The 287498-nt window shown below is 41.7% G+C and overlaps 18 protein-coding genes and 1 long non-coding RNA gene across 33 annotated transcripts; 6 read left to right on the forward strand and 13 right to left on the reverse strand.

Moving 5' to 3' along the window:
• Positions 1 to 59670: 59670 nt before the first annotated feature.
• oma1 (OMA1 zinc metallopeptidase) lies at positions 59671 to 69569 on the reverse strand. Its single transcript, XM_079658355.1, has 8 exons — positions 68784 to 69569; positions 67355 to 67583; positions 66512 to 66685; positions 66270 to 66377; positions 64515 to 64643; positions 64301 to 64375; positions 63609 to 63758; positions 59671 to 61217 (listed from the first exon to the last, which is right to left on the reverse strand). The coding sequence occupies exons 1-8, from the start codon at positions 69137 to 69139 to the stop codon at positions 60873 to 60875; spliced, it is 1566 nt and encodes a 521-aa protein (XP_079514481.1). The 5' UTR covers positions 69140 to 69569; the 3' UTR covers positions 59671 to 60872.
• A 2465-nt stretch (positions 69570 to 72034) lies between these two features.
• On the reverse strand, positions 72035 to 78724 carry mysm1 (Myb-like, SWIRM and MPN domains 1). Its single transcript, XM_079669585.1, has 20 exons — positions 78598 to 78724; positions 78326 to 78398; positions 78161 to 78231; positions 77502 to 77576; positions 77340 to 77418; positions 76830 to 76928; positions 76059 to 76590; positions 75748 to 75958; positions 75541 to 75671; positions 75351 to 75454; positions 75173 to 75250; positions 74894 to 74976; positions 74744 to 74798; positions 74607 to 74657; positions 74275 to 74349; positions 73979 to 74167; positions 73314 to 73446; positions 72970 to 73075; positions 72764 to 72821; positions 72035 to 72653 (listed from the first exon to the last, which is right to left on the reverse strand). Exons 1-20 carry the CDS (start codon positions 78651 to 78653, stop codon positions 72297 to 72299), a joined length of 2616 nt encoding a protein of 871 aa, XP_079525711.1. The 5' UTR covers positions 78654 to 78724; the 3' UTR covers positions 72035 to 72296.
• A 3245-nt stretch (positions 78725 to 81969) lies between these two features.
• suco (SUN domain containing ossification factor) lies at positions 81970 to 125077 on the reverse strand. Of its 5 annotated transcripts, none has more exons than XM_079675789.1 (23): positions 124788 to 125077; positions 105072 to 105189; positions 102698 to 102799; positions 102012 to 102346; positions 100553 to 100751; positions 99394 to 99505; positions 98880 to 99007; positions 98560 to 98627; positions 98354 to 98461; positions 97144 to 97249; positions 95362 to 95382; positions 95023 to 95078; positions 94209 to 94300; positions 93784 to 93849; positions 92708 to 92791; positions 90626 to 90704; positions 89108 to 90457; positions 88843 to 88930; positions 88625 to 88729; positions 87289 to 87443; positions 86892 to 86983; positions 85904 to 85956; positions 81970 to 85381 (listed from the first exon to the last, which is right to left on the reverse strand). In XM_079675789.1, exons 1-23 carry the CDS (start codon positions 124838 to 124840, stop codon positions 84812 to 84814), a joined length of 4140 nt encoding a protein of 1379 aa, XP_079531915.1. In that variant the 5' UTR covers positions 124841 to 125077; the 3' UTR covers positions 81970 to 84811. The 5 variants fall into 5 exon arrangements, with proteins under 5 accessions (XP_079531915.1, XP_079531914.1, XP_079531916.1 ...); XM_079675788.1 differs by having other exon boundaries at positions 85904 to 85959; XM_079675790.1 differs by lacking the exon at positions 95362 to 95382 and having other exon boundaries at positions 85904 to 85959.
• Positions 125078 to 126310: 1233 nt separating this feature from the next.
• On the forward strand, positions 126311 to 130834 carry tmed5 (transmembrane p24 trafficking protein 5). The gene is made up of 4 exons (XM_079658111.1): positions 126311 to 126633; positions 127276 to 127373; positions 127457 to 127637; positions 128773 to 130834. Exons 1-4 carry the CDS (start codon positions 126445 to 126447, stop codon positions 128989 to 128991), a joined length of 687 nt encoding a protein of 228 aa, XP_079514237.1. The 5' UTR covers positions 126311 to 126444; the 3' UTR covers positions 128992 to 130834.
• On the reverse strand, positions 130502 to 132066 carry LOC307024200. Its single transcript, XR_013803862.1, has 2 exons — positions 131187 to 132066; positions 130502 to 131112 (listed from the first exon to the last, which is right to left on the reverse strand). It is a non-coding gene; the product is annotated as an uncharacterized lncRNA (long non-coding RNA).
• Positions 132067 to 132337: 271 nt separating this feature from the next.
• pigc (phosphatidylinositol glycan anchor biosynthesis, class C) lies at positions 132338 to 136470 on the forward strand. Its single transcript, XM_079658100.1, has 3 exons — positions 132338 to 132446; positions 133895 to 134126; positions 135336 to 136470. Exons 2-3 carry the CDS (start codon positions 133899 to 133901, stop codon positions 135990 to 135992), a joined length of 885 nt encoding a protein of 294 aa, XP_079514226.1. The 5' UTR covers positions 132338 to 132446; positions 133895 to 133898; the 3' UTR covers positions 135993 to 136470.
• A 3000-nt stretch (positions 136471 to 139470) lies between these two features.
• Positions 139471 to 160359, reverse strand: dnm3a (dynamin 3a). 3 transcript variants are annotated; one of them, XM_079641861.1, is made up of 21 exons: positions 159626 to 160359; positions 157568 to 157641; positions 157025 to 157174; positions 156715 to 156918; positions 156413 to 156511; positions 155389 to 155549; positions 155170 to 155312; positions 154934 to 155069; positions 154572 to 154639; positions 154327 to 154465; positions 154143 to 154229; positions 153979 to 154049; positions 153825 to 153885; positions 152142 to 152168; positions 151272 to 151385; positions 146562 to 146671; positions 143524 to 143635; positions 142585 to 142746; positions 142011 to 142234; positions 141279 to 141425; positions 139471 to 139854 (listed from the first exon to the last, which is right to left on the reverse strand). In XM_079641861.1, exons 1-21 carry the CDS (start codon positions 159784 to 159786, stop codon positions 139821 to 139823), a joined length of 2484 nt encoding a protein of 827 aa, XP_079497987.1. In that variant the 5' UTR covers positions 159787 to 160359; the 3' UTR covers positions 139471 to 139820. The 3 variants fall into 3 exon arrangements, with proteins under 3 accessions (XP_079497987.1, XP_079497988.1, XP_079497989.1); XM_079641862.1 differs by lacking the exon at positions 152142 to 152168; XM_079641863.1 differs by lacking the exon at positions 159626 to 160359 and having other exon boundaries at positions 157564 to 157641.
• A 136-nt stretch (positions 160360 to 160495) lies between these two features.
• mettl13 (methyltransferase 13, eEF1A lysine and N-terminal methyltransferase) lies at positions 160496 to 164383 on the reverse strand. 2 transcript variants are annotated; one of them, XM_079641891.1, is made up of 9 exons: positions 164092 to 164383; positions 163213 to 163485; positions 162632 to 163100; positions 162328 to 162527; positions 162035 to 162224; positions 161682 to 161846; positions 161317 to 161529; positions 161080 to 161211; positions 160496 to 160941 (listed from the first exon to the last, which is right to left on the reverse strand). In XM_079641891.1, exons 1-9 carry the CDS (start codon positions 164242 to 164244, stop codon positions 160649 to 160651), a joined length of 2088 nt encoding a protein of 695 aa, XP_079498017.1. In that variant the 5' UTR covers positions 164245 to 164383; the 3' UTR covers positions 160496 to 160648. The 2 variants fall into 2 exon arrangements, with proteins under 2 accessions (XP_079498017.1, XP_079498016.1); XM_079641890.1 differs by having other exon boundaries at positions 161682 to 161855.
• Positions 164384 to 164444: 61 nt separating this feature from the next.
• itpa (inosine triphosphatase (nucleoside triphosphate pyrophosphatase)) lies at positions 164445 to 166472 on the forward strand. The gene is made up of 8 exons (XM_079641911.1): positions 164445 to 164573; positions 164814 to 164871; positions 164957 to 165021; positions 165112 to 165185; positions 165285 to 165316; positions 165654 to 165766; positions 165860 to 165936; positions 166104 to 166472. The coding sequence occupies exons 1-8, from the start codon at positions 164511 to 164513 to the stop codon at positions 166234 to 166236; spliced, it is 615 nt and encodes a 204-aa protein (XP_079498037.1). The 5' UTR covers positions 164445 to 164510; the 3' UTR covers positions 166237 to 166472.
• Positions 166473 to 169430: 2958 nt separating this feature from the next.
• Positions 169431 to 177814, reverse strand: rangrf (RAN guanine nucleotide release factor). Of its 2 annotated transcripts, XM_079642609.1 has the most exons (3): positions 177796 to 177814; positions 170428 to 170519; positions 169431 to 170292 (listed from the first exon to the last, which is right to left on the reverse strand). In XM_079642609.1, exon 3 carries the CDS (start codon positions 170288 to 170290, stop codon positions 169718 to 169720), a length of 573 nt encoding a protein of 190 aa, XP_079498735.1. In that variant the 5' UTR covers positions 170291 to 170292; positions 170428 to 170519; positions 177796 to 177814; the 3' UTR covers positions 169431 to 169717. The 2 variants fall into 2 exon arrangements, with proteins under 2 accessions (XP_079498735.1, XP_079498736.1); XM_079642610.1 differs by lacking the exon at positions 177796 to 177814 and having other exon boundaries at positions 170423 to 170498.
• On the forward strand, positions 171026 to 181414 carry vamp4 (vesicle-associated membrane protein 4). 3 transcript variants are annotated; one of them, XM_079642631.1, is made up of 9 exons: positions 171026 to 171270; positions 174176 to 174322; positions 175006 to 175107; positions 176582 to 176628; positions 176825 to 176875; positions 177814 to 177914; positions 179810 to 179889; positions 179994 to 180045; positions 180125 to 181414. In XM_079642631.1, exons 2-9 carry the CDS (start codon positions 174320 to 174322, stop codon positions 180148 to 180150), a joined length of 462 nt encoding a protein of 153 aa, XP_079498757.1. In that variant the 5' UTR covers positions 171026 to 171270; positions 174176 to 174319; the 3' UTR covers positions 180151 to 181414. The 3 variants fall into 3 exon arrangements, with proteins under 3 accessions (XP_079498757.1, XP_079498758.1, XP_079498756.1); XM_079642632.1 differs by lacking the exon at positions 174176 to 174322 and having other exon boundaries at positions 171028 to 171270; XM_079642630.1 differs by lacking the exons at positions 171026 to 171270; positions 174176 to 174322 and adding an exon at positions 172196 to 172336.
• Positions 181415 to 184060: 2646 nt separating this feature from the next.
• Positions 184061 to 191658, forward strand: myoc (myocilin). 2 transcript variants are annotated; one of them, XM_079654118.1, is made up of 5 exons: positions 184062 to 184795; positions 187403 to 187465; positions 187548 to 187640; positions 190115 to 190326; positions 190603 to 191658. In XM_079654118.1, exons 1-5 carry the CDS (start codon positions 184309 to 184311, stop codon positions 191176 to 191178), a joined length of 1431 nt encoding a protein of 476 aa, XP_079510244.1. In that variant the 5' UTR covers positions 184062 to 184308; the 3' UTR covers positions 191179 to 191658. The 2 variants fall into 2 exon arrangements, with proteins under 2 accessions (XP_079510245.1, XP_079510244.1); XM_079654119.1 differs by lacking the exon at positions 187403 to 187465 and having other exon boundaries at positions 184061 to 184795.
• A 1870-nt stretch (positions 191659 to 193528) lies between these two features.
• prrc2c (proline-rich coiled-coil 2C) lies at positions 193529 to 222922 on the reverse strand (the record flags this gene model as incomplete). 4 transcript variants are annotated; one of them, XM_079688756.1, is made up of 34 exons in its annotated part: positions 222541 to 222922; positions 217331 to 217500; positions 217026 to 217200; positions 216774 to 216883; positions 216254 to 216379; positions 215835 to 216136; positions 215645 to 215725; positions 214519 to 214660; positions 214344 to 214431; positions 213996 to 214173; positions 213234 to 213897; positions 212949 to 213157; positions 212335 to 212635; positions 212011 to 212221; positions 209430 to 211928; positions 208550 to 208713; positions 207120 to 207274; positions 204806 to 205268; positions 204610 to 204695; positions 204334 to 204528; positions 203980 to 204228; positions 203623 to 203715; positions 202207 to 202308; positions 201936 to 202107; positions 201625 to 201843; positions 201340 to 201452; positions 200938 to 201248; positions 200325 to 200556; positions 200092 to 200223; positions 199730 to 199924; positions 199545 to 199645; positions 199219 to 199345; positions 198830 to 199120; positions 193529 to 195422 (listed from the first exon to the last, which is right to left on the reverse strand). In XM_079688756.1, the coding sequence occupies exons 2-34, from the start codon at positions 217443 to 217445 to the stop codon at positions 195171 to 195173; spliced, it is 8853 nt and encodes a 2950-aa protein (XP_079544882.1). In that variant the 5' UTR covers positions 217446 to 217500; positions 222541 to 222922. The 4 variants fall into 4 exon arrangements, with proteins under 4 accessions (XP_079544882.1, XP_079544883.1, XP_079544881.1 ...); XM_079688757.1 differs by having other exon boundaries at positions 200092 to 200202; positions 201340 to 201461; XM_079688755.1 differs by having other exon boundaries at positions 201340 to 201461.
• A 706-nt stretch (positions 222923 to 223628) lies between these two features.
• Positions 223629 to 233463, reverse strand: LOC307019693 (uncharacterized protein). The gene is given in 20 exon segments (XM_079650743.1): positions 223629 to 224334; positions 224447 to 224519; positions 224607 to 224612; positions 224615 to 224813; positions 224903 to 225050; positions 225151 to 225347; positions 225439 to 225581; positions 226028 to 226193; positions 226301 to 226489; positions 226581 to 226715; positions 228444 to 228837; positions 228939 to 229011; positions 229099 to 229306; positions 229420 to 229567; positions 229678 to 229874; positions 229962 to 230104; positions 231232 to 231397; positions 231504 to 231692; positions 231784 to 231986; positions 232840 to 233463. Coding segments are annotated over 19 exon segments (3306 nt in total). The 5' UTR covers positions 231916 to 231986; positions 232840 to 233463; the 3' UTR covers positions 223629 to 223934.
• A 5886-nt stretch (positions 233464 to 239349) lies between these two features.
• Positions 239350 to 243995, reverse strand: LOC307039370 (flavin-containing monooxygenase 5-like). The gene is made up of 10 exons (XM_079681352.1): positions 243858 to 243995; positions 242884 to 243024; positions 242603 to 242791; positions 242354 to 242519; positions 241856 to 241998; positions 240947 to 241143; positions 240639 to 240786; positions 240329 to 240536; positions 240149 to 240221; positions 239350 to 240053 (listed from the first exon to the last, which is right to left on the reverse strand). Exons 2-10 carry the CDS (start codon positions 243013 to 243015, stop codon positions 239639 to 239641), a joined length of 1671 nt encoding a protein of 556 aa, XP_079537478.1. The 5' UTR covers positions 243016 to 243024; positions 243858 to 243995; the 3' UTR covers positions 239350 to 239638.
• Positions 243996 to 244881: 886 nt separating this feature from the next.
• On the reverse strand, positions 244882 to 255779 carry LOC307019698 (uncharacterized protein). Its single transcript, XM_079650757.1, has 20 exons — positions 255197 to 255779; positions 254633 to 254773; positions 254246 to 254434; positions 253966 to 254131; positions 253711 to 253853; positions 253356 to 253555; positions 252982 to 253215; positions 252489 to 252610; positions 252331 to 252403; positions 252150 to 252219; positions 251710 to 252060; positions 249993 to 250214; positions 248332 to 248520; positions 247604 to 247769; positions 247335 to 247477; positions 247052 to 247248; positions 246656 to 246788; positions 245955 to 246174; positions 245711 to 245783; positions 244882 to 245394 (listed from the first exon to the last, which is right to left on the reverse strand). Exons 1-20 carry the CDS (start codon positions 255245 to 255247, stop codon positions 244995 to 244997), a joined length of 3483 nt encoding a protein of 1160 aa, XP_079506883.1. The 5' UTR covers positions 255248 to 255779; the 3' UTR covers positions 244882 to 244994.
• A 68-nt stretch (positions 255780 to 255847) lies between these two features.
• Positions 255848 to 265610, reverse strand: LOC307039375 (flavin-containing monooxygenase 5-like). The gene is made up of 11 exons (XM_079681364.1): positions 265525 to 265610; positions 263862 to 264000; positions 263577 to 263765; positions 263316 to 263481; positions 259545 to 259687; positions 259265 to 259464; positions 258443 to 258578; positions 258134 to 258353; positions 257968 to 258040; positions 257186 to 257438; positions 255848 to 256586 (listed from the first exon to the last, which is right to left on the reverse strand). The coding sequence occupies exons 2-11, from the start codon at positions 263991 to 263993 to the stop codon at positions 256437 to 256439; spliced, it is 1662 nt and encodes a 553-aa protein (XP_079537490.1). The 5' UTR covers positions 263994 to 264000; positions 265525 to 265610; the 3' UTR covers positions 255848 to 256436.
• A 142-nt stretch (positions 265611 to 265752) lies between these two features.
• Positions 265753 to 273327, reverse strand: plpp6 (phospholipid phosphatase 6). The gene is made up of 2 exons (XM_079681379.1): positions 272464 to 273327; positions 265753 to 269950 (listed from the first exon to the last, which is right to left on the reverse strand). Exons 1-2 carry the CDS (start codon positions 272942 to 272944, stop codon positions 269583 to 269585), a joined length of 849 nt encoding a protein of 282 aa, XP_079537505.1. The 5' UTR covers positions 272945 to 273327; the 3' UTR covers positions 265753 to 269582.
• Positions 273328 to 275065: 1738 nt separating this feature from the next.
• Positions 275066 to 281183, forward strand: prdx6 (peroxiredoxin 6). Its single transcript, XM_079681390.1, has 5 exons — positions 275066 to 275241; positions 277768 to 277924; positions 279516 to 279659; positions 280149 to 280295; positions 280850 to 281183. The coding sequence occupies exons 1-5, from the start codon at positions 275150 to 275152 to the stop codon at positions 280973 to 280975; spliced, it is 666 nt and encodes a 221-aa protein (XP_079537516.1). The 5' UTR covers positions 275066 to 275149; the 3' UTR covers positions 280976 to 281183.
• The last annotated feature ends 6315 nt before the right edge of the window (positions 281184 to 287498 follow it).

The raw sequence follows: 287498 nt of genomic DNA on the forward strand, positions 1-287498 counted from the left end.
TTAAACTGCATTTCAAAAAAACATATTAAAAAAACATAAAGGATGATGGAGAAACAGAACTTGAGTGTTATTTAACACCAAACTAACCATAACTAAGAATTACAAATGTGTTAGAGAAAGCATTCGACAATGTGAGTCATATATCTACATCGCATGTCAAAAACAAATCCCATTGAAGAGTCTGCACTTATTTTTCTTTTCTGAAACAAAGCACAGTGCATACAGCCATGAGTCTTGCTCACGGCAAATTGAGCGGACACATTACTGTACGTGCACGTTCTGAGTTATGATTATGCTATTTCCATTTAAGAAATGTTTTAAATGTGTCTGTCTCTGCTTGTCTTTCTAATTAATGTCTATTCCATTCTCAGATGAAGCACAGACTCAATCATGACTGAAGTAGACTTAAGAAGACTATCATTCAAGATGGGATTTGGTACAGTCTCTGAGGTTTCAAAGAAAATATAAACGATCACCCTCTCACCGCCGTGCGTAAAGATACAGATGGTGAACTTGGAATATGTTCTTTCTTTCTAAGATTGCTGTGTCAGTTGGGAAATTAGAAAAAAGGAAACTCACTAAAACGGCACCATCTGTATCTTTACACTTGGTGTCAAGAGGGTTATTTAATTGAAGCAATTAAGCCCATTTGAAACTGGGTGAATACATTTACAAATTAGGTTTTGTTGCCATTTAATTTTTCACCTTGCACTGCCATGGTGAGCCTAGTTACCTTATACCTTGCAATAAATCACTATAACCAATAGTCCATGTCCTAACCCTAACCCATAGAACTCAAATGGAACTGTCTTAACAAAGATTTAGTAGCAACATTAACTACAGCTAACAGACGTTTTAGTAGCCTTTTGGTGAAACAGAGCTAACTGCAGACAAATAATTCCCAAGAAACAAACAGACAGACAGTTGGGTATTTCTCCTTCTTACTGTTGCACCACAAACAGCATAGGGAATACTGCTTTTAGCGCCATAACTAGATGTTAGCCTATCCTCTTTCCCCTACTCTGCTCTGCTCACTCCCCGCCCTTCCTATTCACTTCCATCTGTTCTCCTCTCCCTTCATTATCTCCATCCTCCTCTCTTGGTCTCTTCTTGCAGAGCAGTAATGTCCTTGCAACCCCCTCAATCATCCCCACAGAGGGAGAGTTGGAGGCAGTCCAAGCCCAGTCTCTTGAGTCCTGGCTGGGTGACTTCCAACCCGCTCCCCAGGCTTCACTCCGGGCCTGTGGGCCTGAGAGCTGGCAGCTCAGGGAGGCTATTGTCGAAGAGAGATTAACCACACATAGCAGCTATTGTAGAAAGCACGCACACATCTTGACACATAGAGACTCGTATTCCCTTAACATAACAGCTATTGCTTAACGTCAATAAAGAGTGAAATGGTACCAGGCAGACTACAGCCCAGTAGATTCTTCAACTGATAGTGTACAAGGTGAACAAATGTCATGTGTGTGCACAGCAGTGGTCTGTACACACTGAAGCTTGCACGTGCTATGTGCCCAGTAATTAATCCTGCTGAGGATATTGATTTTCTTTTCATGGTTATCCACAAGTGGATACCTAGTGTGTCTTAATCTGACCCCCCCAACACACACACACACACACACACACACACACACACACACACACACACACACACACACACACACACACACACACACACACACACACACACACACACACACACACACACACACACACACACACACACACACACACACACACACACACACACACACACACACACACACACACACACACACACACACACACACACACACACACACACACACACACACACACACACACTAAACCAGGTGTATTCCCAAGTGCATAAAAGGTTCCAGGTTTGCATCTATTTGGAACTGTGTGTTCTAAACATAACCCAAAAACCCAGTGTTTTGTACAACATGTATGTTTCCATCCAAATATGCAAATTAGAACCCTCGCAAGCAAATGCTACGTACACACAAGACATTTGCACACACACACACACACTCACACACAATGCTAATCCCCCAAATAAACCCAGCAGCCTGGGGACAGAGATGGGATGATGGCAGAAGAGATAAGAAAAAGAGGAAGAAAGCAGAAAAGAGGATGTGAGCTGCTGTGTCCCACATTCATCCACCACAAACCCCCCCTCCCTCATTTACCGCTCTTCTCCTCCCTGATTATCGCCCCCACCCCCTTCGCCTCTCTCCCCCCTTCCCACCAATCTCTACACCCGTCTGCCTTGCCTCCCCCCACTACAGAATCCCAGCAGCCGCTCACAGGAGAGGTGGCACACTTTGAGGATAAATTTAGAAATGAGGTGCAATCCCAAGGCCGGCACAGAAAAGAGGAAAGTGGAGGAAACACACATGTGTCAGAGCGCGCGTGCGCGCACACACACACACACACACACACACACACACACACACACACACACACACACACACACACACACACACACACACACACACACACACACACACACACACACACACACACACACACACACACACACACACACACACACACACACACACACACACACACACACACACACACACACACACCAGTGTCTCAACATTCTCTTGGAACATTAAGTGCTGCATAGAGAGTATTACAGCAAACATACATGGGGGGATTTCAGCTGGGGTTTACAGTGATCTTAGGAGGGATACACTGTGAGAACAAAGGCATGGGGAGAAGAAGGGACCACATATGAGGAAGGGAAGAGACATGCCTTGCCACTTCATACTCTTCTGTTCAATGGCGGGGAGTTGTGGTGTGAATGTTAATGGCAAAGCTGACTGAACCCCCCTGACGAGAGGAAGAGAGAGAGAGCGGGCGACTTTGGGCAGGAAGAGGAGGGAAGGAGGAGGGAAAGTGACTTTGAGTTGGAGAGAGGACACTTGGCTCCTTGAGTTCTAGGGCTGAGAACTCATCATCTCATATAGATGCTCACACACACACACACACACACACACACACACACACACACACACACACACACACACACACACACACACACACACACACACACACACACACACACACACACACACACACACACACACACACACACACACACACACACACACACACACACACACACACACACACACACCCACACACACACACACACACACACACACACACACGCTACAGCCTCAGTGTGCAACAGCTTCTCTGCTTCACTGCCCAACCTCTTCCCTCCCTTATAACACCCATACAGCCCTTCATCTCTCCCCTCCCTTTTCTCTTCCAATCTTATTATTACTATCTCACCTCTCTTCTCAACCGTTGCCCCTTCCCACTGCTGCTCTCCAATCCTGCTGAATCCATTCGACTGTCCCACCATTTATCACCAGTGCATACATTTTACTAATGGTTTCCAGCGGGTAATAAAAACTCTCCACCATGGCAGGTTAAGTTGCATTCTCTGCCTACTGTGCTTCACAGGACTCTCAATGAGGTTTCCTGCACCTCACTGAAGCATTCATACAGCAGGCCAATGTTTGGGTTCGATAAACTTATATACTAATTATGGTTGGTCTCAGATACAATATAAATGTTAAACTGAATGAGTACTGGGTGTAATAACAGGCGTATTGCTCAATTCACAAACATGACACCGTGATAGATTTAGAAGAGGTATTGAGAGTAATTTACCATTGAAACATCTGCATGACCTCGGGACCATACAGTATTTGATACATCAGAAGTTTATTTTAAGTGTCTTTTTTAAATCTTGCTTTTTTTAAAGAAACGTTAATAGCATTTGGGCCGTCTTACAACACAGCTTTATGTATTTAAAGCTAAAGAAACACCATCAATAGAATTGATTAATATTACTCTCTTCTCCATCTCTATAAATTACTGCCAACGTTAAGCAGTAACTTATCCCACAATGAAGGTGGGGTAGGTACGTTTGAGAAACCGGCTCGAGATACACTTTTTGTTATATTCCATGGAATGCTCTTAACATCCCGATAGCAATGAATATCTGAAGTGCTTTGACAAAAAATCCATTAAAAAATGTCATCTGTGGAAGACGTGGCACTGTAAAAAGCACAACCAATCATTTTAGACGGCGTGGCTAAAGTAACTGGATGGCCTACCTGCCTGTCAGCCTTTCATCTGTGCACAAACTTATCTCGTGCCCTCATTGGTCATGTGCCCATTCGTGTGTGTTGGAGGAGGGGCTCTGTAAGGAAGTGGCAGATTTGTTCCGGTTGTGTATTTTCAAATGCTAGCGCACTCGAGCTGATTTCTCCAAAATGACCTACCCCACCTTTAATGAAGGGTTGATAAATATTGCCTCCTTCAGCTGGAGTTAGGAGCGGGTAGTTAGTCTCTACCAGAAGAGGAGAAGTAAGGATTGCTAGTTCACATGAAGAATGTTAATGGCTTTGTTAACTTGTGGGGTATTTCAACCCTGCAAGCTTTACTGTTAGGACAGGAATTGTGGACATCTGGACACACTGCAAGGAAAACTGTCTGTCGATGATCAGTAAATACTTTCAACTTTTTTAGGATGGCTGCTAGTGAAGTTAATGTCTAATTATCCAGTTCTACAAGTTTTAAATAAAGAAATAGATGGGCATGTAGGCATAGTTGTTTAAATGCACGTGGACAATAAGTAGCGAAAGTATCTTACCAATAAGTGTAACTCTTTTATCAATATTTCTAGCAACAACTTTTGAAATGCTCTTGTGGCCCAAACTGTGTCTGACCATATTCCCATCTCAAATAAGCTTGATGGCCATACAGTGTTTCATTGGCTGCATGAATGTAGCAATGTTTTCAGCAGTTGCCAGTAAAAAGAAGAGAGATGAACATGATAAATCTCACACACTGCATTGCTTTTAAACCCAGCAGTGTCAGACTCGGCATCATGGAAGAAGATACAAACCATTAAACATTCAAACTAATTAAACTGTTGTCAAAGCACTTGCTGGGATGTGGGCGGCTATTAGGCAGCATTAAAGATTGTGTGTATGTGTGGGTATGTGTGCTTTCTTCTGTCAAACTGCAGCTCTGACAAACAATACATGTAATGCGTTTTAGATTCGGAGTGTGCCTTGTCATGGTAATGTGTTTGAAAAGCTGAAAGTCAAAAGTAATTAGAGAAAGAGACAGAGCCCCGTAGCTTTAAACACAAACCACTACACAGCAGAGCGGACTCTACTCAATGCTGAAAACAAAATAAAAATACATTTATCTGTGAAATGATGTCACAGTGCAGCAATGGTAATTTGATGCTGCAGTACGTTCATGATCTGTACAAAGTGTACAAACACAGAGCTACCCAACCAAACATATACACTCATTTATTTGGTCTTGTCCGAGCTGCCAAAAAGCAAAGAAAATAAATTAACAAAATAAAAGAGAACAAACAATGCTGACAGTATTTAAATAAAAAGCAAGAGCGCAAGAAAACATGAATAAGATCATTTAAAAGAACGTTTGACTCTGATTAAGTGAGACGAATAGTACTAGAGGGGAAAATGCAGAAAATGGGGAAGATGGGAAGAGGGATTACTTACACTTGGCTTTTGACAGACTTGCTGTACTGTAGGAATAAACACATTTGGGAGGGGTAAAGATCAATAGTTTTACTGCCACAAACACACACATACACACACACACGCATACACACAAAGAGCCTGGCTCCAATCGATACTTCTGGTACAAACAGCGTTCCAGTAAACATCATTAATGAACACACATTTGTATCCAAATCCACCCAACAAATTACTACATACAGTAAAGTGTCACACACAGTGAGAGTGAAACAAACATGTTACAGCCCACTTCAACAACCCAAGACCCACATACACACTGTCAGCCGTAATGCACACACACATACGTAGTCACATGAGTAACTGCACATGGCCAATCACACAGCCAGACTGAGGACTAAATAAATCACAGACAATCAGGATATAAACGTGAGGCAGTCATACAGGGCGGCATGGGAAGCAACTCTGAACACACAACTACACACGTACAGTGAACTGCACACACACTCCTGATGCATACACATCGACTGGAGGAGGCCCAGCAGAGGGAGAAATATTGGAGCATCATGCAGGGAGGGGGGGTGTGGTGTGGAGATCTGCTAAGTGTGAGGCCAAGTAAAGGTTAAATCCATTCACACAGCATCCAGGAAAACACATTTGACAGAGCAGATGGTGAAAGACAACCTGACCAACATTACATCTCCGTGTCCCTTGCTAAATGACTCCACCTCGAGTAGAAAAGCTTCTCAGTGCTAGCTTATAATGCACAAGACTACTCATCCATGCTGGTTGAAACAGGGGAAACTGAATCTTTGTACATTTAATAAGATATCCATTGAGTAAGATATTGTACCTCCACCAAAATGGGACACATAAGTACATTCAGAATAGAAATCAGATTAATCTCCAGAGCTTCACTGTCAATTAAAATTCAATTTCACCACACATAAGCCTATTTTCTATTTGGATTTGTCACCCACACACCTTTTATCATTCAAAAAGAAACACACACAGATCTTTGGGTGTACCTGTAGGGGTGTGTGTGTGTGTGTGTGTGTGTGTGTGTGTGTGTGTGTGTGTGTGTGTGTGTGTGTGTGTGTGTGTGTGTGTGTGTGTGTGTGTGTGTGTGTGTGTGTGTGTGTGTGTGTGTGTGTGTGTGTGTGTGTCTGTGTGTCTGTGTGTGTGTGTGTGTGTGTGTGTGTGTGTGTGTGTGTGTGTGTGTGTGTGTGTGTGTGTGTGTGTGTGTGTGTGTGTGTGTGTGTGTGTGTGTGTGTGTGTGTGTGTGTGTGTGTGTGTGTGTGTGTGTGGGTCATGTATCTATGTGCCGGTATGGGCAGTTGCTATTTACACCCGGTGTCTGTAGCTAACAATGCTAGGCTAATTACACCCGGGTGTCTGTAGCTTACAATGCTGTTTACACCCGGGTGCAAATAGACACTGCGGCCGGTATATGCTGTATGTGTCCTACGACCTGATATAATGTGGACAGGAGTAAATTATTCCTAAAAAAGATGCTGTTTTTGGCTCCTGTGATCCATTAAGAGTGGGATGTGAATATTAATTGGTGTTTTAGCTGGCAGGCTGTCAAGGGGAGACTAATGTATTCTGCTAATGATACGGAGTTTGCTACTTTCACAGAGTGACTGTGAAGGTGGAGCATCAGGGAGGATTAAATGTTTGTTGGCTGGTGTTCAAATTGACTCATCTCAATGTATAAACTCTCTCTCCCCCCCACACACACACACAAACATCAGTGAACACAGATGTGCATCACTTCCAGTAAACACACCGTGCCAAGACAGGTGCCCACACATGCCACAAACTCTATCTGCTGACGGTCACAGTGAAGCAGCTGTCATGTTGCGGTTCTCCCCTTACAAGCCTGACTATAATGTGGAGGATACTAAACATAGCCATCTGTAAAAAAAAAAAATCTGAAAAAGGGTCTTAGAGTAATTATATAATGAAAAGAAACTTTCTCTTCACAGGCGATAAAAAATGAATAACTTAAAAAATACTTAGCCTACACACTGTGCTTCCTACAAGTTCTTGGTGAGCCTGGAACAAAGGCTTGAAGTTCAGCTGTAGAGAGAATTATCGCTGAAATGTCTGTGTCTAAATACTGTGCAGCCTTCAAAGAAGACTTTACTTTCTAGGTGAAAGGGAGAAAGAAAGCAGTGGGGCCAGCAAGAGAGAGAAAGAGAGAGCGCACAGATAGAAATCTGCATTCAAATACTAGGATAAAGAGAATATGTGTTTAATATTGCAGCACACAGGGCTCATACCGTGCAGATATTCAGTATTAAAAAAGGTGTTTGGAAAAGTGATAATCCCAATAAGGATCCTTTGTATGTGGTTCCCCTGTGCTATATCACCATTACTGAAATTGTACTGTTAAACTAAACTGAAATGTTCTAAACTAATATCAGTTGAATTGAACTAAACTGAAGTGAAAGTGTTTCAGGGATGCAGTGTGAACAACAGTGTTTCCTTATTTTACAAGTGACAGTGAGACTTGTTGTTACAGAGAAATAAAAAGGGATAAATGCCTCTTTCTGTCCCACATGTTCCTCTCTCTTTCTTCACTTTCTTCACTTTCTTTTGTACTTGTGCTGTGTGTCTTTTTCTCCTTACCCGGCTCTCTGACATTAATCTATTGTTATTAATCAAAACCCCACAGGAATCCCCGTCTGCCCAACACTTTGATTGGACCGGACAAAAAGATGCAGGCAGTGAGGAGGGGGGAGAAGAGGAAGAGTAGAAAGACAAAGGGAAGATGGCTTTGATGTGTTCTTGTTTACCATCATCCTGCAAGTGTTACAAGATGTGATGGATTCAAAGCGGAGGTTCATAACTCCGCCAGAAAACATTACCAGCTCCACTAAAGCAATGCATATCATTAAAGTGTGTTCACTGTACATGGACTCATGTAACCGCTATCCATCTATCTGTTACTGTAGGATTCTGTGCTACAGTGTGTCAAATGTTTATATCTTTGTTCAGTGATATCTCTACTTTGTGTGTGTCCCCAAACCTGTCATTTACACAGATTGTAATGCTTTCCTTTGCTGATCTATATTTTGATAATCCATTATGTATAATTAACAATAAAAAGTTTGTTGTTTGGCTTTTGAGGTTTATAATACTGTTGTGATACAGTCTGGTTATGCAATACAACAAACAAATCCCCCCCTCATCAACTCCAAAGGGCCCTAAAGTGGACAGGTTCACACAACTCGTTTTTCTCCTTGCAGAAACTGGCACAGCTGTTTGAAAGGTATGAGTTGAGGGACGTGATTGGCCGAGAGGTATGATCACCATACTTGCCAATTTCATTTCCACTTCATCCAGCCCTTATGCATATGGCAACTGCACCCTCATGAATGAAAATAGCAGGTGCTCGAAGATAGCCCCTCATTGTCATTGCACACATGACCAAGTGCTTTGCACTGAGATTTATGATCTTTGTGATTGGGTTGTTAAAAGCGAGCCAATCATAGCCCTCCCACTCTGCAAAAAAGCACACATATGCACATGCTCACACCAGCAGTTCTTCAAAAATGATCTGTTCCTTTTGATTTAATGAAGGGAAACATGAAACTCTGCTTAAACATCACAAGAAGCAGCCCCAAGGCCACACACACACACACACACACACACACACACACACACACACACACACACACACACACACACACACACACACACACACACACACACACACACACACACACACACACACACACACACACACACACACACACACACACACACACACACACACACACACACACAATTACAAATTATTTCACTCTGTTCTCATGTTCATGGTGTCACTCATAATGAAGTATATTTTTGCAGCATGAGATAAATAACTACTATCACAGGAGACTCGCAAATTCACAAAGTGTACACACACACACAAATGCACAGCCACACACAGGCAGGCAGGCTCGCGGGCATGCACGCACACACTGCTGTCTGCTGGAGGAGGAAGAAGTGTGTATTTAGTAAGAAAAGCAGACAGGAAGTCGGAGATTCCCTCATCAGACTGATGGCAGCTCACATATTAAGACAGGCAGCTGGTTAAAGCTACCAGCATCTTCCACACATATCAAGCAGGATTTAATCACTCATTATACTGTGTGCACATATTAAATATAACTGACTGGAAAATGTAAAATGCTGCTGTGTGTGTGTGTCTATCGGTACTGTGTACTGGGGTTTGCCTATACATTAGGTCGTTTTTTTCAGATGTGCAAATATATATGTGTAGATATGTCACATCGGCATCTTTTATTGCAGAATGTGTCAACACAGTTGTCTAATTAAAGTTGTAAGATTGTCAAAGAAGTGATGCCAAATATCCACATTGAAACTTTCTCAGCACTGATTTCTTACCCAACTAGAGCATAATAAACCAGAACATAGGGGTAATGATTGGTGAGGGGAGGGGAGAGGGAGGAGCACAGGGAGAAAAATTATAAAACCAGGGGTGCAGGGAGCTGTAGGGTGAGGAGAGCGTTCAGAGAGGAAGAGACAGGGGCTGGAGGGATGGTGAGATAACTAGAAGGAAGGATGCAAAAGAGCAGTTTTACCATTCCACAGGGTCTCATTAATTCAGCCTAATCAGATCATATATTGCTGAGGAAACACTTGAACAATATCCTGTACAACACGTGGTGGCTGTGTGTGTGTGTGTGTGTGTGTGTGTGTGTGTGTGTGTGTGTGTGTGTGTGTGTGTGTGTGTGTGTGTGTGTGTGTGTGTGTGTGTGTGTGTGTGTGTGTGTGTGTGTGTGTGTTCCCATGAGCTACTGACAACCTGGCAGTGGTATGTTTGCCGTTTCCTGTGCATTGAGGGGCAGGATGTAGGCCGGGGTTCAGTTATTACCATGAGGATTTCAAACTATGAGAAAGAAATGTGAGTCATGGTCGAGTGGTGTGCGTTTTGCCTGCGGATAAAAGGAGACAGTCTGGATGACCCTTTGTTTAAACACGGTCCTCTCACTGTCTAGATAATCTGTCTGAAAACATCTTGCCCAATCCCGACCCCAGAGAGAAGGCCATCCGAGGAAGAAACAGAGTCAAAGAGTGACACAGGCTTCGATGCTGGGAGACAGATAGACACAGAGACAAACGTGCTGCCAAACCCTGTTTAATATTCCCGTCTGAGGACCTTGTCTTTTAAATAAACACACAGATAACATTCCGCAAGTTCAAATTCAAGGTGTCAAGCTAGTCTAACGAGAACAAGGAAGGAGACACTACATTAAGTCCTCGCAGATTCCCACAAATGTCTGATCGTTAACTACACAACCAGATTCCTCTGAAACAAGACCGCTGAGACACTAGCAAGCAGACGCATATACATGTGCACAAACATATCATATTCACACACCACTAGTTATTCTTCTGAGGCTGTACACTTTCATGTCAGATTGGTTGGCCTTATTAGTGGGGAGTCAGCCCCCTGCTAGGGCAGACTTGGGATGAACCAATCCAGTCCAAAGCAGGGGGAGGGTAGACGAATTCCTAATGACAGAAGAGATACATACTGATACCAGTTTGTGGAGAAGGAAGACTGAGTAGATGGGAAGGCTGGGGGTTAATAAGCTGGAGCAGAGAGAAGAACGAGGGGAGGAAGCAGGCGATGGGGGATGAGGGCCAGATTCTCCTCGTAGTGATCCTGCACCGGACTCATTCAATGAACACACTGGGGAATGACCCTTTCATTCCAAGCCAACATTTAGCCTGGTGCACACACACTATCACCAAGGGATACATGTGTTAGAAGCATGTTTGATATTCTGCATGTGTCTGCAAAAATTGTGATAAGCAATGAGCGCAGAGACAAAAGAAACGACAACCTCAGAAATACAGAAACGAGCAAAAAGAACATCATTAATTTGCTTCCAACAATACACTTTAGGATGTACAGCATATTGCTAAAGAAATGTGTGAAATGCTTATATGCTCTATGACATTCAAACTCGTCGCCTACAAACACACATCCACCCAGTCTAGGCTACGAGGGCGTGAAAGGGTTGAAAGATGACCTAATTAATAACGACACACACACGTTCATACACCCACCAACTTGTATGTTTAGCAGGCATGTAAGTGTTCAGAGCAGACCCTATTAATTCAGCTCATTTAGCCCCAGTCCAGCCATTAAATATAAGCCGGCCCCAAAGCTCAAAATGCAACAGCAAGGCTCGACCCCCACAGCTCAGTCTTTGTTTTGCCTCGCTCTCTCTCCCTCACTTCACACATCCACCATTTATTTGTGTTCTTATTGGCAGCATTTGCCATTTATGGTGCTTTTATAAATGAGTACAAATCCAGCGGATGGTCATGAGGACGAGGGGCAGAGATGGTATCGGTTTTGGGCAGAAATCAATCAGTCTAATGTCACCAAATATTGTTTAATACCCAGCCACAGTACTAGGGCACACAGCCTGAATCACAGCTTATATCAGTCATTTAACTAGAGATGTGTGAAGAATAAACCATTCATATTCCCAAGACTCCGGTCAGTAACAATTTGTATTTTTACATAAATGTTGCTCATGTGAATTTGATGGCTAACTGGACAACTCCGAGAGGAAATGAGAGATAGAAAGAGAGAGTGGGGGGATGGGGAGGTGGGTGGGGATGGAGATGGCGGTGGAGGACAGCAGTAGACACAAATTAGGATTAGAGAAATGTTCATCCCTCCTCTTCTGCTCTTTCATTAACGCACCTCTGAGGTGTTTTTAGAGGCTGTTGGAAGTAAGCCGATTTCACTGCTCAGGAGGGCTCCCCCCCCCCCCCCCCCCCCCTCACACATTAACTGTTCCAGTGTGTCACACAGGCACACACACAGAAATAATTCTCGCTGTCAATCATTGCAAACTAAGCAGTGATATCTAAGTACAGAGCCAATGGCTGAATGTTGTGCTCGTGGTATTGGGGTGAAAACCTAAACATACCAAATGTCATAAGTGGTTGAATCTGATTATCATGCAGAACAATTTATGTCAATTCAATTAGTGCGAAGGGAGACAAGAGCATGTCAGCCTTATCTCTGGCCTTTAGACTATCTGGGAGCTTTAGTCAGATAGAGCTAGCGAACAGGGAGCGGATGGATTAATATGTGGAGGGGTGATAGAGAGAGACAGTAGGACCATGAAAACCAGATAGTCATGGAGATAAACTAATAACTAAGATAAGACCCACACGTACAATAAGTCATAAGCTTCACACAGACAGCTACTGGCAGTCAGGGCATCATTTTCATCTGCCCCACCCAACCCACAGAAGGAGGGAGCAGAGCAGAAGAAGCGAGTGTGGGGGGGGGGGGGGACAGTAATGTCTTCATCTTTTAATTAGGCCTCTGTAACAGAAGATTTCATTAGACCTACCGCGCTAACTGACAGTTTCAGTAGCTGCCAAAGAGGGGCAGAGAGGAGTGGGAGAAGGCAAAGAGATAAAGACAGCAAGGTGAGACGGGTGTTCAGAGTGTTTGTGTAGAGAGACTGTATGGACCAGAAGACATGCAGAGACACTGGAGGACTAAAGTAGACATGCACAGCGATCCTGCGAGGCACTTGTGATACATTTCCCAGTTGGACTGAGCTGCATTACGGTGTAAAAGCTAAAGCTTTCTCCAATCTGACCTGAGATCTGCCAGTGGGAAGACACTCTGGGAGGTGGCAGTTCAAATTCACTCGGTGAAGATACACATCAGAAGAGCTACATACAAATATGAAAACACAAACCTGGACGCAGCATACAAATATCTGCACCTTCAGTATTTGGTATAACGCAGCTGCATGAGTACCACAGCCTGTATGATTCAGCACCACGGAGAGCTCCAGCCTTGTGCCTTGATCTCAGTCAGTGCAGTTTCCCATCTTACTCCTATCCTCAACGTCTGCTCCATCTTTGTTTTCTACAACCAAGTACAAAAAACCTAAAGTTAAATCAGCTGTTTCTTCCAGATGCCTGGAGAAAGAACGACTAGCAAGTCTGTGTCTACCTTCTAAATGAACCAGATGTCAGTATTTTCTTCTCTAATTATTAAAGGTCCCTTATTATACTGTTTTTCATCAATATATTATAGGTCTCAGATATATACAAAACATGTATCTGAAATGTTTGGCTCAAAATACCAAACAGATCATTGTAGCAACCCAGAATCCCCTCTGTTTCAGCCCTGTTTCTAAAGTGCTGATTCTCTGTCTGTTACTTTAGATGAAAATAAGGAGCCATTCCCCACGCCCCTCTGATACGTCATTCACACCAACGCAACTCCGGTTCAAGCTCCGTGCTAGAGCTTTTCAGGTTCAGAACGGGTTCTTCGGTTTAGCTCCGGCTCTTTTCACACTGCCCAGAGTCCGACTGGCGCTGCGTCATTGCATCATCGTTTGCGTCATGACGTAACCGTTTGCGTGCAACAACAACGGCCGATGTGATCCAGCTTCCTCTGTACCTCTTCAGAAGACCAGATTCCCAGTAGGTAGCTGGTCTCTTCAGTGGACCACTGCTGCTTGTTAAGTTTCTCCATCGTTGTGTACAAACTGGATAAAACGCCGGCTTTTTGTTGTTGTTCAGGAGTTGATCCCGCCCCTGCCCCTGCCCCCGCCTCGACGTATGCGGTGCTTTTGCTCTAGCCGGACAATTTGTTGATGCTTGAAACTAACCAGATTCCGGAACTAAGAGGCTGCTCCGCTGCGGTGTGAACAGAAAAACCCGGGGCTTTTCAAGCTCCAGCTCCGAACCGGCCCTGAAACACCGTTGGTGTGAATGAGGTATGAGAGATATTTGGTTAAAAATAACACAATGGTGCTCTAGGAAAAGATTCAGGTGATAAGGGGGGGGGGGGGTTACCTTGGTTGCTGATTGGCTAATGGTTAAACAAGGTTTTTATATGAATGGATCAGGACAAAAAGAGAGAGAATCTTTTTTTCCTGAAACTCTCAGAATCTCTTAACACAGAGGGGACACATGTTGATGTAGAAAAGACATGACAAAGTGGATTTTGCATAATAAGTGACCTTTAAGTTCATATTTTATACTAAGAGTGCTGTTAAACTTCTAGCAGGGCCTCTTTATCCTTTCCACACTCTGAAGGTGCCTAAAGGTCTGAAATCTAAAGGTGAGCGCTTGTTTCCCAGATAATGGAAACTCTGATAAAGACAGCAGAATCCCGGCTCTCTTTAGAAAGCACTTCTCAAAACATACGTTGGTATTTGTTCAGTTGTGCAGCTTTACATAAGCCACTCTCTTAGCTCGCAGTTTAATATCACCGTGTCAACGCCTTTTGTAAACACTGTTATTATTATTATTATTATTATTATTATTATTATTAACTGATCTAGTCTGCTCTCTTGTGTGGAGAAGAACTGTCCCAATCTCAGACACCAATTCACACTTTTCTATTTACTATGCAGAACTTCCTGCTTAACAAGTCCAATAGATAAAAGAATAGGTCAGGACTATCAGAAAAACACATCAAGGCTTTGGAAAATACCAAAGGAGCAGACTGGCTGATAATGCAAACCCTCACTGGGGTCTTTAGTAATCAAACATAATTATCCTTGTCACAGTGTTCTCAAACACGCTGATAATCACATCCCCATGCACGTGTATCTCTCTCTCACACACACTCACACACACACACACACACACACACACACACACACACACACACACACACACACACACACACACACACACACACACACACACACACACACACACACACACACACACACACACACACACACACACACACACACACACACACACACACACACACACACACACACACACACACACACACACACACACACACTAATCCTGGCGGCCTACATGGGAATCTTTCTATTGATTCTGTAGCAGCGCTGATTGATTTTAGAGTAAATGTCAGACTCCTGAGACTCGCTGCCCTCGTGTGTCCTGGCTGCCCTTTTTCCCCTCTTCAAATCTCCTATTTCCTCCTCCTCCTCCTCCCCCCTCCATCTCTAGTGCTTTTTGTCCCCTCATCTCCTCATCACTTTCCATCTTTATCCACTCTTGACTCCCCCTTCCCCCCCCCCACATCTGTTCCATTGATTGCGATTTTCTTCCAGTTCTCTAAACTCCCCCATCTTTCTTTGTCTCCTTACCTTCCTTCCTCACCACCCATTGCCATTTTCCATTTCCAACTCAAACTTCTGGACATTAGCAACCCCCACCTCTCTTTGTCTGTACATTTAGCATGTCACCCATAGTAAGTCTGTCAGTCTCCCGTGAGGGGGATAGAGAAGTACCTGCTCAAATGTCATCAGCATCACTTCTGAATCTCAATCATCTCAAACAGGACCAAAAAGCAGGGGCTTGTAGAGGAGGGGGTTACGGGTTTTCCGCTCTGAGATAAAGCTGACAGCACACTTCATTGGAGGAGGGGGTGGGGAATTAGATTAAATGTTCCTCATGGGTGTCTCGCCTGAAGCGCAGCCTGGTCCAGGTGACATTTTGACAGAGTAGGCCTCGGGCTTGTTGTGCTAAGGTTTCCGTAGCTCTTTGACTACACAGATGGGATCTATAATTGTGGTGAGCTAGCCAGTTAGCTCTCGCTTGAGCCTGTCAGGAAGCACGAAAGACACTTCTGAAGACGAGTGTCTGCTCAAAGAGCCTTTGTCTGGTATTATAGCTGGAGGTGACAGGGCTATTAAAATGCACGGAGTCTGAGCACCCATGTGTGTGTCTCGCAGTGATGGGTAGAAAGAGGCGGTATAATCCACTCTGTGACACAAACCTGAGTGCTGCCTCTCCCCCCTCTCCATATTACCTTCTACCTCCCATCCTCCTCCCTATCATCTGGTCCTCCCTTATCCTGTCTCTGCTGGATCCATCTTTAATGGAGGTTGTATTGTGCTGATCAGCATTCAGAACTGTGCATGTTTATGCAGGCTCATCTCACGCACGCACACGCCTCACCCGTTCATCCTTCTGACTTGATTGTCCCAATTTCGTATTTTTGTCTTCTTCATCTTTACCTTCCACTCTTAACATATTCACAAATCAACTTAACTCTTCGACAAAGAAGCCATAACTATTTCTCTATTTCCCCACTTATTTATTTACTGAAATTGCACGAGGGAAACAGCGCTGTACACTTTCTGTTTTGTGCTGTGGTGTAATTGTCTTGCCTAGTGGAAGTGTGAGTGTGTGGGAGCAAAAAGGTGCTATGTTGTGAATGTAAATCCTGATTGGGGTCCTCACTCTGTGGACTGGTGAAAAGATGTCTGTATAAGACACAACAAAGGCAACGACAGTTGAGGCTCGAGCTATGATTGATGTGTCCAACTGTGTGTGTGTGTGTGTGTGTGTGTGTGTGTGTGTGTGTGTGTGTGTGTGTGTGTGTGTGTGTGTGTGTGTGTGTGTGTGTGTGTGTGTGTGTGTGTGTGTGTGTGTGTGTGTGTGTGTGTGTGTGTGTGTGTGTGTGTGTGTGTGTGTGTGTGTGTGTGTGTGTGTGTGTGTGTGTGTGTGTGTGTGTGTGTGTGTGTGAGAGAGAATACAAAGTGTGTTTAAAGGACTCAAAGGTGTAATTGTGGCAATGCGGCTCCTCTGTTCACAGTGGGATAGCAGGGGATTTACGGTATCGCTGTCCTGCAGTTAACAAACACACACACACACACACACACACACACACACACACACACACACACACACACACACAGTCAACTAGAAGTGTCGCACTTGGGTGTACATCAAAGCATTACAAGGACAAATTGTCCCTCTGTATGTGCGATTGAAAAAGAATAATGTTCTGTGTGAGAAATACTCCAGCTTTAAAATGTATAAGCTTCTGTGTTTGTGACGAACAATGAGGGACAAGTTTTGTTCTCTAACAAAAGTCAGCGTATGTATACATTATAATCAGTGCCGTTAACCAACAGACACACACAGTCACACACAAAGGACCCTCACCATGACGCACATACAGTCCACTTTCTTTATATTCTGAAGTCACAGCCACTGGCCTCACCAGAGACCTGCCTTCAAAAAAATAATTCATGTGGCATGTGCTTTTTGTCTGGGCACAAAAATATATGTGTGTGTGTGGATATGGACTGATATGTACCGATGGAGGGAGGGAAGGAGCAAGTGATACAGAGAGAGAGAGAGAGAGAGAGAGAGAGAGAGGGTAGGAGCGACCTTGCTGCGGGGAAGCCTTCCCTACAAAGGCTCTTTGTAGGGTCTCTGTCCAGCACACGTCAACACCCTAAGGCGCACACAGTAATATAGTATACACACACACATGTAGTGTCACACAGACACAAATACAGATTTTGGAACGAAGTGGTGCAGAGAAAGACACAGTAGCACCCTGAGGGCAATCTCTCTCTCCGTCTCACCTTCTCTCACTCTCTCTAGAGATACAGTTTTAAAGAGACATTTCTCTAAGCTAGAGTACTCTCTTTCTCTTGTGTATTTTACTTCACTGTGCACGAGTATGGATTGAATATCTTTGTAATTTCCAAATTGGCTTACAGACTCTTGAGACTATGATAAGATGTTTTCTGAAACCAGCAAAAATTTGGCCTCAAAAAACGACTAACAGTTAACCCCTTACAAAAGTGGTCCATCTTTTTATTGTAAATCGAGCAAATATTCATCGCGTTTAGGAGCAGTAAACTCACCAATATCAAATGTTTGTGTTTTGCCTTCATCTTATTATATTAATAGACAACGATACCTAATTGAATAGTATATTGTTTGCATGTTTACAAAGAACAAAATAATGTGTCTGAAATTGACATTGTGTCTCCAACACTGCCTCCATGTCTAATTAAAAAACAATGAACAATTAAAGCAGCACTCGTACACAGGATCAACATACTTCAAACTCCACATGCACGTATAGTATGTGCACATGTGAAAACACGGACATGTGTGTATAGGCAAATGTGCACACTTTGGCACATATACACTCGCAGTACAATACCCATTCTAACCCTAACTGGGTCAATCCACCATCTATTCTGCTGGGAGGGGGGGGGGGGGGAGACTTAGGTTTTGCTGAAATGGGGGAAGTGAACACCAGAAAAAGGAGCCTCACTGGGAACAAGTCTACAACTGGTGAATCTAGGACAGCTCCACGAAGAAAGGGGGAAAGGAAAGGGAGGAAGGAAACCAAATGATAATGGATAGCAGTGTGGCAGAAGAAGGTAAAGGGATACAAGCCCAATGAGAGCAAATGATGGGAGGGTAAAGGGCAGGAGGAGAGGAGAGAGAGAAGGAAGGAAAGAGGCTGAGGAGAGGACAGTGGTTTCATTAGTGAGATTGATTAGATGAATCGAGAAGCTAACAGCCTCCCTGCTCTTTAGCTAAATGCCATCTCTGGGCCTATCAGCACCAGCACCAACAACAGCACATAAATTAGAGAGAAAGAGAAAGAGAGAGGCAGAGAGATAGATGGAAACAGAGACAGAAACTAACAGAAAGAGAGCATAATCATCATCATCATCACAGAAACACACAGTACAGTCTGCCCGGGGAGGCCTGAGAACACAAATATCAGCCAATGGCAGATCACCTCATGTGGTTGCAGAACTGTAAGCAACGGGATGGGGATGTATGCATGTGTGTGACCAAGGGTGTGAGGAAAGAGGCCCTTGAGATGCTCAAACATGCCCCTAGATTTTCTATTACTAACCTGTGTACTATCAACCCCTCGGCATACACACAAAAACACAAACACACACACACACACACACACACACACACACACACACACACACACACACACACACACACACACACACACACACACACACACACACACACACACACACACACACACACACACACACACACACACACACACACACACACACACACACACACACACACACACACACACACACACAAAGACCCAGACACAGCAACAGGGACACACACACAATCCACTAATGACATTCACCCATCCTGAGGGCTTCTTTCTAAAATGTTGCCTTTTACATGGAAACTTAACAAGTGTGAAATTAGAAAGGTTACAAAATTATTCACACACACACACACACACACAGAGATACACATACACAAAATAGCAAAGCGCGTGGCAAGTAGTGGAGCTCGGATGGGGGAGGAGTCCTAATTGAAAAAGCCTCTTCCTTCCAGGAGTTTGCTTCAAAATAGCGTAATTTAAAAAAGGGCCGTGTGACATAAACATTATCTCTGGATTGTCTCACAATAACTGACTGATATGAATTTACATGAGCAAACCATATGTTCTGCCCTATTGACGGTAGGGATGTTCTTAACGACTTATTTCCCACAGATTCAAACTGAAGATCTTAATTGATCGATAAGTTAAAAAGTAAAAGAAAAAAACAGTCAACATTATGCACAGCATATTCTAAAATGGTCCCCCAAAAAGTACTACTTAAACGCATTCTATGTTAACACATTTTTAATAATCAAATTGTATTTTCTTTGCTGAAATCAATGTCTCTAGTTTTCCCTCTGGTCATGTTAGCGTCACCCTTTCTGTTTTACAGGTCACAATTAAAGCCTCTGTCATAAACACTAGATCACTGCTACTAGAAGGAAGTTAAAACGTATTCAGAGCATGTACTTAGAGAAAAATAAAACGTTAAGCTTACGGTATCCTAGCGTAAGTTCAATTCATTATGTAGCTGATGTCAGGAAGATATTTAGATTAATAGCCATGTTGCTAGCTTCATGGTCGAGAGTGTGATTACTCTTTTCAAAACTGTACAAAGACAAAGAGTACTGCAATTTCTTGAAATGTGAACAACACGACTCAGTACACCGGTGACTCTTGGGGTACATAATTGAATTGTACCGGTTCAAAAGTCAACAGTAAGACTGTAACTCAAGAGATGAATAGAGAATAGTCCAAAGTTCATCTCGTCCGTAAGTCAGTGCAACCTGTCATTATGGCCTTCTTTCATTGGGTTTGTGATCATGTTCCTAGAGATAAGAGTTCAGAGGGATCAATGACCACGCACTACATAAATAAGAGCTTCCAATGCAGCAAATAGCACATTTAAAATACCATTTTCTATGCTTTTCCTGACAAATCCTTGTTTTTAGTTTTTAAATAAGTGTGCGGTACATGGGATAGACACTCACAGCTGCTCGGAGGCAAACAGTCACTGGTAGACTGATTCTCCCAGGCTATCTTCACCTTTCCTCTTCCCCCCCCTCATCATTTTTACTCAGGATGGAGCATAGTTTGCTCTATTGAGTCTATTCAATCTGTAATGAGATGCAAATGAGATGCAAATCCCTCCCAGAGGAGTGGACTGCTGGAGGGAGGCTATCTGATGTCAGCGTTCAAGAGAGAACCATTGCCTCAGGAAGAGACAGAGAGAGAAAGTGTGTGTGTCTCAGAGTGTGTGTGCATGTGTAAGAGAGAGAGAGAGAGAGAGAGGGGGGGGGGAAAGCAGAGCTGTTGAAAAAGGGCTAGGGCATTGATTGCAGCTGTAGAAAAATGTTTTTGATTTATCTTGGACACAGGAGCAGAATGGGACATTCAGTATCACTGCGTGGCAGAAAAACTCAGTTCGAGAAAAATAATACCCTCAATCTGTCCTCTGTACAGCCCCAGATAGGAGACAGGGAGAGAGGGGGAGAAAGGGGGAGGCAAAGATAGAAAAAAGCTGCCGAAATCTAAGGAAGAAGATGGAGATTTGGAGGGGGTGAGGGTCAAGGAGAGGCTGATGCAGACATGCCTTTTGACAAGAGAAAAATACACCTTTCACTGAGAAATAAAGCTTCCCCTCCCTCACTGCTGCATTCCTTCTGATATAGCAACTCATGAGACTCACCCACACCACAGGGAGAAAGGGGGGAGGAAGAGGGAATAACAAACTGGGGAACTGCATCAATACACTTTTCTGACATTTCCAGTGAAACTATGTCTGTAGTTAAGTTTGTCCACGTCTCTGTCTTACACACAAACACACAAACTTTACTGTCCACCATTTTTTACCTGCGTCCCAGTTTAAGCTGAGCTGTAGCTTAGAGATAAATGCATACACTTGGAGCTGGACACAGAATGCCGTGCCCATTTCTCTAACCCTTACTCACTTTCTACAAACAGACACCCAGGGGACAATGTGACAGTGATAAACCTGAGCTATTTTTAGTTGTGGACATAAAGATGGAGCATCCCAGCCTTTAAATTCCATCGGGACTGTAATGTTGTGGGTTGGAAGCTCCAGTGACCCACTATGTATGTGTTACTTTTATTTTTGTATCTCGGAAATGGCAGTCATCCATTAGCAGCTTCGCAGCTTTCTCTAGAAATAACATTGCACCATTCAACCAATCAATTCAGAGGTGTGAGATCCTGGAAAGTTTGAAGTGCTCATAGGAATAGACTTCTTTTTTTATTTAAAATGTTTCCATGCTGAAATACATGATCTAAACATGACTGACTAGTGGTCAGTAATGTTTTTATTCATTATGTAGCACTGTACTATGCATTGGCCGTATATCTAATGTTATACTCAGCTCAGACACATGTTGAAGTGCTCTGTATGTCAGTCAGTTCTCGGCTGTTCACTGGAGCATGGCTGAGGTTAAGTGACTTTCTCAAGGGTACATCACTGGGTTTTGAGGGTGAAGACCACTGATAAAACACAAAATAGTACATTCTATATGTGCCTTGTTTCATAGTATACACACAGGCACTATGAATTAAAACTAAGATAAAGAAAATTAATTATTGTGTGCAAAACGTTAACACTACTACCATTATGGAAAAAATATATAACAAGACACATCAAACATTTAGCTGTCTTAATTTGTACTTACCAAATAAGCAGCATAGATGTTGGACTTTTAGTTATTAAACTCACAATGTAAAGATCCTAAAGCAAAGAACATTTATTTTGTCTTCATTGTAGGATCTTTACAGTTCTTACAGTCAATTTAAATGTTCATATTTCCACAGATGTTGCTCTTTCCTGTTTCAGGTCCTGGAAATGTGTTTTGAACAAATCATTGAATGCATTTTGTTGTGAGTATTCTGTGTGTTAATGACGGTTGATTGGTTAAGAGGCTCACTAATGTGATTGTGGTAATGATGACTACAATGCTGATTGAATAATCAGGATGAATGAATATTTATGTATCAATGTATCATGCTGCCAGGCACTTTCATATTTTTGTGTTCCAATATTTTGACAAAAACATGGTGGATTGTTTGTCATTTGTTTCAGCAATTGTACATGTTTGCACCAGCTCCGCCTTATTTCGAGCCGGTAACACCCTGCTACCATGAGACAACATTAGTTTGTTTATATCAAATGTATGCTCACCAAATCATTTCAATATTAAAAAACAATAAGCCTTTCTTTGACTTGTCATAGTGGGAAAAACCCAGGTGTATTAACGATAGCTCTGTATTATTCAAGTGTTTCAGCGACAATCAGCAAGCAAACACTTCATCAGGAAGCAAAGCAGTCTATATGGAATCTAACAATTATTCATACAGTATTACTATTCACATCGGTGCAAGGTCGTTGATTTGACATGGCACTAGCGTATTACTTTTCAGCATTAAAGCAAAGAGCTGACAAAAGGTGATTGAATGAAAAGATTATGGATACACATCTTTATATATAAACTACATTTCATTTTTCCACATTTGCCTTCACATCTAGCGAATGTACTGCAGTTGTGTATTTAACCCCAAAAACAGCTGCATTACTTTCAAGTCATGGGAAGCTCACAGAGCACAGACAGATTTCTGTAATTCTGCAACAATGTGATCCTTTTACTATCACCAGGCCTTACTGAAACCGACCACTGATAACAGTTAAAATATTACACCTTAGTATCGCACTTTTCTGTGCTTGTCCTACTCTATTTTATTTCCACTCCGCATGGAAAACCATTAAAGGCTTTAGGAAGGTGGACTGCAGGCTGATGAAAAGCTGCTCCTCTGTGATTTGGTCCCTGGGTCCCAGCCATGGTCGAGTGAGCTGCACTCAGACACCTGCTGCTCATTAACCACAACACAGAAAGGTGACCACTTCAATCAGGATATTAAGGCAGGAAATGAAATGGACAGAGGAGGTACATCTGGGGAGGAGGGGGGAGAAGAGATGGAGCTCTACAGAGTCCCAAGGTTAAGAATGAGGAGAGGAGAGGATTGAGGGTTGTTTTTTGGCTTTGAGCCCAGATGCAGTGTTGTGTCCCTGAGCTTTAAAATCCCCCCAGCACTCAGAGGTGTGGGAGTGTCTCTGCCCTGTCCACCTGACATCTCTTAACAGTAATAATGTATTCCCTCTTATTAATATGTTATGGATCAGAGAGTGTATTATCGATCCACCAGCTCAGCCAGTTCTTTTACCCCTGCTCCCTCCACCTGCTGCCTTCATTACTTTACTGAAGACCCATTTTGTATCTCCTGATAGAACCTCCTTTACTTTAAAAGCTCCTCTCGCTCTCTGCATTCATTCCTTATCCTCTTGCATTAGGACTGACCATTATAGAGTTAAACATAACCTGCGCTTCACTTATTTATTGGCTTGCAAGTAATGCGTAAAGTCCAAGAATATGCAATAATTTAACAGCAATAAATGTAATTGATGATTTATTGACGTAATCTGTCAAGCAAGAAAGCCAACAATTTTCCAGTGTCAACCTCTAAAATGATACAATATCGGTTATCTTTATTTATTTCATTTTTAATGTAGTTTTAAACGCTGTTCTGACAAAACAAATACATGAAGACCTTAGGCTCTGGGTCCTTAGTTCATAAACCAAATTGTTAATTGGCAAAATAAGGTTGATAATACAAATCCTACAGTAAGGTACAATTAGTTATTTCAGTCAAATGTTCCGAACTTCCTCTGATGAAAGTAGTACCTAGTGAAATGTATTCTTGGATAAAGGATTCAGTTAAATCTTCACATTTGTTTTGTCTTTGTTTATTGTCAAGACAAACAGAAATAATGAATTCAATTTCGAAAAAGATGAAAACATCTGCTGCTTGAATAAAGATTTGTGCCTCAAAAAAAAGATATGTATTCATAAAATAGCAACCGAAAGCTGACACAATGCATCACCATAATTGATGTTTGAGTTTCTGCTCCATTGCATTTCACTTACAACAGCTCTTTGGATCAGTCTGGAAAAAACAGTGACTGTGCACTTTGTGGCTGCACCCAAATTACTTCTTAACTTGTCACTGCGAGGTAGGCCAAACTTTATTCCTGTCTGTTAACACTTAATTTGACCTTAACAAGTTTTGTTTAATAATGAATATTGCAATAAGCTCAAAGCTCTAAATTGACAACCATATAGTTATTCAGAAAAAGCATTATTTCAATATAAATCCACTTTAGGGCGTCACGGTAGGTTAGCTGGTGACCCGGGGACTGCTTGGACTTACTGCAGTGGCTCAGGTTTTGAATCTGACCCATGGTCCCTTAGTGTTGCCCTTAGCTGCAGGCCCTCTCCTATTTCTCCTCCTCTCCTGTCAGTCTTCTGCCTCTGGCTGTACAATTGAGTAAAGGCAAGACACCCAAAAACACCTTGAAAAAAACCCCAGTATATTTAAATTCCTTTGTGTGCATTACAAATGTTAACTAAATGATGGATTATTAAAAGTAACGATAGCAATATGATATGGATATTTGGATAATTTAGGGTACAGGAAGCTGCTTCTAACAGCTCGGAAACTAACAAAATGTCCAGACATATAATTACTTTAAGACTTTTCTAGTTCATCTCTGACATCTACAAACCCCTCTCTACCCACACAGACTGCAAAACCCAAACACAAGCAGTTCGCGCTCATAACCAAGCTGCGAGACAGCATCAACACGCAAACAACACTTCACACATACATTCATGACATTCATAAAAGGAAATGAAAAAGAGCGTGGCCCTGTCCCGGGCACTGGCGTGCGAGACGGTGATTGTGTTGAGTAAATGAGATTACCTGAGAGTCAATCTCTGGAGGCAAACGCCACCGAGTTATTACATTCTTATTATTCCCAAACTAATATCATGGCCTGCCAATCACTTACCACGCATGCCTTAACCACATGCTGACAAGTGTGGTGCTGCCACACAAACTAAATAAGGGAGAGAAAAGCCTACACACACAAACAGAAGTACAGAAAAATAGAAAAGCACCCACACAGATCTACACATGCAGAATGAATCCAGACACATACACTCATCAGACTAGGCTGTAAGCCAGCCGACATTTACACACACACACACACATCCTCGGAGGGCCCCAAGGCGAGAGGAATCGTTCTCTTCATCTGAAGTGGAGAGGAAGCCCATTGGCCAAATTAGATTCCCGACGTTTCCTGACGGAGTTAAGCATCAATCTGCAGGGCTGCGCCGTGATGCTCCGTGACCTTGGCCTATCACAGCGCAGCGTCTGGGAGTGCTCAGAGAGGCTCTTAATCAGACCAAGAGGACATGGGGCCTATGATGACATTACTCAGCCTTTATCTCTCTACACACGTCCCTCTGTTTCTCTGTGTCCGTCTTCCAATCTGCCCTCCCCCCCTCCTCCCCTCCCAGCTGCAGGCTGAGGACGTTGCTCCAAAGCTCAAATGGATGCTTGCTTAACCTGACCTCAGAATGTAATGTATGTTCACTGATCCAATTCTGTGCTGACAGTTTACCCTCACAATGCTGACCAAACACAACAAAACATCGCCTTTTTGCATCAAACCTGACCCATTTTCACTCGTTCTCCTCAACAGGTACTTCTACAGGTCTGTTCCTGCATCACTGATTGCATTCTCTTACACACATTTACATACATGATCCTCTAAACAACACACACACACTTATCCTCATTCCAGAGCTACTGTAATCTCATTGTGAGTGATGAGATTGTGCTGAGATGGAGATAAATGAGCCTTCATTACAGCCATGATAGCACCGAGCAGCACCAGAGAGGACGAGACGCGCTCCACCTTGCATTCCCTCCGTCCCTCATTTACCATGTCCAAGGGTTCTTAATGCATAAAGGACACAAGAGGACAATATACTGCGGAAATAAAAATAAATATGTGCATTTATATAGCTTGGACTTATACATACAAACACACATGCACCACATAAAAGAAATATGTGCATTTATATTGCTCATTCACACGCACATATACAGTGCTTCAAACCGAAGACCATCCATAGAGGCTGTATAGAAAACACCTACCTAGATAATGTAATTCTCTGTCAGGAAATATCAAGGGAAAGCTTTTACCTCCACATGGATAACACACGTATCTTCAGCTGAAAACACACACATTTATGCACACATTACTTGCTCAAACCCACAGACGTGCAGCATGCCAAATGAATACAATAAAGGCATAGTGTTTTAGTTACATTCGACCCATTTGATGATTGAAAGAGATTTGTAAAATCAAAGATATAAAAAGCCTGTCTCATTCTTGGCAGACAGTGTGCAGGGGATGTAATTGGATTTTCCCCCTCTTGGTTTAACAGATGATGTTCTGGAGAGGTAGAAAGTTATGAAGTCTGCACAGCACCTGTATACACATTCAGACACACTTGTACACAGACATTGCCATACAGCAAACAGTGTGATATTACAAGTGCCAGTATGATACAGTAGCCCTGTGTTATTTTCTGACAAAGTAATATTACTGCTCATATCCACTCCATATCAGCGCCAATATTCACAGTCAATAGTCTGAGCTGTAGCAATGCAGAAGCAAGACAATAATTTTAACAACCTCAACACTACTTATAGCCAGCAAGAGTGTGTGTCAGTGTGTGTGCGCGCCTGCTGCTGAGTCATGCAGGGTCCAGAATGGATTAGCCCGAGTCAAACTTAATTCTCAGCAGGTCAGTGTCTAGCTGTTAACTCAGAAATACGTGACGTGAAATCATGTGATGTGATTGGACAAAGGAAGACAGAGACAGGACCATCGTCAACGCATGCAGATAGAACCCAGAGTTCACTCACACTCCAATCATATTTCCCTCTACATGTTTTTCTCCAGCTCTGGCTGTCATACAAACAAATGTGCATAAACATTTTGACAAACGGAAACATTCGCTGAGGCACTCAACTGGTTTGGAGCCAATAGAATGACTTGCAGGTTTAATTGCTTTTCCTATTTTCCTGTCCAGTCATTCTCTAACATCCCCATGCACTCTATCTGTCAACGGTATTCACATTCCAGCATTTGTTGTTACAGTATAATCACGTAATGTATAAAAAAACTAATTTGTCCATTAGAGATTAGCTAAACTATTCTAGCCTTTTTCCCAATTACCTACTGGCGTTATCCTGACATTAAACCCTTTAGCAAAACACACAAAAATAGCATGAAGATGACAAAAGTGACAGCAGGAACATAAGCATCACTGTATGGTGAGGTGACTTTCTCAAGGCCATTTCACCAGGGAAAACCTTTATTGTCATACTCTCTCAACCTCCTGCTGATATGATTCAAACACAAACTTTCAGCAAAAAGGATCCGTATCGGTTGGCAGCAAGTACTGTAGTGAACCTCAGGTGCTAGATCCTGTCATAGACACAGACATAGAAGTACAGTGCATCACTACTGCACCATACAAGACCACTTGGAAAAGAATCCCACATGACAACATATTTTATTTTCTAAATATATTCACAGAGACTTCCAAATAGCTGGAAGTGCACACAGCCTTGAGACAGCACCCAGCCCACAGTGATTGATACAGGCGGGGTTTTTCTCTGAAGCCAAGTCAGTAAGAAAGACCCCCCCCCCCACACACACACACACACACACACACACACGTCTGTCATCCTCGCTGAGCTCTAGCTGGCACAACATACATCTCCCTCTCTCTCCTGCTTCATCACTCTCTGATATTCACCATTTATATTTTCCTCTCGTCATATCAGCATCTCTATATCTGCCTTCTGTGAGGATCTATCCATCTACAGTGTGTCACAGAATAATGTCTCCTTTAGTGTTCACATATCTTATCTTACAACTCTTCTTCAGCTGAGTACTACTTTCTTAACTTGCATATTACTGCTGCATTACAGAATGAAATGACATTTAAGTGTAGAGGTGTCTCCCTCATGACATATGTTGGTACTCTGTGTATGAACCCTCCTTCACTTTAACTGCACAGCCTCTGAATACAAATGCAAGCCTACAGCAGAGTCTCAAACTCTTTTCTTACTCGTCCCTTTAAGTGATGACACACACCTGATGGATCCTGTGCCCGTTCCCTCCTCTGCTTTGCCACCACGAAGGTCACTGCCGGCCCGCTGTCGCTCTTACCCCTCCTGTCTTCCTCTTCCTCTCCCTCTCCTCTTCCTCTCTTTCTCTCTCTGCTTTGACCAGCAAGAGGGAGAATCCTTGCAGGAGCAGGAAATCCTCAGCTACAGACAGAGACTCTCAGGGACTGCAGAACCTAGATTCAGCTGAAGCACACCCGAGGTGCCGGCTGACTGAGCAGTGGAGGTGGAGGAGAGCGGCTAACGTGGCTAGGCTAGGGTCTGCACCACAGCCGCCTACAGATACACACCGGCAGAAAGCTCAGAGAGTCGCTAGCTCAAAGCTCACCGCGGCAAAGCTCCGAGTCAGCAACCTAGCCCCCCTCCCCGCCTGCCTCACTCCTGCTCTCGCTCTGCCTCTCCCCCTCCTCTCCCCTCTCAGTTACCACATTCCACCTAATAGCAGAATCCTCTCTTCCTCCATCTCTTAAAGTAAAGTATACATCACCCTCATCCTCAGCTCTAATGTTCCTCTTCATCTCCATGATTTACTTCCAAGAGGGATTCACAATGTTTCAGCAGAGATAAAAGTCTACTCGCTCTCTTCAAAGGTTTTTTGTGAACATGACATTTGGAGAAAAAAGCTCAGGTCAAGTCAAACACCTTGTGACAGAGTTGAGCTGCACATTAACTGGCTTCGAAATATGCAGCCAACAATTTGATGTTTAAATCTGTGTGTTTTCCATGTTTCACTCGGCTGAAATACAAACTTTCTTCAGGGACAATAATAAAGTTAAAATCAAAACAGTGTGCAAGTTTCTCTCAGAATGTCAGAAAATTACTAATTTAAAATGAGTTATTTTTAAATACAAATAGAAACAAGTGTTTGGGGGTACACCTGTGCTAATAGGGTCTCTTTCATTTCAGCTTTCATTAGATATAACTACTTTCTACCAGTATAAAGGAGAGCATTAAGACATCAAACTGAATCCATCTGCATGACTAGATACCACACACAATTAATGATACAAATGTGTTTTGTTCATGTGGGTGAACTGACCCTTTAAAACACAGAGTGGCATTCAGACCACATAAATGCACACTTATGACAGCAGGGGAAACAGAAATGGAAAGAGGGGCGGTGGCATTTAGGCAAATCCACATGCTGCCACCTTCACCGGCACCATTTATCATTTAATGTATTCATCCTCTCCAAACCTAATGCCCTCACAAAGACAGGCTTATTCAGCCCTCCCTAACACAAAGATTAGCCTCAGACAGACTACACATACAGACACCCTCACAGAGGAAAGGGAAGAGATGAACACATAAACAGTGGGAGGGGAAGTCAAGTGGAGAATCCCCCATTGGGAAAAAAGAGCAGTCTAAAAAATGAGCATTACAGTTAAGAAGAGAGAGTTGGAAAATCATTAAGACGTAGCCTGGTGAGTAACATATTCACATCGTTAAGGTTATTTGTTGAATAGTAAAATGTCATAACTCTTGTTCTTGCATTGATCCAACATAGGGACTCCATATGTCACAGAGCTCTGCCGGATTGTAGAACAAACGGGTAAAAGGATATGAAAGGAAGCTTCCACTCGGTATTTTCTACAAAAAAAGGAATCCAGCCTTATCTACCCCTCCCTTTTCTCTCCATCCCTCACTCTGACTGCATTTTCATCCCTCTCTCTCTCTCATCTGAACAAGGACATTCAGTGCATCCCCACAAAAAAAATAGTCATCTCCATCCTCACTCATGGCTGTTGCTATGGCCACAGCAATAAACCTGACTGTGCTGCTTCACTCAACACTGAATGAGTGCCTGTATAGGATGTGCTTATGCCCTTACGTGCTTTCAGTGTCAGATCTATGAGGAAACACACAAACGCACACCTGCCTCATTCTTCAACGCAGACCACATTTCCCCATGGCTTCCCACAAATCTATACACCAGGATTTAAATGATTATCGGAAAATCATTCAACCGAGAAAATTAGTTTTTTCATGAATGCCGTCCCATGGACTTCCTGGTGATGAAAATGTTGTAAGGAGCCACGGCGTATTGACAGCTGTCGAGTGCGGCCATAGGGCAGATTGATAAGAGAGAGTGTTAACTGTCATTTGGCACAGAGGAGACGGATTACGTTTAAGTAATGACTGTCTGAACCATGTGGATGCTCTTCCTTCTCCCTGCCACTCTCACATGCTCATTAAGAGCATCAGAGCATGTCATTACCATACACACATACGCTTACTAAAGCGTATCATTAAATAGATTTGATTATCTAACTTTTCTGAGTCTCTGAATAACGATAACAAGTGCACAGTGCATTCAACTTCCAAACAAATGACTCGTCGTCAGTACATTTCTAATTAGTCCAGAGAAGAGGAAAAAGATTGGTATTAACCTGGGCTTACTCAGTCTGCGTGCGTGTGCGTGTGAGCATGTGTGCGTGTGCGTGTGCGTGTGTGTGTGTGTGTGTGTGTGTGTGTGTGTGTGTGTGTGTGTGTGTGTGTGTGTGTGTGTGTGTGTGTGTGTGTGTGTGTGCATCCTCCAGTAATTATATTTCCAGGCAGTGGTGAGCAGAGAGGGGCAGGCCTGTGTATATACACCATTCAGCTCATCAGTCGGTCCAATCCTGAGGCAGATCAGATCAAACTCTAAAAGCTGATTTATTAGGAATGGTTGCTGAGAGACAGAGAAAGGGGAGGGGGGGGGGTGCTGGTAGGGGTGAGGTGAGGGGACGGATGGGTGAGGAAGTAGATGAGGTGCAGTATAGGAATGCTGAGGCTCAGAAATAATTGAACAAAAAATGTCCCTCTGGTTTGTATTTGAGAAGTAAGAGCTCAGCACAGCTTTGGAGATCAAAGTGTAAATGTTGCTAGCCATCTCTGCTGATGGAGGCTCGCTGTATCGTTCACACATGAAAAAGGTTCACACAGCATACACTTAAAGAACCCATGGAAAGATTTAAAAGCCGTTTGGTTAAGAAAATACATTCTGTAGGGTATAGCCTTGAAATAAACTTGAAGTCGAGTTACATTGATAAGATTCAGTCTCCCCATAAGATTATCCTCTGGCCAATCAATGCCATAAGTGCTGTGATCCTAAGGAGGATCGGAGACCCTCAGGGAAGTGATTCAGTTGCTGGTTCCACTATTCTCACTACCCCACTTTTGAAAAGGTTATTGGTTGTGAATCATACTTTTACTTATTAATCTTTATCAATTAGATTAATGCTTTACAGTGATAGCTATGGAGAGACAACATTTGGGTGAAGAAAATAAAGTTGGGTTATGTTTTTTGAGACCTTGCTTTGTGATAGTGTCCTTCAATCATCAAAAGTATCGTCCAAAGCATCATTTGGTCATATATCTTCATTAAATAATGATAGGGCATCTGGAACCTAAATGTACTTAGTAAGAACTCAGCTTTGCAACTACAGACATGATGGATTATAAATACAAGAACTCAAGCCCTCTTAAAGATGGCGGATATTCTAATAAACTATCAAGTTAGCAGTTGTACCTTTGAGTTAGGATTAGTAAAGAAAAAGTCAAGACTTATAAATGTTACGGCTTATTAAAAAGTGAAACAACTAAGATGTAGCATTTAAACAAAAAAAATAATCTTTATGTATTCCTAAAGTCGCCCTATTGTGCTTTTGGGGTTTTTCCCTTTCGTGTGATAGATAGGTTTGTGTGCATGTAAATGATCTGCAAAGGCTAAAATCAAACATTTCACCCGAGAGGGAGTTTCTCTCCACCCACTCAAAATGGCTTAGACTCACACACACAGATAGATATGTACAAACGCATGCATGTGGACTCAATCACCTACTTTTTCCATTAGCTGGTAACTCCCAGATGAATAAAACATAGCCAATGATTATGCTGCACCAATCAGATTCTAGCACACACACACATAAATGCGAACACACACACATACTGTACAACCATATCTATGGTAAGACATGAGAAACCAATTCCCCACGTGTAACACCCACCTATAGGTCAGGGATAATCATAAAAAGTAATTGGTACACACTCTTGAATATATTAGTGTTTGATTTGGCTTCCATTGAACTCCCACATATATTTGCTCTCTGGTGACCAGCTGAAAATATAGCGCAGTGTGTTCATCAAGATTTTTCTTTTCCCCCAGGTGTCCTAAAATGATTTCCCCATGGCAGAAAAAGTATAGACAATCATATATGAAGAGTGTCTTCTTTGTCTTCTCTAGATTTCATTTCTGAATTTTTTTTCTCTTGCGATAGTGTGAATTATGTTAATACGCACGATATGATAATAATTAATTGTCAGATTAAGTCTGAAATTTGACTTGAATCACAGCAGCATTTGCAAACACCAAACAAGAAAAAATATTAAGACACGATACAAGGAAAACTAACATTTAACATAACAATCACTGTGATGAATCATGATGATTCAAATATAAATATTGATCAAATGCAATGTTGAGTGCTGTTGATAATTAGTTGTGATTGTAACAATGCACTTAAATGCCAATATGGCTACCTTTCATAACCTTCTCCCCCTCTGAGCATTGGTTGTGTCCTCCTTAGAAATGAAAGCTATAGCAAGCTTCTTCAAGAAAGCACTTCAAACTTACAAAGGATGTGAAGAAAATGTAAGCAACAACAGCAAAAAGCTTTAAAGATATGAAAAACATATAATACAGGTTGTCTTTGGTGTCACTTTTCCGCCATGATCTTACTTTTAACATCAAAGTATACTTCTTAAGTGTCACAATGTTTAGTTGTGCATGTTCACACTTACCTAAATCCTGTATTCGAGGATGATTCCAGGTTTGGCCAGGGATGAGTCAATCTTACTGTGTTGATCAGTGTTTAATCCCCAGGTACACACACACACATTATGCAGGAATTAAGGATAAGTCTAAGTCAATAACAATGCCACTTGCATTGCAGCCGCTTCTACGCATTCGATTGGATATGCGTAGAAGCACCTAACCCTTGTTTCTACATGTAGCACATTGAAATGAATACATCAACACATTCATTCTGAGGCAGTTTTGTAAACAATACAATCATCAAGCCAACCTGCAGCCTCAAATGGCTTTTACACTTTCCTGTTGCCAGACATCAAGAAATGGACAGTTTTGCAACACAAAGGAGGCAGCACACAAAGAAGCAAAGATCCAAGTACATATGTGTCTTGTTTTGAGAAACACTAGTGCTTATAGTAGCAACCATTAATTCACGTCAATTCTACCAAGGTATAATAACATATTTGCCAATGATGTATTGATATTTTAAAATGCTATGTGCAGCACATTTAAGTACCTCTCAGCAATAACTCCCTAAAAGAGCATCTCTCTGTTTCCCTCTATTCAATCTCCTCCTTCCTCCCCCTCCTCCTAGTGCCTTCTGCGATGTCTGGGTGTCATTAATCTGATGGTGGTGGAGTGGTACCCATTACAGTCGTGCACCCTAAATCAATGACTGATATATGGAGGTGTATGTGTGGCAGAATATTGCGGTAAATAATACCGGCTGTTCTTCTGTCCTCCTCTTAACACTGCCTTTTGATTCCTCTCCACACATTGCTGATGATCTTACTCTGCAGGAGGGCCTAATGAGCTGCCGGGCCTCCATGAATAAAGAGAGAAAACACACATGTGCATGCACCCACATCCACAAAAGTGACTCAGACTGTTTGTTTTAAAGAGGGAACAGTGTGATAAATCACAAATGCAAGTTAGGAGTAAATATTTGCATGTGCTAATTGGACTCATTAATGGCAGAGATATGAGAGGGGGTGGGGAGGGAAAAGAGATGAGTGACTACTTAAATATACACCACTGATCAGCTATCTAATTGGAGTTTTGTAATGCACATGCACACTCTGAAGCGTTTGTGCATTGGTGTGCTAGGCTCTGGGCGCAATGATTAATACCTTTCTCAGACACACACGCAGATGAAGCCACACACTCACATCCGTGCGAAGACTCTTCACAGAGCCCCCGTCTCCAAAGAGGCTTTCAAGTAAATTGAGTTTGGGTCTAGGGTCCTGTTTATATTAATTTGAGTCCACTGCCGGTTGAGTTAGACCCAGCGCTCTGTGTTATTACCTGCTTGATAATGGATGCCGGCTTGACTTGCAGCAGTCAATTGAAACCACCTCTCACTGCAGGTAATGCTGCATCATGCCACCGGCAGGAATAGATTACATGCAATCTCTCTAAATATTGAAATAAATTGTGACACACCTAGTGGCCAAATGAGCATTGACAATTACTATATACTAGGGTTGCGGTCTAATAGTCCATTTAGCTTAGGAACCTTCCTAACGGAGTGAAATGACCCGGAAGTACCTCAGTGGCAGCCATGATAAGAGCCGTTCGAATTCTCTAGGAAAGGAGGTTTCAAACTTCCTTTATACCTCCTTTAGCTTAGGAACCACTGGACCTCCCTTACCGAAAGGAGAGGAGAAAGTGCTGCCCCACAATGCCTTGCGGCCGCAGCATTTTCCGTCACACAACAGTCGGCCGTTCACGGAAACAACCGATTATGACGGAGAAATTATATCATGAAAGTTACGGTGCTTATTAAGCATTTTAAAACGTATGGTGTAAGTTGCCAAAGTGCTTTGTTTTGAACGTTCATCAGTATTATAATCAAAAAGAGAAATATGAACGTTAGTTTTTACTGAAATTATCAAATAAAGTCAACATTTCATTTCATACTGAGCTGTGTGGTTTGTTCAACTTTTAAAAAGATGTTTGAATGGTGATATACACAGTGATAGATGTTAAGGACTAACGTTTATAATAAATACATTTGTGTTGATTTTAAGATCTTTTCATACAATCATAAGTATTGGGATCATTTGTATTAATGTGGACCGGAGGGAGAGGTTGACGAGCATAAGTTTCACTTTCCTTTTTTATTTCAATTCCAACTTTGGTCATGAAGAATATGTTTCTCTGTTGTCCACGTTCATAAAGCATAAAGCATAAAGCAACAGCATCAGAGCACGGTGCAGAGTCTCTATGAGTTTACAGTAGTCCCTCGTTCTTATTCTACATCCATGTTGTAGTCCGCTGTATAGAAAACTGTAGTTTCCATAGTTTCCCCACAGCAGCAGACGCACATTCATGACGTCCGCTGGTGCATCATAAATACGTCGGATAGTGAAAGTGCAGTCGGATTCTCAAAGCACCGCAGTCTCTTCTCCTAAGTCCTTTTGAATTCTCCTATCCACTATCCCTTAACCCCGTGACGTTTCACACAGAGGTCAAGGAATAGACGATAGGAGCTGATTTTTGGACTATTCCACTGTAACCTAGATCTTGACCAGATAACATTAGCAGATAATTGAACGCATTTGTTTGAACCTTCCTTGAACAGCAGATTAGAGGCATTTGTCACTGTAACGACGAGACGCCGTTACTGCTATTTATTAAATGGCATTCATTATATAAGTGTTCACCCCTCATCTTGTCTGTTGTTTCCGGTCGTCTCTGTGTTCCCTCCTGCTGATTATCCGATTGTGTTCACCTGGTGCCCTGTGTTTGCTCCGCCCCTCACCTGTGTCTAATTGCTCCCCCATCACCTGTGTCTTGTTAGCCTGTGTGTGTATTTAGGTGCTGTGTCTTGAGAGGAGAGGTGTGTGAGATCCTGGTGGCTGCAGGCTGGCCTCACGTGAAACCGCAGCAGCAGGATTGTGAACTTTGTGCACATTATTTTAATAAATGCCCACACCGGGTTATATTTTTGGACGTTCTGCCTCTGCCTCCTTGCTTGGTCGGGCCGCTCAACGGTCAGTCTCACAGTCACACAGGACATCACAAGAGTGCCTGCAGGTTTCAACTATTTTATGTAACCAAAACATTTAAGTGATTTAGTAAACATTCCTGCAATTATATTATCCCACTATGTAACGCCCCGCTCGTCACTTTTACAGTAGGAGGCTACGGGAGAATCGGCCCCCACATTATAAAGATGTCCTGATTTGGCGTTCATTTGCCAATCAATGCACACACACACACGGCCATATACTATAATGCTAAATAGACATACAAGAATATAGTTCAGTTATTCCTGTCCACCCCATGTGTTAGAGCTGCACATTTATGAACAAAACAATATTTGTTATCAATATTGAGATCATGTGTATCAAAATGAGGTTTTTCTTCACCTGAATTCAATGCATTTTAAAGTAATCTTCAGGATATTTCTCTACTACTCTGGAGTGCTGCAGCAACATTAATGAAAGTATCTTTGGTATCATTGTATCTACACGCGTATACAGGAGGTGGATGCCCAATGAAAAAGACACTGAATCAAATATTTATCCACATATTACAACGGGTGTAGCAGAGTGTGCTGTCAGAAGCTGTAGCGAGAACTCCCTTTCGCCCCCACCCACAGCAGCAGGAAGATGGTTAAATCAACAGTTAACTTTATCAAAAAAGTATCAAAGAATATAAAACAAAATGATTAATCATGGTTGAAGGCTGGTTATTTTCAGCAGCAGCCGACATGGCAGACACATATCCCATGTATGGAGTTGGGCGTTTGAAGAGATCATTCTACTATCCAAATAGCTGTGTAGCTGCAACAGGAATCACCTGATCATCAGATCATCAGCTCGATGACTGAGTGTTTGTGCTTTGGACCTAACTTCTGAGAACCCTTTAAGCAGCTTAATTAAACCAGTGCAATAAACCATGGACTTACTTTCTCAACTGCAAAATAAATAATTGCTTTATCTAACTGCATGTTTATAGCATACATAAGCCTCTAATGATGGTTAAGGGTAATTCAACGAAATGAAAGTAATCTGTCATCACAGCTCTATCAATAAAGTTGGTGAAAATTGTTAATACATAAATGCAACATTATCCATGGCAACATACAATGTACAATGACCGTTAGCCCGTGTGCAATTAGCTGGTAGTGTCTCCCACCAGAATCTGTACCGATACTTCGTTTTTTGGGGGGATTACAGCTTTTTCTAAAAACCTTAATTGTGTCATGAATTATGTGTGACGCAACACAAAGCAACTATGACTTCAGGGAGGAATGACTGAAATCATGCAAAACTCAACAAAACCCCTGATAGGCACATCTCTCAGTTATAAACCAAAGTATGAAAAAACACCTTATGCACACCGAGCGGTATTCCACTTTTATTTTGCATATATGCAACAGGTCATCTACTGCATTTCTCCAAGGACTCAATATTCTTAGCAGACACTTTGGGGGGCGTACTTTCAAAACCTATTTTACTAAGGCTTAATAAGCCTGTCTTTGTTTAATATTTTTCCCTTAAAAGAACAACAAATTATTTCTACAATAATCTTTTTCATAAAAATCTAAGATTGAATTTGTGCTAAGTCACAGATATTGTATGAAAAGCTGAATGAGAGTTCAGTTATTTTTTCCTAATGAAAGATTCACTTGTTTCCCAGACATAATAGGGAGATTAAATAAGAAAAGTTCATCTCATTTCAGTACTGGCATCAGATCATATTGTTTATTTGATCATCAGTATTGTTCCAGCAGATCACAGGGGGTGCAAGTACAGAGCCCGGTTGCAACATAATATTCTTGTTTTTTTCCACGCAATGTTTTTCTAATAACTCAGAAATGTCATCCGAATGAACCTTCAAAAAGGTTACAAAATGATAGGCAGCAGCAGCGAATCTTCATAAATCGTGTCTCACTCTGGAGTTGGGTTCAGGCAAGCTGCTAATGTTGTGTTCCAGGTGGAAGATATGTATTCCCGATGTAGTGAATTGTAGTAAAAGTCGCCTATAGCTGGATGTTTGAAAGGCTGCAAGCTGTGAAATCCTCAAGCTCTGCTCAGCATGAGCAGTCAACATTCTTCATGTGTAGCGATTGAGAGTGTGGTACCCTGTGGGTATTACATCGGACTGGCCTGTCTGTGTCTGTGTCTGTGTCTGTGTCTGTGTCTGTGTCTGTGTCTGTGTCTGTGTCTGTGTCTGTGTGTGTGTGTGTGTGTGTGTGTGTGTGTGTGTGTGTGTGTGTGTGTGTGTGTGTTCTGCTGGTTCTCATGAGTGAAGCTTCAGCAGGCTTTAATAATTCACCAGTCTCTTTCAGCTCCCAGACAAACTTTGTTTCCAGCGACAGAGGATTCAGGGAGCAAGCACAGAGGCAGCTTTGATTTAGCTGGAGTCCAGTGTCTCTCTCACACACACACACACACACACACACACACACACACACACACACACACACACACACACACACACACACACACACACACACACACACACACACACACACACACACACACACACACACACACACACACACACACACAATAAATTAGGCTTATGATGCAGTAATCTAATATTGTCCTACACATACTTCCTGTAACAGAAGCCTATCTAACCCCAGTGAAGAAAATGCCAAAGTGTGGCAAAGTCAGTGTTTCAAGGCCTAATACGTCATAAAGGCGGACCAGGGCTGTTCTGGTTCAAAGGTTCCTCTAAACCAGGGGTGTCCAAGCTCAGCAAATTCAAAAAGTATAATGAAATATGGCCCACAAAAGAAACTTTTCCTTGTACTTCTTAAATATATCTGTAAAAATATATTACTAATAAGCCCAATGTTTCAAATACATTCAGTCAATTAAAGTTGAAAACGATTTCTAACAAATCTAAGTTGATAAGAAAGAAACCCAATAATTTATTTGTATAACAATCTTGAAATATACCTTTCCTATTTGCTCTTATTATAAGCAATCTGAGACTTCTGTTTTAAGGAATGAGCTGCTAATAAAATAAATGAAACCCTATGGAGAGCTGTGAGCATAGGCTGTCTGTTTTCTTAAAGCATATTCAAGTATCAAGCATCATTGAGCTACATTTGATTGATTTAGCTAACTTATAACTTAACTTATGAGACAATATACCTCCAGTGAGTGGGCCAGCCCTTCGTATATTTTTCTGTATGTGGCCCTCGGTGAATAAAGTTTGGACACCCCTGCTCTAAACGCAGTCTTTCTTCACTTGCACATTGCTGCCTGTGCATCCCTCAGGACAGGTCAGGTCAGTCCCTAGGCAGAGTGCATGCATGGTGACAAATTACTATATTACTTTTCTGTATATAGTTCATGGTTTAGGTGTTATGTTCATGTCTGTTATGTTCATGTCTGTATTTACATATTTTACTTATTCATGATGTTGGAAAAATGTGCGAGTGTGCTGGAGAGAAAATAAGTGTTGGAGCTAAGGGGCTAATTGGTGAATCAAATTAATTGTCATGCACATTTAGAGTAAAGTTAATCAAGTCTAATTTTGAAGGTGAGTGACATTTCTTTTTAGTTTTTGTTCTGATTGTAATTTAATAATGGAGCTGCAGTTCTGTCACATTTCTTCCAGCAATTACTGTTTCAACCATAATGAAGACTGGAAGAATGGCTCCTACATGCAAATATGCAACTGCCAGGACACAAGCCCACATCTAGCAGGAAGGCACTTTGGTGCTACTTAATGTCACTGTGCACATTAATACCAACTGCCACAGAGAGTATAACCGGACACCTCTGACACTTTCTGCAACAGTGGAGACAAACAAACCTTAACACATTAAACCAAAATACCGTCCTCAGACAAAAGTCAATTTCAGAATTGCAGCCTGAGATGTACATCTGCCCAGAAGTATGAGCTTTGTAGAGCTCCGTCAAAATCTCTTTTTTGATGGCTCTCAACTTTTCTATTCAACTTAATGCTCTGCTTTCGTTACCATATTCTTTTCAATGATATGTTTTAAACTATATATTTTGTAATATTTCTTATTGTACATTGTGTGGTGTTTTTCATTCAGTCTTATAGCAATGCAGCCTGTAGGCATCTTCAAATAAACATTTAAAAGCACTGCTTCTTCCCCTTCAAATAGACATTACAAAACAGGACACTTTATACAGGCCTTTCTTAAGCAATACATGTTATAGTAAACTGTAACAATCTGGTTTGTAAATGGAAAGCACACCAACAGAAAATAAAAAGGAGGTAGAGAGCAATTCAGTTGGCTAACAGATCCATGTAGCCCTGAGGCGGTCCTGCATGGAGAAGCATTTTGGTTATATGCATGAAGCAAAAACAATCCCTGTCTGGGTCCATAAATATACAGAACATTAAGACGTGCAAACCCTGAAATAAGTGAAAGCATTGAAGCTCACTGTCTGCTCACAAAATAACTTTACAGAAAGAAACAGGACTACTCTTAACTCTTTAAAACAAAATACACACACACTAGTATGACAGTGATCAGTATTGAAAAGCATACATTGTAAACCCATGTCTAATTTCACAGATGCTGAGCAAATTGTCTTCTAACCTAAAGAAAACGCGTTTGTGCGGGTGGTATAATTTGTGCAGCTGTGTGTGTTTGTGTGTGTCTCTTTGAGTGTGTATTCATCTTGGGTTCAGACAATGAGAGAAAGTCAGGGAGGCGTGACGAGAGCTCAAGTTGCAGAGGGAATATCTATGCAATTGTGTCTGTTCGTACATCTTGACATTCTGTGTGTGTGTGTGTGTGTGTGTGTGTGTGTGTGTGTGTGTGTGTGTGTGTGTGTGTGTGTGTGTGTGTGTGTGTGTGTGTGTGTGTGTGTGTGTGTGTGTGTGTGATGAGACCAAAACAGTGCAGGGGTACATCTCTGCATTAGGCTACAGTGCAGAACGGACCACACACACACACACACACACACACACAAACACACACACACACACACACACACACACACGCCTCTTCAACATTCAGAGGCCGTTCCGTATCTGCTTGATGCAAGGTGACAGTTTCACTTCTAAAGCGATTTACTTTGAAATAAAGAGTCGCACAGCCTCAATCACTGCTGCAGAGCCAATGAATAGCCAAACGTCATTTTGTTTCAACTTTAAACATCAACTTGCTATACAGTTGCATGCATTTGTAAAGAAGATCAGTATCTCTCTCACATTCTGAAAACCTAGACACATTTATTGCATGTCAATCATTAAAAGGTATATTTCAAGCTTCCAAAAGACAAGCATACAGTTCACTGAATCAAAGAGATTAGCATTTTAGAGATTATGAGAAACCTACAGATCCATCAGGTGACAACAGGGTTCAGGTGTGTGGATATATTGCTTTTGTAAAACTGGGGGGGGGGGGGATTTTTATTTACTCGCCAAAAAGTGGAAAATTTATTTAGCCACAATAGCAAAACGACAGCTTAAGAGCTTTCCTGAGTGACCACATCCAGGGCAGAGTTTAACCTTCTTACAAACAACAGCTCCCTGATGGATATCTGGCTGGATGTAGTGTGTGTGTGTGTGTGTGTGTGTGTGTGTGTGTGTGTGTGTGTGTGTGTGTGTGTGTGTGTGTGTGTGTGTGTGTGTGTGTGAGCATCTAAAAGTACACCTACACTTCGCACACATCAATCTTCCTCCCCATAAATGGACTGTCAGAAAAAGTTGTTTGTGTTCAAAGAGAGGACCCAAAGGAAGCAGGAAGGAAGTGGATAGAGAGAGAGAGAGTAGAGACAGAGCGGCAGAGGAGGAGAGATCAAAGGAAAGTTGTGTGAAAAGAGCAGAGGATATATAGTATATATTGAAACCCATCTATTTTTGATGTTTGCCACTTTACATATAAAATGATTCCGACATTGTTTTCTCAAAGCAAAACCGGTTTAATAATTGGATTTGACCATGCAGTGTGTGTTCTGCTATGACACACTTGCCTCGATCAAAAGTGTCATCAGATTAAACTAATTTGTTCATGTGTTCAGCTCACTCTTCTTCTCAATATAAGATGACAACACATTGTGACAGGCTGATCTTTCCCAGCCTGTTTCCATCACACCCACACCATCCATCTGTAAAGAGCACAGAGGCAGTCCCTGAACATTACAGTCAGATGACATTTATGGCACGACAGGACACTTCAACACATTCTCCACTGTACGCGTATTTGCCTGAGTGTGTGTGTGTGTGTGTGTGTGTGTGTGTGTGTGTGTGTGTGTGTGTGTGTGTGTGTGTGTGTAGGATGTGTCGCTGCCTAGATAAATGTGACATTTCAGTGATTAGGGCTTGTGAGGCCAATGCCTCATTAAAGGTTATCTGTTAATTAGGAGGACAAGTTGAGGTCAATATCGAGGTGACAATGCCCCTTTCTCTTCCTGTTGTCACACACACACACACACACACACACACACACACACACACACACACACACACACACACACACACAAGAGTGTTGAGTGTTTGTTTGGCCTGACTGTAAGTAAAGCAACTTAAAGTTAAAAGGGTCTAAAGTAATCTCCACTTTCCCGTTTATACTCAAATATGGATATGTTGGAGACACTTCTTGAGAATGTTGACCAAATGTCTCAGAGTAGTAAAATAATAATAGAAACAAAAACTCCAAACTAAGAAGGTCATTTCTGATATGAAATCGTAATGATCCCTTTGGCTTGAATGGGTGATTGCATCAGTGATTATTAGGAAACAACAAGGAAACTAATGGGCAAACATAACAGTAAGATGCTTGGGGTTTAAACAGTTACAAGATGATCAGATATTAAGTAAAAATCACATTTAAGTTAAAAACAGTAACAGACATGTGACAGGCATTGTAGGGCTGCAGTAAGTCTGTCAATATCAGGCATCTGGCGATAGTACATTTGAATGAATTATTTATGAATCCATGTTTGATTGCCTTTTTCTTACACTTTTTATGAAGTGTGTGTACTTCAGATGTGATAAATATAAAAAATGACAGCTGAACGGCTCTGCATTAAGAAGCCTGGATCACTGCTTTCCTTTGATGTGTTTTTATAATACTCTGTTTAGTGTCCTTAAGTGTTTTGTATAATATCCGCAGAGAGTAGTGTCAATCTGGATCTGTTGCGGCAGTAAGCTTTAGATGGGATTTTGACACCCAAGCATGCACAGAATACAGAGGTTTAAATGAAGTTTGAACTACAACAAAAGGCAATTTAGAAATGCACTGTGTTTGCTAAATGTTGCTTTAATAGACGCTAAATATAACTATCTCTGCACATATAACTTTTGCATAATATTACTCTTAAAAAAAGCAAAAATAGTGATATGCATTTTGACCTTAAGAACTGAACTAAGAGCATTAACCAACACGACGCAAAGACCAATTATAAGAGTAAGGTCTTGTATAGCTGTTTTTCTTCATTGTTAAATGCAGCGAAGCAGCCACACTGTTTGATTTGAGCTCTCTGGATGCAGCTGGCTCCATTCCCCCATGTTAATGTAATCACATTACCACACAGGAAAGCTATTGTCATACGCTTCTGTCAAAAGAGTAATGGGAATGCTAGGAGGCTTTATATAACAGGGCCTTGCACGAGTGTTAGAAGCCCATATGCAGGACCTAATTTCACACAATCAACAAAACCACTTTGTGTCAAACCTTTGCTCTCTTTTTTTTTTTTTATTCCTCTTCTAAAAAAGGAGCTGCAGGCCTCCGAATCAAGACTTGGACAAGCCTCACACAAGCTCACAATTTCATTTCACACTAAATGGAATTAGCTTGTGGACCAACCTTACAAAGTGGCTTTTAAAGGAGGCGTGTGGCGCAGTGGGTTGTGCGTAGGTGTTGGGATCAAGGAAGCACAGGTTCAAACCCCACTGCAGTCAGCATGTCGTTGTGTCCCTGAGACACTTCACCCTAAATTGCTCCTGTGGGGATTGCGCACAGTATTGAGTATATAAGTCGCTTTGGATAAAAGCATATTGAGGCGGCAGTAGCTCAGCCTGTAGGGACTTGGTCTTGGAACCGAAGGGTCGCCGGTTCACGTCCCGATCAGACCAAAACAAATATGGAGTCAGCTGGTAGCTGGAGAGGTGCCAGTTCACCTCCAAGGCCACTGCCGAGGTGCCCTTGAGCAAGGCACCTAACCTTGAAACTGCTCCCTTGGCGCCGGGTACCTGGCAGCCTCTCTGCTCTGCCACCTCTTGGCGGTTGTGTGTGTGCATGTGTATCCTCTGTTTGTGCATGTATATCCTCCCCTGTGTGTGTAATGTGTACAACAGAGTGGGGAAACACATTTCCCTGTAAGGGATTAATAAAGTGTATCTTCTTCTTCCTTCTAACATGTGATGTAAAGATTTGAGTTCCGCCCGGAAAAACTCTGCCTGTCACTGCTGTGAAATGTGAATATGAGGATGTGTGTGTTCGAGGAAAATGTCTAAAGAAATAGATTCATGAAAAGGTCAAGACTAAAATGTCCTTTTACTTTAGAAAATTAACCAGTAACGCTCCGCGGCAGGACTGGCCTTTAATATCAATATGTCCATTTCATATGAAGCCAAGCATTTGCTTCTCACCAGTGTCTGAACACCAGGGACGAAAAAGACAGAGGCGACAAGGCAAAGGATAACTGCCTTAGCCATATTTCAGTTTTTTTATTCTAGCCAAACGTGTTCAGTAGCCATCCTCTGACCAATGAGCTATCCTCACCCTAAACACTCAAGGTCAATACCCAACCCTAAACTAGCTACAAGGCGGGTTTTGCCAAGAAAGCGGGATTCGTAATTTTACCTGGACTTTTCTTCACGAACGAGGGGAGATAATGCCATCGATCATTTTGTTGTTGTAGCAACAATTTGCTACACACACACACAGTTTGTAAAACTGACTTTAACTTCCCTCTGTGATTTGTTTGGATATTTACTTTAAGAGGTCTGTAGGTATATATGGACTCTTGAAAGGCTTTTAAGTTTGCATGTTTCCATTTTAAATTCTATTTGATTAACAAACTCTTCTTTACCTGAGTGGATCTATCAGCTTTCCTCTCTGTCATCAATCTCTAAATCCATACTTTTTTATAGCAGAGCTGATAGATTAAAAGAGGAAAGAGGAAAGGAGGACAGAGAAGCCCAGAGTCAGAACAACAGAGGGACAAAGACAGAGTTCTCTGTTTGCTGCTGTGTGGTTCTGGATGGGGTCCAGCAGGGCCTGAGGACCCAATGTTGCGGCTCTGATGAAGAGAGCTCTGCAGCCAAACTACTCTCTGCCTCCCCTCTTTCTAACACTCCTCCGCTTCCCCAGTCCCTCCCAGCCTCCCCTCTCATTCGCTTTCCCCACGTACCCTCACTCCGTCCCTGCCTGTACCCTGCCAGTGTGATCCATGTGTTGTGCTCCAGTAGAGACTGCTGAGGCAGCAGAAAGGGGGAATATTTACAGATCAGTCAGATGGGGTTGAGTTCTGCTTCTACTGCACACACACACTTCCTCGTCAATCACTGCTACAAGAGCTGCAACAAACAGGCAGAGACACTGCTTCACATATACACACACACATTTAAGCCACACTGAATGTAAGAACTCTCATACTCATATATCCATTGATTATATACACATAGCTTGAATATACATGTCAACATACAGGTGCAGGTAAAAGTGCAGAACAATCCACTGCAGTCACCCAAATCAGGTTCAAAGTATTTAAACTGATATACTACAGGAAAATATTCTTTATCTTTCCTCAGGAGCAAACACACTTACAGGTTCACTGTTCACAGCAGGAATCTAATTTAATGGATATACATTTCCAAAAACTATGCCTGCATACATGTAACTTGTCAATGTTGCTTTCATCATCTCAGTTCAAAGAAGAAATTGATTGAATCTTCGCACTTTAAAAAGATGCTGGTTCTCCAAGCTTCCTCTAACATCCACTGCAAGCCTACGGCAGAGAGACTAACACCCACTGTGGCTTTTCTCTCCTCTTTCTCCCACTTCCCTCGTTTTCCTGCATCCATTTCTCAACTTTGTTTAGAGTCCTCTGAGAGTTTAACCACAACTACACACATTACATAAGCACACTGCAGAGCTTTAAGCAAACAGATGATGCTGCCAAAGAGGTGTTGATCCTGCTAACTCTGTCAGCCCAACAAGGTCAACATTCAAAACACAAGCTGTGCGAGTGTGCATGTGCGTGCGCATGTTTTTGTGAACAGCATGGGAGACCTTGACATCTACTTTCGAAGTTCTCATACCCAGCTGGGGCGGATCTCCTGCACCCTGGTCACCCTGTTGCCGTGCCGACATCCTGCCAACACCCCATCAAATCACACTGACCCTGCACACCCTCTAGCCTTCACACACAAACACAAAATAAATCACCTCGTTACCAACCTTCTCCCTCCAACGTACCTCCTTTCCTTACCCGCTGGTAGGGTCAACAGGAGCCATAATGTCAGCTGGCGTCATGGCAACAGTTTGCATAGTCAGGTGTCACTTAAAGACAAACATCCACATTGTATCAAAAAAGCCGTCCTGAGATATTCAAAACTTTCTTCTTTAACTCATCAGCTCAAACATATCTAGTGTGACGCCCAGAAGTTTTAATGTGACACTTTATTGCCTTGAAATAACACTTGACACAAATTAGAAATGACAAGCTGTTATTTCAATGGTTATCAGTACGTACGAAACACACAGGTCAACCAGTGTAGGCACTACCACATAGGTCATGATCAACTGCAGCCAATGGACACCTTCTGTGGCTCTTTGTATTTCACAACACTTAACACTGTTAACAACCTGTTGCAAAGCTGACTCAACCTGAACTACATCTATTCCTCTTACAGTTTCCATAATAACAAATCAACATATATAAAACTAAGGCTGTAATGGTAAAACATGTTTTAAATGTTTTTTATTTTAAATTACCTTGATATTTAAGGTGTAATAACTGTCAATTTTAATAGTATGCAATGATTCTGGTGCAACCCTAGGTTAGACATCAACCAAAAGGAAATACATAGACAACCTGCGTGCAGACCAATAATAACCCATACCTGTACAAATAGTGACTTGGTGATTCAGAAATACATATTTTAAAACCGTATTTGAACCTGATGTACCCGAGCATCCTTACACAATTCCAAAGTGTTGATTTTCAAAAAAGGTCATGAGCGGCGGTTTCTTCAACACCCTTCGAAATGATTTAACATCAACACATCAGTGGATATGCAGTATAACAGATATCTTGGTAACATGGTGCCTCAAACTACAATGACCTTGCTTTTTCTCCATCTTTGAGAGCACACTGTATATCATAGCAATTCTTTTTTAAGAAAACCCATAGAACTTAGCAGCCTGTATATACAACTAGTCATTAAAAGGTGATTATAACAGTCGATAACTGTATTTCTGCAGCAGGTTGTGATGAGCACTGAGGTGATGGCAATGGCTAATGCCACAGATCATACCTGTCTTTGTTTGGATTGAAAATGCAATGAAGAAGACTTAAAATTTGCTCTATTTCTCTTTCAGAAATAAATGATCAGAGTACGAGTAGATTAACCTAATCTCATTCTGCCCCCTGCATACTGGGTTATGCTTCCCTCCCTTTCTAATGGGCTGTTTTTTTCTGTTGTTTGTGTCCTTTTGTCCATCTTCTTCTGTGTTCTCTCACTTGTGTTCAGGAGTAGTGGAGACGATGGTCTGAAGTAAAAGTTGAGCCAACTTTGAGCCAGACATTAATAATTGAGGGGGGCATGAGGGGAGAGAATGGCTCCTGCAATATTCATATGTCATATTGACTTGACTGCCAGCCACTCGCCCGTGCAATACGGCGTCCTCCATAAGCCTCATCCTCCTCTCCCTTTCTTTACCTCAGAACACTTTCCCATCTTTCATCCGTATGCCACCTCCTTTTTACACACTCCCTCCATCACACTGCCATGTCTGCTGTCTCTTTCTCCTTTCCTCTGCCATTTCTTTTTATCCCTTTCTCATCTGCTGCCATCTCTCAGAAGAGTATGGCATGCCCATGGGCCAAATACAATTATAGACCAAATTAAAGAGATGCTTTCTAACTCCCTCAACAGACAAAAGGAACACATGCTAGCACCAGACACTACGAGGGGTTACAACCACACACATAGTATTACATGCTCACACAGAGTCAAACTGATTTTCACATGCATCCACTGCAGTGTGCAAGAGAAATCTCCATAAATCATTGATGAGAAAATGGACGAAATGTAATTTGATAGTGTCATGGAGTCTGGCAATATACTGAAGTGTTACATCCCTGACAGAGATTCCCCTCTGTTGCTCACTGGAAACCTCTCCGGGCCCCAGATGCTGTTTTAATTAGCCCTGGTAATGGTAACATAGCTGTGAATAAGTAGCCAGCCGCCTGACTGGTCCAAATCTGTGAGGACAAGCTGATGAATTAGACAGTAAAGTAGAAAAAAACCATCGTTAGTACCAGCCGTCTGCATTTTAACATCAGCCGTAAAATATCGAATCCTCAGAAAGAGTTGGAATGTTTCTGGGGTCAACCAATTATCGAGCGCTGCAGGCTACACTGGCTGCCTTTAAACGTGATTAGATCTGAACCCACCAGAGGACATCCGGTCCACTTGTTCTCTGGTACAGAGAGCTGAGATTAAAAAGCTCAAAATGAAATAAAAGATGCTTTTTTTTGCTGTGAATTTAACGTCTGCAACTCTAAGCAGGAGAAAAAGAAGAGTCGGACAAAAGGAGAGAGGGATTTGATGCGCGAAGAGTCCCCTGCATCTTCCAAAACACCCTCAGGCTGAAAGCTTTAACCAAGAGCGTGGAGATGTAAAATAATACTGCCACTGTTGTTAAAAATAACGCATCAATTTTGGTGATACGCATGTTTTTACTTGAAGGGCTCTAACAAGCAGAACAATTGTTGTGACCTCTGGGCTAAGAAATCCACTCAAACACCATAATAACATTTGTACAAATTGAAAATAAGACCGAAGCGTAACATTCCTGAAAACCTGGCTTTTTAATAATGCAGGATTTCTTTTGCAATAGAAAACTGGAAAGAGAAAAAAATAACTGTAAAAGTTCTGCATGGTTCCCTAACCCTCATGTGCAAGAGCCAGGCCATGAGCTTAGTGTTAATGCAACTAAAGGGAAAGGGACATCAAGTCTGTGTGGGTGCGAGTGTGCGTGCGTGCGTGCGTGCGTGGGTGGGGCGTAGCAGGGAATAGTAGAGGGAGGCAGGTGTTACAGTACGGCACTTGGTTTCACCCTGAGGATAAAGTTATAATTCTCCACCAAGCTCAATAGATGCCTCCGGACGGCTCTAACAATACATTAGAACAAACAATTCACACACAACAGCTTGAAAGAGCCATAAACCACTAGGCCCACACTGTCCTCACTGAACTTGTAACAGCATTCTGCACCAACACCCAGTTAATAAGCAACTTGTGGACCAGAAGCAACGTGCAGTAATAAATATGTAAACAACCCCACGTCCTCATGCATGTGTGCTGGAGGAAACAAAAGTAAGTAGTACGAGAGCAAGTGAGGGCATTTGTTTCATCCTCTGTTTTAATGACGACACCCTCAACAATCACAACATGACCTATCAATGACAAGAACTTTGTAGGGGTGGACCGACAAATACAAATGGATCAATGGAAAGCATTGCATCCATCAGCACACACCCACACGCAATCCAAGGCTGCGACAGTGGGACAGAGAGGGGGTGTCTGTCATTGTCCTGTAAGGGGATATCGGAGCTGATGTTGGCGACTTATCCACACTCTTCATAATCCATTGTGTGTGTGTGTGTGTGTGTGTGTGTGTGTGTGTGTGTGTGTGTGTGTGTGTGTGTGTGTGTGTGTGTGTGTGTGTGTGTGTGTGTGTGTGTGTGTGTGTGTGTGTGTGTGTGTGTGTGTGTGTGTGTGTGTGTGTGTGTGTGTGTGTGTGTGTGTATAGTAGACCAGGCCTGGTGTTGTTGATAAGAGCTGAGGGCTTAGTCCTCAGTCACAGGGACACACTCAGAGCATTAATGAGCCCACAGCACAGAGGAGAACCTCTGCCAAAAAGGTCTTTATCAGCCACTAGGAGCCTGTGCGCAAGAGTGAGTGCGAGACTCAGCGTGTCTGCATGTAGGTTTTTTTTAATGTCACTGTATTTTCAGGAAAAGTATTAATGATCACCCTCTCCTTACAGACACGAGCCACGGTTGTGGGTATAGCCTGAAGGTGAGGCTGGAGGTTGAGATGCAACACACAGCAGTTCTGTCTGAGAGGTCACATCCATCACACAGACAGCTTTAACTCAGTGTGTGCGTGATTTAAAACGGTATTAGCTGGCTAACAGGGGGGATTTTATTAGGAGCTACCAAAGCCAAGCAACAAGGGGATGGAATGACAGACTATTATATTGGATGTCAACATGAGGCGATAGGTGAACGTCAGAAACAATATAGACGGACTGACGAGAGTAGTATTGAGACGTAGAGGACACGTCTGCATGTCTGTCTGCAGCACACATTCTTTGTAGACAAATCATTCTCATATTTAGACAGAGTACAAGAACAAGTGATGTGAACTTCAAGTACACAAAGCTCGGAGAAAGAACACACTCACCTACGTGGGACACTGCAGAGAAACACAGTTGTCATCTCCAACTTTTTGATGAATGGCTTTTCTTGTGATATACATTGTATCATGTATCATGCATTTAGCTTATCATTTTAGCTTTGAATTATTAAATGGAACCAACAGATCAAACAAGCAGTCCATGAGTCAGTCATCCAATACGCAGAGAGGGAAGGGGACGAGGCAGAGTGGGTTTGAAGTATTCCAGGTTTAGGGCAGTGCATCAACAATTTATAGGACCTAAGTGATGCTGGTTTGAGATTACAGCAGGGGAGGGGTTCACTGAGCTGTAGAGTGATACCGGTGCTTGGCGGGGGGGAAACTGCTGAGTTGTGTATACCGTTTAACAGTGGGGAGTTTTCTCAGTTGTACACATACACAAGAGAAGGAGGAGGAAAGAGAATAGTGGGGGTAGACAAAATATAGTTGATAGAAAACAACTTCTACCTTTTAACTGAATTGACTTTGTGAACAGTTCTCTGAACTAAGGTCTTAATAGAAGGCACAAAAGGATCATCATGTTATCAAATCACTTATTTACCAGTGTTTAAGCTGAACCTGAACGCTTTGGACCCAATTATCATTTCAGAATATACAGTATCAGAGTGTAGTTTATTAACCATGAGTGCCAATACATTTTTCCTCCTGGTTACAAATCAAAATAATAAAAACAATGCAGAAATTCTTACTTCATCAGTGGGACGCAAATGACTGACTTGTCATTGGCTGATTTTGAGTGCATGCACATAAATGAAGAACCTTTATTTGAAATGAAATAAATGACCAGATGACTTTGACAACTGACCGCAAAAATGTAACAAGTATCTAAATCAACATAAGAAAATGTATTTTTGGAACAAAAGGGATTATAACAGCATGAGAAGATTCATGAGGACAGGACACCTGTTCTTAGACTTCGACATAAGGAGGCTCCTGCCTGCGTGGCACATAAAACACAAAGATTAGAACAAGAACAACAAAAATGTGTGTCTGTACCCATGTAGCCTGCAAACAGAAAACACACCTAACATGTCTGGTACCTTAGACAGCATGTGTCTGCTTCCCAAGCCCTGGAGTAATAGCAGTTATTACCACGCACGAGCACCGCGAGTGCACACACTCACTGACAAACTCACACACATTGTCCAGCAGGTTATTACAGCGGCAGTGTAGCTTATTACCCGGCCTCAGCGCCACTCAATTATTCAGCCCTAGTCCACGGGGATAGGAGAAGGAGCTCAGTGTGCTACTTACAACATGCCTAAGTAGGCCAAAGAGACTGAAACTAAAGTATGACACACAGACACACCATACTATCACCGTGAAAACCAAACAAACTGGGAACTCCAAGCTAAGATGACACATTTCAGGAGGCGATTTAGATATTCTAATTTTGTATTTGTGCAACGGAGTCACTTTTGGTGAATGGCAACAGTAACAGGGATTCAAACATGTCACTGGCTGGAAGGACAATTATTAGACTAAATCCTAACTCTGATTTTACATTTTACTATGGCTGTCATTGCTTTATCGCTGAGAAAACCTAGGTATTTTCTCTTAAAAACATGACTGTTGGTCCTTTTTCAAAGAGAAAGATTATAGATAAATGAGACAAACCACAGAGAGAGAAACAACCTGGCTTGATCCCCCCCAGTAGTTTAATAAATACTTTTGCAATCTTCTGGAGAAACACAGACAGAGGAGGCGAGGGGCTGAGAGTATCAGAGTGGAGGGAGCAGATCTATTTTAGAGCAAGATTAAGCAGAGCTGTGTTGAAATAGAAAACCCTGACCAACCAAGCCATGATCTGGGGACTTATTAAAGACCCTTATTAAAAGTTAAGAAAGGCCCTAAGAACCTTACAATAAGAGAGAAGGGTGAGGGGGGGAAGAGAGGATCACACAGTGGAAGGGCTGATGTGTGTGGTGTAGAATGGATTGGGTTTAAGCTCTTTTCTTCCTTCCTGTTTTTATTAAGACACACACACACACACCCTCCATGAACATCTCCCTCCCGACTCATCTGCCGACCTACTCTCCAACCAGGTCGGCTAAATAAAGTCCACGGTTTTAGCCTGACTTCTGACAGTCTGAAGCCTTCGCAGAACACACCACCAACTGCATGCACTTAGTCATCAAGCATTAGATATTCATTTTAAGCAAATCTTTCTTCCTGTACTGCCACAGTATGCAGCACACTCATTGAGCATAACATAGGCCTGGTGCCGGCTGATTGGTTTGGTGCAGTTTATCCCACAGAGAGCCGAGGACTCACTGTTCCGCCTGCGTATTGATTAGTTAAAAGATAAGGCTTGCTAGTCTTAAACATCTGACGCCAAAGGGGGTGTTTGCGTGGAGCTGCCTTCTCAGGAACCCTGGGGATGTGGATCGAAGACTGCAGTGTGTATCTGTGTGTTTGTGTGAGAGATGACACTAGACAACTTCGGGACGAGAAAAATAAAAACGACATCATGTATAGAGTCAGTGCAATCCCCTACTTTGCTTCTTTCCCTTTCCCTCTTTCTCTGAAGACTAACCATCATCAGTGCTTTGTCCTTCAAACCAGAGCAGGCATTAAGCATAATGGAAACCATGACAACGAAGCAGCGAACAACAGACAGCACTGCTTAAGTGGAGAGAGGACAGATGGATAGAGGGGTTTTCTAAAAAGGACACTGAAGGAGAGGTGACGTAGGAAGACGTGGGAGAACAAAAATAAACGCTTTTAAAAACCCTCCCCCTGAAACAGTATGCATGTTTCAATAAGATACACACACTCTTGTACTTAATTTCTTGGCAGATCTGTAGGACTTCTTTGAGGCATAATGAGAGTCAGTGCTTTGGTTTCGTAAGGGCTCTGTGGGTTTTCCTTTTAAAATGTACTCAATTTCTTAGCTATCAAGTCAGTTATCATTAGACATGTACAGCCCACAGACTTCAGCTGGACTCAAACCAAGTGAAAAGCAGGCATTTGTTCCCAGTCCCTAGGGTTTTGGCACATGGTATATTCTGTGAACCCTAGCTAACAGCACAGTGGCTGGCATTATGGTTTTCCTCAGATGTTATGCTGGTTTACCCTGGCAGTAAACTGGAATGTCGTCAAATTTAAAACAAACGTCACAGAAACAAACGTACAAAAATTCATGTGAAATTATTGTAATTTATACCAGGCTTAATCCGTCATAATATCCCTAGTAAGTAGCTGTAAGAAGGCAGACACGCATATGCTCTCAATCTGTCTCCCATACACAAACACATAGAGATGCCCAGCATGAGTCCCCTTTCCCTGGAAAACTTTAGACTAAAACAATTCATTAATAAACTATCATTTGTAGATATTTAAGCATGTTTAAACTCAATAAACCACATCTTTAAGGATATGTTAGCTTCATAAACAATACCACGTAGAAGTAGCTTAAACAACTTATAGCCTTATAGTATCTTGTTCCATGTTTCAGCTAAATAAACTATTTTTAAACAAGTCTGAAAAAATATATAGTGAAGTATGTTTGGGCTGAAACAATTATTTGTAGCATGTTTTAGCAAAATAAACAACCTTTACCATGATTTAACTTTCCAATAACTTTTACCATTTTGAAGTCTGATAAACTATATCTTAAAGCATGTTTAAGCTACATAAACAACATGCAGCATGATTCAATTGTATACTACCATTTGTGTATCCGATAAACTATACCTAGCATGTTTTAGCCTGATGATCATTTTTAACTTGTAGCAAATTATGCTAGGTGAATGCAGTTTTTAGGACCTTTAAACTAATACAATTTAACTTCATGGATGTTTTCACGTGTTTAGAGGGCCTTATAATGTGGTGTATGTTCTCACCAAGCATGGTCTTTAAAAGCACTAACCTGTGGCTATCTCTCCAAGTAGGCCTACCATTTTCGACATTCTCAAATCCGTGGTAGATGTTGCTCTCTTGTGTTTAAGATGGGAAAATGTTTTACAAGTGCAGTTTTCGGAAGCTCCTTCAGCATTTAACTGAACCATAGTGTTTGTCACTTGATAAAATAGTGTACCGATAAAACAATTTCGCGAATTAGAAAGTTGTCGGTAGACACAACACGCGCATGTTGATCTCACACAGGTGCATTGATTAGACATCCCCTCGCGACTGTGCGGATGTACAGACCCTCCCACTTGATTGACACTGGATTGACACTTCCTTCCTTCCTTCCTTCCTTCCTTCCTTCCTTCCTTCCTTCCTTCCTTCCTTCCTTCCTTCCTTCCTTCCTTCCTTCCTTCCTGTTGCACCTGTTAGCTTGGCACAATGTATGTACCCTTATCCTTATACTTTTCGCATCGAAATTACGCCTGCCAATTATAGGTAGCATTTATTTGAATAGATGTTCAAAATATGCATATGATTAACCATGAAAAGACCCCCATCTTCCTTGGGTAATTTATGTTGCCCGGGATAGCTCTGCCTAACACCTGTTTTAAAAGTGCAGGGCTTTTGATAAGCCTGCCTGAACTGTGACATTCGGTTTACAGCATCCACAAACACATTTATTTAGTGGCAGCAAACATAAACTAATACTGGTGTATGCCTACTAAGAATTCAAAAACATTTCATCATTGGCAAGAACCTCTTTTATAGATTCAAATTTGGTGTTATTATGAGTTGATAAGAGTCTTCAAATCCTGTCAGAAACATGTCAGAATTAGCGGCTCTATTTTTGAGTAAAACAGTAAATAACTGAAGGAAATCAAACTTTGTCTTAGTTAATTAAGAGGTGTGGATAATAACAGTGTTGACAGCTGTTCAAAAAAATGTGATAGCACTTTTGGACTGAATGTACAACCAGATCTGTCACAGTTTGTTGAATTTAGCTGACACTGACAGTGTGTTGGTGTGAATTTGAGAAAAAAATATCATGGTCAGCTGAACTGAAAAAGGTACACATAAGGTACATATATTGTTTTTTGTATTGTTTACACCAGTAGAACACACATTTCTCAAGTAATTGAATTTGTGGACAATCAAATGCTCTAAAAAGGTACAAAATCTAGACTTCTCAACCCAACTATCATCAATCTGACTTTGCCACTACTGTATCTGTCCTCAGGTAAACCGTAATGTTGCATGCTGTTCATTTTTTTCAAAGGCCCGTAATTCAAACTTGTTCACTATCTCTTGATTTGCTTACCCTAAATTGTAACTTGATGTATGTGCTCAAACACTGAAAGCTACTGGTGTCAAAGCAGTTGAGGGAGACTGATTCAAACCATTTCATCTCATCTCATTTCCACATCCTCTATTCCCCTTCTGCTTCGGCAATCTTCCTTCCCTCTTTCCCTTCATTAGATTGCACCATCTACTTGTTGAAAGACGGGGAAGAACGCTGGTTATTCAAATTCAAATCAACACTGACAGAGAAGCAGATGTAAAAAGAGAGAGAGAGGGGTAAAGGGAGTTACAAAGCTTGTACCTGACGTTGTTAGTATTAATGTTATTCCACTGCCAGGGTTGGGATCGATGCAGTCAGATGAGGGACTGTGTTAACACCCTAATCTCTAATAGCATCAGAGCAGCCAGACTATAAAAACCTCTACCAGTTCAACGATGAACACACACACACACGAACATACACACACACATACACACAACCTCAGATAGAGAAGATAAGACAGACAGGGAATACATGAGGAGCCATTAGAGGAGGACCTGTATTGTGTGTTGAAAGAGAATACCCAGATAACCTCAATGACCCCATGCTACTGCCAGGCAGTTCCTTTACTGCGACAACACAGCAACAAAAATAAACACTGACAAAATATTGGTTTCATGGGTCATTTTAACTAGAAGGAACTAGAAGTGGAGATCTATTTTCATTTACGTTATCTAATTTCTTTGAGTGAAGGGTGTGTCTTTAGCTAGCAAAAGCTTTACTTTATAACCAATGTAAACATTGCTCACACATTAACACATTAGCTTACAAAAAAGCTGCATTAGATTCGATTTTTTCATGGGAAAGAAACATTCAGCTCAGTGTTATCGGCTCAAAGTGTAGACTGCACCAGATAAAAACAACTTTTGCGCACCACCGTTTTGCCCTATTTGCTAAAAATAACATTCTGGTGGCAGGTTTGCTCAGTTAGGGTAAATCTCCTCAGTGCATAACAAGTGAAATATTCAAACTTAATACACAATTGCTCATGTAGAAAGAGATGGATGCAAAAAATTAAATGTAAGATGGTTCATTCTTGCTGCCATTCCCCAGTTGTACAAATATAAAATAGAGTTTACAATTTACATTTAGACTGATGGTTCTAAATGAGGACACAACCAAATATTATCCTGTAAGATTTAACTGCCGTTAAGGCTACCTCTGCCCGACACTCATGCCACATCAACAAAGATTGTTTCTTCTTACACCCCTGACCTGATTGAAACGCGGTTTGCTAATCAAAGTTAGACAAAGGCATTTTTTATTTATTTCTATGGGCCCCATTGCTTCAAAACATTGCAAATCTAATTTTACTCATTAGTAAGACTCTGGAGTACTTCCGTCTCATACTGCAGACACAGCCTCTGAGACTTGCATGTGTGCATGTGTGAGACAGCATCTTTAATTACCCAGGTAACACAGCCAGATGCTCCATCACTCTGGCAATGGCAGTGATTAAAAGCAGTAAAATATTCATTTCAATCAGACACCCACATGCCACATGTATAATTAATGCACAACGGAAGGACACAGAAACTTTTACCACAACAGCACACTAACACACACACATTTTTCCATCACCATATTCCCTCTACACGCAGCAGCCAGCTGCTTCATGTGTGTGTGCGTGTGTGTGTTGTGTGCCGGGGTGGATTTTAGAAATGGAACCGTGGATGAGCCACTTGGAGCAACACTCCACAGGGAGGTCAAAGGGCAGCCAGACTGCATTGTGGGACATCATTCAGCCACCTACACAGCAGATGTGTTGGGTTGCTCTCTCACAGCCCTGACTCTCTCTGGGAGTGTTTTTCTTTGGAAACAGCATCTTGAGTTTGCCGTCTATTGTGCATTCAGCATTCTCTTTTGTGGGTGTGCTACCTTTTGTACTTCTTCTACTTTTCAATGCTGCTCTGCTTGTCAATACCTTGAAATACCTGCAAGCAGTTTGTCAGAGGTCTCAGAAGCAGTATGATGTCTCTAGTGGGCGTACAAATATACAAACACAATACAATCTGAGACTCGAGGTGAGTATAGAGACATAAAGTAGACTGATGACTTCTCTCTCACTCCGTGGAACAGATCGTATCTGCCTAAGGCTACACATGTAGACAAAGAGAAATACATAGAAGTAGGACTTTCCTATCCAGCATTTGACTTAAAATATGTAAGAAAATCAGCTGCTTAATTTTGATGTAGATAACAAAATGCTCTTTCACCCACCTGAAATAAATCTTTTCTTTTTTCAATCCCCATGGTTCCACTTTGTCTACTTTCTATTTCTGTCCTTTCAATCCCTCTGACTGCTGTGTCTTTGTTTTCCTTGATTAAGCCCTCTGTCGCAGTATTGTTTAGACTCCAGCAGTAGGCTACAATTACTCAGAGCAGTGTGTGTGTGTGTGTGTGTGTGTGTGTGTGTGTGTGTGTGTGTGTGTGTGTGTGTGTGTGTGTGTGTGTGTGTGTGTGTGTGTGTGTGTGTGTGTGTGTGTGTGTGTGTGTGTGTGTGTGTGTGTGTTGTATCACGCTCATTACAATTACCTCTGGGTGTGAATGTGTCATCTGTTGCCTGCTCATGTTCCAATTTCTGTCTGAGTGCTGAGGGAGCTGCATCCAGATGCTTCAGCGTACACACGACAATGTGACCAGGAAATGGAAAGTCTCCATTAAAATGTATAAAAGCTTTGGATCCAAAAAAATACTTAAAGTGAAATTAGTGTGAGCAGGAAGCGCAACACAGTAAGTCATGTTAACTTTAATGCTCATGGACTAAAGCCTGATATCTTTGCTCAGGAGGGAACTTGGATGTTGCAATACTCTTTAAAACTGAGATGTCACAGGATTGATCTTGTATTCAAGAAGCAAGAACTTGTAACAGTTGGCAGGCATTACAAGAGCACTGCACTGAATCTGACTGAATGAAATGCTCGTTGCTTTGATTTGAATACGACAGTGTAATCTTGTGTGTGAGATTTCCAAACTGTATGTTTCTCTGATCAGCTGAGAGAGGCCAGCAAGGACTTTCCCCGGGAGTCTGGCATTGATGAGAAACTTCTGCTACAGTTGCTAAAACATCATCACATTCATACAAACACTGAAACAATTATAAGGAAACTTTAAACCCTGTTGCACGGTTGTATGCAATGACACAGGCTGATTATTTCCTCCAACTATCCCACATTCAAACATACACAGTACTTTTTACATTGTGTTGCCAGGGTCCTTATTTATTGCTGCTCAAACATTAACATATTTGAGCTTGAGTTTCACAGGATCTTCCAGGGCAAAAAACCCCAACAAAAAGCATTTTTTCAAGTTTTTATTTGTTGTCTGCCACTTGCAAACAGAGCACGTCCCTGTGGAGGTATTGATATTCATAAACCAATATCCCTGTGACATTTCATTTCACATTTTTGAGTAAATCCTATCACTGACCACTTATTCTAATATAGACACAGCCTTTATTATCGACCAACCCTGATGCAGTTAGACAAAGCTTCCACAGCACGCAAATGAAGTGCTCTCTTTTGGTTTGTAAGCTGATACAGACCCTAAACCTAAAATGCATGGCACACATATTATAACATATCCCATATGAAAACACAGCAGTACTTTTGATTTCACAGTTTAACAGTGTGCTACTTTGTTCCTGTACAGAGATATGAACCATTACTGTTCTCCCCTCTTCATTGTGCAACTGCTCCTGCAGGCTGTTGTTTTAAATAAGGATGTTTTCTCAGTCAACCTGCCTTGTTAAATAGGAATTTACAAAATCCCACGTAAGATATCACAAAGCTTGACACTAGATATTGGCATTCCTGTGCAGAAGGCTCTGTTTTAAAACCTGCAAACAACACGGCATAAATGTACACCATTAAGTCCCTCAGGGTAGAGAATACATAAAGTGCCGTGTGTGTGGCATGATAATGCAGCAGTCATAATTAGAATGTAGATGTCCTCTGCCTGCCATGGACGGAGCCTCCGACATGCACACAAAGTGCTTACTCTCATCTGTTGCCATGTGTCAATGAATAATGCACATATTAATCTGGCAATGTATGGGAGCTTTACTAAGATTCATTCTGCATTGAGAGGTTATCTAATTAATGTGGCCTCTTTGTAGTCACTAGTTATGAATACAATGCTTTAAAGCAGTCAGCAGGGTGTTGCAATAGAAAGTTCGGAGGGGGCTTGAATTCTGTTAATATAATCTTTTATATTTTTTCTCCAAAGCTACTTCTTTACCCAGATCCAAACCCACATCCAGCCTCCATTGTTCTAGCAAAAATATAGGAGTCTTTAGTGCCGAGACAAACCTTGGCTTCCCCTGAACAAAGGTGGAAGCTTTACCCCGTTTAACACTAACACAAACAAGGTCACTGAAATTGAATAGACCATTATTAAGATGATTATGCTTGCTCACCAATATACAAAGCAATCAATCACTCATTCACACATTCAAAAAGTCTTTGACAACTACAATTTTGGGACTGTTGAACACCCCTGTCAGCTGGTACTCTGCCCCACAGACTGGGATCCTTCTCCCTCAGAAGGAGCGGGGACAGAGGCTGTTACCGCTGACTCTGATGCTATGAATGAGACTTGGCCTCTCATTTCTCGATCTAAATCTGGGGAAGGATAGAGGTCATTTTGGGCAAGTAGAGCAGCAGGCAGTCCAGTGAGGAGTGAGGCTGGGCTGCGGGGCAGGGGGGGCTTGCGTGCCCCTTCTGGCCCTCCTCTTCCCTGGTTCTTAGCGGCCTCCAGTATCACACGGACACTTTTGGTGAAGACGACACGAGGGTCTGTAGCAGGTAGAGCAGGGCAGACGCAGCTCTCCCTCAGCTCCAGAGCCTGGACAGAGACAGAGGGAAGAAGACAAATGATTAAACCATGCTCTGTACTCTGTATGTACCGACTTATCATAACTTCAGACAAGAAGTTCATTAACAACAAGTACAAAGATGGATATGACTGGTCTATGATTAATGTGATTGTTTGTGTTGTGTTGAGTCATTTGCTGTTTTTGTTTGAAGTGTAGTAGAACAAGGAATCAGTAACTTGTTCTTTTAAATTTGTGATATTTCATCAAAGAGCGGCTGTGAACTGAAATGAAGGAAAGACAAACAAACACAAGAAATAAACTGTGATAAAACTAAAGAAGAATATCCGTGCCCCTGTAGCAGCTCCGTGAGGCCGTTCTAAAGCACTTCTGTACCCTGGGCTAAATGCTAACACATCTTAGTTTAAATGTTGGCTGGCTATCATTTGCTAGTTTGCAATTATTATAAACTACAGCTAAGGAGGATGGGAATGTCATTAGTTGTGCAGGTATATTCTCAGATCAATCTATTGGGCAAACTGAACTTTCAAACCTTATGATGGCACTAGAGGAAAACAACTATTCATTTAAATCCTTCCAGTCTGGTCAAAATGGTGAACCAACCGACAGATTGATATTGCTATCCCAAGAGGCAAACTGCTAGCATGGCTATGTGGCTAAAGATTCAATCTTTGTTCTTCAAACAGGTACAGGTTGGATAAGCAGTGCTGGTAAGAACAAACCTAGCACTTCCCAGCAGTTAGAGACATTCTCTTTGTCCGTCTCACACACACACGAAACTCATTAATCTCTCACTTAAATCACCTACAAGACTCATATATACGTGCACTTGGCTTCCCACTCAACAGGCTCTCCCTCTCATGCTACCAGGCAACTTAATGCGCTTTGCTCAAGGATGATGAGCGCACTAGTGGAGGCAGAGTGCCCTCAGAGGAGTCGGGTTAAGTAGCTTGATGCTGTCACCTCTCGCAAGGTTGAAAACATCACATTATGCACCAGTTTCAGCCGAATGAGCTCCACTGGCTCATATGTGCTGCCATGCTGGATCGAAATGTTGGGTGTGAGGAGGGTATAAACCGGAGAGTTTCTACACACACACACACACACACACACACACACACACACACACACACACACACACACACACACACACACACACACACACACACACACACACACACACACACACACACACACACACACACACACACACACACACACACACACACACACACACACACACACACACACACACACACACACACACACACACACGAGGCCAATGAATCCCCAAACAATAGTCTTCCTCACTTCACTGCCTGCAGTCTGGCCTCGACAGAGACTGTTGCTAGAGGTCAATCTAACACACAGGAATATGATATGATGCAAACAAATAACACACACTAACACATAGAACACACACACAAACAACACACACACACACACACACACACACACACACACACACACACACACACACACACACACACACACACACACACACACACACACACACACACACACACACACACACACACACACACACACACACACACACACACACACACACACACACACACACACACACACACACACACACACACACACACACACACACACACACAAACACACACACACAACACTGGCACCTGATGGACAATTAGTGGTTTACCCATCTGTTCATCTTTCATGCTTGGAGCATTTGACAGTGTACCAACAGTCCTACTCACACTCAAGGTTAAATGTACCTGTGCCTAATACACTGTTAATCTGTCCTTATCTTTCTCTTTCTCTGCCTCGAAACACACACACTAACTCGGTGAAACGTGAAACGTAATGATTGTGGATGCTGGCGCTCTCCATAGAAGTTGCTGTCTTAACTGCTTGTTGATTTCCTTCTAGCCTTAGGACACCATTGATTGTCTTGCCACAGCACCTACACAGTGTGTGAGATCGAGCTGCTTCCGAGGGGCTGCTTTCTTTCAGTTCCTGAACTCGAAGCCTCACAGACATTTAACTAATCAGGCATCCCTGCCCCTGTGTGGCAAAATGTTTTTTCCTGTCTTCCTAAAACCTTGCATCTTTTCCTCTCCTCCCTGAGTCCCTTCCTTCTCTCTGCCTGCCCTCCTCGCCACATGTCTGCCGGTGGTTATACATCTCTCCAGACGCTTCATTAGTTCCATTAAGACTCCTTGCAACAGCTCCTAAAGCTGCACCGATTCTCCTAAACAAAAGAGAGGTGTAGGGTGTCCTAAAATACGGATCAAAGAGACTTTTACATTAGACAAACACATGGTTTAGAGCAGCAGGAATGTGTTTAATTATGTAGTTTAGTTTTAAAAAGAAACGTCCCATGCTGTTCTTTGAACTGACCCAGGAATCAGTACTGTGCGTGTCTGTACCTGTGGTACGAGGCGGTCCAGCTGAGTGACTCTGTTCCTGTGAGAGGGGTGTGTGGACATCCACTCGGGCACGGTGGTCTCTTCTGTCAGCTGGTCCCTGATTTCCATTTGCTGCCAGAATACGGGTCCTGCTCGCACATCTGCACACGCCTGGGGAGGAGACAGGAAACAAACACACACACACACACACACACACACACACACACACACACACACACACACACACACACACACACACACACACACACACACACACACACACACACACACACACACACACACACACACACACACACACACACACACACACACACACACACACACACACACACACACATTACTGTGTAGTGCTGAGATGAAAACCCTTACCAACTAATCATCTGAGTTTGGTTTAGTTTGACAACAGTGCCCCCTAGTGGCCAGTAGACAGATTACAAGGATTGACAGCAACAGCGACTGACAAAAAAGCAGACCAGACTGAAATCAATCTAAAAACATACTTAAAACACAAGAATGTAAACTGTCCCAGAACCAGGGTTAAAATGACTCAAATCAGACTCAAATGGGATACACAGAATACATCACACATTCACAGTTTTCTATGGCTGTGGAATACTGTTTATGAACTAAACATGTTGGGCAAAATCTGTGAAGTGTACTTCTATCAGTAACAAATCGTAGATGATTCATACCTTCGCAGCCAACTGTAATCCGACTTTATCGGCCTCAGCCTCCAGTTTCCTACTGTAGGGACGGCTGAACATCAACTGAGGGAGAGACAAATCATGTATGTATGAGGGTGTACCAACTTCTTTTCCTTATCAAAACCTATTTCAGGGCTCTAATGTTCAGGTGAAAGTGTTGCTGTTTTTTCAACATTATTAATAAAAACGGACTAGGTCTCACCTGGGAGAGCTTCTCCTGTACCCAGTGTCCCAGCACAGCCAGGCTGTCTCGAGGACACACGGCCCAGATGGCTGTCAGCAGTATAAGAGACAGCAGGTCCACGACATGAGACAGACTGGCCTGTTCTGCCTGGGGGAGGGGGGCAGAGGGGAGGGGGATGACAGGGGGACATGACGGGAATGTAGAAAGTGAGGATTGGGGTAACAAAGAGAAGAGAATAGGATAGGGAAGAAAAACTAAAGGTAAAAGTCTTTGAGAGGTGAACAAGGCAGCTGGAACATATTGATTGTTCCCATCTATTTCACTGGAACTTTTACATTGTTACAGATTTAGAGGTTTTAACAGCCAATCCAATAGAGCACATCTACTGGGTAATACCCAGCCCATCGATGCTCATTCCCTTCATCTAATTAAAATCTCCTTCAAGCATTTCCTCAGAGGACGTTTAAAGTCTTGAAATACCCCAAACTTCATTAGACATTTTTTCAGAACAAGACGAATGGGCTTTGGTAGCCAGAGAAAAAAAACAGTAGTCTGTGGAGAATTAATAAAGCCCCACAATGCCCTGGGTCCACAGAACTTTGGTTGTCATGGCACAGAGAGGATTAGTGAGCGTTTGGAGGTGATTGTCAGGGAGTCTTTATCACTGGCTGATGCAACAAAACTGCAAGGGGTGCCACTTCAGCTACTACTTTACTTCTGGGATGGATCGGAGCGGGGCTGATGATGAATAGTCAGGAGATCTATAATGCACACACCTATAGGAGGTATATATACATATTTAACAACCTTGTGTGGGAGAGACCTGGAAGGCTTCCAGCTGTAGCATCTACTCTGTTTACAAAGGGCTTTTAAATCACTTGGTTCTTGAACAGTATTTACACCACGTTTTTTCAATGACTCATTGTTATGCACAGCAAGGTCTGATGCTATCAACTACACCTCTCAATGTCAGACTACTTCACACTGCAGATATGTTCTTGTACACAGCGTTAAAGGTTTCCATGTGTCTGCATCAATCTCAGTAGTGCTGTGTCTTTGTGTGCCATTTCAACGGTTTGGCTCCCTCATACATCTGCAGCATGCATTGAATGAGTGAAAGTGAATGAGAAAATTCTTTATAGATAAATTATTAAAAAATGGTAAGATTTCCTGTCTATGGCTTAGATGCACTTACAATAAGGGCCTGCTGCTACGGTGCTGTGAGCATTAGAAACAAAATGCCACCAAGTGGATTATCAATGTGTTTCATCGAGGCAAGCTCCTGAAAGGAAATGATATAATAAAAAGGGATTGACCCCGTAGTATGGTCTATTAGTATTAGAAATTATTTGATGATATACTGTATGGTTATTGTATAAGAGGTACTAAGGCTGTGCTTGAATAAAGAAATTCAAATTCTACGAGTACTTTTTTCGACTAATGGATAAGTACATTTATTCGACAAATCTGTAGAACTGAGTTTCTCATCAGATAATCACGCAAATGCGGGACTTAAAGACTTGTGTTTACCAGAGACGTGCTCCTTTCTTGACAACATGTTATTCAGCACGAGAAAAAGTGTTTTAAAGAATAATAATCAACTTTATTTATATAGCACCTTTCATGCTTGACGCAGCCCAAAGTGCTTTACAGAGTATGACAAGAAAGTACTAATCAACTAAATAAATCGAAGTTGACTAAGACCAAAATGACCCGCCCTTAAAAAAATCCATGCCACAATCACATGCAGTCTGTAGAGGGTTGTTTACTTACAGAGTGCCCCAAAACAGCATGAGCCATCTCATGTCCCAGGACAACGGTGAGCTGGTGAACGTCAGCCACAGTCTCCAGCATCCCCGTAAACATGAACACTTTCCCGTCCTACATAAAGGAAAGAACAAATTCTCTACAGATGTACAAAGAACGTACCAATGACCTTAATGGAGGTTGGTAATGATAATATGACACAAAGACATAGAAATGTGTAATTCCACAGCTGTCTCTCTCTTACTGACCGGGAGGACGAAGGCATTGACGTTAGGACTCTTCACCACATGGACACTCCAGGAGACTTCAGACACTTCAGGGATGTCCTTGTTTCTTTCTGCCAGATGCTGCACCAGCCGCTCCACCACCTGGTGACGGGGGTCAGTGACAGGAACCAACAGCTCTGCAAACTCCTCCATGTACTAAAGCACGCACGGAAACACACACACACACACACACACACACACACACACACACACACACACACACACACACACACACACACACACACACACACACACACACACACACACACACACACACACACACACACACACACACACACACACACACACACACACACACACACACACACACACACACACACACACACACACACACACAGAACTTTTAGCAAGCGAGCAGAGAAATTGAAACATGTAGCTAAAAGTAACAGCTAGATGGTTGTAATAGCTAAAAGCAATTATTAAAGCTTATAATTACTAAAAGTATGATTAACATATTTGCTAAAATAGTTAAATAGTTGAAACTTCCATATTTTTAACATTGGAAGCAATTTATTATTTTTAAGATTTTTGTGCAAGTTTAGCCTTTATTGGAGAGTGACCTGGCCCTCAGTTCATGGGGAACCAGCTCTAACCTGTGAGCTATACAGAGGCCCACAAAGACAGTATAATTGAATAAAACAGTAATGTATAATGATTAATATGACAGGTGAAGCTGACCGGTAGAGGTGATGAAGGGGTACTTGAGCTCATTTGAAAGGGCTGTGGGGTTTGTTTGACAGTAAAGGTTGGGACATAATCACCATGCTAATCACACATATGTTATCCCCTCCCTCATTCTCTCACCGCCTCTGAAGTCAGAGCTGCCAGCTCCATGTACTTCTCTCGGCTGAACACCAGGAGGCGGGTCCGACCCGTCACCGGGGACTCGTCCAGGTGGGTAAGGAGAAGGAGGGCTAAAATCACCATAGCAACGCCTGCTCCAGATATCAGATGCCAGCGGCGATGACGAACCCATTCGCGCATGAGCTGCCGGCGGTTTGGTGGTAGAGCCACCCACCACTTCCTGATACTCCTACACAGAAGAGACACTGTTTATGTAGCTGACAGTCTTTAAAATCATATACTGCCCCAAAGTGGTAAACAATTCAACTAAAAGGATCATTTTAGGTCCTGTCATTTCTGAAGAATTTACATTTTTGGAATTAAGCAGATAAGAAACACTGATATCTCAAAGTAGCTTCAAAACATGCATAATATATGTTGACAACATGAAATGTTGTTGACATCATTTTGTGTGCCTTTCCAGAGGAAGCCGTAAAATATTTAAGTAGATAAGTAGGCCAGGACTTTTTGGAATAGTTACTAAACAAAGCAACTCTCTGTATTGCAGGGAGTTCCGTGATGGGGGGCTAAAAATGTGTCCAAATTCAGATCTCTGACCCAAAATAAAACCAAATAAATGAATGATGCTTTGCTGATAGTGTTTTTTTATGTGTGCCAAATGAAACTATTATAGTCAGGCCACTTCAGTGTTGATTAGAGAAGAAGAAGGCACTCTTTTTTCAGGCAATTTTTCCAAAACCCTCTTTCCATTCCAGACCCAATTCCATAATTAGTCACTGCAATATTTGCTGTTTAGTTGTTACTTGTTACAACATGGACCGTACAGATCCTCCCAATCTGCAAGTTGTAGCGTGTTTCTGTGGTCTGCTGAAAACTGTATGTGTTGTATGCCTAATACATGTGCCTTCTATTCCTGTTTCAAATGCCCCTGACTATGTAACCCTTTGCATCTTATGGAAGCGACCAAGTGTCCAAAATAATACTACAAGAAAAAAAGATAGCCAAACAATAATGACATGCCATCAGTAAACATGAATGACTCCAAGTATTAGTTTGAAAGCAGTAAAGGTAAAGTAAACAAATGTAACTTATTCAAGTAAAAAACAACACATTAAAACCAGGGGGGTATAGAAAGTAATAATAATAATACATTTAATTTATATAGCGCTTCTCATCTGCCAAGACAAATCTCGAAGCACTTTGTAACATTAAGTAACATTGCAAAAGACTAAAAAGTCCCAACATGTGCACAACGCATTCTAGAGTAATTGATTTGTTATTTAAATAATCTATTGATACAACTGTTGGTAAAACTGTTCATTATACATAAACACATTATACATTACATATAATAAAACTAGAGTGTGCCTCAGAGCAATGAACACGTCTTAATTTAAATGTATATAACCAGCTCCAGAGTGTCTCCTACCTGCCCAGGATTACAGCTGTGATCTTCTGTAGAGGTTTGAGCAGCAGCCACAGCAGAGGAGCAGGCAGGGCCCTCACAGGGGCAGAGGTGTGGAAGTGGGGTCCTGAGGGCAGGGGTGAGGTGGATTTGGGAGTAATCTGGAAACACGCTCTCCCCCCATTGCTACAGAGTAAGAGATGCGGTGCTGTCTGACGGGATCTGAGGTGAACAGAGTTTGTTGTTCTATGACAGCTAATCTGAGAAGAGAAGGGTGCCTTCTTCACATGAAGTCCAGCTTGTTTGTAGTTTCTTGTCAGATGGGCAGACAGAGAACAGAAACGACTGCTCCTTAAGATATTAACATAAAGTAAAACCATCGTCCTTACTGGTAAATAAACAATCCACGTATAAGCAAACAGCAGCCAGGTCTTTTGAAACTACGGATGATGCCGACACCTATTGTCTGAGAGGGCTGGACTTCCTCATCTTGATGTAGAAATGTCTTTCGTAGGACGTTCACGTTACTTTTTTATGTTATTTTACTTAGCTTCTTTAATATCATATCGAACAACTGTTCCAAGCTTTCAATGTCATTGTTACCGATGGACGCTACCGACAAGTCACCTTGTACCCGCTAACCGACAGCCTTATGCTTATTTATTTGCATCTATACTGACAGTATGTTTAATTATAAAATTGTCCATGTCAAGTTTAAACATTTAAGACTTCATGCGACGCGAAAACCTCAGTATACTGGACGTTAACTTTGGTTGTTTTGGCAGTTGACGCTCCTGCTTCCAAAATGATTCCCCCTAGAAACAAGTCCGCGAATAAAGGTTCCGGGCTCACAATACAAATCTATATTATCATGTGTATGAATCAGTGTTATTTCGTATTTTATTATTTTATTTTCTATGTGTTGATTAGAGAAGAAGAAGGCTCTTCTTTATTTATTATTGCAATGCCTCAGATGTATTTCACATAGTAAACAAGTCTCTCCACTCGGGAGTATTTCCACAGGCCCTGAAAACTGCAGTAATTAAACCAGTCTTAAAAAAGCATAATCTAGACGCATCTGTAATGAATCATTATAGGCCAATATCAAACCTCCCATTTTTATGCAAAAATGATTGAAAAAGTAGTTTTTCAACAGCTGAGTCATTTCATGCTTTTAAATAATCAATCAATCAATCAATATTTATTTATAGCCCAATATCACAAATGTTACATCTCAGTGGACTTCACAGTTTGTACAGAATATCAGTATGACAATACGACACCCTCTGTCCTTAGACCCTCACATCGTACAAGGAGAAACTTCCAAAAAAGGAAAAACACACAGTTTAAAGGGAAACATGGGAGAAACCTCAGGGAGAGCAACAGAAGAGGGATCCTTCTCCCAGGACGGACAGACGTGCAATAGATGCCATGTGTAAATCGAAAAGAGAATACATTTACAACATAGTTAGACCGAATGTTTGGAAATGTATGTGTCTATAATAAGAAGATGAATCCACGAAGATGTCAACAATCCATTCCTATGGGAGCCATCAGGGAAGTAGTATGATGAAAGTCAGGCAGGACGACAGTGACAGGTTCAGCCACGACTCGAAATCCAGGACTCAGATCAGGACTCAGGACTCAAAAATAACGGTTTTGATGTGTTCCAGTCAGGCTTTCCTCCACACCACATCACTGAGACTGCTCTTGTTAAAGTCTTCAATGACATTCACCTAAACAGAGACAGTGGCTGAATCTCAGTGTTAGTATTATTAGATTTCAGCGCTGCATTTGATACTGTTGACCACAACATATTGCTAGATCCACTAGAAAACTGGGTGGGACTTTCGGCAACCGTTCTAAATTGGTTTGAATCCTACTTAAAGGACAGAAAAAACGTTGTCTCTATAGCCAACTACACATCAGCGTTGACAAATATGACATGCGGGGTTCCTCAAGGCTCCATTTTAGGACCTCTGTTTTTTAATATCTATATGCTACCACTGGCTCAAATAATGAAAAAAAACGACCCAAGTTATCATAGCTATGCAGATGACACCCAAATGTATATAACAATTTCACCAGGAGACTATTCTCCGATTACAATACTGAGTAAGTGCATTGAGCGCATCAATGAATGGATGAGTAGGAACTTTCTCCAATTGAACAAAAAGAAAACTGAGATTATTGTTTTTGGAGCAAAGGAGGAACGAATAAAAGTCATTGCAGAGCTTCAGTCGGCACACTTTAAAACAAAAAAATAAAGCAAGAAATCTAGGTGTAGTGATGGACTCTGACCTGAATTTTAACAGTCACATTACGGTTATTAGGTCTGCATACTATCACCTTAAGAACATATCTAGGATTAAAAGACTAATGTCACAGCAGGATTTGGAAAAGCTTGTCCATGCTCTTATCTTCAGTAGACTCGACTACTGTAATGGTGTCTTCACAGGTCTCACTAAAAATTCTATTAGAAAGCTGCAGCTGATTCAGAACGCTGCTGCTGGAGTCCTCACAAACACTAAAAGAGTGGATCACATCAGTCCAATTCTGAAGTCTTTAAACTGGCTTCCTGTCTTTCAAATAATTGATTTTAAAGTACTGCTGTTGGTTTTTAAAGCACTGAATGGTTTAGGACCAAATTATATTAACGATCTCCTGCAAAACTATGAATCATCCAGGGGTCTCAGGTCCTCTGGGACGGGTCTGCTCTCTGTTCCAAGAGTAAGAACTAAACATGGAGAAGCAGCGTTTAGCTATTATGCCCCGACTATCTGGAACAAACTCCCTGAATCCTGCAGGTCCGCTGCAACTCTTAATACTTTTAAATCCAGACTTAAAACCTATCTTTTTGCCGCTGCATTTGAGTGAGCTGTTTATATCCACACTACAGTATGGCTTTTATTCATCTATTCTATACCTGTTGTGTTTATTTTTATTATATTTACTTTTTAATGCCTGTTTTTAAATGCCATTGTATAATGTGTTTCTGCTGTATTTATTCTTAAATGTATTTTTATTTGAATTTGTAAAGTACTTTGAATTTCCGTGTGCTGAAAGGTTCTATAAACTTGGCTTGCCTATATCCAGCCCACCCATTTATTTTAAAAATATTTCCTTTCGGCAGGTGTTGTAATGTTTTCAAACTGTAAAAGTAGTCTACTCTAAGAGAAACATTTATAAGTTCCCGCTTTTAAGACTATATAATAGTTTTTATTTTTTAGCTATGTTTTGCAGATAATACAGGAACAAGTGACAAGACAACCAAATGTGAAAATAGATTTTATTTTCCCGTTTAAAAAGGAACCTGCAGAACTGAGAATGTGAAATGATTTTCATTCAATAACCCAATCTCCTCTCTTTCTACTTCTCTCTATTTAGTTTTGACTAAATGACTTCACTAAAAACATAAAAGTTAGAAAAACTAAATGATAATAATGATAAAAAACCTTATCATATTTACATACATGTTTATACTTTGTTTAATACTGTATTACATACAAGTAAAGTCAGATTATGATATGTTGTCCCTCACAGTAAATAGTCATGTTCAGATGACAGCACAGAGCCCAGATGCAACACTGTGCTGCTATTCATCTCTGAGGATGTGTCTGTGGTCTGAACACTGCTGTCTGAAGCTCTGCCAGACTCTGGATCAGAGCCTCTTCCTCCCTCAGGAGGTCTATCCTCACTGATCAGCTGATCAAAAGCAAAGTCATCTGAGTCCACTGGTCTGGATGAGATATTTAAAGTTTCCCCCTCTTCCTGGTCAGGCGGTTGCTGCTTGGAAATAAAGTCAGACTGGAAGAGGGCCTGGATCCGGGTGAGGAAGGGGTCTCCCTCCTCATCTGGCAGGGGCTCCAGGTACCTGGCCAGAGACGACAGCATCTGAGGGGAGGTGATGGATGGAAGAGGTCAAGTAAAATGACATAAGAGACAATCAGAGAATAAAGCCATTAGCCACTAAGATGTGAGAAAAGCAGGCAGCCTGGACAAACCTTCTCCAGAAAGGTGAGAGTGGAGTCTTTCCGGAAACATCTGTCCATCTTCACACTCCTACCCAGAGTGGAAAAAAACCAGTTTATTTATTCCAATATTAAGCTTTAAGAAGTTTTGAAGAGTGTGTTCTAAATCAAACAAACACAGGATCAGCATTACACAAACGCGTGTCAGGATAAACACAACTGTTTTGTTTCTCACTCACCATGGTGTTTGACTGTATTTATGGATGATCCACTGAGCTCTCCTCCATGTTTGTTCCCAGTCTGGAATGTCTTGTGATGACAGGAAGTCGAATCTGTAGGGCAGCTCTGGGGGAGGAACAGAGAGATATACTCAGCCAGAGGATAAACTGTGCCACTGTGTGCTGAAAATACTGACCTACATTGTCAGCTTGATTTCAAAGCCTCTTGATCTTAACTGTTTTGAAGTTCTGAATCATGTCTTCTTGTGTGTGTGAGTGTGAGTGTGAGTGTGAGTGTGAGTGTGAGTGTGAGTGTGAGTGTGTGTGTGTGTGTGTGTGTGTGTGTGTGTGTGTGTTGAACGTACTCTGTGGGCCTGAAGGCTCCTGGCTCTCTTTCACCAACAAGCATGTAGTTTGGGAGTGGGGGGAGGGGTTGGCTGGGTCATATGGGCTCACGATCATCCCGATGAAGGGGGCACCGCCACGCGAGAAATAACTCTGTAACAATCAGGACAAAGGGAATCAGAGCACATGTTCACATGGGACCCGTTAACACCTGGCAATAACATGCCTCCTGGGTGATTTGATCACATGTAGTCAGTTCATTCCTGGCATAGAACGCATCTCGTGTGACCAATTCTGATTGGATCTCACTTAACTGCTCAAAATGCAAAAAGACATGTATTTAATTTATTTTGGCTAAGACCAATTGCAGTTTATTTTATTCAGGGGAAGGCACATCCAAACAAAACAAAAGAATACAGAAACTCTTTAATCCTTTGTGTGTTCCTAAACGTCTCTATGTGCTTTTTGAAATCTTTTGATAATTTAGATAGTGGATGATGCCAGCTTTGAGAACCAAACAGAACTCAGACTGAGATACATTCAAGTTGTGATGCACAGGTCTGAGTGATCACAATATGTCTATGTAGTAGTTTACACATATATGTATTGCTCTCCACTTGTGATCCCATCATCATAGAAGTGTAATCAGGGTCAAAGTCCATATTCTCTCATCCATTCTTTTTACCTGGAACTGGTCCTGTGTGGTGATGTCCCGTACTGAAGGGTTGGGGTGGAAGGTGGGATGTGAGTGGTACCAGCCCACCACACTGAAGCCCAGGTTGGACAGCACGTCACAGGCCTGAGTCTGAGACACCGGGTCCATCTCACACTGCAAACCTGTACTCACACTGTTACATGGCTCCGCTGCACGGATCTGCAAAGACACAGAATCCTCTATTACTAAAAACACATTTCCAAATACTGAATAGTAAGTCAAGATCTCACTTCTCATTGTTTTGCACTTTTATCACATTTTCCTACCTTTAATACTCTTTCTTCCTCATTGAAAATCCCACCCAGTAGGCCAATGACTTCCCCTCGAGACACGTGGGCATGCTGACAATCATGACACATTGGATTTTTGAAACATTAGAAGACAATACAGTATAATAAATAAAATACAGAATAACAAATAGAGTTGTTTCAGAATGTTAAATAACAAAACAATAAAGATTGTATAGGGCTACGTTCTTAAACAGTTAACAGTTCATGTTGCATGCAGCACACTGAAGAAACGTCAAGCTAAATAACATGTCATTGTGATACCCAATGGAAAAATACATTCAGCATGTGTGGTTGTGTGTATAGCATACCATGTCCATTATGAGAAGGGTTTCGGCACACACAATAACCTGGAATGGTTCCTGGGGGAGCAGCAAAGAAGGGCTTTAAATAATTACAAATCTATAGAGCATACGCGTCACATAACAGATACATGCTGGCCACTTACCTGTACATCCTCTCCAAAATACCTGCAGGGAATCAACTGGAAGGGATCAAAAGACCTAGAGAAAGGAAGGAAACCAATTATAGTTACAGAAATATAAATATATAATTACAAGCCTTTCAAACATTCAGCACATGGACTCATCGAGCTCACCCTTTGAATCTGGGGATCTTGCAGGGTTTGGGGTGCTTCTTCATCTCTTCTCTCCGCAGAGCGAGCTCCCCGGCACTGAGATGCTGTTAAAAAAAAACACCAACACAGTTACAATGAAATACTAAAGCAAATTGGCTTTTCAATAATCTGCTGTACAACTGCAGTGTGTGTGTGTGTGTGTGTGTGTGTGTGTGTGTGTGTGTGTGTGTGTGTGTGTGTGTGTGTGTGTGTGTGTGTGTGTGTGTGTGTGTGTGTGTGTGTGTGTGTGTGTGTCCAAACCTCATACGTCTGCCCCTCCAAATCCTTAGAGTCACACCAGTTTCCTAATACGTCCCGCACACGGCGCTTCCTGGTCCGCTAAAACGTGAAGCCCCCCCACTAATTAGCACAAAGTCCAACAAACTCATATTTTAGGTTCTTGAGATTGGGTGCATTATGGGAGAATGTGGGTACCTACCATGCTCTGCAGCCTCTGGGCAATCTGGTAGGCCTCCAGCACATCTTTGCCCTCCTTATGCTTGGAGCGGTCCAACACCCTCGGGCGATTATACACCGCTTGCTCTGTGAGAGAAGAGGCAAAGCTCCAAATGAAACAGAAGCAAGATTTGTTTTTGAATAAGAGAAGAATGGCGTCTCAGTGAGGTTACCGCAGTTGAAGTTGATAGCTCCGATGAGCTCCAGGTAGGTGTGTATTCTCCCGATGCAGTTTACATCTCCGCAGTTCTTCAGTCCAGGGCGGACCGACGTCTTGTTCAGGTACTTGGGCCTGATCTTTAACCTGGTTAACAAAACAATGATTAACATCTTATTCTCTACAGTTGGGAACAAATTCACACATTTCTATGCAGTTTTACCATTGATCCAGGATGTAGTTTCGAATCTTAAGATATCTTTCGGGGGTCTTGGATGCTCTTCCCTCAAAGAACTCGGGGATAGCTTGTTTCTCATCCTCGGTAATGGTGTCCATCTCCAACTCTACTTCCTGCTCAGGCACCTTAAGCTCTTCCTCTTCCTCTTCCTCGTACTCTTCATCGGTTGGACTCTGCTCGGTCTTATCAGCAGAATCTGGGAGGACAGACGAACACAGTGTTACTTCACAAGCAAAGAAGTTGGTGATATCATGATGTGGTAGATCTACATAAAAACAGCAGGTTTTAAATCGTACCTGTTCCATCACCACAGGCCTCTTCCAGTTGATCCCACTTTGCTGAGTTTTTAGACTGGGTGCTCTGGCCCTTGATTTCATCAGTCATTTGCCCCAAGTCTGTCTGAGCTGCTGCCTGAACGTTTTCTGGCTGGAGATATTCTCTTTCATTGTCCTTCTCATCTATCCCAGTAACACTAGTCTTCTCTGAGGAAGAGGGGGAGTGTTGAGGACTTTGTGGAGACAGTGAGCGGGGGCTGGGCTGGTCCCTTGTCTCAGTTAGATGATTCTGCTCCTCTGAATCTGTCTGGATCTCAGAGCTCTGAGGCTGCTCTGGCTCACAGATCTCAGTTTTGATCACAACCTGCGGTTTAGCATCTCCGTCCTCACTCAGGTCATCAGTGATGTCCACCTCCTCATCCTCTTCATCAGAAAGCCTCTCTATGCGGACAGTGTTTGTAAGCATGGATGCATGACTGGAGGTGGGCTGAGGTGGTTGTAGAGGCGCTGAAGGACCAGCAGAGGGAGCTGCAGCTCTGGGTTCTGATTTAACCTGAAAAGAAATGCAGATGACGAAAGAGTTTGTTTATTCCTCATTCTTATTTACCAAGCCTTCCTGAGGAATGTGTTCTGCTTGTGAAATCATTTAAATAATGAGGAAAACAAAGGTATTATAAGTAGCATAAACCGAAAATTAGGCGAGTATTAACTAACTGAAATGTGTGAGTGTGCTGCTGAGTGTGCTGCTGAGTGTGCTGAGTGTTGCGGAGGTAGCAGAAAGCGAAATCTCACCTTGTGTTTGAAATACTGTCTGGCATAACTCTTGACCTGAAGAATGGAACGACTTCCAACCAACTTGGAAATCTTAGTCCACCTCCTACCAAACTGAGTCTGCAGAAAATCAGAATCAGAATACCTTTATTAGTCCCAGAGAGGGGAAATGTGCATCGTTACAGCAGGAAAGTGCCGCAGACAGCTTAATGTTACATATGTTAAAAAAAGTACTAAGTTATGATATAACAAAAAATATAATAAAAAAATAAAAGTAAAAAAAAATACTTTTCAAAATACAAATCCTGTAACAGTTCTTAGGATTTAGCAGCCAGGTATATATTACACAGTTATTAATGGCATATGTATATAATAACGTATATATTGCACATATAGTACATATTGCACATAGTTGATTGGTATTTGGTGAAAAACACACCTTAGCAACCTAGTATCTTTAAAAATACACTAAAAAGTAATACGTTACATGCCCATTAACCTTTATGACAATTTATTGACAGGTAAGCTTACCAGTCCTTCCTCAAACAGGTCTTTCTCCTCTTTGGACCAACGAGAAGAGGAGCCTGAGGACGAGGTCTTAGCTGGAGACCTGAACATTAGACAGGAGAAAGTGTGATTTAATCCACGAGGTGCACTCTGCTCATGTGAATGCTGGAGAAAGGGTTTACTTACTTCTTCACTTCGGCATTGTGGTTAACATCACCTTCCCAAATCTGGTTAGGAGTCCCCTCACCTGTCAGGTAGTATCTAAATGTTTGGTTCAGGACCAATATATTCAAAATGTATTATAAAAATAGTACAACGGTGACAACGACGGGGAACAGAAAAACACATTAATGTCACCCAATGTATCAATTAAAAAAACTTTACTATGAAATTGTTTAATAAATGTACTTCTTTAAAACGCTTTAAAAATGATTAATCATTAATCTTTGTAATTGAAAATGTTTACATTTCGGTAGTTAGATGCATCTGTGAAGGAGTTTTATTAAATAAAAAAATATCTAAACAGAAAGGAATAAGACACTTCATAATCTGGTCAAGACAATTATAAAGGGGGAGTCTGTGATTGTGGAAAAATATGATTGATATTTGAATTTAGTAACTCAGTAATACCCCCCTCCTGCTTGTGACCACTGCCTTTCTTTTTGAAATTCCATGGCCTGTCCTTTGCACTAGCATGATCCCCTACCATTGCTGATTGGCAACTCTCATATCTGCAGTATAGCCACTTAAGACTGTTCATTATGCAGCCATTATGACAACATCCCTCCCAGTGTTAAGAGATCTCCCAGTGTTATGAAATGAATTTGAGGCCAGAGAAAGGATACTGTTCCTCCAGCAGCATCCTCTCTATCACCTCCCTGTTCTCTGCGCTGATGGAGTTGTCCAGCTCCCATGGCTGCACAACACAGAGACAGAGACACACACACAGTCAACACAACAAGCATCACACAAGAGCTGAAGGACTAGCTGTTAGCTCCGCGAACTCATACCAGTATCCCTGCGCTGCTCTTCCACGCAGACTGTATGAACTTCTCCTGGACTAAACCTCCTCCACCCAGTTCACTGCAACACAAACACAAGGAGACAACAGTAACACGGACTGAAGGGACAGATATCATCCACCTGACACACAAGATCCGCAGCTATAGCCTTCACTGAGGACTGAAAACAACCACCGTCCCCGTAACTAGTGCGCACTAAACCACACAAGACTAACACACTGCATGAATGTTAAATAAACAGAAATAGGAAATATTTTCACCTTATACTGCTATCAAACTCGTCTCCTTCGATGTCAACATCCACCTCGTCCTCCATCTTGGTGGATAAACGTAAACATGAGAGAGAGCGGAAAGAAGACAGCGCTCAGCTCCGCTCACAGTGACCCCTGGTGGTGGGAGGTATCGTATCCACTGTTTAATCCTATTGTCAGGACTGCGTCTGATTACTTTGAAATAAAGTCAATTACTGAATAAAGATTATATGACCATTTTAAGCAAGGTAGGCTACTGATTTTCATGACAAAAATGTAATCTAATTTGAATTCTCTTTTATTAACATGACACATTGTACTTCTTAAACTGAACAAATTGACACTGCCACAATCATTTGGGCTCCACAAATATTATTTCTTCTCTTTTCTCAAAACATATTCAATGAAAATAAAATGCTCTTATTTTCAGAATTTGACAGTTGGTCAAATGTAATAGCCTTACGAAAACAGAACTGACATGTGGAATACTGTTGTATTTGTGTATACAGCAGCCATCAGGAAAAAGTTTAATTCATTTAAAAATTGCCATATGTTATAAACATATACATGTTATTGAAAGTAATCACGTAATGATTAACAATGACTAGTATCTAATTGCACAATGTGCTCCTGTTCTCCTTTATCTCTTGTCAATAGATCAACCCTTTTGAAAAACAAGTCACCAAAGAAGTTACTTTTGTCTAATGTTACATTAACTTTTTGAAAGTCAACAAGAATGTCGGTCAAAAATAGAAATGTCCTCATCACAGTGTTTATGTACAATTATGTATCTTTGCCATCAAGTAATATAGCTGCACAGTGCATGATGATGGCTTAAAGCAGTGGTTCTCAAACTTTTTCTGTCAGGCCCCCCCTTTGGAGAAAAAAAAAAGTCGGGCCCCCCCAACACAAATAGTCAGGCTCAGTGGCGGCGCCAGAAATTTCTTTTGGGGGTGCTGTGGGGTAGCTTGACGTTTCATAGAGGGTGCTCAAACATTTAGGGCTTCCCATTAATGTACCGGGCGCTACAGTGGAACTTTCTACTGCAACATTCCCCACGCATATACACAGTGAGACAGTTACAATGAAGGCTCGATAATCAGCTCACGGCATAGGGTAAAGTGCTATTTTTATAGGTGGTGTGTGGACCTCACATAGGGGGGTCCGGGGGCAAGCTCCCCCGGGAAGATTTATTTTTAAATATTGAAGTTAAATGCATCAATCTGGAGCATTTTGAGAGTAAAATGAATAGATCTATGGATACATCTCTCAACACCCATATGAAACAGAACTGTAAACAGATTTACTTTTTCTTTATGGATATTTTACAAATCACCCTTTTAAACGTTATTCTTGTTTTACTGCCATATAGTATTTCATACCTGTTTTTCATTTATTCTCTTATTTTTGTATAACTATAATGATCATATAAACGTGTGCCTCAGAAATAATTGTTTACATTAATCGTGACCAAACCGTTTGAGACCCACTGAGATAACTTAGACTAAAGTGAACTAAGTGATCTAAACACTGAGAGTCCGTTAGCTCAGGGGTTCCCAACCCCCGGTCCGCGGACCGGTACCGGGCCGTGGAGGTGTTACTGCCGGGCCGCGAAATGGCTGTGAGTTTATCGTAATATTTGCAGAATTAGAAATATTTAAAAATATTTTATCATTGTTCATTTATGCACAGAGAAAGTTACTGGTGCGCCAATAGGAAGTGGAGCACACAGGGGACAACCGTTTAATCGCAGACTGTTATGTTTATGTGGGGAAGTGGCAGTGCATACATTATTTGAGATATATTTCGAACTCAGACTTCATTTTAAGGACATTGCGGCCAGGGGTGTAGAGCTATTTTTTTAATTTGTAAAACCTCCTTCACTTTATGAAATGGCTGCAGCATCAGGAGGCAGCCTCTGAGAAGTGCAGCACCAGCGTGTACACACAGCCTTCACTGTGTTCTCCACTGCAGGCTGCTACGTTTCACACACACACACCGAACGGCCTGATTATTACCCCTATTACTCGTTGTATGAAGGAAATGTCCGGTCACAAAGGCACATGATGTGTGTGTGTGTATGTGCTCTGCTCAGCTCCGCTGTGTGTGTGTGTATGTTCGGTGTGTTTGTGTGTGTCCAACAACGGCATTTGTTTTCAAATTACCATGAACAGTAATTTACACACATCTGGCCAACTCCATAGGTATGTGGGTGTTCCCAAAAGAAGTTAGTTTAATCTTAATCTCGATGTAGTTCTAAATGCTGTCGGAGTGCACCGGAACGAACGCCCCGGTATGACGTTATTATGGCTGGCAAACAAGCCCAGGGGTCTCCCTGACATTTCAGTTATATCAATATGTGTACAGTGGTCCTAATTTGTTTTGATTGTATCCTGGTTTTAAACGTTGTTAATATGTTTTGGATGCATATTGTTCTATTATTTGTTACATACAATGTAACAGCCTGATATTGCCATATTAGGCTATATTATATTATATATTATATTAATATTTGTAAAGCGGTCCTAATTTTTTGTTTTAATTGTATCCTGGTTTTAAACGTTATTAATATGTTTTGGATGCATATTAGTATTTCTTCGGGCTGTTAAAAACAATTAGCCTCTGTTGCCACCTGCTGGTGAGTAAATATTAAAATCAGCTAAAATTGACAACCGGTACGCGATTTTTTTTTAATGTATCTGCCGGTCCTTGGCACAATAAAGGTTGGGAACCCCTGCTTTAGCTCACTGAGTCTCTCAATCTGACAGGAGAGGACACTCCACTTTGTTCTTGAAAAAGCTCCTTATATCCGTTAGCGTAGCTCGCTAGCACCAGAAGCTAACAACAACGATCCCCGGTAGCAGTGCGCTCTCTCTCACTCGCGCACACAAAATGGCTCGTTCCACACACACACAGAGCCGAGCTTTAATGAAACACAGAGACCCAGACGTAATAGTACTGCATCATATTATTTTCGAATAAATAATTTTTCAATTTATGATTTTTTATTTTTGTATCTTTTACATTTTTTATTTTTTACCATTTTTCCTCCTGGTCTCTCGCGCCCCCCCCTGGTATGCCTCTGCGCCCCCCACTTTGAGAACCACTGGCTTAAAGACAGACCCAAACTCCCCTGCTGGATTTTAATTCATAGCAAGAGCTTTTTAAAGCTTGTTTATCATGCCCAAACATATGCTGTTTAACACTTAAAAAAAAAAAAGCCCAAGTAAGTGTTGTTTTTATAAGCCAGCAGGTGAAGTTTTGCCGGATATATCACATGCACATTCATGTGAATTATTCTCCAACTGTCAGTTTCAAAGCATCCACATTACTTAGGTAGTGAGCGTCTCTCTTCATCCATAATAAAAACCAACAACAAAGTGAAAGACAACAAAAAAGGTTTTATTTAGAAATTCACAGTTTCTAATGGCACTACAGTTTTGTAGTAACTCACTGTTGCTCCAAAATACTCTGCAGCTCTTCAGAGTAATCAGAGAGAGAAAAAAGATAGCACTTTACGCTTAAGGTAGAAAAACAAAAAGGCATGAGGAGTTATACAAAGTGCACACTGAGCTCCTAGAACTTCTTTCCGAGGACATTCTCCCTACGTTTCGGGGTAAGTCAATTCAAAGTAGTCTCACAGCACAGACACACATACATGAGATCAACAAATAATTCTCACATGCATACGGGTTTACACACACAAACGTAAGATCATACAGATTCAAAAAGGGTAAAAAAAACCTCATGATTTGCTTGGTTTGTGGAACAGAATCACAATTATAGTGTTCCTAATTTAACCATCTTTGCTGCGTTCCCTTTATTCATAGATTCATAATCTTCTCCTCACAAACCACAAGTATCATTCAAGGTGGGGCAAAACCGAAGTCAAAGAGCAATGACAAGTGATTAAAAGACTAGAGCGTACAATGAGAGTGAAGATGCACAATAAAAATAATTAGCTAGTCGGGAAAGCAGGCGTGGAGAGTGATAAGCACTTTTAGCTTCTAATGAGAACATGTTAGAGTGGTTAATAACGCAGGCATATTCAACTTTTGTTCACAGTTACGGAAAGTCGTGCAATGGAGGTCAGAGGTGACGTTGGTGGGTAAAGATATGTAAAGACAAAGGAGCTGTAGAAGCAGAGGTAAAGGTGTCTTTTGATGGAGTAAGATGAAAAATCTCTGTCTCGGTCATAATGTTCACAGGACCAACCACACAGTGCCAGTCAGAGACATACTGCATGCATACAATACAAAATATATTTTATTATAAAAAAAAAAAAAAAGAATACCCCCTTCTCACATTATTCAAATCTGAGTCTTGGCGCAGGTCAGTCATGAAATCATAAACGGGGCGAGTTAAAATCGTTTGGAAAGCGATCCAACAAAGATGCTAAAAAAAGCACACGGAAGAAAGAAGAATAATTTACACTCACTTCCTCTACTTCCATCTACCCAGCAGCTCTTAGCAAATACAAAACCAGCAGTGTGACGATCCTAAAAAGCCTGCAGTTGTGTAAATCAATACTAAAGGATCCTGTTATCTGCTGCAGGACATGTAACTGCTATCCCATCTGATAATTCAGGCCGAGGTAAACAGAATAAGTGGCGGCCATAATGTCAGAGCCGAAGATAAAATGTAAAAAAAAAAGAAAAAGAAAACTGTCCGTGGTTTAGCCATCTACCATGGCCATGTGTCAGTGCGGTTGTTGAGGGCATTTCACCGTCATATTTCTGTAACATACTCACGAGGATCAACTTACTTGACACTGCAGGATCGGGAGACATGCAAGTTAGGTTAAAAACATCTGTAGTCATTTAAATAAATAAATACATAAATAAAACTGGACTCCCAGTAGGAGGTGTGTGTGTGTGTGTATGTGTATGTGTATGTGTATGTGTGTGTATGTGTATGTGTATGTGTGTGTGTGTATGTGTGTGTGTGTGTGTGTATGTGTATGTGTATATGTGTGTGTGTGTGTATATGTGTGTATGTGTGTATGTGTATGTGTATGTGTATGTATGTGTATGTGTGTGTGTATATGTGTGTGTGTGTGTATATGTGTGTGTATGTGTGTATGTGTATGTGTGTGTGTGTGTATGTGTGTGTAAACATTCAGCTCTGCAGCCCAATGTGCTCCTAAAGTACATTGTATTCGAAAACAGTTAATTCATGTCTACATACTGGTAATGTGAATAATTCAAACCAACCACACCAGCAACGATAAAAGAGGAGCATGGCTCAGTTATATACGAAGGAAAAGAAAATCGAACACCATGGCTTGCCTCTAGCCTGTTCTTCACTTTACATTCCTCACAGTCACAACACGTTTCTGTATTATTGCAATTTCTCTGTAATGGGTGTACAGTATGTGCAAGCTTTTCGGGCCCAGCCCAAACTGACTGAGTAGGAAACATCTCTTTGTGGCCTAGTAGGACCTACAGACTGCTGGGATTGTATTTGTAATTTGAGGTTAAACAGGAAACTAAACTGAGAGGACTAACACATTCAGACAAGTAACGTGATGTTCTTCATTCAGCTCTGATGGTTGGTTTGGAACAGACTGACGGAGACAGAGGAAGAGGAGCAGAGCTGAAACACTCTGGTCTCATAACACACACCTGCAGTCATGTGAGGATGCAATACAGAGACAGAATGGATTAAATGATGGCAATGAAAGAAGAGAAGTAGTTTGTTATGCCCCCCCACGTCTGTCACGAAGACACAATTCATCCAAAAGAGAAGCCTAATACTTCCTGATGCCCCCGGGGGTGAAGGAACGTAGAGCTGAGGCCTCCTCACTTTGTGGGGATAAAAGCTTACTGGTGCTCAACTGTCATGGGACAATGTGCTTATCAAGAAGAGAAAACACCTTGAACACACTTCCATGGATTTGACTGGATTAAATGTTTCCCTCCCCACTGCAGTTTCTCTCTCGTCCGCTTTCACAATTCTTTACATTTAATATTTTTAGCTTTAAAATGTCTAGAACAGATATAAAGGCACATAACCGTAAACAGCTCTTTGACAGGAGTGGTTAAGGACTGGTTGTTGTGGAGCTTCTGCTGCCACAGCCATTTCAGTTCCACGGTGCGCCTGGGTGCTCATGGGAAATGTGGTTCTTTGGGATGCAGTAAGTACCTCATCTCCTCATAGATCTGCCACCACATAGTGTGTGTGTGTGTGTTGTGAGTAGAAAGTTGTGTTAAAGTGTGGGCTTTCAGACATGTCCGGTGATTGCTGTCCCCCCGATGGTCCCGACACTGATCTCCTTGTTTCCCTTCATGAGCTGCTGCAGGCTGGGCAGAGAACCCACGCCCCCCCCACGCAGGGCAGGGAACTGCAGCTCCGTCTGCCGGGACTTCCTCCTCTTCATCGAGCGCTTGTCCTGCCGGGACTTGGTGGGAGACTGCTGGAGGGAGAAAGGCAGGCTGTGTCCATTGCACAGGTCTGTGGAGGAGCGGATGGGGGAGGGGGGGGGGAGGCGGCTCGTGTAGGACTCCTCAGAGTGGGTGGACGAGCTGCAGCTGCTGGTCTCTGAGGAGGTGCAGGTGGGCAGTGACGACGCCTCCTCCGCAGAGGAAGAAGGAGGTGGTGGAAGGGAAGGAGGAGGGGGAGGAGGAGGAGGAGGAGGGGGGGGTGGTGGTGGTGGTGGTGGTGGAGGAGGGGGGGAAGGGGGGCAAGGTTGGAAGCCGTTGCAGTTCAGAGCCCCGTTTGTGAGAGGAGCACAGGGGTCGGCCAGCTTCAGAATGTCAACCTTGTCCAAAGACTTTGACTTGCAACGCTTTTTCTGCAAGGGAAAACATGAAACAGGAGGAAGACATTATGAACAAACATTTCAATAAAGCAGATACATCAAATATTGTCACGCCAGATTAACCACTACTGTGCTGAACACTACGGTTACACAAAGATGGGTGGGGAAGTTCCATAGGGAAAGATTGAATCTAGGCCAATGTGCACATGACAATAAAGCCTTGAATCTTGTAATATACAGTAAGTACACAGCAAATTATTCACATTGAAATGTTTTGAGTGGGAAGTGTTTTTTTACATTGCATAAAGCAGAAAAAAGGCCCACGGTGTTTGCAAAGAAGTGGTTAACAGGTATTTGGTCTGAATAATAACACTGTTCAGGTGCCCCCTTATCAGAGCTCTTCCATTGAGATCAGAAAGCAGTGACTGGCGAAGAAGCCATTCACTGCTTCAGCATACTTATAGTACAGACTGACTGACACCAGAAAACACACAGCACTCAAGTTATTCAAACGACGGCCGTCACAGCCAACAGCAGGTGGAACATACACTGTACCTTTTTCTCTGGAGAAAACCTTAGAGGTTCTACAATGTACAAGTCATCGGGACCTACTGGGGAGGGGAGAGAGGGGCTAGGTTAATGATGGAATGGCAAACAGGAATACATACATGTAATAAGCATGAAGTGACCTTGCAAGTAGTTTTAATTAAAGATGCAAACATCCATTTTTAATCATCGCTAATTGTATTTTCTTAAACTAAAAACAAGGGTAAAGCTAAAATCACAGTGAGAGTCTGTTATGTCATTATCTGTTACTACTTGCAAATGTCTACCATGAGCCAGCAAAGCACCATGCTCTATTATTATACATTTCTTAAGCCTGCATGTGGGCACAAGCTGGCAATGACAGCCTCTCACACACACACACACACACACACACACACACACACACACACACACACACACACACACACACACACACACACACACACACACACACACACACACACACACACACACACACACACACACACACACACACACACACACACACACACACACACACACACACACACACACACACACACACACACACACACACACACACACACACACACACACACACACACACGAGGGATAATGAACAGCAGGGGGAGTTTAAGGTTTCATGAGTCAAAGAATGTATTATTTTTATTGCCGGCACCAGCCTCTCCCGTTGGGCTTGAGGCACTGGCAACAGAGATATCGGCCACTAAGCACGGCAACATGTGAGAGAGGAAACCAGATGAGAGTTTGAAAGAGAAAAGGAGTAGAAAGGAAAGGATACTCTTTAAATGGGGACAGTTATGTGGAAAGAGCTGCAGCAGTCTGATGCAACATCTTAAAAAGGTCTATAGCCGCAATAATTTGATCTTTGCAATGAGCTATGACTGTAGTGTCAAACCTGAATGTAGCTCTAGATAGGAGAACTGAGGAAAGGTTTGAGGGAAGACTTGAGTAAAGTGTGTGTGTGTGTGTGTGTGTGTGTGTGTGTGAATCTTACCTTCTGTAGAGGACAAGTGAAAGGACTTGGAGCGAACGAGCGGACAGGTCACCCTGCGCTTTAGGCTCATATCGTCATAGGAGGAGAAACACCTGACAAGAAGAATTACATTGACATTTGTGTCGTTGACATTGTCACTGTTCCAGAGTCATACAATTAGTGGCAGGACAGGATTGACAGCCTCTGGCAATGAAGTCTCAAGTGATGTAAGTAATACGTTTTATTCGAAAGCAGCATCATAAAACTGGGTGTAGGTCGGAGATCATGATGACAGATCTAAAACTGGAGGAACACATAATACTCAAGCCTACGGGGTAGCAACATGCCAAATTCACATGTAAGGGGAGTGTGTGTGTGTGTGTGTGTGTGTGTGTGTGTGTGTGTGTGTGTCACAAACCTCTTGGGGCTGGGGTAGTGGTTGCTCTTGGGGAGAGCAGCAGCGATGGGGTTGGGGGAGGGAGATGGGCTGCGGCAGCACTGCAGACACAGCAGGAGGCCCAGAGTGAGACACAGGACCAGGGACACCACCAGGTAGCTCTGCCGGTCCGACACCTGCAGAGGAGAGGCACACAGTGAGAGGCTGGTCAAGTACAACTATCATTTAAAGCTTCACCCATGTATGCACAAATGTTAACAAATGAATACCTTAAAGATGGCAAAGTATTTATTAGATTTTGAGTTTGATATCAGCAGGTCACGTATGGTGTTTTACACTCTGTCCAAAGAGATCGAATTGCAAAGATAAGTATCCTCCATAGGACTATGTGACTGTCACACACAGAAAAGAAAGCACTTGAGCAAAAAGTGTATTATTAAACATGGAAACAAGTCGTTTTTTTAAATCACAGGTTTCACACATTGTACAACAACATCTGTTTGTTTTTTATTCCATTCTATTTCTATGTAAATAGTAATACCGTTATATTTTTTAAATATTTTTGTAGTTCTCCGTCTGTGTTTTTAATTATTGTTTTACTTTTATAATAATAATACATTTTATTTGGGGGGCGCCTTTCATAGCACCCAAGGACGCCTTACAGGGCATAGGGGCAATATAGGGAACAATTAAAACAGTGGATTTAGTGAAATATCAGCCGGTGTAAAACAAGACAAACAACAGGAAATGGACTACTGAGTTGGGTTTTGAATGTTGTTATGGAATCAGACTGTCGGATATGTAGTGGCAGGGAGTTCCAGAGTCTGGGAGCCGAGCCGCTGAAAGCTTGAGCACCCATGGTTTTGAGGCGAGAGCCTGGGACGGTGTGAAGTCCTACGGACGAAGAGCGGAGGGTGCGGGAGGGGGTGTACTCCTGAAGGAGCTCAGTGATGTAGATGGGGGCAAGGTTATGGAGAGCTTTACAAGTGAGTAGAAGATGTTTGTAGTCAATACGGCAGCGTACAGGAAGCCAGTGTAGCTGAGTGAGAATGGGGGTGATGTGGTCGGATGAGTTGGTGCGGGTTACGACCCCGTAAGTATGCACCATGACATCAAGTCAAATTCCTCGTATGCGTCAACCTACCTGGTAATAAACCTGTTTCTGATTCTGATAAACAAATGAAATCCTAATTTCCAGGGATTTATTCTCTTGTATAAAACCCTTAAAATATCACAACACATATAGTAAACTTAATGCTGTGTCATGTTAACAAATGAGCTTAGATTTGAACTTTGCATGTCTATTTTCTGACCCCTGTAAGCAGTGTGCAGTAGAACAGACAAAGGTTTCATTTACCTCTCTCTGAAGCTGGCTCACTGTGTCGGTGAGGTTGAGCATCAGTTTGCTGACGTTCTCCAGCTGGCTGTGCAGGATCTGGATTGAGTCCGTCTGCCTCTGGTCCTGTCAAATTAAAAAGTTACTCATTTGTCAGCCAATGTCAATAATCAATAATTAATCAAACAAACACAACTGTGAATGCTTTTCTTGCTCTTTTAGCCTTCGTGTAAACAGACCTGCTCCTCAGCGATGCGGGAGGTGTTCTGTAGTTTGATGATGGTCTTATTGAATGCTCTCTGCATCTCTTCCATCTGTTTACGGTATCTGAGAGGTACACAGATGCAGAAATGACTAACTTTGTGAAACCCTTCCACAGTGCAAACATTATGAACTCATGGTATACAGCCCTGTCATATTCAGTTTGAAGCAAACAGACTTAAGGGAAGCACCATCTTAATATAGCTTTATAATACTAAGGCTTATTGTGTGCAGGGGGGTTACCTCTGGCTGAGCTCCTCCAGGTATCTGCTGGACAGACTCATGTTCATCTCCAGGGCTTTGATCCTGTTGTTCAGCCTCATGAAAACACTCTCCTTCTGGCTGGAGCCGTGCACCGCTCCCCCGTTCAACAACATGCCGTTCCCGGTCATTGCTCCACCGTTATAATCCCCTCCGTTCTGCAGCTCTGCGTAGAAGTCTGTAGCTGTGCGATGGACATTGCCGTTCCCATTGGTGCTCAACAGGAAGTCGTCCACTGAGTCCTCCACACGATCTCCAGTGTGAGTGAGAGATTCCCCCTGCTCCCCGTTAGTCTGTGAGGCCTGGACATTTTGTCTCGTGGAGTCCCCACTGTCTGCGCCTGGCTTTACAGTCTCTGTGTCTGTGGGTGGGAGAGCTGTGGGGAGTTCAGTGCGGGCGGGGATCAGGTCTTCAGGCCTCGACGCAGTGGGAAGCAACTGAACGGGCTGCTCCTTGGCGGGGGGAACCACAGCACCAGGAGAGGCCGTTTCAGAGGCTCCAGGCTGTGGGGGGGGGCTGAAAGTTAAGGTGGGGGTGGCACTGGAGGGATGTTGCGTCTCCGGGATGGAGACAGAAGGGAGGGATGGAGTAGGGACGGGGTCGAGAGCCGCGTCTTTAATGGGAGGGGGCAGCTTCTCCTCGTGGCTGGGGGTGGGCGATGTCAGGGAACTGTGGATGTCTGAGAAACTGTGAGGGGGGATAGTGGCGGTCCTGCTAGGCTCCAGGAGGATGTTAACCTCTGGAGTTTGCGTGTCAGTGTTTGGATGTGTGGTGGGCACCTCACCCGAGGCTTTCCCTTCATGTTGGGCCTTAACGGGAAGCTCGGGCTCTGGGGCCTTTTCTGTGAGGGGAGGAGCTTCTTTAAGGGGTGTGGGGACAGGGATAAGTGGAGGTGGGTGAATGAGGGAAGGGGGGTTTACATCAGTCTGTGTTTGTGAGCTCAGCTGCTTTCGCTTTACGCTGCGTTGCCTCTCCTTGGCCAGCCGGGCGGAGCACCAGCGGTGGAGCAGCTCCGGCAGGGTGGCCATGCAGGAGAGAGACAGGGAGGAGAAGGAGGAGAAGGGACAGTAAGTCTGGCTGTCCCACTGGTTCCTGTCCGCCTCCTTCCTCGATGACTCGTCTGTCTTCTCTTCCTCCTCGTCTGCCTCATCCTCCATCAGGGTGACAGTGGACTGTCTGGGCTCTTCGTCCTCCTCCTCCTCCTCCTCTACAAAAGTGACAATCTGTCTGTCCTCCTGGGAGTCGGTAGATGAGGGGGAAGGCGTGGAAGAGTCATTGGAGACATCGCAGTCCTCCTGGGCTGCAGGGGGATCTGGCTCTGCAGGCTGCGCTCTGGAAGAGGTACAGATACTGATTTAGAAGCATTTAATCAGAGCTTGGTTTTCCTGGAGGATAGTAAAAGGAAAAGTGAATTAAAACAACACTATATTGTTCTCATCTTATTTTAACTCGTCCTTCTGTGACCTATAAATCATTTTGTATTCATTAAGGTGGTCTTACACTCCAGGGTCCGGAGGTGTTTCAGCTGGTTTAGGTGCAACTTCTGTGCTCTCCTTCTTTTCCTCCACAGTTGTATTAACTGCATTGAGAAAGACACAACAATCAAACAGTCGGTCACTGTCGCAGAGTTCACAGGAAGATATCACTTTCAGTGCAGTGGCAACTTTCTCCCAAGTCCTAGTTGCCTGCAGGAGGCAGAGTGGGGAACAGAGACCCTTTTCGCTCCACAGAATGCCTGGCGAGCCCATGTTTGGGAAAGCCAGAAATAATGTGAACCAGTTCAGTCCAGTTAGAACCGACTTTTCCCTCCCACACTCTCTCTTCCCTGCTTACTCTGCGGGTGTAAATGCAAAATCAGCCCTAGAAATGCAAAGACACTTTTTGCTAAAAAAAAGAAAGAAAGGTTGACTTTGTGAACTTACGCCTAAAATGTCATAATTACATTGTGTCAAATTGAATTTTATAAAGTAGACTTCATTTGTGCGGCAGCTCAAAGTAAAATAAATCTACATCCCGACTACAAGTGGTCAGTTGGTCTTTGCAAAAGATACTCGTTTCATTACAGGAGAGAAACACAAATCAGAAAAACTGAAACCGTTCAAGAGCAGAAACTAAATATAAACATTATGTGAAATCTGTGTGTAAAGCAGAGTTTTCCCTTTAACCCCATGCATCAGGGGAACAGCTGTGTAAGAGAGTGATTTTGATGTAACTCTCTGTGGCATGAACGGGACAAGGAGCAGGCTGTGGCGTCATAGGCCCCCCTCAGTCTGAATTCATCTACGCTCCACTGCCAAAAGGTAAGACACAGATAGCCAAAGTTCTGCTGAAACGCTGCAGGAGACCTCCAGCGGACTCTCAGCTCGCATACACACGGACATTCAAGGCTATGCATATGCTCACACTGGAGAAGGAAAGAAAATGACCTAGTTTGAGCAGCAGTTGATTTAAACAATATGTGGGCAGACATGTGGAAAGCTGGCAGTTAGAGGGAAAGAAAAAGGAACAGCTGAGAAAGGATAATATGAGCAGGATGAGTGCCGCACAATAAGAACAGAAGAGGTGGTTTATATGGAATGCGTTAAAATAAATAATCATAGTACTTCTAAAAAAGGTCTTTGAATAACAGCGTTTCCACTAACTAGCGTTGTGCAATATTCTCAGTATTTATTTAAATGCGTTTCTTCTCTTTTGTTTCTAAATACTTTATGGAGCTGTTATTAGCGTTCCTTTCGATAAACTATTTCTTGGGAGAAACAGAAGAAAAATGGACAATGTTTTCATCAGGTTTTCTTTTGGTTTCATTTTCTTCGTATCAATTAATTCACTTTCCTCCTCAGGCAAGACTATAAACTGTTCGTCATATTCGTTCCTGATGTTTCAAATCAGGTTTGCACAAAAACAAAATATGAATAAAGAATAAATGAATGCGAACACCTTTCCTACTAACTATTAATCAGAAGTGAGTGAATGATCCAATAGGGCTCCAAAAGACTAGTTTGTGATTGAATTGAAAACTAGTTTGGCGACTCGTGTTGAACAACCTTTTCTGAGAAATGGAAACCATCAGCGGTTTTAAATGGATAAACCAGTTTTACTTTACATCGACTGTCAGGAGGTGTGGTTGTTCAAACAGAATAAAACAAAGGCATGTCAGGGCCTTCTATTAAAAAGAGAATATGTGCAGAGGCTGGGTTAATACCGTAATAATGTTGTACCCTATTCTCTCTTAAACTATAATCAAGCCTGTTGCTGCGTGTCAAGCCGCTTTGAAAACTATTTGTGTAAATGACTTCCAGAACAGTTTCACTTTGCCCATAAGAGACCTTTAAATACCATGGTTTGTTAGCTTTCAAATGTGTCAATCTTCCCTACAAAGTAAAGTTTGTGAATGCATATAGTTCTGTATTCCAAAACTATGACAATACGTCAAACTAGTGAAAGATGTTGTATGCAGCATGGGCAGAGCTATAGAGGGGAAAATCAGATGAGTCACAATTTACAGAAGAGAGTTGTGGACATGAAAGGTGAACAGGATGGAAAATAGGAACAGGAAGCTTTAAGTGTTTGAGGGATGAGTACCTCCTGCTACTGTTCCACCCTCCAGCTCCAGCTTGCCGCCCAGCACGTTCGCAGCAATGTTGTTTACCATGTTGAGGATGGCATCTATAGAAGGAAAAGAAAACATTAAGTTCCTACATAGAGATTTGGGGCCAAACATGAGCTTTTTTTAAACTTCTATAACATTATATCCCCTACATGACTTTCTTTCCAGATCTTTCTTCAGATTTTAAGGTTAGCCCCGAAGGTTTGTGTGTAAATACTGTGTGTGTAGGGGTTGACCAGCACTCTTTTTGCTCAGGAGACAGAGGGGCACCAGTGTGTTTGCACAAGCGTGTGTGGTTAAAAAACAAAAATAAAGAAGTCTTGTGGAATCTGCATAATGTTGTAACCAAAACCCCAGTCTGCATGTGTGACACCAACTAGGTTAAGAAAACCAAGGGAACACTGTGCAGGGAATCTATATCTAACTCCGCAAACACACTGGTGTTATGCACCAAGAATACTCACATGATGGAAAACAAATATACTTTCATAACTATTTTCCTTTACAGACAGTATCAGTTTCACCGGACTATTTCAGTTTTAAGATATGAAAGCTCAAAATGATACACTGCTGCCACGGTTACAGAATGAGGAGGATTTCTTGGCCTTGACAAAAATAAAACCAATAAAGCTAGAAAAATACCCTCCAGTCCTTTAAATTCCTGAGTAATGTGTTCCTTTTTTAAGGTCTTATATATATATATATATATCTTTGGAACAGTTTTAGGATGATAATGCAAATACTAAATACAGAACGAACCTAACCTTTTTAAATATGTTTGTAACAAATTGTCGCACTTAACTTGCTATAATAATAATAAATGTTATTTATAAGCGCACTTTTCATTTGCGTAAAACAAAACTCAAAGTGCTACAAAATCAAAAAGGGTGAAACAAAACAACAAAAACAATTGCTATACAACTTTCTTAACAGAGCCATATATACGTGTGTGTGTGTGTGTGTGTGTGTGTGTGTGTGTGTGTGTGTGTGTGTGTGTGTGTGTGTGTGTGTGTGTGTGTGTGTGTGTGTGTGTGTGTGTGTGTGTACATACTGGTTGCTGAGCCAAGCAGGTTTTTAGACGCCTTGTCCTCTGAAGGTTGGTAGCCAGGTGGATAGTCTGAAGAAAAGGAAATACTGCATGTTATATTCAGCAAAATACTTAACTTTACTCTTAAAAATATATATTGCTCGACACTAAATAAATATTATTGCTCTTTTATGGAATTCTAGGGTTCAACGAAGGGAACTCTGCTGCATAAGGCCGTTGATATTAATAGTTAACTCCAGCTTCAGTTACTTAGTGACTTAGTTAGAGAGCGGTAATGTAATTTGACTCTTCTCAGGGTCTTTTGTAGTGCAGTGCATTGTTCTGCCAGGTGAGGCAGCTTTAAAACGCTATCGTTTGTAGTCCATTCATCTATCAGTTAATAGAGTACATTTTCATGTGATGTTGAAAACGGGTCACCGGCATCTTACCAAAGTCTTCATCCAAATACTCCAGCCTCTCTGAGGGATACTGGGAATCTGCAATCTCTTCATACTCCTCCACCATGCTGGTACCAAACACCCTACACAAAACACCCGCACACACTGTGTTACACAAACAAGCCTACCTACGGAAATAGGTTAAAGTTTACATTGTTAAAAAGCTGGCTAAAGCTTTCTGGGAGGGGCACATTTTCTAAAAACATGTTGCTCGGATCAGATTCAAAGAAAGTGTCATCTCTAGTAGGTTTATTGTTTTACAGCCGCTTTAAACCCCAATAGCAGTGCCGTCAGAAGAAGCCCCGATGGCCCTGGTGGTTTGGGAGAGACGTACAGAGGTACGTGCCATGTGTGTTTGTGAGATAGGCTGTATGTACTAGAAGGTTTGATCTTTGGAGTAAATCGTATACGAAAACAGGTAAAAACACATTGACCGGTGACATGAAGCATTCCGAACAACCACTAGAAGAGGGAGAGGGGATCAAAAGATCCACTACATTTCTTGTATAATCTCATATTGATCAATTTCATAATGAACAACATTGGGTACAGTACATCTTTCCCCAAGTGTAAAATCAAAGTCAAGTGACTCCATGATATGTCTATTGATACTTCTTCCCAAAATAAAGAAGTGAGTGGATGCAAGTACAAACTATTTATTGTTCCCATACAGTGTTTTTGTTTCTTTAGAACAAAGCATAGTATATTCTCACAATGTAAGCTGCAGCTGTACCCAAACTTCATAGATTGAAATGTTAAAGACCTTTGAATTTGAACTAAAGACCTTAACTATTTACTGTCTTACCTAATGAGACTGAGTGGACAGAAATGCTCTGATCCAAAGTGGGAGAGGAGTTCAACCTGCAGGCAAAATGGATAAACTGTTGAATTAAAAGTATCATTCCCAAGTAACAATGCCAATCATTTATGCGTGCCCACTCCATAAACCCACCAAATATGTGACCATCAATACTAGAATTGCTAAGCGTTGACATTATATTATGTGCATGTTCTAATGCTTAATATCTATCCCATGCATTAAAGATGACCCTCAGCCAAAGCTCACCCATTACAATGTACGACCATTACACGAGTGCATTACATAGCACAGCATAACCTCTGACAGATAGAGAAGAGTGCTAACCTTTATGTACTTGATGAACATCTGATGCGAGAGGAAGACAGGAGAAAGACAGGTGAGAGAGATAAAACAAAGAGAAAGAAATCAGTAAAGACTGATTCACGCTCCAAGCAAGTCAAGCATTTGATCACAAAACACAGTGCTGGTACACGCTCATTTCTTCATAACAGTCCACAGGCAAGGTGCTAGAAAGAGGTTTCTGACAAGCAGTAGGAAAGAAGCACGAGCGAGAGAGACGCTCAGGACAGAGGTTGAACATCAGACAAAGACATAAACGTGTTCAGCTGCTCAGATCAGTCGAGTTAGCAAAAAAGATAATCCTGAAACTTTCTGGAAATCTGTTTAAGTATGAACAGCACAATTATGTCATGATAGCGCACGTGAATCACAGTAATCACCCAAACATAAAACCCAAATCACGTAAGGATAATCCTCAGAGCATTAATCAACTGTTTCAATGAAATTAAATATCAAGTGAGCAACATACATGTGAGGGGACAGACAGATCACAAAAGCACAGACACGTCACAGCAACATGTGTTTCGGAGTGAATTTGTGGATGGTAAAAAAAAGTCTAAAAGTCTAGATTTTTAATTACCGTAATTTCCGGACTATAAGGCGCACCTGAATATAAGCCGCAGCAGCTAAATTGAATGATGTGTACATATATAAGCCGCACTAGACTATAAGCCGCAGGTGTTTTAATGTTTAATTACCATATGTAAGGGTTCGTGCACAGAGGGGATTGTCGGGAAAGAGATGGCTGTTTGAGGAAGCTCCCATTTATTAACATTTCAACAAACAAGTTGCATATTTGCATAACGTATTCAAGTGTTACCATTTAGTGCAATAGTAGCTACAGAACATGTGCTGTGTAAACTGTACTGTATCACATAGCGTTTCAGACACACAAACTTTTCAACTTTCAAACTTAAACGTTGCGCTCCCAGCGCACGTACCGGCAGTGATCTACAGCAGTGGTTTTCAACCAGTGGTACGGGGACAAACTGTCTTGCTCTCGTAACGTCTGTCTGTCTTGCTCTCGTTCTGTCTCTCGTACCACTCTCGGTTCCACTTTTACTTTTGCGCGCTACCTGTCTCACTCTTTTCTGGCCTCCAGCTTTTCCTGCTGGAGCCTGCCGCTTAAAGGTGGGGGGCGCGGACCGGCCATAGAGCCCATAGACTTAAAGGTGGTGGACTGTAACCTGTAAAATACCCCTAGTGGCCGTTAGCTGTAAAAATCCATAGATTAGCCGCACCGTTATATAAGCCGCAGCGTCGAAAAATGGGAAAAAAGGCACGGCTTATAGTCCGAAAATTACGGTAATCATAATGAAAACAACTGTTAGTAACTTAAGCAAACAACTGTAATCCTTTCACGTCACACACTGATGACTCAATATGAAGACGTGGACCAACTCGGCCCGATGAGTTGTGCCACCCAAATCTCAAATATAATTAAACCAAATGGTAATGCCCAATCCGCCCTTTAGTTCTTACACGTGACACTCTGTCATGGACACACCCCCTCAGTCATGCACACAGTCCCATGTCTTCATAAAATAGAGGGAGAGGTTGACAGCAGTGCTTACGGCATGGCTAACTTACCATGGAGTCATAAGAGGGTCCCCTGAGCTCAACAAACATGTGTATGAATGTGTCTGTGTGTATTCATTAAATAGGACCGTCATTTCACTACTGAGAATGAATGTATCCATTGTTACTGTTTCTCATATTTAGACGCACAAGTGGCATATTGTATCAGAAAGAAGAAAAAAGCATTACCTTCACATATTTAGCATAAAGCTGCTCATCCAGTGGGAAGCTCTGGACAATGCGCTCGTCACGGGCGTGAAAAGTACCTAGTTTTACCCACTTGTTGGTAGGATATCTGCAGACAGAACAGAAGGAAGGTAAGATGTGTGTGAGGGCTACAGGGTTATTCAATCACACATGTTCTCTCCAAGGCTGGGTGTAAAGACCACTGCATTTCATGTGACTCCATGTCACAAGAAAATGGTGATGGTAAAACACAAACAAAACCAACTCTACCAGCATTTAAGTTAAAGCTGATAATACAGGAGGAAGAAAATGATTTGAACCAGTTCTGGTGTTTTTAAATATAACAACGAGTGACGCCTTTAACACTAGAACCGCCAATGGGTACATTTTACCCGCAGCTGTTTTTTGATTGTATGTAACTTTTTTTCAATAACATATTAAAGTCTCCCAGTCCGTGACTTTTCATGAAAGTGTATTATGTAGCACCCTCTGTTGTTAACAATTGTCAATATGAAGTCAGATTGAAAAAAATCGCCAAAAAAAATGCCATTTATACCTATATCCGCCAGCGGGTAATATTTACCTCGTAGAAAATGCAGCGTAAACATGACGTGCGGTTTTAGGTATACAGCGACCACTGGCGGTTCTAGTGTTAATTAAACACTTTCTCCCACCCATCAAGATCAAAATATCCAACTAAAAAGTGTTTAGTGGCCAAGGGATTTTATTTATTTATAAAAATACTGACATTCCATTGCTGTCGTGTAATTTAAATAATACATTATGGCTTGTTCATTAAACTAAATGCGTTAGAAGTGTCAGTCCATGTGAAGCAATGATTATGCCTCAGAAATGTTCTCAATATACAATTTTTAACCTACCCTTAATTGTCTATATTGTAATTGTATTACGTACTCTTTATTATGTATCAATTGCATGTCTTTCCGTCCCAGGAGAGGGATTTATCCTCAGTTGCTCCTCCTGGGTTTAATGACAGAAGATGTTGCATGCTGTACATATTGCTAATACAATTTCATATTGTGAAATGCAAACCAAATTGACTTGAGTCACAGGTACTGACCAGCTGCTTCCTTCTACCTTTTCTTCAACAAACCCTGCCAATACATGCAACAATGTGACTGACACAGCAAACAATTGGACTGGATGCCCTACCAATTTGAATATGACTTGATATTGTAGTGTGGGAGTATACCTGTCACTGATGGAAACCAAAAAGTCTTTAGGTGTTGATGAGAAGAGCTCAAAGTTAGCAATGTCCAGCTGCTTGACTTGAATGGGCTCACAGAGCTCTATGACAAACCTGGAGAGAGGTAAATAGAAAATGTTAATTATACAATAAAATGTGAATCTCGAATCAGGCTTTATTTATGTACCGGTGGGGTGTGTCGGTGTACTCACCAGATTTTGTTGCTGCATGGATTTAGCATGTAAAGGTCCATATTCTCCATGAGAATAGCTGAAGTGCTCTGAACATGAGACACAAGAACGAGAGGGATAACGTTAGCATCAACCATTATCGCTAGTTGAATTCATTTAGTTAATATATAACAGCCAAACACAGTGAACATTGTTTCATGTAAACCTAAACCGCTGTCCCAGGTTTTCATTCCTATCTCAAATGTAAAATTGCTGATAAAACATGACAGAAGGATGGTCAGTCTCTGGTAGTGGATGTGTTTGTGTGTAGGCTACAAACGAAAGAAAGATGCGTGTTCAACCTTGGCCTCGTTGTTTGCCGAGAGTATCTTGGCACCACACTCCACAGAGGCGTAGTTATTCTTGAAGTTTTTCTGGACCTTCTTCACCGGATGGGGGCTGCCGCTGCCCGAGGTATGGAGAGACTGACCTGGGCAGAGGGAGTGTTACATTAGTCACATTACGAACACTGACAGGAAGAAGTAGAGAGGTTACGCAACACCCATAAACACACGCTCTGCTGAACACTGCACATGGCGTGTGCAGGCAGAACGAGAGAAGAGGAAGAGAGATGGAGAGATGGACAGGAATAGAACCGGGGGGTGGAAGCAAAAGAGAGATGATAAATGGAGATAAAACAATAGTTGCAAAAAGGAAAACGAAGCAGCTGACATGTAGATTATAGCGTAGTGAGTTTATCAGAATATTCCACGTCTTGAAGAAAGCCTCTGTAGCAGAAACTTAATGGGTCGTTGCACTCAGTAGCTGCTGAGCGTCTGTGTCTAGAATGGGTGTTTGAATCATTTATGCACTCACTTTTCTCCTTCTCCACCTCCATGACTTGTTTCTTCCACTCGTCGAAGGTGGGGATGTCTTCTTTGCGGGGCACTGGGGGATCAGGCTCTCTGGCAACATTGCCCTGCCCTACCTGAAACACACACACAGGCCTTTAAATGACAGTTTAACTCCATCACCACAGTTATCTTGGGCACAGTATTTCTTATTCTGACTAATGATGTATCCTGGCATCAGTGATCCACTACAAGGATTGCATGCTTTGACCAGTCACGAACCCACGCATGTTAGTCAGCTAGCCTCTGGCCGCTAAAGCATTGAGATGCACTGAGCTGTGAATAATATTTGGATGGATTATATAATATATAATACATCAAAAGCAAGTCTGATCCTAAGAATCCATCAACTTAGACAGCCTCTTTAAGTTAAAACACCTAAAAACATTTGGCAGGAGTCATTTACAACCAGTAACACATTACTCATTAGATCTTGATTCCAACAGCAATATAATGTTTAAATACCCCACAATAACCAAAATAGGTTAATCCCCCAGGATGCACTACACTGTTGTTATCCTTCAACCATAAAACAAGCAACAGAAAGCAAGTTGACTCAGCATTTTCCAGTTTGAACCATTCACGAGCTGACCTTTTCTAAAACAGCTTTGCTTACTGAATATTTATAACTGTCATCGTTTTGCTTGAAGCTGGTGGACGAAGAACTGACGATGCAAAATGACAAACTGTATCCTTAGGCCTAGTGCCTTAACATTGAACAAGTGTGCAGAATAGTTTTATATTATATGACATGTGTCACCAGTTTAAGGTGTTTTAGTTAACAGGAAGAGAGATGCCCAGGAAGCTGACAGCTGTGGTTTCTCACCACCTGTCTGTTTCTCTCTGATTAGGATCTATTAGTTACATTTTCCATGACGACACCTGACGCACTGCATCGTCTCTGCCCACGCCTACTGAAAAGATCCACAATCAAAACGGCACTGAGACTCGTAGGAACAGTAGAAATGCCTGCATTCCTGAATATCGAGGTTATTCTGTTTATGATTAAAGCTCCAACTGGTTATTCCTGCACTGATCATTGTTGCATTTAGTTGTTCCTTAAAGCTTTGGATGTTGGCTGTTTCTCAGTTTACATTTATAATACATAACCACACGCTGCCGACCTGTGGTTCATTGTGTTGGGAAGTGTTGCCCTCCTGGTCCAAATCAGTCAGCCCTTCCTCCAGGTCCTGCGCCTCCTGTTGCTGCTGTAGTTGTTGTTGTTGCTGGTCCACAGGGCCCGGCGTAGACTGGACCTCGGCTTCAGAACCAGAGCTTTGGCTGTGGTCCGGCTGCTGGTCCTCTAGGCCGGCCTCATCCACACTATATTACAGACACGGGGCCGATGAGGTGGAGGGAAGAGATGGAGGTGGAGGGAAGAGATGGAGATGGAGGGAGGAGATGGAGGTGGAGGGAAGAGATGGAGGTCGAGGGAGGAGGAATAAGGAGAAGAAGAGTTGAGAACACAAGTTAGTACTCAGCAATGTTGGACACATCGATGCAAAAGGTATTCAATGTATTTGACAGAATTGACAGGCCCTGGTTGTGCGCAGGCAAAACGATGGAAAAAGGAAATAATAAAAAAAAGCAGAAGTGGAGAGCAAGGCCAGCGGTCGACGGTTGCGCACAGCAGAGAGGTGGAGTTTGATTACCTGTCTCTGCGCTTTGATTGGCTTCCTGGTTAAAAACTCACCTTAAGAGAAGACTGCCAAAAGGGGAGTTTTCACAGGTTGCCAGTTCGGGGGGAATGACCCCGCACTGTGAATCAGAGTGCTCAGCAAAGACTAAGTTGTCTACTGGGAGTTCATCTCCTGCACTGGCAACCCACACAGCACTGAGGGAAAGAAAGGACATGGCGTTTACCACACCTCTTCACAATGGGGAGGGGAGAGAGGGGAAGATGGGGTGGGAGAGAGGAAGAGGATATAGGAGGACACAGAGTGTAGGGAGAGAGCAGAGAGAGAATTGGAAGGACAAAAAGGGATGGAGAGAACGGTGGAGGTGCCGTTGATGTGTCCTTTTTGAAATGTCCTGATGTTCTTTGGAGAGGAGTTGAATCTAAACTTTTCATCGGATGGACATAATGATCTTGAAGACTGATATCCAGCAGGGGATATCCATCCAGAATTGTCTTGGCCAAAGTTCCATGTCAGTACACGTGATTTTCCACAATGTTCACCAAAGTCCATTAGACACATTTTCACTGTGTATGTTGAGCTCCTTGTAACTTCTCCACGCTTGTCACCAATTCCTTGAAGTGCCTTTCAAATGTCCAGGCTGTCAGACCAGCTCTCTTTTCTCTCCATTTGGGATCAGTTAATTGACAGTTGTAAAATAAATAACACAAACTAAATAAGATACAAACTGAAGAAACAGAACAAACCAACATACATATCAAAGCAAAGGTGCAATGGAAATAGTTGTGCCTTCATCATACCAACATGTGGTTGAAACTGGCTTGAACCATCTTGAAAGCAACATATCTTTCTAGTTTTAGTTCTCCAATGTTACTCGTCTGTGGTTAAAGCCAACTTCTTATGCCAGAGAACAGTCTCTGCAATGAGGAAGTGAATCTGAGCTTACCCTGTGTGGGTCTGGCCGGCACTCTGTGAGGTAGGTGTGTGTTCAGCTTCATCTGGGGTTGTGGCTGGGTGCGAGTCCAGGTTGGGTTGCGCAGCAGAGGGGTCACTGAGGGTCTCCGCTGGGGCCGGGACATCGGGAGACACTTGGCCCTGTGCTGGAACTGGTTCTGGGGTGGAGGACAGAGGGACTTCCTGTGCATTGTCCTGGGCGTCAGTCTGCTGCTCCACATCAGCCTGGGGGTCTGGGCGGGGTTCTGGCTCAAGAGCAACAAGCACAGTATCGGACTGTGGGTCCGACTTGGTCTCCTCCACCTCAGCTTCCAGAGCATTCACAGTCTAGAGACAATGCAAAAAACATTTATGTTTAGAAGAAAATCAAATCAACATCTTAAAAAAAAGTTAGCAACAATTCTCTGTAAATCCTCAACATTCTTAGAATATATATAGCCGTTATTGATTCATGTATTGGGTCACAATTATGATATTTAAACTGGAAGATTGTGAGGCACAAAGTAGGGAAAGTGGACATTACTACAACCAACTTGTTCCTCCTTCCTATTACTGTGTGTAGTGGAATGAATAGGTTGTGAATACCCTGATCTCTATTTGTGTTTCTTTGATGCATGTTTTTTTAGGATTTGCACCAGATGTTTTTGAGACTCTTTAAGAACTGGTTTATGGTGTTACCTGTTCTTGGTGTTCATTGTGTGATGATAGCGTCTCTAGAGCTGCTTTCTCTATCTCTAGTCCAATTTCATATGATGTATGTGTCGTCCATTCTTCCAACACCTAGGTAGAAGAGAAATAATAATCAAAAAACATTACACACACAGGAACCTCCCTGGTTGACAAAGCAGTTAAAACATTTAAATATATAATTGGTTAAAAGTGGAGCCGGCCACAGGACAACCATTCAAACTCTGCACGACATTATCGATGGATTATTTTCATTATAAATATACATTTTCTGTGAAAATGTAAAATGCAAAAGAGGTGTTTGCATCTCAGGTTCTGAAAAAGCCTTTTGTTGAGGGACAAAGACCGTGTTACAGCACCAATGACAGACTGCCAGGCCTGTCCAACTGCCCTGGCTCGCCTGTTTGTTGCTGGACCTCTAACAATGACCCTCCTTCTTCTGTGCTCACACATGCACAACAAAAACACACTCACTTCCACAAATTATCATTCATTCCAATACTCATGCAAATGACCAGACACACAAAGCTTTAAGGGCCCATCCTCAAGAGCTGTCCCATATTCAATTTAAAGCCAGTATCAGTCCACGTCAGGCAAATTCATCCAAGATTGCTTGACTATGGAGGAATGACGTCCACACTGAAGGTTGATTAGTCTTTAACATCAATCACCAACGTTTCAAAAAGGGCAAAAAGCAGGGAGTTGAGGAAGCTTTGTATACTCTGAACTTTAACCCCACAGAGCAAGTCAGGACCTATTTCACAACCTGACCTCTATGACTCATAAAGAGAAGCCTATGTTCTGGACAATGTTCAACTGGGCTACTTTCTAAGTTACTTTTTACCTTTAAAACACTCTAATCTTCATGTACTATACATGGTGTTCAGCCCTAAGCAGTTACAATTACCCACAATATTATCAGTTGGAAGACAGAGAGATAATGCAAAAAGAGTAATATGTTGTGTTTCTTCTTCAGTCACACCCATTGGTGGCAGCAGAGAAGATTCCACAACACATTGAAAAAGAAATGAAAAAAAATAGGTGACCTGCTCTATCGAAATCAGTCGGAAGTCGCAACGGCTCATTTCAAAATAAACGTGGATAGTGAGAGATGTTTTGTTTGATTTTAAATAAACAAAGTGTCGGCTTTCAGAATATGAAACTTTTATTTCATATTCTTTCATATTTCGGACCACAGATGGAAATGAGCTATTAGCTATAATCTGGCATATTGCATCTCTTCTCTTTGCTGAGATTAATGTTTTTGTATGCATGGTCCTTCTAAAAATAAGTTTTAAAAAAAATCACAAAAAAAATCACACGATAAATATATTTTTGAAGCTTGTAAAGGGAAGATGACAGCTCTCACTCGCCACTGTGCTGTTCCGCAGCGCTGCTCCCCCTCCCTCCGCTGAAATTATGAATGAAAAGCGTAGAGTAATCATAGATAACACGGCAGGGTCCGTTACAGTTTGTTTTCGTCTGATTTCAAATAAACAAAGTCTTGGCTTTCAGAATATTAAACTTGTTTCGGCAAATTCAGATGATAAATACAACTTTGAAGCTTGTAACGGCATAATTACAAGGGGAGAACGGAGTAACTTTACGTAACAGCATGCAGAACAACAGCCGGTGTTTCTCGCGAGTGTTTTCCCCGGGAAACAAATAAAATACACACAAACGCAAAATTACAAAAACACACACACTCGGGAGCTTCCCCCAGACCAGTAATCCAAACGAAAATATCTTCCCTCCGTAGTATTTTGATCATTTGCTAATAATCAATCAGATCGATGGATTCCAGAGAAGAGGAAACTTTGAAGGCCTTTTTCTCAACATGATGACAGTCATTATATAATGTGACATATTTCGCTTAATATTTGGAGTACAAAAACAATCCAGACATCATTAGAAAGCTATGAATCTTCTCTTTCCAACAGTGAATACAACTCAAAATGTGTCGTCGGGTCAATGCGACTGATTTCGATGGAGCAGGTCACATATGGCGTTTTGTTTTTTGTTGACTTGAAATCTGTGTCTCTACAGCAGGGGAGTCCAAACTTTTTTCACCGAGGGCCACACACAGAAAAATATACGAAGGGCTGGGCCACTCGCTAGAAGTGAGGTATATTGCCTCATAAGTTCAATTATAAGTTGGCAAAATCAATGAAATGTAGGTAAATGGTGCTCTAAAATGACTTTAGTTTGGACACCCCTGCTCTACAGTGAGCTCCCTTCAGATGTCTCATTCCTGCGGTCACTATTAACCTCTTAAACATACTGTATGTGAGGGTAGAAACGTGAAATATGCACTTATGGCATTTAAGCTGCCTAATGTGTTACTGCGCAAAAAACGTCAACACACCTTGAGTTGCGTGGAGTCCTGCTCCGACTCCTGCCCCTCCAGGTTTTTGTTGTCCCCCGCGGACTGACCAGGGCCAGACAAGCTCTGCTCTGAACAATACACATATTGACCGGGGTACCTGAAACAAAAACAGGAAAATCGAGTATTAACACAATGCAAAGTTATTTCAATCAAAAAGAGGAAAAGGAACCTAAAATGAGACGGTAAACAATCAAGTAAAAACCGTACAAGTAGGTTTAAAAACAATGAAAGAATATCATTAATTAAAGGCTGGCATCAACCTGTTGCCATTTCCACATCATTGTTTACAACGACGATTAGGAGATCATCAGCACAATATCTTTTAATAATTGGGTGATTATGACTTAAAAGAGGCTGTGTTACATCACATCCTCCGCAGCGAGAGCACTTCCTTCCCTAGGGGGGAACACAACTGAAACAAGCGTTGCTGGCAAAGGGAAAGAAAGTACTGTGAGTGTAGTAGAGCAAAAGAGGCTGAATCAGCACAAAGAAAAGCAGAGATTCACAAAAGAGACAGAGACAAACCAAAAGGACTGACAGTAAAACGAGTTCCACAAGGAGAGTCAGAGATAAAGAAAAAGGCAGACAGTCAACTATTACGTGGTATTCCACTCATGTCGGGTTTTTTTTTTTTAAGTTGCTTAAGGCAAACTGCAGAATTATTAGAACTAGTCATCTCTTCTTTGTCTCTTCCCCCCAAGCTTATCTCAACAGACCAATCTGTGTGTGGCATGAGTTTCATTTCAACTTCTTTTGCACATTGTTTTACTGACCACTTAACTATGCTTGAATACTAAATACTGAGCAGAATGGTAGCAGAACAACACAGCTCAGGACCAACAGGGCTGACACAGAGAGAGGCTAACATGCTAATCTACAATCAGCCAGACAATGAGGCTACTGTAGAAGCATGAGCATAATTTCAATACAGGACTTATGATGTGATATGCACGTTATAACTACGGGCCTGAGGAGAGTGCAATAGAAGCAGGACTGAAATGAAAAAGAGGCCAGTTGGCGTCCTTATCAGCAGAGTTGAAATTAAGTGAAGAAAATAGAGAGTAGAAAGTGTAGTTCTGTCCTGACATGTTAGCTATGCTATGACGCAAACAGGGTTATCCCAAACCTCAGCAACCTACATTATTTTAACTTTAATGACACGATCAGTAAACTGCTAGAGCCATTAGGCTAATCCGTGAATCGATTAGGTTAAACGCAGAAGCATCGAACAAAGACCTTTTCACACACCGAGTTAGGCAAGCACTTCCAAAACTGGACACCCAACACATTAAACTACTTAATCAGATCAAATACCTCGGTAACACCCATTATGGGGAACCAGAGGCACTGGCATGTGCATCGTATATTTGTTTAAACCTGAAGGAAAGTACTCAATGTGGTAAGGCTAATGCAAAACTGAAACTCGGAGCATGACAACACTTTGTGTCAGAGACAAGAAGAGGCACAAAGAAGCAGCACTCAGATGCAAACACCATGTGATTCTGAAACTGGAGCAGGTTGAATATCAATGTCAGGGGGTGTGCGGGACACATGGACAGTCATGTTAGCGCCCTGTCAGCCTGGCTGTCAGGAGAAGAGATGAGCAATGAGCTCACAATCACACAGAGACAACCATCTGTGCACGTCGGAGTCCTGCCACTCACAGCACCTCTCCATCTGTACACATCCAGATGAGACTTCATTTGTCAGAGGATCCTATTCAAAGTGTGCTCTGTACTAGGGATGTCAGTGATTATTCGATTATTCGTTACAGTCTCCATAATCGAATATTATTTTTAAAAATCGATTTTATTTTTATATTTTTTTATTATTATTTATTTTTTTTTATTTTTTTTATCTGGCTTAGTTTCAACCAAAATATAGACTAATGTTAATAATAGTAATAGTATTAATAATTGTAAATGGCCATTGGTCACACCACCAGTTTGTTTTACTGTAAACTTGCAGAGCAGACTGCTGCTGCAGCACGCTACACACCGACCCCGCCCCCCCTCTCCCTCACACGTGCGACTAAAGATGAACAGCGGCAGGTGAAAAGAGTTCAAGGAGTTGCATCATGTTGATGTTGGTTTATTTGTCGTTTATTTAGTTTGTACTGTTAAACATGTTCCAGTAAAGAAAACCACGGAGTTTTTTTTCTTCCTCTCCCGCGGGGGGGGGGGGGGGGGGGGGTCGGTCGAATAATCGATTATTATTCGCCAGGGCTGCCGAATAATCGATTTTGATCATGGTCAGTTTCTGGCAACCCTACTCTGTACCTTATCAGATACTCTCCTAAGTGGACATGTGTGGTGGGAATTTATTTATAAAATGTGGATAGAGAATCAAACCACTCAGCTGTCTTTGTCGTATTTTATTTCTTGCAAGAAAGTTCAGTCCGTCTTACAGAGAGAGATGTAGAGCATCAGGAGTCTGCAGCAGAGCGAAAGACAAAGAACAGAGTTTGGGTTGCATGTTTAAAACACAGAGAGAGGAGAAAGGAGCTTGGTGATAACAAAGGAGAATGCTGGAATTTGGGGAGGTAGGGAGGCCATATCAGGAAGTTATCAGTTCACCTGAGTTGAAGGTCATACTGTTGGTGCACAGAGTGTAACTAACACATCTTCTTAATAAGGAATGTTCACAAGCTTAGCTAAGAAGTGGGAGAAGTAGTAAATATAGATAAACATTAGCAAATAAGAATCACACAAGGATTTTCTTAAAGTAAATATTTTTCTATTGTGTCATTTACCAAATTTGACCAATGACTGAAAAACCACATCATTTGGCTATGATGTGTTCAAGGTGACAAAATAGTAGAGGAGTTGATATATCTTTCCATGATGGATGTATCTTTGTGTGAATGTTTTAAATGGCGTCTCTTTTGAGGGACAGCTGACTCTGACAGCAGGACTTGACATTTGGCGTTGTTGTTTTGGATCCCCTGCTGATTCGTGCGCCTGCTCCTATACGAGTTAGCACCACACTTATACTTTCCCAAAAAGGTCTGGGAAGGGTTACCACGCAAGTGAAGGAAACCTAAGGGCAGAGTACTGTACAGATTCTATGCAATATATATGCACAGGAGGCTAATATAGGCTCCTGGCTAAACTTAGATCCATAGCTTCAAACTATTTTGTGCTGCATTGCAAGTGACTCACACTCAAAACACCCACCGACATACAGGGAGGACATGGCCCACATCTTTTACTGAAGACAACTATTATGAAACAGGCTATGAAAAAAGGAAATGATAGTCAAATACAAGGACACAACGCAAGCCCTGCATAACAAAGACATTGATTAATGGCCATGTTAAAGTCTGGTATACCTTGTTGCCTTTGGTAGTAAAAAACATGTCAAAGCAATAATGTTTTAGAGTCTGTGAAAATGTAACTTTTTCATTTAGTAACTCAGTAACTGACAGTCGACTATCAGAGTAGAACTACAATAACAGATAAAGCCCTAACTGCTGTTAATGGTTGTTGTTTTTTTTACTAGTAAGAGCCCCTCTTTGCCCCCAACAGGCAAAATAATGTCACAACACACAGAGTTTACAACGAAGTGGCTGCAGCTGACTTTTCTTTTTAAATCTATTTTTGTTCCCCACAAGACCCTATATGCAAGCTTTCATCACTCTTTGTTCAATCCTTTGTGTCCGTAAGGTGCTCCCAGGATAACTTGTGTGGATCTCTGTTGAATGTTTGCATGATCCGTTACCTCAAAGCCTTCCAAACATCACTACTGGCATCTTTACCCAAGATGCCACAAAGTCTTAGAATTGCTTTACATATTTTCCTCACTCTCACCATGTCTGGTATGCTTTGAATATGTTGATAAGTGACGATATGCTTATTTCATATCAAGGCCTCTTTGTTCCTGAATATTCTCTGAAACAAGTATTTGATGTTCCATAGTCTAGTTCCAGAAAAACACATTCATTTATCTGCAAATAATTCATGAAATTCTCAAAATGTTGTAATATATTTACCTTGAATGTGTATTTAGAGTTGCTGTCAGTACCCAATAGGACCTTTGTTTATTTCCCCAAACTTATCTTGTTATAAAAATAACTTGAATCCCTCGGAAAAGTCAACATTTGTGTAAACACACCTAGATAAAACTGTTTAAATACCAGAGTGCAGGTTTAACTAAGCCCGTCACAGAGTAAACAATCCTGTATAAACTTCCGTGATGATGATGCAAATACTCCCGATTTCTGCAATGTGACTCATTGATCCAATGTTTACCAGAAACCTGCCACGTCACAGTGTTTACATCAAACAGAGATTAGAACAAGTTATGAAATTCAGGAACATTTACTGAGCTTCGTGTAGATCAGAGCTCAAACTGTGAAACAAGTGTCAATAACGCATGTCCCACCCCTACTCAGCAACATCTCCATGAATGAATAGAAACACCCGAGTGTTGACATTCCGAGGTTAGCAGAATTAAGCGAGAAAAAAAAGGTGAAGAAGGGGCTGCTTTGCGTGCAGTGACCTACTTTTGTTTTAAATCTAATGCAACAGTGGAAAGGGAATGTATGACCACCAAATGTAGAGATCACTGAAAACAACTACATGTTTAAGTGTGGTAGGCTCGACAGTAACGGTTGCCATTGGCAACCATTCAGAAAAAATGTCAACCACTTCTTGGCCTTTGGTTGCCATCAGTGGCAACCCGTTTTTAACATAAAGAAATAAGGACAGCAAACAGCAAAATGTGCACCCCAAAATAGATCAATGTTAATTATTTGTTGTATTAAGAGTGATATTTAATTATTGTTGTGACCAGTCGGAACCTGATACTTAAGTTGCACGTGCATTGGTGTGATTACGGAGCCAGAAAGCGATGCACGTTTACTCGCATGCGTGGTGCGCCGTGTGTTTGTCAGGTGGGCGTGTCGTGTAGGGGGCGTGTCGTGTAGTGCCGTAAATTTGCTTTTAATCTGCCATGTAGGGTACAGTCTATGGTACGGTAGTACCGGGTTTAGTAACTTGTATTTAAAATACTTGTCGTAAAATATAAGGTGACTAAAAATGGCAACCATATTTTCAGTTTTGGCAACCAAAAGCTGATGCCTGGTTGCCAGCCTGGCAACCACTTTTAAAAGTTAGCGTTGAGCCCTGTGTCTACTGTAGGATACATGCCACATCTGGGGTTAATGCCAAGCTAACGACAGAAGAGCCTGCGGCAAGACTAATGAGTCAGCAGCCTTTCTATACACTCTTCCTCATTCTCTCACTATCCTCATTTCCTGTCCAACTTCTGAAGCACCTAAGGGTTCTAAAAAGTCTTTAATTCCTTTCTCTGGCTACAAAACGGCTCACTCGCTTTGTAAAATGAATACAAGCACTGAAGAGGGAAAAAACCACCTAGATTACAGTTACTGTTAAAGTAGAGCCAGCAATGTTGCATTTTGTGAAACATCATGAATTGATAGCTGGGTTTAGGGGATATAATCTGAACAATTAGGTCATTTTCAGGTTCAATGTGATGAGGAGGGGGGAAATGGACAATCAAGTGAATGACGAGGCGACAACCAAGGATCAACACATTTAGTAAGGCTCCTGTTAGCCAACCACTACAGAGATATGTTATAGTCAGGGGCACTGTTACAACCTTGGCCATAACTTTTGAAAACGGTTTTATACTTTGTGTGCCATCAAACTGACTTTAGTTGCACAATAACACAGCTAAAGCAAAAACAGCTTTACGCGGATGCACACAGACAGCTAGTTGTCTGGCTAATACATCGTCTCCGCTGTTTCCGAACTGCCAAATCCTCTCATATTTCCTGTTTGCTTAAGTACCATTCAGAACCAATAGACATGGTATAAACTGCACTGTACCAACAGACTGTGTGGACACAGAGCGGAAAAGCCTGCAGAGACAATAGGCTTCGGATAGATTTATCTGCCAGCAGCGATCAAACGTTATCACCAGAGCTCTGCATGGCATGCAAACCATGCTCTGATCTCTTCTCGGGGACGGTGTTCGCCTGGTGACATTTTCAGAGGTGTCAAAGAGGACTGTGTGTGAAGTTGTGCTCCCTTTAACCTCGGTGGGTCCTGCTCCTTCTCTCCTCATCACCATGTATTCTTCACATTGACTCTTCACAGGTTGATTGGTTTAGAGCCTGATAGATTTGACCCCGTGCCCTCTCAGGACACTGATCGTTCTAATAGCATGACACAGCAACATACAAAGTATATATAAACTGGGCCTGGGAAGATTAGTTGCTGCTGTCCCCTGTCTTGGCCTAAATCTTAGACCAGCCACACACGCACACACACACACACACACACACACACGCACACGGTGCCTTTAACTAAACGACAGCATGTGATGGACATTAAGTCCTTAACCACGTTAATTGGCTTTAATTAAAGAAAATATCTTTATCATTGTGTCAACTGCTGCGACAAAGAGGAAAAAATGTAAAGTGTCAGATGAAAAATGACTACAGTGGTTTTATGTTTGAATGATCTTGATTATGATCTCAGTGTCTTTCATCTTTCCAAAAGGAAGAGTCTTGTGATGTTTTTCACCAAAGTTCAGATTCATCTTAATATACAATGTGTGGTGCTGTGAGCTGGGTCAGTAATGTGAAAGAGGATGATGGAGAACAGTATGACGATGACCTGAGTTAGATAAGGTTTTCATATAAACGGATCTGTCAAATCACACGCTTAGTCAGTTCGAACAGGAACACACACATTGTGGGTCAGGGCAGCCATGAAAGCACGCTAGCTTTCTAACTGCAAAATGTGATTGGACGCAGAAGGAAAGAGTATATTTGCATAGTTGGTTTGAAATATAATGTATTTATTGGGACATTTTTTTCCTGGCATACTAAAATATATATTGCATTATGGGAATTGGAATGCAGGGTCCAGTGGGCAGAGGTGGATGGTTGGGCAGTGAGGTGTGCCAGGGCTCACAAGAAAAAGTAGGCCAGTGCATCAGACAGGCAGACGAAAACATGTCGTCACAGTTAAGAGGAAAAATGGGGGCAGAGCCTAAAAGCCCAGTCTTTGAGGACGGAGCGTGTTTGTATGCATGTTTGTGCATGCGTTCTAGTTTTCCTTCGCATTGTAGCGTGGAAAAATGTAGAGCAGCAGTTTGTTGTAAAGCCTGCTGATCCTCCATAATCCTCTCCACTGGTGCATCCTCTACTGGGTCAGGACAGAGTGGCTGGATTGGTAATAGCTTTCTAACGTGTACACACACAAATGTTTTTAAAGGTTAGACATTCCGGAGGTTTAGCTCGGGTATCCAAAGGCTTTGCAATTCACTTTGGTTATTTTTTACTGTCAGGAAATACAGTTTTTAAAATATTGTTTCCTCAAATGTTCTCCATTTACCCCACACAAGGACTAAAGTGTGGGTCTCTGCTTTCCCCATACTCCTCTTCCTATGTAAACGTGCAAATCCAGCTCGGGGAATGACATGACATTTCTATGAAAACAATGAGGGCTCTGACATCTGTCTGAAACTAGGACCGTCGGACTCAAAGCACAGATTCAGAAATGAACAATCAATGCCAGATGTTTTGCCGACTGCTTCAAATTCTTCATAATTTTTGTACATCTGATCCTTTTCCTCATCCTTTTGATGAAAATATTTTGGACCGCAGAAGATTTGGGAACAGACTATCAGCAAATCTTCAGAAAAAAATGTATCCTACAGTTATTTATCAGTAATAAAAAAGGTAAATGCATCCTTATGTATATATATATATATATATATATATATATATATATATATACACACACACTCAAGCACAGTACCATGCCCTCTAGCTATTGGAATACAATGCTAAGTCTAACCAATCATTACCAAAGAGAAGCTTGTTTTAAGAGACTTCACTTAAGGAATTTCCATCAACAAACAGCAGGGTCAAGGGAAGTATCAAAATAGGTGGCGAATGGTTATCTAACGGAGCATTAAATCAGTCTCAACTGTCCAAAACTCTGGGATGTTTTCTATGGTTCATCCTGTAGCCTTAAAGTAAAATCATCTTTCCTTTTCGATCTCTATTTCCTCTAGAATTTAGAAGAGTTATAGTTATATCCTCACGTGGTAGGAGTTCCCCATGCAAGTGAAAAGCGACAGGATAAACATCAATGCTAAGAACTGAAAAGCTGTGGAAATATAACCAATGTCATGCTTTTCGAACCTCAAGTAAAATTGCAATTCTCTCTTTCCATCCCTGCCTTGTGTGCTTCGGAAGAAAAATAATAACATTTGTAGCAACAAGATGGAACTGCTACCTCCGCGACCCGACCACGGATAAGCGGGAGAAGATGGATGGATGGAAGATATATTTTACCGGAGCCTTCAACTCAAAGATACAGTTGCAAGAAAAAGTCTGTGAACCCTTTGGAATTACCTGGATTTCTGCATAAGTTGGTCATAAAATGGAGGAAGCCACTGCTGTCCAGAAAAAGCATTGCTGCACGTTTGAAGTTTGCAAAAGAGCACCTGGATGTTCCACAGCACTACTGGCAAAATATTCTGTGGACAGATGAAACCAAAGTTGAGTTGTTTGGAAGGAACACACAACGCTATGTGTGGAGAAAAAAAGGCACAGCACACCAACATCAAAACCTCATCCCAACTGTGAAGTATGGTGGAGGGAGCATCATGGTTTGGGGCTGCTTTGCTGTCTCAGGGCCTGGACAGATTGCCATCATCGACGGAAAACTGAATCCTCAAGTTTATCAAGACATTTTGCTGGAGAACTTAAGGCCATCTGTCCACCAATTGAAGCTCAACAGAAGATGGGTGATGCAACAGGACAACGACCCAAAGCACAGAAGTAAATCAACAACAGAATGGCTTCAACAGAAGAAAATAGGCCTTCTGGAGTGGCCCAGTCAGAGTCCTGACCTCAACCCAATTGAGATCCTGTGGCATGACCTCAAGAGAGCGATTCACACCAGACATCCCAAGAATATTGCTGAACTGAAACAGTTTTGTAAAGAGGAATGGTCCAACATTCCTCCTGACCGTTGTGCAGGTCTGATATGCAACTATAGGAAACGTTTGGTTGAGGTTATTTCTGCCAAAGGAGGGTCAACCAGTTATTCAATCCAAGGGTTCACATACTTTTTCCACCCTGCACTGTGAATGTTTACATGGTGTGTTCAATAAAAACATATAATTGTTTGTGTGGTTTTAGCTTAAGCAGACTGTGTTTGTCTATTGTTGTGACTTAGATGAAGTTCAGAACACATTTTATGACCAATTTATGCAGAAATCCAGGTAGTTCCAAAGGGTTCACATACTTTTTCTTGCAACTGTACTTAAACACATTTACAAATAGCCTGCAGCTGCCAAGACATCACAGCCACTGCCGCTGTCAGAGACGATGGAAAACCAACAGAACTGGAAAATCCTCCACCCGACCTGAAGTCACCATGCGACAACATGTTGCATTCTCCATGACTTATGTTAACAACAAACATTTGTTACCAGAAAGGTAAAGTGTGATCAGGAATGTTTCAAGTAAGGAACTCAGGTCAATGTTATTCAATACCATACTTCACCCTTTTCAATGTAAATGAAAATTGTCAGGTCATAAAACATTGTGTTGATCTTTACAAGCCAGACTCCATAGTCTCAAAATGGCAAACCCATCACTGCTAAAAATAATGTAATAGAAAAAAAGAGACAGTAAACAAAAACTTTGTTAAAAGTTTACCATAACACTTTGATTTAAATAAAAAGAGATGATTACATCCATGATAAAGAATAAGCTCCCAAAGCTTAAAATGTGTTACAATGATCCTTATGTGTACTTAAATTCATTTTCAGATAACCAGTAGACCTGTACTAAGATCCTCTGGTCTTTGAGATTGTAAATTATTGAACACAATGTGGTGGCAGTTATCAAGCTTTAAATATCTACCACCTGTTTTCTAGAAATAAATAGGTACAATTTGTGTGTTTTATATAATCTTGATTTAATAAAGCTCAGTTCTAGCAAAGTAAAAGCAAAGTGCCAAAGAGCACTTCATAGATAACTTGATTAGTCGCTCCTTATTATTCCTGTAAAGATTCCATGCCAAATGAACGCTCTGGCACGGGCCCAGTAGTTCCTGGCAGAGTGATACCAATTCATTCTGTTAACTCATGAAGCCAGATAATTACGGTCTAAAAAACTTAACTCATATTATATAATGAAAGGCCACTAACTTGTCTCATACAAGCTTGTTTACCTCGCTGATCTATAAGGATCCTTCTTTGGCTCTATTGACTCTGTGACGGAAGCAAATCCTTCAGGAGCTTTTTTAAAAAGGGATGTAGTGTGAGTGAACAGACACACCTCTATTTGGAAGAGTGACTGTAGCACCAAGTAGGCCAAGTCACCTGGTTAGGGAAAGACTGCTGCTACTGTAGGGTCACGTTCACCTGACATGCTGACATTGAGGACATTTTCCTCCAAAAATATAACTGAATAGAACCCTGTGTTGTCCACTAAATCACTGATGCAACAATTTAGATAACATCTTTTAAACCTCACCAAGCACGGAGTCAGGTAGATACAACATTATGTATAACTGTTAGGGTCTGGATGAAACTGAGACTGAGACTTGACTGGCAGCAAGGATTTGAATACACCGTGAACAAACTGTCTTGCAAATGCAAATAAGTGTTCGGTCAATTCTTGGAGCAAACAGATAGTTGTGACTCCTCTAAAGCCGTTGGAATGCCTGTGCGTATTGTTTTGTGTTTAATGAGTCAATTAAAGTATACAACCAACTAATGAGCATTGTGTCATTTTCTAGATTAAAGACTCTTGGCCAGGGATTAGCATAAACAGTCTAATTACAAAACAATGCATCAAAGCAATAGATGAAATGTAAACAACATCTTAAATCAAAGCGGTACACCAAGTTTTAAAGGTCCCATGTCATGCTTTTCCTGTTATTACCCGTCCCCATGTGTTATGAAGGTGTTTCTGCCTGTAAACGGTCTGCAAAGTTAAAAACCCCTCAAAGTACACCCTGTAGCGAGAAAAACTCGAACACAGAAAATACCTGCCTATGCTGCCCCAGAACGCCTTGTTGGAGATTTCTCTTTTTCTTCCTGGGTACAGTGACCTGCCCATACCCAAACGGACCAATCCGTGGAGCCGTTACGTTACGTCCGCGGAGCCGTTAAGTCCGTGGATTGGTCCAAATTGACCAATCCGCGGACTTCCTCACACACACATAATCTTTTCTCAGCTGCAGCTCTGGCGATTTCTCCTCCCTGAGACGGCGGGGCGAGGCTGTGAGTTGGTGTGTGAGCACACACACAAACTCCCAGCCAGACTGCGGGTGTGTGTGTGTTCGGGCTGGGTTTCGCTGTCTCACAGACGGTCACTGCGCTCATAGGGAGGGGGGGGAGGCAGGAGCTCCAACAAGCCGTTTAGGACAGAGAGTGAATACACATACTATACAGAGATGCTGTATGAGAAACCAATGCGATTTTGGAAAATTGAACAATATCTATTCTAGTAGACCTCAATGGAATTATGATCAGTAGAAATGGCCATGACATGGGACCTTTAAATACAAATCAATTAAGTGATACAATTAAGTAATTCTATCATCTTTACCCTAAAGGAATTCAGGTGGAAACACTGTATTCACCAGCAGTAAAATAGACAAACCTAAGTTCCCTACAGTGGCAGTATGGAGGCTGTGAAGCATCACAGAAGCTCCAGTCAGACGGGATCAAAGAGGCTTGGGAATCAGACATCAGGAACATCGGCCGAGGACAATGGGACTGAAGGACGCAGTCATGTGATATAATGTCATTTGAAAGGAAAAGCCACTTTGACAGAGTGGGTTAGCATGGGGGGGGGTCTGGATAAAACAATACATGCGTGCTCAGTCAGTAAGTTTGCATGGTCCGACACAGCAGGAGAACCAAAGCTCATTAAACATTCACTTTAGTACAGTGTTGTAAGTGCTGCAGCCTAGTGAAACATTTACATGTACTATACATTCACTCATGCAAACAGAGGCCCCCTAATGAGCAAGGACCCTATTCTCCTTCATTTTTTAAAACACTGGTAACAGAGAGGAATACTGTGATTTGTTAGTTATATGAACAGTACATTATTACTGATACACTAGCACCTAAACATTTAGCAAGTCTGAAACAATGAGCCTACTACCCAGCATATTGACAACTTAAATACAATTTCCAATACAAATCTAATTATTTTTGGCTTGTGAAATAAGAATTTGATCTTGTAGCCGGTGATTTGAGAAAAGCAGATTTGATGGTATTGGTATGCCTTTATATGCAAACTTAAGTGAAAACATGCTTTTATTAGAGTTAGAACACAATGTTCTTTTGTCCTGTGCGTCAACTACAGAAAGGGTATCTTTCTGTACATTGCCCTCAGCCAAACAGTAAAAGGCATACGGTACTTTCTGCATACAAAACTCATCTTTCAACAGAGAAATAGAGATAAAGACCACCACACATGATACATGCATGACAGGCAGGCTGGTCGGTAGCTGTTTGAGGTAAACAGTAAAGGGCAGAGACAGAGAGGGGGAGGGGAGGAATGGAAAGCATGGCAATTTTGAGAAGGGAAGAAAACGGCTTCTTTCTAGGAAGGCAAGAGATACTTAAACAACCCGATTTAAATGGTATATAATCCAGCATTCAGGAATATATTGAAATGTATTTCCACAACTTGAGCTAGAACTTTTTAAGCTTTTACTAGTTTTAGATGCCCATTTAAACACCTGGTAAACAACTTGCACTGCTATTTGCTGAGCACATTTGTTACGTGTATGAGCACAACAGTTTCCAACCAAAAATAAGTTCCAAACTGAATGCCCAGTCGCCAAATATTTAATCCAATGAACTTCTTTCAGATGCAAACGCACACAATAACCCTGCTGTGTGTTTTGACACAGCTTTTCACCTTTAAGACCTTACAGTCTCCACCCTTAGTATACTTTTCACATGCACAGTAAACAGTGGTATTCTTTCTACTGACTGAAAGAGCCTCTGGCTACTGGCCTGTTTTCAACTCTCAGTGTAGGCCTGCCTGTTCCTGGAAAAACATTATGTGAGCCACAGGATCCTCCATTCCGCTCCCGAAAGATAAAGATAAACCCTAATGGTGTCTTTTTGCAAAATGGTACTGTTAAGGAGCTCATCGCAGAGAACAGCAACATTAACATCATCTCTGTACTATTAACAAACCTACAAGAGATCGTAATGAAAAGATAGTGAGATAAAACCCACATGCAAACATGTTGTTGATATCAGTGAAGAGCACTTTTCAAGGTTAACAAGATTTACCTTGGTACATCCCACTTCAAACTAGCATACTGAAGGATTTTGTGAGTAGTAGTGGAAGTAAAAAACAAGATGGAGAAACAACTGAATATTATTTACAGAAGATTGTTGGTTTTATATTTAAAGACATAACTCTTCAATCAGAATTTGGTAAACTGTTACAACAAAGCAGATTTCTGTTTGTTGGTCTGTTATCTAGCTGTTCCTGAGCTTGTTGCAGCTCATTTAAACTATGTTGTAAACTTCAGTTTGATTAGTACACATCCCATAAATCAGATGACTACAAGCATCCTCTGATCATTTTTATTATCTGGGTTTCTTTCTTTCATTTCAATCTGATTCGACATTAGGCGCGTTCACACCGGAGTACTTTTACCCGTACTTTTCCCGCTTAGTTCCGATAGTGCCTGGAATGTTGCGTTCACACCAAAAAGAGTACTTAGTTCCGAGAACTTTTACCCCCATTTTTAGTGCCTGCTAGAGAGGTGGTACTATCCTGGGGAGACAAAAAGTACCAATTTCGATTGGCTGGGCGAATTGCAAACCACGCCGCCATTGTATTTGCTGGCATTAGCATTATTAGCATCAGCTCCGCGCACCAACGGAGAGAGCATAACTGGAGATGAGGAGGTGTCGGCTTTCTGGCGATTTACTCGGAAGGCTTCAGTAGAAGCTGCTGGGAGTCCCAGCAGCTTCTACTGAAGACAGTCCCCAACTCCGGGGACTTCCGGCCGGGGACTTCGGGTGGCAGTATACGCCGTGAAGTGGTTTGCGGCCTGCCAGTAAACCCAAAGCAGAAGAAGAAGAAGTGGCGTCAGCGGCTTCATTTGCGTAATCTTCCCTCAGGGAACTTATTCCGGTGTGAACGCGATCTGTACTTAGTTCCATGGGGCTACTAAGTGCCGGGCACTAAGTACGGCAAAGTACTTGGTGTGAAAGCGGCTCTTGTTGTGATGGCCCAGCCTGCCCTCCACTAAAAGTGTTCGCCGTGTTGAACTCATCTCACCTGGATCCATATCAGGCGTTGGCTCACTGACTACTTCACTTTACATGTTATAAAAAGCCACCAGCGTAATGCAGAGAGAGCCATGCAGCTGGGAGAGAGCGCAGTGTGATCTGCAGCTTCCACGGCCAGTGGGCAGGAACAATGGTGGGCTCTGGAGTGCCAGTCCGGCTCAGTCTCTTCAGGTCTGAACTCGGCTACAACAACAGAAACGTGGACTCACTTACTGAGCCTCCAGTTTCTAAGCCAACTTTAAAGAAAAGAGAAGGTTTATATCACCACATGTTCAGTCACAGATTTACAAGGTGTAGCTAGAGTACCCACTGGCTGCTAATTATATCCTGTCTCCAATTGATTGAAGTTGTTTTAACTTGAGGATTTTGTTGCAAGCCAAATAGTATAGAATTATTTATTATGATTTTGATGAATCAATGTATTTGGATGGGCTGCACAATTTGGAAAATTGATCGTTTTCGCATCATTCTTTAATGATTTTTAAAGAGGATCTGTAGGAAACAAATTGGTTTTATGACGTCTGTGGTAAACTATTTGGAGGCCGGGATATTTCGGCCACTCCACAAAACTTCATTCAAAAAGGGATTTGAACTAAATCAATTAAATAACAAGCCTGTGCCAAGCAAATATTTGATAACTGACTTAAATTATCAATGTTCTGCTTACTCTGAAACGCAAACGGAGACTGAATAAACTTAAATGGATAACAAAGAGCTATGTCTTGGAGCAAAATACATGCGCCTGCCTGGTTTTTCTTGCTCAAGAGAATGATTCTGTTATTTTTGACAAATGTCATGTTTGACAAATGTTATGTTTGTCCTAACAGATAACCCTTGTCACTTGTTTGCTTTAGAAACGATTTTTTGCAAGTTAATCAATGCTTTAATTTACAATGTTGAAAAGGAGTACTTTAGATGCAATTCAGATGAGAGTTCACATATGCTACATCTTTGCTCAGAAAGTTTGTCAAGAAAGGATAAGGACAGACACCAATCAGAGAACATCTTAGTAACAAACAGCATAGACTCCGAGCTATTCACTGCATCAATTAACCCCATTGTTAATTGATTTTATTTTACTTTACTTTACATGATGAGATAATTTCAACTGCAAGATAAAGCAATGAGTTTGTAAAACACACACTGGGTCCAACTTGAACACAATTCCATTAGAACACGCATGTCTTATCTGTGTTCCGTTTGTCCACACGCACACGACTGGCATAGCGTGACAGACTGTAGAGGCTTATGAATAAGTTATTATCAAAGAAGTTTATACATCTGCAACTCATTCAAAATTAACACCAACAACGTTCTTCAGACTACATAAGTGACAGCAATGTATCTCAATATCCTTAGGTTGCGTTAGATCCCTGTTTTGACCAACCGACCATTACTCAACATTTGGTTAGAATATACAAAACATGCCATTCAAATAGGTGAAATGGGGTAAAAACTAGGAAAATACAAGAAGTACACATCTTCAGAAACTCAAGAATACTCCCGAGATCAGAATGCACTCAAAAGGAAGGAACCCAGTAGCACAATACAGCAACGAAGAAGTGGTCTTGTGAAGACGGGGAGAGAAAAAACAACCACGTGTGGTAGACACACATGCTGCCCATCACAGTAGCCATACAGTAACAAAAGATAATACAGTTACAAAAAGGCAACTGGTTATAAGCTTGAGGAGAGGGCTTTAGTAAGCAACATTGCCGGTAACCAATGCAGAATTTGTTACCTTCCATTTCACCTTCAAGTTCTAACCCCCCTCGTCTTTCATGGCATGAACAGCCACAAACACACAGAGCCTTTTCTTTCTCTGTCAGTTTTCTATGTAACCAGTACAGGTGCTGGGGGTGTCTACTGGGAGGGAAATACAAGTAGGATTATCCGTGATCAGTGACAACAGTCTCCACGGTCACTTGTACACATGGGCAACGCAAGGCGGATCTAATTATGCAACAACTGCCCCAAAAAGGGAACTTTTACAATGTGGTCAGTACAAATAGCTCTTTTAACAAGAGGGTTTTTAAGCTATAATCTTACTTTTTTAGTACACGGTTCAGATAGAGAGAGAAGTGTTGTTCAACATCTGCCTACACATAAAACGTCCAGGGTGTGAGTGACTGTGTGTTTGTGTAGGGAAGAGGAATATATCTGACGCTGTATTTGAAAAACCCCATTAGCCGGTTAAATCATTGTTGGACATATTTGTTGTGTGCTGGAAAACCTCATTGCTCAAGAACTGGAGCTGTGAGTTGGGAAATCCTGATCTAGTGACAAAGGGAATGTGAAAGCCCCTATAGAGCGCCTCATCCTATAGATGACCTAGGAAAGGAAACAGGTTAGGCAAGATAAACCCTATGCTGGTCTGTTCCTGGGATGCTGATCAAACAGAAATCACAAACAAGCAAAACACACAGCAGTACCTGAGAGCAACTTTAACCGCCTCTGTGCAATTACATTATGGATTAATAAACAGCGCAACAACTTAATGAAACAATCACATTTAACAGCACTGGTTGGACAACTTACATTTGAACTGCACAATCTCAAGACAATTGTAATGCTTTGCTAATTTTGTTTTACTTATTAGAATATTACACAACATCCCCAGTTAGACACTTGGCTAGGAAGTTGTCTCATGAGTGTTAACACATCGGTTAATACCAAGTAACTTTAAATGGCTGTGACACTAATACGCCGAGAAGATACAGGGACAGAATGGGATTATGACAGGACTCAAGTTGTTTCTATTGAGCATGCTCCTGTACAAAAGCATTGATCAAAATCAAACTGTTCAGGAAATAAAATGTAATTTAAGTCAATGGCAATAATTTAGTCAAAACATGTTGGTTGTCAACTTATTGATACAATCAGTGTGTCTTTTTCAGACCTCAAAAACATATACCCTGGAGTCTGTTAAATATAAGCAAATAGTCATTGAGTTATATTCTTACTTGACTAATTGCCCTGTCCTTGAAGAGCACCTGATCATTTACATCAACACCACATTTTGGACACAGTAGAGAAGCCACACACAATTTGATCTTGTTTATTTTTTGCCTCTTGGGTAGTATACACCAGAAAGAATAAGAAGAAAGATGGAAACTGTTTCAAATAAATTCCCAAAATGTATTACTACAGACACAAATGCACAAACACCACACTCAGCTGAAGTCTAGGTACTCAAGTTAAAGTCTACATGGGGAGAAAATATGTATGTGGTGAACTATCATTACTGACAATTAAAATGGCTAGAAATATGCACCCTCACACAAACACTCAAGTTCACAAGCACACTTTCTCCAGTGTTGCTGATGTCAACAGCCTAAACTAGCATACCCTAAGCTTATTAAGACCTGAAAGTTGCTGACTGTGGCAGCATGACACACACAGGATATGTTCTGCCGTGCATATCTGACACTACAGCTGAAATAGCTCTAGATGAGCAGATACATCAGTCTCGCAGTGATAAACAGAGAACAAGACTTCACATAACATCCTTTGAAGACCAGCCTCCCGATAGAGAGCCCCTTTCTGCCTAAAGAGACTGCTGCCTTGGTAACCTTTGGATTACAGAAAGGAGTGCATTCCCTGTTTCTCTGTTCCTACTGGGATGTGTGAGAGCTGGCACAGAGGAGTGAGAAGCCGACAGCAGCAAGCTAAAAAGGGTTTGCATCACTAATGAGGTCTGTGCATGTGGTTGCATGGTCATTAGTTGGTGGGAAAGTGAATAAGTGCACCAAGGTGTAAGCAGGCAAACACCTTATATGCAATCAAATAAAGCTGTTTCAAGGGATGATGTCTCATTTGTCCATTTCATTTTTAGTTCAATTATCCTTTGGACACATTCTTTGGCGGGAGAGCAAAACTTTGTTCTGACGTAACTGTGTTTTTTTTTTTTTTTTTTCTCATGCTCTTTTTTTCTACTTGTTTTCCTGCCATGAATATAAAACAGTACACAAAATCTGCTAGAGCTATGCCTGATCTCTTTCGGAAATAATCTTATCTTGGTCTGGGATTTGGAGTATTTACCATTGTCTGACTCAGTGAGCTAGTACTTTTTCCTGTTTATCCTCTGTTATGCTCAATAAAACATGAGCATTAAAATATGTTTGAGGATACGATCATTACTGTTTAGTCTCCCAAAAAACAAAATCATCTCATTGTCAGTAAAAGTGACAGTGAGTGGTCATCACAAAGAAATGTCAAGTAGAGAAAGACACAACAGTCAGCAGGCCACGTTGCTGCCCCTGAGTCACCAATCTTGCTAAAGGTGGCCTGCTGGCGACCAGGTAATCCTATTATTCTAAACCCTGCATATTGTTACCTGCGCCATGAGTCTGAGATTGAAAAAAGTCGTGACACAGTTCATCTACCAGATGTCACATCTTACTGCAGGTACAGTTAAGAGGAAGTACACACATAAATGCAACTTATTTACATTGTAGAAGGCAGCAATGGATATGTTAAATCTGTTGATTTTTAAGTAATAATGTTACACTGAGGTTTTCACCATACTGTTGAGTCTTGTTTTGGATCCTGTAATGTGTGACATTCATTGGTTAATTGAAAGAAACTTGTTAAATACCAATCATTATTTCTTTTTAAAACGTTCATTAATAATAACAAATATTTGGATTTGTTTTCACAAATGCTGATAAATGCTTGTTGTTTTCTTATTCATACAATAATATATTAAATAATTCTGATTGCAACTAGGTGCCGTAGACTGGCTAACCAATCTTTTAACATCATTTTAGCCTCCTCTTGCTGATGATGTTGATTTGAAACCATTTTCCAGATAATTATCTCGAGTAAAACATTACTAATTGAGGAACAATTCAAGGTTGAAAGCATAAACTGCAGGGAAATAACTTTTATTTTTATTTGAACCAATGTGAAAAGAAATGGCATACACACAGCTTGTTGCTTTTACATATTTTTGGTCAACAATAACGTTACCAGCCATCAGATAAGTAACGTTTTCTATCAAAGTCCATGTTCAGTGGTTCGGGTTAGCTAGCCATGTTGCTATTCCACAGCTGGCTAGTTAACCTACTTAAACCCATTTGAAACAACACAAATAAACCAGTCATGTCAAGCACCGACAAAACCCATGCGAAGGTTAAAGGCAACTGTCCATCACAGCCACCCTGTAACTAGCTGAGTGTTAGCTGTGTAGCAGAGGAGACTCATGCCCCTCAACATTGATGACTGAATCATATTATGCGGCAAAACACTCGTTCAGAGCGACTCGACGGACAGGAATATTATCACAAAACATGGTTCAATTGTTGATACAACTGTCATGTCATAACTAATGTCAATGTAGATGTCGGATTAGCTTACCAGCACAGGAGAGCTACAATGAGGCACACCAACAAAACACGCAGCCTCTTCATTATCTTCCCGCGGGGACCAACATCCTCGCTCTTTGAGGTTTTGTCTTATCTCTCTCGTCTACACAATAAACCAAAGACAAGCTGTTTTTGTTGGCTGGGGCCCTGTGTTAATTAGAAAGGCGTAAACGACTGTCTTCTGTGGCTAAAACGCTCACTAGAGGTATGCTAATTGTCATTGTGCGGACCAGTTGTCCGCTTCTTTTTCAGCTTGCGACTGCTGTAAATGGGTCGCTGTTCGTCGGTAAATTCAACCCCTGCTCCACGTCCGACCAATCAAATCAGAGCTTGGAATGTGTAAACCAATCACAGAGCACGTAGCAACGTCGTGGTTTCAACAACACATCCCCTGGACTGATGATGAGTAAGTGACTGTGCTGTGGAGCCGGACGCGTCACCGATATCTTGATAAGCAAATCACTAATGCATGCAATGTTTTTCAGTTGTTGCTCAATCTTCTGATGTCAAACTTTGCAATAAGTGACTAATGCTGATACCTGTGTAGTGTGTAAGGGCAATGTATATGCAACTAGTCCAAATCACTTGATGAGGTGTGTGAAGAGGAATCTGTACACTGTGTACTTTTTGCATCATAGCCTTAAAAACGTCATATTGTACATACATACCTCAAAACATCCTGAAAGGGATTAAAAAAAAGATAGCCATTTTTTATTAGAGTTCAACGCTCACTGAAATAAACATTAACTTTATTGTTCAATCTGTATTGTGTATTTCTCATATAAACATGTATCAGTATATTTTAACCTTCTAGTTTTCAGTTTCAGTGTTGTTGCTTTTATGTTGACCTTATCCATGTGCCATTCAGGTGAAAGGTGGAAAGGGGGATATTTTAAAGTTCAACAACAATATTATTCGCCCCTCCATTCTTCGACATAACCCCTCCTCCATTTCCCATATGTCTCCCACAACAGGATTTGCATTGGAGAAATGTCATAATATGTGGATAATATAGATAAACATGAGTACCGTTTTTGTTTACTAATGTAAAAATGCTCCATGTCCAGTATCACAGATGTACCAGATGCATGTTGATGCTGATGTTTTTTTGGTATACTTAATTTAAAAAAATGTATCAAAATGTAATCACACATTTATATTTAAAGCCAATCCTCTAACTTTTTAAAATGTATTACTTGTATTGACAAACTGTAGCTAAAACATAGGATCTAATTTATGCTATGTTACTCCATCGTTTTATCAACTTACTCCACATGGCATAGATAAACTCATGGATGCATAATAAGAGAGATAAACTACGTATCCCAGAGTGCAATTTGAGAAGAGCCCTACACATCTGCCTGCAATTTTGTTGTTGTATCTAATTTAGATCTAGTGATGACAAATAATCTAAACCAAAGTAAACCCAATAAAACAGAGAATGAATCCGTTATTGTTTGAAGTCAAACTAAATATATGTTTTTTGTTTTGATCAGGCAGGGTCCTTAGCGTTGCCCCGTCAAGTGAGATCCAGAACATTTAACAGAAGTTAGTTTGCGTTACTAGCCTCTCCTTCACTCACTCATCTTTTAAGCTCCTGTAACACCTTTTTTCCCCTCTTTTGGACGTGTAGGCAGGCGGACTTGGCTATGGAGGTAGGCCGGGTGATTGCGTGTGCCCTGTCCGTGTTCGTCGCTCTGTTTTCGGACAGGTTTTTGCTGGTGGCTTCCTTCTCTCAGTCTATGGACAGCGACTTCACTTTTACTCTAGCCGCCGGTCGCAAGGAGTGTTTCTTCCAGACTATGAAGAAAGATGCCTCACTGGAAATTGAATACCAGGTGATATAAACTCTTCTTAATTACAATTATACTTTAATACATTGTAACGTAAGCTGAGCAAACCACCTATTTATGTCTGGACTGTGCCAATTCAATGATAACCCCTGAGCCTGAGTCAACATTGACATAACATTACACTTTTAATATGGTACTGTTATCGTTTCCTGCATATTGTGGGCCTCATTTACAGGTTTCATTAATGCAAACCCCTTATAAATGACCATATAATTTATATGAGAAAGAGAACCAACGGGTTATGTAGCTCACACCTCTATGTTCATTTGGCTGGGAACCTGTTTTGCCTGTTAGTATACACAGTGTACTACACTGCATGAGTCTGACTCTGGTGGTTGTAGTAGTTAGGTAATGTCAGGGAGTTTACATAAATTGCCTGTGGGAGACATGCCGAGCATTTTACACGTCTTTTGTAGTGTCTACCCTGGAGCACAAGGTAGAATAAAGGGGGGCCTAGATAGAGAAACTAGAGCTCCCCACATTTAATATACTGATACTAAGATTCATTGATTGATTGAAGTTAATAATAACCCACATATAATCTTTCAGTATTGTTTCTATGTCTTGGTTTTCAAAATGTACTCTGTCCCATTAACTTTCAAGTGTGATGTCCTACATTTTCCACAGGTTTTAGATGGAGCAGGTCTCGATGTAGATTTCTTAATTTCCTCTCCTTCTGGTCAAGTGCTGTTCAGTGACTACCACAAGTCCGATGGAGTACACACGTGAGTTACATAGGTCCTCTTAGTAACATGCATGACTGACACAGATGCATGTGTAAGCTCTTACTACCTGTGTTTCCCTCCAGTGTTGAGACTGTGGATGGAGACTACATGTTCTGCTTCGACAACACTTTCAGCTCTGTCTCCGAGAAGCTCATCTTCTTTGAGTTGATCCTGGACAACATGGAAACAGAAGAAGAACAAGACGACTGGAAGGCGTACGTCCAGGGAACCGACATACTGGACATGAAGCTGGAAGACATAATGGTGAGGGTGCAGAGATAGACCATGTGTTATGTATTAAATATTCAACTTGACATGCATATTCAAATAGATAATCGTACAAAAGGTTTGTTTGTGTAGAACCTCCTTAGAATGAATGGCACTAGTGAGAAGTTGATTCAAAGTGTTGGCTTATTCTTACCGGGTGTTTCGGACTTTGTCCCTCTCTTGTTTGCCATGATATTGTCACTGTGCCACCTATGCTCTAAAGATGACATAGGAGGTGCAAAGTGACCCAGCAGGCAGTCAATAAAAATGGCATGCAGTGTAACATATAAACGCTGGGGGTAGTTCCACCAAGCCGCACTGCACAGCAAGGTAAAATGTTTATCTTGATGACGGCTGCAGCTATTTTCAGATCACTGTGACTCTTTCTGTTACTTAGTACCACCCTTTTCCTGCAGTATTTCTGACTGATCTACCAACCAAATAGAGCAAAACATGTCCATATCTGGTTGAGTAGACCTAATGAATTTCCTGTAACTTGGTGGCCCATTGCTTTTGCTTTTGCTTTGCAAGTGGATAGCTACTAATGTCAAGCAGCAACAGACCCTAAACTCAAAATCCCAAAGATGCCGATAAAAGCTACAAAAGTACTGAAGGTTAACCACCGTTAGAAAATAGCTTTGTCTGTAGTCTCTAGTACATGACTGCATCAGTAAGCTGTAGAGAGGAAACACATGTTGGCACAGCACTGCTAAAATCAGACAAACCTGGTTGCATGGAAAAACCCTTACACATACAAAGTCACAAGGAGAGTGTCCCAAGAATAGACATTGTCATGAACCCTCACCTATTGGCTAAGGACAGCCATTTGTCTCAGCTTGCGCCACAAAAGCCTGCAACGGCTCTTCAACAGGAACTGCCGTAATTTGTGTCAGAAGTCCCATAAGCCTCCCTCAAAAGACAGGAAATGTATCCTCCAGCTGTGCAGGAAGTTCATTTCTCATATAATTAGGGAACATACCTAACTAATTTAAAGTTCCTATAGATCTGACTCTTATTTCAATCACTCTGCTTTGTAAATCTATACGTTTTTAAAGATTTTAGTGTCATGGAGAAGTAATGTTGAAAGTCTTCAGATTCTGTCACCCTGACCTGTGTGTCTCCTCTCCTCCAGGACACCATCAACAATGTGAAGGCTCGGCTGGGCAAGAGTGTGCACATCCAGACGGTGCTGCGTGCGTTCGAGGCTCGTGACAGAAACATCCAGGAGAGTAACTTTGACAGGGTTAACTTCTGGTCCATCACAAACCTTGTTGTTATGATGATGATAGCGGCGACCCAGGTCTACCTTGTCCGCTCACTGTTTGAAGATAAAAGGAAAATCCGCACATAACACCACCCCGAACGAAAAGACGGACAGAGAGAGAACGCCCTCAGACACCTTTTTGGGATTTTTTTTTCAACTGGTTTCCTACTTTTAACACAAGATGTCCACCCACACACACAAACAGACATTTTGTCTTATTAATAACAAAGGGTTGTTACTCTGGTCCACTGGAGTTTGGTGGCCAGGATTCGCTGGTTTGGAACAGGAACTTTTAACTGTTGACCCCTCTGCTTTGCAAACTCCTCCATGCTACAGAAAAAGTGTCTTTGTCTCTCTCTTTTAAACTTGTATATTGTTTTATAGTCTTCCTTAGTGGCTGTAATTCTTTCAAAAAGTGACAAGCACAGCATAACAAGCATGTTAATGATATGAATATGTTTTCTTACAGAGCCTAAAGTTAACAGGCCAGTGGCCAATTGCAAAAATGTCCTCTTTGCCTCAGACATGTTTTTATATGCGATAGACTAGATGAAGAAATGATATAGTGGGAAGTACAATCAGTTAGACGGCAAGTCTTCCCTAGACAGATGTTACTTTAAAAAAGATACTGTTACAGAGAACCCTCAGTGTTTCTTCCATTGCCTTGAACATTTCAGTTATATCTAGAAATTCAGACAGATTTTCCCTTTCATGCCAATACTGAAATGAAAGTCAGACATGCTCTTTAGCAATCAAGGGGCCATGGATCAAGGGGCCACATCTCATTAAGACTTCTGCCCCCCTCTCATTTGCATTGATTTGTGGGCTTAATGGCAGCTAGCTCCACTCCTCCGCTGTGAAGCTCAGTGCTGCTGGCAGGTGTCTGCTTACAGCCACCTACTGTGTGGAGATGTGGAGTCTGCCTGTTTCTCTGGTGACTAAGTCTATTTCTATCTTCCCGACACCTGGAAGGTCATTACCACTGCTTTATCAGTGCACTGCTCTGTTCATTATGCACGGGCCACTTACTGCCTTGGCCACGTCAGCGTTCTTTTACAAATATTTCTGTGAATTATTTAGGATATTGACATACTTTTATTAGCCACCATTACAAGCTATCTGATCATTGCACTGCCTCTGATGCCACAGAACAACTTGTGTTTTGTATTCATATTCTTTAGAGCATTATCTGTGGGCCCCAAAGTGTGTTTTTACGATAATGGGGGGCCAATCAGAAACCGGTCCTCAACGTGTTCTGATGTGTGAGTGAAGGAAGCAGCTCTAGAGATTTGTCTGTCATTGATTAAAAGAATAATTAAGTATTAAGACACTGCTGTGGATTTTCAAAATGGTTGCTGAGAGAATTAGTTTTATTGTTAATTCTGAGCGTCACAGGTGAAACTTGGTAACCCACTACCCTCCTGGAAGCTTCATGTTGCCATCTTCTGATTTAACCTGAGCTGTAAGATAAAGAACACAGTGAGTTCATGCCTAGTTCAACGGCCTTACGTTGAAAATAAGACCGTTTTTACACAGTTTTGCCGTACATGTTGTTTCTCCCTGCAATAACAAATGTGATGCTTTTTGAGTGTAAAAAAAGAATCATCCTAAGCCTTTGTTTAAGTGCGTTCAACCATTCATTGTTATTCTGCCCGCCATTATCTCACTGTGGTTTGCAGTTTTTAATTTAAAAGTATGTAGTGTTGGATTTTAATGTGCTTCAGAGTTCTACAAAAAATAAAGAAAACAAATATTTTTATGTTGCTGAGTAGAAGATTTTCAAAGTTTCTGGGTCAACTTTAGAACTGAAAAGTATTTTTTACTACCCCGAAGGAGAGGTGGAGTTGGAGGGAATGTGACGTTAAACATTTTTTATTCAACTTATGTCCTGTAGTTGTAAATGTGTATAAATTAAACAGTAAAACAGTCATGCCTTTTTCTGACTCCCGTGTTCCACTATGTTTAAACATGTTGGTTATTGTAACGCTAGAGACATCCTATCAAACTTTTGTGTAGATACCTGTAGGGGAGCTGGAGCTTCTTCAGCATACAGCAGTTCAGGAGAAGTGGAAGTGACCAAATTATTTAGCTTTGGCACATTTTGGTTTCTTTTTGTGCATCTCGAGGTGCAGAGCTCTGATGATGAGACAATCCTTCAGTGCAGAGCCCGAGCCCCCCGCCATGCACAGCGGACGCAGCCTAGGAGAACTGAAAAAAGAGAAAGTGGTTTGGGGCTTGTTTTCCTAACAATTTTACACTTTTATTCAAATACAGGCACTTACTGGCCTATCAGACGCTGTGTGGATGACCCAATTCTTCTGGAAACCTGGTCTCCCTTTACACATGATATCCTCAACTAAAATCAACGATGGGTGATATGTAAGAGACAACGAAGCATCAGTTAACAACATCTGTAAGAAAATGTAGGCTAAGCTGTTGTATGAAATGTGCTTTTTCTATCTTCTAAATTGAAATGCAAGGTTAAAATGAGGTTCCCAACCATGGTTTCTTTCAGTAGGAAGAATTTACCATGGTGCTTGGTGTTTGTGGCTCCTTTGACTCTGACCTGTGAGGTTTACAGGCGGCCTGAATTGTCACAAAGGAGACAGAGGCCTTGGGTGGCCTTTCCACTGAGTTGCTCCTGTTTGAAAGAATATAGATGAGGGTTATCGAAGGGTACCACACTCAATACGATGAAAGTATTGCAAAGTGACACAAACCTTCAGTGACATGTGAACAAGTTATACATTACATTTTTGCAGACTTCAGGGTCTGTTGGTCAGAGAAGGGGCCACGAATATCCAACACCGCCACCTTGTCAAAGTAAAACAAAAGGAGGACATTTTTGGTATGCAAAGTGAGGACGATCATCTTCCTATGTCCATGAAAACACGGGATCAGATATACACTGCATTTAGAAAAGTGTTTAACAACCAGTCATTAAATGTGTGTTTTAGCAGGGCTCCCTGAGGTTGTAGTATTGCATTTTAAACTTTTCCCATAGAATTAGCTTGTTTTGATTCTTTTTGTTGTTTTATGTTTTTTTTTTTTTTTAATGGAGGCATCATTATATTGTTTTATCATACTTCATTCATTTGTCTTTTTCCGTGAAAAAAATACATGTATTTTTATTTATTTTCATTTTAAAACAAATAAACAAAGTGTAAAAAATATGAAGTTGTTTATTTTTATATTGTGTATTCAATAGATATACTCTAAATACATATATCTTAAACTATTGATATGTATATATTCACTGTTTTGTTTATCTTCTACAGTGGATATGTATATATTTACTGTTGTTTCTTAATTTTCTATTTTATTTATTTTTGCATTAGGATCAATAAAATATATCGAATCTAATACAATCTAAGAAGTCATCAGTATACATTTTACAGATGCTGTTGTCTTTTCTCTGATCATCCACCCACAGGGGGCGTCTCTGGCTGAGAGCTCTCATAAAGTGCTCACTGCTCACTTCTCTTCCGGCTTTGTGACAGGATGAGATTGTAGCATCAGCGCTGAACAGAATCCCAGCTCAAGTAGGTGGAAAACCTTTAGAGATGTGTGTGGAGACTGTTAAACTCAATCATCAATGTATTCGTGTTCATAAACACACATGTACGTCTGGTATATGTGTGCTTTTATTATCGTGCTACAGCCGGAAGTACCGATAGTTTCATGCTAGCAGCAGAGCAGCACTGGTTGCGAAAGTTAAAAGTTAAAACCCTGTTATCATCCCATTCTTAATTAAATCAATAAATTAGATACAGAAATTACATGACAAATAACTCATTAGCTTACAAGCCAACATTTGGGAAAAAAAACGTTGATTAATCTGTTAAACGTTGACGTCCACCTGCTACAATGAGCAATAATTCCCTTGTAAAATAGTATCTGACCTTATCATAATGCGCAAGACGCACTCAAAAGATCCAGTGTGTAGGATTCTGTAGCATCTAATGTGGTTCTCAAACTTTTTCTATCAGGCCCCCCTTTGGAGAAAAGTCAGGCCCCCCAAACACAAATAGTTAGGCTCAGTGGCGGCGCCAGAGATTTATTTTGGGGGTGCTGTGGGGTAGCTTGACGTTTCATAGAGGGTGCCCAAACCTTTAAGGTTTCCCATTAATGTACCGGTCGCTACAGTGGAATTTTCTACTGCAACAATCCCCACGCATATACACAGTGTGACAGTTACAACGAAGGCTCGATTATCAGCTCACGGCATATAGGTGTAAGCAGAGGTAAAGTGCTATTTTTATAGGTGGTGTGTGGACCTCACATAGGGGGGTCCAGGGTCAAGCTCCCCCCCGGGAAGATTTGTTTTTAAATATTGAAGTTAAATGCATCAATCTGGTGCACTTTGAGAGCAAAATGAAGAGATCTATGGATAAATCTCTCAACACGTAATAGTACTGTACTGCATCATATTATTTTCGAATCAATAATTTTTTTAATTATGATTTCCCTTTTTTTTAAACCATTTTTCCTCCTGGTCTCTCGCGCCCCCCTGGCATGCCTCTGCGCCGCCCAGGGGGCACTTTGAGAACCACTGCCCTAATCTGATCTAACTATATTCCTTAATTTAAATCTTGATTTGTTTGACCACAAATGAAAACCTTTATTTACCTCTTTATTATTTAGGCATTTCAAATGTAGTTTAATTGTTTAGCAGGTCCAGAGAGATCCAGACTCCCTTTTGTCTATTCTTTACTATCCATACATGTTCTTTAATTAAAATACTTTATTATTATGGAACAATTACTGTATTTGCTGTTTATAATGAAAACTGGAAAATGTATACCGCATTTAATACATATATTGATGTGTATTCTTTCTCAATATATTCACAATAACAACGATACTTAGTTTCAGGTGATTGCGCGATAGTGAAAGCATAATAATATGTGTCATATTAAGAGGATATTCAGCTGGGGATATGTACAATTATTGCTCATAAATGTGACTGTGTTTATGTTTGTGTGATCAGGGTGATGGGGCCTGACGGAGCCCCGAGTCCAGCTGTGCCCTGGAGGAAGGTGCTGTGGGAGCGGCAGCCGTTCCCTGACAACTATGTGGACCAGCGTTTCCTGGAGGAACTACGCAGGAACGAGGGCATCCGACAGTACCGATACTGGACTGTGGTGAAAGAGGCAGGCTTTGTCGGAGAACAGCTGTCCTGTGTGGCCATTTTTATCACCCTCTGGCTCTACATGGAGCAGGTAAAGCTTTAGAAAACTGTCTCGTAGAACACACTGTGCCTTAAGGCCGGGGTTCCCAAACTTTGCCATGCCAAGGACCCCCATATAGCATTATCGTCTGTCGGGGACCCCCCTGTTGCAATTTTTTTTTTAAATGATGAGTACATTATGATGGAGAATATGACAAATTAATCATACAGCTTAATACATTTTCTTAATATATATTTGTATTAATAATTAATAATCAGTTATTCTTCTAAAAATGTTTTTGATAAATATCTTTTGTTTGTCATTCATTACATTCATTGTGTCTTCTGTTATAAACATTCTTAACACAATATTAAACAGTAATATCAAAAGTAAACATATTTTTAAAGCATTTTTAAAGTGATTTCTGTCTTTATAATATTATATAATTTTGAACAGTAATATGAACAATTAACATATATTTTTAGCATTTTTGAAAGCTACTTATGCCTTAATAATATTATATATAATATTCAACAGTAATATTAACAATAAACATATTTATATTCATATATATAAACATCAATATTTGCTACATCCGTGCTCTCATCCAGCTGCAGAGCGAAATATTCACTAGCTCTCACTTGCTCCAAAAGCTGAGCAGATACTCAGTTTCACTCTCAGTAGAGGCAGCTCGATTCTGATTGGCTTGAAGAAAAAAATGTAACTTTAAAAAAAAAAAAAAATCCCCTTTCCCTCAAACTTTGCGTGACCCCCCTGGCGCCAGCTGGTGGCCCCCCGGGGGGTCGGGGGCCCCACTTTGAAAAACACTGCCTTAAGGGATAGTTCAGATTTTGGAGTGGAGTTGTATAAGGTACGAAGTCATAGTCACTGTTTTACCTAACGTAGAAACAGGCAGCTGTGCCGGCACGGGGAGCTAAGCAAAGTACTGCTGTGGACACGGGCAGCAGCAAAATGTATTTAAGGCACGAAATAAATAAATAAGTTGAAGTGTACAATATCTTTTGAATATTTTCAAAGCTTTACTTAGCTGACAGACAGCCCTTCCAGATTGGGACCTGAATGTTGAGACTGTTGTGTTTTAAAGAGTAAGTTTGAATTTCCAAAGTCACATAATGACAAAAACAAATATTGCAACAAACCTTTATGGATGGATATCTACTGTGGGTAATATAACTATCACCTTCCTGAATAAATAAATAAATACAATAATTCTACATTTATGTTGTGCTTTCCTCCCAGGGTCAGCTGTCCCCTGAGAGGCTGTTATGGAGCAGCCTTATCTGCGCTCTGCTGGGTTACGGACTGCACCAAGCCCTGATGTCTCAAGTGCAGTCGGGCTGTGAGCCGCGGAGCCGTCTAGCTGACTTACAGAGTGCCACTATTTTTCTTTCCTTTACCTTTGGCTTCTCGCCAGTTCTGAAGACACTAACAGAGTCTGTGAGTACCGACACAGTGTACGCCATGTCTGCCATGATGCTGCTTGCCCACCTGGTGTCGTTCCCTTACGCCCAGCCCTCCCCCCCAGGCAGCCTCTCCCTGAATGCAGCCCTGTTTGCCTCTGTGTGTTTGGCCTCAAGGTTACCTGGGGCTCTGCACACCTTCGCCATGCTCAGCTGTGCCCTGCTGGTGTTTGCCCTGTGGCCCTGCCTGCTGCAGAGGCTCAGGGAGAAAGCCCCGAGCCACTTCACAGGGGTGTGTGTCGGAGTGTGTTTCGCGGGAGTGGGTGGTCTGGGGTCCCAGTGGCCAGGGGGGGCTGTGCTCTTAGCCCTGGCCTTGGGGAGTGTTACATTACTCTGCCCCCTGCTGCTAGTTAGACTGCAGAGGCACAAGGACAACATCCACGGACCCTGGGATGAGGCTGAGATTCAAGAGGATCTCAATCACTTCCTTCACTAATGGACACAGCCGAGATAAGCACACAGGTGTATAGCTGACATTTAAAGCTGCAAGACAACTGAGAATTGTATATGGATAACTGTCAGTCTGCAGTATTATGCTGCTGCTTTCAACTGACAAATGTTAACTTTGGTCCACATCTGACAGCCATTACAACTTTTTATACTCTTACAGTGAAAACTAAGATGTTTTTAATGCTGCTACTGTCTTTAAACTGTTGATCTCAGACATGTAATGGAAGATATCAACTGACATGCAACTTACATTACTGGATATTCCAGTTTTGCTTGCACCAATTTAATATAAGTGATATGTCAATATATGTGGGGGATGTTTCTATGTTTTTATAGATTGTGTACAGTTTGATGTTGTTAATTAAACTGACAGATCCAAAGTGTTTAACCCAGGGAATTGCAAAATATGTTACAATGAAACATTTGAAATTAAAATGAAGGGCAATAAAGAAAGTTTAACCCTGTGTGAGTTCTTTTAATACAGTTCTAAGGAATTACCAGAAGTTTATTTTACATGGACAGCAGGTTACAAATGTTGATCTAGAGCTGAAAGAATTAATCCATTAGTCGATAAACGGGAGAGAAAAGTTTTTTCAAAACCGATTGTTTTAGTAATTCTTCGTGCACAAATATTGATACACTGCCATTATTCTCTGATTACAGCCTCAACTGAGATGATTTATTGCCCTTCTTTGTCATAAAACAAGGATTTAAGTATATATTGGTAATATATAAGATATTAAAATATGTGATGTTTGGCTCTGTGACTTTGTGATGGTCATATCACAGATTAAATGAATTAATTTGATTAACTGAAAAAAAAGATTGCCAGATTACTCGATAAGGAAAAATGTCAATTCACAGCCCTAATGAAATGCAAGTCTTAACTATATTTTCAGTTTTGTAATGTTCTCCAGTTTTTACTTCCAAATGTGGGTAACAATAAAAACAATTCTTCTATTTCCGGTCACACCCCGTAGTGACGTCACGTTGCCGGTTAATGAAAACCACCTGTTGTATTTTCCGTGCTGCCTTACAAACCTCAGCCCACAGAGAGCAGTAGTCCTCTGCTTTGACACACTAACTATTTAATTTACAAGAATAGTAAGACGTTTCACCTCCATGTCGCTAACTTATTGTCATTTGTGTTCAACATCCAATGTGAAGAAGACTGGAACTGTAGCAACCTTTGTTTATTTTTTGTTTTTGTTTGAATATCAGCTAACGTTACAAGAAAAAAAACGCTATCTTTTTCTTTTGATTATGGCTTTCCTTTAGACAAAATTAAAACTCGCTACAAATACAACTAATTGTTTAGGTTACTATTTGTGAAACAATGTCATGAGTGACGAGAACAGTTTGATACTAGAGAGCGTGAATGGAGCTTTACGTGCAGTAAAACAGTATGTGTGATGGACGCTAGGTGTCATACCTTCGCCTCTCCTCTCCCCGGCTTGTTTTGAAATGTTACAGCGGGCCTTGCTCTGGGTTTTGCCCGCTGTGGTGGCGCCATTTATCCACAGATGAAGCCCGACTTTGACACACAGTTCAGCCGCGCTGCTGGTGACTCTGCGTCCTCCCTTCCCCTCAGAGAACCGCACTTCCACAAAAAAGCAAAGGAAGCTTTTGTAGGTTCCTTTGCAAGTGCGTCGTAGTAACCACGCGTCACAGTCCAGGTTTGCCAGAATACATTTTTGGGTATAGATAATGAGTTCTAAAGTTTTGATTTGATAAGGTTTTATTTACATTGATTGGAGGCTAAATGGATATTGGTAATAAGACACCAAAATCAATTCAATGTCAGGGGCCCCTGTATAATAAGCCAAAACTACCACTATTAAACCTTTGGACACTAAACAAGAAACAGCTTTGGTAGGCTGGCTCCGATTCAATTTCTTATCCCACAGAGAAATAATTTTTGGTCCAGTTGTCCAGACATAAGGAAACAATGAATTCCACAATAAAAAAACAATAGAATTAGGCTACTTTAAAACACATTCATACTCATAATAAAACACATTCGATCCCATTGAGACTGAGACAGAATAAACAATAAGGTCAAATAAAATCCCCATCCAATATAAAGAAATCTAAAACATCATATAAACATGCAAAATAATTCTTGATAAAGCTGTATATTACTGTTTGATAAAATAGTACTTTATTATGTTTGAGTCTCTTTCACCAGGGCCGGGTTGCTTTTGAGACTGCAGTTGGAGTAGAGGGGTAAACTATCCTGTAAGATTTTTGTTCCTGTTTTTGTTGGATGAGTTGTCTATAGGCTAGTCTACTGCCTGTTTCTTGGTCAATGTACTAGGTTTTCCCCACTATACTGAATTTTAGCTGCAGCCTGTCTTGGCCCATTTTTGTGCACTGGTTATGAAATACACACATACGAAACAAATACAGAACTCGGTAAAAAATATTAGTAGAATATCACAGTTCACATTATTATTTGAAAGCTTGCAAAAAGTTCATTCTCTTTGCAATTTCTTAAATGTTTAAAGAGGCGTAGTCCCCAAAATTAAGTTTATTTATATACATTTGGAGCAGAAATACCAACTCATAATATTTCATCTTAAACATTATCTGATTAATTCTTGTCAAGGAAAATAGTGTTTGATTGTGACATTGAAATTAAGCTGTAATTACACTGAACAAAAATATAAACGCGACACTTTTGTTTTTGCTCCCATTTTTCATGAGATGAACTCAAAGATCTAAAACATTTTCTACATACACAAAATAACCATTTCTCTCAAATATTGTTCACAAATCTGAAAAAAATCGGGTTAGGGTAATGTTGTGAATCGAGTGGCCCATGGTGGTGGTGGGGTTATGGTATGGGCAGGCCTATGTTATGGACGATGAACACAGGCCACTCGATTCACAACATTACCCTAACCCTAATCCTAACCCTCACACCAGATACTTACTGGTTTTCAGACCCCCCCAGACCCCCCCAATAAAGCAAAAATGCACGTTTCAGAGTGGCCTTTTATTGTGGCCAGCCTAAGGCACACCTGTTCAACAATCATGCTGTCTAATCAGCATCTTGATATGCCACACCTGTGAGGTGGGATGGATTATCTCGGCAAAGGAGAAGTGCTCACTATCACAGATTTTTTCAGATTTGTGAACAATATTTGAGAGAAATGGTTATTTTGTGTATTTAGAAAATGTTTTAGATCTTTGAATTCATCTCATGAAAAATGGGAGCAAAAACAAAAGTGTTGCTTTATATTTTTGTTCAGTGTATTATGCAGTGGCCCCTTACACCAACCACAAGGGCCTCTATACATCTTTGACCGTAGTTAGCAAACTGCTGGCATACACGACCGCTGTAAAAGTGAGTAAAGTGGTTTGGCAAAGTAGAAATACCAAAGATAAAAACAATCTGTAACAAAGTGTTAGAATTAATTACTGCCACAGAAAACCTGAAATAAGAGAAACCAGGATTCATGTTCAAAAATATAACCTGTTTATTCAAAAACATTGAAAATAGTGTATGTGCGGTCTGTTTAGGTAGAATAACTGCAATTTGGTATTTCTATTTACACAAGGTTCAGGCACTCTTGGAAAGTAGGCAGACAGACGAGCACATTCCGGCATTTATGGCCAATGGTATTATGTACAAAACAGGCCGCTCAAGACTTAGTGAATTAGCAGACGGCAGCTCCCAGAGGACAGAAGCCCAGCAGAGCTTCAGCTGGAGGACACATCACAAAGGGCAGAGGTCTCTGAGCACCAGCGAGCGGCGGTTTAGAGGATCACTGGTATCGATGGGTAATAGAGTTCTGAGTAGAAAATACTGTTATTTCACATTTGGGATAGCTGGAGGATGCCTCCTGGAGAGAAGATCAGATTAAATATATTAATATAATGTTGAATATAATATAACAATATTACCAAAACACACAGTATTGCATACTACAGTCCAGAAATATATTTTACAAGGAGCGACAAATGCAATACTGTGCCTTGTTCTTGTGAGTTGTTACGACCCACCATTGATGTGCTTGGTTCTACTTAAAGGCAGACAAAATAAATGTAATATATAGATATTGTCTGATCCCTCATGAGTGTAGTTATGCTGCAGCTAACTCTGCTGTTGCCAGGAAATAACAACATTTCAAAATGTATAATAAAATGAATGAATAAAATCGAAATAAAGAAAGTATACATTTCTAACAAAAGTCTTTACTGCAGCTATAAAAAAAAAGAAAAGGAAATGGCCCTTACTTATCTGATGAGCTCTGGTCTAAAGGCTTACCATGAAACATGTAAAAACCTTCACATTAAAAAGTATATTGGTTTGGTAGTGTTTGAAAAAGAACAGAGAAAATGATTGGTGAATAACACCTTGGAAATAATGGTGATATTACTGTTATATGAGATAGCTATAATATACATAAGACTGCGGTTTGTTACAGAACAAAAAATATCTGATGTGAAATTTGGAGATGAGCAAATCTAAATGTTTGAGCACTTTGTTTCAGGGCTCATTGTTCCCTCTCACATATTTCCTTATACATATATTTATTTGGCAATATTTATTTGTAACTTGCTGTAATACTGCACCATATTAAGATTGTTAAACAATTCATAACCTTGTGGATTAACAGACATTTCGGTGATTTTTTATAAATATAGTCAAGAAACAAAAATCATGCCCCCACATACTGTATATCTATAGGGGAGAGAGTCTGAGTAAGCAGAGAGGCATAAAGTAGGATGGAAAGAGTCAAAGGAAAGAGGGAGACCATGCGGGAAAGAACCTAAAGAACCATTGGAGAGCACAGAGGAAATGAGGCGGAGAGAAAAAGGAGAGACCGGCCAAAAGCAGGGGAGGAACCAGTGAAAGGGGAGAAATGTACGAGAAAAATAAGTGGGGGGGGGAAAGGGAAAATAACGGTTATTGCATGAGAGAAACTGGGGAAGGGCAATAAAACAAATTCATGCTAGGAGAAAGAGGGAAAAGGGGGGATGAAGCGCAGAGAGAAAGATGAAAACTTGACAGAGTGCTCAGCCTGTTGTCTCTGGCTCCAGTAGAAAGCTGCACAGAGAAGTCTACTGAGGCTGATGGGAAAGAGAATATGAGAAACACATTTTCCAGCAGACCCCCACCCAGCTCAAATAACAATTCCCTCTGCCCCTGTAGCGCAAGGTTTCATTGTGTGTACGTGAGCATGCATATAAGCCAGTGCATGTTTAATTGGCAGACTGGAGGACATCATAAAGTAGCGAGGTTATGGCGTGGTTTCAGAGTCACCTTGGCACACTAGGTGGAGCACGGTGATGTTGCCTAGCGATCTGCTGAAGGCTCTTGGTGCTCTTGGAAGAAGCATTAGAGGGCACTCGAGGGACGGATGGGGCATGGCCTCGAACACCGACAGTGGTCTTTTTAGGGAGTGTCGGGCTAGGTGGAGAAGAGAACTTTGAGTGACAGGTAGAGGTAGCACAGTTTTCTGAATGTACACTGAAAAACTGAAACTTTAAGTGAATGTATTAAAGGTGGGGTAGGTCATTTTGGAGAAACCAGCTCGAGTGCGCTAGAATTTGAAAGTACACAACCGGAAAAAATCTGCCTCTTCCTTCAGACTTCCTTACAGAGCCCCTCCTCCAACACGCACGAACGCGCACATGACCAATGAGGGCACGAGATAAGTTTGTGCACAGATGGAAAGCTGACAGGCAGGTAGGCCATCCAGTTATTTTAGCCGGGCCGGCTCAGATGATTGGTTGTACTTTTTACAGCGCCACGGCTTCCACAGATGACATTTGTTATGTATTTTTTGTCAAAGCATTTAATATATTCATTGCTATTGGGATGTTAAGAGCATTCCATGGAATATAACAAAAAGTGTATCTGAAATAAATGACATAGCCCACCTTTAACAAATTAAACATAATTGTAGAAGGTTAGTTGAAAGCTATAATATTAAGTTGAACCTAATATTTTTCAGTGTACCTTTGCATCTCTGTAGTTTATATATGTCTGTACCTGGAGGGTCGTATCCAGGAGGAATCTACAGGTGGAGGCAGAGGGGTGGTGCAGGTAGAGGTGGAGAACTTTCCAATGACAGCGAGCGCCTCCTTCAGCGCGGCGTGCTTGCGGAGAACTTCCTCCCGGTACTTCTGCTGCTCCGTTGACTCATCCATCAGCGCTGAGCATTCTCCCAGAGCGTAGAGCTGGGCCAGGAGCTCAGAGCTAATGAACTCCTTCACCTACGGAGAGGGATTATTAACAGCTGTGACCAGTCAAATTGTAAGAGTTAGTAAAGTGATATTTTAGTCCAATTTGGGATTTTGGCTCCAAATTCTTGAAGGCGTTGTGCAAATCATTGTCTTTTTTTTCCTTTGGTCTCCCCTTTCTTTTTTTAATTCATTGAAATATGATCAAATAGTGTTTCAAATTGGTGAAGACTTGTAAAGAAACACATATGAAAAAGTAATGAGGAAGATTGATGCCAAACAAAGTGCCTTTAAGGGTTTTAGAGACAAGAAAAGTGCTGATTTTGTTGGACTGTGGTGAGCAAAAATGATTCAAAATAGTTAAAAAGTCTGGCCTGTCTTACGCTGTTGATCATGAGGTGCATAATGGTCTTTGGCATGAGGTCCTTGATGGTCTTATAGATGATGCTCATGTAGGATTCCACCAGGTTACGGATGGTCTCCACCTGACGCTCCAACTGAGGGTCTGTGAAGTTCTCAGGAGCTCCATTCCCCTGCTCATCCATCTAGGTGAAGGACAGAGGGGATGGAGTAAGGAGCATATTGTCCTCATGTGTTTTAAACAAAGATAAATACTATAGTGTGATCAAACTAAGCTAATAACGTTAATACAGATTTGTGAAGCAATTAGGATTTGTTTTATGTGTATTTCCAAATCTATTCTATACTTTTTTTATTGAGCCACTACGATAGGACCAGGGAGAGCAGAATAGGGGAAGCACAGGAGAGGGGGTTAGGGAGGAGGGGGCAGAAGAAAGAAAAGGGGGAGTGGGTGAGGGATAAGGAACTGCTGATTAGAAACAGACTAGAACACACACACACACACACACACACACACACACACACACACACACACACACACACACACACACACACACACACACACACACACACACACACACACACACACACACACACACACACACACACACACACACACACACACACACACACACACACACACACACACACACACACACACACACACACACACACACACACACACACACGTTGTAGTGACATCATGGGCCAAGAATGCCGTGCTGAAGAGCCAACGACAGAGCGAGATGGAAGGGGTGGGGGACTTGCAGTTTTTGCTTTTGGCAGGGGAAGAGAAGGGGGAACATGGAGAGAAGGGTACGGGGTTATTGTCAGGGATTAAGGTGAGCAAAGTCAATGAGGGCATACGACACAAACGCTAAAGGTGCAGAGAGGTGCAGCTCCCCACAGCTGAAGGTCAGGGTGGGGTTTAATTAGGTTGAATTGGGGGTCAGAGTACTAACTGCGACTTTCTCAGGGTAAACTCCGGCCTGCAGCAGAGACGCCTTCCAGCTGTCCAACTCCTCCTGAGAGCCACACGCCAACTCCAGGCTTTTGTAGTCTTTATACACGTTCCTGCAAATCAGTGCAACATTGTCAGACATCTCCAAGCTTTGGATAATAATGCGTTTTTCACAATACAGAGTAATAAACACAGAAGTGCCGAATGAGCCTATATAAGACAAGAATTACTCAAAAAGGAACTCTGAACTTTTAGTAATGACTGGTTATTGCTGTGTTTTTCTTCCCCTGGCAACTTAGGTTATGTAGCCACTGCCAGGGTTTTGTCCCAATGTGTGGAATCATTTTAAGCTAAAGCAACAATGTTTTCAGTTATTTAAAGCTATGCAACGTCTCCTATTTCTCACCAGTTTAAGTTCCAGTGGAAACAAAATAAGTATTACTTCAGGTCAAGAGAGGAGAGTAGTCTCAAATAAAGGGTTTCCTTCTAAACATTTTCAAATTCAGACGGTTAAAGTATCACGTATCTTTTGAGCTATTACTTTTGAGAGGAGGCCAATCATTTACTATTAGTTAGTGCGTAGTTTCCTGAAAAAGGAAAATATATATTCATAATGGCCCATTGACAAGAATTTACATTTGTTGTTTAAAAATAATAATTAGTTATGGACTTTCTTGTTTTAACCGTGCACAATGTTACAAATAAATTGTAAAGAAAACAATTTCGTCAATTATTTGCCAGAACCTCCATGCAACATGTATACAAAAATATGAACAGAACAGCCTGGTCCAGTTGACGGTGTGTTAAAACTGGACATTTATATAAATGGAGCACTGGCTGACCTTTGCCCTCCTCCTGCATCCTGTGCAAATGACCTGACACAGGGGTAGCACAGGTCATTGAGTTTATATTAAAAGGGCCCCACCAGAGTGAACCCTGTGTTGGGAACCACAGATTGAACACAGATCACTGAAGGAAGAAGAATTGTTTAACAAGTTTGAACGTTTTTTCCAAAATGCAATTTAAATGCAATATCGATATAAAATCTAAAGGACTTTAAAGAGGGAGACCAGGGCCGTCCCCCCCTACAGGCCGATCATGCAGACTGCGTGGGGCCTCTCCTTGCGGAGGGTGCCTCAACTGAGCCGAAAATGCGGCGCAATTAATGTGGCGCGGCACGGTTTCGCCGCTGCGAGGCTCCACTAGCACCCCTCATGTAGGCCAGGGACGGCCTTGAGGGAGACGCACACAAGCGCTTGCAGCTAGGCAGATACCACACATCCACAGAGACACAAAATAAATCAGTTTCTACTGCTGTGCTTGACATGACCACAGTTAGTGCAACCCTTATCTCCATCATCTATTTTCTCTACATTTCCCAGCTCCTCTCTCCACTCCATCTTTTCTCTCTCTTCACACCAGCAAAGTATCTCTGTGCTTTGGCTGCGATGGCAACACAGCAAAGTAAGAAACAATCAAAGGATCTGGAGCAGGCAGCGGCCCATCTGTTAAACATTTTTCTTTAATCACTCCGTTTTTTCTTTCCTCCTTTTGTTCCATTCTCACATTCAGAACACATAGCAATTAAGCTCAAATATGTGAAACCTTTGTGTGTAAGGGAGACAACAGACATGGAAAGAGAACAAGAGATAGACTGCAGCAACATAAAGGGAAAAGAAAGATTTAGCCTTCAGTTGGAGAGCTTATGGCTGAGCTAGGATGGGTGAGGTTAATACGTCAGGGTGTGGTGGCTCACAGACGGGGAGCCAGGCCAACAATGACAATACTAGAGTGCTATAACCCTCAAATCAGAACACTAACATGCGTATACACCAGCGTGCACACATTCAAATTGTTCTCTGCACTGATTTATCACTCTCTTCAACTTTTTTCATCCCCTTTGCTATCCTCTCCTCAGCTTGTAGCCAGTGTGAGTTTTTTCACTCATCTTGAGGAATTCTGTACAGAGCCCTCGCTGCTTTAGACTTGAGGAGTTTCCTGAGGTTTTGGATTACTGTTAGACAGGGACAAAACCACTGCAATGTCTGTCTGCCACACACACACACACACACACACACACACACACACACACACACACACACACACACACACACACACACACACACACACACACACACACACACACACACACACACACACACACACACACACACACACACACACACACACACACACACACACACACACACACACACACACACACACACACACACACACACACACACACACAAATAGAGAAAGAGAAACAGAAAAAGAGCGCAGGAAAAGGGGGGGGGGGGCGCCATAGGACAGAATTTGACACATTCCTGGCCGATGGCTCTGATACTCTCTCTCCCGCTTTCTTTCTGTGCTCAACCCTTCCAATTCTTCTTTCTCCCTCCTTTTTGTGGTGAGTCGAGCAATTCTTTCCAAACAAGAGCAGCCTCATCTCTGATCCAAGCTCTCTGGCTTTGATTAGCTGCTTAATGAGCCTGCCGTCGGTATGCTGTGGTCTATATCCACACACACACACACACACATAATGCATACACACACACAAAACCACTTTGTGTTACCGAATGCAGCATAGCACAGAATCATAAACAAAAGCCCACATGTTCTGGTACAATCAGTTAGGCATTGGGTCAGATCCAGCTGCTAGACACTCTCTGTCTCTTTCTCCCTTTCCTTCTCTTTGTCTCACAGTCTTTCCCAATCTGTTTCACACACAAACCACGCAAACACAGCCCTACCCTCAAAAGCCTGGCATATACATGGAGGCAAAAAAACGACACCCGCTGCAGTACACACTGGATATCCTTTCAATTCCAGTGGTGGCAAAGTTGAATGGAAGAGGTCAAAGGAAGGGCAAAACACCACTCTGACATCTCCTCCCTTTTCCTCCTCTGTCATGTCCACCCTTGTAAAACATCCCTTAAACTTCAGCAAGCAGGTGACGAGAACAGAACTCCCTTTTTTTCCTGATTCATGCACATACTGTACGCACAGAGGCCTGCTCCAGCCACACACAAAACAAACCTTAACTCTGTGTTGAAGAGAGCGAAGACACACTTGCTGGACATGAAGGTCTTCTCCACATCTCTGAACCTTAGGTTGTCCAGGGGGAGCATGTACTTCTTCTCTTTCTCCTGGGAAACACAGAATGCAGAGAGATAAAGCTTGACAAATGCTGATGACTCCAATATGAAATCACAGAGGTAACACAGATGTCGATAGCGCCAACACAACAGACAATTAAGGAAGTTGAGTTTAGCTAAAATATATTTTTGTCTCATAGTAAATATTCTTTTGTCTGCTCCTTTTTAAGGAAGACTGTGGCAGAGAGACTGTTCAAGTGTCAGAAGGTGAAGGTGAACGAGCACCTGAGTTCATATCAGATGATGTGTCTGCAAGTCAGACGGATTCACAGTCACAGCGCACTTACTAGCGAAATAGAGACAGTGGGAGACAAAGAAAAAAAAGGGGACACCATAAGTCTACACTCTGTCATCACCATGGGGACTTGTGAGTGACAGGGAACAGTTGGAGGAGACTAGCGGCCAGTGTGAGGAGAACCAGACAGTATGGAGGCAGGGTACGGAGAAGTGAAACGGGGAGGGAGGGAGGGAATGAGAGAAGGAGTACGAGAAAAAAGGAGGGAGAGAGGCCGGGCCCACATGTGAAAGTCATTACTCAGACTCAAGCTCTAACACAACATTTTTCCTAAAGTGAAGCCCTTCCCCCTCATCTCTCTTCCTCGGCCTGCTCCCTCCTGCTAACTTTTGAGAAGGAGGCTTGCAGAACGGTTGGTAAGAGGAACGGCCATGGGTGAGGTAAAGAGAGGGAGAAGTATGAGATCGATAGGCAACTTCTATATAATAGAGAACTAGAGCATGCATGCAAAAGATGGAGTCCTACAAATCGTGGACGTTGTGCATGTGGATGCATTTGTGTCTTTGCACACATGTGGAATGAGATGCAAGAGTGCATTTGCACATTTCCGTTTTCCCTCTTTCCCCTGAACCCTACGACTCTCTTCCTCCGGTCCTCTTTCCTTTTTTCTAGAGGGGCCCACTTCCTGTTACAGAGGCTAAAAAAAAATGACAGTACGGGATTGGCGCTCATTCAGCAACATCTGGGATCGCTTTGGACAAAGGGGGAGGAGACTAGAGAACGTATAGGGTGCTATGATGGGGTAGGAATAGAAAGTAGAGATGATGAAGAGAGGAAGAGGAGGGATAGAGGTGGACAGATGGATTTGAATTTTTGCTAGAATAGAACAGGAAGGGTTGAGGAACCTACAGAGCAGAGGGAAGTGCACAGGAGAAGTTGGGAGAAACTGCAGACCTCTCCAAAGTTGATTCCCCATGGGTCCCATCAACCCATATATGGCTGCTAAGTTCCTCCCTAACTCTCTCTAGTTCTCTCCCTCCTTGCATTTCCTCATGACTTCCTCGAGTGAACAGGCCGATCCCGAGCTGAATGAGTGAATGTGCCACGTCAAGACTGGATACTACACCGGGACACAGCCCTGCGGACGCCCGACTCAAGACACATCTCCAGAGGAGGGACAACCATCGGAGTGGACGTCTGAAGTCTGTGAGACCCCTCGCCTTGTGACCCAGCACCGGGGATAAGATAGGAGAGTATAACAGAAGCAAATCTTTCCGAATCCTCTCCGCCACTGGCAGGACTGCTAGCAAACAGCCAGAGCGGGAAAAGCCGAAGCCGCAGAGAAAGTGAGAAAGGGTCCTGCTCCGTCATCCCAGTGTTCAGACTACCTGTTCAGGATCTTACTGGTGTACAGTAGTCTGCACATTGGTTAGACTGTGCAAGGAAAAGCAAGATTCGGGAGACATTGAAAACATGCATGTACGCTATTCTGATGCAAATTAAGGGTCTATTAATATGATTTGTCTTTCCTGAACTTACGCAAATGCCTTTAAATGTGCGTTCACTCTCACACTCTTTCAATGCAGTCACTAACTCTATCTAATGCATCCATTTTGTAGCATTGATCCTCTTTAATTAGATGCTCTTGTTTGTTAGGTGCTATCTAAATACAATGCATCACATTTTAGTAGTGACTGTTGTTTTACCAGTAATTAAGGCAGAACAGCTCATTAAATTAAACTGGCTAATTAATTTAGCTTATTTTTCAAAATCTCAAAATGGACTTGTTCCTCTCATTGGGTATTTGGAGCCCCTGCATGTGCATCTGTGTGGCAACATGATAACTCTAGCGTTCAAAGACATTGTGGCACTGTCTGGTTTATGCATGTGTGTGTCATATTCCCAGCTGTGTCAGGGTGGTTGTGAAGTATCATGCATCAGAGCCGCTTTGTCTCCTTTTAGTCCAGACTAATGGATTTGAGATATTGAGCAGGCCTCACACACACACACACACACACACACACACACACACACACACACACACACACACACACACACACACACACACACACACACACACACACACACACACACACACACACACACACACACACACACACACACACACACACACACACACACACACACACACACACACACACACACACACACACACACACAGAGTGGGGAGCATGTAGATTAAGTGTATATGCATGAGCCTTCTGTTTTTCTTCAGACTGCCTGGTGGTGCCCTGGCAGTGGAGGGGTTGAAGGAATGTATGTCTGTTCAGTGTGCTGTGGAGATTAAACTCTGAAGTATTATACTGAACTCTCAGTATGAGGTCAGTGTGAGGTACAACTGTTCAGGAGGAGATGAACTGTACGGCCTTCAGACATTAAAAGATTGAAGTGTGTAGAAGAAATCAACAGGGATGGAGAGTGGAGGTTGCAAGGGGTAAAGTAAAGGGGGGGGGGGTGCTTGAGAGAGAGACTGTGGAGGAGTTTAGAGGAGAGGGGGAGGTCTGCAGTGTAGAAACAGCCATGTGGGATTTCTCTGGGCAGATCTTGGAAACTGGTGTTTGGACAAAGCTTCAGATTTTCCAGCCAGGAATGTGCACAGTCCTAGGGAGACTGCCAACCACAGAGAGGGGGAGAAGGAGAAAGAGGGGGAGACAGAGAGAGGCAGACAGACAGACAGAGAGAGAGAGGAGGAGGAAAAGGCAACAGAGGTAAAGAAAAATAAAATAGTTAAGCAAAAAAATAAATGCCTGTGGAAGGTAGTGTGGGCAGGGAGAGTGAAAGCGGGAACTGTGAGAGAGAAGAAGTTTGGCCTGTGTGTGTGTGTGTGTGTGTGTGTGTGTGTGTGTGTGTGTGTGTGTGTGTGTGTGTGTGTGTGTGTGTGTGTGTGTGTGTGTGCACATACACACACATGCATGTGGAAAGGCAGTAGATTTGATCTTCTGTAATAGTATGGGTGACTAATTCTGCACTCAGGCCTTCTAAACACAGCAGATAAACCAACCAGTGTAATAAGGAGTTGCAAGGATTAAACACAGACAAGACCAACTGAACCACAAAATAATTAAAAGTTGTAGACTTGTATTATCATGTGTTGCTCTGATGTGGTCAACAGATATCTGCGTGCCTGTCTTTGTATTATGTGTTGCAGATGTGCTAAGTCTTTGTGTGTGAGTTGATTTGATCCTAAGGAGTTGACAGCGAGAGCAAAACCTATAACAGTGTGTGTGTACAATATGCATGCCTGGGGCTGTGTCTGGGAACACTGTGTTCAAGAGGGCCAGTGTTTATCTGAAAAGTGACTGTGTGTCTGTCTGACTCAGTGTATATTTGTGTCCACTTTTGCATCCCAGTTTGTTTACATCAGACTCTGCATGTGTACTATATACTGTGTATATACAAGTCTGTCCACTGTGTGTGTTTGCGCGTGCATGTGTGTGTAAGTGTGTGTCTCAGTTTGGCTTGGGGCAGCTCCAGCTGTGTCAGAGTGAGCCGATCCAAATGCCTTAACTCCCAGAAGAGGAAGAAGAGGGGGAGTGAGGGGAAGAGTGAGCGGAGAGCGGGACGAATAGGGAGGGAGGGGGGGGGGTGTCAGAGGAATGAATGGGGGAAACGGAGGGGCTCACTAGCAGGTCCAGGTGGCAGGAGAAAGAGCAAAGCAAACAGTTAGCTGGAAAGCAAACAGGGCTACAGATGCTCTTTTAGTTTGCTTTTTTGATGTCACAAAGAATTTAGAAAGAGAGGGTTTGTCTGTTTAGATTGAACCAGGACAGAGGCCTCGCTGCATTTTAGTACGCACGCCAACTTATTCTTTCAACCACTCAATTATGTCTGTCAACCGAAACACAACTCAAATGAATCCACAACAAACAACAACAACAACAACAACAATAACGTCTACAGCATTTGCATCCAGATGTGGTTCTTGTTTATATCCATTTACAAATGCTGTTCCCCTCTTTTGATCTCACTTCCTGCCCTCTGCCCTTCCTTCTTCCCATGACATCAACAGTGACAGGATGAGTCTGTTGTGATGTGTCTGCCTGTCTACACTTGCTGTGCAGACCTTCTGCTCCTGTACAGCAGGCACAGACAGGCAGACAGATGGCAGCCCACCTGACATGACAACAGAGGGCCATAACATCTTCAATTAAAGTCAACAAAACGGCAGAGGGTTGACCAAAACTGTGAGAGATTCCCCTTGTGTTTAATTATCTCTCATCCTCCAAATTGATATTCTGTTTCAAGCTGAGATATGTGTTAATAAACATGTGTTAATTAAATAGTGTACTGTTGTGTTGTCTTGGTGTGATATTTGTTCACGTGTGAGTGCCTCACCTCATCATCCTTGAACCAGGACAGGCTCTCTGCACTGAGGATGAACCAGTACTCTCTGGCTCCACCTTTCATGATGCCGAGGTTGCTGATGGTCAGCCAGCCCTTGCGTATGACCTGCAGAACAGCCGAGGATAAGGAGATCAGATGGCAGAACTGACAGGAACACCACAATAGCATTCAAAGGACAGTTTAATGGGAAAAAAAGATAGCAAGTAACAACTAGTATGATGGTACAAAGCAGGTCACAGTAAATAGTTGACACTGAAGAAAGTAAATATTTGCCACTGAAGGACAAAGAAGATTTTTGCACGACATTTGTGAGATATATGACTGATAATGCAGCCATGACCTATTACCATTCCACTGACCACCAGTGCAGATAAAGTGGTCAAAGAGAAAGTGGACGCACACAAAGAAATACAAAGTAAGCATAGAAACACAATAACAAAACACATTTGGAGAAACAGGATGCGAGGGACTGGAAGAAAGATATGTGATGAATAAGAGAACAGGAAGTATGAGATAACATAAAGATATCAAGAAATGAAACAGATACTCTGCAGATTATGAGGATATTAACATCTGCACATATTTATGGAGCAAGAGGAACTGCAACAAGTGAAGATGATTAGGTTTTGACAGAGAAGAAACACTGCTAACTGTAACTGTAAGAGGAATAGTTTGAAAGGTTAGCAGTGTCATCAGCTGCAGGGGGATGACATACGTAATAAAGAAAGCTGCAATAAGCCATGTGCATGTTTGCTATGAGTCGCATGCCAACCCAGAACCCATTAAGATTGAATCCTGCACACAAATATTTCCAGTAGAGGCAGCAGTGAGTGAGGAGGCTTAAAGAGATTGGACTCCTACTATTAGTCTTGAAGGAGCGGCCACACCCTGGAGAAACAAGGAGATGAGGAGCAAAATCAAGAGTTAATGTTTTTCACTATATTAAGGGGGATATTACGTTTTTTCGAGGATGACACTGATACTGATTTTGCGAACTATGAAAGCAACATGAGAAGTTATGTAAATAGCTGAGAAGATTTCTTATGCTGCGTTTAACATTTACTGCTGTTCACAAATCTATAATCTCAAATTAAGGATCCAGCCCAAAGCACAATAATAGTGGGAAAGTGTTTTGAATTATTCCTGCTTTAAAATGTGTCACACGAGTATTCTGTTACAAATGAATCATAACAGATTGAGACCAAAATCCTGCCTCATTTTCGCTTTCCTGCATTCCTAGTGTGATTGGACCCTTAATCCCCCTCTTGTAAAGATCACAAAATATCTAACTGATCTGTCTGCTTGAATTCTAATTAAAGCAGACTAATGCGTAACACATTGGAGGGGGACATTACTGAAAATAAAGTTAAATGTAAGATGGATGATACAAATTCAGTTCATAACCATGCAAATTCTAATGTTGCACTGCAGTGAACCGTTGCTAGTAGATGTTCAATATGAGTGTTTGTAACCTAGAATGTGTTATCATTTAATTGGAGTAAACTGTCATGCACAGATTGTGTTTATTTATTTGACTAAGATTCTGGATAACACTGAGTAAAACAAGACTAAAAGCTTATAGACAGACTTTTCCTAACCTTCTGGTGACACTACTGTAGATCAGAAATTATCATCCTCCTGGGATCATGTGTGTTTTTACTCAATTCAAAGCCGATGTATTTAACAGTGGAGGAGATCTTTCACTTTTGACAAAAGCTATGGACTATTGGGCTGGCTTACTGAGTCTATCTGTTTCCATCACCATATAAGTGCCAGTTGGGTAAGAATGGTTTAAAATACTGTAAAAATATATATGTTTTGCTAATCATAGATAGATAGATAGATAGATAGATAGATAGATAGATAGATAGATAGATAGATAGATAGATAGATAGATAGATAGATAGATAGATAGATAGATAGATAGATACAGTAGATAGAGAGAGAGAGATAGATAGATAGATAGATAGATAGATAGATAGATAGATAGATAGATAGATAGAGTAGATAGATACAGTAGATAGAGAGAGAGATAGATAGATAGATAGATAGATACAGTAGATAGATACAGTAGATAGAGAGAGATAGATAGATAGATAGATAGATAGAGATAGATAGATAGATAGATAGATAGATAGATAGATAGATAGATAGATAGATAGATAGATAGATAGATAGATAGATAGATAGATAGATAGATAGATAGATAGATAGATAGATAGATAGATAGATAGATAGATGGATGGATGGATGGATGGATGGATGGATGGATGGATGGATGGATAGATAGATAGATAGATAGATAGATAGATAGATAGATAGATAGATAGATAGATAGATAGATAGATAGATAGATAGATAGATAGATAGATAGATAGATAGATAGATAGATAGATAGATAGATAGATAGATAGATAGATAGATAGATAGATAGATAGATGGATAGATAGATAGATAGATAGATAGATAGATAGATAGATAGATAGATAGATAGATAGATAGATAGATATGGATGAATGAATTCAGTACTACTGAAAGACTTACATGGTTTGCTGCCATCCCTGCATTAGTCTTCTTGTTGGCTTGGTTGTTCGTCTGCTGGGCTCTAAAGGAGAGGACGAGGTCATATTATCCACTCTTTAACATGCTATAATATATAGTATATTTTTTTAATTTCAAAACTGAAGAGGATGCTTACGTGGTAAAGCCAATGAAATCTTCATGTTTGGTATTTATATAGGCAAGTTGTATTTCAATTAACATCAATACCTGAACAGAATAGATGTACATTAATTAGAAAAACATGATGTATCCAATAAAGTTATCTGAAAATAAGTTATAATTCCAATATGTGTGAACAACCTGCTCTTTGCATTTACTCTCTTGCTCTCTTATTTCAGTGGTAACAAGTCTCTCCGTTTCTTCTTGCAGTTTGGGAAAAGAACTGAGCTACAGAGGGAAATCAGACCAGAAGTTAAAGCAAGTTCTGACACATTCAAACACACACTACATCACACAGTTACACGACACACATACACATGTGTACCTTGTTGATGCACTGGTACAGAGTGGAGATTAGTTCTTGACTGACCATGTCAACAAATGTAATGCAGGGCTTCTTTAAACATGATAACTGTTTCTTCACTATTGCTTCAAAGGCCATGTCAGGAGTGAACAGGCCTGTCCTGTAGGCAGAGAGAGGGAGATGGAGGAAAGGAAGAAAAAATAAATAAGGTAGATACAAAAATAATTACTTATAAATTAGCATTTGTTCAGTTCTCTATATCACACCTGACACCGTGGATATTTCTGATGGCATAGTTGATCTCTTGCCGCAGCTTCTTCTCATCTGACTCAATCTGAAGACGACACAGAGTACACTGTCAGCCAAAGCTGAACACAGTTAAGCTCAAAGGTTATTGATGCACGTACAGATTTCATGGATTCTAATTTGATTTCACTTTACTGAAGACTAACGCTAACCATTATTGTAACTTGCCTAATACTTACTCCAATCAAACCTTAAAACAAGTCCTTATTCTAAAATGTAATGACTTACATTATATTGACATGCGTTTTGTCACGAAAGAAAAGCACAAAGTCACTACAGATGTATGTCCCTACAACATAAGTAATACACGCCGCCCACACACCTGGACCAGCTCATAGGGAAAGCGCTCGTGGAAGATTCGGTTGATCTTAGCTCCTCCTGACAGATTGACAGTGTCCACTGTGTCCCCTGAGCCCTCGATGAGCTTCTCAAAGTCAACAGCCAAGCGCTGAGCTAACCTGGAAGACAGAAACACATAAACCAGGAGAAACACTGACATAAATAGTTTAAAAGACAACAAACACACACACACACTTCAAAAACGTTTGACTGACTGACTGTAGCAGTGTCTTGGTCCTCCGAGCAGGGTCATCAGGACTAAACTGTTTGAACTCTTCAGCCTCTTTGTTCAGGCTCAGAAGCTGGCTCTGCAGGTGACTGCGGAAGGCTGGCAGACTTTCCCTGATGTGGTTTGTCAGTTGCTGCAAATAAACATTATCAGTAACAATACATACACACATAATATATCATTTCTCTATGTGTGTGTGCATTTTGAACCTGGTTAAGTGTTTTTTGTAAATATGGGGTGCCCATGCTTTCAGCCATGTGTTTGTAGGACGGATGGGACAAGAAGAAATCCTTCTCTGCAAGCAGGGCTGCTTTTATATCCTTTTTCCCAACAACGTCCTTCTGACTGCGGTTCACCACCCCTATGTAACCTTGGGAGGAAGAGATGAGAGGGGAAATGAAGAGCATGTGATCATTGTAAGCGAGACAATGAGCAACAAGAGGAAGGAACAATCAAGGTCTCTGTTGTTAGACAGATTCAACTTTCATTTAACATGTCCTTGACATTTTTTCCCATACTGCCATTTGTTCCAGTGGGACTATCACATAAGCAGGATATTAATATGTGTGTTAAACAGCACAGCATGTGTTATAGAGCAGGCCAAACATCCCTGTTTAGTGCAGTAATAGATGTAATAGCACCAGGCTCCATATCTAATACTTTAGCTCTATGCTGCTACTAGGGCAGTTATTTCAATGGGCCTCCATGGCTAATGCATTAGCACTGGAGGAGAAGCATGAAGGAGCTAGCACCTGGTGAGGCTTTACCCAGTCTGCATGCCCTGCATATTTTTTTTTCTCTCTCTCTCTCTCTCTCTCTCTCTCTCTCTCTCTCTCTCTTTCTCTCTTTCTCTCTCTCTCTCTCTTTCTCTCTTTCTCTCTCTCTCTCTCTCTCTCTCCATTTTTACAAGCCTTTAATATGATCTATGTCTATCTGTCTGTTACAGACAAGAACAAATGTGCATCACATACTCAATGGCATTAATGAGAAGTCATACAAAGTGCATGGCCATCTTTCAACACATGGCACTGGCTATAGAGAGAATACATATGCTTAACAGCAGTATGGTAACCAAAGTTGAAAAGAGAGAATAAGAGCTTGACTGAACCTCTGGTTGACGATAACACACAATCATAAAGTCATTCCTCTCAAAAGAGCCACTACTGGGTGCACTGTATTATAGCAAGATGGCGAGCACACACACACACATGCCCACAAACACAAGCAGCACACCTCTGCGTAGGGGAAGCAACCTGTTCTCTAGAATGTTCCGGGCATCTGTTCCTTTATCCATCAGGTCTAGCTTAGTGATTACACCAATCGTGCGCTGGCCTAAAAAGAAGATGAAGAATATAAGGACATGTCATGGGCTCCAAATGTAAAATCATATCAAGTATAAAAGATAAATGACAACTTTTAGACATAAACATTACCATTGTAATAATCTGATAATGAATTCCTGTGAAGACATGAGCGGGACGAGCCTTATTCTCAGGCCATAATAAAACCCCACATACTCTACAAGCCTGACTTACCCTGTGGGTCAACATCTTTGGCCAGTTTGAGTGCATCAGAGTTGGCCAGGTCAGTGTTGGCAGGCGTGACAGCCAGGATGAGACAGTTGTCCTTACAGATGTACTGCATGATCATGTCTCGTATCTGGTACTCTATGTCTGCCGGCTGGTCGCCTACAGGCACCTTGGTGATGCCAGGCAGGTCTACAAGAGTCAGGTTCAGCACTGCAGACACACACAAAGGTACAAATGAACACAAGTCATTCATATCTCAGATAAATAAACTGAAAAGGATATTTCTAGTTGAACACACAAGTTCACATTGTGTTACCGTTTGGTGAATAAATCCGTAGGTTGATGGGGACAGGAGAGATGCCTTTATTTGATCCTGTTATTCTTTGTGTCTCTGTCTCAATCTCTCTGCAAATCTCTTCAAAGTCTGTGAACTTCTTTCCCTTACAATGTAAAAATTCACCGTGCTCTGGAAAAGTAAAGAATGAGCAGGGGGGAAATGATCAGTTAAACAATGGTAGAATCATAGAGTAATCATAATCATAATGTTGGAAGATCTTATGGAAAATGAAGCCTGTCCAATCCAAAAGAAAACGTTTTTGAGTCAGACGACAAAAGCCTAATACAATACAGCAGGAAACTTCAATGCTATTTCATAAAGTCCTTGTCCTAAAAGCCATATGAGATTGCAAGAGGGTCAAATGATACAGGATTTGATCATATGAAACCATATTAGATCACAAGATGACAATTCAAGCACTGTCCCACCAGTCGGGCTGAGCCATTTTAAAATGCCATACTGCCATCTGGTGGCAGGCAGCTTAAGAATGGCAGTGATGACTGTGATGTGTGTCTTACCTACCAGTGTCAGCGGTAAGCAGCTGGAGGATTAAAGGTCTGCGTGTGACCATTCCTGAACCCCGTGGAAGGAAGTCTCTGTGAGAATAAAAGAGATTGGAGCGAATTGGATACACACAGACACACACTGACACATTAACTGTCAAATAAATCTTGCATCAAGATTAGTCTGAATACTAGCTTGAAAGACACTATCCACAATTACCTTAAATATTGTGCATACACAGGTAAGACTATTACCCTAAAAGTATGTGTAAGCTGCTAATAGGCGGAACAAAGCATTGTGGGCACCAACAGTAGCAGTAAAGTATTTGTGTTTACGTTGCCATACTATCTAGAACATCAGCAACATGACCAGGAAGGCGAAGAAAATATTTGTCATATGATCTGCCCCATCAGATATAGAAAGACTCAAAGCTAAATAAAGTGTTGCTTTTAAAGAAACAGAATGCACAGAAATACACTCCTCAGGCATATCCTCCTCTTTCCTATTCAGGTTCAGGAAGTTTGTTTTACTGCATCCTGTCACACATAAAACAGCTGGCACAGTCCCAGACAAAATGGGTGTCATACTCATAACATAATCATAGCTAAGGAAAATAACAAAACTGTGTGTTTAAATATCAATACACACTCTGGATAGCAAGCAATAATAGCCTTCTATATCTGGCAATGGCACATATTCTTCTGCTGTGGACAATATATACATCTCCTTTAGAAGACAGAACTCCACTGTCTTGAAAGCCGGAAACTACTCAGTTACTCACCAGCATTCTTTTCCTACAGGATGGAAATACTTAGTCTCCTCCTTTCAAATCAAATTGTCTCACTAGGATTTAAACTTTACAAAGCAACACTGCCATTCATGTGTAGTCTTTATTTGTTAAGGTTTGAGGTTTGTTTAAGGTCAGAATAAGATGAAAATTCAACAAATCTCAGTTATTCAGCTTATCATTGGTTGACTAAAATACTTTTTGGTTAATTAAAATATTTCTGATTCCATTACTTTTCCAGGAGTCATGTTAAAACCATCATCGACACCTACACAGCCCACGAGTGAGATAAGGCGCTGCACTGGTTACTGTCAGGCATACTGGCATCAACTACTTCACACAGGCAATTCACACCATATCACTACTGCTGGGTGGGGAATGTGACATATATGAACACAGTGATTTCAGCAGTGCATTGTGAATGGTGGCAGTAATTGCCTGAAGTCCTGGTTTCAGTTCAGTGTGACACACAATCGTTGTTTATAAAGCGAGTCCCGCCTCCTAAAAAACAGTTGCCATGGATTTACTTTTTATATTACATGAAGATTGCAGTATATTTCCAATTCAGATTTTGATGAGGTTTTAACCTGAACTATCAAGATATAAATCACATGTTCACATATAATATATATATATATATATATATATATATGATAGTGATACATTTTTAAGACTAGTAAAAATGACAATGAATTATTTGGTTACACTTTTAAATAGCATTCACATTAACATTCTTGGAATTGTATGAATAAAGGAAGGGATACATAATGTTAACTAATAGCTTTGTCACTGTTTAGTTAATTAATTGGAATACATTATTTGAATTGTTTTACAACAACTAATAATGATAGCAGTAATGCAGTTATACATTTGAACTTATATGAAGTTATCTACGTTTCTTGTTGTTGATTTTGGTCAAGGAAAATAACCAATCAGAGTGAATGATGATTCACATTTTTGGAATACTAAAAGTTGTTTTATTCGTTTTTAAATGGTACTCTTCCAGCAAGTCCAGTTTTTTTACAAGATAAAAATGCCCTACATCCTGCCCACTTGCTTCTTTGCAGCAGTTCAGAGGGCCAAGCAATCAATCTTTAAAGCATCTTTAAATTAACTATAAATAAAGACATAACTATCGATTTATAATAGGCCAAACACCTCGGTTAAATTGTGCTATATAAGAAATCGGCAAGTTTCTTGTCACCTAATGTTCATCCATTTAAAAGCGTTGTTTATGTTGAGGATTCCCTTTGCTGCACAGGTCATTCCGAGTTCATGGTGTGTCTTACCTGCCCACAAAGTTCTCCAGGACGGAGCTCTTGCCCGCGCTCTGGCCGCCCACCACAGCGATCTGCGGCAGGTGGAGGCTGCAGCTCTGCCCTGCGGAGCCCAGCGCGTGCTGGAGGCGGTTGACCAGCGGGATCAGATCCTCCATCCCGCGGTTGCCCATCGCAACCGAGCAGCCCAGCGGCTCCTTCCTGTTTCACCCCTTTTCTATGCTACCCCCGTCGTTGAAGTAGCGACCATAGTTATTTTTAATACGGATAAGTACAACGACTAAAAATAAAACTCTACTTAAAGGACGGTGCCAACTTTTGAAAGCTCCGTAACTTTAGCTGTTGATAGTACGTTACCGTGGGTGCGTCTGGTAACGACAGTAATGTCCAAGTTTGTGTCCAATCCTCCGGAAACAGTTCGCTATAGACATTTTTGTTGGGTTAAAACTCCAAAAGTTAGTGGTGAGTTGTTTCCCTTAAATGGAGGATACATTTAAGTGGCTAGCCGCAGGTCGCTAAACCGAGTTTGGTCCATGGACATGAGGAAAACATTTCTACTGACAGCTAAGGGGGATCAAATGATGTGCGCATGCGCGGTGAAAAGAAACTTCAACACGGCAATCCCCTCCTTCAGAAGAGGGAGCTTCATTGCCAATTGAGAGTAGTGACCTATATCAGACGCTTAGTAAGAACTCATACAGCTATTTTAAATCCCACGCATCCAGGGTGTGGGTGATCACTGCAACTGGAACCAGAGAGTAAGATTCATCTACTGTAAATAACACTGCTGCATTCTTTGGCAATGAGGGAATGAGCACTGTGTAGTACACTGTAGTCCATATGCAAGTGAAAGAGAAACAGAAGAAGCACCACATTTAGATGTTAAGATAAAATGTTATTTACTTGTTTTTGATGAACATTATAATACATTTCATTGAACTAAATGGCAAAGTCAAAGCACTTATTGTAATATTATCTTCACAATATTGTCTCAGATTGTCTTAAATCCCATCACACTTTGGTCTCAAGCAAGCTTTACTCTATTTTCAGGTCTTTTAACAACTCTGCAATGTCTATGTGTGGGCTGCTGTTGGGTCCAGTCCTGTTGGAGTACAGTGCGCTCTGCAGACTTTTGCCTGCTTGGTTCAGGGATGGTAGGATGGTGGCAGCTTTCGATGTCCCATTTTCTCCATGAGAGCACAGAAGAACCTCGTTGACCTCCCCTTCAATCTTTCGGGAAATGATGGTGGGAAACACGGCACTTACACGCTCCAACACGCTTTTCCTCAATACTGAGTCACGACACACAAGGTTCAATGTGAATATACCTGGTTGAATGGCAGAGAGAGGCAGATAGGAGAGAAGATTACATGGAGAAGAAAATCCATAACGGTCTAAACTTATGCAAGCGTAAACATGCCACATTCCAGACGATTGAGGTAAATCAACTGATACAAATATTTTACCTCTGGGGGTTAGCAGGCTGCGGACTTTCTGCAGGATCGAGGTCTCTACAAAGGCAGCAGGAGGACAGCTCATACCCACAGTGCTATCCTTATTGTCTACATCGAACATGATGACATCAAACAAACGACCACCTACAAAGGAAGAAAAAAACCTCATCACTTCTTGGTAATATATTAATTGGTGTAGCCTATAGCCTTGTTTTTAACTGCCCCATATCTGACTCCTCCCTCACTAACCTTCTTTCTCCAGGGCACAGATGTGTTTGAGGCCGTCCCCGAGAGTGACAGTCAAGCGATCATCTTGTCGGAACCCAAACCATTCATTTGCCACTTGCATCACAACAGGGTCCAGTTCTACAACCTCAACAGTTACATTTGGCACAAAGTCCCGCAGAAACTGAGGCAGGCCTCCTCCACCGAGCCCCACCAGGAGCACTGACACTGGGACATCTAAGGGAGAAGATAGTGGAGAGGACAAAGTCAAAGGCAAAGCTTGATCAAGTGTGATATTTCATGCAAGGCTGGAACAGTTATGCTGTATAGTTAGTACTTCCTCCTGCTATTGCCCTCTATGACCTCGACAAGACTACATCTGAACTGACCTTTGTTTTGTGGCGTGCCAACCCCAAGCATGGTGAGGCCAGCCACCATAACTTCATGGTGAGCGCAGCAGAGGAAGCCACTGTCCACTGACAGAGAGGTGGAGGATGTTGATGGAGCAGTTGTTGGCTTGGCCTTCTTTTTGCTTTTCTTCTTGTGACCTGATGCTGCAGAGACTTAAACATTCATTCATACAATCAATGTACATCTGTCTTACAGCAATATATTCAAACGAGTTTTATATAATGTTTACAAAACTATTTAAAAATGTTTAGTTTTGCTTATTTAGTAATCAAATAGTTTATTAGAAAAAGAGAGTATAATAAAATGCAGCAATCGGGGAAAGATAACTGACCAGTATTTGAAGGGACAAGGCGGCTCTCTGATTGGACAAGGGCAGCATTGGACAAGAAAACCAGTCTCCGATAGAGTTCTCCGTCTTCTCCCTTGACATTCTCCACACAGTACTCCCCGCTCAGCTCACTCACACCCCTGCTAACCTCCTCTCGCCAACCCAGGTCTCCTCCAACAGACAAAAACGGCACCTAAAAGATGATATCTCAACTGTATTTACTGACACATTATTGCAGCATAAAATGTTTCATATAGGAAAAGAATATTTCTAAAATAAATATGTTAAGAGTTTACCTGCTGGTTGGCTGGCATACCCGGGGGAGCCAGGTCCATCACCATTGGTGACAGTTCTGACTGGACATCCTGCATGTCTGTGTACTCCTGATTCCTGTGCATTGCCACAATAACCAGACGGCGAAAGTTAGCACTGGCTGCTAGCTGCCTTCGCCCCTCACTGGAGCTGTAGAGCCAAGCTGTCTCACTGCCTTGAGGCACTGACAGGATGAGCAGAAAGAAAATCATCAAAGTACGAACAAAACACATTCACTGTTACCTACATAGGGAGGCAGAAACATGATCAAATAACAGGAGAGCTCACCAATAAAAATAGCAAACTGGTTTGATCTTGGCACCTTGGCACCTGGAGGACAATCTTGTACTGTGAGAGTGTATCTGGGGAGGCCAGTCTTGGTGTGGGAGAGAGTAAGTGAGAGGTTCGAGCTGGCGTCAGTGCTTGTACGGAGCCTCTTTTTCAAGACTGAGTAAGCCTGATGCTCCCTCACAGCGGACAACAAATCTGAAACCTGTGTGAGACGAGTAGGGGCTCCATCCTCCCCAAGACACATCTCCAGAATAGGCATGGGCATAGGCTGACGAAACTTGGTGCAGACCAGAACAAAGACAGGCAGAGCAAAGGAGTCCTCTACGCTCCGGTTCTCCTCCTGCAGGCAGTGAAGCCTCACAGCCCACCCCAGCTGCACAAAATGATCTACAGCTAACTTGATGACACTCTCCTGAGCCAATGTCACACAGACATACCGGCCGCCAAAATTCAACACACGAGCCACCTGCAGACACAAGAACACTGCTTTGACGCAAATGCAAAGACTATGTTGAGGATAGTACCAACTGAGCAAATAATGAATCGTCTGTTCACAGCCTGAGCCATTGGTTTCTTACCTCAGTGAGCATGTTCCTGGCCAGTGCCCCTTCTTCTTCTGATGCCATGGCATCCAGTGTGCCCTTGTCCAGAGCAGCCTGATAGCTGGCCTCCTCATAAGGAGTTTGTGTGGCATCCATCTGCTGGAAGGTCAGGCCCGGCCGGCGCTCAGCATTTCTCTGGTTCATATGGTTCACCACTGTCTCACTGATGTCAATATTAGTTAGTTGTTTGTAGCCAACATCATACATCTGTTCACTCAGCTCAGAGTTACCACAGCCGACCACCAACACCTGAAGGACAGATATACAAAACACTGTTAAATCAGTAATTATCATTTGGAGTGTTGAAAAGTGATTAACCACATTTACTTAAGTACTGGAAGTAAGGTTTTGAGGCACTTGTTTATTGCTTAAATACATCAATTTTATACTAAAATATACTTCTATTATACAATGTAATGCATAGATTTAACTACCCAAAAGTTCATAATGTAGATTAAATTGTCTTCACTTCTAACATCTACAGCATTTAAATGCTTTTCAGGATTATTTTATCTGTTTTGAATTCCTTTATGTTATGTAGGTGTGTCTTTAGTTTGCTAAATGGTTCTTGTTGAGTTCTTCATCTCAGCGAGAGTGCCTTATTAATAAAGATCAAATAGATGAATGTTACACTTATATACTAATACACTTATACAGTAAACATTAGCTGGAAGTGATGGTCATAACATACAAATTGTCAACACAAACTTTGTAACGATGCTTTAATGACATGTTAGAGCTAGACTATTTAAATGTATTGAATGGACAGACCTTTGAGATTTAACATCTATTTTTTAAGCGGGGGCTAAACAAACAAAGTATATTAGGCGTTTCCTGGACAACAAGCTTTCGTACCTTGTCTTGCACTTTGATGTATTTATGCAGCACGCCGCAGAGTTTGTTGTAGTCTCCATACCATTCAAACGCTTTCTCTCCGCGTTTCTTAAAAAATCTCTCCCAGTATTCTGCGGAGCTGAACTCCTCGGCAGTGCGAGGTAAAAGACTCATTGTCAGCTGCAGTGGTTCCAACAAAATCAAAATGTTTCAGGTTAAGCTTCTTGACGTTCTTGACAGACACTTTTCCACATGGCACACTGACTTTTCAAGCCGGACAACATTGACGGCTGTACCGCTCGCTGATTGGACGAAGTATCAGGAGGCGGAGTTACATCGTGTCAAGCGATTAGCTGTGGCTCCTAGACCTATGTTGATTGGCTGTTACTTAGCCGGAAGCATTCTGTCCGGAATTGTTAGTCCTCCGGGTTTGTTTCAACATGGCTGTGCCTGCTGGAAGGTCTGTGGTTTTCGTGACTGGAAATGCAAAAAAGCTCGAAGAGGTAAGAGTCAAAAATGTTACTCCACATACAGGTTGTATGCTCACGGTTTTCCTGTACTGTCTTAACCTTTTCAGGCAGGATACATTTATACGTATTTCCTTTTTCATGCTGCTCCATAGTGTGTCAGCCAGCTAAATATAGATAGTGAACATGAGTTGTAATTAAGTACCAAACTATCTGGTTTCATTTGACAACAAATAAGTCCTGCTAGATTCACTCTTTACTCTTTTTGTCCATCAGGTCATTCAGATACTTGGAGATAGGTTTCCTTACAAACTGGTGTCCAAAAAGATTGACTGTAAGTATCTAAAGAAGAGACACACTGACCGGTAGAACACATATTTTACTATAGTCAATGCTCACCTTACTGTTTCTTTATCCAGTGCCTGAATACCAAGGAGAGCCAGATGAGATTTCAATACATAAGTGTAAGGAGGCTGCACGGCAGGTACAGTAACTACATACAAGATGCAAGAGAATATTTTGTATGTACATTTCTATGATTGAAAGTGATGCATTGTTTGTTTTCCACCCTCAGGTTGAAGGGCCTGTCATAGTGGAGGACACCTGTCTATGTTTCAAAGCTTTGGGAGGCATGCCTGGTCCTTACATGTTCGTATAATAACTTTTATATCTGTATAACAATTATATCTTTAGTAGTGGTAGTGAATAGTAATAATTAAACCCAAACTTGTTTTTTTGTTGTTGTAGAAAATGGTTCCTGGATAAACTCAAGCCAGAAGGCAAGTATTTTAGTTGATTTAAACCGTTATTCAACAGTTATTTAAAGCTGGGTAAAAAATATGAACACAGCATCTCCACCATTATTTATTCTATTTAATTTAATTTGTATTATCATACATTTTACATCTTTGTGTCTATTAACCTGATCAAATGTTAAATGTTGCTGCATGTACCTTTTTTAAAGTTGTAAAATAATCTGAGGGTAATTTCGTGTTGTTTGTTTTTAACTTGTGATGTGTCATTTTGTAAAGCACTTTGCATGTGTTGTATGAAAAGTGCTATATAAATAAAGCTTTATTATTATTATCTCCAATCTTGTAATTGTTTTTGTTGTAGGCTTGTACAAACTCCTAGCTGGATTTGAAGATAAATCAGCATGGGCTCTCTGTACTTTTGCTTTCTCTGCTGGGAAAGATGAACCAGTACAGCTCTTCAGAGGGATAACAGAGGTAAAAGGCTCTCTAAAACGGCCTCAATGTTGTCTTATGTGTTTTTATCCTTATTAGTTCATATTCACTCTTTTTTTATCTTGTTATTTCAAGGGACACATTGTTGAACCCAGAGGGCCTCAAGACTTTGGATGGGATCCCTGTTTTCAGCCAGAGGGATATGACAAAACGTAAGCAAAGACGGCTTGAAATATCCCCTTTAAACCACAAGGGGGAGTCAAAGGCCCGTGGTTGTGAGGACCCCTTTCACTTTATGCTGTGCATAAGTGATTATTTGTCACTCTCATGCCAACAATAACAACTATCCTTAGTGTAACTACTTCCCTCTCTTTTGCAGCTATGCTGAACTTCCCAAAGAGGTGAAGAACACTATCTCTCATCGCTACCGGGCGCTTGCTCTCATGTCCGAGCACTTCTCCCAAACCAACAATACCTCACCCGAGAGCAAGAAGAAGAAGCCGCAGGATTAAAACGCAATTTAAAACCATCTACAGGTTCAGAATATGGAGAAGAAAATGTAACAAACCTCAAGTCAGTCGATTTGACATTATAGAGGATACTTGTTAATATTTAGACATGTTATTGTTGGGTCAGAAACGGTTGTCAGATAACGAAGATTATTATCACGCGTATAGATTCTGTGGTAGAAAATGTGCTGCATAATATCAGTTTTGCCTCATTTTTAATAAAGTATTTTTTAAAGAAATTGCCTCTCATTCTTATTATGTTTAAAGAGTACCATGTGTCAGCTGTTGTAAGGTTAGATGTTGAATAATTTATCGTATAAAAAGAATGTCTTGCAGAATTTGTTGCAAGACTTTTTTCCTTGTTCCACAACGAGCCTCTTGGGATTATGCTTCCAAAAGTAGACATAATTGAAGAAAGCATAAATTATAAAAAGAGGAGTAATGGGAATCTGATGAGAGAAGCAGATCGCCCTGTTGCAGAGAATGGTGAGTTGAAGAGGGAAGGATGTTCAGGCTTGATTCCAAAGAGATGGTTGTGGAAGAGGGTCTCAGAAGGAGGAGGGGGTGGCGTATAGTACAAACGCAACAGTGATAACAGGGAGGTTTGAGTAATAAATGACCCTGGAGCTTTGAGTCTCTGAGCAGGAACTATGCATACACTTATGATTGATCATACTTGCCAACCTTGAGACCTCAGAAATCGGGAGCATTTCAAAATGCAAAATGGGGGGGGGGGTGCTAGTTTATCGCCGGAGCTGTTAGATTAACATTAACATGCTTATTGTAGTTCTAAGTGCAGCATGTAGCACCATCCTTGATGGAGCATATGTGTGGGCAGGAAAGGAGTGAGCAGAGGGAGATCCCAGACAGATCTAATGGCAGTTTTGAGTTTGCCACTAATTTATCTGTTACCTATGAAACCTTTCAATTGTGTACAAGAAAAACCTTTGCACATGGGTGATGCTACTCAACAAGTAAAAATGACACTTCTTGAAGAAAAGGTGCTGTTTTTCATAATGTGACTGGAACAATCTGTTTACTTGGACCTCAAGCTTTGTTTGGGGACGTGCCTGGAAATGGCAAGTTGTTGTGAGAATGAACCCGGAAAGCTGTATTTGTCATCATCAGGGAAACATCAGTTCACCTGTCAGACAAGTTTTCAACAGGACAGCGAAGATGTGTGCCAGACATCAGCTCACTGGAGGTCAAAGAAATTGCTATGAAGCTTTTTCCTCAGTGACTTAAAGTCAACGCAGTTACTGTCAGTGCTGTATTATTCACTGGGGTCCCAAAAGCTACTGCCTGTAGAGGAGTAGAGTATGTATGGTGGAAATGTTTAATGCTAAGGATGTCAGTTGAGGAGTTGGAATTGATGCAAAAATAAATAATGTTGTTTACTTACAGTGATTCTACCAAAAGCCTTGTCTCTTTTTTACAACACTTTTGTCGACTTTTGAAAATGTATTTTTACTTTAAAGGGAACCGAGAGCATTGTTATTACATTTCTAACCACAATATGTGCGCTTTGTGTTTTCTACATTTGTTGTGTTTTGTTCCACTGTACACTGTCTGTTGTATAAGAACATGATGATAATTAATTCAATATTAAACCTTGCCCATAAGGACAATTTATTTAGGTTTTTCTTTCAAAGTTATTCAAACAGTGGTCTGCCGTGGTACCATGCAATTACATTATTTAACATATCAAACTAACCAAATTTCAGTTTTAACAGTTTAACCAAGCAATCCTAAAAGATGCATGCAGCTGCCCAAGTTAGCTTTTGCCCTCAGCTTTTATTTGTGGACATCCAGAGCAAGCCATTAAATAACTGAAGGAATGGCTGTGTTAAATGATCAAATAACCTAGAGACAATCATTCTTTTGTTAAACAGTTAACCACTCTGCATCACGGGGCAACTTTTTGGAGACTACTGCTCAATAGTTGCCCCATATGAGCTCTGTAATGTTCTGTTTTCCTTTTCAGGGCCTGGAAAAAACGTCTGATGTATCGGATCGTGTCCTGTCATGACCTGAACATCCGAAGCATGATCTAAAAGCTTCTGTTCTTTAAGACAGGATGTTTTCAGACTTTAAAAGACAACCAAAAACAGCATGTTTATCCAAGGTAGTCTTTGCTGTTACGGTAAATGTTGCTTTGGTTAATGAAGGAATGTTCACTGGGATCAGTTAGAGGAGACCAGACTTTATGAGATCTTAATCCGTTATAAAAAAAGGGTTTGATGTGGCTTTGGAGAGACAGACTGTACTTCCTCTTATTTGTTATGCAAGACTTACCTGAATTCCTTCGCTGTGATGAGTTTTATTTAACTGCAGACTCGAGTCAAAACTATTTTTCTTGAAATAAAAGCACATATAACTGTGGAAAAGTTTTAACTTGGTTTGACTTCAAAGCAAAAATTAATGAGGGTCTATTTTCACTCCATACATTTTGTGTTTCTCCAAACTCACCCTTGAGTGAATGAAGTATTTCCAAAGTTTTTGTCACAGTTCAGACTAATGAATTATTCCACCATGAGGCCACTGCAGTGAATGATGGAAAAAGTTGACCTAATACATATTCCTGCCGGGAGTTGCTAAATCTTCACGGTTTATGACCAATCAGGTCCTACTGAAAGCTTTATGAGTATTAACTGCATTTTAATGGCTCCAGAAGGAGTTCATATGTGGAACTTCAATTGACCTTTAACCCCTTTTTTGACCTTTGCCATCACTTGTATGTTTTTTGTACTGCCATACTGCACAAGAATGGGAAGGTTAGAGCAAAGCAGCATTGGTAGGCTGTTAGCGAGTGAATATTTGGTGGCCTGTATGAGGTTTGTGCATTACGGATACTGGTAGATGTTTGTATCGGGGCATAAATATAGTGTATGCAAAGAAGGTGGCAGTATTTTGGAATAAAATAAAAAAAGACAAAAAGCATGATGAGGATGGAGGAAATGCTTGAGTGAGTAGGAGAATGTGTCTACGGCGTGATGACGTTATGTCTCGAATCTCACATTTCTGTTATGTGCATAATAGCTTCAAATCAAACAGACATGCCTTACAAAAATTTGTGACCAGATTGTTCTGATGAGTGAATTACTTTAGATTTCCAAAATACAGACCTTTTTTAAAGCATCTTCAACCTACAAATGTTTTCTAATCAGGTGATCCAGAAATAAAGAGAAGGTCCAAGGTTTTCTATCAAAAACATTTATTATGACTTCTGATCTTCATATCATGAGATATTTGGTTTTCAATTCATTTTTATATGTAACAACAAAGTCACCACCAAGGGGAAAACAGGATTTATGCCATGCAGCAACCGGACCACAGGTAGAAGGAATTGCTTCCCAAACTTTCAGGTTGGGACCCAAAGTATGCCGCAGGCCTGATTCCTGTGGGGCCCCAGCTAAACCCAGGGGTTTAAATGAGCTTGAGACTAAACTTTTAACTCATGGGGTTTGATGAAGTAGCAGAAGTTCTATCCAAACAGCCCTGGGTTGTGCAGAGTCAGAGTTTCCAACAGGCGCTGGAAGTCCTGCACCGTCCATGGCTGTCTGTGTGTCTCTGCTGAAGCTGCACTGCTGCTATCAGGGCTGATTCTCTGCGGGTCATTGAAAGTTATCAGGACATCCGTGGAGAACTGTGGCAGACGGAAGAGACCCAGGTGAAGGGTCACTGAATTCCTCGCTTCTTCGTTGAATTTGGACACACACTGAGTGCCAGTCAGCATCCAGGCCGAGCTGCAGTCCGACAGGGACAGCTCAGATTTGGAAAGGGGCACAACACTGGTCACCTCAAAAGCATCAGGCTCTAAAGCTTTGTTACTCCCTGCGATGTCTTCAAAGTGATACCTTGCAGCGTCTTCGTTTTCCACCTGACCCTGATACTCCACCAGCTCCACGATCAGGCTCTGGTCGGTGTGTTCATGGACAAACACCTCCTGGTTGTCTGGGATCTCCCTCAGCTCGCTGGTGTCTTTGGCGCTGTGAGGCAGGACGGCTGACAGCGCTCCTCCGAACAGAGGATGGGACTGATCGGCTCTGCTCTGCATCTCTATGTGAAGACATGCAACAAACAGAGCCTGCTTTTAACTACCTGCAGTGACAGACACTCAGTATGCTTAAATAAATAACATTGGAAAACGTTATAATAAACCTATAAATCAAGTGTGATAAAGATATACCTTACCAACTGAGTCAGAACTCCTTTCCGGGGAAAGTTTATCTTCTTCTTCTGGTGAATTGTTGGCACGCCTGATACGTCACGCGCACAGCTGCCACCTACAGGTGAGGGGGACAAACACCCGAAAAACAGGCAGTAGTGAAATTGTCAATAACATCTTGTTATTAAAGTAAAATACATCTAAAAAACGTATTATTTTTACATTTATTTTGTGCATTTATTATCTTATTTGCTGAGTCTTCCCTTGTTTTATTTTCATTGTTAACAAAGAATAATAATTCCTTCTGGCATGCATTAGAGCAGAAGTAGGCCTAAAAAGATGCATAGGCCTACTGATACATACATACTTTAATGCAACAGTGCTAAAGTAAAATTCTGTCATAAAGAATGAATGAAAACAAAGCCAACATGATGGGGGAAACTGGGATAAAGTGATAAAATTGTGCCTAAAAGATATGAGCAGCCCACTCATACAACTATTGCATTCTATGATTATGTAATATGTAGTATAATTGAATAACCCTAAAAAAAAAACTTTAACAAATGTATTTGCTGTGTAGAAAAAACCCAAAATATAAATATTTCTCCGGGCTGTCAAACATCTGCATCGTCCCTCTCCTCTTCCAGCTGTTGGTGCTTCCTGGTCAGTTGATTCTGACGGAGCAGAGACAGCAGAGCGCTAGCATCCTTAATGATTATACTGTCTCATCGTCACGGACAACATTTTAAATGAAAGTATCAACACCGTGAAGGAGCCAATCTAAACCCTGAATACCCTGGATTAACACCTGAGTCTTCTCGTGTTTGTGTTTTTCAGCATCGGGCTTCGGATCTTGTGGAAAACAGCAGGTAGCTAGGCCCCGTTAGCATCCTTAGTAGCTTAGTTTAGCTCGGTAGCTACATTTGTCAATGTACCAAGCGGCCTCTCTTGCTAGATTAGCTAATAGCTAGCTGTGTTGGCATTACAAGTGGCCCCCTTTCATTTGAATTATTGTGGTGTAGCATTTAAATTGTTTTCAGTGTGGTACACAACGATATTCTGACGTATTTACATGTATGCTAACAAACGTTTCACCAGGTAACTTCTCAGAAAGAGGTTGTTATCTAACGTTAATGGGGATAATCTCATCATGTTCCCAGGGTCTTATGTTCCCAGCAGTGGTGTTAAGTAGCTAAGTACATTTACGCAAGTACACTACTTAAGTACAATTGTGAAGACTTTGTAATAGAGTATTTTCATTTAATGTTACTTTGTTCTTCTACTCTACTATAATTCAGAGGTTTAAATTGTACTTTTACTCCTCTACATGTATGTAGTACCTTTAGTTACTCTACGGATTTGGATTAATGATGTGATTTAATCAACACTTCAATAAGACTTTAGTCACACCTTGAGGAACATTCATAAACTACCCTGCAGCATACAAAGTGATTAAAACCAGCTGCACCTTTACCAGCTTTGATAAACACATGAATCAATGCATCATTTATTATAATCAAAACATATAATATGTATTATAAGAAAATTAGCAAATCTTTATAATGAGTACTTTTACTTTCAGTACTTTATGTATATGTTGCTAATACTTTTGTACTTTTACTTAATTAACATTTGCAATGCATGACTTTTACTTGTAACAGATTACTCCTAGACTGGGGTTTTTTCTTCTTTTACTCAAGTACAACATATGAGTACTTCTTCCACCTCTGGGGCCGTATTCACAAAGCATTTTATCTTACCGCTAGGAGTGTTCCTAACTCGCGCTAAAACATTTTACGTAGGAGTTTTTTCTTAAAAGTTATTCAAAAAGCCGCTGAGACCTAGTCATACTAAGGATAAATCACTAAGAGTGAACTAAGAGTGACAAGCCGTTGCTATGGATTACGTCGATTCTCGTGCATGAGTTTAGAAGCGGTCAGTACGGTGATTGGTTGTTCAGAGCAGGTGGTCTCGGTGAAACTCATCCGCAACATCCCAAGAACGAGCCCACTAAATCACCGAAAAACAAGGAAATAGCCTAGGCTAGAAATGTATTCCTATCAAATAGTTATGGACAGTGCAGTTAGCAGAATACACGCATGATGACAAGTTTGTGCAGACCACAATAATCAGGTTGTATATGCACGTTAAAGAGAGAGAGCAAACAATAAAAATACGTAAATTGCATTAAATCAAGGAGGCAATTAAAAGCACCCTGCAAACTATTATCCAATGAGCATATTTCCAGCACTTAAACACTTTCAATAACAGCCCATACCGCCGTTCAAGTCCCCCTATCATGATGAATGAAAACAATCTGCGTGTTGATGGAATGTACTTTCTTTCTATTGACGAACACGTCCTCATCTTTTGATGGCGCAATTATTTGTATGTGCGTCCCGTCAATAGCACCGGGCATACCTGCAATTGCCATGAAGTTGGCTTTGATCCTGTGTAGTTGTTGATTGTTCAAAGGAAACTGGATAAACTGTTGGATGATATGTGGTCTAGAGAGCGCGTTGATGGTTTGGTTTATGGCACGGCTGACTGATGGTTGCGATATTCCTAAATCGTCGGCATTGAAAAGTTGCATTTTCCCTGTTGCTAAATATCGTAGTGTTGCCAAACATTTTATTTCCGGACTAATCTGATTATTCCTGTTAGTCGGGGATGTTATTGCATCCCGCACTAATTCCACAATAAGTTTGATACCCTCACGATTTAGTCTATAGCTCTTGATAGTCTACCACAGTCTACCATTGTCTCCAAAACATTTAGTCTCGCAGCAATTTTCAGATTCTTTGTGAATAGGTCTTACTGAGTTAGGAGTCCTCTCGAGGACTTTTGAGCTCTCCTAAATTTAGGTGCTACTTTTAGGCCTAAAATACTTTGTGAATTGCTCTTAGTGAATAAAATTAGGAGTCCTAAATTTAAGACTGAAACGCCCATTATGTTTAGGAGTTTCTCCTAAATTCGCCAGTTAGGAGCTACTTTTAGCCCTAAGATCCTTTGTGAATACGGCCCCTGGTCTTTTGACATGAATATACTTTGGTGGAGATTGGTTGGAGCTTCCTTAGAGCTCAAATTGTAACAAAAAAGAAGGGAGATGGGCGTTTAAAGGCAGTTTGAAGGGGAAAACTTTACAGTCGTTGTGAAATGTCAAAAGTCAAGTAAACAGACTTGCCCGCAACTGTAAGGATGTATTAAGTAGTATGACATCAGTTGGTAATAACTGTAGGTGGGTGATTTTTAACATAATGACCCAGGAAATGAGAACACAGTATATTTGAAAAGTCTCCTTAATTTGTCATATTAAGAGGATATTGAGCACGGGAACATAGAACTCTGAGATGTCGGTTTCATTTTCAGTAATAGATCCTTTTTAAGGAGTCATGATTAGACTTTAACAGGAATACATTAATAGTATAAACAGCTAAGAATAGCTTCACTTAATTGAAGGCTTTTCTTCTGAAAGGAGAGAAATTGCAATCCATAATAAATTGATTTGATCAACGATAATCTATAATCCTCATCACATGGTCATCATGAGGTCATTTTCTCAGTTTTATTCCAATCAGTTTGGTCCAATCTTGACATAACACTGTCAGTTGTCTATTTTATAAATAACAGCTTTGACATCATTTAATTCAGTTTTTTGTGGATTGCACTTTAAACCTCCTCTCTTGACAATGGCTTCCTTCTGCAACCCTAACATGTTAGAGTTGGCTTCTCTTCTTTCTCTTTCTGTGTCTCTTCACGCTGTCACTGCTTCAGAGCGTGCCGTGTCTCCTGCTTCTCTTCACCTCTGTTTACTGGAAAGTTCCTCTCCTCTCCTGGCTTCTGAGGCCTTTTTTCCAAATTGCAGTGCCAGAAAGGACGCTGCTGTGAAAGCCACAGTGTCATACTGAACTGGATTCAATGGTACAACTTCTGTTGTTGTGTTGAGAGAGTTGGTGTGTATGTGTAAGACTGCTGTGATTTCCCCCCATCGGTCGTAGCAGAAGGGTCGTCTGCACATGTTGTTTAGTTCAGTGTTGCCAAAGCACTTTAATGAGGCCCTGTTGTGTTTAGCTGCAGTGTAACAAACGGTGTTAGGAACGAGAAATACCCAAACCCTGACTCCAGGGGGTTTCACTGGAAGAACAGCATGTTTTCCAAATCCGTTTTTTAAAGTCTTTCACCCAAAGGTGCACATTGCAATGACCACATTTCCGAGACTTTAAACCGGCTCCCACCAGAAATATAACCAATGAATACATCTTAACAGGTCATCTTAATATTTGTATTTCTTTGCTTACTCAAAATGCGTATGAGAGGAGAGGAATATAATGTCAAAGACAGCTGGCATAATGAATGAACCACCTTCTTTTTCCTAAAAATAAAACAAATGTAATCCGCTCTGTGACTCACAATGATGTCAGACTGTTTACCACAAGGTTTTGGTACTAGAAGTTTCCTCAGATTGCTCAACCATGACCAGTCTCATTGATGGATTCATTACCGAGCATGTTTAGATAGAGGTTACTAACTCTGTTCGTGCACTTGATGCTTTGCAATGTCAACGACTGTGCATGTATTGACCTTCTTCTCTTCCGATCCTACAGAGGGAGCCAGACCAGGAGGAGCAGCCTGAAGACAACATGCCCCCCAAGTTTAAACGACACCTCAACGATGACGAGGTCACCGGATCGATTCGCAGCGAGAGGGTAAGATGTAGATGGAGGAAGTGGCGGTGTTTGGGTTGTGGCCTATCACCAGGAGGAAGCGATCATAACACAAAATGGGAAAAAAAAAGTGTACAAGGTTTAGAAATTGATAGACCTTTTTAGAAATGTCCAATAAAGTAAAAACACAGGTGTTGATTTGAGATGCAGATTCTGCTGTTAGAAGTAGTCGAAAACCTACAGGGAATGCACACAAGACATTGGACCTTTTTGAAGGAGGTAAAGTGAACAAGTCTTCGAGCCAAATATCTGGTTCTCATCGAAATGAGCTTCCCCACCCAATTCCACCTTCCTGTCCTCCCACTGATTTTATACTTCACTCAGTCCTCTGTTTCTAAGTTCAATGCTTTTTGCTATTGTGCGAACTGGGATCAAACACAGGGCTTACAACGGGGAGGTTTTCATTATCAATGCTAATAACTTCCAGTCCTGCCTCATGTCTCTCATCCTAGACAGTGGAAGGAAAGTAAAAAAAAGATGTTGAACAGAAGGAGAGTGTTAGTGCCTTCACTTATAACGTTTTTTTATAATCATAGGGTCAGCTGTTTTGCAGATGACACTGTATTTACAAGAAAGTAAAATATCTATATTGCTCTGGCATTTCTTGCAGCCGTCAGCATTACTGGACAGCCATGGATTTTTCTTTTTGTAGTCACAGGATGCCATTATAAGGTGATGACTATGACCACTTCTGGATACTGTTATTCAAATGTAATTAATTATTGCTTCTAAACTCATGGAACACTACATTGTAAGGAAGCATGTATGCCTCTATTTGTTCCTGTAGCAATGAACCTCCTGTGTGCCATCCAATGAGAAACAGTCCCTTACTTTCTGCTAGTCCGATTCTCCTCCTGTGAGAATTGAATGCAGCTGGCTTAACTAATTCTCTATGAATAGCCCTTTACACAGGGCGCTTCCTGCATCTATTGAAGCCATCAGTGGTAAAGACATGGTTGTGATCCTGGTAGAGTTTTTCTTAAAACTTCTTGGATAGCAGAAACCTCTTTCTATATTTTATTGGAATATGTCCCGATGCATTTTGCTTGGATTCAAACCAACGGGTTTTCCTTGCCAGAACTAGATGTAGACATGTTTTAAGAGGAAGAGTTTTTACGGAGTCTGGCAAGCAGAATAACAGAGCAACAACAGTCGTTTCTTTTTGCACAAGTCATCATAATGTAAGTGCCCTAGAATAGCATACTGTCTGGGAACATCTGCTCTCCGACAACAGACCAGAAAAAGCTACCTATCAGCTATGTTGACCCTGGAGGTCAATTTCATTTCTCTGTATCAGCACCATCATTTGTTAGTGCCAAGAATGTACTCTGGTGAGGCCTTTCAGCTGCTGAGGTGCTGGGACTGGATCTTGTTCTTGAACCAAATCTGAGATCATTCAAATCACAATCATTCAGTATCCACAACTTACTCTTATCTGACCTTTTCCACTTTACAGAGGAACCTACTTGAAGAGGACTCTGATGAGGAGGAAGACTTCTTTCTGTGAGTTTTATATTCCATTCAATCACTGAGATTATTATAAATAAATCAATGATATATATATACAAAGTACAATTGACCTCGATGATGACAGCAGTAATACTAACACAGAGTATACAATATAAACAGTAAAATAGTTTTTTTTAGTAAAACAATTATAAATTGGTAACCCTTGGCTTCACTGAAACTTGTTTTCCAGGAGAGGACCCACGGCACCCAGATTTGGACCTCAGAATGACAAGTTCAAGCAGTAAGTATTAACACATTGCTCTTAAGAACCGAAAGCCTGAGGTCAGAGTAGTACGGCCAACGATCTTGAGTTGTGGTGTTGGTGTTATGTAACTGTGGCCCGTCATGTTTACCAGGAGCTGCTGTTTATAGTGGATTGAGTGAGAGAGGCCGCCATGTTATTGTGTAACCTTCCCAAGACTCCCCAGTCCCTCTGCAGTCTGTTTCCACATTCACCTCCACAGGCCAGAGAACAAACACGGTCATTGTTAAAACTCCCTGGCACCCGGAGCATTTCTCCACGCTCTGTTTCTCCTTGACGGTTTGTCATTATCTTCTGAGTACCTGAAACTAGATGCCATCATTACAGACTGCAGGAATGTTGTTTGCACATTACCCAGGCTCTACACCTCTGCGTCTGTCTGGACCCCCGAGGTCAGGTCAGGTCCCCGCAGTAGTTTCATGTGTGTTTGAAGCAGTCCAGATCTCTTTCTGGCTATGGTTTTTTTATATTTAATATTACCGGTTTCGACCGGCGACCAAGTCGAAGTCCAAGACTGATACATTCCTGCAGTTCCTTGTCTGAGACGATCAGTGTTATGGTGCTGGAAAATGTGATCAGTTGTTTAAAATACAAAGTCCTTTGTCTTGCATCTCCTTTTACACTTCTTTGACAATGTGGCCCCTCCCACTGATTCTGAATTCCTCCTAGATGTATTGCTTTGAAATAATAGCGACTAAGGGGAAATCAGATACTATAACAGGTGCAGGCAGGTCAGCGTGAGGCCAAACAAAAACCTTTGAAAGGCTTTTATATTGCCTGCCAACTTGTCAAAGCTGGATATAGAGGAGAGGATATAGTTGGGAACACGGGGTGATGTGCTGGGTTACCACAAAAGATTATCATTTATGATTCATCTCTATTATTTATCAATGTCTTACGCCAACGTGTGTCCCCAGGGTGCAGTCGCAGGTTGACGAGGTGATCGATGTGATGCAGGAGAACATCTCCAAGGTGATAGAGAGGGGCGAGCGGCTCGAGGACCTGCAGGACAAGTCAGGTGAGTCACTCTGAGACAGCACCACATGTTCAGAATGTGTGTTTTATTTACAAAGTGAAATGAAGTTGAGACAAACTCTACAGGGAATGTTTTATCAGTCTCATTTGTTTTATTGGTTAGTTTCCCCCCCGGTAGCTCACACATGGTTTACACATGGCTCTGAGGATTGTTATCTTCACTGTATGCACGCTTATTTTGCCATTTGGTATTTGTTAATGGGCAAATCTGCAATGTGCTTCTGTTTAGCTGAAAAACATTTAGTTTGAAGTGGCCCAATTATGTTAATTGTATATTTTTAAATCAAGCAAATAAAGGTTAGGTATATAAATCTCTGGAGGGATCTCAAGCCTGCAAATGAGACAAACTTCTCATCTGTTGCGTGTGAAGTAAGTACATTTAAGCAAGAATAGACAGATGATGGGCTCAATCATTATTTGGTGGATGTGCCCAAAGAGCAATGAGTGATTGAATTTGCTTCATTTACAGTGTATTTGTGTGCCTGTACAAATCATTTAATAAAGCAGTTGCATTTATATGATTTTTAAAAAACTGCAGAAAAAAAACGATGTTAAAAAGCAGTAGACTTTCACTGACATCTTCAAATGTATTACATTTGTCTGAGCAACAGTCCGGAACTCAAAGGTAACTTAGTTTACTAAAATATATCAGAGAAAAATAATGATATCCTGACACCTGAGAGCTGAAACTTGATTATTTAACTAAAAGCAGCTGATGTTCTTCTTATAGACTAATCAATAAAGCAACTCATCTTTTCAGCTCTTTGGAAATAGTCACATATTTTAATTTGAAAAGCATTAACTTCCTCCTGAATCTCTCCTGCAGGTGTACTGTAAACACGCTCACTGCTCATTTAAGGTTTTAATGACATGGCCAGGTTTAGTGTTCTACCAGGTGTGCGTCTCACACTCTCATTCTGAACGCCCCCCTCTCTTTTGACCCCGTGTATATCAAGCAGGTGTGTGAAATGTGTTCAGCTCGCTCCATTACTCAACTTCACACACATGCCAAGCCTTCAACAGGACACGCACAGGTCTACTCCTTCTGCTCCGCATGGACCAGGCAGTGCTGCTGCCTCTTCATCTCATCCTCACAGATGTTATATAACTGCTTCTCCCTGTCATAATATCCACCATCAAGCTAAAACAATGATGCACATCTGGAACACATTTGTGTGAATGAGGCTTTGTGTACATGTGAGTTTGGTGTATTTCTCGGTCTGTGTGTGGCTGAATGTGTGTGTCTGCAGTGTGTGTGAGCAATATGAAATCCTGTGATTGACAGGTCTCAGCTCCATGTGCAGATTAACAAGCCTCTTCTCAGTAGCCTCGTTTTGAGTGCCTCTCTTTGTGGTAGCGGCCGGCCGTTAACTGGCACATGCATGTGGGAACGGCTTACACATGGCGGGCACAGAGACTTTAAAGAGGGTCGGGGGCTTGGACCAGCTTTTCACTGCACGCTATGGAGCTGTAACTTTCCTGTTAATGTGCAGAAACCTCCAGTTAACAACGGTATCTAAGAAACAGAGAGCCAGTGTGGGCGAGCGCTTTGGAGTGGAATATCAGGATAGAAGGGAGGAAGACTGAAGAAATGTGTTTTTGCTCCGTTGTGTTTAAATTCGGCAAGTTGTTGTTTACCATTTAATGCCAATTGAGTTAAAGTACAAAAAAACAACTATTAATAGGAATGATCTCACCAGCTTAGCAACTTCTTACATAACATTTGACAACAGTTCAAGACAGTCACCTTGTCCCGCATCAATGCCAAAACATAGCCTGGTTCTCGTTTACGTGGTGATTAGTTAACTAATGTTTTTTCTCCAATGATTCTCCCTCCTCGCGTGTCCTCGTCTGTGCTGCGGTAATGAAATGTCCCAGAGAGCCTATCGGACAACGCGTCGGCCTTCAGTAGCCGAGCCAAACACCTGCACAGGAGGATGTGGTGGCGAGACATGAAGGTGGGCTGTCTGTTTTATGCGTGTGTGTTCAAGCTCTTCATCCACTTGTCTTTACTTTCTAGAATTTTGAGGAATGTGTTCATTGTGTGTTGTTTCTTCCACAGATGAAGCTGATTATTGCCTTGGTAGTCGTTGCTCTCCTGCTCATAATCATCAGTGAGTATTAGATCAACATGCAGATCAAATTGACTTGATGTGCAGAAGGTATCATTTCCTGTTCTTTTCTCTCTTTCAGTCCCAGTGATCCTGCGATATCGCTAGTGTCTGAAGAGAAGGATGGGGGAAAATCCTCCTCTTCCTCTTCATCTTTCATCCCTCTCTTTTGCACACAGTCCTCCACTTCAGCTAGGGGGGGTGCCAATCACCCTCCTCAGTGTCAGCCTGTGTACCCCCAAGGATCTGACCTCAACTTGCCCTTAATACCGATCTTATCATTGGTATTTCCACATACATCTGTTGTGAGATCAGTACTAAGGCTTGGTTTGACCCTTGGTTAGACACTAATCCACAGCAAGGGGCCACAGGCCACTTGTGGGGATATTTGAGTGCAGTTTGGGAGTAAATTACCCCTCTAGTCAATGTGAAGGAGGGCTCCATGCCATGAAACATATCACATGTAGGGCCCTGTCTTTGCCTTGGTAACAGGGAAACTCCTGGTCTTGCATTATTACACCATATAGATAGACACTGTAAAGACAGGAAGTCCATGCCAACTGTTTTCTTACTTTAGCTGCTCTGAATCTGAACCTCAGATGTCTATCCACGTGCTCTTCTCTGTGCCGGAAGATGAGAGCATTTATAGGGAACATTTTGTGAGCACAAGCACATTGCACCGTTCAACACGAGGAGAGGGAACATCTGAGGTTCATCTGCATAGCTGGCTTCTTTTAATCATCAAAAACAGTTTCTCACAGGATAGTGGTTTCACCTATAAGGTATTTGTCATTATCAGTGCAGAGGACTTGAAAGAGGCCTAGAAAGAACATCATATTTCTAATTATTCTGTTCCATGAATAGTTTATTATCTTCTACAGTCGAAGTAAAACACCCGGGTTATGAATGTCTCCTCTCTCAACATCTCACCTTCCTCCTCTGGTCCGTTTTGGTCACGGCTGTCCTACTTTCCTGCTGGGGACATCAAACCGTTTTCTCACTCTGCACATGGTTCTCTTCGGTTTTAATACTGTTTCTGTCTTTTCCCCTTATTTTGAAAGTTCTTCTCTGGACGCTCGATGTGCTGCTTGTATGGATGCTGGTGTTCCTGTCGCCACTGAGTTTGACTCATTGTATTGTTCCATTATTTTTAAGCAGGAGTGATTTAATGGATGCAAGTTAAAAGTCGAGCTGTGAAACAAACATAGGTGTCATTTTGTCTGGATTAATGAACTGTATAATACATTGTCATTTTATTATTTTGAATGTAATTTATTTTAGCTGTAAATATTGGTAATGATGTACAATACTCTGGCATTGCATTGGAAGACTGTGATACGGATGCTCTGAAATAAAGTGATTTTAAAGGGCACTGGTCTGGTTTCATCTGGTTTCATTCGGCTGGCTCTCTTCCTTGGAGGAGGATGGATGGAGCAATCAGGGAGAAAAGCTTTGAAAAGGTAAATGGGAAAAAAGAAGATGGCTGGAGGTGAAGAGGGAAAAACTAATCGTCATGCCATCCCGTTGGCTCTTTCCCACTTTGGATATCCTTGTCCTGAGCTTTCTTTTCTCCCCTCATTACCCAACATTTTTTTATTGCTCTGTGACTTTACTGGCAGTGTTTATTCCCAAAATGGCGCTAAAGTTGGTGGGACTGGAGGCCGTGAGGCGTTATGGTTCTGACAGACTCGCTGCTCTCCTCTCTGGACAGTAGACGCGAACACACGCCGACAGCTCTGCCCTTTGCTCAGCCAGCACTGCCAACCCCTTTATTCTCAGGGAGTACACATTCAATTGGTCCTCAGGGGTCTTTTACTTCATTGATTTATGGCAGATGGTCTTCCAGATCACACTAATTGCTGGAGCACACAGCAGGGGAGGATGTTCTTATTGAAGCTTTGAAGAAGAGCGAGGGAATTTAATCTCGTACACTACTTGTTTTAATGTTAAAGGGGTTTTGGTTAAAGAAAACGTAACTCTTGCTCTCTTGGAGTGAAATCAAAGGTTTTAAAGGGGTCTCTAAAATGTTACAGTTTCCAGGTCTCACAGAGATAAGTCATTTGCTTTAAGTGCAAACCTAGTGTGCACTTGGAGGAAAAGAAAAGGAAAAAAATAGATCAGTGTTACAATATTATCGTATATTTGTGCACAAGCTATTTCTATCCTCTCCGCTCTACAGGGACACACCCACACTGGCAGCAGAGGATGTTTTGGTCCTACGTTAAAGGGCTCATGCTGGATGACTTCAGATTCCGGGCATAGTTAGTATGAGCCATAAAACTGAATTTGACTCACAAAAGACAAGAGTGGACAACGTGCCAACCAGCATTCGTCAGTCTCTCACTCACTCACACACACGCACACACACCCTGTCCAGTGGAGAGATTAGGGAGCGCTGGATGCGTCAGTAGCGGAAAGAGAGAATACATTTCCATGTGAACCCTGTCACTTGGGATTTTAAAACACTGTTCATACGTTTAAACACTCCTCATCTTCTCTTTGTATTTATTTATAGTTCACCTCACTTTCTCACTTCTACTTTTCCAGAAGCGTCTTACTTCATTTCTTCTCTCCTATGTTTACACATGCTTTAGCTCTCATATTTTCCTCCTTTAATGATGTATTCACTTCATTCTTTCATGTGTCTCATCTTTCATCCTATCCCACTTTCTCATTGTCGAGATATTTCCTGTAAGAGGATGTGTTTTCAAAGTCAAACACATACCGTACCTTTTTCATCCATCTGTCCAACCAATCAGAGACTTGCCTCATCAATCAAGACGACTGTCTGAGGTAGCATCAGCTGTCGGTAAACAAGCACCAACAGAAGAAGATGAGGCATCAGCCTGCAAGTACGTGTTTCTGAAGAAGTACCCTTCCTTTTTACGACCTTTGCCCTCTAGTCTGCTTTAAGTGAGATCAGGTGATGTTTTGGGGTTCAAGGTGGCCTGGCAGGTCAGCAGAGATGGCTGTAAAAGATCTCTAAACATACAGAGAAGTACAAAGACATGAGGAAAATAAGCGTGGGAGAGGAGCCAGGCCAGATTCTGGAAACCCGAACAAAGAGGCAGGATATGAAGGTAAGCTCATATTTATAAGGCGAGGATTGTGCACACCTGCCTCATCGCGTACAACTCTGCAACTGTCTCACGTCCCAACCTTTTCCTCTCTGAAAATAAACAAGAGTTCATCTTCCCTATCACATGACCGCAGAAGTGAGCCTCGCAGGCAGAAGTTCAACGTGTCTGTGATATTGTGTTAAAGCAAAGAGACGAGAGCAGCGGGACAAGAGGCAGACTGCGTCAAATCAAGTGACAGGAAGTGAGCTCTTGGGAGGAACCGTCCCCAGCAGCTCACTCATGTTGTATTAAATATCATCTTTATAAATGTGGAGTGAGTGGAGTCTGCAGCATGAACACACACATAATGTCCACAACAATCCAAGCTCAGCCGAAGGGACTATGTCGGGGTCAGGGTCATGTCTGGTCCGGTCATTGATTGATTTATAACTTCGACCCTTCCTAATGAAAGTCCTTATTGGCTGCTTGAGTCACGTGCTGGCCCCCTACCAACATGAAAGGAGACACCGGCTCTTCAGGAGGTAATTGTATCCAATGAGGTGCAACTCTCACTGCCATGCTGAGGCCAAAATGTAGCCAAATCCCCTCGGGACTGACACATGGCACTGCATCTTATTATCAGGGCATGTTTCTGATAAATGACATTTGGGGGAATTAATGAATTACTCAAATGTAAAGGACAGAGTGTTATGGTCGACCCTTAAATCCAAAAAACTGCTTTTGCAAAAACACACACACTGAAATGTGTGTAAAAATTGAATGTTTTTGTGCCCAAAACAACCAGCATCCCATTACTTTCTCTGTTTTCCTCCCTCCCCCTTTTGCCTCTGACCCCCCCTTCCTCACAGTTTTCTGTCTCTCCCTCCCCTCCCTCCCTTTCACCTCTCCTCTCTTCCCCTCTTTACTTCCCCTCCAGATTGTATAAATATCTGTGAGCTGTTCACAAGAGCTCAGAGTTAGAGACCTGTCCACTGAGGAGAACCAGAGGGAGAGGGGAGGGCATAAGAAAAAGAAGAGACACCTGAGAAAAGAGTGAGACCAAATAGGAGAGAAACTCCTCAGCAGGAAATTGGCAGTGATTTAAAAAAGAAATCCATTTGGGAGCTGACAAATAAAACAAGACTTGAAGAAGTGTTTCTTAAAAAAGAGAATTTAACTTTCTGACCTATCTGAGGAAGTCTCCAGTATGTTGGTCCTTCTCTTGTTATGTACCTTTGGTCTTCTGCTGCGAGGGGACGCCCAGGACCGAGCTGCTCTGTGGAGGGGGAACGACCAGAGCGGACGATGCCAGTACACCTTCAGTGTTCCCAGCCCCACCGAGGCCAGCTGCCCCCAGACGGGAGGCCCCGAGGTGGAGGGCCTGAAGGCTAGACTAAGCCTGCTGGAGGTGCTGGTGTCCCGGCTGACTGGAGGGGACACAGGGGGTCCACAGGGGGCCACAGTCAGGGATCAGACTGAGCTTCATCAATCACTGAACCGGGTCACGGGGGAGAAGAACCTGCTGCAGGGGGAGAAGGAGCGTCTGGAGCAGGAGTTGGAGGGGCTTCAGCGCAGGATGGAGGAGATGAGGAGGGAGACGGAGAGGCTGAGGAACCGTCCGTGTCCCCTGCAGACCCCCGCGGTGCCGCCGAGCCCCCCGCTGCAGGACAGTGGCCTGACAAGACCTGCTGGGGGTAAGAGATACACTCTGAATCATCACACACTCTATGAGCTATTCAGAAAATGTGTAAACCTTAATGGCATTTATAAATAGAATAAATATTTTTACTTCAGAAGATAAACTTATGTTAGGAATTATTTTTGGAAAACTATGCACAGATTTTTATTTTTATTTAAATGTCCCCATAACACCCTGCAAAGTGGATAATCAAATTGTTTGCGGACAGGTTGCCTTTCTGTTCAATTATATATTTGTTTGGCTTATATGAGAAATGATGACACTTAACACAATATCTATGTTTGTACATGCAGAGCCACACTAAGTGCATTTCACAGTCACATGTGTGTGTCTGTTTGTTTCTCTACACTGCACGCAGCACACAGCAACAGAGATAAAGCTGATTAATGATGCATGACAAACAGGGCGCGAATAGCCTGATTGGAAGTGAGGTGGGGTGGGGGGCTGAAATGTGATGCACGCTGAGGAAGTGGTGGTTCTTTGCCAAGGTCTCATCTCGGGGCTTTTTATGACGCCTGGTGGGTCAGGGCTGGAGGGCTTAAGGCCAAGAACACTACACCTCCAGGGGTTAGAGGGCTGCACTGATCCAGGCACTTATTGTTCAGCCAGTGAGGTTAAGCTCGGGCATTCGGTGTGTTTGCAGTGGCCAAACATGCATCTAATTAGTCTCTGTGCTCGTCTTTTCACCCACCATCCCCCCCTTTCTGTTCTGAGTTAAGCCATGGCTCTGTTTGCCCTCTTGGCTCTGAAGTATGGCTCGTAAATCCGTGATTGCCAGAGGCAGTAAATCTTTTCTTGCCATCCTCACATTCACCGGACATCTCCTCTCCCCCGCATCAGGAGAGCTAACTTACTCCAGGTTATCTTTTTAGCTCCTCATGTTCGCACCTGTGGACTGAAATACACAGAGAGGGCCCCTCAGGGTGGGAGGCAGATGTGGAACAGATTGCAGCGAGAGGACGACATGCAGAACCAGAGAGGAGATAAAAGCAAACGTTGAGATAAAACTCCTGACAAGCTTATAAATCAAGCCGTGGTTATGACTTACCTCTCAAAATATATGAGCTGATAAATGATAATGTTATTTGATTGACAGATGGACCATGACAGTCCAGCCGGGCAGGGCGCTGAAAGTGGAAACATGCTTTTAAAACAAAGACCTCAAAGCAGAACTCATGCAAGGTGTCAGCCGACTTTCAACCTTACTCAAAAGAAAGTTGGTGTTATGACAAAATGTGCAAAATTCGAGACCAGCCATCTTAGGGGCCACATACTTTTGTTTCAGGTTGTATCAGTCACAGAGAAGAGCCTATGTGCAGTTTACTTGAGTTAAACCAATTGCCAAAAACATGTCGTTCAGACGTTTTATTTTCCAGGATGTTCAGCCAGAAGAAAACTGCAGTCATAAATAATCAATGTGTTTATCATGCAGTGACTAAATGCCTGGACTTTTGATTAAAATGTGAATGTTTTCATTTTTTTCTGGTTGATTATACAATTTTACAAATATGATTACAGGGAAATAATTATGTTCCAGACAACAATATTAAGTGAAGGCTTAGGGGAACTTTTTTCGATGACTGGACCCAAACAAGAGCCAACAGCTCCACTGACCTCTGAAAGCAAAGGTTAATTATCCGCTGGCTCCTTTGGCGGAGCCTCCTCTGGGAAATTAAGTGTGTTGGTCTTTGGGTTTAGGGTATACTGCTCAGTGACATCCCAAACAAAGAGGCAGGAACAAAGTGAACATATGGCTCACACACCCAAACACCCCGGGGAAAAGACAGTAACAGCATGTGTGTGTTTACCTGTGATGATGATGAATAGCTGTGTCCTGTGAACTCAACCCTTTAATGGCGAAACTTTCCCGTGTCACTCGCCATCTGCCCAATTACCAGCTTCCCGCTCCTCATCATCAACACAACGAATCAACATCAGCTTCCAGATGCTAGTGCTTTAGGTTCTCTGCACCATTAAAGATCATTATGGGCCGGAAACACTGGACAACACTGCACGTGCAAGAGCCAAGCAGGCACATGCTCACACACAAACAAACACCCATGGATGCAGGTACACACTTTATATACATACATTCTCATGACAAATCACTTGAAAAAGTAATTGTTCTTGTTGTAAACATGACCAAATGTGTATAAACAAACTGACATTGTTCGACATTGATTACCTTTCGTAGTAATTGTTTCCTGAAGGAACCAAATGGGAAAACAAGGAAAGGGTTAAGGGCGAATGGGTAGAAACAAGAGAAGAAACAGATAAAGGAGACGAGAAGAAGCCGGATATCTGACAGTGAAACAGAGGAGGAAGGGACATGTTCGTAGTTTGAAGTTTTGCGGACGTGAAGTTGACAGTACTGGGAAGGAATGGGTGTCGGATGTGTGTGTTATGGTCGGCCAAACTACCGACTGCCTGACTCCAGAGCAGCTGGGAATCCGTTCAGTCGGTGTTTGTTTCCTGCTGTCACATTCCCTGCTGTCGGTAGTGCCATGGCCACGTTTGGGTACACAAACACTCCCTGAACTATTATACGCTGCGTGTTAAATGTGCCACAGTATTCCCTAAACTCGCTTACGTGTGTGTACAGGTTCCAGGCCGTCTCACCTGATAGCCAGGCCCAACAGGCAGGGGGACAGCAGCAGCTTGAGAGGTGGGACATGTTTTCTGCTGAATCTCCTCCAGCTTCCTGTTTCTTATTCAGTGTAAGCCATGTCTCCATCTCTTCTTTTCAGACTCAGCGTGGCAGACTGGACCTCAAGGTTTCCAGGAGCTGAAGGCTGAGGTGACGGAGGTCCCTGCTCCAGATGGATCTGAGGAAAATACAGGTCTCTGTTTGACATATTCTTGCTTATTTCTAACAGACCATTGTGATTGGTTTCAAATTATGTTTTAGCCCATGTTATGTTAAATCACCAACCATGCCACAATGTTTAAATACTTTCCTCTTACCTAGAAATATTTTGATAAAAAGTTGATGAATCTTACAGAACCTCATTTAGCTAGTTAAGCTTAGCCTGTGGAGTGTTTGACCACTAATGGCACCATGGAGGAATGTTATTAGAAGAAGGTCCCTGTTTTTTGTATCTTGCATGCCATCAATGTTACACTTTACAGCTGCAAGATTCCCTTTATTGCACCTTGACACGTTAACTCTTAAAGGTCCCATATCATGGCCATTTCTACTGATCATAATTCCATTGTTGAGGTATACTAGAATAGATTTACATTGTGCAATTTTCCAAATGGTCAGCTCGCCCACTCTGTTCTGATGAGGCCATCACCGTTACAGCGGAACATCAGTGTGTATGTGTTACCATGGCGTTAGCAACCAGAAAAATGACACCAGTAATGACAAACAGATGAGAATGCTGCGTGGGGTCTGGGTGCCGTGTTGGCGGGACGTTGCGTAGCTCGCAGCTGTGAGGAGCGGACAGTGTGAGCTCTATTACCGGTCGTTTCCTGGTTGCTGCTTGGGGTCTGCGAGACAGCGAGACATCGCGAAACTCAGCCTGAGCACCATGGATGCGGGAAGGGGCGGTGTAGCACCCCCATCTGCGATGCTCCACTAGCACCCGCACCCCAGCGCATCAGTTTTGAAACTGAGAGAGTGTGCGTGTGTGCGTGTGTGTGTGTGAGTGTGAGAGGAGCTCCACGGATTGTTTCATTTGGACCAATGGGTACATTTGGGTATGGTCACGTCACTGTACCCAGCTGGAAAAAAAGAAATCTCCAACGAGGCGTTCTGGGGCAGCATAGACAGCTCTTTTCTGTGTTAGAGTTTTACTCCCTACAGGGTGTACTTTGAGGGTTTATGACTCTGCAGACCGTTTACATGCAGAAAAACCTTCATAACAAACAAGGGGACGGGTAATAACCGGAAAAGCATGACATGGGACCTTTAATGCAAAATGCAGGGAAAGTCTGCAACTAGCCTGAGAGGACGTAAAGAATAAATACATATTTGCAAATGTTTTATGAGTAGGGAAATATATAAAAAAATATGACATTTTTTACAAGGCACCTTCTGGAACAAATCTGTGTGAGAAGTTTCATGAAGTCCCAAAGGCTGCCTGTAAAGTTCCTGAAAAATATATTTAAAAGCTGAAACTTAAAAACATCCAAGTATATGAAAATCCAGAGCTGGCAGCTAAACCAACCCCTTCCCCTTCTCCCTCCTCCCCCTATGTCTATCTGACCTGGCAAACATGACACTTATCCCCCCCCCCTGCTAACAGCTTCAAAGCAAATACTGCTATTAATACTGCAGCATTTGGGGTGAGAATACCAGAGTCATGCCAATCCAGAGGTATGGGGGCCTGCCCGTGATTCATGTTTATCTTTTAGGGATAAGGGAAGTAAGCGCCTAACGAGGGCGTCATACATACACACACACACACACACACACACACACACACACACACACACACACACACACACACACACACACACACACACACACACACACACACACACACACACACACACACACACAAACACACACAAACACAAACACACCGTTGATGCTTGTGCTTGATTGTTTTGGAGATCATGGAAATACACATGCAGTAACCACGTAAAGTCATATCATCTCTGACGCAGACAGATTCACAGAAGCTACATGGCAATGTGTGTATTTATAAAACATATTCCTTTCTAACCCTTAATTCGGTTCTACGCCCTGGACCTGAGAGCGAGGGTGTATTTTTGGAAGTGGTAAATATACAGCCGGCCTTATCGTTTTCCCACCACAGAGATCCCATCCAGGATGAGTTGTAGCCCAGTTGCTGCTCTGTTGGGTGTGACTCGGACAAAGCTGAGGCTAGGGGAGATGTCAGGCAGCATCTCTCGGCCTGCTGTCTGCCTCCATGAGGAGAAACAACCTCATTTTACCCCTGAACAGCTCTCAGATGATGCCCTTTGTCCCACTGCAACTTACATGTAGATCCCCTTTAATGTGTTACACCTACCATGTGACATATGTGTCCGAAGTCACCTTAAGTAGAACAAAAATCTTTTATTTGAGGACGTTTTTCAAGAAACCCAATCGTAATGTTTCTGATCAATTAATTTCCCCAACCCTAGACCTAAGCTTAACCAGTCATCTCCGTGACTCCTAAATAGAAGTCAAAGTCCTAAAATCTCAACAACAACGAGCACTGCCACAAGAAACATTAGTGAAGGGGAAACAGGAAACGAGAGCTTAAATCTTTTTGATTATGTCAACTAGAGTTAGAGTTTTGTTCGCATATTACACGTAGTTTATAAATTCTTCTTATCTTCCTTTTCTTCCTGCCTACAGGTTGTGGGGATGTGGTCTCAGTAGGTGAGCCGGTCACTCACAGGAAGGCCGACACCATAGCAGGTAAATATGGAGTTTGGATGCAGGACCCTGAGCCGGTCTCCCCGTACGGACCCAACATGATCTGGCGCATCGACACCATAGGCTCTGATGTCAGGCAGCTGTATGGATATGAAGACATGGAGCAACTCACTAAAGGCTTTCCGTCCAAGGTTGGTGTCACATAAATTATATATGTTCAAAAATAAGTTAATTCCTAGTTATAACTTCTTTTTGGGGAGGAGGAGGTGGCATAGGGTTAAATGGGCATGTACCAATCCAATTGTCAGGGGTTTGATCCGTAGCCCCAAAGGCAACATGTCAATGTCAAAGTGTCCTTGGGCATCATACTTAACCCTAAAAATGCTCTTTGCCATTGAAGTGTATTTAAGTCGCTCTGGATAAACGGGTCACGTATGACATTGTATCTTAATGTTTTCCCACGACAGGTGCTGCTGTTGCCCGAGCTGGTGGAGAGCACTGGCTCCACTCTGTACCGAGGCTCTCTGTACTATCAGAGACGTCGCAGTCGTTCCCTGATCCGCTTCGACCTGGCCTCCGAGAGCATCGCAGCCCGCCGGGAACTCCCCCATGCCGGCTTCCACGGACAGTTCCCCTACTCCTGGGGCGGGTACACGGACATCGACCTGTCTGTGGACGAGCAGGGTCTGTGGGCCGTGTACTCCAGCAGCAAGGCCAAAGGAGCCATCGTGATCTCACAGCTGGACCCAAACAGTCTGGAGGTGAAGAGGAGCTGGGAGACCAGCATCAGGAAGAACTCGGTGGCTAACTCCTTCATCATCTGTGGGAAGCTGTACACCGTAGCCAGCTACACGTCCCCCGACACCACCATCAACTACATTTATGACACCAGAACCAGCCAGGGGAAGTCTGTGGCCATCCCATTCAAGAACAAGTACCGCTACAACAGCATGATCGACTATAACCTGGCTCAGAGGAAGCTGTTTGCCTGGGACAACTTCCACATGGTGTCCTATGACCTGAGGCTGGGCCGCCAGGAGTGACCAATTAAGATAAAAAGTGACACTTGCTAACCTGTTCCTGCTTCAAAGACTCAGAGTTTTAGAGCATAATTGTGTATCTGGTAGGTCAGTTACAGTGTAAAGCCAACACCTTCTGTATCAACGTGTTGAAGAGACTAACTAACAAAAATGGAGAGTTTGAGGAACCCCCCAGGTGGGCTTTTGCTGTGGCACGGCCCACAATTATGTTTTTAGAGGAATTATTTTTGTACCGCCTTTAATTCAGATGTATTATTTTGTTGTTTTCTTGATAAGCTATATATATTTGAGGACTGGAAGATGATACTTAATACATACAGTTTATAAACTCCCGTTTTTACCTAAGTGTTTCACCATTCTACATCTTTACATTAAACTGCTCCCTCACTTAGCATGTACTGAATATTGCATGTGCGTGTACAATGTAGTCAACATAATGACTTGTGTTGAAAATCATCATGAATTAAATGTCCTAAGTACTAAGGTTTATGTGGTTATTTTATACCTCAGATAATTATTTGTACCACTTTATCAAGTAGTAGTTCTAAGCAATAACCTTAATATACATAGTTGGTGCAAATAAAGACCATGGCCCTGGCCCCTTTCTCATTTCTCTAACTCCCCTCCTCGACTCCTATCCTCGAGACTTAATCCTGCCCACAGGAGATGCGAGCGGAAGAGCCGAGGAGGGGAGGAGAGAGGAGGGGAAGCAGCAGGCGGTTAGAAAAATGAGAACTCCTCTCCTCTGAGCAGTTATTTTAAAGAGACGTCCATTAATGAACACAGGCACAGCAGCCCTCTGTCTGATGGAAAGATGTGTTCATGACGACTTATATATTTACTTTTAATTCATTCACAGTGCGGTATAATGAGACAATAACAGGCTACAGATGCGGACACGTATATGTATATATTTATATAAATATATACAATTTCAGAATCAAACAGAGCACTCTCATAATAACGTAACACTATCAGAGACTGGATATATATCCCCCCTCTCTGGTCGCTAAGAAAGGAATATAAATTACGGGCCAAAAGTTTTATTTACAAGTATTAAAAGTAAGTAGAGGACACCAAACCAACTGAGACCTGTCTGTCCGCTGCATCTACGCACACACTGTACCACCCGCCCGCCCGCACACACAGCATTTTATTATGTGACGCACTAAATGATTTTAGAAAAATATCGACTCTTTGTTTGTAGATATCTACTAAACTAAAGCAAATTAAGAGAGTAGGCCTGTTATACTGAGTGATATATATTATACACACTGCTCTGCTTTCTGCACGGACCTCACAGCTGTTCTCACTGTAAACATCGCGTCGAGATAAAAGCAGTTAATAAAAATAATATCCAGGGGATGCATGCAGAGCTGTCAATGGCTGAGATAAGTCCGGCCGTGCGTCACGACTCTTTGAAACATCTGTTCCCGGAAATGCATCCACGAAAGAGCTGTGGAGGACCCATCAGTGTATCCTCGGTTATAGCTCCTCCAGAGAGCCTCCTCGACGCTCGCAGTGCATTTAGAGAAATGAGATGTCCTTCAACATGGCGCGCTGAAATTCATTTCCGGGTCACTACCGGAGGACCGAGGAGTCGAGGAGGGGGATTTGATTAAATGAGAAAGGGCCCATGTATCCTCAGATCTAGTTGTCAAAAACGGTCTTTAAATCTCTTTTTCTTAAAAAGACAAAGTATTACTGACTGGATTTTCACAACAAAAACAGATCCATACAGACTCATATTGGATTGTTTTTCGTGGCTTGTGAAAAGTTGGTATGTGGCTCTAACAGAACTACAAACTAAAGCTTTATCAATCAGTTTTAGGTAATTCATTGCTGTAGCCAGGCAGTGATAAGCCACTCTTGCTGTTGACTCATGAAGTCAAGCCATTAAAAACAGTCAACACTATAACCTATAAAAAAAAAAAGTCATTTGAAGCTAGTATATAAAGGTTAATAGGCCATTAATACATGCATCTACTTAAGCCTATCATATCAAGTTTGCAAAATTCTATATTGTAGACCAGATGGCTTGCAGCCTTTAATTGACAAACTGCAGATAGATGAACAGTTAAAACCTTGCAATGCAAACTTTTTTCTTATTTATATGACTAGCAACTTATCAATATAGCATTATTTAATAACTGTACCATTGATGAATTTACTTGTTCTCCAATAACCCCTGTAAAAAGGGTGCCTCATTGAAACCCAAATATTGCATTCATAGATTTTCCTTATTTAAGCACTCAAATACTCATTTAAAATGGGTAGGATTGTAGTGACACCTAGTGGAAATAAACAGTGGAAGGTGACTTCAAGAACAAACCAGGCGTCAGTGAAAAACATCTTAACAGTATATTATTTTTTATTAGTTTCTGTAACCAAACCAAGAGAATGTAAATAAGACCGTACATATTTTAATACAGCGATGAAACCCCTGTACAAGTTCAACAAAAAACAAAAAAACAAAGAGGAAAAAAATATCGTTACCCTCCCTCCCTCATCCATCCTCCAAAGAAGGACTCTTCCCCCAGCAAGGATGGAGGTGAGGCGGACCCCTCCCCACCTCAGGGTACATACTACTTTACAGTTCTGAAGGACCCTTGTCACCACAACCCCGAGATGAAAGCATTGTGGGTGGACAGCCAGCGGAGGTGAGGCAGAGACAGAAAACAGCACTGATTGCTCTTTTTCAGTAAAGACAACAAAACAATACCTGTCCTTCTGCCCAAACATTTCTGAATTTTAGGCTTTTTAATATTTTTTTCTCCCTCCTTTTCTGTCCTGGTAATGTCCCCCTCTTAGTGAAGGTTGACATACAAACGCTTGAAGTTTTCTACCTTTTCAACTCCTCACCTTTTCTTTTGTTTCCTCTAAAAAGCCCTATCCTGCTATTGTCTAGCTAAGGGCACTGAAATCCGTCTATAGCAGCAGGCCTGGGTGTTTTATAGTGAAGTGTGTATAGGTGTGTGTTTGTGTGACAGCAAAGATAGGAGGAAGCAGTGAAAGGGTGTGTGACAATAGCTCCTAATCTGGAACAGCTGTATGTAGTGATCATACATTAGCCATGTAATCCCGTGAGTTAAATCAAAAACTCTGCTGCCACGGCAACAGCAATCCCAAAAAGGCTGTGACGTCATCTCTCTCTTTTTAACCTTTGGCTAAATAAACAGGAGAGTCCAGCTACGAGCGTTCCCCGTTTAAAGCACAAACACATACCTGACACACATCAGTGATTCTCAGGCAAGGAGATGAGAGCAGAAGGCAGGAGCGCAGGCTCACAGGCAGACTTATCAACAAATCATTAATTTCATCAACTGCTGTAATTTTCACATTTCAATTCTGGCATAACAAAAACAAAATGACGAGAAATCCTCTTATCGGTAACCGTTGATGAAACCGTTAGCGAGTGTGTGCGTGTAGTATTGAGGGCCATTTACACGTGCACAGATCACTTGATTAATTAGGATGGGATATTGGGCAACAAAAAGTGTGCATCGCTAAATGACATCTCCTTAAACAGATGGTTTTGACTACAAAAACAAAACTTTCTTTAACAAAAACAGGTTTCTCCTACAATATGCTTGATCCTATTGGGGAAACAAACAAATCAAGAGCTATAAAAAAAAAAAAAATGGCAAACTCAGCAGCAAATCTCATTTCAAATTTCTCTTTCCAACCCTCCTCTTTTCTACCGTCTCAGTAGATTTCTATGGAACAACTTCTGCAGCCATTTTATCGTCATCTAAATACGATGGAAGAATCCAACTCAAATGCCGCCACCTACAGTGGGACAGGTTAGGAGAAGAAAGAAGAGGATTATGTATTCGCAGGACAGTGCCTCCTCAGCAACCACTACCATGGACTCCTCCTCCCCCCCCACACACACTGTCCCCCGGGGCTGATATGAGGTGGTGACTGAGTGAATGGGGCTAGATTCTCTCTCTTCCATCCATACATATTGTCATCTGAAGAGGTTCTGCAGCTCTCTACTTGCCATCCTCTGGCTTGATGGACTGCGGCTTTATGGGGCCAGTCCGAATGGGCTTGGCCGTGGAAATGGGGGGTTTGTCGGATTCGGGGCGGTCGACAACTGCCTGGTGGTTCGGGGCAGAGGTCTCGAGCAGGGGTTTCCCCCCCTGATCAATCCGAGACACTTTGCTGACCTGCGGGGGCTTGACTTGCTGCTGCTCGGAGAAGAACTTATGAGTGGCCTGGAGCACCTCAGCCCGCTGCTTCGCCTGGAGAGTGAGGAGTAAAAATCAAAATCAGCAAACTCACCCAACACTGAGGACAAAGACTAGTCGGTTAAAATAGGATAGTTGGGATTGTTTCATTTTGTGTTGTATGAGGCACTTGGTTGGAGTCTGGAGAAGGGATTACTGGCAGAGAAGCTAAGTGACGTACTGCTTTGGAGGGGCAGCATCAAAACATCTGAAAATAATATAAAATACATGAGTTTATGCTATATTTAGACTATTTTCACGGCTTTACCTTGCCTTCAGACAGCTCTTTCCTCAAAGCAACTTCACTCATAAGCAAAAGCAGTCATTGTACCTCTCAGAGCACGGGAGTTGGTGGTCCATTAGGGGTGTAACGGTTTAGGTACCGAAATTATTAGGTACGTGTGTACCGAACGAATATAACTTTTTGGAAGTAATCTCCGGTTCAGCGTCGCAGCATTCAGAGTAATTTGCTCACGTTGGGTTCAACGCGTCAGAGTGGCCAAGTCATTTCATTGGACGAGAGGCATACTATGAGAGCTGGTCACAGGGATGCGTTCAAATTTAGTCAGTAATTTGAGGAACTGTTGAAATGGCGAACGCAGATAAAGTTGAGCTCGAAAATCCTCCAGCATCATTGAAGTCTCCGGTTTGAGAACATTTTGGTTTCGCAGTTACGTACAAGGATGACGGACAAAGACAGGTGGACCGAACCAAAGATGTTTCTCTGCATTGTTCAACTAACATTGGTTACGCGGCTGGCAATACATCAAACTTGCACACTGATTTGAAAAGGCATCACCCGAACGTGAACATCAACGGTACCAAAAGAAAAAAGACTGAAGTGCAAACCCAACTCCCACTAGCATTTAAGCCTCCACCACTCGCAACAAGTTCAGACCGAGCCAAAGCTATTACAAACGCCAAATATCCTTATGTTGCCATGTTAGCAAAGCGCTACCTGGCTGTATCTGCTACCTCTGTCCCTAGAGAGGGTGTTCTCCACAGCAGGAGACATTGTTAGTGCCAGTAGATCTGCCCTTTCAGCAAGCAATGTGGACAAGTTCATCTTTCTTTAAAAAAACAAAACAATGACAAGCAAGTCCTAATGTCAAGCTGGCTGCGTAGGTACTAGTACAGTACAGTTTAAATACAGATTATTTCATTATGTTTTGTATTTATTTGAGTGAATATTCAGGTTAATAATAATTAAAAACCCAAAACTAATAATTTATGTTTTGTGAGTACTAGTACAGTAAAGTTCAAATAGATTATTTCAGTTCATCGAAATGCTGCACCTTAATGTTTATTTGTATTATATTTATTTGAGTGAATACATTATTCACAGTTTAATAATAATTAAAAAAAAACAAAAAATATTTTATGTTTTGTGATCATTTTTTCTGCTGTACTGAAAAAGTACCAAACTGTGAACTAAAAACCGAGGGACGTACCGAACCAAAAAGTTTGTGAACCGTTACACCCCTATGGTCCATCAGTTCTCAAGGGTTAGTTATTGTGCATTGGTTTGGGTCACACAATAAGGTTACCTTAATTTTCGGACTATAAGCCGCGCCCTTTTCCCTATTTTTCGACGCTGCGGCTTATATAACGGTGTGGCTAATCTATGGATTTTTACAGCTAACGGCCAACACCTTTAACTCTATGGGCTCTATGGCCGGTCCGCGGACCCCCACCTTTAAGCGGCGGGTTCCAGCAGGAAAAGCTGGAGGCCGGAAAAGAGTGAGACAGGTAGCGCTCAAAAGTAAAAGTGGAACCGAGAGTGGTATGCTGCTGCTGCGGCTTATATTCAGGTGCGCCTTATAGTCCGAAAATTACGGTAATTCATCACTGAGGCAATGGTAGACCAGCAACCTGTGTTCTGCTAGGTTCTTTTGTCGATGGAGTCTGGTAACTTGGTTGGTTATTGGTCTGACAGAAAGGTAAATATAGCATACACTTAAACTGATTTTCATTTTATTTAAAGGTCCCATGTCATGCTTTTCCAGTTATTACCCGTCCCCTTGTGTGTTATGAAGGTTTTTATGCATGTAAACGGTCTGCAGAGTCAAAACCCTTAAAGTACACCCTGTAGGGAGTAAAACTCTAACACAGAAAATACCTCCCCAAAACGCCTCGTTGGTGAAACGTCATCATCCATTTGATTCTTCCGGGTACGAGATTAAATGGACCAATCCGTGGAGCAGTTACGTTAGGGCCCCGCTGGTTGGTCCAAATTGACCAATCCACGGACTTCCTCACACACACACTCAGTGCATGCAGCTCTGCTGATCTCTCCTGCCTGGCTGCAGGCTGATAACAGATAGTTGGGATCGCAGCGAAATTCTCTCTGCAGACCCATTCTCACAGCGTTTATCAACCTTTTTCTTACTCAATATCAAGCCACACGTATTGTTTTTACTTCGGCTGTGAGTTTGTGTGTGCTCAGGATGAGTTTGGCTGTGTTTGGCTAAACAAGGAAACAACACCTCCACGGAGCTCAGCGCGATTCACAACGCTGAAACTCGACCAACAACCAAATCACATGAATCTCCCGCCCCAGACACACAAGCACGCGGTTTGATTGGCTAGAGCTGGCACTGGCATATGATTCAATTGGCTGACGCCTCCGTCGAGGTGGCAAAAGTAGAACATTGCTCTACTTTTGCAGCGAGCACCGCGAGAGAAGCTACGCTTTGCTCCCACAATGCAGTTCGGCGAATCGTGACGTCAACCCATTCAAAGTGAATTGGCAGAAGCGTTGAAGCGTTAACGCACGCCGCCGTGTGTAGAAGCAGTTAGGGCTGCAACAAACGACTAATTTGATAATCGATTAATGAAACGATTAATCGACTATTTGGACTATTACTGTATGCCTTGCACAATTTCTCAAACACTCTCATTGTCCACATCGAGACGGGTAAAGTTTAACCACACCTCGGAGCGCGTTCTTTCCGCCATCTTCGCAGTGTGTTGCTGCATGTAGCAGCCGCGTGTGTGTAAACTGCCCCCGCCCCCCTCACACACAGACGAGGGAGAGATCTCGTCTGATCGAAAATACATCATAGACGCATTTGTTTGTCTTTTTGCATATTAGAAACGAGTTGGCGACACTAAGACTGCGATATAATGTTTTCTTAGCAATAATACATGACATATTTTTTTTAAATGTCTCCAGTAACGATAAAAAGACCAATAACGTTGGAGCTTAACAGCGCGTAAAACACACGTGATGACGCCACAAATGAATCGACGACTGAATTAGTTGGCAACTAAATTTGGTAATCGATTTCAATCGATTAGTTGTTGCACCCCTACTGACTATAGACAACAACAAAAACCCATACAACCCCCAGCGGACAATCCAAACTATCCCTTTAAATGAAACAAAGAACAGAAGCAACGAATACATGAAGGAAGCAGACCTTTAGATCCTGTTCAGCATTCATGGCATGTGGGCCTCTGGGAGCCGGCGGAGGAGGAGGCCCTCGGGGAGGGTGCTGTGGGTGCTGGCCGTGCTGTGGGTGTTGTGGATGCTGCAGGTGCTGTGGGTGCTGAGGGTGCTGAGGGTGCTGAGGTCGGGGATGGGGCATGAGACCCCCACCCACATTGGTTGACATTTGAGGGCCCATAGGGGAGCGCTGGACACCTCCGGCAAACGAGTTAACGTGAGGAGGACGAACCAGAGGAGAGACCAGGTTGGGCTGAGACAAAATCTGGAGGAACAATTAATTGGTGGTCAACAGTTGAGTTCCATGCTAGTGAACATTCTATAGACACTACTAAAATACAGGCTTTATGACGACTGCTCTACCTGTGGGTTGTACTGGCCAGGGAAGTGCTGTGCCATCCTCATGCCGGCGGAGCTCGCCTGAAACTGCTTCTGGTACAGCATGCTGTTGATCTTACTGGACTGGCTGCTGGGAGAGGTGGAGCTGGCCCTGCAGGCAGAGGAGAGGGAAACCATGAAATCACACATGGTGGTTAAGTACCAGATACATTGACTTTGGTCTGTGTAGCACAAATGTGTACGACTAAGGACACAACAGGTAGCAGGGCCTTGCAAGGCTTGCACATTCAGAGTTTTGGTTCCAATTGTTAATCCACATTTGCGGTGTGATAAGAATGTATGGGTGGTACCTGTAATGGCTGGAGGTGGGTGTAGTGCTCCTGGCACCGATAGGAGGCGTTCCGGGCTTCATATCCATCCCACTGCCAAATAGTTTTAGATCCATGTCCATCTGGAAGGTGACAGCGCAAACAAACGTTACAACCACATTCCCACAACATTTAAAATTAAATAGCATCAAATATGTCAGCTTTACCTTGCTGGTAGGGGGCTGCATCATGCTGTGGCTCGGGCCCATGAGGCCTCGGTACGGCTGGGAGATGGGGGGCTGTCTGTTGATGTTGGGAGGTTGTGACTGGGGGGGAGTGGGAGGCAGCGCCAGGAGGGGCTGGCCTCCACTCGAGCCAAAGTTTGACAGAGACAGCTGGGAACTGGACAGAGGGACTGTCACCTAGAGAGAGATCAAGATGTTACATACCAACAACAGCAAATCATTGATGAGAAAACCATGCTGCTTTTCAGTTGAACATCAATGTGTGGATGAGTGGTAAACAACATAGGCTATAAATATGAAGTTTAAAATGTACGTTTTTATCACCGTGTTTGCGTATTGGTTACCTGTTGCATTGCAGAACTGGGCGACTGAGCGTTGCTATAGTAACTGCTCTGGCCATGCTGTTGGACTTGCCCCGAGTACATGTTTGAATGCTGACTCATTCCCTGTCGAGCCTGCACCAAAGACAGATAAGTCTGATTGGATGTACACAAAATAAATCAAATACAGATGTCAGTATGAGGAAAACATATGACAGTATAATACAGTAAATCAATTCTGGGAACAGACTGGTTACCTGCAGCAGGTGTGTGTCTATGAGCTGGGAGCCCCCCATGCCGGAGGGCTGGTTCAGCTGCGGCTCAAACAGAATGGGAATGTGCTGGGTGGAGGAGGCCTGCTGATAGGCCAGATTAGACTGAGGTTTGCCTAGATCAGGCGCCTGCACGCCAGCATAGCTGTGCAGGGAGGGTCCTGACAGCATCATGGAGGGCTGCGACAGGCTGCTCTGCATGAAGGCCTGCTGAGACCTGAGGATGGAGCGGGACATGGGTCAGGAGAGAATAATAGAGATGCACCCATCAGTACACTGATATCAATTATTTATTTAATCAGTGGACAATATCGTAACGCGCAGCTAAAATGGTTTCAGTGGAGTTGTGATTTAAGCCAAAAAATAAACCAATGAAAAATGTATTTTATTTCAATACTTAGTCTGCAATGCTGTTAAGAAAAGTTTTACAAATAAAAAGTGCTCAATCCTCAAAAAAAGCTTTAAATACAACATGTGATTGGAAGTCCAATGCTTCTTCCTAACTGGAGCAGCTTTAGAACATTAGAGTTGGACATGGGGATACTGGCGCTTCTGCAGTCCTGCATATTTCCTGTACCTGTGCAGTGTTGAGTGTTACCTGTAAGGCTGCAGTGAGGAACTGAACAGGTCCTGTGGTTGGGAGACTGGAGGACCGGCACTGAGTCCCAGCTGAGCCTGATGTTGGTGTTGATGTTGGTGTTGTTGGTGTTGTTGATGTTGTTGATGATGTTGTTGTTGTTGTTGATGTTGTTGTTGTTGTTGTTGATGTTGATGTTGTTGATGATGTTGTTGGTGTTGGTTATGATGTTGGTTATGGTGTTGGTTATGGTGCTGGTTATGGTGCTGGTGCTGCGGCTGACCCTGCAGTGGAGCGTAGATGGGGATTGGAATCTGCTGCACTGCTGTCGGCTAGAAGGTGGAGAAACACAGACAAGCAGTTTGACCTCCATGTTTAAAAAAACATTCTTGCAGCTTGTTTCTGACAAAGAGACCTTCCTACCTGCGAGAGGCCGGGCTGGAAACCTTGCTGCTGCGCCAGGGAGGGAGGTGCCAAGCGAGGGTGGGGGGTACTGAATAGGTGGCTAGTGTCCATGTAGAAGGCTGGAATCTGAGCTGCAGAACCTCAACATACAAGGGTTTGAATATTAGGGATTATGAACATAGTGAATCATCCAAAACACGAAACTGAAGTATCAGGACTATCAAAAGAACAAGCAGGTTGGTGTTTAAAGTATACATTTAAAGACATAACAAAGGTCACAGTTCAGTGCCATGTTTCTCTCACCTGCTGCAGACTGAGAGACGTACACCTGGGGGGTCTGCTGCTGCTGGGGCAGGAGTGTAGGCACACAGCCCAGCTGAGAGAAGCTGCTGCTGCTACTGCTGCTGCTGGAGGACAGACCGCCACTCTGCAGCTGCTGGGGCTTCACCTTACAGATGTTAGGGGGGTCCGAGGCTGTGGTGGTCTTGGTGCTGAGTGATGACGTTGTATAGGTACCAGAACCTTCAGGGTGGAGATAAAAATGTGTAAAACATGTACATCTTTGACAACACTATTGGAGATATAAGGCAGATGTTTACTGGGAGTCATGTTACCTGTCAGAGAGGTGCTGGGGGTGACAGAAGCCACGGGAATCTGTGGCATAGAGGCTGAAGAGAAGGTGGAGTACGAGGACGCACAGGATGTGATGGGGGAGGAAGAGGACACGACGGGGGAGTTCTTCTCCAGACTCGGGGAATTCTCCCACGCCTTACGAGCCGATTCCATCTGAGGAGGAGACAGAATGTAGCAGGTATTTAGGTCATGTTAAACTGAAACCTTTCTCCGAAGTACAGCACACTCCTGGTGTGTTGCTTCTCTGTGTACCTTTAGTGTTAGGTCAACAGTAGCAGGAGAGACATTGCTGAGGCTGGAGCTCTGCTGCAGGGTCTCTCTCCGAGGAATGGGCAGTGAGTGGGGTAGTGCCACCTGAAACAAATACAAAAAATAAGTCTTTGAATAATACCCAGTTTTTGGGATTAGAGTACCGTAATTTTGGGACTATAAGCCGCGCCTTTTTCCCCATTTTTCGACGCTGCGGTTTATATAACGGTGCGGCTGATCTATGGATTTTTACAGCTAACGGCCACTAGGGGACCTCCTAAATCTATGGATTTTACAGGTTACAGTCCACCACCTTTAACTCTATAGGCTCTATGGCCGGTCTGCGCCCCCCACCTTTAAGCGGCGGGCTCCAGGAGGAAAAGCTGGAGGCCGGAAAAGAGTGAGACAGGTAGCGCGCAAAAGTAAAAGTGGAACCGAGAGTGGTACGAGAGACAGAACGAGAGCAAGACAGACAGACATTACGAGAGCGAGACAGTTTGTCCCCGTACCACTGGTTGAAAACCACTGCTGTAGATCACTGCCACTACGTGCGCTGGGAGCGCACCGTTTGAAAGTTGAAAAGTTTGTGCGTCTGAAACGCTATGTGATACAGTACAGTTTACACAGCACAGTACATGTTCTGTAGCTACTATTGCACTAAATGGTAACACTTGAATACGTTATGCAAATACGCAACTTGTTTGTTGAAATGTTAATAAATGGGAGCTTCCTCAAACAGCCATCTCTTTCCCGACAATCCCCTCTGTGCACGAACCCTTACATATGGTAATTAAACATTAAAACACCTGCGGCTTATAGTCCATTGCGTCTTATATATGTACACATCATTCAATTTAGCTGCTGCGCCTTATAGTCCGAAAATTACGGTAGTTATCCTGTGAATAAGAACTGTATGGCACAGACCTAGAGAATTTGCAATTAAAACATATTTTAAATCGCAATTACGATATTAGCCTGCCACAATTAAGAAAACAACATAATCGAAAAAAACGATTATTTTGCTTTGCTAGGTTGTGACAGTGCACTGCAACATATTTGATCGAATTTATTTCAGTCTAATTTATTTGTATTTATCATATTTATATATGTTTAGTAGCCTGTTGAAGTGCACTCCAAAATATGTGTTGATCTTGTTTATTGTTATTTTGATATTATTTATTTTAATGTAAATATATCATTGATTTTTGTAGTGGTTTTTCAGTTGAATTATACATTCGGGGTAATCGACAGTTAAAGACACTGTTCAAATTATTATTTGTATTTGTTTTAAAGTTCAATAAATGGATGTTTTCAAAGCCAATGAATAATCGTATTTAATAATCGTGATATCAATTATTGAACAAAAATAATGGTGATTATGATTTTTGCCATAATCGCACAGCCCTAGGACGTACTCACATTTGCCACCAATATCTCTTCCATTTTATTCACTCCCGTAGGAACACTGTCCGCCAGTGAGGAGGAGGGGGTGGTGTAGTCGGTGACAGACTCCTGAGAGGGAAAGACATATATTCTGTTCATTCAGACACATGTTTTTGTGCAGCAATATTACTTTTATATTGATAGGTATTATTTAATTGGAATTCACTTTTATTGTGAGCTAGTAAAGACGAGACTTGGTTATTAATTCAACACATCATAATCATTACTTTAACCACACGCCCAGAGGTAAAGTGATTGCTTCACTCAAATCAACTATAATATAAGTATATTACAAAAAGAAAGCCTAGCTGTGTGATCATGTGACTGATGTACCTTAGAGTTGCTGTGGTACTCTGCAGAGGGGATTGTGATCATGCCCTCGATGTCTCCTCCCAGCTCTGCTACTGTCTCGCTGCAGGGTGGACTGGAGTCTGTGGCTCTACTGACTCCTCCGGGGGCTCCTCCCTCCATCCCCTCCACGTCTCCACGTGCGTCTTTGGCCTTGCGGTTCTTCAATGAGCGCTCTTTACCAATGGGACCTGGCTTGTACTCCTTGGTTTCCACTGGTTCCATTTCAGGAAGCTGAGGAGTCAGATTTACACGATTACAATGGTGTTTTTATGTCAACCAATTCTTCTAAACAAAAACATCTAAATCCAAAACAACAATGTATGATGGCTAAACTACCTTCTGCGTTTTGATTGGGCCAGCTCGAGGTTGTTTCTGTCTCTGTTCTTTGGGAGCGGGTAGTTTGTTTTCAGAGATGTTTTCTAGCAACGCTGGAACTCCATCACTGTCGGTGCTGCCTGCAGATGACGGCGCTCCAAACTGAATACTGTCTATTGCCATTTCCACACCTCCCTCCGATCCAAGCTTCATAACCTGAAACACAACATTTTTCAAGTTTAATAATTGAGTCTAAGGATTATACACTCAACCAAAGACAGGACGCATTCCACATACCTCAGAGGAAACCGTGCCAATAAAGGAGGTAAGGGGTTTGTTCCAGGCACTCACAGAAGGTGGCTGTGGAGGGCTGATTGGACCAACTGGAATAAACAAATTGCATATTTTAGACAAGTTTGCTGATTTATTAACTTAATCACAACATTAAGGACTCAAGCAGACATTTGTAACAATAATTGACTTTTCCACTCACGTTTCTTGACATCAGGAAGGGCCGTGGTGCCTGCTACCTTACTCTCCCACAGCTCTGTTCCCAGAGTGCTGTGCGTCTGCACAGGTGCGGGGGGGAGGCTCTTTGAGGTAAAGTCCACAGTGGCAGGGGGGATGGAGGGCAGTGGAGCCACTGCTCCTTCCAGAGTCTGCGGGGATGCAATAGGTTGGGAGGGGGCGAGGTGAGGATGCTGGGGGGCAGAAATTGGAGGTTGCTGTTGGGCCTGAGGTTCGGGGGGGACAGGAGGCTGAGACTGTGTGGCCTGCAGCAGCTGTTGTTGTTGTTGTTGCTGCTGCTGTTGATGATGTTTTTGTTGCTGCTGCTGTTGATGTTGTTGTTGTTGTTGTTGTTGTTGTGATGACTGCTTTTTGGCAAATCTTGGTGGCAGCTTTCCTCCGCCGCCTCCTCCTCTGCTCTTCTCACCAGAGCCTTTTTTACTCCAGTTCTGTAGAACACAGTACGAGTTAGTATGATGATATCAGAACATCAACTTTTCAGATAAAAAGGCTTTAAAGTAAGATATCGCAAAACTCCTCCAATATAAGATATCCCGAAATGGTACATTAACAATTAATTTGCAATTTAACATGTGAGTTACAGTTTACTCATTTTGCCTAGTGAACTTTTACAATATAAATGAATTATTTTTATATCTGGAGCTGCCTCTGGGCCATCCCTTGAACAAAAAACAAAAAAATAAGGTATAATGATGTTTTATCCACTACAGAAACGTTTTTATTTCTCTGCAATTAGATAGTAAAAAAACATGACAATATATTGCATCCAGTGAATAAATGTGTAGGAAAATGATGTATACACTAGATTTTCCCAAAAATATACACTACAGTGACATCTGGCGTGGTTTTTGTAAGAAAGTTTTTACTTCAGCATAAAAAAAAGCATCCCCACGTGACATCCCGCGTGTGACGTCACATGGGGGAGAGCGGCCGGTCTAACGTATGAATAAACATGGATCACAATGCTAGTTTTGACACAGAAGAGGTTGAAAATAAATATTCGAATGCATATGACGGACCATTACCATATAATGATGAGCCTGCTAGGCGTCCTAGAGACCAGGAGCAGCCAAGGATTAGAAGAAATAACGGCCATTGGAGAGAAATTGAACTGTGGTGTGAGGAGAACCAGTGGAGAACTGGGCAGCTATCTTGGTGAGTGACCGGCGTTAGCTACAGAATGTTAGCTAACGTCACATCACAACATTGTAAAGATAGCTATCATATATCAGGCTATAACTAAAGTAGTATTGATAATATAGTAACGTTACTGGCAGGACTGTTGATACTGATCCATAACAGAAACTAATGCGCAAGTATCAGCCGTATCTCGCGTCGCTAAAACATCCAGGTATGAGAAAATAGCTATAATGCTAAGTAGCCTTGAAGTTATACCACTGTGGTTTTATAACGATCTGGTGGAGAAAGGTTGTGGAGCCTCCGTTGATATGTCGTTGTAAATGGCTTGATGGAAAGCAGGTGTGTAGTCGGGGAGGGTGCAGCCGGGAGCCAGGAGTGACAGCCACCACGTCCACACAAAACAACACAGACAGGGGGAAACAAACAAACACGAAGGAGACAGCTGGAGCAGTACAGCCACCACAGCGTTACCTAATGCAACTCCACACTACGGTGCTGTGTACCGGAGGGGAGAGAGAGAGAGAGAGAGAGAGAGAGGAGTGAAGGGGGGGGAGAGAGATGTAATACGGTTTCCTGATAAACGTTTTGTTTGATAGGCCTCAGCTGTGGAGAGTATGTGGTGCAGGGAGGTGGATGCACCTCGCACAACACACCAAGGAACAAAAGCTAGCTCCGGTCCTTTACCCGTGAGGGAAACTGTGGACTCGATGTCCTGACAGGCTGGAGCTCACCATGATCACAAATAGTGAAATGCAATGTAAAATGATTGAAAAAAATACTGAAAAAACTACAAACTACTTCCGCGGATTGGGCAGAGAAGGAGTCCGAGAAAGTTGCCATGTGACGTAATATGACGCGCTTGACGTTAAAAAAAAAGAAGCCGTTTTTAGTAGCAGAGCTCAAAACGGCTCCTTTCCCTCTGAATTCCTGCCCTTATGTCTCATATCAAATCCTGGATTCACTTTTTTAAATGTAATTTTCAGGCAAGGTTAAGCATAAATGTAGTATTAAAAAAAACCCGGCAAGTTGCTCTTTAAGAGGTTATAGGGAATAAATATGTCCGAATTATTATCACCAAAGTACTGCATTGCCGTTTCAGTTTATGTAAACTAAGTGGGCCAAGCTATCCCTTCGCTTACCTGAGGAGTCTGCTCTTCCTTTTTCCGTTTCTCTTCGTCTTGCAGCCGTTTCTGTTGCTTGCGGGAGACCACCTCTGTGAAGCCGTCATCAATGGTGTTGGACTGTGGGTCTTCAGTGGTGGTGACCTCAGGATGGTCATCGATGATCACAACACCTACAGTGACGGGACAGAAGAGAATCAAGACATTTACATTCAGTTTTCAGTTTAACCTGTTAAACCCCGAGCCTGTTTTTCAGGTTTCAGGCTCGAAAATGACATTCCCAGAACAAATGACCATATCTTCCCTTCTAAAAGGGTTAAATTAATAATCTTTTTTCTCAAAGTAAAGTAAAGATAAACCTGTCAGTTGGATGTAGAAAAGTCAGATTCAATATAGATGTTTTTTATTTTAAAGAAAATTCAGATTGAACACGGTAAAAAACTGTAAATGATAGTGTCCGTCCAAAAAATATTTTGTACTTATAGTGAAAACTAACCTTGGATGATGGGTTAGTAGACTAAAGGCTTTAGGAATCCAAAGTAAAACATATAATAAGTACCCTGTATCAAGATTGATGCAACACAAGTGATATTTGACCTTTTTAGACAGATTTGGCCAAAAAAAAACCTCTTCTGGGGCCATTTGGGTGGATTTTTCCTATCTCTGGCTCCCCTTGCTGGGTTTTGACATGTGACATCTCTTTCTAACCGTCAGAGCCAATGGAATCAAGGGGAACTCCCACATAGTCCTTATTTGGTCATGTGTGTGTATTAGACTGCCGCATAGCCAAGACCGGAAGCAGCAGCCACTCTGGTGGCTACCATTAGCAGCTAACTTTTGCTCTGCGATTTTTACATAAAAATGGAATTATGGATTATAAATAAGACAAATGATTGCCCAGAAACTTTATCAACCTATGGATTAACCGATTCAGCCGCGTTTTTCCTCGTTTTAATGCCATTGAACACGTCTTTTGATCAGATTGACAGCTACGGTGAGACGATCTCCCTAGAAGCTCCGTAAAGGTACGTGTTGTGATGTCAGTGTTTGCTTCCCCTGTCGCAAGTTGGGATCACTCAGTGATGATGCTATATACCTAAATAATCTGTGGAACCTCAGCTTTAATCGGATATCTTGTATGTGCAGCTGCGATAAGTAATAAGGGTACTTTTATTTTGAGTTCTGTGCCAATGTCCGTTAGCATTTTTCGCTAAGGGGTCATTTAGATGCTTCTTATGAGACTTGTGTTTTGTTTTGGTAAAAATAGTTTATATCGTCAGTTAGCTGAGATTATTTCCGTCAATCTGGTATAACACATTAATAGGTTCTTAAATATTAAGGTCCCCTGAGACACAGTGTCGTGAAAAAAAAAACCCAACAGGTTAAGAGGAGCAGGAGCTAGGTTTAAGTTCCAGGCTCAGAGTCAGGATAAAAATGTGTTTACGTACTGGCATAATTGTTAAGATCAAACTGAGAAAGAGCATTCTCTTTGGGCTTCTTGGCGGCCTGTTTGGCTTCATCTTTACGACGGCCAGACGGGTCTTTAGTAGGCCTCTGTGATGCTCCTCCAGGTGTTTGTGATGTCCCATCTGGATTCTGCTGGGCTGCAGGGCTGTTTGTATCAGAGACACATGTTAGAGAATAAAGGAAACATTGAAACCCTAACAGAGACTATGTGACACATTTCAATGTTGAATAGATCACCAGGGTGGTGGTGACGGAGGCCTGAGACACTAAGAGTGTAAACTAATTATGTAAATGAGAACAATTCAATTTGCGTAAAAAGCTATGTGACCTTTGTTTTATTCTAACTGTACTATAAAGTAGAAGATGAAAAATAATACAGAATCAAAGCATGAGACTACAAAGACCAAAGTAGCCACTAGACGGCAAGAGTGAAAAGACACTGGAATCTAACATTAAAACTGTTTTTTCACTCAGGTTTCTTTGAGAATCAGAAATGCTGCTAAATAAGGTAAAGTGAGAGGATCTAAAAATACCAGCACACTGATGCCATATTTATAAGATTTTAACCAATACACTTGAATAGAGTAATCTACCTAAGTTTAGAACCTATCAAATTCCAAAGCCCGTTTGGACATGCCATACCAACAGTTGTCTGAAATACGTAGATTCTTCACAAGTGATACGCAGTGCAACTATTCATTAAACACACAGCTACACAAGGGGTTCATTGTATGTAAATAAACCTGCAGTTTTATTCTACTGCACAATTTTCATTGAGTCAACTTCATTGTGCTAAGTGTTAATGTAAGCAGACAAAGTAAATGCCTAACCAAACACAAAAGCACGATTGTTCAAACTCACCCTTTGCGGCCGGCTTTGGGCCCTCCCCTCCTCTCCCCCTTGCCTCCTGCATAGCTCCGCACTGGTTTGGCTCCACTGTTGCCTCTACGATTCTGTCTCTCTGCAGGCCTTTGATTTGAGAAACTCCTCTTGGCTGCAGGAGCCCCGTCACGTTTTGGAGTCACCCGTCCATCAGGGGGGCTTCTGTTGGGGGTCATGGAGCCCTGGGGCGGCGCAGGCGCCTGGGCAGAGGCAGTGGCTGCTTCATGAGCAGCCTCGAGAGCTCCTTTCCTTTCTTCTCGCTCTCTCCTCTCGTTGAAGTCGCTGCTCTCAGAGGCAGTTTCCCATTCCTCATTGGCTTGATCTGAAGAGTTCTGGTTGGACAGGTCAGGGGATTTGGTTCCAACTGCAGTGATGGTGGGGCTGCTGGTGTCAGGCAAGGGTGCTTCCATAGAGGAGGACAAGTCAGGAGCAGGCATAGTGGCGGCCACGTCTGCAGGCACAGTCAGAGGGGTCCCCGGGGCCCTGGACAGGGTTGGGGAGTGGGACACTGGAGCAGCAGCAGAGCTGGGGACAGCAGCAGGCACTGGGAGTAGAGGGACAGAGGGACCTGGGGCTGTTTCTCCATTAGCTAACACTGCAGCCTCCCGTTCCTTCAAGCGCCTAAAGCGGGGGGGTTTATCTTGCCTGGGGGGCCTTGCTGGTCTGGACCGCCGTGGTCTTTCTCTACTACTCTGAGGAGCCCCTTCCAAAAATGTCTTGCCATCAGACCTAGGGGGTCTTCGGTCCGCAGCAGGATTGTCATATCTTTGTGAGGACTCTGTGTCCTCCAGCCTGAATGTCTCCATGGGTTTAGAGGGCCACTGAGAGGAGGACTCTCTAGCACCTGGCCGTCTGAGGGGGCCCGGGCGAGGGCCACCACGTTCCCTTGTTCCACCTCGTCTACTGTAAAGTCCTCCTCTTCCTCGTCGTGAAGGATCTCCCTTAGCAAGGAATCCTGGCTTGGGTCTGCTCTCATCGTCCCCTCTGTGTCCAACCCTTTCCCCCATGTGAGGAGGTCCAAAGCCTGGCTTGTGGGGCCCAGGCCGGGCCTCCCCAGGGAGCTCTCGCCTCAATGGACGGCTAGGTTTGGTACTAGGCTCGCGATCAGAGGGCCCGGTATCACTGGCAGACTCTCTACCACCTTCACTCTCAGAATCTGTGTTCGAACCCCGGCGCCGTCTACGTTTTGGACGAACTTCAAAGTCTGAGCTCTCGCTGCGTGTTTCGCTTTCTTCCCTGTTGCGGAAGGCAGCAGCGCCTCCAACCAAAGGTAAATCTGAGCGTGATCGGGGCTCTCTGTAATTGTACTCTGCCCGGCTTCGACCGCGACCCCCTCTGTTTCGGCCACTGTAAGCCCCCCGGTAGCTCCGTCCCCTGGAGTAATACTCGCCTCGACCACGTGCTTTGAATGGGTCAGCAGGCCACTCTCTGTCTCTGTCTCGATCTCTGTCCCTGTCCATATCCTTCTCCCTCTCACGTTCCCGCTCTCTGTCCTCTCGTCGGTATGAACGTGGAGGAAGATTGGACTCCTTCCTGGAGGGCAGTTTGGGTTCTGGATGCTGGTCATTGCTGGGCGGTTTGTCTGCTTTCTCCTCCTGAGAGGAAGAGGTGGGAACCCCAGATGAAGGCTGAGGGTCTTTGACTCTTGGAAGGCAAGTCTGCGTTTCCTCAGCCTCACCAGCTTCTCTCTTCCCCTCCGCCTGAGATCTGGAGCCCTCAGACACAACTGCAGCTGCAGACGGAGCTTTGGATGATTGATCCTTCTTGAAGCGGTCTCCTCTCTCTCCTCTCTCCAATCTCTCCAATCTCTCTCCTCTATCCCCCCTCTCCCCTCTCTCGAGGCGCTTCTCTCTTTCTTCTCTTTGCTCCCTCTCTTCTTTCATGTCCCTAAGGACAGGCTTCTTTATTGGGCCAGACCTGCGGAGAGGTCTCTCTCCACCTGGTCCTTCTCTGCGTCCGGCCCCTGATCTTGCGCCCCAGCGCAGCTCAGCTTTCTGCTTGCTCGGGACTGGCAAAGGCAGTTTCTCTTGTTTGTGTAATCCATCAGCAGGTGGTGTAGCCCTGTTGCTAGTCAACGCAGCCTGGGGCTGGGGGTAGGGTTCATTCTGAGGCTTATCATCAGAACGTTCTGCAGAGTCCTGAATGTCTAGAGCTGTTGTTCCCAGGGACAGCCCATCAAACCTGGGCTCATCCAGCTTGAGGGAGTGGCTGGAGCCCTGGGAGACGCTCCTCTGCAGCATCGCCTGGCCGAGAGCTTCTACCTCTTCCCCACTTGGGAGGCCTGCTTCTTCTGAATCAAAGGCTGAGGCCACAGGAACCCTGTCTAGGGGCCCCGATACATCCTCTGGGCCCGGAGTAAATGCTGACAGGGACTCTGTAGGGTCCTGGAAGAAGTTACTTTTGTGAGAGTCCAATACAGTTTGGTCCTGGGGAAAGATAGTTGTTAGACCCCTGTCTAGATCCAAACCACAGTCGATCCTGTCAAATAGAAAATGGTTATTTAGTTACATGCATTAAATAAAACGTTTTTTTCTTATGTTGTCATCTATCAATTATTTACCTCGGCTCTTTGTTATCTTCTTGTCCTTTTGGAGGAGTTACAGAGGGTAAAGGCTCTGACTGTGGGTATGGTTCCGATCCCCATACCATCCGTGAGTCTGACGGCAGGCCATGGTCACGAATTGGTCGGGTCAAATGGTCAAAGGAGTCAGAGCTGGAGCTGGAATTGTCACCCGGTTCTCTGCGAACGATCTGCTTCGGAGGCATCCTCCCTGGAGAAGACAAAGAAGAGAGACTTTCAACAGGTTTTCTGGCACATCTGTAACCTTTCACTACTTTTATCTCTCGGATACATTCTATATTGCTGCTCCAAAGAATTCCCCACCTTGGTGAATGTTAGTTGGCATGTCCATGGGAGGACGTCCTGACATAATGCGAGGGTCCATGTAGGACTGCATCATGAGCCAGCGGGGGTCAAAGCCCATGGACGCCAGGTGCTGGTGGTGGGGGCCAATGGGTTGATACATTGAGCGGTGTTGCTGCTGCTGCTGCTGCTGTTGCTGTTGTTGTTGTTGTTGTTGTTGTTGTTGTTGGGGAGCTGGGACACCGCCTCCGCCACCTGATGGGGACAGGGAGCCTCCACTCTGGTGTTGCTGTTGCTGCCATTGTTGCTGCTTCATCTGCTCCTACAAGAACAGGGATTGGTAACAGAGACAAAATATTTTAATTGTATACATTACATTGTAAGTGTCTGTGTTTGCGTTAATGATGGCTCATCGTCATATTTGTTTGTTCTGACACGATGCTTTAAAAATTGCCACTAGGTCAAAACTTTTTTTTTTTTTTTTTTTTTTTTAACTGGAGGGATTCAAGTTTGAGGATATAATAATTTTTGTATTGTTCTTTGAAAACTGGCCTTGTTAATGACTTGCACACAAATTCTTATTTAACAAGCAAAATCACAGTTGCCATTAACAGACCAGATGTGGACATCCTTACCTGCTGTCTGAGGAAACGAGGAGGCAAAGACTTTTGAAACTGTTTGGAATAGCCCGAGTTGAGAGAGGGACGCAGAGCAGCTGCCGCTTCTCCTTCGAGTTGTGGCGGTGACATAGAGACTTCCTCTCCACTGGGCAGGTCCATGTGAGGTGGAGACAGGTGGGGCTCATCCACTGCAGGCAGCAACTCAATAGTATTTGGATCTGTTACTGAAAGAAATATAGTCAGTCGCAACTAAACAAACATTTACATGCAACCTTAAAGGAACGGCTCTAGTTAACTCACCTCTGTTGTCCTCCAAGTTGAAATAGTCTTGGATAGGCACTGCTCTGTCTACCTGGTTGTCCTCCACCAGGGCGCTAACCTCAACAAAGGAGCTCTCTTCCTCACTCTGAGGCTCTGGAGCAACGGCCAAGGATCTCTGGATCGTGGGACTGGGCTGACGAGGCAGGGGAGCCTCCTCCTCTACAATTGGTTCCACTATCTCGTGTTCTCGCTCCACTACCTCGTGATCTCGCTCCACCATCTCCCCATCTAGATCCACCTCTTCAGGTAGAGGCGCTTGCACGATTGTGGCCGGTGGTTGTGAAACTGGGATGGAGGGTACAGGACTGGATACGGGAGCAGGATCTGATAAGGACTCTTCTTCCTCTGCAGGTCCTGCTTCTTCATTGGTGGTCTGAGAAAGGGCGGGTGTACTTTCAGTTGTCTGGCGGTGTTTTTCATTGAGACGTTTCAGTTTCTCAGCACAAGCTGCGAGCCGTTGTTCTTCCATGCGCCGTTCTTCTTCATCTCTTCGCTTCCTAGCCCGTTCTACAGCTTCAGAAACTTCTTGAGGCTTCTTGCGCTTCTGTCGCCAGGCCTCAGGGTCCTCCTCAGCACCAGGGGCTGCTGCAGCCGGTGGTTTGGTTGCACGTGGAGCTCCGCTTACAACAGAACGACTGCCGCCCTGGAGATGCAGAATTACAGATACAGAATTTTCAACTTTGTTTTTAAATAAACGGTGCCCATTTGAAGTGAAACATGTGAAAGGATAACTGGTTTTACCTGGTAGTCCTGCGGTGCAGCTGACTTGTATTGCCCCATACTGCCAGGGGATGGCGCTCTGGGATCACCATCAGCCCATGAGGTTTTACTGCCCCCACGCTCCTCGGGACCCTCCTTCCAGCCCTCCTGACCCTCTGCTGGCCGAGATCTCATGCGCTCCACTTTACCCATCCATTCCCTGAAATTAATGAAAATATGTCTCACATCAGTTGGAAATTAAACATATTTTTGAACTTAAAAAGGTTAAATAAATAACCACCGATGTATTTTCTGCAACACTAAAGCACGGGGACTAAATAGTAAATGTTAGGGAATGCAAGTGTTTAAAAGTTAGAATGAAATACTAACCAGTTTTCTCTTTTTTCTTTATTAGCTTGGTTCTCCTCATCATCGCTGAAGTTAAGTTTCTCCGTGTAGTCCACTTCCATCTGGGCTCCTGTGAGGCAGAAAGTGTTGGATTGAAAGATGTTAAATTAATTTGAATTATTAATTTACGCAGAGGTTAATAGGTGTAGCTACTAACCTGCCCAGCCCTCGTCAGTGTCTGTGTCTAAATTGTCGAGCCCTTTCAGCTCTGTTGCGCTGATGATGGAGGGCCTGTCTGGGTCCTTGTGCCAGCCCTGAGGGGGACCCTGCTGGGGTCGTGAACGGGGACCCCTGACCATCCAGCAGAAGAAAAAGCAGAGAACAGCCGTAAGGCACCTGGTCTAGTACCGTACATTCATATTTTCCTCTATTCATAGCCAAATATCAGTAAAGTATCCACTAGGGATGTAACGATACCTAAAACTCACGGTACGATAATATCGTGATAAAAAGTCCACGGTACGATAGTTATCGCGATATTGTAAAATAAAGAGAAATATTTTTTTTCATTAACTCATAAATCTGATTTGGAATATGAGCATGTCCACATTTCCAGGTAGAAGCTGGGATGTTTGGGCGTTTACAATATCCCCTGCTGTGGAAAAAACTCTTGCTTGGTACTGATGTTGCTGGGACAGAGAGATATGATTTGGCCATGGGTGACAGCAGTGGGTCAAACTGTGCATTGTCTCTCCACCACTTCAAAAACAATAGTTTTTGCCAAGAAGGTGAGGCTTATTGACAGGGTGAGATATAAATATACTGTTGGTACTTGTCAATGTCTCTAGGTATGTACATGTAGCCCTGTAAATACCATGTCCTTTTGTGTTATCTGTTGTTTTATGTTCATGTTGTAACCTACTTGCTGCCATGTTGGACAGCTCTCCCTTGAAAAAGAGATCGATGATCTCAAGGACCATATGGTTAAATAAAGGTTTAAAAAAAAAGAAGTTATTTAACAATTATTATTATTAAATCGCGGTAGATTTTGTCAGTCTCACCACGGTTTTGAGACATTTATTTACCGCGATATTCGATATCTCGTTACATCCCTAGTATCCAGTGCTTCTGTGTGATTGCATCACATCTGAACTTTATTGTTTAGGGAACTTGGGTTCATTTCTAATCCTAAATATAATATGGTATATAGGCTGCATGAATAAAACGTTTTTTGTTGTTGTTATTTATCAATTTCAGAGTATATTGTGTGTTTGCAATGATACAACAAAATACAAATTAAAAGTATCTTTTATTTTGGGCTAAGCCATGAATATGTGAACTCACTTTGCTCCTTCCTGTGGGACAGGGTATCTGAGGTTTCCTTGCCCTGGGGCAAAAGAAATTTGAGGAAACGCCTGGAACATCTGAAAGACAAAGAACGCAATCATCAGGCTTTAAGCAATAAACACAACTAGATACTTTAAATAGAGTGAGCTAGTGTGGTTTGTTCAAAAATATGAAGCCGAAACTTACATAGGGTGGCATCATGCTCCTGAAAGCAGGGTCAAAGTGTGTTGGTACCCCAGCAGGAGGCTGTTGCCCCCCGTTGAGTTTAGGCTGAGAAGTGGGGGCAGAGGGGGGCACCTTCTCCCTGCCATCCCTTTTCTCATTCTGAACGTCAGCGGTTACCGTTCGCCCAGCCTCTTCAGCTTCCCCTGGAGGCGTAGAGGTATCAGGGACCGCACCCCCCTCCTCCAGAGGCCTGTTGTCCATCTCAGAGGGGCTGGGTGCAGTGATTAAATTCCTGCCTCCGCCCTCACGCCAACTGCCAACATCTAACGAGAAAAAGGAGAAGAGATATGAATTGACAGAGTTCTTGCGGTTCCTGACGAAAAAGGGAAAGAGACATCAATAAGTGGACCGTGAATGCTGTTTAAGGGCATGAGCCATACTTTGAGGTCTGAGGCTAGGTCCCGGTCCATAAGGCTCCTCTTCTGGACCATCCTCTTTCTCCCCCTCACCAGCTGCCTGCAAGCTAGGAAACTCCTGGTGAAATTGACTACTCACACGAGGAGCTCCTGTAGAATAAAAGCACATGGTTATAAATACACAGAAATCCCATTATGAAAAATATAATACAGAGACTAACAGAGAATCATTTGGTTTAACCTTAGGTTGGTGTACAGTCCCATTTTCAACCTGATATCAGATTTAGTTCAAACTAATGATTCCTGCAGGCTGTAATGTGTGGGATGCCTGATATCGTAAATAATTGAACTAGACATACATAAGTGACCACTAATGTTTACACATGCCAACATTCTGGTTTTGCTGTGTTTTAGAGATCGCAGAGGAGCAAAGTAAAACAACTAGAATGTTGGGTAATAGTGAGAAGACATGCTGAGCTAACAGGAAAAGAGCTTATATAGGTTTTATGAGTTGTGTAGTGGGCATGGAGAAAGTGAACAGCACCTTCTATTGGTGTCTGCTTGCTGCTGGCCCAGGAGCGGCTGCCCACAATAGAAGGCTCTGGAGGCGGGACCACGGGTGGTTTGACCGGGGGTGGGGGCGTCTCCTGTTGCCTATGGCAGATGAAAAGGACAGTTTCCAAAAACACTCATTATTTGAAACATGGATGACACACTCCACCAAATATTCAAGATATTATGTAGCCCTTAAAAAACACACCATAATTGTGGTGCGATAGCAACATTATGAATTTACCTCTCCTCCCCTCCCTCAGGTCGAGATGCCCAGCCACTCCCGTCTTTGGGGACGATGTTGACGTTGGGGTCGTTTCCCTTGTTCTCTGCCTTCAGACTGGGCAGGTTGGCCGGAGGGGGCATGCGCCGGCTAGCAGCAACTTTGCCCAAACTTTGGAGCCCATGTCTAGCAGCAACTAGAAGGAAAAACAAATGTACATGTAGTAAAGCAAGGAAAGTACTTGAGCATCCTAAGGGTATTACTTTATAACATTGATTAATTGAAATAGTTTGCAAGAATAACAGGGAAACATAGTGAGAGCTTACCTGCAGTTTTCTGGGTTTCCAAAGATTTGCCCTTGTAGGTGTTAAAGAGGCTAAGGGTTGCATACTTTGTTTTGCCATCCTTTGCCTTGGTGCTTTGCCCTGACTTCTCTGACATTTCGATGTAAACTCATTGAGTCTGGTCCTTTGGCCTCGCCCCCAGAACCAGCCTCCTTTAGAGCAAGGGTGAAAAAAAAAAAAAGAGAACATGAAAGGTGAGGAGGTTATTGACACTAGATCATAAACACATATCTGACTTCCTTAGATGTTCCCCAACACCCGAGTCTGATGCACGTATAAAGAAAAATCGGCCCTGAACCCGAGCCTTAGACTAGACATGCAGGCCATTTCTGATTTGACCACCAAGTCAATTTGGAGGGGAGAATCAGGAAACAAAAAGCATAAAGTGGATGAGAGTGAGGAATACCACGGACATAGAGACAGCTTGTTTGGGGCGGCAGTGTCCTTCCTAAGTCACACAGAGGCCATTTATTATTAACGGAGCGGTGGTGGAAATGTGTGAGTGTGTGTGTGTGTAATGGGGGCTCCATCTGTAACTTGGCCTTGGAACACATTGTGAAGTAACATCCACTTGAAGGAAAAGTGTTTTTGAAAAAAATATGGTTTTTAGTTTTTAAAACCTATCAATGGAATGATAGGCCAAACTGACGAGAAACTCCAGTGTATGGGCATCTGTATCTTCTTTTCACTGGTGTGCACATGCAGGGCCATATTTGATGTGCTCCTTCAAATGAGCAAACAAATATTTGTCCAAATATTTTCTGACATTATTCCAGTTCTGGCAGTAGGCTCTATGCCAGGGGTGCCCAACCTTTCTGGAACCAAGAGCTACTTTTAAAGTTGCCAGTCTGCCGAGCTGGGGTGCTAGCGAACTCAACTGTCAACTGGGGGGGGAGCCACGGGGGGAAACGGCGGACCTCTGTCGGTGCAACTTCAATTATGCCTTTTAGAAACATAAAAAATTAAGGACTGTTACGGCCGTCAGCTTATCGAGCCGACCCTTGACGACCGGCTGTTCTGTGATTCTCCAGATTGCCAGTCCGCGGAGGGTGGAAAAAACATACCGGAAGTAAAAAAAGACGTGCAAAGTGACGGTGAATTTTGAATTGAGCCGTCCCTTAGATACTATCTCTTTACGTGAGTGAGACGGATCATTTGGCTCGGTTCTCTAAGAAGCGCCGGCTCTTTCAGGGCGTTCCGATCTGAATAAGGGCCTCAAATGGCGGCAAGACACCCCCTGGCGGAAACGCTGATCTCATCTCTTAAAACTCACAACTTATGAATTAAACATTCACAAACTTATAATTATGTATTCACATGTTTAACTCTGTTACATATGCACGAAACGAACAGAAGAGCGTAGGGCAGAATTAGGGAATTCCGTCTTGTAGCGTTCGTGCACCGTTTTGAAAAGCAACTCTCTCATCGCAGATGAACTTTGAATTGGAATAAACAAAAAAATAATCTTCCTTCCACTCGGAGTGAAAATTATATATATATATTTTTTTTTGCTTCTGCCAGAATTGTGGTCTTGTGTGTGTGTGTGTGTGCGCAGCAGTGGCGGCGCGAGGGGGGGCGCTGAAGCACCGCCCAGGATAGCCATGCCATCCCGTAAGCACCACCAAGAAATATATGTCCTTTTTTTTTGTGTAAAATTCATAATTTGAAAAATGATTGATTCGAAAGTAATATGCCATAGTACAAGCATCTTACTTCTGGGTGTGTTTCAATCAAGATCTGCGTGCGCGCGCGCGTGTGTGTGTAACGAGCCATTTTGTGTGCGTGCACGAGCGAGCAAGATGGACGGCGCGCACCGGTGGGTATCTACCGGAGATCGTTGTGGTTAGCATCTGGTGCTAGCTAGCCAAGCTAACGGATACAAGGAGCTTTTTCAACAACAAGGTGGAGGGAGAACTCTCTCCTTCCAGACTGAGAGTCTCAGATAACCTCAGCTCAGGTGAAGTAAAGGACTCTCAGTGTTTAGATAGTTAACTTTAGTCTAGTTATCTCAGTGGGTCTCAAACGGTTTGGTCACGATTAATTTAAATAAGTATTTCCGAGGCACACGTTTATATGATCAGTATAAAAAAATAAGAGCGTACATGAAAAACAGTTATGAAATACTTTATGACAGTAAAATAAGAATACAGTTTAAAAGTAGAGTGATTTGTAAAATATCCATGAAGAAAAAGAAAATCTGTTTACAGTTGTTTCAAATGGGTGTTTAGAGATGTATCCATAGATCTCTTAATGTTGCTCTCAAACTGTACCAGATTGATGCTTTTAACTTCAATATTTAAAACTGAATATATTGTTGTTCTATTTTTAGACATAACTCGCGATCGACTGGGAGTGCCCAACCAGTAGATCGCGATCGACTGGTTGGGCACCCCGGCTCTAAGCCAACGAATTATGAGACTGATGAATTAACACTATCGAAGCTTTTTTTGAATTTGTCTTTTTCAGGAAACAAAGGCACAGATTACAAGATACACACTGCAAAGGTTAACAATAAAAAGACAGAATACAAATGTAGATGAAGCTGCAGATGAAAACTAAGCTTTGTGGCGTTTGAATGTAGCAGTGCAGACTGATCACAGAGAAATGTTTGAGAAACTGACACATGAAATGGTTGCATTAATCATTATTGTACATCAATGTTTCTGGTACAACTTTGTAATATACAGCAGTGTTGCTTGAATCGACTTAAATCTAACAGAACCACTTTAACACATTTAAGTACTCTAAACTGCGGTAAAAGCAGTAATGGTCTGCTGATGACTGAGGGTGTTTGTCTGAAACCACCAGACATCACAAGAGAAACACTGGTTTTATTTAACCTGTCTGATATAAATCAAAGGGATTACTAAAAGTATCCAGCTGTGTGGAGGCGCCAGCTGAATTATTTTTATTTTAAAAAATCTGAACAATTTTAAAAAGGGAAATCCCCCCCCCCTGAGAATTGCCCACAATTGTCTTTGTGTGAGACGTCAGTTTAAGAAGTATATGGCAGAAGATGGGCCAACCAGCCCAAATTACAGCAGTCCTTATACCTCTGTGCAATGACACACTAGTTATGTTCTCTGGTTGCCAATGCCCTGAAGAACCATAGTGCCAAAATAAGCACTTCTCACAGAATGGATCAAGTCAGTGTACATCCCAGACTCCATCACGTAAACTATCAACTTATGGTAACTGTGGGCAAAAGGCGAGGGATCTTGGACTAACTATTTTCAGATAGTTGTAACACGACCTAGCCAGAAAAAACTTGAGATCGGCCAAGAAGCATACAATACCGTCCCTGCTCCACAGCCTCCAGCATGAACCTACACCCCTACAGCAACGTCTGCACCACAGTCCAGCCATCACTGTGAGCCATTTCCCTCCCCTTTGCAACCACATGTCGGTGATTCTGCCTCCAAGAAGCAGTTTGTGCAACAGTGAGACTGTGTTAAGAAGGCTCCTTACAGATAGTAAAACCAACACAGCTGGAATATTCCATCCATCAAACCATCTTTAGTAAAGTTATTTTTCTGTCATTAGCTGTACAAAATCAAGTGTGTTTGTACAGGATAAACATAAACTTTAACAATGATTGTAACTTCACACAAAAAGTGCCCCAATAGCAAATGATTCATCTTCTACAATAAAGGATCTACTTCTAGTTAAACTCAGATGTCTTCCCTGTAAAGTGCTCACGCACACCACTCTGTTTACAATGGGGTCATTGAACTGACCTTTCCAACATTGAAGTCATGTAGATGGCCTAAAATTATGGGGGGGCTGAAAGAACAGGTTGTATTTCCATGTCCCCATTGGTTTGTCTTGTGTGGCTGCAATATGATGGCAATTGTAAGTATATACATTTAAAATAATAGAGCTACAACACAGACTAAGGTTGAGTATGTGGACTGGGAACTTATACATTAAGATACTGTACTACATGTCCTGGCACATAAACAGAAATATATTATTGTATCCGTTAATTTAACTGATAGGGTTTTCACTTTCAGCATCTAATAACTAATATTCACATTATGTGTTTCAATGCAAGGGGATACTTTTAACCAGAAGTATAACAAATGATGACCACGGGAAACCACTTATGTTCATTTTGTTTATCTAGTACGATAAATACCACAGAAATAATCTCCCTTGAGAGTTTATGGTAATTTAATTCACAAGTTTCATTAGATGTTTATGTGCTTTGGTTCAATGGGGTAAATGAACATTTGAAATGCAAGTTTGAAATATACACAGAACACTTTAGGTGACCAACAGGTGTGTATCACGTGCAAAGTCAGTTCATTGTGAAGAGAATCACAAGACAGAAATCACTTGCCTTTTTTTTCTTTGGCACAATTGCTTGAACCTTCCATCTGGCAATGTTACCACCAGTATAATCAATAAGTACTAAACCAATCAATATATGCGGATGCCCTCCCTAAAATTATTCAGATGCTGACCCATTTTTAATCATGGATGTGTATGTATACAACACGACCATGTTGCCTATTACTTGTCCTTGTCCCCCAGGTGGTTTCCACTGCAAACAGAGTTCATTCATAATTTAGCCTAGAGTCTTGCACACCCCAACCCTGCAAAGCCCCTTAATGTACAACATAAAAAATAAAATCCTCTTTAAAGACCACATCTGTTTGATCCCGAAGATACCAAGAGTGTGAAGGTACGTGGCTAACCTGAATAAAATCAGAAATAACTCATGATTTGACGTATTGTCTGCACAGGTCCATATTTCAGTGAAAATACCGAGATGGCAGCCACATTTATAATATTGTTTCTGGAAATCACATATTAAGCTGCAGGCCATTCTCCTCCTGAATCAAACCATACTGGTGGGCTGGGTGAGGGGCAGGGGAGTAACGTTAGAGGCCCTCATCGCCCGGAACTCAACCAGACCGGGCTCAAATAACTCTTCAATTGGGAAAAAGTCAAACACAAAACTGTGAACAGTATAATCTAGCAAACAACATAAATTTTGATGTAAAATATGAAACAGTGGAGATGTAAAGAGAGCAGGCCGACAGCTCGCATCGATTAGCATAGTTTCGTTTCTCTCTAGTCGCCATCACATCAACCCTCCACAGCATGCTAACCAACTAGCCTAGTGTGAACCTCATCTACCGGGCAAAAACCTTCAAACGTTCCCCGTGCATGACATGCTGACTCACCTGGCACTGCCGGTGCTTCCTTTGTCCGTGCGGCTGTTGTGCGGCTTGATGTGTGATCCGATTTCGGCGTGGTTTTTGGTGCACGGATATGTGTCTGGCCGGCGGATTACAAAAGCGAGCGGGCTAGCCTGCTAACCCTGCTCTGCTAACGATGGTTAGCTTGTGTCTACAAACCGCTCTCCACATGCACGGCTGTGTGTCTTCTGTTTCAACGGTCAGCCTGTTCTAGTCTGTTCGGCCGTTGCTGCGGGAACCGGTGCGCGGTCGTCCGGTGTTTCCTCGTTATGCCCTCCCGTTATCTCGTGTCACACCGTTTTTCTAGTTGTGTGAGGCCCCGCTGCTCGCGCCGCGGCCTGTCGCACAATCAAAGATGGCAGACCGTGGTTGCCAGATTTAGCGTCTCATATCCTCCTTTTAAAACTCCTAACCCCCTGCTCAGCCAGGTGCTCAATGAGACATCCGTCAAAAAGGTGCAGTTTTTGTTAAACTTTAATTTGCAACACACTCATAGCATTTCAATAATATGTAGATAGAGCTACATTACGACAGGAGATACAAATAGCTGGCAAATATAATTTGTCTTTTCATTTTATTTACAAAATTATAATTAGTAAATGTGGACATGCTTTGTTTTTTTTAAAGTTCCCAGATGTTTTTAACCTACGTCTGCGTTTCTGTAATTGTTGTGTTTATGATGATAAAGAATTTGTAACGTAAACAAGTCATAACCAAACATAACCATACAATTACTGTGTAGGAATATTCTGTGAAATGTACGGTGGTCATATCATTGGAAATGTCAAACCTGGCAACCTAAATCTTAACGAGTCACGCGTCGACGATTCTCCTTCCGGGGTCCACCGGTGGTTAACGACTGGCGGTTTCGTTGAACACTGATCTGATAGATCTATCTATCTATCTATCTATCTATCATTTATTAGTAAAAAATAAACCCTCTCATATTGAGATCCCAGAGGGAGATCCTTAATCACATGATCCCAGTATATGCATTGACACATTTATATGTACAATCTATGATTGACACACAAAGGAAGGACTTTGCTTAGGTGTATTTTTTTCTCCAAGCCAAGCATTAGCTGGGATTTGAAACTGCCATTAGGTGGCATCATTGACCAATGTAGGCCTACTTCACGATCCAGCCTGGAGATAGAGTGATGTAAACCGTGCAAGGTCATATTTGCTAAAGTGTGTTGGAGTGCAAATTAAATGTGCTGCTCGTTGACTATTTCTCTTCTGCCTGATGTTAAATGACAGAAATATTACGCATTACCTTATTAAGATTAACGAGCTGTCTTACATTTATTACATGTTTTATATGTTGATATTAACCATACCGGCAAATCAGAATGTGGTATAAAGTTTTCACTCTATATTCAATCCTGTGCAGGCAGGTAAACTATTATGTTGTCCAACAGAGCAGTTGGAAGGTTGTTCCTGTTGACGTAGGCAGCCCAGCCCACCACAGCAGCAGACATAATCAGAGGCCACATGAAAGATCTCTTGGTTTGGGGATCATCACAGGGCCTGGTCTGCATGGGTTGAGCCACCCTCTCCCACTGAGTGAAGATGGCCTGACGGGCTCCAGCCCATTTCCCTGGCCCTTTGAGACGATACTGGTACGGTGTACCGGGTCCGAACAGCACCTTCAATCCCAGCCTGGGATCAGTCAGCAGCAGCCTGGGGATGTTGGGTCGAACCCCCAACAGTCCTGCGATCTCATCCATGTAGTTGATATAGTCAACCTGGATAGTGTGTCTCTGACTGGAGACATACCTGAAAAACAGACTTGAGCTAAACACAGTGTGTATAACAAGATTTGGTGTCTAAAAACAATAATAATAAAACAATTATTTGTGAAATATAAAAAAAGCATAGAATATTCTACCTTTTAGCCATTGTTTCCTGCTTGCACTGGACATCTTTCAGCATGGAAGCCACTGGGGGAAGCTTGGTGCAGCCTGTTTGAAAGGACAGATTGTGACACAAATTCCTTCAGTAACAGGACTTACTTATAGGTATGATAAATGGTTTGCAACCTGTATTACCTTTAAGACACGTGTGGCCCATCTGGCCTGCATCTCAGATATGGGCATAATGGCTCCCAGTGGCTGCACTAGACCAATGATAGCCAGAGTGGGGCATTCCAACTCAGGAGGAAACACATACTTGTACAGAGATGCTTTGTTCCCAGAAACTGAGGTCACATGGGAGGCCAGGAATGGAAAGGAAAACCTGTAACCTGTGGCAAAGACCTGCAAGACCGGGGACTCTTCTCAGACAGGACAGAAGAAAAGACTGATTGTGCAATCAGTGTGCAAGTGTGTATGCTCAACACACTTACCACCAAGTCGACATCTTCCACAACACTTCCCTCCTCAAACTCCACACTGGACCCCTGAAACCTACGGATGTTGGGTTTCACTTGAACTGTTCCAGAAAGGATGCGGTTGGGAAGCTCATCATTCGCTGTGGGATGTTGGCTGAACAACCTGAGATTTATTTTCAGACCGATATGTAAAACTTCTAGCATTATAAACATGTTAAAAAATAATAATAGTGTTGGATTAAGCTATGCTGTTGCTGCCATACCTGTGCTTTGGCTTCAAGTTGTACAAACTGTGATCAAATCTGTTGTCAAGTTTCCTCTCAGCCATGCTGCAGGTTAATCCAAAGGGAAGTATTTGGCGCAAAACATTTGTCATTCTGCTGTACAGCATATCACGGGGAAGACCATTGTCTGCAACTCGATTTGCAATCCAAGCTCCCCTCCGAGTGCTCAGATATACCTGTAAATATAGAGGAAGTACATCATCATTACTGCATTGTATTAAGGTTAGGGAATCAAATCATATGACTCTTATCATCTATTTTGCCAACCTGCTTGGTGACTCTGCTCAGTTCCACGGCGATGTCTCCTCCAGAGTTTCCTATTCCAATAACTACAGCCTTTTTATTCCTCCACTCCTCAGGGGTCTTGTAGTCTCTGCTGTGGAAATACGTTCCCTTGAAAGTGTCAATCCCTGGAATTTAAATTCAGACAGCATTTATTGCATTTTTAACATTAAATTCATACATTTTTAAGACTTTTGTTTTACTTGTGCGGCAGAACAATGGTTCTTTCATACATTGATATTGGGTGATTTCATACTGGATGACAAATGAGAATGTAATCCTGTTCTCACAATAAAATTACTTTTTCTACCTGTGACCAAAGGTGGCAAGTAGACTCATTTTAAGGGGTCACAACAAAAAACGTTGGTAGCTACTTATATGTAGAAGTCGGCAACATTATAAATCACTGAATCTCTTCTAAAACCAATTTCCCACAGGGCAAAACTGAAGATAACATTATTTATAACTTTGATGTGATAAAGGTTAAACCCTAATATCGTACAATTAATCAAAATAATTTTCCAGACCACCAAATGTCCCCGAGTTAAAACATTTTAAAGCCCATAAATGGTACCTTGGAAGTCATGTAGCGGCAAGTTTGGGTGGCAGTGATGTCCAATACAGATCATCACAGCATCAAAAATGTGTTTCTCCGTTTTGCCATCCTTGTTCTCCGTCTCAACATCCCACTGGCCTGAATGAGAGAAATCAGATCTCTGCCTCACCTGCAATACTTTGGTCTAAAAGAACAGAGAGGCAGACACAGATAAGATAGATGTTCATAGAGATGCACCTACTGACAGTTAACTCAAATTTACATTTAATATTGAGGTGCTGTAGTTCTCACATTGAAGCGTATGTGCTTGGTGAGCTGGAAGTGGTCAGCAAACATCCGAAAGTAGTCCATGATGAGGGAGTTGTGCATGTAGTTTGGGAAGTGTGCAGGGATGGGGAAGTCACTGAAACACATCATCTCCTTGGAGGTGTTGATGATGACAGAGTGGTAGATGCTGGCCCTGTCTGGCTCTGGGTTCTCCTGCAACAACAGCCACGAAGATGGAATATATTCATCTCAACTCTTCTACTCTTTAGTATACAAAGGTCCAATATGTATGTTTTGTTCCCACCTTAAATTTCCACAGACCACCAATGTCATCGCTGCTTTCATAGCAGACAGGCTCCAGACCCTCATCCAGACAGCACTTGATACAGGCCAGACCTGAACTCCCTCCTCCAATCACTGCCACTCGACGAGTCATACTTCAGCTGAGTAAAGGATTAACCAGATTGGCCTGATAACGTCTTTTTAACTGTGTACTTGGTTAGATGCCTGACATAAGTGACTAACATAAGCTTAAGAGATTTTCATCTTTTGTTCTACAACATAAGATTAGTCAGTTAACACCCAATCGTGAATAAAAACAATGGTTGCTCAAAAGAGTTATCGTATTAACGCTTCAACGATTATAAAAGTGTTGTTAATATGTTGAGATGATCCTGCAGAACGAAAAGCGTGAGTATCATAAAAGATTATTTTCCACAGAGTATGTTCTGCTATATGGCCATAACTCCAATGGAAAGGTCTATTTCAGTTTTGATGAGGAACCCTAGCCCTTGCATGTATCATTTCAGGGTTAAAATGTAAGAAAAATAAGTAATCCCTGCACCACTCTGTTTTGCACATTTCATCATACGTTTATGTTTATTTGATATTATAAAATGTCAAAGAACAGTTCGAAGGAAGTATAACATTGGTCATAAATGTGAATGAACTACATCAACGGAGGACCTGAATGTACTGATCTGTTGATTGGTGTACCATTTTATAGAGACCTGATGCAGTTCCTGAGCATTTCCTTAATTTATGGTTAAAATCCTCTTCAGAATTCTAATGTAAAGACTCCTTCTCTTTATTTAGGGAGATGCTTTTTAAAACAGCTGTATAAATCAAAGGACTGGTCAACAACACACGCAATATAAAGAGACTAAAATGTGTTTGCAAATGGGATATCAATAAATATGTGAAAATTAGCTAGTAGCTAAACCTGGTATTATAAGACTCTGCCCTTTTAATAAGATGCATTTCACCAGTACATTGTCCCTGACAATTAAATGTAATAAACAAAATGTGTGAAAATGTATTAACAGATGTAAAAAGTACAAAGAGCACCTTTCTGAAAAGTTGCAGAGATATTAGATAAATATATTTTTAGACTTATGAATTTACAATTTTGCAGGTTAATCAGATTCATATAAATTATTACGAATATGAATTCATAGAAAAGCTAAGTGAATCCCAACTGGCTTAACCAACATAGCCAAAATAAACAGTTCACAGCGTGTTTCACCTTGACCTTGCCAAATGCAGTTTAAACCAAAAGCTAATGAGAAAACTGACAGTGGGAATCAAGAAAACAAATCAACCAAATCCAATTGTCCAATCAATCCTGCAAATCTCTTACCCGTTGTGATGCAAACTGAAAAAAACTCACTGTTGCAGAGAGCAGCCGGAACAAAAGTGTGGATTGTTCTAATTTAATTGACCCTTAGTCTGACTTTAGTTGGTGCCTGCATGGACAACCCACTGGACCGTGTTTTATTTGATCACATTTAATGTTTTACTTTGCAGAACAGTAAATCACAAGACTTTGGTCTGGTTTCAAGTTTATCATTGATGCTTTTATCATGATCAACACAATTCTGGGAATGCTGGGCCTATAACTCAGGATATTACTGGTCTTTAGGAATTCATATCATTTAATTAATTACATTTTTACACATGGTATTATTAATTGATGCAGGCACAAGCAATATATTTTATTTACTGGTCATAAAAATTAAACAAATATTTAAATGTAGCAACATTGCATCTCAGAAATGTCGAAAAACGTGATACACTTTGCCCAGAGAACTGTACAATTGATGACGACAATCATGAACATCTTAAAGGTTTGTAAAAAGGCTGAGATTGATCAAATATTTCCTCATCACTGTGCAGGCAGGTACACTTTCATCTTGTCCAACAGAGCAGTTGGAAGGTTGTTCCTGTTGACGTAGGCAGCCCAGCCCACCACAGCAGCAGACAGAATCAGAGGCCACATGAAGGATCTCTTGGTTTTGGGATCATCACAGGGCCTGGTCTGCATGGGTTGAGCCACCCTCTCCCACTGAGTGAAGATGGCCTGACGGGCTCCAGCCCATTTCCCTGGCCCTTTGAGACGATACTGGTACGGAGTACCGGGTCCGAACAGCACTTTCAATCCCAGCCTGGGATCAGTCAGCAGCAGCCTGGGTATGTTGGGTCGAACCCCCAACAGTCCTGCAATCTCATCCATGTAGTTGAGATAGTCGACCTGGATAGTGTGTCTCTGACTGGAGACATACCTGAAAAACAGACTTGAGCTAAACACAGTGTGTATAACAAGATTTGGTGTCTTAAGGAATAAAAACATTTAACTGTCAAGTAAAACAATTCACTATTCTACCTTTTAGCCATTGTTTCCTGCTTGCACTGGACATCTTTCAGCATGGAAGCCAATGGGGGAAGCTTGGTACAGCCTGTTTGAAAGGACAGATTGTGACACAAATTACTTCAGTAACAGGACTTACTTATAGGTATGATAAATGGTTTGCAACCTGTATTACCTTTAAAGACACGCGTGGCCCATCTGGCCTGCATCTCAGATATGGGCATAATGGCTCCCAGTGGCTGCACAAGACCAATGATAGCCAGAGTGGGGCGTTCCAACTCAGGAGGAAACACATACTTGTACAGAGATGCTTTGTTCCCAGAAACTGAGGTCACATGGGAGGCCAGGAATGGAAAGGAAAACCTGTAACCTGTGGCAAACACCTGCAAGACCGGGGACTCTTCTCAGACACACACATCAAAATGTTTAAAAAAGCACAGAGGAATAAACTGATTGTAAGTGTGTTTTTGTCAGTGTGTATGCACAACACACTTACCACCAGGTCGACATCTTCCACAACACTTCCATCCTCAAACTCCACACTGGACTCCTGCAACCTGCGGATGTTGGGTTTCACCTGAACTGTTCCAGAAAGGATGCGGTTGGGAAGCTCATCATTCACTGTGGGATGTTGGCTGAACAACCTGAGATTTATATTCAGATCGATAAGTAAAAACCTCTGGCGTGTCATTGAGAAAAACTTTTATAGTTAAAAAACCACGTGTTGGATTAAGCTATGCTGTTGCTGCCATACCTGTGCTTTGGCTTCAAGTTGTACAAACTGTGATCAAATCTGTTGTCAAGTTTCCTCTCAGCCATGCTGCAGGTTAATCCAAAGGGAAGCATTTGGCGCAACAAAAGAGTCTTTCTGCTGTTCAGCATATCACGGGGAAGACCATTGTCTGCTACTCGATTTGTAATCCAAGCTCCCCTCCGAGTGCTCAGATATACCTGTAAATATAAGATACAAGAGGAAAATCATCATGCCTGCCATTGTTTTAAGATCAGGGAATCAAAGTGTGTGTCTATATGTCCAACCTGCTTGGTGACTCTGCTCAGTTCCACGGCGATGTCTCCTCCAGAGTTTCCTATTCCAATAACTACAGCCTTTTTATTCCTCCACTCCTCAGGGGTCTTGTAGTCTCTGCTGTGGAAATACGTTCCCTTGAAAGTGTCAATCCCTGCGATTGAAAATCAGACAAAATGCATCACATTTTTAACATTACAGTATATTCATTCACTTTAAAGACTTGTGTTATACTTTATCCAATGTCCTTCTGTTCTTGTGCTGCAGAGTGGTTATTTAATAAATTGGTATGGGCTGATTTCATATACATGGATGACAAATGAATTATATTTATATAATTGTATCCTGTGCTCACAATCAAATTACATTACCTTTGAAAAAGGGTTGCAAGTAGACTTAGTCTAATTTGAAGGGGTCACAAGCCACAAAAGCTAGGAGCCGCTTACTGTATATGTACAAGTCAGCAACATTATGTTAGGGTGAGTGAAACAGGCAGGACCCAAATGCAGATTGAAACGAGAAAATTCCTTTATTTCAAGGTTTTACGTGGACAAACAGAACACTACCCTGTGAACACAGTCACAGATAAACAAGAAACCAAGAATGACAGACAGCAAAAACAGAACTTAAATACACACAAGACTAATCAACGAAACAAGAGACAGGTGAGGAGGGAGGAAAAAACACAGGGGCACCAGGTGAACACAATCAAGTAAACAGGTAGGAGGGAACAGGTAGGAGGGAACACACACAGACAGGAAACCAAGGAAAGATCGAAACAAGACAAAACGCAACTCAGACAGAAAACAAAAGACAGATCTAATCAAGAAAAAACACAACACAGACAGATCGTGACACATTATAAATCATAAATCACAAATCAGAGTCTCTTTTTAAACAAATTATACCAAGATAAGATCATATCCGTTACAAACGTTTTATTATCATGTAACTAAATATATATGACAGTGTGTGGCCTTGATGTGCAAAAGGTTAAACCTTACTGCATTGTAGTACAAAATTCAGAGCACAAAATATCCTCGCATGAACATTTTTTAATGCCCATAAATGGTACCTGGGAAGTCATTTTCAGGTTTCTGTTGATACAGTGATTACATAACCACACAGGGTTGAACAGGGCTGCCGTTACCGGCTTGTTCAGACTGTGTCAAAGGTTCATTGTGAAATCACACATCCTTTTTATACTGCCGGAACACTATCAGCACTACTTGTCCCCGAGTAAACTATCGGTAAATCATATTTATAGCCTGTAAATGATACCTGGGAAGTCATGTAGCGGCAAGTTTGGGTGGCAGTGATGTCCAATACAGATCATCACAGCATCAAAAATGTGTTTCTCCGTTTTGCCATCCTTGTTCTCCGTCTCAACATCCCACTGGCCTGAATGAGAGAAATCAGATCTCTGCCTCACCTTCAATACTTTGGTCTAAAAACAGAGAGGCAGACACAGATTAGATAGAGATGCACCTACTGACAGTCAACCTTAATTATGCAACATTTTAGATTTAATATTGAGGTGCTGTAATCCTCACATTGAAGCGTATGTGCTTGGTGAGCTGGAAGTGGTCAGCAAACATCCGAAAGTAGTCCATGATGAGGGAGTTGTGCATGTAGTTGGGGAAGTGTGCAGGGATGGGGAAGTCACTGAAACACATCATCTCCTTGGAGGTGTTGATGATGACAGAGTGGTAGATGCTGGCCCTGTCTGGCTCTGGGTTCTCCTGCAATAACAGCCACGAAGATGGAATATATTCATCCCAACTCTTTTACTCTTTAGTACACAAAGGTCCAATCAGCCTGTGGTGTACCCACCTTAAATTTCCACAGACCACCAATGTCATCGCTGCTTTCATAGCAGACAGGCTCCAGACCCTCATCCAGACAGCTCTTGATACAGGCCAGACCTGAAGTCCCTCCTCCAATCACTGCCACTCGACGAGTCATACTTCAGCTCTGTAAAGGATTAACCAGATTGGCCTGGAAACGTTTTGTTGACTGTGTACTTGGTTAGATGCCTGACATAATGGTGAATAAAAACAATGGTTGCTCAAGAGTGTTAGCGTATACGCTTCAACGATTATAAAAGTGTTGTTAATATGTTGTGATGATCCTGCAGAACAAAAAGCGTGAGTATCATAAAAGGTTATTTTCCACAGAGTATGTTCTGCTATATGGCCATAACTCCAATGGAAAGATCTATTTGAGTTTGGATGAGGAACCCTAGCCCTTGCATGTGTCATTTCAGGGTTAAAATGTAAGAAAAATAAGTAATCCCTGCACCACTCTGTTTTGCGCATTTCATCATACGTTTATGTTTATTTGATATTATAAAATGTCAAAGAACAGTTCGAAGGAAATATAACATTGGTCATAAATGTGAATGAACTACAGCAACGGAGGACCTGAATGTACTGATCTGTTGATTGCTGTTTGTACCATTTTATAGAGACCTGATGCAGTTCCTGAGCTTCCTTAATCTATGGTTAAAATCCTCTTCAGAATTCTAATGTAAAGACTCCTTCTCTTTATTTAGGGAGATGCTTTTTAAAAACAGCTGTATAAATCAAAGCACTGGTCAACAACACACGCAGTATAAAGAGACTAAAATGTGTTTGTAAATGGGATATCAATAAATATGTGAAAATTAGCTAGTAGCTAAACCTGGTACTATAAGACTTTAATAAGATGCATTTCACTGGTACATTGTCCCTGACAATTAAATGTAATAAAAGTTAAACCCAACTTGCTTAATCAACTAATGAAAATAAATCAAATGTATTATTATAATGAGAAACAAAAATGACAGTGGGAATTAAAAAAACAAATCAACCAAATCCAATAGTCCAATCATTCATGCAAATCTCTTACCCGTTGTGATGCAATCTCAAAAAAACTGACTGTTGCAGAGAGCAGCCGGAGCAAAAGTGTGGGTTCGATTCAGCTGACCTTTAGTCTGACTTTAGTTGGTGCCGGCATGGACAACCCACTCCACTCAAAGGTCTCTTAAGGTTAATAAATCTAAATATTTTATTTGCAGAACAATAAAGCATGACACTTTAGTCTAGTTTCAAGTTTATCATTGACGCTTTTGTCATAATCATTACAATGCTGGGTATGCTGGGCCTATAACTCAGGATATACCTGGTGTAATAATGCCTGTAGATTAATTCATATAATTTAATTTTAACACACGGTATTATTAATCTGGAGAGGCCCAACAGATATTTTTGATTCACTTAAAGTTGGATTTTACAACAATATTGTTCAAAAGGGTCGAATTGGACCACTGTCACAGGTGAGAGCTAGGGGCATACTTTATTTTAAAAGGGGACCTTTAGATCAAATCTGTTCTTATCTTTTCATCTGAAAAACATTTTAGATAAAGTCATGCTTTAGTGCTGTGTTTACAAAAAACATCAATAACCAAACATTTAACCTGTTAAGCCCCAAAGACCCCCTCGGCGGGTATTCTTTTTTCATGACACTGTGTCTCAGGGCATCTTAATATTTAAGAACCTATTAATGTGTTATACAGCCGCGGCGCCAGAATTTCAATTTTGGGTGGGCCAATGTAATTTCGGCTGGGCCTGTTCTAATAGATGTTTCTTGTTAACAAAAATAAAATGTAAAGAAATGCCTGCATGTCATTGTAGGCAACTATGTAATGCATATTTCCTATAGTAAAGACACTTTTTCTAAACCCTTCTCTTTTAAACATTTTCACTTATAAGAAGCTCACGCAGCAATAAGTGAAATTAAATGTTATACTGCATTTTGTTTTGGTTCACAATACATTGATACATTTAGAAACAAAGAGCATACAACGGCAGAATATGTAATAATGACCGAGCACCTGATGTGTGTCTGTGTGGTTAGACCGCAGCCTGCTTTCCTTTTTTAGCGGATCTAGCGAAGTGAGCAGCCGTGCGTAAATGGCACTGGTTCTCTGACGCGGCACTTTTCAGAGGCTGCAGATTTATCATTAGGCTACTTCCTTATGATACTGCAGAGCTTTCATGAACCGAAAACATTTTTTTTTTAAATGAGGTAAATTACGAATGTATGTTCTCAATCGCCAAGTATGGGATTTAATATTACATTAGTTTAGATTAGATTTATTGTCCCCAGGGGGAAATTCATTTGCACGGCTCTGTTGTGGTAATCTGTATTATATAAACCGTATTGGTACAATGAGCGACATCTAGTGGCGGATTGTGGAACATTGATTTGATTTTTCTCATGGCAGTTTGACTCTAGAGACTAACCAGGGGACTTTACTTTTAATCTGTGTCTTTCCATTTGGTGTAGTGTTTTATCCAATATTACATTTGATTTATAAATTAGTCACTTTCTTATGAAATGCCAGGTTTTAGGCCTTGGTCTGAACATTCAATCCTGGAAATAAAAAATCAACCAGATACATTTTTCTAGATAAATAGTAAGTAAGTAACATCTGTAAAGGAAGACGAGTTAAGGGATAGAGGAGAAAAGGTTATGGTATAATTACAGAGCCAATTTATAAATGGAGGAAATCAATGTTAGTCTGTTAACCAAAGTGTAGCCATCTAATAATGTACTATCTGTTATTAAAGATCAGAGGAAAAGAACAGAATGAGAGGGGTAAATCCGGAATACAAATAAATAAGCAAAGATATTGCAGAGCAGTGAGAAGGAAAAAAGCTTGGTGTGTCAATTCATTACATTGCCAGTATTTTTCGTTGTTGTGAGAAAAAAGAAATCGCCCCCTCGGATTTTTTAACAACCCCCTCAGTCATTTCATCCTGGAGCCGGGCCTGGCGAGCCGTGACTTTTATACCTAGGCCTTCTGACCTCTTTCCAAAATCCTATGGAGAAATCTGTTGAGGGAATCCGAGCGCAGCTTACTTCCGGGTTTTAGGACGCGTCACTGCCCCACTTGGCGAAGTCCCTCCCCTTCCGGTGGACCTCTATGGGACCTTATTTCGAAAAGATTATGTATTGAAGTCAATGGAGAGAGAAAGATTATCTTTTGATCCCGTTTGAATTGTGCCACGAATTACATATATGATGTTTGTCAATTTAAAAGATAATTTGCAAGTCAAAAAAAAAAAGATGTGTCGTAAAACTTTGAAGTAACACATTTGTGTGAAACGCTCAATGAACACCATCTCTGGTCTCGCAGAACAACACACGTCACCAAGATGGCCGTCACTACTGTCTTGTCAACAAAACGATTGACTGCCCTCACTATCAAAGACTCGGACAATCATGTTATCTCAATTTTAACTAACCCTGTGAAGAGATCTACTAGGTTCTCTTCCATGATTTGGAGACATTGGCGCAATAGCCTATACAGACAGTGAGCATGTGTGGCTAGCTGTATTTGGACTGTTTTTATGTTGTTGTTTTTTTAGCTTTTTATCTTATTTATTGATGTGTGTCTTGTCTTTTTGTATGTGATATGGACCTTGAGTCTGAAAAAAGATTGAAGATATAACCATAATGAAACACGTCCAGAAGAATGTCGTGGGAATGCTGTTAACATGCTGGTCCGTCGAGACCCTCTGCCTTCACTGCCACCCTTCTGGCAGCGCACCCGACCCCATCGCTGTTTCCCGTAGGTGGTGGGCCCGCGGGACGGAGAAGCGGAGGTGTTGCCCACGTCGCCTTTTCGGGCTGTGCCCGGCCGGGCTCCGTGGCAAGCCCGGCCACCAGACGCTCGCCGACGAGTCCTCCTTCTGGGCCTGGCTCCAGAAGGGGACCCCGGGCTTCCTCCGGGCCGGGTATCCTCACTTCGTGTGTCGTCTTTCATGAGGTCTTTTGAACCAATCTTAGTCTGGCCCCTTGCCTGAGACCAATTTGCCATGGGAGACCCTACCAGGAACACAAGGTTCCAGACAACACAGCCCCCAGGTTCATCAGGGCACACAAACCTCTCTACCACGGTAAGGTGCTGGTTCTTCAGAGAGGCATTCCAACTAACTGTTATTCTACGGACGAAAAGTTCAGCTCGGTCGGGAATCGATAGCTATTACTTTTCTCAGTCATAACTTTAATAATTCTCGAGATACATCCTATAATTCATCACATTTTTAACATTTGAACTTTAACATTGCGCAGCTCGTTAAGGCAGAGTGCCTGATGTCAGAGTTAGAGTGGAGGGCAGTTTGAAATTTGCCTTCATATTTATTTTTAAAACTGCCATAATTCCCAAACCCTACATTCCTGAAACATAATGTTTCCTGACAAACGTAGGAAAACCTCTTGTAGGTTGAAAAATGACAAATAATTAAGTAAAAATAATTAAACAAAATGCCTCTTGAGGGCATGAAGTGACAAAAACATTCAACATTCCTCCATTAAAGCCCATTATAATTTCAGGCTGATATTTCCTCACGGTAGCAGCCGCACACCTTTAGTTAAACGGCCAAAAAGGCCACATTATTAACCCGAAACTACAGAAAAATTACACTTCAGATACTCAACTTCCTTGACATGCTTCACGTTTTGAAATTTCACAGATATCTGTTACGGTTCTTCCACAAAACGTTCACATGTAAAGGCCCAGATACATCGGCCAGTCACCTGAGAAGTCGCCGACGCCGACACCGACTGTTGCGTCGCCGGACTCTCCTGCGTATTTGCCGACTTCGCGCACTGGAACACACCGCAAATCCGAGCCGAGCACGTATGAACTGCGCAGCGCCATATAGACTGAGAGTTACGTCATCTCCGTTCACTCCAATGGACCACTTTTTTACAGCAATGGCGGATCGTGGAGCCTCTCAATCGTTCCCCGGAAATTAGCGCCAAGGCTAGCAGAGCTGTAGAGTTGCAGCATAATAGCCCGTTCGTGACGGACTTTTAAAGGTAAGAAGAAGTTTAAAGATTTATATTGCGGATATTATCAGTACATCTGATTCAAATTAACATGTGTATTAAAGGATGTCAGTGGATTATCCCTAAATTAGTAGATTTAGGGAACGTTTACAGATAACAGATTAAGCTAGGATACCATACCATAGTACCATACACTATACCATAGTGGTTGAATACACAGTATTAGGAAACACTTTATACTTACTGGACATGTTATACTCATTACATACTGTATATAAAATATGACCAAGAATGTGAGACAACTTTATAGAAATTCATATCACATCTGTTACTGATGCCATTTGTCATACTTTGTTAAACTCACAAATAATAAAGTTCCATAACTTCAGTTGGGAACAAAGACCACACCATATCTCCCCAAGGTAATTTCCCATCCAATAGGTGTGCTATATAGGTGTGTATAACCCTTTCTCCTGTCTGTTACTCCCTCTTTCAGCACAAGAACCAGAGGGGGATTCAATGGAGCCTGTATACCTGCACTGATACCCTCACCCTGCACCCTGAGTCTCAACTCTCAGTGTTTTTCAAGCCTTTCCCTGTTTTTTTGTATTAAACAAAACATTAAGCTTTCCCAATGGTGTGGTTTTCGTTTTGTGAAAAAGTGCAAATGCAGTGTTTGTATATAATAGCCTCACACATTTTGTTGCTGTTGGTCGTGAAATTGCTCCTGCTGACTTGAGCAAGCCATTTTTTCCTCCGCTCTGTGTCAGTGGGGAAGCCGTACATTCGTACTCCTTTCTCGGAGCGATTTGAGCATCCCCAGGCAGCACAGAAAACCATGGTGGCGACTAGGAGGCAGCACAGCAAACCAGGACAACACGGAGGAAAAGGCACAGACAAACTGCATGATATGCTATTCAATGTTTATTGAATTCCATGTATTTGCAATGGATGTTCCTAAAACAACACATTTAACATCATCATCATCATGCTGCTGCTGCTGCTGCTAGTCCTTTGATAGTCACCTGTCGGTCTCCTGTCCTTTCTGAAAGCCATAAAGATGACATTAGTCATTTAGATAACTTGTGTCCTCAATTACCATGGGATTACTGAAACTACCATGAATTTAAGAAAATGGTAGAAATGAATCTAATCTGAATTTTGAAGCATTCCTTTAGATCCCCTCCCTCTAAATATATCAATAAACATTAGAAAGTGATGCTCCTGACTACCATACAAGTTTAAGAAGATAATATTGGTTTTAAAGAATTCAAAGCTATAAATAAACAGCAACAGGATCTTTAACCAAGGCACTGTTAGCCTAACATGTAAACTAGTTGTTCACACTAATCCTAATATTAGCAAATTCTATTTTATTTTTTAAAACATATTGATGTAAATACATACACATATCGATTTGTTGTATAAATATTGCAAATCAAAACCTTTATTCACAAATAATTACCAAAAATCGTAGTTCTATCTCCTGTTATCAATGCATTCACATTGCCCGCCATGAACTTCCGGGGAACGATCCTCGTCTACATGAACCACGTGACGATAACCGTTTTTGGACTTCCGCTGTCGTAACTCTTCTATCTATATGGCGCTGGGATGTGGCAATAACTCTCCTAACCAGCAGGCGGCGGTAGTGTGTATTCATCATTCAAAAGAGGCAACAACCGGAATATAGAGAAGAAGAACAGACTCCTTGATATAAACAAACAACAAATAGCGTTTTTCTTTCCATTTTCACTCTCGTCCATTGAAAACATGAACGAACAGGAGCTCTATAAACCGATGAGGTGAAATAGCCGTCAGGGATCCTTTCTCATTTCGTCAAATCCCCCTCCTCGACTCCTCTGTCCTCCGGTAGTGACCCGGAAATTAATTTCAGCGCGCGACCGAGGATCGAGCGTCAAGGAGGCTCTCTGGAGGAGCTATAACCGAGGATACACTGATGGGTCCTCCACGGTCCTTCGCGGATGCATTTCCGGGAACGTTGGGTATAAAATAGGCGTGACACACCGCTGGAATCATTTCAAAACCATGGCGGGAGCAATGCACAAATGTAAGTGTTGACAATGATACGTTGCATTAGTTATTTAAGAAGTGAAATGCGCGATCCTACTCCGCCCGTCTGTATGCAGTTGGAGCCCTATAACCGCATTCCTTATTGACATTTCACCTGATATTCTCTATGTTTTTATCCACATTTTAACTACACCCAATCCTGCTACAGCATATAATATATATTTTTGTTGTTTTCAAATATAATTCTTTAGAATATCTTAGGCCCTCACAGAGGGCCCTGACGGCTCGCCACTGCTTGCCAGGAATATAATGAAAGTTAATCCATTCGTTTTATTGTTGAATAAGGTTAAAAAGAATGACATTGTACTACATAGACATATATTCTGTTGAAAGCACATGTTCGAAGAAATCTGCATGTGAATTGAGTTGTGAGTCGAGAAGTAAATTGAAACCCTTATATTAATACAACTGGTTGTAAAAATAAAACAAATATTTAAATGTAGCAACATTGCAAAATACATGATGAATTATTCTCACTGAGCCCTTTTATTTTAGTTACATTTTGTTCTTATTCATTTAGTGCAAATAATAAAATATTGGATACACTTTGCCAAATTAATGACGCCATTCTGCATTTTTTACTCAGAAAACACAAAGGCCGGCAGACGTTTGAAGTAATTGTGTGTGGGATGATTAACTAATGAATGTTCGTGTATTGCCCATTTCAGGAGATGGGATAACATAGTGTAAAATGTGAATGAACATCTTAAAGGTTTGTAAAAAGTGCTGAGATGGAACAAGAATGATTTCCTCATCACTGTGCAGGCAGGTAAACTTTCATCTTGTCCAGAAGAGCGGTGGGGTCATGCAGGTATGCTGGAAAGTTGTTCCTGTTGACGTAGGCAGCCCAGCCCACCACAGCAGCAGACAGAACCAGAGGCCACATGAAGGATCTCTTGGATTTGGGATCATCACAGGGCCTGGTCTGCATGGGTTGAGCCACCCTCTCCCACTGAGTGAAGATGGCCTGACGGGCTCCAGCCCATTTCCCTGGCCCTTTGAGACGATATTGGTATGGAGTACTGGGTCCGAACAGCACCTTCAATCCCAGCCTGGGATCAGTCAGCAGCAGCCTGGGGATGTTGGGTCGAACCCCCAACAGTCCTGCGATCTCATCCATGTAGTTGAGATAGTCGACCTGGATAGTGTGTCTCTGACTGGAGACATACCTGAAAAAAAGACTGGTGATAAATTTGTTGTCCATAACAAGATTTGTTTCCTTCAAAATAAACTATTGCAAAGTAAAACAAAATCAATATTCTACCTTTCGGCCATTGTCTCCTGCTTGCACTGGACATCTTTTAGCATGGAAGCCACTGAGGGAAGCTTGGTGCAGCCTGTTTACAATGAGAGCCAGGGTGAGTGACTTGGCTTACTGTACTCTGTGTAAAGGATGGAGTTCTCAAGAAAGTTCTTGAAAATATTTTTACAGAACCTGTAATACCTTTAAAGACACGCGTGGCCCATCTGGCCTGCATCTCAGATATGGGCATAATGGCTCCCAGTGGCTGCACTAGACCAATGATAGCCAGAGTGGGGCGTTCCAACTCAGGAGGAAACACATACTTGTACAGAGATGCTTTGTTCCCAGAAACTGAGGTCACATGGGAGGCCAGGAATGGAAAAGAAAACCTGTAACCTGTGGCAAACACCTGCAAGAATGGTTACTCATCTTAGAAAGGACAGAATAGACTGTGACTGTAGATTGTGAATGTGTGTGAGTCTGTCAGTGTGTGTATACCGGAAACACTCACCACCAGGTCGACATCTTCCACAACACTTCCGTCATCAAACTCCACACTGGACCCCTGAAGCCTGCGGATGTTGGGTTTCACCTGAACTGTTCCAGATAGGATGCGGTTGGGAAGCTCATCATTCACCGTGGGATGTTGACTGAACAACCTGAGATTAATATTTACGCTGGTGAGTTATGTTATACAATAACATGCATACAGCAAAAACTTTTAATTAAAATAAGACCAAAGGTATGAAGGTGCACCTAGGATATGTAAGCATGTCAAGCTATGTTAAAAGAGTAGAAAAACAGATGCAAATACATTACCTGTGCTTTGGCTTAAGATTGTACAGAGCGTGATCAAATCTTTGGTTGAGCTGTCTCTCTCCCAGACCACTAAAAACACCAAAGGGAAGGATGAGCCGCAGAAAATCTAGCACTCTGTTGAAATGCAAATCAAGGGGAAACCCATTGTCCCCGACTCGGTTCAGAATCCAGGCTCCTCTTCGAGTGCTGAGGTAAAGCTGGAAAGAGAGAACATAGCAGTCAGTATTTTTGGAGTCATGTTAGAATTCTTTACAGTATGCAATATTTCAATACCGAATCTATTAATATAGTAATGTAGCAGGTTTTTTCAAATACATTTAGTTTTACATTATTTCACTTAACTCTGTGCATTTTACCACTAACACAACCCAAAATATGTTGCAGAACGACAACCTGGTTCAACATAATTAAATGTAATTGTATACGCAAGAAAAACACTAAAAACTCACGTTAATCTTTAATTTCACTTCCAGATGGTTAGGTTTATGGTTGAACTGTGGACTTTTTTATACACATTGTTTGATCGTCGGACTGCTTTGCTGCAAAGCTGTTAATGATTGTTGTGAACGTTATTTTATTAAAGATGTTCAAAAGATAACAAGTTTGTCTTACAGTTTCTGACAAAAGCAACAATCTCTGTCATGTCTTGTGACTTGACTTGAAGTCTTTATAGAGATGTCAAGTGTAAGAATTCAAGTCAACTTTAAATGAATCAATGTGATATCAATGTGATGTCAACTTGACCTCCACATGACCCAGTCAGCTCAACACATGAAATCACACACACACACATTACCTTATATGATAACATGCTTGATCTTATCAATGAAGTTGGTGATTAAAATGCTATCTCGTCTGATATAAAAGATACTAAAATAAAGTGTTTCTATGTAACAATCTCATCTACACCTGCTTGGTGACTCTGCTAAGTTCCACGGCGATGTCTCCTCCAGAGTTTCCTATTCCAATAACTACAGCCTTTTTATTCCTCCACTCCTCAGGGGTCTTGTAGTCTCTGCTGTGGAAATAAGTTCCCTCGAAAGTGTCAATTCCTGTAAGAGAGAAAAAAAGGGTTATATATCTGCTTGACAAAGTGCCTCGCTACTTTTGATACAAGAGGACTTTATCTGTTTATTAAGTATATATTAAAGCTTTTCTCTAGGGATTTAATTTAGGCCAAGGCTGGGACTAATATACTGACAACCCTATTCTATTTGGGTGGTGCTGGTTTCTGTTGATACAGTGATTACATAACCACACAGGGTTGAACAGGGTTGCCATTACAGGCTTGTTCAGACTGTCAAAGGTTCATTGTGAAATCACACATCCTTTTTATACTGCCGGAACACTATCAGCACTACTTGTCCCCGAGTGAACTCAATCATATTTATAGCCTGTAAATGGTACCTGGGAAGTCATGTAGCGGCAAGTTTGGGTGGCAGTGATGTCCAATACAGATCATCACAGCATCAAAAATGTGTTTCTCCGTTTTGCCATCCTTGTTCTCCGTCTCAACATCCCACTGGCCTGAATGAGAGAAATCCGATCTCTGCCTCACCTGCAATACTTTGGTCTAAAAAAACAGGGAGGCAAACAAAGATAAGATGCTGAAATCTTGAATTATACAATATAAGCATGTCAGTGCAGCATCCTCACATTGAAGCGTATGTGCTTGGTGAGCTGGAAGTGGTCAGCATACATCCGAAAGTAGTCCATAATGAGGGAGTTGTGCATGTAGTTGGGGAAGTTCGCAGGGATGGGGAAGTCACTGAAACACATCATCTCCTTGGAGGTGTTGATGATGACAGAGTGATAGATGCTGGCCCTGTCTGGCTCTGGGTTCTCCTGCAATATAAAACACCAAGTAGTTTTCATCCTATTTAACTTAATAAACTGGGGAATTAAAGGAAAATGCTTTATATGATACTGTGACTAACCTTAAACCTCCACAGACCACCAATGTCATCGCTGCTTTCATAGCAGACAGGTTCCAGACCCTCATCCAGACAGCTCTTGATACAGGCCAGACCTGAACTCCCTCCTCCAATCACTGCCACTCGACGAGTCATACTTCAGCTCTGTAAAGGATGAACCAGATTGGTCTGATAAATATTTGATCTGTTCACAAAAAAGTATGAAGCTAAACACAACGAGAAGTCCTGACTTCAAAAGGTGCAGGCCTACTACTTATACCTACTCAGTCTGCACAAAGACCCATTTCAGAATAATATAGAGTACAGAAGTATTGTATTATGTTCTTCAATTATCAAAAATAAAAGTTTTCTGAGATTTATATTATTGTTGTTATATTATCTTGTTTTTATACAAAAGCTGTTTAATGTTGTAGTTTGTAAATGTTATAATTGAAATATTGTCAGATTAGTTCTACAGAACTGCATTACATAATATCAGCCTATCATGTGTTTATGTACAAAGTAACTGAGAGTTAAAATAAAGAAAGTGGAGTAAAAATGTGGTGCCAAAAAGTACTTAAGTAAATGAATTGTACTTTCAACCACTGGTATAGAGAAGGCTATTTCTTTCTGAAAATGTAATTTTAATTATATTTGGGATCTTCCGCCCTTTAGTTTACTTGGAGACGGGGGGGTCTCTTTCTACGTGTGGATCTGTGCCACACGTTTAATTATTAACCATTATCAAAGTTCAATACTGGTAAATACGTAGCTACTTGTTTTAACAAAGGTTTAAATGCTACCACTGCGTTACCCTAAACGTGTTAACAACTAAACTCGAGTCTCACTAAAGACGTGTTGTTTACTAAAACTCTGCATGGGCGGGGCCAAAAACCGTCACATAATAGCATTTACAAACTTAAATAAACTCTAAACATAAATAAAGCCTACTCAAAGATTACAGCTGAATATATGTTTCTGCAGATTCGTTTTCTTACCTTTTGCTATTCGGAGAAGGAAACGTCTTTTTTGTGCTGCATGAACCTCACAGTGGGCGGAGTAAGAGTGAATGCCTGGGCTCAGATATTACTATCCCGAAGAGACTCATTAGGTTTAAATCAGTTAATGGAACATAACCAACCGGCTGTCAGCCAGCTAACGCCTGTCAATCAATCTTTATCTCAGACCATAGGCCTAGTCCACAGTCCAGAGTAGATTATATCCACACTGGCTAGACCGACCATTGGCAGAGTTAATGTTAAAAGCAAAAATGTTTTGTGGTAAGATTTATGGTTGTTCCTACTCTGGTTAGGGATAGAGTATAAAAGTAAATTAGGTATACAAAGTGTGATTCAAAGACATACTTTCGAGAACACTGTTCTTTTTTTAACTATTCCCCCAAAGCAGCTATTATAGCTAACTTTAACAATATACATTATTATTGTTGTATTTATGTAGTCCAGTCATGGTTAAAAGCAGACAGACAATAAAACCATATCATTGCAAATGTCTTGACCTTTACATAAAAGAATGTGATGGTGCACCTAACTTAATTTATGGGCTAAACCTCCAATAGTTATACATTGATGGGAAGCCAAGGCAATCTCAGGACCATTGGTATATCACCCAGTTAGCCAGGAGGGGGACATCTTCACACAGTTTCAATGAATACATGCTTAGTCATGAGATAACCGACCCATGCCATGACAAAATAGACCCATGATCAGATCACTGGTCACACAATGTGTGGTCACATGACACCTCATCTACCTGAGTGATGAGATCTCAACTAAATTGATCTACTATCTTTTGACATATAAGTCTTACAGAATATTATTATGTATACAACAATATAGCTTTCAATTCTTTGATAATCATTATTTCCATTACACTCTCAAGTTATTGCTATGAAAGTTACACAAACTGTCAAGATGAACAAACATTATGTATGCAAAACAGACTAAACCAAGCATTTTTTAAAAGAAAAGCTTTATTTCTCATTTACATTGTCAAATTGGTGCAGTCTAAACACATGCTTTGTCTAAAGAAATGTAAGACAGAGAATTTGATGTAGTGTGATGCTTCACTGCTGCTTGCATCCTCATGTTATCATTATGTGCCAATGATCATGCAGGTTACTTAAGAGATCTGAAGAATAACGGAGAAGAAAAGAAAGAGGAGGTAAGGAGTTTCCTGTACAAGAAGCAGTAAAGCAGCGCGGCTCCTGAGAGTATCACTATGGCGCTCCGTCTAGACGAGTGTCTGGTCTCTGGTTCTGGTACCACTCTGGTCCTGAAAGGCTGGAGCACCCGCTCCCACTGAGTGAGGATGGCATCACGGGCTCCGTCCCACTGGCCCGGCCCGGACAGACGGTACTGATAAGGAGTGCAGGGACCCAGCAAAACCTGCAGCGCCAGTCTGGGGTCCTTCAGCATGAGCCACAGTATGTTGGGTCGCACCCCCACCTGCTCTGCCAAAGAGTCCAGGTAAGGGATGTAGTCGACCTGGAGGGGGTTACGTTCTGAGCAGGCAAAACTAACAGAGGGAAGAAGAAATATGGACTTGGGAAGTGCTTCAAAGCAATCTTGAATGATGTGAAATGTATTGGTCATGGGTGAAGTAATTATATAATAAACTGAGATCATAAAAAACATTTACTGTACGGACTACAACATTTAGGCCATTATCTATAAAATAGAAAAAACTGTAACTTGACAATTTGGGGACGTGATTTGATTATAAAGCCGTAACATTTACACAATTGAAATAAATTACAATAGTGAAATGGATTATTTTTGATCAGGAACATTAACATTTTTTTTTATCTATAATGAATTCACTTATGTCCTACCTCTGATGCATTGTTTCTGTGTCTTTTTCAATTTCCTTATTCATTGCCTCTTCTGAGGGGAGGGCCGATAAGCCTGGACAAAAATAAATCAGTTAAGTTCAAATACACACACAAAAGATTATAACTGTGGTCTTAACCCACATTTTGTGTTAGGTTTCCTGAAGATCTTGGCCTTCTTTACAGGATTCTCGATTGTATACAAGTGAGTATTAGAGTCATGGTTAGTTTGAGTGCTGTTATTCACCTTTGAACACTCTTGTAGCCCAGCGGGCCTGCATCTCAGACATTGGGGTGATGGATCCAAGGCCGTTGATAAATCCCACGACTGCCAGAGTAGGCTGGCTCAGAGCAGGAGGGAACACATGTTTGTAGAGATGCAGCCGGTGACCAGATTTAGCCTGTAGAGCTGAGGGCAGGAAGGGAAAGCTGTAGTTGTACCCTGTGGCAAACACCACTACATCCACCTGTATGACACACACACACACACACACACACACACACACACACACACACACACACACACACACACACACACACACACACACACACACACACACACACACACACACACACACACACACACACACACACACACACACACAACCACACACACACACACACACACACACACACACACACACACACACACGCACACACACGCGCGCACACACACACACACACACACACACACACACACACACACACACACACACACACACACACACACACACACACACACACACAAATTAATTGAGCAATTAGTTACTTTGTTTTATTTCATTTTATTAATCAGAATGTAAACCATAACAACATGATGGAAAGCAAGTAAAGTAGGCAGAAACTCAAAACATGATGCTGCCATATCCCAGTACTGAATGCAACAATAATTCTACAATATATAACAAAATATCTGATACATACTCAAAAGATTGCACTAATACACACCTTGTCTATGCTCCCATCAACAAAGACCACACTGGACCCACAGAACTCCTTCACATTCGGTTTCACTTGAACCCGACCTGAGAGGATCCAAGCTGGCAGGTCGTCACTCACAACGGGGATCTGTGCAAAGAAACTGTCCCAACAATTTTTTTTTAAGTGTGGTGCACGGGTGCTTACATCATTTTTGTAATGTTGAGTTCAGACTTTACTTGAAGACTTCTAGGTTTTCTTCTCAATCCAACTTTACATGTTAACCCCACTGGTTAGACTTAAAGGGGTGAAATAATTTAAGTCTGAAGCCTTGCAGAATGGAAAGTACAATTTGAGTAATAATTACTTCACTAAAACATTTAACCAACAAAGAAATAAAGAAGTTTAACCAGCGCATCTTGTTACCCATGTTTTGGTTTCAGACCATATAGTTTGTGGTCATATGCTTCATCGAGCTTCTTCTCCACCATCCTGCTGACCCACGAGGGTAAGAGCTCCTGTATCATCATATCCAGTCGTGAAGTCCCAATAATGTCAACTGGAAGCCCCCCCTTCCCCACACGGCTCACAACCCACGCTCCGCTCCTGGTACTGAGGTACACCTGTCAGCACAGAGAGTGTTAGGATTTATGGATTTGCATAATTAGAAAAATTAAAAAATGTACAGAAATAAGGTTTATTATTGTACCTTCTCAGCAACTCTACTGATATCTACAGCTATATCACCTCCAGAGTTTCCAATCCCGATCACCACCACTCTCTTCCCCTGCAGACCCTCAGCGTTGCAATAATCCCAACTGTGGAAATACCTGCCTTCAAAACTCTCAATCCCTGAGATGGAATAAAAACTTGTCTGTTATCCTCAAAGCCTTTGTTGAAGAGCATTGAATGTGTGTCTCCTGTGGAGTTGGAATTGTGTCTATGTTAAATGTTAAAGTCAATAATGATTCCTGTTACCTGGGAAGTCGCTGAGGGGCAGGTGAGGATGGGTGAAGTGTCCAGTGCAAACTATAACTGCGTCAAAAACATGCGTCTCTCTCGGCCCCTCTGTCCTCTCCGTCTCTAACTCCCACCGACCTGTCGCAGCAAAATCAGGAGTCTGCCTCACACTCAACACAGACGTCTGAGAAAAAAATGAAAACAGTTGTGAATATTTTCGATTTGATTTACATTTATTTATTACAATGATTGGTAACAGGCCCCTCTTCTAACACTCATAAGGAGTAAAAACACATTAAATAAATGGTAAATAACTCATCTATGCACTTTTTCATTTGCATATTTGGTTTATACGGACAGTACTAATTAATGTTAAGTAATGTCATTCTGCTAACAATTCTTTTACTTTTACTATGAATGATTCAAATGTTATGCATATTGCTTATAAATAGTGACAAAACTGGCTTAAAATGTAAGATTTTAGCGATATTGACCTTGAAAAAGGAAAAACACTCGTTATATTTGTGTCCTTCAGGAGGGAAATTAAGGACCATTCCAGTATATGTGCCATAACCAGAATTGCATTTTTGAAGGTTTTCTAAAATAGTTTTAGTCTTTTTGAGTCGCATAATGAGTAAGATTATTGTAGTTAGCGACCCGTTGGGCAGGCCTATATGGTAAATTCCATACAGAAAAGATACATCCGTTTATAATCGTCTTTACATTTAATCCTAAAGATCACCGACCTTAAAGTGTATGTTCTGCAGCAGGTTGAAAGCCTGAGCATACAGGCGGATGTACTGCAGCACCTCAGAGTGGTGCATGTTGTTGGGGAGATCAGCTGGAGGAGGGAAGTCACTGAAGGCCATCTTCTCTTTGGAGCTGTTGATGACCACCGACTGATAGATGTTGGCACGTCCAGGCTCTGGCTTCTCCTGCAGGAAGACAAAATACAGACAGTATAGAGACATGATTTTATTATCATTTCACTTTGTCTGGGATTGAACTGTCACAGCAAAAGAAATGACATCTACTGTCATTTCCCCTGATCGAGTGGAAAATTCAAGGGGAAATTATTTAAGTGTTTCATATAAAATAACATATAAAAAGCTTACTAAAACTAGTTCCCTGCTTGATTTCTGGTTTCAGCAACTTAAAGGGGAGTCTATCATTAACAGTGTTATTATGAAGTATTTTCTATAAATTATCATTAAAAAGCTTCAGTGCTTCTACAAATGCACATGTTCTCGTTTAAATGATGTTAAATAAAAGGCAAGGCAAGTTTATTTATATAGCAGCTTTCAACACAAGGCAATTCAAAGTGCTTTACAAAAATGAAGACATTAAGAAAATGGCATTTAAAAACATCCATTAAAAAGCAAAGATAATCAAATAAACATTAAAAGAATGAAAAATACATGGATAAAAGTTACAGTGCAGTTTAAGATATTAATAGTTCAATTAAAAGCAGTGGAAAAAAGAAAAGTCTTCAGCCTGGATTTAAAAGTAGTAAAAGTTGCAGCGGACCTGCAGGTTTCTGGTAGTTTGTTCCAGATATTTGGAGCATAATAACTGAACGCTGCCTTTACATGTTTAGTTCTGACTCTGGGGACAGAAAGCTGACCAGTCCCTGAAGACCTGAGAGTTCTGGATGGTTCATAATTTAGCAGTAGGTCAGAAATGTATTTTGGGCCTAAACCATTCAGTGCTTTATAAACCAGCAGCAATATTTTGAAATATATTCTTTGACACACAGGAAGCCAGTGTAAAGACTTCAGAACAGGAGTGATGTGATCCACTTTCTTAGTGTTATTGAGGACTCGAGCAGCAGCGTTCTGAATCAGCTGAAGTTTTCTAATAGATTTTTTAGTGAGACCTGTGAAGGCACCATTACAATAGTCGAGTCTACTGAAGATAAAAGCATGGACAAGTTTTTCCAAATCCAGCTGTGACATTAGTCTTTTAATCCTAGATATATTCTTTAGGTGATAGTAAGCTGATTTAGTAACTGTTTTAATGTGACTGTTGAAACTCAGGACAGAGTCCATGACTACACCTAGATTTCTAGCTTTATCTGTTGTTTTGAACATTGCAGACTGAAGCTCAGCGCTAACTTTTATACGCTCTGCCTTGGCTCCAAAAACCATTACCTCAGTTTTATCTTTGTTTATTTGGAGAAAGTTCTGACACATCCAGTCATTGATTTTTTCAATGCACTTACTCAGTGTTTGAATTGGAGCATAGTCTCCTGGTGGTTAGGATAAATAAGTTACTTTCAACACAAGATTCAGAGTTTTATGTTTTTTTCTCATGAACTACGATGTAGATATGCATATTGCTACATATTTCAAGAATCCAATTAGTTTCAATGCAGTGTATGGCATAACAAATAAATGCATTGTCCCACCTTAAATCTCCAAAGACCTCCAATGTCATGGCTGCTCTCAAAGCAGGTGGGCTGCAGACCTTCATCCAAACAGGCTTTGATGCTGGTCAGACCAGAAACCCCTGCGCCGATCACCACCACCTTCATGCTGGAGAGGAAGAACTGCTGACAGCAACGTGATCTCTGATTTAAGGTAGTGGTTGGAGCTGGAGAAGTAAGAAAGGTGGAAGTGTGTGTGCTGTTTTAAAGTGACGTGAAGTAGCTTCCTGTCGACTGTCTTTAACACCAGATTGTTTTTGAATGATTAATTGAACATAGAAATAATGCCTTTCAAAGTTGCCTTAGTCAAACAAAGATAATTGCATTTAAAAAACAAAGGCTCACCCTCAATAAATCATTGATGATGTTTGTCCCACTTGTGCCTTTCTGCTGTCACAATGTCTGCTGTGAAATAGGTCTAAGAATGTGATTAAGCAAGAACAACAAAGAAACAGGAATCAGTTACTCTATAAGCATTTCACATATTAGTTTGATACAAATCATTATTTAAGGTGAGAAAATCTGAATTATGTAATTGCATACTATAAGCCTTTGTGCTTCTTTTACTATCAACAAAAGAACACAAAACACACCCACACAATAGTTGTCAAAATGTCAATGAAAGAGAACTTTGCAAACCAGGGAATGACTCAAGTCTTAATACAACAACAAAAAGACTCAGAATGCCAACATTTCTTGAACATGCAAAAATATGCAATGTCTTTTATGGAAACAGAAGTAACTTGTCTGACACAGAACCTGCCATTGAGTGGTCCCTGTTTAATAAGTACCAAGACAATGCAAAACTGGCTAAACAGAATACAAAGTGCAACCTGAAGTAGTCATTTGCAGCTCTGAAGCACTATGTGTGTGTGACACATTAATTTTATCATGCAAACCTGCATACTGTACTACAGCTAAACATGACGGAGAATAACATCTAGGGCCAGCTGAGATCTTCTCCGTTACAACTTACAAGTACCTTTTGTGATTGGTTTTGAACTTTTCCTGTCGGCTCCCAGAAACTAACTTCAAAATAAGACAGAGAGGTCTGATTAAAGAAACACATAAAAGCCTGAAGATGGTGCTGCAGCAGGTAAACAACACTCTCTAGGCTTATCCTCTCCAGGCTTATCCTCTCCCTGATTCCCTACAGAGGTATTTTATCAAAATAACCAACCTATACATGGTGTACACGATTCATTTCAGAATTAAATGACAGACAATAAGTAAACCAACAACATAATGTGGTTACTGCTAAATCTGCTCTGTGTATCATGCTGAGCTCAGTCCGACAAACACACATACATATAATTATAGTTTTTAATAAGCTTCAATTTAGGTTTCTCTATGCTATCTGATGGTAGATTGCAGTTTTCTCTGACCTTTGAAACAGATACACCTATCAGAAGAGTGCCAACTACTATTAGAATTGTGTAGCACCATATTATTAAATAATACTACAATCATACAAAACATTAAAAGAGGGAGGCTCTCTCTTTTTCTGCAAGCAAACACCAAATAAAAAAACTTTAAATGTCTTTAAATTCCCTGATCCATTTACTTTTTTTTCTTTCAATGAATCTTAGAATATTTAGGATATTATTAATATTATCAATGTCTGTATTATACATCATATTACAACATGGGTTATATTCGTTACACAGTGTACCCAAATATGATCATTTTAGTCTGGTGTAAGAGTGAACCAGGAGTCCTTCAGAAACATCTTGCACCTGTCCAGAAACTGGGCGGCACCCGACAACACTGGAGTTATCTCAGTTTTAGACAGAACAAAAGCCATTGCAACTGTTCCTCCAAGTACAAGCGCCCAGGGAGAAATAGCAGACGGCTTGCTCTCCGGTACCGCTCTGGTTCTGAAGGGTTGAGCCAATCGCTCCCACTGAGTGAGGATCGCCTGACGGGCCCCGGCCCACTGTCCAGGCCCCGTGAGACGATACTGATATGGAGTGCAGGGACCAAAGAAGATCCTCACCCAGAGCACAGGATCTGTCAGCAGTAGTGTCAGGAGGTTTGGTCGAACACCCACCTGTGATTGGAAGTATATCATGAGGTTTGTGTCTTACAGGTGCAATAAAAATGATAACGCAATTTTATATCGAGACAAACTGAACCAACCTCCTTTGCCATGAAATCCAGGTAAGGGATGTATTCTACCTGGAGAGCTGCCGTTCGTGGGCAAGGATAGCTGAGAAAGCAAGTCAATTTGTTCAAATTTCAAAAACAATTGAATTTATACGTGCAGGAAGAACATCTGCCTGTTCTTTTGAATGAGCTTCATTGTGAAGATGATGTCTACCTTTTCATGTTCCTCTTCCTCTCAGACTCTATGACTTCCAGCATTTTCTCCTTAGGTGGAAGACAGCTCGAACCTTGAAGATGAAACACAACAGCTGACACCTTGCACTTTTCAGTCCCGAGTGGGTGTGTTTACATTTAAAGCTCATAATAATTTACCGGTAAAGACCTTGACAGCCCATCGCGCCTGCATTTCCACAATTGGCGTGATTGGTCCTTTGGTCTGGAAAAGACCCATGACGGCCAGTGTGGGTCGTATCAGAGAAGGAGGAAACAGAGTCCTGAAATTACCAAAGTATATATTAATATATGGCAGTACTTACAAAATATATTTTAATATATTTGTATATACAATAACTCATAGGATGTATATTTTTTAACTAAAATGTTATTTTAAAACAGCACAATTTAAGCACAATTCAATCTTATGCTCTGTAAAAATGTTTCTACAGTATATTTTTATTTATTGAAGTATAATTAGGATCTTTTTTTTGTTTTGTTAAAAATGCTATCTATTTTCTCATGTGAAAGGTAATCTTACAACATTTACAACCCCTTAAGTTAAGTTTTAGTGTGGATTTTCAACTAGTAAAACTTAAAAAAAAAAAAAAATCACACATAGCTATACAAACTCTACCGACAACATACTCACTTGTACAATGTCAGTTCTCGTTGAGGCCCGTGAGTTAAAATTGAAGGCAGGAATGGAAATGTTCCATTATAGCCTGTACAGAAAACCACAGCATCAATATTCTCCTCCACGCTGCCATCTTCAAATTCCACTCCTGAGTCTTTGAATCCTTTTAGATTGGTTTTCATTACAAGCGCTCCCTGAAGGATTCGACCAGGGAGGTCATCATTGATCAGAGGCCTTCTGTCCATAAGTCTGGGAAATAGATGAAATGAAAGGAATCAACCACCTATCTTGTTACAAAGATTGTATCCTATTCAAAATGACACCATTGTATTAGACAGAGTAACAGTCTGCACAGCTGACAGCATTTTCACACTGGAATCATGTGGCACCTGTGTTTGGGCTTCAGACCATACAGCCTGTGGTCATATTTGTAGTTCAGTGCTCTCTCTGCTGCCCAGTTGACCAAAGTATTGGGCAGAATCAGTGTGAGCACGTTGTTGATTCTGGTGATAGCGGTCATGTCCAGAGGAAGACCATTACTGGACATCCTGCCAATCACCCAGGCCCCCTGGCGTGTGCTGAGAAATGTCTGTCAGAGAGATTTAAAAAGATAGATGTGAATTCATGGGTTACATGTTTGGAAGTAACAATGTGCAGTGCAATCTTATAGCAGTTAAGTGCACATTGTTTTCATCTATCCCCTGCCAAACTAACTTAAAGCTTTTCCTTTTTTCCCCATCTTACCTTCTTTGCAGATCTACTGATCTCCACTGCAATATCTCCTCCAGAATTGCCAATGCCAACCACCACCACCCTCTTTCCTCTGCAGGCATCTGCATCTTTGTATTCCCAGCTGTGAAAGCACCTGCCAGAAAACGTCTCATATCCTGGAGTAGATACAGATGGTGCAAAAGGAAAACAGTTACAGTATATGCAAGAATGAAAAAAAAAAATGTTGCTCTTTCATCAAATTCTGTAAAATGTTTGAATTTGACAGACCTGGAAAACCTGACAGGGGTAAGGACGGATGAGTGTAGTGACCCGAACACACCAGAACTGCATCAAAGACGCTTCTCTCCTCCTCGCCATCCTTGTTAATTGTCACTATGTCCCACTGACCTGACAGAGAGAAATCCGGCCTCTGGGCAACACTCTTCACTGTGGTCTGTATCATGCATGACCACATTCAGAAAAAAAAGAAAGAAAGAATTGATAACTTTAACTTCACATAGTATGTTGTTTAAACTTGTGAAAAGATGGTGAACTCCTGGAGGATGACCTGGAAATGAATGTATCTGAGCAGGTCAAAGTGGTCAGCGTAGAGCCTGTAGTACTGCAGCAGCTGGGAGTTGTGCATGTAGTTTGGATAGTCAGCAGGCATGGGAAAATCACTGTAACACATCATCTCTTTGGAGGTGTTCACCACCAAGGAGCGATAGATGCTGGATCGCTCTGGCTCAGGTGACTCCTGTTGGCACAAACAAAACTTTGATAAGGACAATTTACTGAGGCTTGCAATCATTGTTTTGACACAATCTATTTTCAAACTGAATATCATTTTATTCCGGATTAGGTTGGGAGCTCTTAGGCCATACAGTATCATAAAACCAATCTTTAACTGGCCACTACCTTCATGTATGGGCTACTCAAGGTGCCCCCCACTCACCTTAAATTTCCACAAGCCGCCGATGTCATCACTGCTCTCAAAGCAAACAGGCTCCAAGCCCTCCTCAACGCAGATCTTGATGCAAGCCAGACCAGAGCTGCCGGCTCCCACCACTGCCACACGTCGCACCATAGCTGAGAACTGAGAAAACAAGACGAAAAGTCTAAACAGCTATGATCACCTTTCCAGCATACGGCATCATTTACTTATTCATATTCAAGAGAATATCTGTTAATATATCCACTCCTCTTAAATAAACTTAGCTTTTTGCTAAGAGCATTTTACTTCAGATTAACTCAAAAATAACAATCAGAACCAAGTGTTGGACTACTTCAGTAGACTAAATAGACAATTAAATAAAATGATAAAACAAAGGATTATGATTATTTCAGCAAAGCATGCCATTTTCTGTACCACTTATTCAAAAACAGCAATGTCAAATATCTACTTACATTTAGTAAGCCTAGGTCTACTTGGAGGAGTATTGCTCAGCTCAGCATGTGTAACGTGAACATCAAGAAATGTAAATGTTTGCATTGTTGAATTCTGAAAAACTGCTCTCACCTTCCACAAGTCCCGGTCAGTTGCGACTAAAATGCCAAACAGCCTCGACATTCACATGAACTGCATGTTTCTTATCTACAGAAGGCTATTGCAGGCGATGAACTTTGAACATGTCACCCTGCAAGCCAGTATTTCTGTTTCCACCTCAGCGGGACGGCTCTTGGTCCGAAAATACGTTTTTTTCTCCGGCACCATAAATAAAAAATCTCCAGAGGGATTTAAAAGAGAAAGGAAGCTAAAGTTAACTTTTTACATGCCAATCAAACCACATAGTATATACTCCATGATCCTCTGAAATTCAGAGGATCATGAATGAGCATTTCAACATTTTGAGTATTCAGAATAAACTTCAAGCCCTTATTATACATCCATGGTTGAAACACTCGGATTGTAAACTCGAGTAAACACTGGAAGCGGAAGCGGTCTCTTTTCTTCTCCAGGTGGCGCGAGCGATTCTGGCAACAACATAAAAACACACTGACGAAATACACAATATAAATGATGTAGTTGTAAATGCAGTATACATAATCTTATCGCATCCTATACTAGTATGCTTGCTTCACAACAACACATTTGACTTTCCTCCCGTTTCACCTGTAGTTTCAATGTCCCCGCCCCCCACCACATGATCAACAATACACACACAGAGGGCTCGATTAAGTCTTTATTAATGGGTCTACTCAAAGAGTGAGATGTCTTTACATGTGTTTAACATTCCCTTACATTCTCTGTGATTTCAAAGCTTAAGACACACATATATCTGGTTAATGTAGTTATGGTTGACATTTTGCAAGCCAGCAAATGTTAACAGACCTGCTTGTGTTTATACGCAAACATGAAAATACTTTTACATCCACTACCAACTTTGAATTCCATTCTTTTACACTTTAACTCAGTATTACTTTTTCAATACACTAAGAGTTTGTTATAGGACATTTCTGACAGTAATCATTAGCAGTGAACGATTGTGTGGATCTACAATTGAAAACCAGGATTTTGTCACATTACCATACTTTTTGGATTGAAAATGTGCATATACAGTGGACTTTCTTAAGAAAAAAGGATATGGCATTTAAATAAACTAAACATATAGAAGTAGTAATAGCTTTAGCTTTAAAAGCAGCATAAACTGTGGTATTCCCATAATCACAACCCAAACAGGAGTTAATTGAACTTGATTACTTAAGGAAACAAGTAAAGTATTTGGTCTGCATATTGGAAAATGTTTGATTTAACATGTTTAGGCTGTTTGTGGTCGCAGGTTGGCCAGCAGAGTGGGGATGGTGGTCGGGTTGCGCACATGGATGTAGTAAACGGCCGCTCCTCCAGCCATGAGGGTCAGGCTCAGCTTGAACAGGCTGCCAGCAACAGAGGCCTCTTTTGTCTCCAGCTGTAAGGGATAGGACGGAAAGTTACATTGGATGTATAAACATTATTTCATGTTTAAGACCACCAACATATATTTTAATCCCCTATTGCATCTATACAGTATTACGCTCCCAGAGTCTTCGATTGGTTCAAAGAGTCCGCAAAACTAAATTAGGAGTCAGAGCGTTCAACTACCAAGCTCCTTTTCCCGGGAACCAACTTCATGTTTTTTTTAGGGAGGCAGACAGTGTTGAACACTTTAAGAGTGTGTTGAAGACCTTTCTTTTTAATAAAGCCTGTAGTTAGAGCTGGTTTAAGATAAGCCTATGTGTGTCCTCCTGACTCCTACAATTCTTGGTATTTTTTCTATTATCTATTTAATTTGTATCTTGTCTTTTAATTAGTTTCTTGTAATTGTTTTAATCTTTTAACACTGTCATCTATGTTTGCTAATCTGTAAAGCCCACTGAGATAAACTTGTTTTGTGATATTAGGCTATATAAATAAACCTTGATTTGATGATTTGATTTGATGTTCAGGTAAGTTGGAAAAGACACAGGTTCATAATGCATTTATTACATTTCATAAGAGTTTTATGAAGAAACCGTGTTTATTTCAGACCTGTCTGGTTTTCAGGGGCTGGTACACGCGGTTCAACGTGGTTGAGATTGCTTTGCGGGCTCCGTCCCATTTCCCTGGTCCCTTCAAGCGGTACTGGTAGCTGGTGACAGGTCCCCACAGAACCATCTTGAACATTTGGTAGTCTGTGAAGAAGAGCCAGAGCAGACTGGGCCGCACCCCAATCTCTCCTGCTAAGTCATCCATGTAGGTAACAAAGTCCACGTGCAGGGGTGTCAACCTTGACACAATGTAGCTGTGGAGAGGATGGATCGGAAATGAATATTGGAATTTGTTGCACTCAAACCTTTGTTTACTATTTATTAACAAATCTAATTACAAATAATTTATCACTTGTATATAGACTCTGGCACTACTTCTATTCTATTTTATTGCACTATTTGATCTGTTTTCTTGTGTTGCACTGTTGGAGGAGCCTGGGACCTAAGATTTTCATCATCATAACCAGGGGCGGCCATTTGGAATACCGGGAGTTTTCCCGGTGAGCCGGTACCAAAGTGGGCCGGTCGGACAATTCACTAGCACCCCCCCCCCCCCCCCCTCCCCGTTGACAATTGACTAGTGGTACCGAGTTGGGCCGGTCGAGTTCCCCGGGCTGATTTTAAGTCCCAATCCGCCCCTGGACATATCTGCACTGTAGCTATGTACGAATGACAATAAAAGCCTTGAAACTTGAATCTAATTTGAAGAAACTTAAGATATTATCAAATTAATTGACAATGTTGTCTGCAATAAATAACCGAGCAGAGGAATATTAGTTTTACTTTTTCTCGATGTCCTTGGTGTCCTTGTCCACAGACTTTATCATGGCCTGGTTCGAGGGCAGCTTCACCTGTCCTGAAATGCAAAAGACAGAAGACAGACAAAGGTATATGGTCCGTTTGAAAAGTATCTAGAAAAGTGGCAGATGATAAACTGGTAAAGCCTCACCATTGAAAACTCGTGAGACCCAGCGGGCCTGCATTTCAGCCTGTGTCATGATCGCTGCAAAGGCATGGATGAAACCCACCACAGCCAGAGTGGGGTGCTCCAGGTTTGGAGGAAAAACGTGTTTGTACAGTCCCAGACGATGCCCAGACATGTACTTAGAACTACTTGGCAAGTATGGAAAATCATAGTTGTAACCTGTTGCAAACACGATCGTATCCACCTATAAAGAGGAAGAGATAAGTAAAAGATAGCCTTGAATTTTGCTTGAAATAAAGATAGAATATATCCTTGGAAACTAAGTTCTTTTACATTTTCCACAGTGCTGCCATCCTCAAACACCACGTCCGAGCCAGAGATCTTCTTCACATTTGTTTTGATGATGACAGACCCAGACAGAATCTTTGGAGGCAGATCATCGTTGACCACCGGGATCTGATTGAAGAATCTGAGGAGGCAGCAGGAAAACAAGGGAAATAAACTACTTACATCTTTTACTTCAGCAAAATTAATAAAATATAATGTATAAATACTCTCCTAAAACTAATAGTCACACATTCAACATTTTACTTAATTAACTTTTCAAAAGTATTGGCATCAAAATACACTTTTATAACAACAAGTTAAACTGACTCTGCTCTTTTTCAGAGAAAAATACATTATATCATTTTATTATATCTATTGATGTTTTAATGTGACTTTAAAGCTGCTTCTGGTAAAGGTGGAGCTCCTTTTTTAGCTTGTGAATATAAGGGATGCATAACGTTTATCTTATCATAGTACATAATACACTTTTTGTTAATCACATTTTTTATTAACAATCCGAGTCTTCAAACAACTAAAGTTATCAGATATATGAAGTGCAATATTTGACTTGTTATGAATTATTAAGGAGTAGCAGTATGTGGAAATATTCAATCAGAGTAGCTGTACCTCAAAATTGTTCCAAGTGAAAGTGCAGTACTTGGGTGAATGGGCATATTTACTGTCCATTGTATAAAGGGAATAACTAACCAGCTTTCTTCACTATGTAAGATGAAATGCTTTAATGTGACTTTATTCCTTCCTGCTCAGAATGTGAGGAAGTGGTCGAATATGCACAGTTATAATTGTTGTCACCCTGGCTGCACCTACCTGTGTTTGGGTTTGAGGGCATACATGGTGTGGTCATACATGGCGTTGAGTTTTGTCTCACACAGCCAGTTAAGGATTCTGATAGGCAGCAGCTGGGAGAGGATGTGGACAAAGCGTGTGAGGTACTTTATGTCCACTGGCAGGCCGTTGTCAGAAACCTGACGGATGACCCAGGCTCCACTACGAGTGCTCAGATACACCTGCACCACAAAGGCAAAAGTCAGACACACAGATGATCATGAAGAAGGAGGACAAGAGCATACAGAAAATACTTCCCCACCTGCTCTGCCACTCTGCTGCTCTCCACAGCGATGTCACTTCCTGAGTTACCTATGCCGATGACCACCACTTTTTTCCCAACCATGTCTTCAGGCCCCTTGTAGTCCCAGCTGTGGAAGTATTTTCCTTCAAATGTCTCAATTCCTTTAACACAGCAGAGTGATGTCATTATTACTGTGTTTCTCATGTTATAAAATACAACACAGCTTTATTTGTAAAGCACTTTAAAACCTCCTGACCAAAGTGCGGTACAGAGAAATAAATATAATACAAAAAGTCCCACAGCTCAGCTCACAAACAATAAAATAGGTTTAAAAGAAAAAGGTAGAAACAAAAATAAACAAGAATACAAATAATAACACAGCCAAATAGTCAAAACAATAGACCAATTAAAAGCAATAACAACAACAATGTCCAAAGTGTCCAACGCTAAGGAAAAGAGGTGGGTTTTACAAGGCGATATAAAAACAGGCAGTTTAATGGCTTGTCACATTTGCAGGGGTAGAGATTATTTAACAATGTTGGGGCCGCAGCGAAAGCACGGTCCCCTCTCTGCTTTCAGTTTGTTCTGAGAAACATTCAGGAGCAGTTGATCAGCTGACCTGAGGAGGTGCATAGGGTAAGTAAGTAACAGTAAGTAACTTGTCAATTGCTCCCAGTTAGTAAAAACATTTTTTTACAGTGACAGTGTAAAACTAAAGAATGCAATTCCTGAAGAAATTGCTAGTGGGAATGCTTTATGCTGAAAAGCTGACGCTAAACTATAGGTTACTTACGTAACCCCAGTTCTCAGAGTAACATGAAGTTAGATGTCTCACTATGGGATGCGCCTCAACGCGTATGCAAACAGAAGCATCAATCTCATTACGCCAATCCTGATTGGCTAGTGATTTTGACGTCTATTTTTAACTAACTTGATGGCGAATTATCTGTCGCCATGCCAACGGCATTTGATGACATCCCATAATACGCTTAGATACGTTGATGGCTGCATCGTTACCAAACCTGTAAAGTTTTGGGCCGCATTTTCACTGAAGTTATGAGAAAACCGTGTTTCATGGTGAGCATTGTGTTGCCATGGCAACGGCATTTGAAGAAATCTCAAAACTGTCCCGTAGATGTCTTCACGGCTGGACTGTTAGCACACGTGAAGTTTGAACACTTCTTGAACATTTTCATAGGAGTTAATGTATAGCGACATTATCTTTTATGGCGGGGGATAGTTTCCATGTAAACGGCATATGACACCCCATAATTGACATAGAGCTGTTGAGGGCAGGACCATTAACCATTATCTGAAGTCTGCTGCTCTGAGCATGTCAGTTGGAGTTATGACATCATCGTGTTCCATGACACAGGTGTTTATATTTTAGCTAACGAGGTGTCCAGAGATCAAAGGTTTCCATTGTTCTGAATGAGAGATAAACCTACATGTGAACGTTTTGTTGAAGAACCGTAACAGATATCGGTGAAATTTCAAAGCGCGAAGCATCTCAAGGACCTTGAGTATCTGAAGTGTGCTTTTTGTGTACTTTCGGGTCAATGATGTGGCCTTTTTGGCAGATTAACTAAAGGTGTGCGGCTGCTGTTTTGAGGAAATATCAGCCTGAAATTACAATATGGTTTAATGGAGGCATGTTGAAAGTTGTTGTCACTTCATGCCCTCAAGAGGCATTTTGTTTAATTATTTTCCTTAATTATTTGTTATTTTTCAAGCTACGAGATGTTATCCTATACGTTTGTCATGAACAATTATGTCCCAGGAATGTAGGGTTTGGGAATTATGGCAATTTTAAAAAATATATATGAAGGCAAATTTCAAGATTTCATATCACGCACTCTAGTTAATGTTAAAATCTGAAGAAGGCCTCTGTACTAAAGTCTGAACAATGTTTAATATCTCTAAAATCAAGAATCAGATTTGTGTTACACGAATAATGTCAGAAAGATGTGTAACATTTTAAAGTTGGAATGAGGTTTCTGAGTGTAAGTATGAAGCAACAGTTAGCAGTTGAAGTCGCATGAAGTTTGTTCAAGTCTGAAGATTTTTGTCCATTGACTTCAATGGTTAAAAATGTGATGAATTATGGGATGTATGTCTGGAATTATGAAAGTTATGAATGAAATGTAATAGCACTCGATTCCCGACCGAGCTGAACGTTTTGATGTTTGAAGAGAGTTTCTGCGATGTTCAATGCGAGAGGAGAAGACCGGCAAAATAACGGCCGGAATAAAATTAAAGAATTTCGTGGGTAGAAGAACAGATAGTTGGAATGCTGTTAACAGCATTCCCACTAAATGAAACACAGTAACGTCCAAGTACTGTATTTGTGTTTACGGTAATAGTGTTTTAACTGTAAAATGTATTTTCTTGTGCTAAATGGGTGAGCATAACATGGCTACCACAAATTGAGGCCCAATCCCAAACCACGCCCTACACCCTACCCCTACACACTCCCCCTCCGGGATGGAGTGAACTCCGTGGAGTGACACATGAGGCTCCCTCCTGTCAGATGGAGGGAGTAAATACAGCGGCAAGCTTTGGGACAAACTCCCCTCTCTCCGGCAGAAACAGGAAATGCCGTAACTGTATGTAACAACGGTTTCAAATCAGGATCTCTTTGACAAAAAATGTAAATTAATAACTAGGCGAGCTGTTTTGAGACCTCTCCCAACTGCAATCGGCTATTCTCGTCTACTTTCGAGGCGAGCCGCAGCTCATCTCAAACAAGCCTATTTTTTCTGTTGACCGTTTTTGTCCCTATAGTTTGTCGTTCGTTTTTGTTTATTAAATGTTGTCAGACTATATTACTTCGGTGTGGACTTTCTCTTTGAAAACGCGTCACAGCCTATAGCCAAGCTTAGCCCCTTGGCGACTCTAACTGGACTGGGAATTGAGCTGCCACAATAATAATAAAAATGATGATTATTACCTTACTTTTGTCTATTTTTATTCCTCAGTGTTGCGTTTTTAAGGTGTAATACCAAGACACATTCTTTGAATAAATCAGCACCACATTTGTAGTTCTTCCGGTTTGCAAAGACATAGGGTCTTAAAAATATATATCTACTTAGTATATCAAATATCTAGTATAGCCAAACTAGTAATTACACTGCATCAATATTATGGATATTAAGAAAAAGATGTTGGTTTATTTAAGATATTTTAGATATTTTAGCTATTCTAGAAATGGGGTTTTTTGGTTGGTTCTTTCTTTTTTGGTTACTTTGATCTTCTACAGTACATTGTTGGTTACTGTGATCTTTTACAGGACATTGTTGGTTACTGTGATTATCTACAGTACATTGTTGGTTACTGTGATCTTCTACAGTACATTGTTGGCTACTGTGATCTTCTACAGTATTTTTGGTTACTGTGATTATCTACAGTACATTGTTGGTTACTGTGAATATCTACAGTACATTGTTGGTCACTGTGATTATCTACAGTACATTGTTGGTTACTGTGATTTTCTACAGTTGGGACTTACTACTGATATTTTTTAAGTAACTCCAGAGGTACTGTAATTTTTGATTGGAAACACGGTATTATAAGCTAAAATAGTATACATTCATTTACTGTGCACAAACACTGTAAATAACTGTGGATTTCACAGCCATTGTTTACAGTTTAGGGCAGGGCGAGGCCATTGAGGCATTGAAAATTGGAATGTTTCAACACATATTGGTATCTTGTGCCAACAGCTTTAAGTGAAAAATAAAATGATCCACTAAGCCTGGTCTGAGGTGCATTAAAAAAAAATCTCTTTACCTGGGAACTCTTTCAAAGGCAGGTTAGGGTAGGAGTAGTGACCCGAACAGCAGATAACTGCATCAAAGACATGCCTCTCCTCCTTCCCATCTTTGTTTTCTGTCACCACTTCCCACTGACCAGTGCGAGAAAAGTCTGATGTTTGATTGACAGTCTTCACCAAGGTCTAAAAAAATAAATAAACACAGTAGATTGGTTTGAAGTTATAGTTTTAAATTGCACCGGAAATATTTAACCACATACTAAATTGGATCTTGTTACCTGGAAGCGGATGTGTTTCAGCAGTTTAAAGTGTTCCACATACGTCCTAAAGTAATTCTGGATTTTTGAGTGGTGCATGTAGTTGGGGTAATCAGCTTGGACGGGGAAGTCGCTGAAGCTCATCATCTCCTTGGAGATGTTGATGGTGAGGGAACGGTAGATGCTGGCCCTGTTTGGCTCCGACACTTCCTGCAGAGAAGAGGTTTTTAATGACAGGAAACGGGAGGAAACTAAAACGCTAGTAAGATTGTGGATAAACTTTACTTAACTTAAGTGCTGACTTGCCTTGAACCTCCAAAGTCCACCCATGTCATCGCTGCTTTCAAAACAGGTCGGCATCATGCCCTCCTCCAGACAGGCCTTCATGCTGGTCAGACCACAGGGGCCTGCCCCGATCACTGCTACTCTGTGGACCATGATGCAGCTGCACAAAGGAGAGCAAAAAGACACATATATATTTCAATTCAGAACCTCTTCTACACCGCACCCCCAATACCGGGGGAAAAAACATGTCATCTGCAGGAAACAGCGTCTGAAGGCATCTTCATATTCAATAAACTATGAATTTTTTATATTCATGTCATGGGAAGAAACTGACCTTTTTTTTTTTTTTTTTTTAAACCCACAAAATGCTAACGGCGTGTTGCACAGAAACTCACTCATAACACACTTATTACTTATCGTAGTTATTTCTGATAATCCATAAGCAATAAACCTGCTTTTCCGTTTCCAGATGTCAGAGCGAGAGATAGGTTCACTCTGATGCAAACCTGCATGCCCAAAGCCCCCACCTTCTTTTTTTTACCATGTGTGTATGGGGAAATTCCCCTTCGATTATATTGGCTCTAACGGTCAGAAAGAGATGTCAATCACCAAAATCGACCAATGGGTTCTAGAGAAACGGTAAAAACGCCCATTTCCACCCAAATCACATCAGAGGTGGAGTTTTTTTTGCTAAACCTCTCTAAAAAGGTCAAATGTCACTTGTTTTGCATCATTTTTGATACAGGGTACTTATATGTTGTACTTTGGATTACTAAAGCTTTTAGTCTACCTTACCATCATCCGAGGGTAGTTTTCACTATAAGTAAAAAATAACTTTTGGACGGACACTATAATTTACAGTTTTTTACCATGTTCAATCTGAATTTTCTTTAAAATAAAAAAAATCTATATTGATTCTGACTTTTCTACATCCAACTCACAGGTTTATCATTACTTTGAGAAAAAAGATTATTAATTTAACAGTTTTAGAAGGGATATGGTCATTTGTTCTGGGAATGTCATTTTCGAGCCTGAGACCTGAAAAACAGGCTCAGGGCTTAACAGGTCATCTTTCCAAACGTGCAGCATTCAGTCCCACCCATTTGAATCCATGAGAAAGTTAAGCAGATACCAATAATTATAAACCAGATTAGTGACCCTATTTTCTTGCTCTACGACAGGACATCTGAAGGTGTGCTGCAACGTCAAACTTGACTTTGTTTCAGCAAGTTCGAGTGAACAAGCCAAAATATAAAAAAGAAGGCAGATCAGATACTGCATCAGCTTTGCACTAGGTCCCACTCCATCGTGCATTAGCTTAATGTTTGGAAAATATCTTTTTATTTTCAAGTCATTATTACTGATCTGTTATGCATTGATTTAATCAAACCCAGGTTGTGTCATTACAATTTCCCAGTTGCTAGAAATAGAAATAACTGCAGATCTCACACTTCTTTGAAAGCACTAAACATTTTTGAACGTTGTGCATTCTGTGCTATGAAAATTAGATTTGTGTGAGTGCCAAAAAAACAAATCAGAATGCAGTTTGACCATTTCCTCATGAATAAGCCACATTACAAATCTCACTGAAATATAAGCATCTTTTGTAAAACATGCAATACAAAATACTATGATCCTGTAGTAAAATATAGCAGAACTAGAGTATGGCAGGTCTCTTTCTTACCTCAATCCTTAAGCGTTGATTTCTTCTTTGGTATCTTCTGAGCACGTTCTTTTATAGTGAGGCGGTCTTTAATCCAGCCCACTTCTGAGTAAAATTGTTACGTAAATCCAGGTTGACAAATTCATTTTGTGTACTGACTAGTTTATTGATTTTTTTTTTAGTGCTGATGTAACTGAGTAACAACAACTGTCTTGTCTGTCCATCCGTCAGTCATGAGTCATGAAACAGTTTCAGATTTGATCCCCTTTGTTTTTATTAAAAATCATTACAATCAAATCATTCAAGTACAACCCCTCAGGGATTACTCAGCAGCACATTAAAACCCACCAAACATAACAGTGTAATCACGTGACCATGCTGGCATAATTATATACATTAAGATTAAGGTCTATACAGGAAACACACAATATAATTTATAGCAGGCAAAACGCAGTGCAGTGAATTAAACTGTAGCTGACTTCATGTTTGATTATTTGCAAAAACTCATGTGACATTTGTTGATTCTACAAGAAGCTGAACAAACAGGTTGTTGTCAAAATAAATAGGTTCGATGTGGAATGTTCCAAATCTATTCTCAATGTGATGAACATATTTTTCTTAGAGTACTGCATCACCTTGATATCAACATGTAAAACCCACAAATAAAATCATAAATCATTTGGTCACGAAGTCCACCATCCAGCCTATTATATTTGTTAAAGAAGGCTAAAGAAATAAAAAGAAAGCGCTACCTCCTCGCACGCATCACGTTCTCCTCCACACTGGGAAGATCATTGGTCAATTATTGCAGGAAGAAGGAGAAGCATGTAAGAGGAAGGTCAGGGTCACCTGCATACCAGCTCAAATTATATTCGTAAAAATGATTCAACAACAGTTCATACATGACACATTTACAAAGAAATCATAATAAAAAATAGTCCTAACCCATGGAAAATGGCAACAGACCAAAAAAACAGCAGTTTGACGTTAAATGATTTGCTGACTTCTGACACCAACATAACAGCGAAGGTCAGGAGGAGACTGATAAGCAAAATATTGCTTGAAAGTTAAACAAAGTCTGCCTAATAAAGATATATTTTCTTTCAGATCTGGTAAAGACAGCTGGCAAGTAAGGGGACAAATCAGTTAATAGGTTTCTGTGAACAACATGACCACTGGCGTCATTTAAAGTTCATATTGAGTTCATTCAATCTGCTTTCAGTGAACCATAGTGTTCATATCATTTAATCATCCAACATGCTGTTCTTTTTAACAGCACATACTAAAGAGCACATCAATGTAAGGGTTTACTCCAAAACATGTAAGGAGATGCTGACCAATGGGGTCACAGTGATATTCAAAAAACTTAGATATGACAGTGTGTTGCAGATAGGGCTGAATGATTAATCGATTTTAGATCGAATTCGCGATTTGGAAATCGCAAAGCCTGCGATTTTTTTTAAACATTTTTTGTTCTTGTGTGTCAGTCATCCACACCAATCAGAAGTGCTGTGCTCCACATGTACCAGCCGTTGTTAACCAATCAGGAGTGGCCCATGATAGAAGGTGACAGACAGATTGATCCAATTACCTGCAAAGTATTTTTGAAAGTGCCTGCCTTTTCCAAATGGCTTCCAATGGAGCTTTCCTAGATGGTTTGGTGAAACAAATCATCTGAGTCAGGTTAGTAATGCTCCATCACAGGTTAATCTATTACAGGGTGAATCTTAAACTGAAGCTTGACTTTAAAGCAACCCAACGGAAGTTTCATGTAAGTTTAGTTCTTTCACTCGTAGCTCGGGCTGCGGGGGTGCTAGAGACAGGAGCATGTTGATGCGACCTTCCTAGCCGGAGATATGGCCGCATTTTACAATAAACTTCCTTTGGGTCGCTTAAAAACAAATATCGCAAATCAAATCGCAATATTTGTCAGAAAAATTGCAATTAGATTTTTTCCCAAAATCGTGCAGCCCCAGTTGCAGAGAACATATATTCAAATGCACCATGGCAAGGCACCCTATATGTAAAAACTGTAGTTTCAATCGTCCTTTCATAATGCAGTAGCTTAAAACCCTTTGAACTGTGAACGCTGACAGCAGACCAGGTAATTGCTCAGCTAGTTTAACACCCTGGCTCACTCTAACTGGTTGCTAATATAAAACTATGTGCTGCCACGGTGCTGCTGGGACACTGATGACGTACGAAGTTAGACATTCTGGTGGATTGTTTTTTAAAATGTATAACCCAATGAATAAATGTACCGTGGCCTAGTTTTTGAATGAATACAGTGCTTGCAAAGACAGTGTCTTTTATAGTGATTTCACAGTGAATTTTAGAAAGCTGTCATTTCATGTGGAGACTGTCACCTGCATTGACCTGTAGGGTCTTATTAAGTGCCCCTTGTTCCCTCACAAAGGTTTTAATCACGCTACACGACCTTCACTACTGTCAATCAAGGACAGAGCTATGCAAGCAGAGCTCAGGCACGCCACTGAATGGGTGTTTTCTTTTTTACATGCTATCAAGACAAAAAAGATGTGCGTTGTGAAATCAGAGCAACATCTTGAAAACATCTGCACATGTAGTGTCACTAATGGCTTAGTTTTGTAAATGTGTCTTTCATATGTTTTACCCCTAATCTAGTGATATCTGTGATTGCTTTAGGCCAAACTATAATAATAACTTTTCTACAGTTTAGTAGATTATGCTTCCCTTTGCAACGAAGATGTAAAGATATGGTATTTACTTTCTCACCACTCAATAGCCTCACTTTGAGACTTCCGGTGTATAGAGAAGAGGGGTCCCACACACTTACTTTGAATAATGTGTTGGAAAATGATGACATTTTTACCTTTACAGATCAGGCAAATGTTTTTTTTTTTTATCAAACAATAAACCTACCTCTAAAATTTTATCATTTTTGATTGATCAAAATAATGATTTTGCAAGAAATCCCAAGCCACATTTACATTTGTAATATTACAATATACTCCGTGAAACGTAATCATGTAATAATGTTAATGTGTATCATATGGTAATTTGTGTATGTGATCCAGCAGAGTGGATTAGTAAACAGCCATACGTGATATGCTTTGGATGAGGTTAGTGATACAAGGAAACTTTCAGAGGAATAAGAGTGTGAGTCAATCAGTAAACTGGTGAGATTAAAGTGGTCCTATCAGATGTCATATAAAGGGGAAATCAAAGTTTAGTTGGCTTTGTGGCAAAGTTGAGCTTGGCTGGAGGTGAACAAATTAATTAACTGTAAACTGCTGAGTGAGTAAATAACATGGCTCATTTTAAGAGTAGCTCTACCATCTTACATCATTGTCCTGGAGAAAGAGGTGAGGGCAGAGGGCCTTACATTGGAGCGATAACAGCAGGGGCTTTACGCCCGTTTGCACACTGTGAAATATATGTGAACAAAATCGTTTTTTAAAATTATTTACAGTTTGTGTGCAGATTGAAAACTGCTGTGGCTCAGTGACAGGGCTCATTAGTTAGGATACTTCGCCATTCATCATTTACTTGTATTGCAGTTTTGAATCCATTTTGACTTCTCATTGCTGTTTGCTTCTGTATTAACTTAAAGGAAGATATATGTAAAAAGTATATTGCCATTCTTTTTCCAAAGCAGCGATTCATATTATTGTTGAACCTCTTTTCTGTGGCGTTCTTTATTGGGTATATCTTAAGTCAGATCAGCAAAGGGAAACCTCAGATTTAGATTAAAACTCCCTTCGAAACAAAAGCATGCTTTCAGTACATCATTTCCACTAAATCAGGCCAATTAAGGCGAGAAAGGTGGCCTCTGGTGGTCATCTGGACTCATCTGTCTCTGTTGCTTTTCTGGTTTAAAATCCTGTACTTTCCATTACAGGCATTGCAACCTGAAAAGGGATGGCTGACAGTGAACTTCTGAAGTGTCAGATAACATCAAATCAAAAGGTGAGTTTGATAGCACGCTTCTCTTGTCAAGACAGTTTCTCTTATGCATCAGTCTGAAAAAGACAAAAAGTGTGCAGGTGTTCTGGTAATGAAGAATCAAACCACCATGTCTCCTCCTTCAATCCTTAGCATTAGGCCAACTGTCCCAGCAGGCCTTGCAGGGTTTGAGGTGAGAGCCACAGCATCTCTATAAGATTGTACTGGACATATCCCATCCAGAAGCCGAACATCACGTCAGTCACATTGTGTCTGCCTAGCAACACCCGGCTCAGGCCCACTAGGGCGGCCCACAGCACGACGAGGAACCTCAGAGGGGCGGCCAGCACCAGGTGAGCCAGCAGGAAGCGCCCACACATGGCGGCGCGCGTGGCATGGCCTGAAGGGAAGGAGAATCGGTCCACGGAAAAGGTGGCAAACATGTCCATGCGGTTATGGGCTGGTCGACGCCGGCGCACCACTGCCTTAACGATGGTGACCAGCACCAGGTCCAACAATAGGCCTGCAGGGGGGGGAAGAGTGTGTTATAGCAACTGAGGAAACAACAATGTAGTCGCAATAACACAAAAAGCATTGGCAAACAGATATTAGACTCTTTAATTCAATATAAAGAGAGGATATACTGTAACCCCAATGACAGCTGGTATCTTTCTTTCCTTGCTGTTATGTTGTTTTGATGCAGCTCTATTTATTTTTTAAAGCACAAAGGAAACACTAAATAATGTGGTTTCTTTCATTGGGATAATATATACAAATATTAGAACCAGGTTATAAAGTATTTTGGGTGCTGAAAAACAGCAGCTTATATTAAGAAAGGCAACCCTTCCCTTGGCATACGGAACCTATTTAAAGTGATTTTTATTAGCATTTGCTTTATATTCTCCAGGTCTGCAGTGCTGAACCATTAATGCAAGTCAGGTGGAAATAAGCCAATCGCTGCTGGGAGTCCAATGAGAATATTTCAGAAAATGAATATGCAAGAGCATCATTTATTATTGATAACTACTCAATGAGCAAATAACTGCAGTTGTAAGAAGCTGTGTTTTATAATTAGAGAGGGCAGCTGGCTCAGGCACTGAACTGCAGCATGCTGTTTCCTTTACAAGTCAACACTTAGATTTGAAAGTATTTTGGCCATGCCAGAATCCTGAAGAGACCCCCTCTTTTCACACATTTAATGAACTCAAAGTGGGCCTTTCTTTAAACTGACACGATATAAATGCACAAGCATGCCAATTAATAGTTCTTAAAACGGCCTTCTGGTTCAGACTGGTCCATCTTAATGCAGTTACAACGAATCAAAGGCTTTTAGTTACTAACATTATGTATTCAGGAGGTTGGCTGGTAAATGATATATGACAACTGAAGGATGCTTGTAAGCAAAAGAAATTACATATCCAGTACTATTAACATTAAATGTACCCTTAAACCACTCCTCCCTACAGCAGCTGTATCTCCTTGAAACAGTGAGGCAAATCCCCTCCAGAAGAGCTCATATACTACATGGGCAAACATGACATTTAAATCCTTTTAACATAAAGCTTTTCAAGATTTCATAATAGACGCAACAAAAGACTGTCAATATTTCAGTCCCTAACAGCACATTTCTGACTATCTGTCAACAGTACGAAATCACTAAATAGGTCAGATTTAAAAAAAAAAAATGTATCACAATTCACTAGAGCCCAAAGTTGTATTTTCAAATTAATCGTTTTGATAAATTTAAGCTACATAAAATAAAGAAAATCAGAAAAACCTATGAGATTTCTGTTTTATAAAAAACATTAAGGTCATTCATAAAGTTTATATAAAGCCAAACAAAAATATGATGCAACAAGTAGTTATTAAGGAGGAGGAGCAGCAAAGTTGGATTAAAGTCAAAGTGAACAACTCATCTACAGGTGGGAGTCTGCAGGCTCTGATGGGGGAGATAACTCGAGGGAGAAAAATAACAAATACCAAAGTGACACGTTGGAGATGGGATCACCGTGAGAACAATTTGTGCATGACAGATGATAAGGAGTTTCAGAGTTGCCTCTTCTTGCCTCATAATAACTGAAGCAGTCATTAGTAATCCAACACCAGCATAAACAACATGCATTCCCCTGCACAATACACAAATTAATATCCAGTTCATTGTTACTGTGGGTTCGTGTTACAACAAAAAACAACCAGACATCTGAAAACAAGGAGGGAGACAAAGAGTATCTTCCAAGAACAATGGGAACATCTTGATGTACAAAGTGGATGCACTCGTTATGGTGAAATAAATTCAAATGAGGAAGTCCTGTGTTTAATTCCCATTGATTTGTACTGGCAGTTAAGTGATGCAATCCAAGTAAAAGCTGCATCACCGTTGATAAATCAATCTACACATTCTACATGCATACCAACATGAGCTTCAATACAAGTCAATAAACGTCCCTTAAGTTATAACTCCTCTTCAGCACACTATGCCTCATGACAAACCAGCAAAACACTTTGTAAATCAAGAATGTTGTGCTGGTTAAGACTTGTGTTCGGGGTTTTAATTCTGACGGACATGCATTGTAGCTCACACACACACACTTTTGTCTAAAGGTAGCTTTTCTAAAAATCTTGAAACTGACCTCATCCCTGAGTGTATTAATTACCCTCCTGTGGTTTTACAAAGTGTCAGTCAAAGAGCCTCAGGAGAGCTGCAAAAAGAGGTAGGTTGAGACCATAGTAAACAGCAGATCTATGCTACATGTGAGAACCTGTAAAAAGGTCAACTAGGTCAGACAATTATTCAGACGATATTATTAAAAAAATAGTCATGGGAGGTGTTTCATAAACGATAGGAAAAAAGAAGGGAGGAGCTGTGTGTGTGTGTGTGTGTGTGTGTGTGTGTGTGTGTGTGTGTGTGTGTGTGTCAAGAACTGCACGTCAACCTATCTCAGTGGTACCTAGAAACCTGGATATTTCTGTGCGTTAATCCCCTACTGAGAGACACAGATTGACAATCAAGGCACATGAATACAAAAAGTGTTTTACCCATGAAAAGGTTGAGCATGACTTCTTGTCCTGTTGCACTGTCACTCTTGTACAGACAATAGGCGGTACCGGCCAGCCAGGGGATGCCATGTCCGGATATCTCTATGAGCTTCATTAAGGGGCGCACACTGCCCCAAGACGAGTCCTCGCAGGCACACACCCCCATCGTCTTGGACATCCACAGGTCGATGGCGAGCAGGGAGCTGAGCGCTACGCGGATGAAAGAGGGGTTCAGCCGCAAGCCGTCCTCCTCTGGCAGCCCCTGTCCGCTGCCGGTGGAGGAGCTGGAGCCCCGGCGCCGAGTTGGGCTCTCCGAGGCTCTGAGGCGGGCGGTGGCGGGGTCGGAGCCCTGTCTCTGGTGCGGCGGCGAGGACCGGTTCAGCGGCTTCGTCAGAGACATGAAGTCGTAGCGGCCGTTGGAGCCGCCGAGCACCGGGCTTCCACCGCCGCGAACCGGGTTTTTAGATTTAGGAGAAGGCATTTTATCTGTTTTAAAACCGATGTACAGTAAGGTGGGGTGTTGCTGGCCCTCTGTGGTAAATTGTCTGCAGTGCTATGCGGGGTTTTCGCTCCTTTAGGTCATCTGTTGTGCGGCTCAACATTCATAGCACGTCCTATAACTCTGAGCCAAATCGCCATCTTTGATGTTGTAATCGCAAAGACACCTGGGAGATTGTGTTTTCCAGGGTGGTTTCCCCTTTTTGTCAAGAAAAATACACCATTAGCTCAGCTCACAAACCCTAAAATGAGAAAAATACAAATAAAGGGGGGAAATGTAAATAATATCAGCCTTAGGCTATATATAATTATGAAGTTCTTGGTAGAAGTGTAGGCAACTTGTTTTGGAGTCGTTTTTTAGGAATGTGCACACAACCGGTTAAGGTACCACTGAACATTGAATACACCTTGAAGAGAAACAAATACAATGCAATATTACATTGGAGACGTTTAGTTTTCGTTTCTGAATGAAACACCCCTTATTCCTAGATTGTGCCTTGGAAAGATCTCCTTGATTGATCTGGTAATAATTTGAATATCAAAGTTTGAGAGCATAGCTAATGGTCGAATTATTTCATGATTTGCATACTGTCAGGAAATGTAATGAAAAGACTGACCTACAACCGCCTCTCAATACTGACTTTTCCCTAAGCCCCATTTATTCTACCAGAGGTTGTAGCTTAAATGAATAAAAACAGGTCAAACTGTTTTGGGTTAACATTTTAAAGGCTCAGCAACTTTCTTAAACAACTGCAGGGCGTAGTCTTTATCTGAGCAGGTTAGGTGGCAGCCCTTTCAAATTATTGTCCCAGGCGTACAGCCACATTTTCATTTGTGCTGACAACGCTACCAATTGGTGGGAATCCATGAGCAGGTTTGTATGGTCCAGGGATGTTGATGATTTCTTCAATGCACCCTTTTAGGTCTGTAACATTCGTGAATATTCGGTCCGGAAGTGGCTCAGTCAGTAGGGTATTGGACTGGGAGCCGTAGGGTCGCTGGTTCAAGTCCCCGAACATGTAGTCTACACTGCTACTTGGAGAGGACCCAGTTCACCTGCTGGGCCCTGCCGTGGTGCCCTTAAGCAGGGCACCGGACACCCCCACACCGCCCCAGCTCCCCCTATGCTCCTACTACTAGGATGGGTTAAATGCAGAGGTCAAATTTCACTGTGTGTACATGTATGTGTGACCATTAAAGAGGGTTTCATCCCTCCGATTCTATCCATCTGTAAGACAATTCATCTTTTGAATGTTTCCATGAACATTGCTGCATTTTCCATCAATTATTTTTTTTCTATTCATCATGCGAGGGCATGTTGTGGAGTCGGTGACAGATGATGAAGCTCTCGAAACCGGGTCATGTATATGATCATTCAACTATCATTCAACAATCAGATGTTAGGAACTACAATACTTTGTTTCCTCTATTCCCCTAAAAACAAATACATCACATTTTACAATAACTGAAAGTGTTGTGATACTTAAATAGAAAATAATATCAGTTTTAGGTGACTTTCATCCAACAGTCACTTCTTGCTCCTCTCACAAGAGAATATAATGTATTTGGTATTATTAACAAAAAAGGCTTTCAAATTGGCAAAACTCCTGGCAAAGTTTTGAATCCAAACATCCAAATAAATGAACAATAATCTCCACATAAACCTTGTGTGTCACCATGTTAGTGCCCTATTATGAATAGAAAGAAAGCATGTAGTCTCTTCTCAGAACATATGAATAACTAAAATATATGATGAACAACTATGGAAGAGAGCAGAGTTGTTACATGCTTTATTTATTTTCATTTTATTTGTATCCTACAGTAGGCCTACTCATTATCTATCTATGCAATTAAATAATGATGTATGTAATGAAAGTTATTTTGTATCGGATCCGTCTGTATTTTTTATTCATTGATGTTTATAAATGTTAATTATCTTCATCAGCTATATTTAAAGAGACTCTTGGTCCATTATTAAAAGACAAACAACACTCAAATATGAAACATTTTCCAAAAAAAAGTAAAAAAGGAATCGTTACGTCTCTGTCTCTGATTGGTCGAGGATCTGCGTATGACTGCGTTTATCTGCGTTGATCACGCCCCTTTCCGGACTGGGTCCATTCATGACTCGCAGGCAGGTTGTCTTTCGTCTTTTTTCTCGTGTTGGAGCAGCAAAGAAGAGACTACCATGCCCGGACTTCTGCTCGGAGACGTGTTCCCAAACTTTGAGGCCGACACCACCATCGGCAGAATCAAGTTCCACGATTTCCTGGGCAGCTCGTGAGTGCGCATGCTCCCCGTACAGCCATTATACTGCAACTAATGTTTAAGTCGGTGTTTTGAGTTATGTTTGCACCATGTAATGCCATGGGAGCTGGTTATATGTGTGGCTGTTTTCAGAGAAGCTTTACGCACATCTGAGTCAGGATATTTAAAAGCTAAAGTGCATTTTTTTTAAATAAAGTTCTGACACAAAAGTCTACAGATCACTTTACTGATGATCCCCCCGTGACTGCCATGAGACAGCCATGCGACACTTACAGGGTTACTTACATAAGCATGACTGGAGGATTGGAGCATAATACACCAGAAATGTAATGAAACACACACCATTTATGTTGTGTTTAAAATGGGTGAAAGCAACATAGAGCTGTCCTAACTTTGTACAAAAGAGAGTAGCAGACATATGTGTGGTTCTCATTCATTTTCTCTGGCCAATTCATTAGTTGCATGTAAGCAAAGAACAGACAACGCCTGTATTGTGTGAATTTGGAACTGTGCCTCAGTGCTTGCATAACCTTTAGTTCTCACCGTTGTTAAGTTGTAGACTGCTTTGTAAAAACCGAGAGAACGCAGCCTGGCATAATGCTCCAACAATTTAATGCAGTGAGAATTATTTGTACATAGAAAGATGTACCTAGTCTAATGTAGTGTGTTGAACTGTGCAAACAATTGATTGAAAAAGATCTTCACAATACTTTAATGAAGTAATTTGATGGTGCATTTTTCATTTACTTTTGATTAGAAGATACAAATTCAAGATTTCTACCCTGTAATTTCCTCGTCCCGACCACAGTGCAAATAGAAGGATATATTTGCCAAGGTGTACTTTGCTCTAATTTAATAACACGCATAACCTGCTGCAACTACACACTTGTCAATATAAGGAAAACGCCAAGGTACAGTAACTAATAACTTGCTTGTTTATTAAGTGCAATTTAGATGTTGAACTCTGAGAGGCTACCATCTGTTGAAAATGTGACCTAGTTTAAGATCCATTGTGTTTTTCAGCAGTGGTTGGTTGAGTTTGTTTTAGCCTTTTTCAGCCAAGTGACCCTTTAAAACATTTCCAAAGGGTAAAGGATACACTTTTTAAAAACACTTTCAAATCCTATCAGAAAGGAGGAATAAAAGAGCCGATCTGTGTGTGCACGTATAGCTCATGTTTATTGATTTAGTTTAGGTGTTTAACTTCTTGCCAGTGCTTACATCATCAGATTCTAAACACATTCATTATCCATGGTTTGTTCTGCTTCACCAGATCGGTTCAGGGCTTCTGGTCACCCCAAATCATGTGATCACCATGCCTGTGAGGAGCAGCTCTTTTGTGTTGCTTCTCAACATGTGATAGCACAATACAAGACATTGAAAAGGAGGTCCACATTAACCACGTGAGGCAGAAGTGGTGTTTGTTTTCCTGTTAAACTAGAGTCCATGTCCCTTGAGAAAACATCTGGATTGAATATTTCAAGCTTGTGTCTGCCAAATCCTGTGGATTCGATCTGTGGCTAGAATGTCCTATACCTAGACATAATGTTCTCTGTCTTTTCTACAATTTCATCCTATTCTGCTCTCTCTATCCCACTATAGCTTGTGCTATTAGTCCTATCACTGTTTTTGCCGCTTCTCAAATTCAAGCCGTAAGTGTTCTTAATAGGAAACGTCAGGAGATAAATGCACAACAGAAATGAATACAGTCCATACCTAAGACAGAATATATAGTCTATGTAATGTGTATAAAATGCTCAGAGATATTGAACAAAATAGTATTTGAACTCTTTGCTGGTTTGACCTTTGGTTTATTTAATTTAGTGTGGTTACATAAACTCTGAGCCTTATGATAGAATATAATTGGGAGGGATGAAACCCTCTTTGTGGTCACACATGCAGAGCACACACAGTGACATTTGTTCTCTGCATTTAACCCATCCTAGTACCAGGAAGTCTAGTACTAGGAGCAGTGGGCAGTACAGTGCCCGGGGAGCAATGGGAGTGAGGGGGGAAGGGGGGTGTCCTGTCCCTTGCTCAAGGGCACCATGGAAGGGCAGGAGGCGAATTGGACCTCTCCAAGTAGCAGTCCACACTCCATATTTTAGGTCTGGTCGGGGACTTGAACCGGTGACCCAGTCCAAGCCCCTACTGACTGAGCACACACACCCCCAAGCCCCTACTGACTGAGCCATTGCCGGACAGAGGGGGAGATTGGATGTCAATGTCGTTATTTGCTATTTTCCTAATACAGTTTTGGACATTGAGATTTCTAAACCAAAAATATGTGTTTGTTTGATTACATACATCATTACTTAATTGCATAGATAATCAGTAGGATACAAATAAAATGAAAATAAAAAAGCATGTAACAACTCTGCTCTCTTTCATAGTTGCTCATCATATATTTTAGTTATTCATATGTTGTGAGAAGAGACTACATGTTTTCTTTCAATTCATAATAGGGCACTGACATGGTGACACACAAAAGATGTGTAGAAAACAGATCTAATTGCTTTATTTGTATTTTTTCTGTAGATGGGGTGTCCTGTTCTCCCACCCAAAGGACTTCACTCCTGTCTGCACCACTGAGCTCGCATGTGCTGCTAAGGTCAGCGATGAGTTCAAGAAACGAGGTGTGAAGATGATTGCTCTGTCCATTGACAGTGTTGAGGATCACCACAACTGGAGCAAGGTGGGTGATCACACACACACACACACACACACACACACACACACACACACACACACACACACACACACACACACACACACACACACACACACACACACACACACACACACACACACACACACACACACACACACACACACACACACACACACACACACACACCCCTGTATACCTGTGCCTTTTTAAAGGTGGTGTGTAAGAGGGATCACTTTGTTGAACAGGTGAGGTTACTGTTGATCAAGTAACCCCTAATAAAGGTTAATGATCACATACTTTGTTGTACAATAAGGACCTTTGCATTTGGCTTACAAGGAGAGCAATCAGTGATGTATGACCTTGTTAAAAACCAGGTGTGTAAATGGTGAGTTTTGTCATAAATCACTGCTTGCTGTTCTATTTTCTGAATTTACAGTTTTGACAAAAAACTAATTTGGTTTATTTTTCTTTAGATGTGTTTAAACATAATTTACAAAGCATTTTAGCTCTAAAATGTTTGAGGCTGAGTGTAGTTAGTGTGAAGGTCATGTGCTCCAGGTGTGCAGTGCATTGGTTGCATACAGTAGGTTCATTCCAGAATAAACTTCAATGATCATTCCGTTGGTTGTATGGTTCTAAGTAAACAGATAAACTTAAAATAGAGTCTGCAATTGGTCTTCAATAACATTACTTTTTATATATAAATGAACAACATTTACCACTAGTCCTAAATAGTTAAATACAATAGACTGTTTAAATGAAATCTGTTACATGTGGCTAAAACATACAAAGAAAAACGTTTTATCTAGGTTACATTAAAGGTGGGGTATGTAATTTTGGAGAAACCAGCTCGAGTGCGCTAGAATTTGAAAGTACACAACCGGAAAAAATCTGCCCCTTCCTTCAGACTTCCTTAAAGAGCCCCTCCTCCAACACACACGAACGCACACATGACCAATGAGGGCACAAGATAAGTTTGTGCACAGATAGGCTGACAGGCAGGTAGGCCATCCAGTTATTTTAGTCGGGCCGGCTCAGAAGATTGGTTGTGCTTTTTACAGCGCCACGGCTTCCACAGATGACATTTTTTTAATGTATTTACTGTTAAAGCATTTAATATATTCATTGCTATCGGGATGTTAAGAGCATTCCATGGAATATAACAAAAAGTTTTTCCCCTACAATTGTCTTGGAGGGGTGCTGCGCCCCGCCAACGGAGCCCCGCGCCCCCCTGAAATTCAAGGTGTTTAAAAAAAAATTTAAAAAAATTGCAACTAATCTATATCTACTGTCACTTTTCACATTGAACATGTGCTCTTTTATGAAATAAACTAAACACTTTCATTTTAAGTTGTGAGTTTAGAGTTTTTGACCCTAAGAAACACTGATGCACTAATCTATAACAATAATCCACAGCTCCTCTCTCTGCTCCAGAGGATTTAAAAAATATATATATCCCAATGTCAACCCCCGAGTTAAAGATTAACGTTCTCTGGTCACTTATCAAACCTGTGCTGCACTGATGGCCAGGATTGTGAGAATATCCACGTAGGATCATAATATCATGATTTAGATTAGATTTAGATTTAGCCTGACTGTGTTTCTGTGTCTTCAGGATGTGATGGCAGTCAGCAGTTCAACTGAAAAAACTCTGCCATTCCCCATCATCGCTGACCACAACAGAGCGCTGTCCATCGAGCTGGGCATGCTGGACCCCGATGAGAGAGACAGCGATGGGCTGCCCCTCACTGCTCGCTGCGTAAGAAACCTTTCCTCCATCTTGAATCAGTTCTGGACATGTGTTTTTATTACATAAAAAAAAAATGGCCAAAAAGATGCAGAATGCCAGTGAAACTTGCCTTTTTCAGAATCCTGTCCTGACCAAACTTTTTTGTTCTGTAAAAGGTTTTGGTCTCTTTTGTCTAATTTTATTGCAGCTGACAAACCTATTTTTGGATGGTGAAGCATCAGAGCTAAATGATGGCTTTGTGCAAAACAGGCTGTTGATTGACTATGAGTCACACAGTGTTTGCATCTTAACAGCTTGGGTTTAGAAATCCTCATATGGAATACAAATCGCTATGACAATAACTGTTTCTGTACTTCTAAACGGATTGAAGGAAATATAATCAGAAAAAAATATAGTGCATTTTTTATTTATTTATAAGATTTGTTTTTGTCACCTAATTTAAAAGGAAGCATTTTCCGTCTGTAACATTGACCCTCCAGCATTTTTAACCCACTTCAGGTCTTCGTGATTGGCCCTGACAAGAAGATGAAGCTGTCCATCCTCTACCCCGCCACCACAGGAAGGAACTTTGATGAGTTGCTCCGAGCTATCGACTCTCTGCAGCTCACGGCACAGAAGAAGGTTGCCACACCTGTCGACTGGAAGGTAAATGGCTAAACTGTGTGATTCACAAGCTTGGGCTAAGAAAAAAGTTAAAAGTCTCCTTGTTTAAGCTTTATATTTAGCGTACAGTCTTGAGAGTGTCATATGTATGTCACATATGCTATCTTCAACAAATTGGTTGTGGTTAAATACAGTATAGACCTAACAATCAGTCAAAGCCTTCAACACAACAGTTCAAGCCTCCAGAAAACAATCTTCAAAATGTTTGTTTAGCATACATTAAATGAATTTTCCAGCCCTTAAGTGCAAAGCTACAAGATAAGATAAGATGGTACTTTATTGATCCCAATTTGGGAAATTGTTTTTGTTGCAGCAGCAAGTGTAGGAGCAAGAGATAATTGTTATATCAAATCAAGCTTTTCTTCCAAACACAGTATAACTGCACTGTATGTGCCCTTATTTTAACTGGGAACACTGAAGAAAATAACCCAAAGCCAAATTACACAGGAGCAATATGAGGCTGCTGTGAAGACCTCCTGTAGGGCTGTTATCAAAAGTAAACCTTCCTCTTCAAAAACTCTTCCTTTCTCTTTCAGCTTGGTGACAAAGCCATGGTCATTCCTTCACTCTCTGATGCTGAAGCTGCTGCTCTTTTCCCAAATGGCGTGACTACTAAAGAGGTGCCTTCTGGGAAGAATTACTTGCGCTACACCCAGCCCTAAAGAAACACTAGGGACGAAAATCTTTGTATTGATTACTACTCTTTGATAAATGGATATCATTGGATGATAACACTTAAAACTGACCAAAAGCATATAGGCACCAATTTGGAAGTTAATGTCATGCAGCGTTACTAGCTATGAACAGAGATGATATACGGTCTCATTTTAAAGTGCCTTGTTTCAATCAATAAACACACTTTTCACATAATGTTCTCTGAATCTTTGAGTCTTTTCACACCACACGAAGGGCAGTTTGGTAACATTTTCTCTGCCATAAATAACTGTGCCACTAGGTGTCCTTCTACAACCTTAACTCGAAATATCACTTTGCTGCAGTTCCATTTTATACCAATAGGGGGCAGTATATGCACACTGATTGACTCACTGATGGTACCCACAGACAGCAATTAGGTTGAAAGCAACAATCTGTTCTCAACAACACAGAGATGGGGAGTGGTACCACATGTCATAAAAGTACTAGTTTATTTACATTTCCATAAAGGAAAAAGAGGATTGGCCACATCAAGTTGATCTTCTCTCAGCAATGTTTCTCAAAGTACACAGTGAGGTTTACAAAGCGTTCTCCCCTTTCACTCTGCTTTTTTAAAATCATTTTTGCCAACTCAGCAGTACAGGCTAATGCCCTAGCTGTCTAAATGTCTTAATGTGCAATGAATTAGTCATTTAAATTGATTGTTTTGGTTCTTCTATGCTTCACGCTAAGGCTTTTCAAATGCCATTCTCCAAATGAAACTCCCCAGCTGCACAATTAAAGAGGATGCAAAGTATGGTAAATAACTACATTAGTGCATTTACTCAGTTACCATTTCCAAGTACAATTTAAGGGTACTTTTACTTCTAGTATACATTTAGATTCCCATTGCTACATTTTCAGTATTCTCTCAAGTGATGTTTACACTTTAACAATTTATGATAAGATGCACAAGTACATTTACGTAAATAACCTAGTTTTTAAGGTATTTTATTATATTATATAGTATAATGTGTGTATATACTGAGTTTACGGTGCTTTATAAAGATACTTCACTTCATTTTAATGGAGAAATGTCCTTTATTCTCCACTACATTTTGAAGTTACTGGTTATTTTACACATTAAGAATCTCTATCTACATTTCCCCTCTAAAATTCTCACGTCATTTAATTTGAATAACAAATAATATCTATTAATTGAAAAAGAATACATAAAAGTCAGACGTATGAACACACATGTGTGATGCATTATTTTGTTTTTTCGTCTCCCATTAATCATATTCTTTTCCCTCAGATGATCTCGGTACTCATTGGAGGGGCCTGACCCCTTTGCTGAGACAAACAGGACACATATTTTTACTTTCGATAATATCAATATATTATGCTGAGAAAAACCTTCTTATTTAAGTGGAAAATATGAATGCAAAACTTGTAATCGAAATGTCGTTCTATCTTGCATTGCCACTTTTTCAGTGCCTGACTGCATACTCGGTCCACCGCTGAACATAAATTACTGAAGTTCTTTTATCAGCTTGCATAAATACACATTGGGATTCATTGCAAAACAATACGAGCAATAACAGAGATTGCATAACGTCAATGAGGCATTTTGTGAATAAGCTATCTTTATTTTAATTCAGCAGAGTGAATATAAAACTATAAAGCTTCACTTCAAATCTCTGTGTCGCAGTAAACACACCTCGACATGTCGGCCTGAACTGTAGATGAGACACTGAAGCCAGGACTGAGGTGTAGGTTTCTCTTTTGTTATTCAACCCTAAAAACTGCATGGCTGAGGACAGTATTAATTACTTCAAGTTGTTTGAAAGTGAACACTGATCTAATACCCACACTCACATGCACATACACACACATGCACATACACACACATGCACATGCACAAACGCACACACGCACGCTCTGGCCTTGTATTCACTCTGAGTCTGAGGAATGCTGAGGTCAAAGAGAAAAGATGGGATTCCCTTTGAGTGAGGAGGGAGGCAGAGAGTGTGCAGAGCCAGATAAAATATCTTTGGACCTCCTCCTTTTCACTCCTGTCTTCCACACAATGCAAAGAGGAATGTTATTCTTCTTTTTTGTTTTTAATCAGTTGCTCCCTTAACAGAAATCCCCCTATAAAGAAAGTGCTATATTGTGTTTTGAATCATTGTTTCTGTTTCTGAAACGACCTTCTTCTTCACACAAACGCTGGAGGCTGGCTTCTCGAATGCGTGATGAAAGTATTCATAAGGTCACCCTCCACCTCCTCTCCTCCTCCTTTTCCCTCTCTGGTGCCTGTTTGGTCCTCAGGAGTCGTCCCAAATAACAGCCACACAGACACACCGTACTGATCAAATGCATTTCTCAAATTCCACACTACAATAGCCTGTGCCAGAGCATGAGAAGCGCTTTGGGTGTCAGACGCTGGCTTTAGTGCCCAGTACCAACCCCACTCCCCCCTCCCTTAATTCTGTTCATCTGCCACATCTTGCTTCTCGGCTATCGAGCCAACTCACCCCATCTCACCTCGGCAACACTAGTACATGTAATACAACACCGGCCTGGGCCAAGTCTCACAGGGCAAAACACAACACACCAGCTGCTGGCCCCTCTTTCTTTCTGCCGCTCTCTATAACACACACACACACACACACACACACACACACACACACACACACACACACACACACACACACACACACACACACACACACTCTGCGGATCAAAGACATAAGAAGTGCTCTGAAAGGGATAGCCTCTAACCAAACTTGTCTTATCTCAGAGAAGAACATTTTTTCCTCAGTTTCCATAGCAGTTTTCCTGGGAAGTGATAACCAGAAGAGGATCCCGACCGGCAAAACAAGCTCAATGCTTGTAGCTCCTGGAGTGTTGTAAATGTGCAAAGATTCAGTGACTTTAAGGAATATCTTTTTGGGGGGAATTAGCTTTTTTCGTATCTATCTAAAAAGATGAATACCACCTATGTTTGTACACTACCTCTACAGCGTGCATCTGGTTAGCTTAGCATAAGGACTGGAAACAGGGGGAACAGCTGTCAAAAGATGACAGAAATTAAATGAGCAAATCCCCACAGTCAAACTGTTCCTGCAAAGGTGTTGCAGACCTTTGACGTAGAGAGCGAGCAACATAAAAGCGCTGTGAACTCGGTAACACTCGGTAACACTCGGTATATATATTTCTATGTACGTGTGTTTATTCATGAGCATGTGTTTGCTATGGAAGAGGTCATTATTCCCGTGCTGTTTGCCAGGCATTAAAGCTGCCCGTGACCTGCGGGTTAACAAGCCAGAGACCAGAGGAGCAACAAAACACACACATGTACTCGCACATATGCAGAGCTAAGGCTTGATGCTTTCCAGACGTGCCCTCTCTTTCTCTCCCTCCTACATCGCCTGGCACTCTCACCACTCTCCACATCTCCCCCACACACACACACACACTATTGCACCTCCCCCATTCCACTCTTCTTATCAAAGTTTGTGCTTCTTCAGCTTCCCTTTCCCATGCACAGACAAAACACTGAAGCTCTTCTCTTAATGACTCCAAGTGGTTACAATCTAAAACTCCGGCAAACCTGTTGGCATTTATGTGTACCAGCTCACCAAGTACGACGAGCATGGGCAGCAAGACAGGTGAAGATATTGAAGGTCAGGCCGGAAAAAAACAGAGACATGCGTGCTGACCTCAGGATTTGGCTGAACTTTAAGGTGCATTAACCGCCTCGCATTCGACACCCAGCCCTGAGCTTCCCTCACTTCTGTTAAAGCATGGGTCGACAAGCCTTTCAACAGACACACACACACACACACACACACACACACACACACACACACACACACACACACACACACACACACACACACACACACACACACACACACACACACACACACACACACACACACACACACACACACACACACACACACACACACACACACACACCTGCACACACACACACCTGCACACACACACACACACACACACACACACACACACACACACACACACACACCTGCACACACACACACACACACACACACACACACACACACACACACACACCTGCACACAGAGGCGAGGACATAATGATAAAAGTGATGAAAGTGTATGATCCGAGTGCCTAGATAAACGCCATTGTTTGGATGGCATCTCGTAAATACAGCATCTAGACAGGCTATTACTGCAGAGCAGGTTAGGGCCAGTTAGTGCTCCAGGAACAGGCTGATGGATGAGAAGGTAAAAGTGCAATCACTCTCTGTGCTTATCTTTATCTTTCTCTATCAATATCACTGTCTTTCTCTTGCTTTTTGCTCCCCCCGTTCTCTCTATTAGAGACACATTGATCACCCGCCCCTGGCATATCACCTGAGTAATGGCTAAGGGTGTCTGGGCATTAAAACAACCCCAGTAGAGCGCCAAGAGCTTCATCACGGCGACGAGGCAAATGGCTGTTCGCATTATAAAGTGTGCCTCTGTGTATGTGTATGTGCGTGATCATAACGCAGGGGACTTTGCCATTAGGAGGAGACATCAAACCCGACCCAATAAGGATCCCAGACCACCAGACCTGTGACAAAGCGCAGCACCACTCAGCCACTTTAAGTCATTAATAATCTTTTCAGCGTGTGTGTGTGTGTTTTACATTCCTACAGCCACACTCTCAGTATTCTCAAGGGATATTTACGCACTTCAAACCTCAAACTTACTTACTTTCTTGCTCAGAGTTAGAGAAGGTCGATACCACTCTTGTGATAAAGAGGGGGGTATCAATCTACTTATCCAGCCCTCAGCAAAACGAGATCAACTATTCCCCACATTTTGTGGAAAATGATCTTATTTCACACTGCCTTACAGTATCACAAATATATTCTGTATTCGCGTTGTCCAGCTTTTCAGACATGATGATCACTATTCAGTCATTCAGAAATATTCTTGACATAATCGGTCAAATGTACTTTGGGAACTTTTTTAATCTCTACTACATTGTGAATTAATGTGCTATGAGGTGGGGCAAAGTTTTCCACATCACAAGTGTGTACTTGTGAGTCATTAATGTTCATGATCATACAACAACATTCAAGTATTCTATTCTAATGACTCTAAGATCAATTTCAAACATTCAAGTTGATTCAGATTCAGGTACCATGTTAATTATTTAAGTAATAACATTCATGTTGATCTTGAACCTGTTAGGCCCCAAGCCTGTTTTTCAGGTCTTAGGCTCGAAGATGACATTTCCAGAACAAATGAACATAACTACACTTCTAAAAGGGGAAAATTCATAATCTTTTTTCTCAAAGTAATGATAAACCTGTGAGTTGGATGTAGAAAAGTCAGAATCAATATAGATGTTTTTTATTTTAAAGAAAATTCAGATTGAACATCGTAGAAAACTGTAAATTATAGTGTCCGTCCAAACATTCTTTTTTGTACTTATAGTGAAAACTACCCTTGGAGGATGGGTTAGTAGACTAAAAGCTTTAGGAATCCAAAGTAAAACATATAATAAGTACCCTGTATCAAGATTGATGCAAAACAAGTGACATTTGTCCTTTTTAGAGAGATTTAGCAACAAAAAAACACTTCTGGGGTCATTTGGGTGGATTTTCCATATCTCTGGCCCCCCTTCGTATATTTTGATGATTGGCATCTCTTTCTAACCGTCAGAGCCAATGGAATCGAGGGAAAGTTCCACATACGCACACAGGTTTCCAAATAAGGAGTGATAGTGACGTGTAGAAAAACCGGAAGCTGCGCTAGCCTCTGGTGGCTATCATTAGTAGCTCATTTTGATTCTCTGTCTTTTGCATAAAAATGGAATTATGGATTACCAATAATTTTTCAAAGTGACAGACACATTGGATTAACCTATGGATTAACCTTCAGCCGCGTTTTTTCTCGTTTTAATGCCATTGAACACAACTTTTGATCAGAATAACAGCTAAAGGTGAGCATATCTCCGTTTTTTGCTACCTAAAGCTATGTCGTGTGTTGTCTGCATTTGCTTCCCCTGTCACGAGTTCTGATCGCTCAGTGGTGATCCTTATACTTCTATAATCTGTGGAATCTCAGGATGTTATCTAAGCCTGTTTGTGCAGATCCAATAAGTATATTGATCGGTATAGCTAGAGTTCTTTGCTAACGGCCTTAAGATTGTTTTGCCCGTGGCTAATTCAGAGGCTCAGCGTTAGCTTTGAGGTTTTAAAAAAAAAAGAAAAAAAAAAAAAGTTCAGTTTGCTGAGTTTCTTCCCGTTACATAGATATGAAACATTCATAGTTTATTAAATCTTAAGAAGCCTTCACACACTTTTGCTTGCAGATATTGTGATTTCGGCCCCTTTGGCGGGTCCGTGGGGCTTACTCAGAACAAAGTCCTTTTAATCATTTATTGGGCTGTTCAGTTCACCGCTCCAGTCTACACTGAACCCTGACTTGGACTTGATGGCAGTGGTGGATAGTAACAAAATGTATTCAGTACAAATACTGTAATTATGTCCAATTTGGAGG

The sequence above is a fragment of the Notothenia rossii genome (assembly GCF_949606895.1).
Source record: "Notothenia rossii genome assembly, chromosome: 1".
Taxonomy (NCBI): domain Eukaryota; kingdom Metazoa; phylum Chordata; class Actinopteri; order Perciformes; family Nototheniidae; genus Notothenia; species Notothenia rossii.

Bases quoted from the DNA above. Each gene is read 5' to 3' on its own strand.
- oma1 (XM_079658355.1), bottom strand. From the start codon at position 69,139: ATGGTTTTACTTTATGTTAATATCTTAAGGAGCAGTCGTTTCTGTTCT. The intron at 66,686-67,354 runs GTGAGAGAATGA...TGCGTGCTTTAG, and splicing joins CAGCTCTGACTTCAGAGGCG to TACATGGAGGAGTTTGCAGA. The intron at 63,759-64,300 runs GTATGAATCATC...TCTCCTCCCCAG, and splicing joins GATTACAGTTGGCTGCGAAG to GCGTGTGCAGATGTGCGAGC.
- mysm1 (XM_079669585.1), bottom strand. From the start codon at position 78,653: ATGGAGGACGAGGTGGATGTTGACATCGAAGGAGACGAGTTTGATAGC. The intron at 75,959-76,058 runs GTACGATTTAAA...CTGTCCTCCCAG, and splicing joins GGCCTGTGGTGATGGAACAG to ATTCTGCTGATAAGACCGAG. The intron at 74,658-74,743 runs GTAAGTGGCCAG...CTGCTCCCCCAG, and splicing joins ATTTTGGAGAGGATGTACAG to GAACCATTCCAGGTTATTGT.
- suco (XM_079675788.1), bottom strand. From the start codon at position 124,840: ATGAAGAGGCTGCGTGTTTTGTTGGTGTGCCTCATTGTAGCTCTCCTG. The intron at 95,383-97,143 runs GTAATGCTTTTT...CTCTCGCATCAG, and splicing joins TTTATGCTAAATATGTGAAG to ATGTTCATCAAGTACATAAA. The intron at 88,730-88,842 runs GTCTGTTTACAC...TTAATTTGACAG, and splicing joins CCCGCATCGCTGAGGAGCAG to GACCAGAGGCAGACGGACTC.
- tmed5 (XM_079658111.1), top strand. From the start codon at position 126,445: ATGGAGGTAGGCCGGGTGATTGCGTGTGCCCTGTCCGTGTTCGTCGCT. The intron at 126,634-127,275 runs GTGATATAAACT...CATTTTCCACAG, and splicing joins CACTGGAAATTGAATACCAG to GTTTTAGATGGAGCAGGTCT. The intron at 127,374-127,456 runs GTGAGTTACATA...GTTTCCCTCCAG, and splicing joins AAGTCCGATGGAGTACACAC to TGTTGAGACTGTGGATGGAG.
- pigc (XM_079658100.1), top strand. From the start codon at position 133,899: ATGGGGCCTGACGGAGCCCCGAGTCCAGCTGTGCCCTGGAGGAAGGTG. The intron at 134,127-135,335 runs GTAAAGCTTTAG...CTTTCCTCCCAG, and splicing joins TCTGGCTCTACATGGAGCAG to GGTCAGCTGTCCCCTGAGAG.
- dnm3a (XM_079641861.1), bottom strand. From the start codon at position 159,786: ATGGGCAACCGCGGGATGGAGGATCTGATCCCGCTGGTCAACCGCCTC. The intron at 155,550-156,412 runs GTGTGCTGCTTG...CTTCCTCCCAAG, and splicing joins GTTGCTTCCCCTACGCAGAG to GTTACATAGGGGTGGTGAAC. The intron at 141,426-142,010 runs GTACAGACATAT...TTCTCCACCTAG, and splicing joins TCCTGGATACGACCCTCCAG to CCCGACACTCCCTAAAAAGA.
- mettl13 (XM_079641890.1), bottom strand. From the start codon at position 164,244: ATGAGTCTTTTACCTCGCACTGCCGAGGAGTTCAGCTCCGCAGAATAC. The intron at 163,101-163,212 runs GTAAGAAACCAA...TTGTGTCTGCAG, and splicing joins CCAGGAACATGCTCACTGAG to GTGGCTCGTGTGTTGAATTT. The intron at 161,212-161,316 runs GTTAGTGAGGGA...CTTCCTTTGTAG, and splicing joins CTGTGCCCTGGAGAAAGAAG to GTGGTCGTTTGTTTGATGTC.
- itpa (XM_079641911.1), top strand. From the start codon at position 164,511: ATGGCTGTGCCTGCTGGAAGGTCTGTGGTTTTCGTGACTGGAAATGCA. The intron at 165,186-165,284 runs GTTCGTATAATA...TTGTTGTTGTAG, and splicing joins GGCATGCCTGGTCCTTACAT to AAAATGGTTCCTGGATAAAC. The intron at 165,767-165,859 runs GTAAAAGGCTCT...TGTTATTTCAAG, and splicing joins TCTTCAGAGGGATAACAGAG to GGACACATTGTTGAACCCAG.
- rangrf (XM_079642609.1), bottom strand. From the start codon at position 170,290: ATGCAGAGCAGAGCCGATCAGTCCCATCCTCTGTTCGGAGGAGCGCTG.
- vamp4 (XM_079642630.1), top strand. The intron at 176,876-177,813 runs GTAAGTATTAAC...GTGTGTCCCCAG, and splicing joins CAGAATGACAAGTTCAAGCA to GGTGCAGTCGCAGGTTGACG. The intron at 179,890-179,993 runs GTGGGCTGTCTG...TTTCTTCCACAG, and splicing joins TGTGGTGGCGAGACATGAAG to ATGAAGCTGATTATTGCCTT.
- myoc (XM_079654118.1), top strand. From the start codon at position 184,309: ATGTTGGTCCTTCTCTTGTTATGTACCTTTGGTCTTCTGCTGCGAGGG. The intron at 187,466-187,547 runs GTGGGACATGTT...TCTTCTTTTCAG, and splicing joins GGACAGCAGCAGCTTGAGAG to ACTCAGCGTGGCAGACTGGA. The intron at 190,327-190,602 runs GTTGGTGTCACA...TTCCCACGACAG, and splicing joins CTAAAGGCTTTCCGTCCAAG to GTGCTGCTGTTGCCCGAGCT.
- LOC307039370 (XM_079681352.1), bottom strand. From the start codon at position 243,015: ATGACTCGTCGAGTGGCAGTGATTGGAGGAGGGAGTTCAGGTCTGGCC. The intron at 240,537-240,638 runs GTGAGTGTTTCC...CCATTCTTGCAG, and splicing joins TGGAAGATGTCGACCTGGTG to GTGTTTGCCACAGGTTACAG. The intron at 240,222-240,328 runs GTATTACAGGTT...CATTGTAAACAG, and splicing joins GGCCACGCGTGTCTTTAAAG to GCTGCACCAAGCTTCCCTCA.
- LOC307019698 (XM_079650757.1), bottom strand. From the start codon at position 255,247: ATGTCGAGGCTGTTTGGCATTTTAGTCGCAACTGACCGGGACTTGTGG. The intron at 247,249-247,334 runs GTACAATAATAA...CTGTGCTGACAG, and splicing joins TCAGTAGAGTTGCTGAGAAG to GTGTACCTCAGTACCAGGAG. The intron at 245,784-245,954 runs GTGAATAACAGC...ATTTTTGTCCAG, and splicing joins GGCTACAAGAGTGTTCAAAG to GCTTATCGGCCCTCCCCTCA.
- LOC307039375 (XM_079681364.1), bottom strand. From the start codon at position 263,993: ATGGTCCACAGAGTAGCAGTGATCGGGGCAGGCCCCTGTGGTCTGACC. The intron at 258,354-258,442 runs GTAAAAGAACTT...TCCTCTTTATAG, and splicing joins ATGGCAGCACTGTGGAAAAT to GTGGATACGATCGTGTTTGC. The intron at 256,587-257,185 runs GTCTGAAATAAA...TATCCCTTACAG, and splicing joins AGCCCCTGAAAACCAGACAG to CTGGAGACAAAAGAGGCCTC.
- plpp6 (XM_079681379.1), bottom strand. From the start codon at position 272,944: ATGCCTTCTCCTAAATCTAAAAACCCGGTTCGCGGCGGTGGAAGCCCG. The intron at 269,951-272,463 runs GTAAAACACTTT...CCCCCCCTGCAG, and splicing joins CATGCTCAACCTTTTCATGG to GCCTATTGTTGGACCTGGTG.
- prdx6 (XM_079681390.1), top strand. From the start codon at position 275,150: ATGCCCGGACTTCTGCTCGGAGACGTGTTCCCAAACTTTGAGGCCGAC. The intron at 277,925-279,515 runs GTGGGTGATCAC...CTGTGTCTTCAG, and splicing joins ATCACCACAACTGGAGCAAG to GATGTGATGGCAGTCAGCAG. The intron at 279,660-280,148 runs GTAAGAAACCTT...AACCCACTTCAG, and splicing joins TGCCCCTCACTGCTCGCTGC to GTCTTCGTGATTGGCCCTGA.